The sequence below is a fragment of the Microtus pennsylvanicus genome, chromosome 6 (assembly GCF_037038515.1).
Source record: "Microtus pennsylvanicus isolate mMicPen1 chromosome 6, mMicPen1.hap1, whole genome shotgun sequence".
Lineage (NCBI taxonomy): Eukaryota > Metazoa > Chordata > Mammalia > Rodentia > Cricetidae > Microtus > Microtus pennsylvanicus.
This window is the reverse complement of record NC_134584.1, coordinates 83,958,705-84,218,231: the sequence shown is the minus strand read 5'-3', so window position 1 is coordinate 84,218,231 and position 259,527 is coordinate 83,958,705. Positions and strand designations below refer to the sequence as shown.

Sequence of the window (259,527 nt, the reverse complement as noted above, 5' to 3'; positions counted from 1 at the left end):
CATATGCTCTCTGTGGCAGTTTAACAAAAGCTGTTCTTACTAATAGCAAAGCACGCTTTTGATTTTATTTTTTAAGGCACAGTCACCAATTACTGAAATGGACAGCGTGTGCTCATCATATAACATTTATCTACCGTTTCTTTTTGCGCTAACTCACAAGGTACGTAACACACGCTCGGTAAATCTCACAGGAAACGGAATTCATTGCATTTACACCGAATTTGTTATGCTGCTTGATTCCTACAGCCCTGGAACACAAGCAAGTCTGGAAAACAAAGCTGAAGAAAGTCTGTTCTCTTTACCTTTACTTTTCTTGGCCAACAAAATGAAGCAATTACTGCTATGGGCAGCCCAGCCATCACAAGGTACACGAGCCAGAGCCACGGGCGCTCCTCTGCTGCTGTCGTTAGCTGTCTGAGCACACCGGGCTGTGGGGGAAATCAGCACAGGGCGTTCACCAATGTCCAGTGGGAATTAATTATGCTCATTTTGTATCACACACTATACACACACACCACACTACAATACTACATCACACGCACTACACACACTACATACACACACCACATGTACACACTACACTACATGCATACTACACACAGCACACACACACTCATTATACAATACACACTATACACATGCACACTACACACACACTACATGCATAACATACCACATGCACACACTATATAAACATACACACTCAGTACACACATACACACATATACCCTACACACACTACACATATACACAGATACTACACACACACCAAAAATAAAAAGAAGAAAAAAACATCTTTGATAATATGTTCTGTTATTTAAAGAACTTACTAATAAAATCACTGAGGTATTACTGTCTTTTTCTTTTTATAGGAACAACTTCACAAGTGACCCTTGTGCATGAACTTTATTTTAGTAACATAAAATCTAAGGTCACAACATATTTTACTTGTAACAATCAAGAACCTAAAGACACCATATGGGGGAGGGGAACGGTTTGGCAGATGAAGGTCCCTAATGCGCATATCCAAAGCTGGCACCCACATAAATGCTGGCTGCAGTGGCCTGCATCTATAATCCCAGAGCCCTCATGGTAAAGAGGGAAGTGGAGACAGTTTCTGGGGGCTCCCAGGCCAGCTGGGCCGGAGCACATGGCACTGCAGTTGACCCAAACAATGATGCTGAATTTAGAATTCTCGGTACTTCTCTAAGGAAAAATATTTGAAATGCATATTGATTCCTGGTAACACTTAGGCTTGCGCTGCCAACATGAAAACACAAAGAAGTATTTCTTACTGCTGTAAACCGCAAGTAGGATTTGAATTTCATTAAAGCTACCGTGATTTAAATAGGGAAGGAGGACACAGGCATCTGCATGATGAGTTCACCGTAGAGTCTACGCAGCAAAGCTAAATTGTCTGTAAACTCGATTCCAGCACGCCTCCTTGGTGTTTAGTAATTGCTGCACCTGTGCACACCCACAGCCAGGGCTAGGGCCCAGGGCTCCCGCCCACAGTCACTATTGTACCTCATTAGCATTTGCCACCATTATCTTCAGTGCCCAGCCATCGGCAGCCCAGCGATCTGCTACCTCCTTTTCTGAGCAGATGATAAAATTATCGAAGTAGATGTTGGGAGTCATGGACCAAAGCTCTAAGCCCAGAGCACTGAAAGAAGTCAGAAGGAATGGGTGATCATCCTCAAAATAATCAGGGTTAGGGATTTTCTGAGGACTCCAGATCCCCTGGAAGAAACAACAAATGAAAACATTTTAAATAAAGTTATGCCACTAAACAAATGAAAAGAAAAACAAGAGCCTCTTTTTAAGGGACAGGGAGATGGCTCAGTTGGCAAAGAGCTTGCCCTTGTGTGAGGAATGAGGGCCCAAGTTTAGGCTCCAGCACCATTTAGAAAACTGGTCCTGCAGGACAGGCCTGTAATCCCAGACCTGGGAAGATGGGGACACCGTGACCCTGGAGTTTGCTGGCAGCTGGTCCACTTGAATCAGAAAGCTCCAGGTTCAATGACAGACACTGTCTCAAAAATGGTAAGACGAAGGGCAAACACAAACACACACACACACACACACACACACACACACACAATGCTATATGAAGAAAGACTGCGGTGAAGAATTAGAATCTATAACCACATTTGTACAGTGAGAGTCATCAAAGAGTCATTACAAAGACACACTTGAGGGTAAAATAAATAGTGGGAGCAAGGCCAGATCACCCCAAAATGTCTGACAGTCTAAAAATTCTGAATTTTGAGTGTGAAATAAATAAGGAGTTCATAAAGCACAGACACTGACTTTTGAAATGGACAACGTTAGTTCTCTCCATGAGATTTCATTTATTTACTTCTGAAACAGAACTTTATTCCACAGGAAGCATCAACTGTCTACTGGGAAGAAGAAATATATAAAATGAGACAGGGCTGTCCTGGAACTCATTATGTAACAGATAACGCTGGCCTCCAACTGTCTCAGAGATTCACCTTTTTCTGCCTTTCAAGTGCTGGAATTAAAGGCGTGAACCACCGCCACCTGGTTGCTATGTTTTCTCTTTTTGAAATTGATACTTTATTTTTTAAGACCAATATTTTTGATTTGACCCTAGGTCTTTGGACTGTCTAGTCTCTGGTTCTTGGTCACCAAAGCCGTGTCAGGTAGGAGTTCCTTCTTGTGGAGTGGGCCTTAAGTCAAATCAGACATTGATTGGCTACTACCCCAAGTTCTGTGCCACCATTGCTCTAGCATATTTTGTAGGAAGACAGCTTGTAGGTCAAAGGTATTGTGGCTGGGTTGGTGTCTTTGTTTCTCTTTTAGGAGCCTGTAGAGTACATCTTCCCACAAGCACCAAAGAGACTAGAGCATAAGGGTGAAGGTTCTGTGTACCCGCACCAGAGAGACTAGAGCATAGGGGTGAAGGTTCTGTGTACCCGCACCAGAGAGACTAGAGCATAGGGGTGAAGGTTCTGTGTACCCGCACCAGAGAGACTAGAGCATAGGGGTGAAGGTTCTGTGTACCCGTACCAGAGAGACTAGAGCATAGGGGTGAAGGTTCTGTGTACCCGCACCAGAGAGACTAGAGCATAGGGGTGAAGGTTCTGTGTACCCGCACCAGAGAGACTAGAGCATAGGGGTGAAGGTTCTGTGTACCCGCACCAGAGAGACTAGAGCGTAGGGGTGAAGGTTCTGTTTACCCGCACCAGAGAGACTAGAACATAAGGGTGAAGATTCTGTTTGCCCACACCAGATATATTAGAACGTAGGGGTGAAGGTTCTGTGTACCCGCACCAGAGAGACTAGAGCGTAGGGGTGAAGGTTCTGTGTACCCGCACCAGAGAGACTAGAACATAAGGGTGAAGATTCTGTTTACCCGCACCAGATATATTAGAATGTAGGGGTGAAGGTTCTGTGTACCTGCACCAAAGAGACTAGAAAGCTCCATGTAGGGGCTAGCTTGACTTCTCCATGTTAAATGAGTTGTGTGGGTGTTGTCTTCAGCAATGTGCACCGCCCTTATCAGTTTTTAGAGACTGACCCTTTGTCTTAGCAACAGTTGGGGTTGTTTGAGGATTTCCATGGTTCCCCTTGGCCAACAACTCAGTTGAATGCAGCTCGGTCCAGTCACTGGGAGACAGTCACTGGGAGACAGTGACCAGAGATGGCCATTTAAGACTCCGTGTCCCATTACCAGGAGTCCTTATTAGTATCACCTTCATATATTCCAGAAAGTTCCCACTGTACTAGATTTCCACCCCCCAAAGTCCCCCAATTCCAGAGATCTCTCCTTGCACTCTGTCTTCTACAACACCCCCCATCTGATCCCCCAATTCCCATCCCTACCTACACTGGTTAACCTGTAAAATCTATTATATTTCCCCCTCCCAGGTAGACCTGCGACTCCCCCCCTAGATTCCTCCTCTTTACCTGACCTAAATTAGTAGACTTGCTTTGACTTCATAAGTTACAAATTGAACTTCTAAAAGCTAGCAGAACATTGGTGAAGATCAGATAAAACAACTCAACCTTATTATGGAACCGGGACAGTGGTTATCACCTGGTAGTCAGGATTACTGATCATGGGCGGTCTCCAGACTCCTCTGTATTTGGGGTTATCTATCATGGGTGGCTTCCACTCGCCACAGCCAATCTGACAGGCTGGGTTAGGCATGTGTGGTGCCTCCCATTCACCATCCATGTCGTCATTCCTGAAGTTATTAGAGCAGAGGTAATATGTTAGCCTCCAGCCTTTGCAGGAAGCAATAAAAATTAGTAAATGATCAGGATACACTTGGCACCTTTCCTGGAATTGAAGAATGCTTACCAATCATCAGGTTTCTGAGCATTAGGGTTGGCGATAAATTCTGGTTCATCATCAAGCCAGCCATCAGGTTTAACAGCACTTGAGTCTTCTATTTGGGCAGGTTCATTTTCATCCCTGCAAATGCATTATTACAATCTATCTACTGTTTTAGGAAGTTCTTGAATACACATGTCAAAATATCCAGAAGGTTCTGCAGGAGCATGTCCTATCATTTGGCTTGGGTGCCTACTGAGGGCACCATATACCCCCAACACACACACACACACACACACACACACACACACACACACACACACACACTTCATTTGCTTGTTATATGTGTTCTTGTGTTCCACACACGTGTGCACACACATACATGACATGCTGAATCTTTCTTTTATCACTCAAGCTCGGCAGAAATGATGGACCAATGCCTGCTGATATGGTTTGGATTTTCTGTGTGGAAGGCTCGGTCCCCAGTGCAGCCAAGTTCACAGTGAGGTCTCAAGGAGATAATGGATCATGAGGATTTTGATTTCATGAATGAATTAGTGTATTTTCAGATTCCTGGCTTCATGGATTTCAAGCAGGGGATTTTGTTATAAAGTGGTTCCCCTGTTTCCTGGCTGCCACAATGTGGGCAGCTTTGCTTCTAAAGTTGCCTCTTCCCAGGGTGTCCTGACGACATACCCACCAAAAATGGACCCAGGCACCTATGGCTGAAATGGCTGAAACTGAGCCCAGGTCTTTCTTCTTCTGCGCTGATGTCTAGATATTTTCTGTCACAGTGAAGGAAATCTAACACAGAAACTGGCACCAAGGAATGTGGTCATTTCCATGACTAGCCCTGACTGTGTGGTTCCAAGGCCTATGGAAGTTGTATGGATGTGGGAATAGCTTGGAAAAGATTGGAGATTTGGTCTAGAAAGAGCTTTGAAGGCTGGAGCAGGGCTCAGTGGGCAAGCCCAGCAACGGCTGGCTCTAGTGAGAGCAGCTGCAGAGAGGACGCAGACAGAAGAGCCTGCCCGACAGCCGGGAGTTCGGCGTCTCCAGCCCAGCTAGACAGTGCAGATCCTGCCATTCGTATTGCTGTAGGGAGCTTATTTCCTCTACGTTAAGACATTAGCTCTTTACTGGATACACTATAAAATATAATCTTTCCACTTACTACTTTCTCGGGCTTTAACAAATTCACATTTATTTATTATCCCTCTGTGTGTGTGTGTGCAGACATACGTGCATGTGTATGTGCATGTATACTTATGTCACAGCACACAGGAAGTTAGAGGGCAACTGTACAAGTTGATTCTCTCTTCCATGAGGGCTGTGCTCACCAACCAGGTCCAGTGGCAGGCGCCCTTCACCTGATGAGCCATCTCACCAGCCTCATGTGGTTTTAAATATATGGTTATTATTTAGATAGGAGCTCACGTAGCCCATGCTAGCCTGGAACTGTCTATGTAGCCAAGACTAACTGTGACACCCTGATACTCCTGCTCATATTTTCCCGGTGCTGAGCTGCAGGTCTCTCACACGAAGCCTGACTTTTAACCCGAGTCCACAGCAATTCCTTTCGCCACATACAAACCATGTTTTCAAGCAGGTGAGTTGATTTATGTTTTATGATTTTTCTAATTTATGTCATACTTAAAAAAGATTCTTTCTAACTCAATTTTTGAAAATGTAAACACTCCATTTTTAACTCTTGTATCTTAATTTAACAAGTAACCCAGACTCAGGCAGAAAGCCCCAGGGAGCATGAGCATGGTGAGGAGGAGGAGGACTGAGGCGTCACCTTCTGTGGTAAAGGGGACATCTTGACGCCATCAGCTCATTCATGGTTTCCCACAAGAACCTCAAGCTGAAAATCAGACTAAACCCAGTTCTGCTAATGCACAGACCAGGGGGACCCGATCAGAGCCATCTCTGAACAACACACAGCTTTTCTTTGAGCACCTCCTAACCTAAACCTAGCATATTTCACCAAACATGAAGCTGTTACCTACAGCTTCTTGAGTTTGAGGGTAACTTCCTTTTTCTGGGTACACAAACATGAAGGTGCATGGCTGTTTCTGACAGCACAAACACTTGAACAGATCACATGACCCCTTTAAAGCAGCCTGGGGCTCCTGCCCTATGGAAAGTTTGCAGTTAGCCTGAGAGGAAAGGCATCCCCTCTGCAGCCAGTGTCTCTCTGAGTCAGTAGGAGCTGACGGGTAAAATGGGAGCGACATGAATATAAAGGAAAGCCTGTGAGACAGCAAACAATGGAGCATACACACCTGGAGCTGCCAGGATGCTCAAGGAAGTGGTGGCCAATCTACACACAACACAAACCGCATAATTTACGCACCACACAAACCACATAATCTACACACAACACAAACCGCATAATTTACGCACCACACAAACCTCATAATCTATACACTACACAAACCACGTAATCTACACACCACACAAACCACACAATCTATACATGACACAAACTTCATAATCTCCACACCACACAAACCGCATAATCTACACACCACACCAATCACATAATTTACACACCACACAAACTTCATAATCTCCACACCACACAAACCACATAATCTACACATGACACAAACCACGTAATCTACACATGACACAAACCACATAACCCACACACCACACAAACCACATAATCCACACACCACACAAACCACGTAATCTCCACACCACACAAACCATACAATCTCCACACCACACAAACCGCATAATCTACACACCACACAAACCACATAATCTATACATGACACAAACCATATAACCTACACACCACACAAACCACATAATCAACATACGACACAAACCACATAATCTCCACACCACACAAACAGCATACCCACATTCTAAGAGGCTCAAACAACTGGAAGGAATACAATCATGAGGAAAAAGAAGTCCATATCAGAACACAGAAGAACCACAGAGCCGAAAACTGGGAATGGGGGGAAATTCCTTAACACTGAAAGCAAACGGCACATTAGGTAGGGAGCATTGAGCCACCACTAAGAACTGCAAGCCTCAAGGAAAGGAATGCCTTCTCATAGACAACTGCCCAGGTGTGCTTAGTTGTCAGGGAACACGCCCTTCACAAACTATGCTGATAGAAACACATTTCAGACAAACAACAGCTGGGAGAACTCATTGAAAGCAGAGAAAAAGAACCAAGTGCATGCTGCCTGCAAGAAACCCACTTTAAGGCCAACAGGATGGCTCAGTGGGTTAAGGTGCTTGCTGCTAGTATGATGGATGGCCTGAATTCAGCCCCTAAAATCCCCATGATGGAAAGGAAAGAACCAATATCTCAGGTTGTCCTAACTTCCACACAGGCACTGTCGGGCAGACACACACACACACACACACACACACACACACACACACACACACACCATATAAACACATGGAAAATAAAGCAGTAAAAAATTCTTAAAAATACTTGACAAACTTAAAACAATATTTCAGCAAGGAAGTGATGTAAATGGTAGAAAAAGACCTGATGCTGAGCAAGATTAGGGAAATGTGAGTTAAACCAGAAGGAGTCCACTGCAGACCTTTTAGAATTGCCAACAAGACAAGGAAAATGGAAACTAAATGCTCTGTGTGCAAAGCAGCCGAGCCCTTGTGTGAGGCAAACAACACAGGCCTCAGGAAGGTTGGCAGCTTCTCATTGATTCACACACACATTTCCTGAAGAGTCCAGCAAATCTATTCCTCCGCATCTACCCTCAACAGGGGACATTATGTCTGTCCACAATTTCGTCTGTAAATGTCTACCACACATTTACTTGTAATTACACTCAACTGGAGAATCCTACAATTTCCCATCAATCTGTGAGTGGATGAACCAATGCTGACCCATTCCCAGTATAGCATAACTGCCGCAGACACACACATCAACCCAGGTCAGGCTCAGGAGACGGACAGAGACACCAGGTCCTATAAGAGTTCATTTTACATGGTGCTTTGCCAAGCTACAGAGACAGAAACCTCATTGGGTGAAGAATGCGAGGTCCTTCTGGGAAGATGAAAATGCTGCAGACATCTGTGTGTCCATGAGAACCCATAGACCTATGTGCTGCAAATGAATTCAGCAGAACTTATATTTCAGTGTATCTAAGAATGTAAGTAGAGCCCAGAAAAAGACATAAAAAAGAGAACAGTGCTGAGGGTGGGCCGTCAGTCAGCATCAGACAATGGTCACTCCACCTCACTGTACTCAGAAAGCAGGGAAAGGACAGTTATGTCAGCAAGTGTGTAAAATCATTTTATTGTCTCATAGGAATCAAAGAACATTTTTTTTAACTTGTGAATTTGCATTCACGCTGCTGTGAAATCTCCTTCTGGTAGGCAGAAGGACGCTATTTCTAGACCCAGTTACAAAGCATGGTGGCGGTTTCAGGGTGCTGTCTCCTCTTTTAAATCACTATTTCTGAGGTGGGATCTTAGATTCCATGAGCACACCTAAAGGGAGGACCACATAGGGAGGACAGAAACCTCCTGGGATCAGCCACTTGAGCCTGTTAGGAAGTGGCAGCATCTCCACAAAGTCAGAGTCAGAGCCCCTCAGCCAGGCCACCTCTACATCCCTGTCTCAACCCACGGAGGCAATAGTCAGTGTCTGTTGTCTTTGCCTGGTAAGTTTGGGGATATTTGTTACACAGCACAATCTAACACAGTGGTTAAATACAAAAAGAAATATATTCTACTCAGCAAACCTTCATTAAGGGTTATGCAGCTGGCAGGAGAAAAACTATGGTTCTTAGGAATAAGAGCACATGATCTTTAAGCAAAAATCACAAAACATATCTGAAGAACAAAGACTAGCTCAGTAGAAAGAACTACAGTGGCATCCTTCACAATCATCAACTGAATGCATTTCAGTGAAGGAAAACCTTCAGTCCCCCCAAATGGAAACAAACACACAGCTGGTAAAGAGGGGTGAAGCTTCAGCATGATGATGGGGTGAGCCCCACAGAAGCCTTCTAAGATGCTGACAGAACGGCAACCTAGAGCCAAGTTGTTACTAGACAACCACAACCACAAACAAAACCAACCAACCAACCAAATAAACAAAATCCCCAATACTCTATAGGGCACCTATAGAAAATGCCACACACATACGAAGAACAAGCCAGGAATTAAAATGAAAAGCTTGATGTTTCAAACTCATGGGTCTTCCCACAGAACTAATATCATAAAAATGAACACATGATGAGAAAAGGCAAAAAAGTAAAAATATTACAGAAAATTTTAAGTTAAAAAAATAGGAAAGTGCAACATCCATTTCTGAAAATTATTTCATACGAAATCATCAAAGCAAAGAAAATTGTCGCTGATCCACCCTGACCAGCTGAGCTCAACAGCCTGCAGCAGGGAGCCCTGGCTTACCAGTCCTCTGGCTTCACTGCGCTGGGGTCAGGGATCCGGGCTCTGTCATCCCACTCGTCTGGCTTCGTGTCATTGGGGTCATCAATTTCTCTGGGGGGATTGATAGGTGGGGCCACATCCTCCAACAAGCTCCCTTGGTTCACAACTTTCTGATCAATGAATATTTCAAATGTATCATCCGGATTCAACACTAAGGAACAATTTTAACACTTATAGTTAGTATTCAGACAGACACTGCAAAGATAATCTTCTAATAAAATGACCTGAACTTTATGGATACAATTTCCTCTTAACTAGGAAAACCCAGTGTATTGCATCAAAACTCGCTGAAACTAGCTACAATATTTTCAAACATAAAGACACAATCTGTTTTAAACCTATTTTTTAAAAAATGAAATTTCCATCGTTTCCACAGGTAAACTACTCAAAAACTAGCTGACTCTGGTGGGGACTCATGGCCACAAAGTGTCCCTGTTACAGTTATACAATGTAATCCGATCTTCCTCTTATTAAAACAAACCCCCGGAACTTAAGAGGTCGCAAGTATATTACAAAGAACTCAAACTGTTTTAGAACCATTTGAAAGTTCCGGATCCAGTACATACCACCCCTAAAAACAGATTTTCCTACAAACCTACATTTCCCTACATAAACCCCATGTAGCAGACAGGGTCAGCAAAGTTGCCCCAACCTGTGACTTCCATCCCTTCTGAACTCCCCCGGCTCCTATTGGGCACATTATTTATTTTCTCCACATGTTGTTATTTAACACAGCTCATCCTCTCCCAAAGATAAACTTCTTAAAGGTAGAGACATTTGTTTCTCCTGAAAGCACAGGCCGTCAGCAAGTCTGTGGTCACCGAATGCTTTGAGTGAATGAATGAATGGCATACCAAGAGTATAGAGGTGAGTCTTCCTGTCTGTAAAGAACTCTCTCAGATCGACATCTGGAGGTTTGGCGTGCTTCTCTTCAAAAGCTCCAGTTTTGGGATGTTTGTGTCTTAAGATAAAATGCAGCTTATAATCTTCTCCACATTTATCTGGTCCAAACATGATGGTATAGGACGTTTTATCATAAAAGTCTTCCTTCAAAGAGATGATGGTCCAGATTAGTCCAGAGTCACAGCATGGTCAGTGATCATTCTCTCCAATGGTGGAGTTTACAAAGTACAGTTAAGTGCCAACTTAGTGAAGAACTAACCCAAATGACAATAAAGACAGGTCAAAGTGAGAGCTTTGGTGTCAAAGTAACGCTTAGAGAAGCAAGTGCTACTTCTGCCCTGAAGGTGCAGGGAAGCTGGTGCCTTAGCAGCACAAGAAAGCTTCCTTCAACACTTTATGCAAATACATACCAACAGTTCCTAGGAAATCCAGCACATTTACAACCCTAGGCTATTACCATTATCTAGGAAGATAACAGAAATAACTCTTAGAGAGGAACTCCGGATTTCATTCCCTGTGGCGCTTATTCCTCTGGCCCGTTATTCTGCACTCAGACACTGCAGCTGCAATGCCTCCACTGCCATGCGACCGAGCGCGTGTGGCTGAGTGAGCTTCTGAGCACTCTGGATCCCCACACCATCACACCTCAAATGTGGAGATGACAGTCCCCACCTTCGAAGGGCTCTCTGAGGACTCGCTGAGTCCAATAAAGTCCTTAAAGGAATGCGAGCCAATGATGTTTTTGCCATCCTTTCACTAAGACCCTGACCTACAAGACCTAAAATGAGAGCTCCTTCAAATGGCCTCTCTTTCGTCCTCAGCTAAAGTTCTGACGCACTGTGCAGCTCGCCCACAGCCAAGCCATCTCAACACTACCTGAAGTCGCCTCACCTCGGCTACAGCCAGATGGCGCTCCTACCATGACTGTTTCTTTTGCAGAATGCTCTAAGAAGTGTCCCAAACCTGTCAGAACCCGAAGGCTGCTTTAGTCTTTTCTGTGTATTTGGTGACACTTGAAACAGCCCATCTTTTAATGTGGGCTTCAGGCCACTTCTGAGCAAACTTGGGAAGAACTCCAATTTGATGCCTCATTAGCATCTCTAAGCACCTGCCACTTCTATCCGCAGATGGGCAGAGTTATTTATGCTATATCTTATATCTCCATCAAGTAAAGCAGCTGCATTATGAATCCTGAGGGCAAACTGTAAAGACCACGTAGACTCACGTTGGAAAAAGACATAGTTATTATTTTCAATTGAAAACGAACTTTCCGGTTGTTGTCGCCCGCTCCTTAGAATACTTACTGACTTTAACAAGGTGTTCTTAGATATTAAAAAGTCATACCAGAATCAAATCATCAGTGTCTGCTAGCAGTTTGATGTATGCACCTCCACAATCAATACCATCTTGAAAATTTACTTCATATCTAAATGGAGGGAAAAAAACCACACTGCTGATAAATAAAAGTTACTCGTTTTTCTTTAAAGTATAGCGAATTACTCTCAATTCCTTTAAGCAGAATACTTCACATTACTGCCATGCTCACCTAATGCGTCAAGTCATGATGTTAAAATAGAAAAGTATTAAAAATAATTACAACCAACCAGAGGAAAACCAACCACCCCATTTACATAATTTTCCCAGTCAAAGTATTAGGGGGAAGATAAGAGAGTTTTAACTAAACTGCAACAGGAAACCCCAAATTCTGATGAGGAAGGTTCTCCCTATATTCTCCTTCTCGATGGAACTGGGTATCAAACCCAGGGCCTCCTTCAAGCTGGGTAAGTACTCTACGTCTGAGCCAATCCCCAGCCTCTGTGTTCTGTGTGCTCTTAGCTACAACAGGTTTCTCAGAAACTGATGATAACACTGGAGATTCGGAACCCAGTACTAACTTTTGTTTTAATTCAACTGCACCTAAACCATGCTCAATAGTTTGAATTTATTGAATTAGATTTTCACTCAATAACTTGGGGTATTTCACACCAAAATACCCACGAGAAAAGTGAAACTTCCACTGTCAGTGTGACACTAGACACCCAAGTCTCTCCTAGATTTACAACACCCTAGAAGTCTCAGCCAAATCTTTCTATTTTAGGTTGTTTTTAAGGAAATAGTATTGCTAAAATAATAAGACATAAGCTTAGGTATCTGATAAATGAACAAATCATGTAAAGAAAATCCATGAAGGAGTTGTCAAAGTAAAAAACAGTTAAAAAAATGAAAAAAGATGTTTTTTTTTACATGAAGTGAAACAAAGAGATGAAAACTAAAGAAACTGTACACAATGCTGATTATTTATAAATGACTATAGTTTTAAATGTTTCCAGCAACTTCAGAGACAAGATGAAAAAATAAAAAAAGCATACACAACCTTCCAGCTTAAACCCAATTGGTATACACATTTGAATCAAAAACAGAGAAAAGGAAAAAGGAAGGAAGGAAGGAAGAAGACTGTGAGCGAGTCTGCATAGCTTGCAAGCCTGCGGGCACCACCCCTGCCTGGCTCCTTCCAGGCTGTCTGCAGGAGGGCTCCAGGCACAGACTTTCAAGTGGGAAAGCCCTAAACTGCTTCTAGATTCTTCCACCTGCCCCACTGCCCCCTGTGTGAGCACAAATCATTTAATAAGCTTTGGATCTGTTTGCTCACCTATGATGTGGGACGTGGCCCTCAACTGCTTAAAGATATTAAGGGTATCTTCATGACAGGGAAGCAAAGGCTCAAACACGTCACATTCTGTTAAGGAACTTAATAAAAACAATTTTAAAAAGTTTCAAAATCAAGGAAAGTGTGTTTCTCTGAAAGCGTGCGTTTCACTTAACACACAGCTTGCCAGTTTCTTCACGGGCTCATATCTCTGAAGATGAAAATAGAAGAAACGACGCCTGGTCTGGCTTAAAGGTTGCCATTTTCTGGAAAATTAAATAGAAAAGATTACTGTATTCCAGATGACTCCAGGAAGAAGGGTCCTCCAGGAAGTACAGACACTAGAGGAACACCACAAACTGGCTCTATAGACAGGAACGTGGCTTTGCTGTCCCGTCATGCTGAGGTTCAGCCACTGTTCATTTCTTATCCTGCAATCTTTCTGTTTCTGAACATTAGCTCTGCGGGGCCTGCCTGCCTCTCAGATACTTGGGAGGTGGAGACAAGGAGGACCCTGAAGTGAAGTCCAGCCAGGGCAACTTGGTGAGACCTTGTTGCAAAATAAAAAGTACAACCGGGGCAGGGATCTCAGAGGCAGAGCACTGCCCAGCACACGCTAAGGTTTGCCTTCCATTCCCAGCATCGTCAGAAACAAACCCACAAACAAATTGAACATTAACTTGCTAGCATAAATCATACACAGTGGACTGGGGAGGGGGCGGTCAGCAAAACGTCTGTCGTCATATAAGGAGACTGCCGCTAAATGTGCAGCCAGCAGGAAACGGAGAACACAAACAGTATCTGTGAGTCGGATTTCTCAGGAGTATCATTTACTGAATATTCTACGAAACAGTTAACGGGAGAAAACTAACTTAGATGGTCAGCCATACCTGGGGAAAACAATATTAAAGCTACAGAGGATTTTTATATGCAGGACTTCTTCAAATCTTTCATGGGCTAACGTGCTTTCTTCTTAGGCTAGGCCTTCTCTAATTTTCAAAGGCTGTATGATCACACAGCACATCGAAGCTGGATGTTTCTTTGAGACCCATGCATGAACTTTACCTTCTGGGTATCCCTGTCTGAAATCTGAAATGCTCTAAAATCCAAAGCACTTTGGGTCACACTTGGTCAATCAAACTGTTTCAAATTTCAGAGCAATAGATAGTTCTAAGTGCTTTGAGGATTGAGAGAAATTTAAAACAAACAAATAAAAAAACACAGAAAAATTGCTAATTTATTGGAGTTTTTGAGGCAGAGTGTGGAGCATACTAGAGACACAATAGAGATATAAAACGGAGAGCCGAGACAGCCCCAGGAAGGGTAGAAGGAGACAGCATCCAGCATCCATCCCTCCAGCCTAGACCAACTTTAAATCAGGAAGTGGAGAAATGGCCAGTGGGAGGCTTCCAAGAATGCCAGCTAATGCTGTGGGCACTGACCTATTTGCTACAGAAGAAGCCCACATGCAGCCTTCACAACCCCACCTCAGCGTAGGTAACTGGCAAGAAATCCACACCACTGAATTACCCTTAAAATAAAAGTGCCCAACTCATACAGTGCCAGGCCCCTCCCAGACTCCCGATGAACAGCTTCATTCTAGAACTTGCCCACCTGTGGTCCCACAAAGCAGCTGAGCAATTCCAGTTCCACACCCATCCACCCTCATCCTGGAAAACAGAAAAAAAAAACCCTGCCTTAAACAGATTGGCCCACCAAGGCTCCAAAAAAGAGGCTGAGGCAAATCAACCCGCAGACCCTGGAAGGCTCTGGACATCTGCATCCACTTCGAGCACCCACCTCAGTCCACCAAGGTCCTGCCAAGGAATCAGCGGTCAAGCCTGGACACTGGTGGGCATGTGCCGCCATAACCAAGAGCATCCACTGCATCCTCCCAGGCCCTCCAGACTGAGACTACATGACCTTCAGCTGTCCAACATGGCCCGCGCTATGGCCCCAGAAATCAATGTGTTCCCTGTCCCTACTGCTGAGAGTGACACACCATGCCTGAATCATCTGGAGCATTCCCACACCCACTAAAACAAAACAAACGAAACACCAAAGCTGAGGAAGCTACCTGCAGCTGCATGCAGTGCAGAACTTGCTCCATCTGAAAGAGCTGCAACATGCTGACAGTGACCTCACAAACCCCAGCCACCTAAGCCACTGAGACACCAGCAACCACTGGTTTTATAGCTAAAGATGCTACATGACACCACACTACTGTGCCCACGTGGAACTAAAGCCAGCGTGGCCTACCCAACCAGCATCTAGGATTCCTTACCAGGAAGATGCAGTTTACTGCAAAAGCCGCTGTGTGGAGGCAGCCGACCTGAATTCTAGGGTGCTCAAGGACTCCAGGGAAATCCACTGGAGAAATCTGTGTCTGAAACACATGATTCTTCAAGTCTGAAACATCTCAAGAGGAATTTCATGAAACCATGAGAGAAAGGCACTGTGCACGCTGGGAAGCAGATGCTGTAGGGAAAACCGCACAGGCCCCGAAAGCGAACGAGATGGAGAACTCACGGAGGTTACAAAACCTAAAGCTAAAGATGCAATCAAGAACACCTTAGCCAGCAGAGCTAGCCTTTCAAAACAAAGGGAAAAGAATCACTTCCTAGGGCAAACAAAACCTCTGTCAATTCAGCACCAACAGACCAAGCCTTACAAGAAATTCAGAAGGGAATCCTACTTTGGAGGCAAAAGGACGATAGTGACCAACAGAGAAGCACATTAAAACATAAAACTCAGACCACACACACACACACACACACACACACACACACACACACACACACACTCACACACATTTAAATAATCAGAGATGAACAATAAGAGAGAAGTCAAACAACAAAAGATTACAAAACAAAAGTGTATTGACAAAATTAGAGAAGCCCTGGTCACAATAGCCTTGAATAGCAACAATTTAAACTCCTCACAAAATGTTAGACTTGCTGAGTAAATTGAAGAAAAGTGAACTAAACAAGCAAACAAACAAACAACATCAAAACCCCCAAAACACAAGAAGAGGAGCCAACCAATTTTTCACATATGAAGAGGTTCACAGAGGTGGAACACAAAAAGATTTGCCATTCAGCGGGAAGAGGACAGTTCTGCTCACGTCAGGCAGGAGGGACTGGGAAAGGAGACAGTCACTGTACCGACAAAGGGGTCAGTTAGAGGGGATGGAATCCCAAGCAGTGTGGGTGTGAACTGGAGACTTCAGCACCACGTGTGTACAGAAAACACAACTAGATTACAAGGAGAACCAGTAATTGCGGGGACACTCCTATACCCCCCAATTTAACAATGAACAGATCATGTAAGCAAACAGTCACTGGATTTAAACTATTCCAGACCAACCAACAGTTACAGAGTGCATCCCCAGCAGCTGCAGAAACACATCTACCTGGTAGAACCCAGGGCTTCCTCCAGGAGAGACCACATGCTAGTAAAAATTAGAAATAATTATTAATTATTAGAAAAAATTAGCACAAATTAGAAATAATTATTAATCAATTAATGTTTTGGCTATATGAAACATTCTGGAGCAAAAAGAAAAAAGTCCTATTAAAAATATACGCACGATTTTAATCCCAGCACTCGGGACTCCGAGGCAGGCGGATCTCTGAGTTCGAGGCCAGTCTGGTTGGTCTACAGAGTGTGTTCAAGGTCAGCCAGGGCTACACAGAGAAACCCTGTCTCAGAAAACACAAAGTGCAACAAGCTTACACAGATATTTCTCAAAAGAAGAAACACATGAACAACAGTATAGTAAAAGGCACATGTGGTCATAAATCAGGAAAACAGTAAAACCTTACCCCAGGTGGAAAGACTTTAATGAAAGCAAAAACAAAAACAAAAACCCAACCAGCAACAACAAAAAACCCAAACAAACAAAAAACAAAAAACACACAAATAAACAAAACTGCTTATGATGTCAAACAGGGCAATTTTATATATTGGTGGTAGAATGATATATTAATACAGCCACTATGAGAAATGGCACTAGATTTCTCAAATGGAAATCAGAACTGCACTGGAGCCGTCTGTCAACACTCCCAGGACTGTAATCAGTGCGTGAGATGCCTGCACGCCCAGCCTTCACTCAGCACCATATTCTCTATGGCCACCATGCAGAATTAACTGGGGTGACCACGGATGTTTGGATAAGGAGGTGGTCCGTATGCTCAACAGAGTACTGCTCAGCCACTTAAAAAGATTAAACTTTTATTCACAAGGACACGGCTGGGACCATGGGACATCACATTGAGTAAAATAATTCCGGCAAAAAACCTGAAGATATATAACACATGGTCTCACTCCTTTCAGAAGTAAAATATTGATTTTATAGAGGTGAAAAGGAGTCGAGGAAGGAAAGAGGGAAGATGAAGATCAGGGACTCAAATACAGTTAGAGGAGGAGGAGGGAGACTACAGAACACTCAGGAGAAGGATACAGAACACTCAGGAGGAGGAGGGGGAGGAGGGGGACTACAGAACACTCAGGAGGAGGAGGGGGACTACAGAACACTCAGGAGGAGGAGGAGGAGGAGGGGGACTACAGAACACTCAAGAGGAAGAGGGGGACTACAGAACACTCAGGAGGAGGGGGAGGAGGGGGACTACAGAACACTAAGGAGGAGGGGGAGGAGGGGGACTACAGAACACTCAGGAGGAGGAGGAGGAGGGGGACTACAGAACACTCAAGAGGAAGAGGGGGACTACAGAACACTCAGGAGGAGGAAGAGGAGGAGGAGGGGGACTACAGAACACTCAAGAGGAAGAGGGGGACTACAGAACACTCAGGAGGAGGGGGAGGAGGGGGACTACAGAACACTCAGGAGGAGGGGGAGGAGGGGGACACAGAACACTCAGGAGGAGGGGGAGGAGGGGGACTACAGAACACTCAGGAGGAGGAGGAGGAGGAGGAGGGGGACTACAGAACACTCAAGAGGAAGAGGGGGACTACAGAACACTCAGGAGAAGGGGGAGGAGGGGGACTACAGAACACTCAGGAGGAGGGGGAGGAGGGGGACTACAGAACACTCAGGAGGAGGAGGAGAAGGAGGAGGAGGAGGGGGACTACAGAACACTCAAGAGGAAGAGGGGGACTACAGAACACTCAGGAGGAGGAGGAGGGGGACTACAGAACACTCAAGAGAAAGAGGGGGACTACAGAACACTCAGGAGGAAGGGGAGGAGGGGGACTACAGAACACTCAGGAGGAGGGGGAGGAGGGGGACTACAGAACACTCAAGAGGAAGAGGGGGACTACAGAACACTCAGGAGGAGGGGGAGGAGGAGCAGGACTACAGAACACTCAGGAGGAGGGGGAGGAGGAGGACTACAGAACACTCAAGAGGAAGAGGGGGACTACAGAACACTCAGGAGGAGGGGGAGGAGGGGGACTACAGAACACTCAGGAGGAGGGGGAGGAGGAGCAGGACTACAGAACACTCAGGAGGAGGGGGAGGAGGAGCAGGACTACAGAACACTCAGGAGGAGGGGGAGGAGGAGGACTACAGAACACTCAAGAGGAAGAGGGGGACTACAGAACACTCAGGAGGAGGGGAGGAGGGGGACTACAGAACACTCAGGAGGAGGGGGAGGAGGAGCAGGACTACAGAACACTCAGGAGGAGGGGGAGGAGGAGCAGGACTACAGAACACTCAGGAGGAGGGGGAGGAGGAGCAGGACTACAGAACACTCAGGAGGAGGGGGAGGAGGGGGACTACAGAACACTCAGGAGGAGGGGGAGGAGGGGGACTCAGGAGGAGGGGGAGGAGGAGGACTACAGAACACTCAAGAGGAAGAGGGGGACTACAGAACACTCAGGAGGAGGGGGAGGAGGGGGACTACAGAACACTCAGGAGGAGGGGGAGGAGGGGGACTACAGAACACTCAGGAGGAGGAGGAGGGGGACTACAGAACACTCAGGAGGAGGAGGAGGAGGGGGACTACAGAACACTCAGGAGGAGGGGGAGGAGGACTACAGAACACTCAGGAGGAGGAGGAGGGGGACTACAGAACACTCAGGAGGAGGAGGAGGACTACAGAACACTCAGGAGGAGGAGGAGGAGGACTACAGAACACTCAGGAGGGGGAGGAGGGGGACTACAGAACACTCAGGAGGAGGAGGAGGACTACAGAACACTCAGGAGGAGGAGGAGGAGGAGGAGCAGGACTACAGAACACTCAGGAGGAGGAGGAGGGGGAGGAGGACTATAGAACACTCAGGAGGAGGAGGAGGAGCAGGACTACAGAACACTCAGGAGGAGGAGGAGGAGGAGGAGGAGGACTACAGAACACTCAGGAGGAGGAGGGGGACTACAGAACACTCAGGAGGAGGAGGAGGAGGGGGACTACAGAACACTCAGGAGGAGGGGGAGGAGGGGGACTACAGAACACTCAGGAGGAGGAGGGGGACTACAGAACACTCGAGGAGGAGGGGGACTACAGAACACTCAGGAGGAGGAGGGGGACTACAGAACACTCAGGAGGAGGAGGAGGAGGGGGACTACAGAACACTCAGGAGGAGGAGGGGGACTACAGAACACTCAGGAGGAGGAGGGGGGACTACAGAACACTCAGGGGGAGGAGGAGGACTACAGAACACTCAGGAGGAGGAGGGGGACTACAGAACACTCACGAGGAGGAGGAGGAGGACTACAGAACACTCAGGAGGAGGAGGAGGGGGACTACAGAACACTCAGGAGGAGGAGGAGGAGGACTACAGAACACTCAGGAGGAGGAGGGGGACTACAGAAAACTCAGGAGGAGGAGGAGGAGGACTACAGAACACTCAGGAGGAGGAGGGGGACTACAGAACACTCAGGAGGAGGAGAGGGACTACAGAACACTCAGGAGGAGGAGGAGGGGGACTACAGAACACTCAGGAGGAGGAGGGGGACTACAGAACGCTCAGGAGGAGGAGGGGGACTACAGAACACTCAGGAGGAGGAGGAGGAGGACTACAGAACACTCAGGAGGAAGAGGAGGAGGAGGACTACAGAACACTCAGGAGGAGGAGGAGGACTACAGAACACTCAGGAGGAGGAGGAGGACTACAGAACACTCAGGAGGAGGAGGGGGACTACAGAACACTCAGGAGGAGGAGGAGGAGGACTACAGAACACTCAGGAGGAAGAGGAGGAGGAGGACTACAGAACACTCAGGAGGAGGAGGAGGTCGAGGACTACAGAACACTCAGGAGGAGGAGGAGGAGGACTACAGAACACTCAGGAGGAAGAGGAGGAGGAGGACTACAGAACACTCAGGAGGAGGAGGAGGGGGACTACAGAACACTCAGGAGGAGGAGGGGGACTACAGAACACTCAGGAGGAGGAGGGGGACTACAGAACACTCAGGAGGAAGAGGAGGAGGAGGACTACAGAACACTCAGGAGGAAGAGGAGGAGGAGGACTACAGAACACTCAGGAGGAAGAGGAGGAGGAGGACTACAGAACACTCAGGAGGAGGAGGAGGTCGAGGACTACAGAACACTCAGGAGGAGGAGGAGGAGGACTACAGAACACTCAGGAGGAAGAGGAGGAGGAGGACTACAGAACACTCAGGAGGAGGAGGAGGAGGGGGACTACAGAACACTCAGGAGGAGGAGGGGGACTATAGAACACTCAGGAGGAGGAGGGGGAATTACAGTACACTCCACAAAGGCAGGCAACTATAGAAATCTTCTTTCAGAAAGACCCAGAAAGAAAGTCAAGACACAAAGAGGTGATAAGCGTTTAAAGAGACAGAAAGGTGAATTTCCATTACACAGTGACTGTAGCAGTCAAAGCTTTTCAGATCTCAGATTAGGCGTGCTCCACACATACATATTTGATATGTACTGACATGTATTGACATGTATCGACATGTTTTGGCATGTATTGACATGTACACAAACTCCAAAAGGCACCATAAAGTTCAGCAAAAATCAAGTGCCAATTAAAGCATTTAACATCAAATATTTTCATTTCGGCCCATCTGACTACTTTTTGATTCTTGATCCTTTTTAAATTTTCAAAACAATCATTTCACAGTTTTGGAAATTTTTAGATGTGTTTTTCTGTTTGTGTTTTATCTGGCAGACAACACTTTCTCCTCAGTGACTCATACAGAAAACACTCCATTTATCCCTGACAACTTGAATTTTGTATTTGTTTTCTGCACATCCCTTCCCAAATGAGCAGTGCATTCATAAAGTGATGCTCCTTGCACCTCACTTCCTAACTTTTAAGAGACTGAGAGTAAGGCCTCAAGGAAGGGTGGGGAGACGGCTCAGTAGTTAAAGTGCTTGACCCCAGCTTTAGGACCAGAGTTCAGATCCCCAGAACTCATGTAAAATACTTAAGAAACTTGGAGGCCAGCCTCAGAATGTGGATGCAGGAGATTCACAGGGCAGGCTGGCTAGGGAGACACGCTGCAGATCGAGAGACTCTGTCTCAGGGAATAAGGTGCAATTGCATCAAGGACGATGCCAGCATCAAGCTCAGGCTCCACAGGCTTTCGCGTACACATATGTACAATTGCACTCAACGCCCCTCCCCCTGCCACCTCCACACACACCACAGAGAGGGAAAAAAGTAAAAGAAAGAAATTACCAGCAAAGTCAGTTAGTAGCAAACAATACCAATGTGGATACTGGTCCCACTAAGTATTTGTAATATTATTTTAGGTGGTTCAGTTAGCAGGGAAGCCCTCCTTGTCTTTACATAGTATGGAATGGCCACAGAAATGGGTTCATCTAGACTAGAGCTTAATCCCAGACAGGGTTTCCTCCTAGAATCAGTCTGCAGCCTTGAGTGGCTAGGCATGAACAGGTCATCAGCTGGCCATGCTTATGGTTTTGTTCTGAATGTCTTAGGCCTACCCTAGCAGCAAGGAACTAGAAAAACTAAGATAAAGGTGTGACTTCACCATCCTTTGTGGTGACAGAATTGTGTGTACCGGACACGCGATGTATAGTTTATCACTAAGCTGTTTGTCCCCCAGAGACCAGGGTGTGGTCATGGGTGTGTGCATTTGTATACGGACCTGGAAAGGGAAATGCGGATTTTTTGTTGTTGTTGTTGTACATAGCAGCAAAACCTGACATACATTCAGATGCCGAATTATACCAAACTAATACCAATTAAAAAGTCTTAAAACTTACTGAACTATCAAAGGTCTATCAGAGAAAATAAAGGGTTTATTGAGGACGGCAGATATTGCATGGTGCTTGGCCTTAGACTTCAGAACCAGCCCTCGGTCGCCAGGCACCTGGTCTTCCTTCAGCTCCTCTATTTCCCATCTTCCTAAAGGAGAAAGCGAAGTAAGTGAGCAAAAACAGAAGACGCACAGAAGATGCTCTTTCCCATGAAAACTGACTACGGAAAAATAAAACCAAATAACGCATCAGGAAATAATATCTGCCTCTGCCGTTTGTAGTTCCCTTCCTTTCTCCCTCTCCTTCCTCCTCCTCATTTCCCTTTTCATCTTTCCCTTACCCTCCACCTCTCACTCCCCCACCCCATCTCTTTCTCCCTACCCTTTCTCTTCCTTTCTCTCTCTCTCCTCTACTTCCCACCCCTCCCCTTTTCTTTTCCTTGCCAGTGTTCAGAAACTGGTTTCATTTCGTTAACCTCAGCTCGGAAGACTAATAAATAACACGGCAGGTACACTTCTAAAATGGGTGCAATTAGGTTTTCTCGACGTACTTTCAATAAAACAAATGATAAAATACAGTTTGTCTCATAAGGTCTGTGAATGCTGACTTTAAAAAAACAGTGTATAAAAGCAAGTGCCCTTCCTGTCCAAGCGCACCCTTTTGACCAAGAGCAAAGTTTGCCTTGTAGGACACTTAAAATAAGATGAAAAAAAAACCCACACAAAAATAAGGCGATCTATTTAAAAACTCCTATGAGACAAGCTGAGCAGTCTGCCCCAGGGTGGAGCCAACCGACTAGGAAACGCAGGCAACACTTCAAGCATCTTCATGGCAGCTGCTGCAGGTACTTCAACCGCGCTGGAAAACTATCTCACCAGACAAACCCCGCCCCGGGTTAAGTCATGCGACCGAGAGAGCTTTGGGCCAGAAAGCAGCAGCATCCCAGAGAAGCACTAAGCCAGCCAGTAACAAAGCCCAGCGGGGGCTCTGGCCCGGGAGTTCAGCCTTCCGGATCTGAGTGTTACTGCCTTGAGACCATGGGGCTACGCAGCTGGGCTGACTGGAGTCCCAGAGTTGGACATCACTCTATTCTCTTTTAAAATAGGGGGAAAATCAACTTATCTTAATTTCAAAATTAGATGTTTGAAAATTATGCATGTTTGTTCCAACTAAGCTCAACTCAGCAAAAGATGGTGATTTTGCTACGATGTTTCAACTCACAGTGATATTTATGGACACTAATTAAATCACTAATGCTCGAGACTGCTTTTTTCTAAAAACAATGCAACTGCCACAACTCTTATGACCAAAGCAGCTTGAGGTTTAGTCTGTTGTTTTGTATGGACTTTTGGGATTTAAAAAGAAATCTTAAAGATTTTCGAGAGCAACACATTGTACGCGTCTGCTCACATCGCACTCAGAGAGCTCTGGCAGGGGAGCGCAGGGCTGAGGGCAACCTGGGAGACATAGTAAGACCCATCTTAAAAATAAAAGCCCGCAGGTCTCCCTAAAGCACACCCCCATCTTATGCTTTTACAGAGTGAACATCTGGCTTCGTTTTTCTTAAAACAAAACAAAACAAAACAAAAAAAGACTGTAAAGTGCTTAAACACAGTTGCTTAAATCAAACATTCTGGGTTTTAGTGATGCCGGGCTTAGTGGATTATTTTTAGCAGTGTATTCCCTAGACTCATCGTTTCTTTAAGGGGAGCAGTTCTATAAACGGCTTTAGATTGACCTTTGCACGGTCCATGTGGCGTGTACACACATGTGGTGGCCGGAGAGAGTTGCTGGGATAGAGGACAGTTTGTATAGATGAAGGCAGGCACAGTCTACATCTTACACAACAGAAGCTGCGAGAAGGAAACTGACAACGGAGGTCTGCTGCGCGTGCTGAGTCTGAGCTCTAGCCGTATGCTTGTGTGACACCCCCCATCCTGGTCGCCTGCAGCACAGGACACAGGATGCTTGAGGAGGCTGCTTCTAGACCAGAAGGCAGACAGTCCTTCTGTCATTTTCCAAGTAGCCTTTCTCGGGAAGAAAATATGACCCTGAAAGACACTTCCACAGCCGAGCCTGCAGACAGCCCCACCAGGGACCCTGTGGATGATGGGCAAGGCTGAAGCTGAGGGCTGCAGAGGTCATAATCCACCTCTGCTCTTGATCTATGAGTGCCCAGGCTTGAGGTCAAACATCCAGAACAGCACCGTGCAAGCTAACCCCCTGTGGTCAAAGTCCAGCTAAATTTAAGAGTCAGAAACTGGCTCAATCGGGCAATCCCTGCAACACTGAGGAGGAACAGCGTGAAAAATCGAGCATTGCATTGTGAGGGCCAGGTGGCCCTTGTGACCAGCATAATTTAACAAAAAAATAATCTCAAAAGCTAGTGAACATGGGCTATTGTTATTTAATATTTAAATAAGTATTTTACCATCATATATGGAAATTTCTGAATCCTTATCATCCTTCTTTGCTTTTGATAAGACCCACCTGTAAATAAAGGTGAAGACAGATATTTGCCATTAAAATAAGATTTGCAGTTTATAGATAAAATGAATGTAAAAATTCAAGATATTAGCCAACATAATCAGTTTTCATTCAAAATGAATTAGTATCAAGAAGTTAGCCAGTTAATCTAGTCTGCTCTTCCATATCGGTGTGGGAGTGAACTCAGTCTCGGAGTGGGAGATGGGGTGGAGCACATAGCTAACGACTAGCAGAGGCTCGGGAGCGTTCTAGCCAGTGGTGTTAACCAGCACAGATAGGCACACCATTGCTGTGGCTGCAACCGAAGCTCGGAACAGCCACTGTTAATGTCTGCCCTAGAGAACGAGGAAATGCTGTGGGTTTTCTTTGCACTGCGAATTTGCATCTCTCTTTGTATAAATACGTAGCTTAAAATCATTCTGCCAAGACACAGGAGAGCCATTCTCAGAGACCAATAGCTTCAGGAAACCCGCCAAGTGGAAGTAGACGCTCTCCTGCAGGAGTACTCACCCAGCCAGCCTCCCACTGTCGAACGTTTCCGTAAAGTACACTTCTCCTATAGGTAGAGGTGTCTTATATTTAATAGTCTAGAAAAGAGATTTTTTTTAAAGCCAAAGTTATTCATTTTTGCAAATATCTGAAGTCATCCTGACAGTTCAGAACTTAGCACACGGTGCACATTGACAGTAGAGACTCCAGGTGGCACGGGCTCTTGTTGCAAAGCTCTTGTCTTAGTAATATCAATGACACCTGCCACTTTGGACAACTGGTGTCTGGGAATATAATGTTGGGTGTTTTTCCCCCACATCTTGTCATCTCACCAAATACACTTATGAGGGGCTAGCACACGTGTCCATGTTCTAAAGATTCCACTTTTAAAGACCCTGTTAACAGGATATTTGCTCCAGATGTTGATTTATTCAGCATTACTTTGTAGATTATAGGACTAGGTTTCAAAAGAAATACCTTTGCAGAGATTGAAATTTAAACGGGAACCAAAATATTCATGACAAACAAATATTAACACTTACATTTCCGTATTAAAAACTCACTGAAGATGAGATGAAGCAATGGAATCTGTGAGAACTTCCTATTTATGACCTGGGCCCTCCAAACAGAGGCTAGCATGGAAGGAGAGTGGCTTCTGGTCTTCGCAGGATTCCATGTGAATACACTCAGTGTGGAAGCTCCAGATGGTTCGAGTAGATGAACCAAAACCTCTGTAAAGTCCCAAGGTGCCTGCCGGTCACCACCTCAGAACACACACCTTGACAGCTGAGGCAGGGTCCTGGCTCAGCCCCACTGAAGCCACCTTGTCACTTCTGCCTTTAAAATCCGACCTCCTTGTGTGGTACCTTCTACCCACAGAGAAATGGAAGCCACTTCTTTACTTATTGAAAAACCACAAGTTATGGCACCTTCCATTTTGTCTGGAAAGGTCTGATATCGTTAGAACTAGAACTCAAGGCCTTTGTCTTTGCTAAAGAACTCGGTCCTCTTTAACCAGCAAAAACCTCCCAGACTCGCTGAGCACAACTCGGGCCGGTGTCACAAACAATGTTTGCTGTCGGCACTTGAAGGACACTGATGGAAAAAGCAACATTTTCCTACGCCCTGAGAAGTCCGACCCCGTCAGGAGGAAGGGGATGTGTCTAGAGAGACCTGTCACTCTAGAGAGACCACGGGAAGAAGAGCTTACAACTCACGTCTCAACTGTCTTACCCCTGAGGAAGGTTCGTCTTCTTTAATACTACTCTCTTCTGAATTCTCACTGGCGTCTTCCACCCCAACACCGTCACTCACGAACTCTGCATTGACAGCGATGGCCAGAAGACCCAAGCACAGACCAACACCTTGGAAACGCATAGCGACTACCTGTGAAATTAAAGCAGCCAGTGAAAAGTCAGGCATGGAGGCCGTGTGGTAAGAACCACAGGAAGAATCAATTTCTTCTTTATTCTGGGAATGCTTTCATTGCCAGCAACATTATTTAAATTAAGCCTTGGACAAGTAAAATAACTTCAGATTTTCAGTTCTAAGTTTTCTTCCAAAATCAAAAAGTGAATGGTATAAAAATACTAAGATTTCGCAACAGTGTCTATCAAACGCAAATAATATGATGATTCATTGAAAAGAAAAAAGCTATAATGATGCCTAAATTTTCAATTATATTATTTCAAATAATGAAGCTTAAGTATATGCAAAATTAAACATTTGATAATTACAAAGCTGCAGTCCACTTACATCTAAACACCAAAAACAAAGGGATTTTTACATTTAACATAGGAGTGTTTGCCAAAAATCAAATTCCATGCTGTAGCAAGTTGTCTGCCAGGAACCTCGCTCTTTCTATAATTCCATGGTTATCACATGATTGTCTGACCACAGGTCTCTTCAGACGCTGCATAACTGCTGTCCCTTCTGCTAGGAAAAATGCCAAACGCAACCTGCTGTCCTCTTAACAGAATGGCTTCCTTTATGTGATTATGTTCTCACCCGCTCTCATTAGCATATGCTAATTCAAGATCTCCCCCTTCTAGAAAGTCTGTTGGCACCGAGACAGTTAAGAGTCATTGATTCAAAAGCGGTCATACAATAACACATCATCATCATGCATGCCACTCATTCCTCAAAGCTAACATCAACATGGGGACATTTGCAAAGTAGAGTCTTAGAACTCTAAAACTGTTCAGACAATAGACAGCTATGGACATATATGGGACCATGTAAGAAAGATGGAGCAGACAGGGATGGTACTACAGTCACCAGAATTGCTAAAGGGCACTTAGGGCGATGAAATAGCCAATATTAAAATTTGGTAATGATTACCCAACTCAAAATATAATTACATAAAATAAGAAACCGAACTTGATAGTATATAAATTATATATAATTAAAACAGTTTATAAAACATCACAGAAAGCACTATTCTACCTACTTAGTTCAACTGACACAACCCCTTTTCAGATCAAAACTTTAATATCTGGACCAGATAAGCTTGATTTCTCCTAAAGGTTGAATGTATACTTTGAAAATGCACATTTTCGGGGCTGGAGAGATGGCTCAGTGGTTAAGAGCATTGCCTGCTCTTCCAAAGGTCCTGAGTTCAATTCCCAGCAACCACATGGTGGCTCACAACCATCTGTAAAGAGGTCTGGCGCCCTCTTCTGGCCTTCAGGCATACACACAGAATATTGTATACATAATAAATATTAAAAAAAAAAGAAAATGCACATTTTCAAAACCACTAAACAGAAATCTACCTTAATAGGTGCTTTCTGTATTCAGATACTGCCGTCTTTATGGAGAGACAAAACACACAAGGGTAAATAAATAGATGTAAAAATTTTTTTTGAATTTTGCATGCAAATGGATGGAAATAGAAAACACTATCCTGAGTGAGGTAAGCCAGACCCAAAAAGAGGAACATGGGATGTACTCACTCATATTTGGTTTCTAGCCATAAACCAAGGACATTGAGCCTATAATTAGTGATCCTAGAGAAGCTAAATAAGGAGAACACAAAGAAAAACATATAGGCATCCTCCTGAATATTAACCTTCAGCAAGCGATGAAAGGAGACAGAGACAGAGACCCACATTGGAGCACAGAACTGAAATCTCAAGGTCCAAATCAGGAGCAGAAGGAGAGAGAGCACGAGCAAGGAACTCAGGACCGCGAGGAGTGCACCCACACACTGAGACAATGGGGATGTTCTACTGGGAACTCACCAAGACCAGCTGGCCTGGGTCTGGAAAAGCCTGGGATAAAACCGGACTCTCTGAACATAGCGGACAATGAGGACTACTGTGAACTCAAAAACAACGGCAATGGGTTTCTGATCCTACTGCACGCACTGGCTTTGTGGGAGCCTAGGCAGTTTGGATGCTCAACTTACTAGACCTGAATGGAGGTGGGGGTTCCTTGGACTTCCCACAGGACAGGGAACCCTGATTGCTTTTCGGGCTGAGGGGGGGGGACTTAATTGGGGGAGGGGAGGGAAATGGGAGGCAGTGGCGGGGAAGAGACAGAAATCTTTAATAAATAAATAAATTAAAAAAATAAAAAAAGAGTATCAATATGACTTTAGAACTTTCTGGATGGCAGTATTGTCCACTTAATAGAACCTAGACTCACACAGAGGAGAGCTTCTGGGCAGGCCTGCTCACGGGGATTTCTAGCATGTGTTGATTGAGTTATGAAGACCCATTCTTAGTGAATGGGCTGGGCCCCAAACTGGAAGGAAAAGGAGAAAGTGAGCTGAGCACCAGTGTTCATCTCTTTCTGCTTCCTGACTGCAGGCTCCTCTCTGGCTGCCATGCCTTCTCAGCAACACGGACTGTGGCCCTGCAGACTGTAAGCCAGATAAAGCCTTCTCTCCTTAAGTTGCATTTATCTAGTATTATGTCTCAGCAACAAGAGAATTAATAAAGGGGATATATACCTGATCACTTGATCATATGACAATTCCGTTTTTAATTTCCGAGATGCTTCCACAGTATTTCCCACAATGCCTGTGCCCCGGGATCCAGGGCTGTCTCTGCCTCCCCAGCACCGGGACTGCAGACCTTCACCACCATGCTCTGCTGTCGTCCTGTATGTTCTTTTTGCTTCTTCCTGTGATAGCTATCTGAGGATTCCTGAACTCTACACTTCAGAGATCACTCTTCAAAGATGAGTTATTCACTCTCAAAGATGACTCGACACCTTCTTTAATTTGAACTTGCTCTTTCCTCTGAGATGAAATATGCTGACTGTGCCCATCAAGATGGCCCGAGAACCTAGGTCAATCCCCAGGACCCACATCAGAGAGAACTAATTTCCCAAAGCTGGCCTCTGACTGCCACACACGTGCCAAGTGTTCCACCACCCAACCCACAAATAAATGTAATTTTTAGTTTTGATTTTTGAGGCAGGATCTCTCTGTTTAGTCCTTGCTGTCCTAGAACTTAATGTGTAGACCAAGCTGGCCTCAAAATCAGAGATACCTGCCTGCCTCTGCCTCCAGAGTGCTGGGATTAGGGGTGTGCACCACTGTGCCTGGTTTATTTCCCTTTTCTGTAACATCACCTCTAGTTGCCAAAGCCGTCCTACGTGAGTGGACTTGGGCTGGGAAGGAGTCCACCAGAAAGCAAAGCAGAGTGCAGCGCCATGAGTCCCCGGGGTCTCTGGTAACCAAGCTCATTAGGAGGGCGTTTGTGGAATGAAAGAACACATTTCCGTGCGTCAGCCATTGTTAGGGACGTGACCTCCCTGACAGATATTCCTAGCTGTTACTGTGTCCTTCCCACTCTCGCTAACCTTCAGAACCAGCCCCTGCCTTCTTGCAAGCCTGGCATTTCCTAGCAACATTTCTTAACCTGGACCCTGCTTAAACCACTGTCAGTAGCTCTTAGCACAGATCGCTTCTTCTAAGACTGAGTCTTCATTCTGAGTATTCGCCTACATATTTTTTAAAACTTTAATTTTGTATACATGTGCTTCTGCTGTGTTGTTATATAAACATATGTGTGGGTATCAGAGGAGGTCAGAAAAGGGCATCGATGCCCTGGATCTGGAGTTACAGGTTGTGAGTATCTGACACGGGTGCTAGGAACTGATTCCAGGGCTTCCGCAAGAGCAGTGTGTGTTCTTAACCACTGAGCCATCTCTCCAGCCCAGAACTTCCCTTTTAATACACTTACACTCCTATAAATGGCTCTTCTCATAACTGGGGACTTTTGCCTACGTTGCGGTCCTTAGCTGGCTGAGGTATCAGGCATGGTTGGTGTACCTGGGGAGTGAGGGTGGAAACCTGACTCATGTGGCTTCAGAAGCTCACTACAGAATGACAGTAGCTGCTTCCTGACCTTGCTGCCTTCCCAGTGGCTGGCCAGTGGCTGGCACTGCTGTCCAGAGGGCAATGGACCTGGGCAATCACTCTGGGTCTCTTCTCACCTGCGAAGTGAGAGGCTTGAGTGACCCGAGCTGAAGTCCTATCAAAGCAGATGGGTCCTGCTTTCTAATTACACAGTCAAGAAGAAAATTATCAGGCGCTGAAAGAATCCTTGACACAATAACATCCATCAGGGCCATCCATCAACAACACATGCCACACACTAGAAACCATCCTGGCCGGACTAGAAAAGCACAGGGTCGACGTGACTAGATGATCACACCAATAGACGAGGACTAGAAAGCCGCCAAAATTACAACTACGGAAAGGAGGGCTACCAGAGAGGGGTAAAAATTCCAGGGCAAGCAAGCAAGTAAACAAAACAAAACACCACGATTTACTATTTTATGCATCGAAAAGTTTCAATATAAATTAATCATGTTCCAAAATGTATTCCCATTGAACGTTCTTTCGCCTAATTTGTCTGCTTCTGTTTTTAACCTTCTGTCTCCAGCACCCAGCTTCCTAGCCATTTATTTTTTAACCCAGAACAAACCTCTGCAGAGCATCTCCCTCCTGGGTGGGGCAGATGCCACTTACGTTCACTAAAGTCTCTGATTGATAGTAAACAGGCATTAGATAATGACTTCAACACACTTAGGCTCCCTCCTCAGGAGCCCGCTAGGTTCCACCCAAGTGTCTAGGTAGCAGCCAGGACTCTCTAGCCACCTTCACCGGATGGTGGTGATGTGTGTGCTGCTGGTGGTGGGGTCCTTTTGGCTTCGCAGAGATGGATTGCACAGAAGTGGGTTGCTTATGAGGAGCCCAAGTTGGTTTTGTTTGCGTTTTCTAGAAAAGTGCAAAGAACTCTCTTGGGAGCGTGGCCAGGGCTCCGTGGAACGGGGCCACAGTGGCAACTGCTGGGATAACGGACTCCAGAGACTCCAGGCTGAGCAGGGCACCCGGCCTTCCCCCGCGTCAGCGCAGCAGGTGGGGGACCCAAGGGACTTGAAGTGGGGCTCCCTCCACCCAAGGCTGATCTCTGTCGCGGAGGCTGGGAGAGCCCACCTATGACAAGAGCTCGCTGCACCTCCATCCTTGAACTCAACCTCCAACCTCACCTGGCTGCACCCAGTTGAACCTTCTAGTCTCAGAACGGGGTGCGGCCCGGGCATCCGGACCCGATTCCTCACCCCGGCCCCGCAGATCACACACCTGTCCTGCGAGTTTGTGTCCGGCAGCGGAAGCTCACGTGTCCGACTGGCCACTACTCAATCCCCGGCGTCTCCCCCAGACCGATCCGGGCGGCAGCCGCCCAGCAGCGACTACTAACTGCGCGTGCGCGAGCGGCAGCTCCGGAGGATGCTGTGGATGCTCCGGTGAGCGAGCCTCCTGCTCAACCGCCGCTAAGGACCCAGCGGCCGCGCGGCGACCCTGGGGAGCAGTGCTCCCAAAGTCAGTAGCAGCTCTCTGGAGTTGAAGCTCTGCAGACCTCTTCTACGTGCCGTGCCTTAGTTGGCTCCTAGGTGGATGGGATGGATGAATAGACGGATATAATTTTGTTTTCTTTTCCTTTCCTTTCTTTTCTTTTTTCTCTTTTCTTTGTGGTTGTTTTGTTCTGTGTGTGTGTGGCGGGGAGGGAGGGGGGGGGGTCTTATCTAGTAGTCCAGGCTGGTCTCAAACTAGGTGTGGAGCCAATGATGACCTAAAATTTCAGACTCTCTTTCCTCTACTTTCTGACTTTTGGGACACTGTACTGCTGGGGTGAAGTCCGGTTGGTGTGTGCTAGACAAGCTCTATATCAGTTGAGCCACGTCCCTCGCTCCCTGAATTTAATATCAATCACGGTTTTAGAAGATTGTCAAGACAGGCATACCAAATTTCATATGGTTGATTTTTTAAATATATTTCTTTATTTTAAAAGCTGAGTGCTCATGATTGCCGCTCAGGAAACTTCCGATTTCACATGCGTCATGACATGTTAAATGTTAATCTTATAAATTATATATTTTCATTCTGGCAATATGAATAATTTCCAGAGACACTTAGTTGGCTTTATTTTGTACATCCCTCGAAGGTGTTACCTGCTTTCTTTCCCTTCTGTGTGCTTCCAGTTCCGTGTATTGTTTGTATCTAGTATTAATCTGTGTGACCAGACTTAGAGTCTGTGCAAAGGACCTCTTTTCTGTCCTTCTGTGTTCAGCCTGCCCCCTTGATTTAGGATGTGTCAATCATTTTCCTGTGGTTTCAATACAGTAACTTTAACTCATTTTCATTCTTTATTAGGCAGAGAAACATAATTTTAAAAAATGTATACATCTCCAGTCATGATTCCATCCTCTCTCAGCTTGGCTTCATGGGTTCTGAGTTTATCGTATCACCTTGCTCAATTACTGCAGCACCCAAATTGCCCTAGGTATAACAGAAGGAGGTGTCTTCAAGTCACTTCTGGGTGGTCTTTGGACACCCATCCTATTTTTAATTGGTTCTTTGGATTTGTTTTGTATATACTTTGCCAGCTTTGAGCACATGTAAGCAAACACCCAAGGAACACAACAAATAAGGAATAAATCAGTTTGCAAAAGCTTTCTTGATCCCATCCCTGGCAACCACAGACTTCTTGTGGAATCTGGTAGAAATGGAGCTTAAACAATGTTTTATTTTGTTTTGTTTTTGTGTTTCTGGCTCCCCTCCAGCCAGCATGACTGAGATTCATCTGCACGTCTGGACGCAGTGTTTGCACCTCCTTACTGCTGTGTGGCTCCCATTGTACTGATGCATTTCTAGACAAGTCTCCTCTTCAGGAGCTGGGAGCAGAATGGGTGAGATGCCTGGGGCATCTGCTTAGGGAAATGCTTAGCTGCTTGTTACAATGTGGCCATGTGCTTCAGTTCCTACCGGCAATATGCAAGAGTCCTGGTTGGGCCACCACGTTGAGCAGGGCCATTCTTTAATCGGAGCCCTTTGGGTGGCTGGTCAACAAACATATGGCGTACCTGTTTAAGCACTATGTAGCGGTCTCCTGTCGCTCTAAATCTGTTCTGTCAGCTGAGTTGTCCTTTATTCTCACAAGCAGTGTAGGGAAGGACGTGCCTGTCAAGGTACCCAGGCACTGCAACATCACCTTTTCTTTTCCTGCAGGGTCATGAACTTTCTATGAGGCTCTGCCCCTGAGTTCCATCTCCAGCCCCTTTATGTTTGTATGGAATATATGTTGAACTTTTTTCAAATATCTTTCCAGCTTCTATGAAAGTAATAAAATGATCTTTTACAGACCGATTTATTCAATGGAATAATAAGTTTTCCAATAGGTTCCTAAGGTTCATATACCCTGGATATCAATACCGGGACACGATATGCTGTGGTTTTGGAGTGCATGGACAGCTGATACTGCATTGACGAATTTTGGAGCAGTTAGTATTTGCTGCTATGTAGGGTGCGTGAGGTCATGATGCAGATTAGACATTACATTTACACCATTAAAGAATTTGGAAATTTGCTGTGATCTGAAACAATTCAGAAATAGTGGACTCTAACTATTTGGGTTTTTAAAACTTTGCCTTTCCTGTGGAGATCCTTGGATTCAATATTCAGTGTCAGGAAATATATATTGAGCGGAATCGTCTTACATAATCATGTGATCACGGGGGTTGGTGATGCTTTGTGCTTTTTACGTTTTCTATCAATTCTTCCTGCTTTCCAGCTTAAGCCATATGTCTGGCACCTATTTTTTGTTTCTTTTTTGGATTTTTTGAGACAGGGTTTCTCCGTAGCTTTTTGGTTCCTGTCCTGGAACTAGCTCTTGTAGACCAGGCTGGCCTCGAACTCACAGAGATCCGCCTGCCTCTGCCTCCCGAGTGCTGGGATTAAAGACGTGCGCCACCACCGCCCGTCTGGCACCTATTTTGATGAACTATCTTTTTAAAAAAAATTACACATTTTATCTGGGATTATAGAGAAAAATATAATAAAACAACTCATACAAATGACTTCATGATTAGATGGCAGAAGTATCTACTAAAATCCACAAAGCATCTATAAATGGATGCCAATGGTGCTTTTTAAATATTTCAAAAACAAAAATCATCTTCTCAGGAGAAATAGCTGTCCAGATTTGAACCCCCATTATTTGCTCAGACCTGTCATAGTTCTGTCACAGAGCGGGAGGTGTTTAAGTTCATAACCTCACGGCATCTTTCCACACTTGTGGAAGTAGCTGGTGTCTGTTGGCGTACAAAAGAGTCCACAGTAGCCCAGAATGGAGGATAACAAAGATTTATTTATCTGGGGATAAACTCACAGGAAGAGAAGCGATTCACAGTCCTCTGCGTGCACAGGGAACTGGAACCAAGAGCAACCAAGAGGCCCACGCATGCTTTTCACCTGCATTTGTAATACATGGGACCACACCCAATGTGGGCTGGTATCTTAAAGGCCATTGGCTGATGGGTCTCTGTCTCCTCTCCCCAAGAATAAAGAGACATTTACCATCACTATTAATATGCAAATATTGCTACATTGCTAGGTACTAGACTCTGCTAAAACCTAAATCTGGAATGTTCCCCTAAAGGTCCACATGCTGCAGGTGTGTGAGGGGAGTCCCTGCAGGTGTCAGACAGGAAAGCAAACCATACAAAGAGATGAAATGAAAACCTGGTGCGGATTGACTTCGTCAGCCTGGATCAGACTTTGGGGAGTCTAATGCCAGGCAGTTCATTTGTAGGCATATTTGAACAGAATAGAATTTGGAAAAGGGTCTCTAGGCAACAATAATTCATACAATCATTCCAATTTAGGTGTTCAATAAAACAGGCAAGCATAAGAGAATTATAATAGCTAACAGAGGACCAAGGAAAGGGGACAGTCGTCCTCAACCACCCATCTCTTCACTTCTGATAATATTTTTGCAGTGAGCAAAATGGGTGTGGCAGGGCCTGTTCCACATAAACCTATAAACAGTCCTTAGCATGGCAAAGCAGTATCGTGTCTCCAACCACAGGCGTGTCTTTTATCCCCGTGTGGATTCTGCATGGACAATTAGTATGCAACAGAGCCATCAAACATGACAGTATCATTTTGGGGTTAACTGCTGTTGTTTCCCCCAATGTCTCCCCAAGTTAGTTTCCTCTTGGGACATCTCATTTTGTTGGAATTGTCTTATAATTCTCTTATGCTTGCCTATAGCAATTAGACAAGCCATGGAGACAATGTATTCTGCCATGACCTCTATCACAGCTGCTGATTTTTCTTTAAAAACTTAGAATGCAGGTGATGTGGAGGGCATGAGGGCTTTGTCCTTACAGAGACACACTCAGAGGGAAGAGTCTAGAATAATCATTCTGGGGAAATTTGGGTTAGTTAGGTCAGTCCCTTCAGACAGGAAAGTTGTCACCAGGTGGTTAACAGCCTCCATGCTAAACTTTCTGGAAGGAATGCAGGTATTTGATTTTATCTCCTGCACTGAGGAAACATTCCTGGTTCTCTCGGTTCTTTTCTGTGGGTACAAGGTCTTTGTTCCCTTTACCAGTGTGGAACCAAGCTCGGTGTATGGAAGATGGTGGAGTTGGGACAGTGGGAAGTCTTCAGATCACCGGGCACCTGCCTGCAAAGGAGACCTTGGGGCCCCTTTCTGGACCTCAGGGGTTGAGCTCTGCTCTGCTCTGATTGGACGAGCTCTGCTCTGCTCTGATTGGACGAGCTCTGCTCTGCACCGTGACGCGCTGCCTTGCCACAGGACCCCTAAAAGCAATAGTGCCAACCAGCCAACCATGGACGAGAAGCTCCACAGCTGAGTCACATAGCCGCACTGTGAATTGATCGCCCTAGGTATTTGTGGTTTCTAGAGATGCTGTGTGCCAGCTCCCAAAACGGAAAATCAGTTAAGAACTGGGTAATGGTTCCTTGTTTTGTCTGTCTGTTTTCTATTTCCTTCCTATATCCTTCTGGCTCTTGCATATTCCCAGAGTCCAGTCGTGGTTCAAATGGCCCTTGGAGCATCAGGATGTCTGCCTTCAGTGCCTACACCCTGAAAGGTCCTAACCTGCCCATCTTTCTGCTGCAGGCCTGGATGACTGGTTTACAGGACCATGTATGCACGCAGTGTTTGAGGTGCTGCCTCTTGAGAAGAACTGCGCCTGGAGGCTCTTTTGACTTTTTGTATTTGCTTGGCATAGGTGTGGGGAGACGATTTGGATCCTAATGTATCATATGCATTTATGACTATTAGTAAAATATTAAGTAAAATAAAATTTACCAAAAGGCAAAATTTTAAGTTAAGTTTGAACTCTGTAGAAGCTATCTGTGCCTGTTGTTCTTCTCAAAGGAGAGGAGGAAATGGATGCCACAGTTCACCTTCTGCAGTCCTAGAACTTGTCATGTGTCACAGGCCATGCTGAGGTGAACACGCCTGGACTGGCAAGATAGCTTAGTCTCCTGGCTAAGCCGATGAACCCAAGCTCCCAGTGAGAGACTTGTTTCCAAAGAGCAAGATGGATAGCTGCTGAAAATGCCACCAATGCTGGCCTCTAGCCTCCACATGAATGCACATACGTGAGCAAGCACGCCTGCATTCTCGAGCACTGCCCACACAAGGGCATGCACACATACCTGGTTATAGTATATACACACAAAGCTAAGCTGTAACATTTGGTTAAAGTATAAGAAAAAAAATTATCTCTTACTGCTTAAAATATATAAGGTAAATGGAATATTTTACTATTGAATAACTGCCTTAAGAGATGCCTATAAGAAACTGAGGGATGCAAAATTTGTTGAGGCTATAAAGACTTAAATAGCAGCGAACTCTATTTCCAACAATTCGGAATACTTTTAAAAAGCATTCTTTTTTTTAAAGTTATTTCTTTTTTAAGATTTATTTATTTATTATGTATACAACACTCTGCCTCGATGTATGCCCGCACACCAGAGGAGGGCGCCGGATCTCAGTACAGATGGTTGTGAGCCACCATATGGTTGCTGGGAATTGAACTCAGGACCTCTGGAAGAACAGCCAGTGCTCTTAACCTCTGAGCCATCTCTCCAGCCCTTAAAAGGCATTCTTAATTTACAAAATGAACATCTACAAAAATAAGTGAATGCAACATTGGGAAAGGCACATGCAGGGACCACGTATTCTTGTCTAAGTTATGGAACACTCAGATAGTATCACATGGAAAAACTCCTCATAACAGTGATGCAATCAGAGATCAATAAAGAAAAGATGGAAAGATAACTTCTCCAAATAAACACTTCCAAACAATTCGTGGATCCAACTGTGACATTTTTAGAAATGAATGACTATCAAAAATATGTCACATACCAAGGTATCTGATGATTGAGCCACACAGCACTTGGGGGTGGGTTTCCAGCTGAAATGTCTTTATTAGAAGGCAGCTAGAAGACATGGTGGCACTAGCAAACCAGACTGGATCTATGCTTTCCACTTATTCGGATAGCTTTACAAAATGATCACAACACACAGCTCAGTTCCCACAGAGACTGCCCATGGCCGTTGCACACTTCTGAGCTGTTAGCTCTGTCTGTGTGATGGCCTTGCTGTTTCCGTCATGAAACGCAGTTCTAACAGGCTGGTAATGTCTCTAATTGTACCTGTTTAAAATTCAACTCTTTAAGCTAAAAATTTCCCCGGGGAAAGCTCTATTTTTGGCGTGACATGAGAAGTCATGTAATGCCTTCAAGTACTGTGTTCACGGCTTTTTCCTTTTCTAGATAATTTATCCCCTGCTTCTGGTTTCTGAAAGGTATCATTAGAAACTGGTGTATCAGAGGATCAGGTATGACATAGCTTCTTCTTGTATGTTTATTATCTTCAATATTCCTGAAATAAAAAAGAAACCTGTAACACCCAGAAAGAACTTTTTAATTAGTAAGGCTATAGTCATGTCTGCAGTAATTTCCTGATATTACTCAGTTATCATCTTCACCTTGATATTATCACACCACCTCCTTGAAGCAGAACACATAACTTGGCACCAACAAAATCTCTGAGTCTCTAAGTCATCGCTTGCGTTAGTAGTAGGTTATGCCAACATCAATGAGACTGGACTGTTAAGTTACCTCCTTCATCTCTAGGGCTCCTGGGGAAAGCATCTACATAAATGATCATTGCAGCCATAGGAAAGACACTTGGTATACGTCAGTGAACTAGGAAAGAGACTATGAGAAGGACAGGAGAGATTGGGAAAGAGAGAAAAGACTGTGAATGCAGGTGACATGAAAGAAAGAGAGGGGGCAGGGAGAAATGGGGAGGGAGGAACAGGAGGACCAAGGCAGGAGTTGGGGGGGGGAGATGGGAAGGGAAACAAGGGCAATAAAATATGCATAAAGATGCCATAATAATCCCATTCGTATGCTAACTAAAAATCCCCTCAAGAGAAAAAAAGTAGGAAAATCACATTTAAAACATAATTTAAAATGTAAATATATCTGTAGAAGTGTAGGGTAATAATTTATGAAATTCCTAGATTGAATATAAAATTTAGAGCACAGAAATTTAGCTACCAGTATATAATAATGTAGGTATTTCAGTTCACATAAAAAATAGTTTTGAGGCCGGGCGGTGGTGGCGCACGCCTTTAATCCCAGCACTCGGGAGGCAGAGGTAGGCGGATCTCTGTGAGTTCGAGACCAGCCTGGTCTACAGAGCTAGTTCCAGGACAGGCTCCAAAGCCACAGAGAAACCCTGTCTCGAAAAACCAAAAAAAAAAAAAAAGAAAAAAAGAAAAAAGAAAAAGAAAAAAAATAGTTTTGAATTTTGTGTGATAGTAGCAAAAACAGCCTGTGGCCCAAAAAATTGGGGGGAAATGATTTTTCTACCCTCACATTCTAAGGGAAAATTGTCATACATATCTTTACATATGAAAGAAAAGAAAAAGAAAAGCATGACAGCGTGGAAGAAAAGACAAAAAATGTACTTGGTTCTTTAATAAAAGTCAAGGGCAGAGTCTTAAATAATTATTACCGAATGCATTTTCATCCTTTCCCTCTATTACTTGCTGCCTGCCAGCTGCAGCCACAGTGATGCATGCAGCAAGGCCTGCAGCAGTGCACGCGGCAGGGCACACAGTCCATCCGTTTGAAAAAGCTAATTGTTGGCGATGCTCACCTGCAATCCCAGCACTCTGGAGACGGAGACAGAGGGATCGGAACTGGGGCTAGCCTGAGCTACATAGTGAGACCTTATCGCAAACAGCAGAGAAAAAAAAATCATTGCTTAACTGAAGTTCAAAGTCAGTGGAGCGGCGTGCAGCTCACTGTGAAGAACGAGAAGGGCTTCACAAAAACCCAGCATTAACAACTACAGAAAAGCACACGCCTGCCAGCCAAAGGCACACTCCCTGTTGAGCATGTTGTAGTAATTTTAAGAAATTGTCATTCCATTAACACAAAAAGAAAAGGTTTTGTTATAAACATATTGTAGAACATTTATTGAATTTGAAGGTCTAGCCACATTTCAAACAGCTGTAAAGCTAAGATTCATCATTAAGAGGATATGATAACTTTTTGTGCCATGAGTTAGTGAGCAGAGACGAAATGATTTCTTAACAAACCTACAGTGTAGCTCTACTGTGTGCTTAAAAGTTCTGTGGTTCCGGAGCTTACCTCGGACACACAGTTTTGAAAAGCGTCAGCAGTAAACATCAAGGGATCGCTAGTAATAAATTTGAACCCATAAAAAGTGTAAGATTTTTCTATGATGGGATGAAGCCACCTGGTAACTGTGCAGACAGATCAAATTTGTATACTCACTTTGCTACTGAAGGCTTGATTTAAAACGGTATAATGTAATCGCTTATCCAGTATAATCTGAGAAAGTCGAATTCTTGCTGTGCCTTTTCCCCAAAAATGAGTCTGGTAATTTTTTAAAAAAAATGTGTGATTTCGGAAAATCCTAGTAGAAAATATCCTGTTAGAAAGGCAAAAAATTAATATATTCGATTTGGTAGAGGGCTACATTGTTGCTTACGACTATCTTACATGCTGTGAAGGGTAGGGGGAAAACACCAAGATTATGATATCTAAATATAAGATATTATATACTCACTCATTTTAATCCATCATGACTTACCAAGGTTAGATTAAAATATCACTTCTTTTCTTTCTTTCCTTTCCTTTCCTTTCCTTTTCTTCCTTCCTTCCTTCCTTCCTTTCTTTTCTTTTCTTTCTTTCTTCTTCCTTTTCCTCTTCCTCCTCCTCTTTCTCCTCCTCCTCCTCTTTCTCCTCCTCCTCCTCCTCCTCTTCCTCCTCCTCCTCCTCCTCCTCCTCCTCCTCCTCCTCCTCCTCCTCCTCCTCCTCCTCCTCCTCCTCTTCTTCTTCTTTTCTAAGACAGGGTTTCTCTGTGCAGCCCTGACTGCCCTAGAATTCACTCTGTAGTCCAGGATGGTGATGAAATCAGAGATTCACCTGCCTCTGCTGGGATTAAAGGTGTGTGCCACCACTGCTCAACTAGATTAAAATGTTTTACCAGACTAAATACATAAGGTGAGAAAAGAATCCTGTTACAACCTCACCCAAACTGAGACTGCGGAGACAGGTTTCCTGTGCGCCTGCTGCTTCCCTTCAGGCATTTGATGGTGTTTCAGTGGTAACACGTGGTAAGGAGTCTTCCGGATGATTTAAATTCTTGGTTTTACAGATGGAGGAAGCAGAGCGTGGGGCCCCCCAGGATCACACTCCGTAGTCACTACGACTAAACTCGTACTATTTAAAACCTCAACCTAACCTGTTGGTTTCTCCTAGATACTAGTTTCAACTAGATGCTACTATAGTTTGGGTAAACACCCCAAAGGTGCACGCGTGTGTTGGGGATCTCCAGCTCAGGCTCCTTTCCAAACCCAGCCCCCACGTTGGCCTGGGAACACAACCCCACTCCTCCCATTTCAACAGAAAGCTGCCAAGGGTTGGTTCCTCCCCTGAGCTACTCAAGACCATGCTTACAGGCTATTTCTCTCCTGCTTCCTTTCCATGGGAGTCACCCAGGAGTTGCTTTGCTCTGATTAAACCTGGTATTGTTAGTTCAGCTTGATTTGACTTACTGCATTGGTGGAGAAACCCACTAGGAAAGATTTCAAAATACTTGGCTGTGTGAAGCTGGGGTCACCGGGCTCTGGCAGCTAGAGTGGTGAAACCTTTAAGAGATGGAACCCCAGGGGAAGAATTTGGGGGTGTGTACTTGAGACACAGACCCTTCCTTCTGTGCTCAACTTCTCTGCCCTGTATTTGCACCATGACATGTCTGCGCCATGGACCCAAAGCCAGAGGGCTGAGCAAGCCTGGACTGACCCCCGGAACTGTGAGCCAAGACAAACCTTACCCGGGGGTTAAGTTGGTTGTTTCGGGTATCCAGTCACAGCGACAACAACACTGCTTCCAAAACTGGGGTGAATGTAACAATTACTAACACTACACGATGCTGGGTTTTTTTCATGAGGTCAATGGTTATTTAAATAAACATACTGATTACATTTACAAGGGTTTCCATTTCTGAAATGGTCTTGCTAATAATGTTTACTTTTAGACTAAAATAGTGACAGCTACTGTGTTGTTGTTTTTACCCTGGTAGATGACTCGGGTTCTTGGAAGACAGCTCTGTAAAGGTCACGGTGACAGGCAGGCTATCACAGCCGTGACCTCCCCTTTTCTAAAGGCTTCTAAGTTCATCGAGGCTAGGTTACTCAAGTTCCATCTCAGAATCATTTTTTAAGGATTTATTTATTTATTTTATGTACATTGGTGTTTTGCCTGCATGTATGTCTGTGTGAGGGTGTCAGATCTCCTGGAACAGGAGATACGGATGGTTGTGAGCTGCCGTGTGGGTGCTGGGAATTGAACCCGGATCCTCTGGAAGAATAGCCAGCGCTCTCTTACCTTGAGGTACTGTTTTCGTCCGGGAAACGATGAGTGAATGCCCACGTGCTGGAACAGAGACGGTCTGTACTGGACTCGGACTTCCTTCCTGCGCTGCATGCAGCTCCTCTGGGGAAAGGGCAAGCGGCCATCTTCACACAGACCCCAGTATTGCTTTCTACCACATTTACTCCCCATAGGATCTTTTTAGATTAGTTTTGTTCAGAGTTCTAGATTAATATTTAAAATCTGGCACACAATATTCCGTTCTGGGGTCTTCCTACATAAGAATAGCCTTGCACCATACACTTGGACTGAACACACACACACACACACACACACACACACACACACACACATCACTAGCTGTAACTTTAAAAAAATTCTGATAATCTGTGCGATTAGACAATTTACACTTAACACAAACATTGAAATGCTTGCATATATGTCTTATTATTTTTCTGTTTGTTTTCCTCTGTTTTTTTGCTGTTGTTTTAGGGATTTGTTTTTTGTTGGTATTGCTGTTTTGTTTTTTATTTTTTTGTCCATATTGTGATTTATTTCAGCATTATTGTGGATCTTCATTATTTCATTTAATATTATGGAGAGGTCAGCAAAAGTTAGGATACAGAAGCTTAAAGCTCTGTTACATGCACATCATTATTTTTTGATAATAAAAATATTGCAGTGATTGTGTAACACGCTGGAATTTTCTCAGTCTGTTTGGCATTTCTGTAGGAACGCTCGAGCAGGGTCTCCCCAGTTCAGTTGCACACCCTCAGGGGGACACTTGAGCAGGGTCTGCCCAATTGCACAGTCTCTTAGGGGGAGGGGGACACTCACAAAATGCTCTCCCCAGTGGCACACTCTCACCAGGACAGGGGGACACCCACAATATGCTCTCCCCAGTGGCACACCCTCACCAGGAGAGGGGGACACTCACAAAATGCTCTCCCCAGTGGCACACCCTCACCAGGAGAGGGGGACACCCACAATATGCTCTCCCCAGTGGCACACCCTCACCAGGACAGGGGGACACTCACAATATGCTCTCCCCAGTGGCACACCCTCACCAGGACAGGGGGACACTCACAATATGCTCTCCCCAGTGGCACACCCTCACCAGGACAGGGGGACACTCACAATATGCTCTCCCCAGTGGCACACCCTCACCAGGACAGGGGGACACTCACAATATGCTCTCCCCAGTGGCACACCCTCACCAGGACAGGGGGACACTCACAATATGCTCTCCCCAGTGGCACACCCTCACCAGGACAGGGGGACACTCACAATATGCTCTCCCCAGTTGCACATTTTCACCAGGAAGATGTCATCTAAAAGCATATCTATGGGCTTCACTTTGTAGAACATCAAGAAAAAATGGACAAAGTCAAGCAGGTCCTTCGAATGAAAGAGTTTTCCTGTGGAGAAAAAAAACAAACTAGTGGAACGTGTGTGTGACATGAGCAAAGGAACAAGCGTTTTGAGAACACGGCTACTCTCTTGTTTAGCAAGGCCCTTTAACACATCACCGTGGGTGAGAGACAGCAATGTAAAGCATCACGTCTGCTTCAGAATGTGTTAAGGAGTAGCAGTTCCAAAGGGACAACTTTCCTTCCAGCTGCCCTCAGGAAGCCCATTTTGACCTCTCACAGACCGTGTGTCTCAGTCACAGGAAAGGTGACACACTGGCAAGTGTGAGAGAAGGCCACCATCTCTCTCAGAGCGCTTCCCCTGGCCCTGCTAGCGCTCAACGAACCTACCACAGAGCAACCTTTGGTCCTAATTTTTTACTAAAATATTCTATATTTCAAAATTTGAAAATTGTTTAATCAGGCGATTATAAGACAGAGCAGTATTTTAGATTTATAGAGATATAGTGTATTTTAAAAATATGATTGATTAGGCCCAGTTAGTTTTTTCTCTCTAAGAGGCAGAGTCCTGAATTTAAAAGTGGAAACTGAGCAGAAGGATTCAGCTGGCTCTGAAGGATGTAGCATAAGATGGCTGCCCCATTAGTAAGCTGGATGGATACATGCTACACTTGCTTTGAATTTTGAGGCTATGTGGGTCGCTTAATATGAAATGTACAATTGTATTTTGCTGGTGTTGAGTTGAATGATGAAAATGGTCATTTTATGTCTTTTTCTGTTACTAGCAAGCTGCAAAGTCCTACTTAGTATGATCGTGTTTCTGGCCCCAGAGTAACTATGGGAAGTGAAGCTGAAATACGTCACTTCTATATTAAGAGCAGCAACTTTGACATATTGGAAATTAAGTACCATTATTAAGTACATTCCCATAGCCCTGAATTTGCTGGTTGGGGTATGAGGACAGGACTTGGAGTCCAGCGTGTGCTGAAAACATACTGTCCACAGGGACCCTCACATCCTTCTGCATGGAAAAAGGACAGCACATGCTTGTCACTGAACATGCGCATACTCATAGCACCCAATTTTATGCTTTTATAATATGTGTACACATGTTAATTTGCTCATTTATGTTGTCTACCTAGAAAAAAATGACCAAGATATGGTAACTGAATTACAATTCATGTGTGCCAGTCTGGCTTTACCATTAAAGTCGAATTATCCATACAGGAATCAGGCCATGCCTCCCCACTCAGTATTATAACACACTATTTGATATGTTCTTTAAAAGTTTTAAGACTATTTTGTGATAGTCAGACAGACAGAAAAGCTGACTAAGCAGAGAATGTTGGCACACACCCATAATCCCAGCACTTGAGGATGAGGCAGAAAAATTAAGATTTTGAGGTCCAGCCTGAATGAGGGTTCAAGGCCAACCCGAGCTACATAACAAGCTCACCTTAGTAAGAAAAGAGAGTGATCTTAATCCAACATGATTCAACACAATAGACTAGGCTTACCTATAAATCCAAGTACTGAAAATTCAATATAAAACCAATTTTCCGAAGTGAGACTATTTACAAAATCTTTCATTTTTGTAAAATACATCTTTCTTGCTATGATATCGTCTTCTAGCTAGAGAAAAAAGGCAAATACAAAAAAAAACCCAGCATTAATACCGCCAATGAATTCCATTAAATTAATATTATCTCAAAGACAAAAAAATAATACTTTCAATATAGCACACTGGAAATGTTTTTGACAGGATAATAAAGCTCATTCTCTGGCTATGAGATCAATCAGACCTAAAGGTGTCTTTCTCTTTCCTAAATGCTGACCCAGAACATTCTACTTAAGTCCTCTTTGAGACTCCTTTGCATTCATTTCAATTCTCATCAACATTTTGGCTCCTAACTAAGATGATCGGACTCCTTTTTGGTTGTTATAACACGATCTCACAGGCTGGCTTATACACAGCCTTGTAAAGCTGATTAATAATACTAGCGATTCTGGACTCAGGGGAGTCCAGGGTCCAGGCGCCAGTTCACGAGGGGGCTGCTGAGGCCCGGTCTTCATGGCGGTCTCACTGTGTTCTCTGACAAAGAGAGGAAACCGTCTGTCTGGAAACACCAATCCATCATCAGGACTCTGTCTTTGGGACCAAATCACACCCCAAAGGTCCTACCTCCTCGTGTCACACGTCTGAGAACTGGGACTTCAGCACCGTAATTTAGGGCAGAAACACAAACATCAGGAGAGAAGCAGACACAGACTTGCTCTGCACCTGAGGTGTGCTGCCAGGCTCTACCTGGAGCTCCCATGGGCCTTTGTGAGAGGTGGCAGGAAGGAGCTGCCCATCCCCACCCACCCCTGGCCGGTCAGAAGGATGATGGCGGGAACCTTAGAAGGAAAGCAGGTGAGGCAAAAGCTATCTTTCTTGATTTTACAAACACAATGTGAGATCCTTAGACTAAGGCGTTTCCCACATCAATCACATCAGGAGGGCACAAACAAGAACCGCTGTCCCAGGATGGAAAGAACCCGTCTGCGGCTGACATCCCTCTGCTTCGCCACTGCGCAAAAGGAGCTGTTTTCTTCCAGTCTCAGGAAAGATCTTGCTCTCAGCCTGTCTCTCGCTTCTCCCCGCCCTCTATTGATAATTCTGAAACGTTTTCCTCTGTGGTGAGGTTTGTGCTTATTACAGGACACATGCCGCTGCTATTCGGCAATCTGAAGTGACTGGTCCCCATGATGGACTCACTTCTACAGCGTCACCGAGGCAGTGTGGAACAGAGTCATCACACAGTGAGAGACTGGGTGTGGTGGCAATCTGGGTGGGTCCTCGGCACGGCCTACAATAAGGCTTAGACATGCGCACAGGGCGATTTCCATGTCTTCCCAGGAGCTTTACAGTTTCTTTTTTGTTTGTGCCCTCTAACTTTAATTCTCTCTGCTACAGCGAGCACAGAAAGAAGATATCATCAATCCTTTGGGAATATTGATTTCCTAAATATTTCCTATTTGCTTGGCTACAGATTAGGGCAGAGCAACCCAAGGAGAAAAGGAATTAAAGGAAAGATTGAAACAGTAAAGCTTCCGTTTCAAATTCATGTATACCAAGTTTTCACCTGTAAGTAATACGTGGCCTTGGGTCGGGCATACAGCATCAAAACACAAAAATCCAACGCTTGTTTCATTTGCCAACTAAAAATAAAGAATAAGATCTATTAATGTTCACTATAACAGATTAATTTATAAGCCTATTCAGTAATTGAATAGCACCTTCACATTTCTGATGTAATAATACAGACAGAATAAAAGGGAATATATTTTTACTAAATATATATATATATATATATATATATATATATATATATATATATATATATATTTAGTATAAAGTTATACTAAAGAGCTTCTCTATTCCTCTGCTCAACTAGAACGAGCACAGACCAAGCATTTTACATTTTAGCTAAATTTTTGTTTAGACAATAAGTTACTGTCGGCTTGACAAAAACTAGAGTCCCTTAGGAAGAGGACCCTCAGCTGAGGAAACGCTTCCATCAGATTGGCCTGTCGGCAACTGTGGGGGTGTTTTCTTGGTTAGTGGTTGCTGCTGGGAAGCCCAGTCCAGGGTGGGCAGCACCACACCTGGGCGGTCCTAGGCGGTAGAGGAAGGTAGCTGAGCAAGCGCTGGAGATGAAGCCAGTAGGCGGCCTTTCCCCATTGGTTACTGTTGCTGCTCTGAGTTCCCGCCTTGGCATGCCTCAGGGATGGACTGTGGTGTGGGACTGTGGGCAAATGCACCCTTTCCTCCGCTAAGACGCTTCGGTCAGTGTTTCATCACCACGACAACAGCAAACTAAGACAGCCTTTCTTCATCACATGAGAGTATTATTGTACTTTATCAGCAAGCAGGGCACTAGGCCATGTCCTGCAGGTACAAGACACAGGCAGTTCTTGCCCTAGGGTCTCACTGACTATTAAGAGATTGTGCCGGGCTAAGTCATTAACAGTGAAGATCTTTGTGCAAGATGGGAAGAGCAGAAAAGTGGAACAGAGAAAGCCAGGGTACGGCATCCAGCTGAAATAGGGTGCCCAGGTGTGGAGGCGCTAGCCTCCTCTGCTACAGAGCATGTCGAGTTGGGGCTCCCAGAACAGGGGTGCCAGAGTCCAACCAGACCATGAAGGATGTCTTAAGACATGTGAGGAGCACTGGGCTTGATTTCATATGGAAGACAGGGTCTTCTGACCACAGGAAGTGAGTCTGAGACGGCAGACTGAGCAAGAGAGTCCGTGCCAGAGCGGACCTGAGTCAGGCCACAGTAGAGGGATGGAGGAGGGGTGAACGGCGCCCAGGCTTTCCAGGGAGGAGACAGAAGAGGAAAGGCTGCAGGACAGCAAAGGTCTGGGCAACTCCCAGAGTCGGACACTAATAAGGATAAACAAAAACGCTTATGTAGTTTGAGAGTCAAACACACCACATATGATATAATACCGTATAATATGAGCATATAATAGGTTCTCAGGAAAGGGACTTCCCCTGAGATTCCTGGCAAGCCTTTATCTTTATTTTTAATTAATTAATTAATTAATTAATTAATTTTACATGCCAACTGCAGCCTCCCTTCTGCCTCCTCCTGCAACCCCTCCTAGTCCACCCTTTCTCCATATTCACTCAGAAAGGGGCAGGCTTCCAATGGGCATCAGCAAATTATTTTTTTTAAATCAACTCAATATATTCCCCATACTACTGTATTTATTACCAGAAATATACAATCATTTTACTAAATACAAAGGTTTCCACTTCTTAATATTCTTTCATAAATGCTGTCACGTTTTGTTCTTATAACTTCCAAATGATCTGGTTTGTCTACTAAACACTGTGTACATATACTATTCCATTGAACATGTCGGCAAAATTGAGGCAATTAAGGGGAAAGGGTCAATTTACCTGTCTAAAATGACGAGGGCATGGAAAGCTGGGAGCAGGTTCCAGGAGCCGTGAGCTCCACTGCTGGGCTCCCCGCCTTCCTTCACTGTGTGACTGTATTTCTGCTCATCACTGTCTATAAACAGGAGCAGATCACCCTCAGCGGGGTGCTGGCAGATGCTGCCAACCGACTCAGAATGGGCAGGATGGCCACTCCTCATGGGTATCTTCTGCCTGTTTTCATGGAATAATACTATGACTGATTTCATGCTACCAACTAAATGTCACTGGATGAGGGCTCAGAATGTGATTCACAGGCAACCGTTGCAAGTCAGTAAGAGCTGGCTTCCCTGTGTCACGACATTGTGGGTCATTATTTCCCAGACGTCCATCCCAGGACATCAGTTCTTTCTGGTCCATTCTTTGACCTACCTTTTTGAGTCCTCCATTGTTTTCTTGCCCAGTAATCCACTCGGATAAAAAAAGGTGGGTATTGAAATGACTTCCAAGGACCCAGATTGCACCTGTCTTTTGAATCTAGAAATAGAAGTATAGGGAGGTTGATCGCCCAATCTAGTTGAATATCTTAACTTACCAAAGTAATGTAAATGCTTTAAAATCCCTTCTTTATGCATGTCCACATAATGTACGGATTTGGATTATCTCACAGGTTGCTTCCTGATACCAATAACATACAAGTACTATTTCTTAGCCAAAATATTTATAAGCTAATGAAAGATATATTTTTGAAAAAGGCTAAAATGTATGGGCCAGCAAGATGGCTCAGTGGGTAAAGACACTTATCCCACAAGCCCAGTGACCCAAGGACCATCTCTGGAGCTCCCATAAAGTGGAAGAGAGAACTGATTATCCCAGAGTGGTCCACTAACCTCCTTGCCCGAACTGTGGCATATATGCCCCATAGCTTCTAGTGTAAAATTTATAAGGATGAATTCTAGTATTTCCTCAGAGAGTGGAAGCTACTGGTAGAGGAGAACAGACTGGGGAGTTATGTTTGGCTGAAAATAAAGATAAGTAACAGAGTATCTAATTTTAAAATGAAATTATATACCTTAGAGGCATATATAGGAGTCGCACACAGTAGAGGCAACTGAAGATTGCATGAGATTTGAGCATCCAGAGTCTGGGAAAATCTTGGACTGTGGAGGCTAATAGGAAGTTTACACTGCAGACAACACCCACATCCTCCTAAGGCACCAAGGTCAAATAACTTCCCATTTGGTGGTCTAATTCCCCTTACTGATGGAGAGAGATTTAGTCCTTTGTAATCCTGGGTGGTGACAGTTTGCTAGGATCTTTTTGAAACATTTCTGGATTATGAGTTCATCATAAGAAGACTCTGAAGTGGCTATTCCAGAATCGACAGCCACCACTATAAACCAACAGTCCCCTTCATAGTAATATGGTAAGGGAAAACTGTGCAGTGATATGGTTTTGTATAAAATACAGCCACGTTCAGTCCCAATAAGGTTTTATGTATATAGCATTAGTGCTTTAAAATTTATTGAGCAGTTCCAAATTTATGATCAATTAAAATCTAATATCCTTCCTCGTTACTCCAGAAGATCTGGACAAAATGCTTTAGCTAAATGGTATGAAATTAAACATGGATTGAAATTTATACATTCATGTTAATTGAAATGTAACAGTTGAGAAACAATCACTTAGAAAAATTTGGGGGTTAGGGACTGAACCCAGGAGTGCTAACCAAACACAGTCCAAACCGCATCACGACATGTTGAACTCATTTGTTCTTCAGTGTGTTCTTCTGAATGACGGAGCTGAGCTGCGGAGGTGGCTCACAGGGTAAAACTGCATGCTGTTCGAGCATGACCACCTGTTTGGACCTCAGAATCCTCGGAAAACCAGGCAGGGCTGTGTTCATTCCTGGGACCCTGGCACTGTCGGAGGGCAGAGGCAGGAGCATGCCTGGGCTTGCTGGCTATCAGTCTAGCTCCAGGTACAGCTAAACACCCTGTTTGAAAGGAAAGGCTGAGAGCGATAAAGCAGGGTGCCTGAAATCCTCCCCTGGCCTCTGCATGCATACAGGATGCACAGACACACACACACACACACACACACACACACACACACACACACACCCCACACTGCATACAAACACACCACACTGATATACATACATATTAACTCACATAAAATAAAATAATTGATTTATTGCATTGTCACAATTTAAAGAGTAACCACTCAAAGTGCCCTGCATTAACATCAACACTATTACCAACACTAGAATTGCCTCTGAAATAATCTCACATAATTTTCTTATTTTCTTCATTTCAGCTATAACACACAGCAGTTTCTGAAGCCACTGATTTTCACATGTGTGTGCTGTGTTTGTGTGTGCTCCTGTTGCTCTGCGTGTGTGCAGAGGCCTGGGGCTGACGTTAACTGTTTTCCTTGGTTTCTCTACACCTCACACACTGAGGCAGGGTAGGGTTGCTCTGTCTTAGAGAGCTCTCCAACTCAGCGAGCCTGAGCAGCCAGCTTGCTCAGGGGTTTCCCTCTTCACCTCCTACACCCTGGATTACAGGGGGGCTACTATGCCCACATGGCATTTTTTAAAATGTGAGGTCTGAACTCTGGTCCTCAGGTTTGCAAGGCAAGTGTTTTACCAGCTGAGCCATCTCTGCAGCCCCCACTGATGGTATCTCTGAAACTATAGGGCAAATCCCAAGTGGTCGCATACAAGGGATAACGGTTTTCTTTTTCCTTTTTGCTTGTGATCTTGACAGTTCCCCACCCACTTGGCCTTATCCATGCCAACTACTTCGTAGAGTCAACCAAGGCAGAAGGCGCCACTGCTGGGTCTCTCCTGCTTTCCAGACTCAGCTCAGTGGCCAGGGCTATGGCTCTGGTCAATAGAAAACTGCAAATCCCTTAGCGTTGTACAGCATCTCTCCACGGCTTATCCCACCTCCCTATTTAACCCCAAGTATCTGTGCTCTCAATGCACTTAAGGTTCCAAAGGTCTTGCACGTTGCTCTTTTGACCTCCTGCCTTTCGGATGCAGTCTGTGCCAGGCACCAGCACTTTGCTCTTATCTGCCCCAGGAAGTCTACTGCACCCGCAGAGAGGGCTCATCCCTTCCTCCCCCCATCTGCAGGGGGACTCAGACACAGCAAGGAAAAGTGAACCCCAGTGAGAAGTCTGCAAACTCCGGAAAAATTCTGTGCTCAACTTTACCACAGATTAGACAAAGTCACAGGCTCATCTTCTGTGGCTCAGAGTCACTAAAGAGAATATAATCAATAAACAGTAAAGACAGGAAAGAGTACAACATAAAAATAAAGAGCGGATGAGGTTGAAATTTATCAGAAAGTCTTACTTTGTTTTAACCATGTCGACGACATAGTTCAAATAATCACCAGTCTAAAAGAAAAAGAGAAATCACTGAAAATTAAGGATGCCTCATGGTTTTATCGACACAACACTTTTACTACATGGAATTTATGTGTGAAGTTTCAACATGACCTAATGATTTCTAGTGATTTCACTTTCTAGGAGAAAATACAAAATATACATATTTATTTTAAAGAACACTTACTTGAATACAGAAACTACTGCATACTTCTCTTGTCTAAAGTTTATGACATTAATACACAATTCTTTATAGTTTTACTCAAACTTTCAAAATGAAAGCGTGATTACCATCATGGATGAGGGTGAAAAAGAAAATGATGCCATTGTTGGGGAGACCTACACCCCAATCTTCATTACTGGGCAAGATGTCTTCTTTAAGCTCTCATTCATTATTCATCTCTCCCCTCAGAGCTCAGGGATGACCCTGCCCCAAGAGGAAGTGGAAAAGATGTGAGGGCCAGAGGGGAGGGAGGACACCAAGAAAACAAGGCTCTCTAAATCAACATGAGCAAAACTCACAGAGACGGAGGCAGCATGCCCAGGGCCTGCACAGCTCTGCACCAGACCCTCTGTGTCTATATTCAAACTTCCAGTTTAGTGTTTTTATGGGATTCCTCAGTGTGTGAACGCATGAGTCTCTGACTCTTGTGCCTTCTCTTGGGCTCTTTTCCTTTTGTTGTTCTGTCTTGTTCAACTTTGATGTGATAGTTTTGTTTTATCTTATTATATTTTATTTTGTTTTTAATGAATGAACAAATAAATGAATAAAAACCTAGTGACTAGGGTAAAGGTTAACAACTGAACTATCTTTTTTTATTCTTTTTTTTTTTTTTTTGGTTTTTCGAGATAGGGTTTCTCTGTGGCTTTGGAGCCTGTCCTGGCACTAGCTCTTGTAGACCAGGCTGGTCTTGAACTCACAGAGATCCGCCTGCCTCTGCCTCCCGAGTGCTGGGATTAAAGGCCTGTGCCACCACCGCCCGGCTATCTTTTATACCTGCTGGAGAAGGTAAAAATCAGTTTTCTCCAATGGAGTGACACTGGGTTTATAAGTGACTCCAGGGTAGGCCTCATGTTCAGGAGTAAATGACCAATGTATGGTGGACTACACAGAGGTGTGTGTGTGTGTGTGTGTGTGTGTATGTGCGCGCAAGCGCACGCGTGTGCATGTGTGTGCATGCATGCATGCGTGTGTGTGTGTGTGTATGTGTGCTTTCATTTGGTGTTGTTTATTTGGGGGTGGTAGTCTTTAATTTTGTTTTCTTGGTTCGGGGAAGTTGTGGTTGTACTGGGTTTTTGTTTATTTTTGGAGACTTAGGGTAAGTATTGGGGGGAGGATATGGAAGGACTTCAGGGAGGGGAAGAATCTGATAAAAATATGTTTAAATTTAAAATTGCTTTAAGCAATAAAGAAGGATACATGTGCTTTAAAAAATAAATAAAATTGGTACAGACTGTGACTGCACAGAGCAGACCAAGAGGGGAGTAACCAGCCCCCCAGCTGGACAGCCCAGTCTCTAGTCCCTAGGCCTGGGGCAAAGCCCTGGCCCTGCTACCTGCACAGAGCAGACCAAGAGGGGAGTAACCAGCCCCCCAGCTGGACAGAGCAGTCTCTAGTCCCTAGGCCTGGGGCAAAGCCCTGGCCCTGCTACCTGCACAGAGCAGACCAAGAGGGGAGTAACCAGCCCCCCAGCTGGACAGAGCAGTCTCTAGTCCCTAGGCCTGGGGCAAAGCCCTGGCCCCTGCTACCTGCCTCAGCTTCACTAGGTGGCCAGCAGGTAAGCCACCTGCAGGCAGACTGCTCCAGTATCCCCATATCTATCAGACCCTGCAAGCCTCGCTCTGCTCCCAAACACACCCATCCCCCGCGACCTCAGGGGCTCTCTGAGGCACAGACCGCGGCTGCACAGACAGGACCAAGAGGAAAGTGACCAGCTTCCTAGCTGGACAGCCTAGTCTCCAGACCCTCAGTCCTGGTCCACAACCTCGGGCCCCTCCCCCACCCATCTCAGCTGTTCTAGCTGGCCAACAGGCAAGCCTCCCTCAGACAGGCTGCTCTAACAACCCCGCATTGATCATACCCTGTAATCTACAAGTTCCACTCTCCCCCTAAACCCACCCCTAACCCCAGTAGCTCCCTGAGATACAGACACCAACTGCAAGGACTGGACCAAGAGGCAGAGACTGCCTGTACCAATGGGAGGAAGAGATGGGTAGGCACAATGCAAGAATTCATTCAACAACCTAAGGAGCAGCACGGCAACACCAGAACACAGTGGTCATACAACAGGAAGACCTGAACATCCTAACCCAGAAGCAGAAGAAAACAACCTTAAATATAACTTTATGAAGATGATAGAGACCCTTAAAGAGGAAATGAAAAATTCTCTTAAGAGATGGAGGAAAAGACAGATAAAAATTTGGAAGAAATCAATAAATCTCTTAAAGAAAGTAAAAAACAAAACAAAACAGGTGAAGCAACAGTTCAAATGATTCAAGACTTGAAAACTGAAATAGAGTCAAGGAAGAAAACACAAACTGAGGGAATTCTGGAAATAGGTAAACAAACAGGAACTACAGATGTAATCATAACCAACAGAGATGGAAGGGAGAATCTCAGGCATTGAAGATACAATAGAGGAAATAAATTCATTGACCAAAGAAAATGTTAAATCCAACAAATCCTTAACACAAAACATCCAGAAAACCTGGGACACTATGAAAAGACTAAACCTAAGGGATGGAGATAGAAGAAGGAGAAGAACTCCAGTACAAAGACACAGAAAATATATTCAACAAAATCATAGAAGAAAACTTTCCCAACCTAAAGAAGAATATTCCTATGAAAGTACAAGAAGCTTACAGAACACCAAATAGGCTGGATCAAAAAAAAAATCAAAAAACAAAAATGTCCCCTCGCCATATAATAATCAAAAAACAGAACATACAGAATAAAGAAAGAATATTAAGAGCTGCAAAGGAAAAAGATCAAGTAACATATAAACACAGACCTATCAGAATTACAGCCGATTTCTCAATGGAAACCCTGAAGTCAAGAAAGTCCTGGACAGATGTGCTACAGACACTAAGAGACCATGGATGCAATCCCAGACTACTATACCCAGGAAAGCTTTCTAACACCATAGATGGAGAAAAAAAGATATTTTATGACAAAATCAGATTTAAACAATACCTATCCACAAATCCAGTCTTACAGAAAGTACTAGAAGAAAAACTTCAACCCAAAAAAGTTATCTGCACCCACAAAAACACGGGCAACAGATAACCTCACACTAGCAAACCCCAAAGAAGGGAAACACACAAACACTACCACCCAAAAAAAAAACAGGAATTAACAATCACTGCTAGTTAATATCTCTTAATATCAATGGACTCAATTCACGTATAAAATGGCACAGGCTAACAGAATGGGTACAAAAACAGGATCCATCCTGCTGCTGCATATAAGAAACACACCTCAACCTCAAAGACAGACAGTACCAAAGAGTAAAGGGTTGGAAAAAGATTTTCTAATCAAATGAAGCTAAGAAACAAGTGGGTATAGCTATCCTATCCTAATATCTAACTCAAACAGCCAAAAGACACTTAAGGAACTGCTCAACATCCTTAGTCATCAGGGAAATGCAAATCAAAACAACTCTGAGATTCCATCTTACACCAGTCAGAATGGCTCAGATCAAAAACATCAATGATAGCATATGTTGGAGAGGATGTGGAGTAAGGGAACACTCCTGCATTGCCGGTTGGAGTGCAAACTTGTACAGCCACTTTGGAAATCAGTATGGAGGTTTCTCAGAAAATTGGGAATCAACCTACCTCAGGACCTAGCAATACCACTCTTGAACATATACCCAAAAGATGTTCAATCATACTTTAAGGACATGTGCTCAGCTGTGTTCATAGCAGCATTATTTGTAATAGCCAGAACCTGGAAACAACCTATGTGCCTCTGAACTGAAGAATGGATAAAGAAAATGAGGCACATTTACACAATGGAGTACTACACAGAGATAAAAAACAGTGACATCTTGAGATTTGCATGCAAATGGATAGAACTAGAAAAAAAAACCACCCTGAGTGAGGTAACCCAGACCCAGAAAGACAAACACAGTATGTGCTCATTCATAAGTTGATGGAGGAAGGTCATTGGCTAATAAAGGAACTGCCTTGGCCCATGTTATTGGTTAGGACATAGGTAGGTGGAGTAAACAGAACAGAATGCCGGGAGGAAGAGGAAGTGAGGTCAGACTCGACAGCTCTCCTCTCAGGAGCAGATGCCTCAGCACAGACGCCATGCCCCGCTCCAGGGAAGATGCACGCTCTGAAGCTCTGACCCAGGATGGACTTAGGCTAGAATCTTCCCGGTAAGACCGGTGCTATACAGATGATAAGAAATGGGCTAGTCCAGGTGCGAGAGTTAGCCTAGAAGACGCTAGGTAGAAATGAGCCAAGCAGTGTTTAAATGAATACAGTGTCTGTGTAATTATTTCGGGGCATAAGCTAGCCGGGCAGGCGGCTGGGGTGTTGGGGGACGCAGCCCCACCGCCGCTCATATTACTACAATAAGTGGATATTAGGTGTAAAGCAAAGAATAACCAGCCTACAGTCCATGATTACAGAGAAGCTACATAACAAGGAGAGCCCTAAGAGAAACATGTATGAATCCCCCTGGGAAGGAGAACTAGTCAAGATCTCCTGACAAAATTGGGAGCGTGGGGTGGGGAGAGAAGGGAGGGCAGAAGGGGAAGAGGAAGGGAGAAGGGGAGGGGAGAGGAGAACATGAGGGAATGATGGCAGAGATGGGGGAAGGACAGACAGGGAGAGCAAGGGAAGAGATATTTTGATTGAGGGAGCCATTATGGGGCTAGCAAGAAAACGGGCACTAAGGAAATTTCCAGGAATCCACAAAGATGACCCCAGCTAAGACCTAAGCAGTTGTGGAGAGGGTGCCTAAACTGGCCTTTGGCCTTACCCTGTAGTCAGATTGATGACTACCTTAATTGTCATCATAGAACCTTCATCCAGCAACTGATGGAAGCAGATGCAGAGATGCACAGCGAAGCACTGGGCTGAACCTAAAGTCCAGTTGAAGAGTGGGAGGAGCAAAAATATGAGCGATGGGGTCAAGACCATGATAAGAATACCAATAGAAACAGCTGACCTGAGCTAAGGGGAGCTAACCGACTCTGGCCTGACAGTAGGGGAACCAGCATAGGGTCAAGCTAGGCTCTCAGAATGTGGGTGACAGTTATATGGGTAGAGAGGTCTGTGGGGTCACTGGCAGTGAGACCAGGTGGAAGGGCCTTGGTCCTGCCTCAAGTGATGTGTCAGACTTGTTACTCCCCATGGGAAGCCTTGCCCTTCCTGAGGAGTGGATGGGGTTGGTGTGGGGGGAAGGTAAAAGGGGGTGGAAGGAAAGGAGGGAGTGGGAACTGGGATTGGTATGCAAAATGAGAAAAGATTTTTTTAAAAAAAAATTAGTAAAAAAATAAAATAAAATCAGGATGGTGACACACACCTTACAGATGTTAAAACAGTTACAAATAATGTCTAGAACAATTCACAATTTCTCAGACGTAGAATTTAACAGGATTTACCAGAACTTAATAATGCGTATACCAACATTTTATTGAGCTAGGAAGATCTTATCTCTATAGTAACAGTTTTAATACTCTATTTGAAAGTTACAATTACAATTAAGTTATTTAATTTATAATTAAATTGAATAATTTTGTGTTTTGCTGAATAAAAGAATCCTATGTTAAATAGAAGTTGATTTTAACAGTCATGTGACTCTCACATAAGATTCCTGTTTACACACATAGTTCTCAGTGGTATCGAATAAGTACTAAATATTTCATCTAGATTCTAGGAGTATCTGTGGGATACTTCCTTTAAGTGCAAAAAAAAAAACCCTAAAAAACAAAACAAAACAAAACAAAACATGATGGGATAGAAACTGCTGCTCAGGGCTTTGGAGGCTACAGAGACGGATGAGGGAACCTCATTTCCCATACATACATCGGCGACAGAGATAATCACCACGGAGTCCTTCTCTTCTTCAGGGGTCATCCTGGACAGGACAGAGGTCAGCGTTTGCTTCAAGTAGGTGTAGTTCCCTCTGTCAACGGTGGTGATTCCCAGTGCGAAAGACACTGCGGACAGAGGCACAAACATGGAGGAAGTCATGCTTTACCATCAGACCATGCCTGCCCACGCCTGTGAGCTGGTCTTACACTCGCCTTTTAAAAAGGAGCGTTTTGAGCCATACTACCAAAATACTGTCTGTGCCCTGACTTTCATCTTCTGCTGTTTGCAGTGGACTGTGAATAAGTGCTCTAGAATTCAAACTGTTCTTCTGTTGCAGAATCTTGTTGTAGATAAAACTTTTCTCTTGTTAATACAGCTAACTCAGTATACTTCCTCCCACAACCTCTGGTTCTCCCGTCTTCATCCTGAAGAGACTGGGCGGAGTCCCAAGTGGGAAAGACACTCTGAAATGTTGTCATTTGTGGAAACCATGAATGAAGTCATTTCTAAATGGTTTGATGGAGTAAATATGTATCTCAGATGACTTTAGGTACCTGTAAGGAGTAAAGCATCAAGACGCACAGGCCCCACACGACCTAGACAGGAGCTAAGCTTTCCTGGGTATCTCGTCACCCTCACGTCTGGCTGTGTAAGGGCCACACCAACCTTTTCAGCTTTTGATTTCCCCACTGTTTATGTTTTTTATATTTATTTTGGGCTATCTTTATCCTTCATGCCTAATATTTTACAGTTCCTATGTATTTTTTCCTGTTGCCGATCAACTTCTACTGTAAGCAGTAGCTCGCGTGTGTGCACACACACACGCCATTCAAAATGCCCTGAAGGCTCCAAAGGGGGATTCTGATGGAGACAGAGGTATCTACAATGTGATTCCTCTAGTCTCAGTTTCACGGGTCTAAGTTAGGGTAGATAGTAATTAGCCTCACTGCCCTGGGGTCTGGGGACTAAGCAGAGTAATGGAAAAGGTTTAGTTTGGGTGGGGGGAACACAGTTAAGAATTTAGTAGATGCTAAATGATGCTTCAGAGTTCCACTATCTCCACACTCCAGACTTTTGGCTGTTGTGCCATGCCGTCTCCGTCGCAGCTACTCAGCTCTGCCACCGTAGCGAGAGCAAACATACATGAACAGGGCTGTATCCCAGCAAAAGTCTTATGTAGAATCTGACAGCTGGGGAGACTGACCCGAGTTGGCCCTCGCCCTGGAACAAATGAGACTTGTGTCAGACATTCTGAGACTTGGCTCGGTGTCTGCTTCTCTCTGCAGTGCTGTGTTTTGATCCGTTATGTATGATGGGCTTGAACTCATGCTTCTATGTGGAATAGTGATGCATAGCTGTAACCCCAGCGATCCGGAGGTAGGAAAAAGGCATTATGAGTTCAAGGTCAGCCTGCATTACTGATGTGGGATTCCCCTCTGTATGCTGTGAATACCACTGGTTAATAAAGAAACTGCTTTGAGAGTATAGCAGAGCAGGGCAGAACAGAGATAGGCGGGGAAAACTAAACTGAGTGCTGGGAGATAGAAGGCGGAGTCAGAGAGACACCATGGAGCCGCCAGAGGGGAAAGATGTCAGATGCCAGCTGGAACCGTGCCTGTAGGCCACAAGCCTCGTGGTAAAATATAAAATAATAGAAATGGGTTAATTTAAGATGTAAGAGTTAGCCAGAAATATGCCTAAGCTATTGACCAAACAGTATTGCAAATAATATAGTTTCTGTGTGATTATTTCAGGAGTCTGGGCGGCCGGCAACAAACAAGCGGCCTTGCTGGTTGTGGTGGTGCACACTGGTAGCATTTGCTGAAGGAGGCAGAGGCAAGAGGATCACAAACAAGCAGCCTCCTTCAACAGGTTACACAGTGAGATTCTGTCTAAAAAAAAAAAAGACCTAAAACCATGAATAAATAAACAACCATCCTCTCTTTGAAACCCATCTTTGCTGATATTGGTCATAAGAAGGTGGGAAGAATAGGACAACCACAGGGTAACAACAGGCTTGTCCAAGCGAGGAAAACCCTTTGTGGGGCACTTAGAAGATGCTTCATGTGTACTGGACATACGTCATAGATGTTCATGTGTACTGGACCTATATCATAGATGCCCCATGTGTACTGGACATATGTCATAGGTGCTTTGTGTGTACTGCACATACATCATAGATGTTTGTGTGTACTGGACCTATACCATAGATGCTCCATGTGTACTGGATATGTGTCATAGGTACCTCGTGTGTACTGCACATATGTCATAGATGTTCGTGTGTACTGGACATACACCATAGATGCCCCGTGTGTACTGGACATATGTCATAATGCCTCTGTGTACTGGACACATATCATAGATGCCTCGTGTGTACTGGACATACGTCATAGATGCCTTGTGTGTATCTGACATATGTCAGTTAATTTTCTAAGCATCTGTAATGAAATTGAACTTAAATTCAAGTCACTAAATGTAATGATTACTTTTTTCAAAATTCACACCTAATGGCTAGAAGTCTACATAGTAGTATCTCACACCTTCAAATCTAAAAGCTTGGCCATAAAATCTGAGGGATTTCTTGGAGGAGGGGGAAGATGGGGACCATTGAGAAGGGGGTGGATGAACAAGGGACGGTAGTGAGGGGACAAATATGACCAAAGAGAGATGATAAACACATGTGCATGCACACGCACAACACACACACACAAAATGACACACACACAATGACACACATACACAATACACGACGCACATATATCCCACAACGAAACCCATTATTTTGTATGCTAACTGAAAATTTAAGATATAGATTCTTCCCCAAATCAAAATACTTGAACTCAGTTTCCCAATTCTAACTGTTCTTACCGCCTGCTTTTCCTCTGCTAGTGGCTACATCCGGGTAAATTCTCTCCACTGCCCTCAGATGAGGGAGGAAGAACTTCAAGCCTTCGAATCCGTTGGGACGTATTTTACTCTCACCCAGTCTGCTCACTTTCCTTTCAACTGGAAGAGAAAGGAGGGTCCCTGAGTTCACAGAAATATGTTTTTAAAATGTTTATTTGTGAGGTAGAAGTGGGGGCTGTACACCCTAGCATGCATGCATGTGTGAGGTGCCTGCTGGGGCCTGAAGGTGGTATAAATTCCCCTGGAGCTGGGGTCACAGCTCCTGAGGCAGGTGCTGGGAGCAGAGCTCTGGTTCTCTGGGAGGATGAGAGGCACTGGGAACTGCTGAGCCATCTCTCCAGCTCGATGCAACTTCTTAAAAAACGAAGGATAGTTAATTCAGCCACAAACTTAGTGCTCAAGGAAAGATATGCAAGTTATTGTTATCATAATTCTTTATGGTAGAGTTCAGTGGTTACTGATGAGTATCTATTTTAAACCAGTGTTTAATTTCAGCCCAGCACTGCGAGCTATACCAGAAACAAGCAAAACTGCCAGTCCTGGACCGAGGGGCATGGATAAAAAAGGCTGTAATCGGTGATCTTGCTACTTTGATTGATGTCCCTTGGTTAAAACCTGTAACTTTATAATTTTTTGTAGCCCCTTAACATTCAGCAACTCTATTTTCACCATTCCCAAATAATCCCTTCTACGGTTTTGAAAAAGGCAAACAAAGGAGGGGCTCATATTCGTAGTAGCAATGTCGGAGAGATGGGGATGGAGAAGATGGACGGCCCCTCGAACACACGGTGGGGAGAAGGGTTGCCTGCTGGTTGCCCAGAGGTGTGTGAGAGAAGAGGGATGCCAGCTGATGCCAGCTGCTGACTGCTTCTGTGAACTGATCGTGGATGTGGTAGAACCCAGAGAAAACATGGGCAGTCACTGTCACGGTGCAGACGGGGAAAGCGTATCATCCGTGTGTCTTCCCTGAGCTCTGCATGTCTCACAGTAAAACAGCGTGTGAACTGGACTGTGCACTCGGGGGAAAGTGACCTAGAGTCAGAAGCACCCAGGTCTAAACCCCCGAGTTCATGGAAACAGATGACCATTCACAAAGGCAAAAGCAGCACGCACGGAAGTCTGACGCGTTTGCGATCTGGACGATTTCGTACTTCATTTGGTTCAAGATTTGCACTAGATTTTGGCGATGATTTTCACTTTCGTTTTTTAAACGTAGCATATTTTTCTTAAACTCCGACATGCGGTTTCTGCAATTAGTTAGTTGATTGCCTGCAAAGGAAACGGAAATATCTAGTTTACACATGTAGTGGGCAAAACGAAGTTTTCCGATAACAAAGGGGTTGTATATCGCAGTATACATGGGGGTTGTACATGTAGTCCACTATATATGAGGGTTATACATACATGGCACTAACATGGAGGTTGACACACATGGCACTATATTTGGATTTGTACATATATGCCACTATATGGGGATTGTCCATAGACATAAGTGAATATATATCATAATATACGTATAGCATATACAGATGGCTAAAAGAACAAAATGTTAAAAAATATCCACCGTGAGAAATGATATTGTCAATGATCATTTTTATTTTTTACTTTGCGTTTTATGTTTTCCAGATTTTCTTTATTATGAATATATTCAATTTGTAATCATAGAGAAAACCCACTGGCCTTCCTATAAATGAATGTTTAATTGTTTATCTGTGGAGCTGGGCGGTGGTACACATGCCTTTAATCCCAGCATTCAGGAGGCAGAGGCAGGTGGATCTCTGTGAGTTTGAGGCCAGCCTGGTCTACAAGAGTTAGTTCCAAAATAGGATCTAAAGCTACAGAGAAACGCTGTCTCAAAAAATCAACAAAAATTAAAAAAATTTAAAAAGAGCTTATCTGTGTAAAGTCGAGGATGTTGCTGTATGGGGCTTGCCTAGCACACACTGGGCTCTGAATTCCAGACCCAGAATAAACAAAATATAAAATAAAACCACAATGACCAGGAACATAGACTAGTTGGGTCTGAGGATATTCAACACGGGCAGGCATAGAAGCCAGCTAAGGAGGCTGAGATTGCTTAGTCATGAAGAAGGGAATCATTCCAAGCACCATGTGAGGGGGGCACCGCACGTTGGTTAGGTATCTTAGTTAGGGTTCTATTGCTGTGAGGACAACGCCCTAGAGGAAGGAATTCAGAGCCACCTATGAAGTTAGAGAAGAGGTTCTCACGGACACCTGTTATCTCACGTAAGCCATCCTTCTCCATCCTTCTCAACATTAACACATCCGCATTGCCCTTCAAGGCAGTTAAAAGATGTGTCAGGGTAAATGAGGACCAAGAAGCTTCTAACCACAGCTTTCTTGTTACCATTGTTAGAGGTTAGTAGGGAGTGAGTCAGAACTGAAAAAAAAATCTTATAGGTGTGCAAAAGGCCGGATGTTTACTGCAATTCTACTTAAAAAATTCAGGATGCAGAGGCAGGGGGATCTTTGTGACATGAGTTCAAGTTCGCCTGGTCCACACAGTGAGTTCTGGGTCAGGGCTATGCAGTGAGGCCTTGTCTCAAACAACCACTACCGAGTGTTCGGTACCTTGCAGTATATGCTCCCAGAATCTTGCCTACTTCTGTCTCTCATTTTACCACATAAATATCAGGGAAATACAGGGAAATAACTCAGTGATGGTTTGTTTTATATCAGAAAATGTGGATTTCTGTGGCAAACAATCCCCTTTTTTCTCCCTCCCCTTCCCTCCTTTCCTCCTTCCCTCCTTCCCTCCCTCCCTCCCTCCCTCCCTCCCTCCCTCCCTCCCTCCCTCCCTTAAGGCCAGTATGCTGGCTGAGCAAGAAGAGAGACTCTGGAGCAGACACTTAAGAACAAGACCTGTGTGTGTGGGGGGAGGTGAGTTTATGAATTCCCAGGGTCTGAGACAGTGACTTCCTTCAGCTCTCACACAGACGGATGAATGAAGCAAATGGATTTGTCACATAGGAACTGATCTTAGTGCTTCTTGGGCTGAATCGTGTTTTCATCAAAGAACTGAACTGCCCAGTGCCCATTTCACGGGTAGCGTCTGAGGTGTAGCCATAGTGTGCAGTGTGGAGAATTCCCTGGATAACTGTCTCTGCCAAATAAACCGTGTGTTGGAGTTGTTACCTTGCAGGTGATGCAATCTGCCTGAGACAGTCCCCTAAGGACCAATTTGGTCCACATGAAGAGAGAGTTTTCCCTGGAGAGCACTATTCACAGAAACAGGCACACAGAGGTGTTTAAAGACATAACCTACAGTTGGCCCTGCTTCTTGTGTAACCTCTGTGGGGAGTCCAGGTATCCCTGCTGTAGTAAGGAGCTCGCAGTGCTTACCTAGGCACCCAGGCAGTGAGCAGGGACAATGCCGTACAGAATCAGTGTGGGAAGTTTGAGTTAAACAGCAACTACAAGCGTTGCTCCACTGTGAGCATCCTTGTGGAGCCGTGAGACAAAGCCCAGTTTATATGAAGAGTGGACCAAAGTGACTATTTTTACGCAGATTCTCTCTCCATAGCCCTGGCTGTCCTATAACTCTACAGATCAGGCTGGCCTTGAACCCCTAACCCACAGAGACCTGCCTGTCTCTGTCTCCTAAGTGCTCAAATTAAGGGCATGCACCACTATGCCTGGCTAGTGACTTCTATCTATTAAAAGCAAACAAATAAACAAAAACTCCAAGGGCCTGGCAGGATGGCAGGAAGCGCACTTACCACCAAGCTTGATGCCCTGAGTTCAATCCCTGGAACTTACATAGCAGAAGAAGAGAACTGACTCCCAAATGTTGTCCTCTGACCTCCACACCTGGACCATACCTCCCCAATAAATAGATGAATGCAAAAAAAAATGTAAATAAAAGGCTCCAGGGCCGGAACTACAGCTCAGTGGTAGATTCCTTACCTAGAACAAATGCTGCCAAAGATAATTTTAAAAATGTAAAAGGTTCCTGATATGGTCCTAAGTATCGCTGGTTCCCACTTTTCATAACAGAAGCCTTCGAATTGCTCTCAGATTTTTTTTTAAAAAGGATAAAACTAAGTGTGGGAGCACACAGTCAGCACCCAGTGTTGTGGGATATTTGCACACTGTGTGAAGATGTATTTCTGTATTGGTGTAGTCGGGAGGTATAGGCGGGACTTCCGGGCAGAGAGAGAACTCTGGGAAGAAGGAAGGCAGAGTTGCCAGCCAGATATGGGCAGGGAACAGAAGGTACAAGATGGAAGAGAGGTAACAGCGTGTGACAGGGTGTAGATGGATATAAATGGGCTAATTTAAGTTATGAGGCCTAGTTGAGACAAGCCTAAGCCAAGGCCAAGCTTTCATTGTTAATAATTAGTTTCCATGTCATTATATTTGTGAGCTGGTGGCCCAAATGAAAATCTGACCGCACCAGGAGGCTGAGGCAGGAGGACTGTGAGACTCAGGCCAGCCTGGCTGCCTAGCAGAACTGTCTCAGAAAGGGAAAGAAAGAGAGGAGTCCACATCTGCGTGCTTAAATTCTCTCGTGACCCCTTATGAAAACAGAGAAAGAAATGAAAGTATTTTACATCTTAATTAATCCATTATGTCTAGATGGTATTTCGTTGTGAAGGTAAGTAGTGGGACGAAGCATGAGTTCTAATTGGTCTTAATTGTAAAAACCCAGGGTTAGATATTGGGGTAAATGCTGAAAGATCAGAGGAGTAAAGGAACAGCCACTAGGGAGACCTTTTGCCTGTGCTGGATTCTCAAACCAAAGCGGGCAAGATCCTGTCCCCACAAATCCTCAGCTGAGAAGGGAGAGCATGTTTCAGATTGCTCCCTGCATTCTAACTGACAATGGTCAAATCACACTACAGTCAGATACCTTGAATTCCCCAGGAGTGGCCCTTTATCAAGACATGACAAACGGTACCTGTGAGAGCTCATGGACTGTAAGAGTGCACACCCACTGCCTTAGCCTCGGGGGTGCTGCGAGTGTGCCCACACCCCCTGTCCCTTTCTCAGCTTCAGGTATTAGTAGGTAAAAAGATGTGTGTTCTTGTTGTACTTCTCGAATGTGTGTGTTGCCCACAGGTGCACATGCGTGTGTGTGAACATACCGCAGCTCGTGTGCAGGTAAAGGACAACGTGTGTGAGTAGGTTCTCGCCTTCTACTGTACGGCTTCTGGTCATTGAAATCCGGTCAGCAAAGTCCATTTACCTGCTGAGCCTGACCCAGTGTATGCTTTCGAGAGTCATCCCTACAAGTGGGCCGAGCTGTCGTGCATCCGTGTTCACTGCTGTAACTATTGCACTGATCAGAGTGCATCGCAATACGCTTTCACGTTGTTGAAGGATGCTTATAGGGATGCCATGGATCAAGAACCTCTTATTCTGTCTTCTAATAAATGTATTCAAGTACTCCCCCAGAATATATTGGATGCAAGCATTTTATTTAAACTACTAAACAATCTCCATGTGTACGTGTGGCATACCCCCTCCTGTTTGTATAGGTATGTAGGGGGATTTTCCCCTTCCAAAGAGAGTCCGGGAGAGATAAAATATGGTGCTCCAGGGTCAGCCTTTTCTCCCCCAATTCAGGCTGAGGCATGTTTCTCTGAAAATTGCAAACCATTGGACCTGATGAAGAGGAACAGGGGGAACAAGCTAAACCAAGAGAGACATCTGCGCACAGCTGCCGGGCAGGCAGGTTGAAGTGGTATAGATCTCCGGTTAGCTGTGGCCCGAGACAATATTGTAGGGTCACCACAAGCGTGCATCTTCTTGGTAAAGATTCCTAGTTGAAAGGAGCTATGACAGAGGAACAGCTCATGGAGACCAGAGGGCACATCAAGGAATGAGTAGCCAGTTGGGAGACCCCAGCAAGACCCCAAAGCAGCCACAAATAACCCCACAAAGAGCCAGCATCAGATGTAGGCCACAGAAGCATCAACTAGAGAAACCAAAACCACCCGAGACCTCGACTCCGACCTACCCCTCCCTCCTCGAACCCCCCCCCCCACTCATCTGCTCCTCCCAGAAAGGTGCAGATGGTATTTGCCAAAGGCGGCACCGTGGTACCTTCCCATCAGAGGTCTTCTGCTATGTGACCTCATCCTCCATGCACCATGTAAAGGTTGGGGACCAGTCTGTGCGTCTACCCTGTGTCGTCTCCACAAGGGCGACATGGTCAAGTCCGATAATATCCTTCCCTGATGTAGGAGTGATTTCTTTCTAATCTGTTGCTTTCATTGATTGGTTAATTAATAAAGAAACTGCCTTGGCCCATTTGATAGGCCAACCCTTAGGTGGGTGGAGTAAACAGAACAGAATGCTGGGAGAAAGAAGCTGAGTCAGGCAGTTGCCATGATTCTCCCACTCCAGACAGACACAGGTTAAGATCTTCCCTGGTAAGCCACCTCGTGGGCTACACAGATTATTAGAAATGGGTTAGATCAGTATGTAAGAGCTGGCCAATAAGAGACTGGAACTAATGGGCCAGGCAGTGTTTAAAAGACTATAGTTTCCGTGTAATTATTTCGGGTAAAGCTAGCCAGGCGGCAGGACGCAGCCTCGCGGCTCCTAACACTACACTTCCCTGTCCCCACCAACATCTGAGCTCATGCCGCAGTCCTAATGCTTTAGCTATAGTTGTTGTCCCCTTAAGCCCAGTGGAAACTCCTCAGAAAGGGGGGATTGTCGTCGATCCATCGCTTACAATGGAACAGCTACTGACTTGTTCACTCATTTACTCAATCATTGGGTTTGTTTGTTTGTTTGTTTTGTTTTGTTTTCCAAAAAAGTGTCTGGCATGCTTGTTCTGTGCCATACACTTCTTTCTTGGACACTAGATTCGGATCAGGGGACAAAACAAGACAAGAACAGAAAAGTATCTTCACCTCCATTCACTGAGTTTAAATATTTTCAAACAAATCGATTATTAATACTATGAACTTAATTAAAAGCAAAAATGCTATCTGTCCATAAAATTTGTTATTATTTATTTATTTCTTGCGCCTATGTAATTCTGTCTGGCCTCGAACTCATAGAGATCTGCTTGCTTCTGCCTCCCGAGTGCTGGAATCAACAAACATCAGCTAATTTTTAAAGGGAGAAAGGACTAGGTGCTAGATCTGGCTGTCTTTCTGTGTCTCCAAATTCGCACTGATAATATTTAAAGCTATTGGGAAAAGAGGAAAGGTGCTGGCGCACTTGCAGTGTCTGGAGGAGGAGATCTGGAAGAAGGAAGAGGAGATGAGAGGGACCGCTTTGGAGGGACCTGCAAGCGCGAGGCCAGAGGGCCGGATCCATCAGCGCGTGTCTCATGGTGGCTCCCAGGACCGGTTACAGCCCAACCGCCAGGGGACGTGGGGCTGTGCCCTCCATCGGTACAGCCCTGGGTCGGGGCATGGGACCTCCAGGGTGTCCCTCATCTCCCTTCCTTCCTGACATCGGCGGTGGGACTCCCGAGTGAGGCAGGATGGGGATCGACCGTTCCTGTCCCCGTCCCCCTCCTTACTGGTTTGGTCCATTTTGTAGATACAGAAATAGTAGCAGCAAAAGAGCAGGATCGCAACGAAGGCGAACAGCAAGTTCACGTTCTTTGCCTTCATCGCGCCGGCGTCACGGCGGATGGAGGCCACCCGCGTAGCTGTAGGCTGTAGGCTGCACGCAGAGGCTGGCAGAACGCGGCACCTGCGTCCAGAACCACGCGCGTGCAGTCCTTAGGGTTCCCAGCACTTTAGTCTGGTCAGATCGCGGTCCTTTCTTGAGAGCACTTATGACCCTCTGGCTAGGGTTGCGGGGTGATTAAATGTGAGAAACTGTGGCCTTGGACGGTATGGCTCTGGCTCGACACCACCGACTTAGCGTATTTTTCCTGAGCGAACTCTTCAGAATTTTGATTCAAAGGTGAAAAACACGGCATAACCGCCAGGTACCTTCATCCCTGTTTCCGATGTGACCTTTCCACTCTGAACTCTCTTGGAGACGCAAGGGCAATGCTTGGGTGATAAGCAATCTCTTTTCTGCAAGCGCACCCGGGTTTCTGGCCCCTTTGAGAGTTCAAAAAGATTTGGATTCCCATCTGCTTGATAATGCCATAGTGAATGCTAAAGACCCAATTTTCTGTCAGAAACTTTTTAAGCACAAATATTCCAATGTCTACCACAAGGTGGCAGTATTACGTTTCAACCAAACCAAACCAAACCAAACCAAACCAAACAATAACAATGAAGTATTTGAATGGGTCCTGGTAACAGAAAATCCCCAAATCCTTTGAATGTGCTGGAATTCTTGGGTCCCTATACCACACTTGGATCACTGTTCATATATATGTTCATAGCTTGTTAAACAGACTCTGGTATGTCTTCTTCCTTTCCCCTGGCAGGCCCTGAAGGGAGTATGATTTATTGTTGCTCATGGATTATCTCTGGAGGTCCAAAGTTATTTTTAGCTCCATATTTAGTCGAAGATACATGGACAGGAATGGGCTCTGACTCCTGGCTGGATGACCAACTGGCCGGCTTCTCCCTACAACTATCCAAAACTTCCCAAGGCAAAACACCATATAGTGCCCGCATCAGCACGAAAACACGCTTGATTCTCATACGTAACCACGTTTACATACAGTCTTACACTAGCTGTGACAGCAATCCGAGAGACCAGATATCCTTGGGGAAAGGCCACAAACACACATTTGTCACCAACCGTGCTAGACTTTTCTCTGAGAGCGATCAGAGAGTTAGTCTGATTTATCACCCAGATGCAGCCCATTCAGTCTGCTGGACTGCTGTTCAGCTTACACAATGCCTGGCCCAACAGTGACTTTCTTAAAACATGGCAGCTATGTTACATCAAGATGGTCCAGCGCTATCTGCAAGAGCCACTCTCTTTCCTGGGCTACCTAGGGTCAACAGAAGACACAAGAGGAGATTAGGATTTCTGCTTCCTTTGTTTCACAAGGAAAGATGACATTTCCTGTGTTCTTCAGGAATTTGTCACTGCCTGGCATTTGGTTCTAGCGAGCACTGGACCAAGCTGAGGGCTTTCATTTTGACTGTCTTGTTGAATCTACATGAAGGGCACGTCTGTGTCTCACAAAGGCATTTGACTTTAAGATGGTAGTGACAAGGACCGTAACCATGCCAATTCTAATTTTGTAAAGTCGAGAGTTATGTATTTTTTCTGATTTCTTCCTCCGCACTGTCATCACTATTGGTTGATGCCCTGGAGATCACGCCACATTATTTACACCAAAGGCTTGAGTGTCTGTGGACTTTGGTGTCAGATGGGTCCTAAGGAAAATCGCTCATAAAGCCTGAGGGATGACACTTCCTTCCTGGGACAAAGTTTTCTGCATCCCAAGTTCATGTGAGTTCATGCACAAAAGAACAGTGCTGTTTAAAATTTGGGTCCTCTGTGGAGCAGATGCTTGAGTTGTAACAAGGGGATGGTTTAGTAACCATTTCGGGCAGGTCTCACCATTCAGCAGGCTCTCAAATCAACAGCTGTATGGTTTTTTCCATCTTAAGAAATGGAGATACAACAGTGTGGCTAAGAATTAGAATGGAAGGCTGGAAAGACAATTTGGTGAGTGTTTGCCATCGTCAGCATGGCTGCCTGAGTTTACAGCCCCAGCAAGGATGTGAGAATTCTTCTGGATCATCATGTACTTCACACAGTCCTAGAGCTTGGGAGGAGAAGACGGGAATACTCCTGTAGTATGCTCCCCAGCCAGGCTATCTAAACTGGTGAGCTCTATGTTTGGCTAGAGATTCCGTTCAAAAAATAAGGTGTAACTGAGGAAGATGGCCAGGTGCCAAACTCTGGCACCCCTCCACCCCCACACACAGGTAGCCAGACTTCATTACAATGTAGCCTTTGGCTCTTTTAGGTATAAAGCCTAAAAGGGCCCACAGTTAAATAGAGAGACCTAGAGAAGATGGTCCCATTTTCACCTATCTTAGAACTGCACTACTTCTTAGCTGGCCCCATAGAAGAAGAAAGCCAAAGAGAAAAAATACAATGAGCATCTTCTCCTGGGAACAGTGGGGGTTTAGTATATACAAACGAGCACGCGCGCACACACACACACACACACACACACACACACACACACACACACACACGCAGGCACACCCAGAAACAGCTACAAAAAGAAACAAAAATCAGGCTAGGGAAAAATCTCTTAGTGGAAGGAAACTGGCAGCCAGTTCCTGGGCAGGGATGCAGCTGGCCTGCAAAGATCCAGGAGCAACCAGGGCAGACAGAGATTTCTTTTACGTCTCCCCTGCCTCTACACAGAGAACTGTGGACCTGCAGCCCCTGTGCTTTTGGTGGGCTCTGGGTTCTCCCCCTACTCCATTGTTTGACAGCTTTCACAATTGATACAATTTTTTCACCTTCTGGGCATTCCCATTGTCAAGATTTGCCACTCAGGGCCTGCTTAGGAACCTGTAAATCTGGATGTTCAGAGGCTACAGAAACAGAACCACTTACTGCAGGAGCCTACAGAAGAGAAGGAAGGCTGTCTTCAATACTTCTGCAGAGGCTTGGCTCCTGAGACTTCTCTTCTTTCTTCCCTGGGCTCACTTGAACCACCTCTAGGATGTGACCAGCAGCTGCAGGCAGAGGGACTCTTCACTCCAAGACTGTGCCTTCTAGCTACAGAAGGGAATTATCCCTGCAGCTGTTCCAGCCGCCTCCACCCACTCTGCTCTAGACTTCCAGACCTGTGGCTTCTGAGTTTGAGTCTCCGGGCTTTGTTACCTTGCTGGCCCAGTGACCTGCTAGAGCTGTGTGCTTTCAGAAGCTGTAGGAGCTCTACTAAGAGTTCAAAAGTCTCCATTTAAACAGTAAAATCCTGCATGACAATGGTTTAACGTAGCTTTTATCTTCCTGTTTGTACTCTCTGCCACCTGCCCACTCCATCCTGGGAGGAGGGCCCAACAAGAACTTGATTGGGGACAGAAAGGAGATGGTTTGCTTCCTCTGGGACGAAGATGGTGGTTTATGTGTCTTTCATGCATTTCTGTTCTACAAATAGAATCTACCTTTAAGATGATAGTTGAGTAGCGGCAAAGGGTGTACCGCTCACTTCATTTGAGTTAACCAGGAGATGAATGGAGCACAGACAAGACGTTGGCTTGCATATTTCTGGAAGTATAAGGAACTGAGCAAGGGAAATAGGGAGCCAGGAATCTTGGTTGGGTGGGAGGATTCTTCAGTTATTTACTTTTTGAAACAGAAACTTACTTGTGTTGCCCGGCCGGCAACAAGTCCCAATCTTCTGGCTGGGATCACAGGCATGCAGTACCATGCCCAGTTCAGGGACTTCTTCTGTTTCATTTTATTTATAACATAAGATGTCTTTTGTACTTGATCTTTTTTTCCACTTTGCCCTTCTCTAACCCTCTGACCCCTCACTGCTTCGTCAGCATTTAATACATTCCTAATCCAACACCTCTCCACTTACTGCTCACGCGGGTCAGCCTTCCTCCTGAAGGGGTCCCAGCACGCTCCCTTGCTCCCTCCCATAAAAGCTTACTCTTATTGTGCTGACTCTGCTGTACCTAGCTCCTTCCGGTACTCCCTAATCCCCTTTGCCTAATCTCCCTAGTAGTGAGCAGCTTAACCCGATACAATGTTTTTGCCGGTTGGTTTTGTGTGTAGCCCCTTGTAGAAGACAGTCTAGCACAGTATACCAGCTAATAAACTGTACCTTTTGAGGTTTTAAAAATGTGCACAAATTATTCCTCCAGTAGAAACAATATTTAAGAAATGAATAATAATAAATGAATGAGAAATGAATAAAATAACTTTGATAAGTTAATCGTTCAATGTTCTTCTTCAGAAGGAAAAAGTCCAAACTTCGCAACTTCTCTTTGCACACACAGGCCACCCAAATTCCTTTGCAACATCCATAAAGTCCAGTCGAGCCAAGTTTCCTTTGTTTCTCATAAAGAGGGGAAATAATCACTTCGCAGATTAGGAAATGTAGGTGAAAGTGCTGTAGTCACACCCGAGGCAGAATAGTCTTTGAAACCCGGGAGCAAAGTTTCCAGGCCAAGTCCACGGGGACCACGTTGACACTGGGCGTGGCAGCCCGCCCCCCGTTGCCAGGGGAACCGTCTGGCGTCCGGCGCACTAGCGGCAGGCCCGCCTTCCGCGCCAGCGATAGGCGGGAGCGCGGGCCAATCGGAAGAGGATAAGGAGGCGTGGCTCGGAGCTCGGCACCGCCTTCCCCCGCCCCCAACCCCGGCCTCCGGTGCCGACTTCCGGGTCGCAGTGTTTGCGGGGAGCGCTCGGCAGAGAGCGTCGTTTCCGTTGCCGGTGTTTGCAGCTGGCGGAAACCGAGGCAGCGCCAGCTTTTCCTAGTTCTCCCGCTCCTGTGAGGTGGCTGCTGTTTTAATCTTCTCTCACCCTGCGTTGCTGGCGTGCGGCCGCGCAAGCCTCGCGGGGGTCCCGCGCTCACCCGCAGGGGGCCGGGGCCGTCGGGGCTTTGTGCAGCGTTCCCGCGCGCGAGAGGGGCGGGACGGCGCGGTCCCCACGGGGCTCGCGCACGACATCCCGGGGCCCGCGGTCGCCCGGACGGCCTGCCGGTGCCTGGCACTTCTGCAGCCTCCGTCCCGACGAGCGCGGACGGGATGCCTCATTTTAAAGACCCAGATCCGCGCGTCTGGCACCGGCACCCAGTGCCCTGGCCTGCGGGGATTGCGAATTTGACAGCTCCTCGGGCCCCCGGCGCAGAGAGGGTGTGTCTGCGAATCCCAGGCCCGGAAGGCAGGCGAGGAGCGGTTTCCTTTCGGTCCCCGGCATCCCTCCTCCCCTTCGTTTAGCACTCGAAGAGTTTTCTTCTAAGACCCAGTTGTATCAAGTGTGTAGGTTTTGCGGGATTTAAAACAAAACAAAACAAAAAACTTTTTTTTTTTTTTTGGCATTTCTGCCCTTCGTCTATTGACTGGAAAAATCATGAGTTCGTCAGGATGCCATCTGCTCGGTTTTCAGCCTGTATGCTTCAGTTTGTAAGCCACTTGTGCTGGCGTCAGCTGACCGAGACAGCTGGGACACGCTCTGCACCCTGGCAAGAAGAGCTCATTCTTGGGGAAGCCACATGTGATGTGTGGTTGATTTGAAATTGTTGCTCGGTTCGTCTTTTTATTCTCAAACTGTTTAGTTCCAAGTTTGAAGGGATGAAAAACGGAAGAATCCAAAATATGAAATACTATTATTTGGTAAAAATGTAAGGTAGTTGTTGTTCTTTTAAGCCATTAAATAATTTGGCCAGTTTTTTTTCCCTATTTTTTTTTACAATTTTTAAAAAAGTGAACATTTGGCCTAGAGATAACTTGACCATTTAGTTAATTAGTATTTGATTTATGCTGTTTATTGTTTCCTTACCTGACTGATTAAACAGTCACAAAATAAGACACCATGAAATAAAAGGTTTTGTTATTATTTGGGATTTGGGGAGTTGGATCAGCTTAATTTGTTTTTCAGTTTTAAAAACCCCAGTTTAAGGCCGTTAAGCTTGTGTTCTTCTATCCTCCAGGACAACATGTTTATTTCTCTGTGGGAGTTCTTCTATGGGCACTTTTTCCGGTTTTGGATGAAATGGGTCTTACGACAGATGACTGGGAAGTGTGAACTGCAGCGAATTTTTGACACCTATGGCGGCGCACAGAGGACATACAGGATAGGTAATGCTACTCAAAAACCGAAAAATTCACGATTAATAAAAACGTAATTGAATGCTCTCTGTCTACCCAGTGGTAATGTACTTGTGTGTTCTGATTAAATCATCGCAACTGAGTTTCTTAAGCTTTGTGGTCCTTGAGTCCTTTTAACTGAACACTGAATGATTGTATATGAAAAACTATTTATAGCTACCCAAAGAAGAAATATTTTGAGTTTCTTAAAAATATATCAGTTAGCCTGGCAGTGGTGGTGCATACCTTTAATCCTAGCTCACAAGAGGTAGATCAGGAGGATCTTTGTGAGTTCAAGGCCAGCCTGGTCTACAGAGTGAGTTCCACGACAGCCAGGGCTACACAGAAAAGCCCTGTCTTGAAAAATCAAGCAAACAAACAAAAAAGCATCAGCCATTCTTCAGATTATGCTTGCAGTAGTTTACTGAAAATTATTCTTTCTTCCATTTGAAACTTTACACAAATATATGGTGAAAGGATTGGAAGAATCAGGATCTTTTCCTACATCGTGGCCTCATTCTTCTCACATCCTACTCTTATTCATGATGAGCAGACTGCTCATTGGTCCTAGAAAAGGTTACCTGAACCAGCCAGGGCCAGGCTTGTAGAGATGGCCACATGGCTGCTGAGCACTTGGAGTGTGCATGCCGTCAACAGGGCCAGGCTTGTAGAGATGGCCACATGGCTGCTGAGCACTTGGAGTGTGCATGCCGTCAACTGAGTTGTGCTGTACCCATAAGGTACACTCTGGATCTCAGAGTCATGTAAAAATTGTAAAGATGTCATACCTGTATTTGTAATATGTTGAAGTGATAATTTTTTGGATCTGTTAAGCTATAGTAATATAAATTAAATTTCTAATTTGATGTAGCTGTGGAAATTTTATACAATATATATACATATATATGTATATATATATACATACACACACTCACACATACCTACCTACATACATACATACATACATACATGGGCTTATTTTGGCTTGTGTTTTCCAACATTTAATTGAAAGTATTGCTCTGACTTCAAACTCAGATAGTTGAGAAATGTGATTTGAAGTTAGTTTAGGTGTAGTAAGAAAGACCTGGGCAGAGCCACAGCAAATGTTGCTGTGTTAAGTGGAAAATCGAGAATTAACCAGTTCCTATTTTATGTTGATCAAGATTGCCTCAAATGAGGAATCATGACCCTTAGGGCCAAGGGAGTGAGGCCTGGGCAGTGGGCCCTGTACCCAGGGTGGCGCTGGAATAATGGCAGGAGCATTTCATGGCCACTCTTTGATTTTCCCTCTTGCCTGCTCAGAAGACCCACACACCTCTTGATACAGGTCTCTTTGGGCTGCAATGGTTGGCGCTTTATAATTTTTGGGAAGAGCATATTCAAGGCAGAAAGCATTTTTCTTAAAATTCCCAAAAGGAGAGCATTCTCAGTGTACCAGAAACTTTTTGTTTTTTTTTTTTTTAACAGACCAACACAGATATTCTTGTCATTCTTGGCACAAAGGCCAGGATACAGAGAGAGGCTGTTTGCTCTTTGCGTGGTACAGGAAAGGTGGCGAGGCCGTCCGGCCTCTGCTCCTTTGTTCCTGTGCTGTTCCGTCGCTGGCCACTCACTCGGGCTGGCAATGGAGAGAAAGTAGTGGTTTTGAGTGCAGTCTTCAGATGAATTTCTGAGAGCTGAGCTGTGGGCAGACACTCTCACTATGGCGGTCTGCATAGAAGCAGGACATTCTGGGGAAACGGGTTGACACCAGCTTGGTACTGTGTTGAGGGGAGATCGTTCTACCTTCATCTTGATCCTATAAGATCTTGAGATGATTGCCCTGTTGTTCATGTGGAAATTGTATCTTAAACTGTGAGAGTGACTTTTCGTTGCTTTTATATTTTTACTATTTGATTTTGGTTTAATGCAGAAAATACATTTAAGTGGTAACTTTTTTTTTTAATTTCAGAAAACTCCTTGACATATTCCAAGAGTAAGGTAAGGGCATATTAAAATGCTAATTCTACAAATCTTAACATAAGCATATATTTTTCTTTAAAAAAGATTCAACTGTGTCCTCTTCTGAGGCTTTGCCTCTTTATTTTGCAGTAGCAGTTGGTAGCTTTTGGAGACCAGCATCTTAGGAAAGCCCTCCCATCACTGTGTCCTCAGGGTAGCTTGTGTGAGAGAAGAGCAAAGCGATTCTGGCTGGAGCAAACCTTGCATGTTTACCTTTTGACCCAAAGCGAGTCCCGACGTGTGCCATGTAGCCGCCAGCTTTTGCCATCTAAGAAACAAAGCCAAAGCTGCAGGAGCATAAAGCAGGGTTGCACATGTGTGCTCATGCACATGTGGGCCAGCTGCAAAGACCCTTTATCATGTTGGTGTCACGGTCTCAGGTGTGTTCCACCTGTCCCATTATAGGCCCCAGGTGTGGGATTCAGTGTTGGCAGAGGGAGTGGTCTCTCAGTGACTCACTGGAAGCCTGACAGACGGTGCCCTCTCCATCTGCATTCCCGGGTTTACCTCAGTGGTCAAGTGCAAAGCAAGGAGTCCGCAGGTGCAGTCTGACTCCGTGAAGCTAAGGCAGACAAGTGGTTGCCTGAGTTGCAGTGGTGCAGAGTCAGGACCAGTACACCAGTCTGCCACGTGCGAGCCACAGTGTTTGATGCTAGCGTTAATCAGATCACAGTGTTCTGTGTGTAAGAATTACTGGGGTAGCAGAGACAAGCGTACAGGCACGTAGGTCATTATTTGACGCTGTTAAGGACGATGGCCAGCATGCACAGTGACAAAAGGGGTAGTAAGCACGTAGAGATGATTGCTCACGGTAAGATTAAATATTGTTTCCACATTGTTAGTTCAGTTTCCTGTGTGTGCATCTGCTTTAGATATCCGTATATGTTTGTACTTGGTCCTGTTGTAAACTGTGAATCATAAATCATAGTATGCACATGGACATGGCGCAGTCTGCAAGTGTTGATAAGAGTTGCTGACTCACGCTGGAACAGAAGGGTGGTGGGTTCTGCACGCTGAATGCTTCTTTCTGGAGAGTTGCTGCTCAAGTGGGTGCTTACTAGTTCCGGTACAGCCTCACGATGAACTGTGTGAGAACAACTTACATAGATAAACACGGGGACACTGGGGAGGGCATAGAGTTGTCTTTTGTTCAGAACCCAAAATGATTGTTTTTTCCTATGAGAATGCGGCATCTGAAAAATTGAAAGTTTCTGCTCTGGTTCTCACGCACGTACACACACACACACACACACACACACACACACACACACAGAAGCAGATCTCCACAGCAGCCTGTGCATTGTAGTGGGCCTTCTTGGACACATCATCTCTCAGGGCTGTCAGGACAGGTTCAAATGCAGCAGCTCCAGCCTTCTGGAGCTTGTTGGAATGTAGGCACTGGGCCCCACTCCAGAAATCCTTGTTTTGCTTCTGATGTGTTGGTTTCCTGGTGACACTGGGTCCTGCAGGTCAGGTCAGGGCCATGCTAGGAGGTTCAGCCCTGTGTCTTGCCTGCTCCCATTCTTTCTGTAAGAAGCCACGTGGACCAATGGATGCTAAGCAAGTTGTGTTTCTTTGTATCGTAAATATGGGAATATTTGAGAAAGAGCCATCCTTTGACAGGGGCTTCCTTGTGGTCTGGAAACCACATTGTGACAATGTAATAGTCCCTCATACCACACCCTCAGAGCCAGCATTGCCCCAGCTCCTGAGGAGTGTGTCCTCTCAAATGCTTTGACACCTGGAGCTTCACCTGCCCCTACGTTGCTCATGGTTGCATCTGATTTAGCTCTTGTCCTGTTCCGTGTCATCACCACTGTGCTGCCGCTCCAGACCGTCACACCACCTGCCATCGGGCTGTGTGCCATGAGAGCCGGAGTGCTTGTTCTCCCAGTGAAAGCTTAAGGGACCCCATCTCCAGTTTAATCAGTTCTGAAGTCACTCTCTGCTTGGAATAGTAACCCGCAGCCTCCCCTCCCTGTCCTTTTGCCTTCCTTGTTGTGCAGTATTTTACTCTAGTTCTCCATTTTCTCCTGCCCTGAATGAAGCATGGTGTTTGTAATTTGCATCTGTGTCCCTAGAGCGTGCACCAGTTCCTAGCGAGTAATAGTGCTCCGAGTACAGACAAAGCGGAGATGAGCGGTTTGCAGCCGCAGGGTCTCCACATGGGCATGTAGTGTTTGCTCCCTTTGCTTGTTCTCGTGGAGAAGGTACAGGATCTGAACTCAGCACCCATGCAGCAGCAGAACCGCTGTAATGAGGATCAGCTGCAGCAGCAGCATCTGGTCTCAGAAGTTATTAGTGAGATTTTATGTGATAAACTAAATATCAGCAGGATAGGAGGTAAGATGTTGGTGAACTCTCAACGAGGATTTCATGACTGCATTTCAGCATCCTGCAGTGTCTGCAGTGACTGATAAAGAAGTAAAATTGATGCTGAGTGATTATCGCCAGGAGAGAAGTCAGGAGTGGCACGGAGAAGGAAGGGGTAGACTCAACAGAGCAGTGATTATCACCAGGAGAGAAGTCAGGAGTGGCACGGAGAAGGAAGGTGTAGAAATGACAGAGCAGTGATTATCACCAGGAGAGAAATCAGGAGTGGCACGGAGAAGGAAGGTGTAGAAATGACAGAGCAGTGATTATCACCAGGAGAGAAGTCAGGAGTGGCACGGAGAAGGAAGGTGTAGACTCGACAGAGCTGTGTTTCTCACCTCCCTGACGCTGCCACCCTTTCATACAGCTCCCCATGCTGTGGTGTCCCCAGCCATAGAATCATTTCATGGCTACTTCATAACTGTAATTTTGCTATTGTTATGAATTGTAATGTATATATCTGATATGTGACCCCTGTTTAAGGGTCGTTTGGCCCCAAGGTGGTCAAGACTCCACAGGAGTGTATTAAATAAGCAGAATAATATTCTAATTTCACCTTACTTACTAGTTTCTTTAAAGATGTCACTTGAAATATGAATGTTAAGGTTGTATTCTTATGCTATCACCATTAGAAAAGTAAAATACTGCTCGGTGATAGTAGCGTACACTTCTAATCCCAGTACTCGGGAAGCAGAGGCAGGTGACTCTGTAAGTTCGAGGCCAGCCTGGTCTACAGAGTGAGTTCCGGGACAGCCAGGACCACACAAAGAAACCCTGTCTCAAAAAACAAAATAAAACAAAAAACTGTAAAGTAAAATCCTGATGTTTTGTAGGACACTATAAAGAGAATAGCTAATACTCCACATTCAGTTAAATAGTAGATGCTTTGTTGTCTTGAAACCTGAAATCCAAAGCACGTTTGTTAGTACAGGGAGATGGGCTTGCCAACGTACACATGCAATTTGTGCATATTTCACACATTATATTTACTTTAAGAGAAAAATCTCATTGTGGTCTTGTGTTATTTCCATCGACTGGCTCTGCGTTTTATTGCAAGAGAAGAAATCTGGACAAAAACTCTGATTTTATTGCTTCCTACTTGTTGGCCTTTGTGCAGTTGGCTTGAACCTCATCAGTACCATGTGATGGTTTTACGACTAGAGGCATTAATATGAAGGCAGCATAAGAAAATCCATCTTGATAATATTGATGATGATATAGTTAAGCCAGGGGACAAACATCTATGAAACTCTCTTATGTATTAAAATGCTTTGCATTCCCAATGCTTGTTATGAATAACAGCAATTTATTCTATTAAGGCTTGTCCCCAAAAGTGATCTCAAAGTATGGCTGCCTTTTATTGTAAATTGTTTGACAGTTGAAACTTCTTTGATTGTTAAAAGTTAAGTCTCACTTTCTCAGTTACAGACTAGGGACTGCTTATAAATTATCTCCTATGGCTGCTAAAATATGAAAAATTTCAATATCTGGAGTATAAGCATAGTATTGATTCCATTGGTCAAAGAATTTTGTTGGAAACAGAGAAAGAAAATCAGAGCATAATCAACATTTGTTTAGCATACCAAAGCAAATTTTAAAGACCTGAACTAATTTTCTGTATTTGTATCTTTAGAGACCTGAGAAGATACTAAGTCCAGAGTAAGCTGAGGAATTTACAAATAAGGCAGAAAAGCAATGAAATTATGAAACACACAAAAGTAGACTACCAACAAGCTCAGAAACTGATTTTTAAAAAAGATTAATAATATCAATAACCTCTATAACTGACCAAGTATGAGAGAAGAAAAATGCCGAGTGTGTAGATAAGATATATCCCTAGCCTAGGTTCTGAAGTTCTGTGAGCGACTTCATGCCGGTAAATCCTGTAGCTTAGATGCAATGGAAAGAATTTGTAGAAAAGATAGTTTATCAACTAATATGAAAATAAACAAAAGACCTAGCTGGCCATATATTCAAAAAAAGAAATCTCCAATTTAAAATGTTTAAAAAAATCTCCATCATTGGCCTAATTAATTCTCTTTTAAAAGATATTTGAATCTTTGTATTTTTATTTTAGGGTGTTTGCCGGCATGCATGCTTGTGCACCATGTACATTCTTGGGGCCCACGATGGTCAGAAAGGTATCAGATCTCCTGGAGCTGGAGTTACAGATGGTTGTGAGCCACTGTGTAGATGCTGGAAACGAAACCCAAGTCTTCTACAAGAGCAGCTAGTGCCCTTAACCATTGAGCCTTCTCTCCAGCCTGGCCTAATTCATTGTCACCAAACATTCATGGAAAGAAGAAACAGTACCACTGTTAACAGAAAGTCCTAGGATATAGAGGTGAAAAAAGCATTTTTTATTTTTTTGAGGACAGACTAAAACCAAATAAAGAAAGACATGTAAATAAAAAGTACAACTCAGTACCCTTTATGAATGTGATACAAGAATCCTTACAGAACAGCAGCAAGGATAATAAATTATGATTGAAGTTTAAAATCAGTGAGTATAATTTATTACCACACTAACAGAGTCAGAAAAAATATGATCATTTTGATGGATACTAAAACATCTGATCATGTTTAAAAACTCCCACCTGAAGGCCAGCGAACAGTCTGCAGCTGGCACGGAAAACTTTCCGATAGTGAATGTCTTGTCATGTGTAGTGGAAATATGGCAGATGAATTGTGTTTCTCTGTTTCTGCTCAGCATCATTGCTGGAGATCCTGGGAGCCACAGCCAACCAGAAACAAACCCAAGAAGTAGCTGGCCAGAAAGAACTATTAGCAGAAATGTAGTCTGAGAGTGTGGACAACCCTGGAGTCCTCAGAGGCTGCTGCTGTGTACTAACAAGCAAACTGAACAGTCTGGCAGCAGGTAGCTCACTGCTGTCTGTGTTAGCAGTGAGCTTCCGGACCATGAGAGAGCAGTGCTACCTACCACAGCAGCCAGAAGAGCACACACCGGGGAGTTTAGTAAACACTGTCTTCAGCCCTAAAACTTGTGGAGAAATTGTTGAGAAAAAAAAGAATAAAATGAAGCCTGGTATTCATCAATTAAAAGACTCATTGTTGTTAAAATATAAGTTCCAAATTGACCTATGAGTTTGTGAAGTTATTTTTCTGTTTTATTTTGTTTTTCAAGACAGGGTTTCTGTGTGTAGCTTTGGAGCCTGTCCTAGAACTCACTGTGTCGATCAGGCTGGCCTTGAACTCACAGAGATTCCCCTGCCTCTGCCTCCCAAGTGCTGGGATTAAAGGCATCTGCCCCCACCATCCAGCGAGTTTGCAAAATTTTAATTAGAATCTCATTGAGTATGTTTTGAAGAAACTGACAAGCTCATCTACAGACTTATGCAGAAATAGAGGGAGGGGTCGGGATAGCTCAAATGGTCCTCTAAGAGAGCCAGATTAAAGGACCTACCAGGGCTTTGTAGACAAGGAAGTTTTCAGACAGACCAGACAGACCCCACAGAATGGCTACCTTTTAATATGTTGACACAGTACTTCGTGGGAAAAGAAGCTGCCAGCAAGGGGTGCTAGAGAACTGGGTGCTGGGTGGGGAGCCCGGGCTGCGGACAGGAAGACAGCTCTTAGAGCCTGTTGCTGCTCCTCTTTAACATTGATTTTAAAACTCTGCATCTTTTTGACAATTTCATAAATATGTAATAGTTCATAACCATATTCTTCCCATTTTCATAACTTATTTTTTTTAACCCAATGAGTTTAATTAGGATTTCTTTTATAAAAGAAACTAGGAGGCTTTTAGAAAACTGTAAATGTTTGCATGATTCCAGCTCTTGGAGATCTGAAGGAAGTGTGGTTTCTTTTTGCATTTTAATATGTTCTTGGTAAGGCTGATTAAATGTCTCAAAACAGACTTCTACGTCAACTCTCCGGGACTTCTCTCATTCAGCTGTGTCTCGATACCCAGGTCCTCCAGAGTGCCACACGAGTTGCCGAGAGTGAGCTGGACAGATGTGTAGCGGACATAATGAAGGAGAAGAACATCTGCCGGGAGAAAGACACCAGGTGTGCTGCTCCCTCTGTGATGGCATGGGGCTCTGTAGCGTGCTGTGCCCAGCCCTGCTCAGGTTACCTGGGGAACAGGTAACTTGTGGGTTGTTCTGTGTGCACTTCAGAGTTTCGTTGCTGTGTGGTGGAGTGTTCAGAGATGTGTGAAGGAAAAACAGGCCTCGCTTTGTTTGATAAGAGGTTTGAGTTAAACTAACGATGTTATCCTTTCAGTTTTCAGATATGCATGAGGACGTGCTTACTGCAGATATCCGGCTATAAGCAGCTCTACCAGGCTGTGGAAAATGTGAGGAAAAAACCCTACGATTCTGGCAATGCGCAGCATGAGAAACTGCTCCTCAAGGTAAGCGCTGGCTTAGTGTTCCAGCAGGGAGGCAGCTTCAACTGTGAGCACTGTGTGGGTTCTAGAAGCTCATTCAGTCCACCCATTTGTTTGCCTCTTGGAGAATGTGTGTTAGATTTCATTGATCAGGAAAGATTGTAGATCAACAACTTTTTAAAAATATTTTTTTAAATTTCATGTACATTGGTGTTTTGCATGTGTGTTTGTGTGTTTATGTGTTTGTTGGATCTCCTGGAACAGGAGGTACATACAGTTGTGAGCTGCCAAGGGAATGCTGGGAATTGAACCCAGGTCCTTTGGAAGAAGAGCCAGTGCTCTTAACCACTGAGCCATGTCTCCAGCCCCCTGATCAATAACTCTTACTTGATAAGCATTTTTTAGAATATATTCAGGTAAATAGAGCTTCTAAGATAAGTTATCCATTCATAAAAGGGGGTTTCTTCTGCCTCTAGGCAGGGGTGCCTGGGCCCCAGAGCTTCCGTTTATCTAATTTTTTTGTGGAGGTTGGGCTTTCCCTCAGCAGCACAGAAGCTATGAAAATAGATGCCCCCTTTGCACAACAGCACTGGGACATCAGTCAGCAAAACTGCCACAGTAGACTGCAACTGTAAGAAAGGTTGGCTTCCTGTCACCTGCTCCTGGTGTGCAGGGTGTGCAGGCGGTGACCCTGTGCTATGTAAAGGCTGCCATAGAGAGAGCAGTAGAGAGAGCACTGTAGCCCATCCAGTCTGGCTCTTCCGGTGGGGAAGGGGATTATAGGGCTGTGGGGGATGGGCTGGCCTGCTGCTGGTGCTAAAGTCCTAGAGCTTGGGGAGAGCTGCCTCCTGCTCATCTGTGCTCCAGTTCACACTGCCTTCAGGGGGGCTGAAGGGGTGCTTTTCATATGCTTGCTTTCCTTCATACTTTTGGTCTTCCTCTCTCCCTCCCCCTCTCTCCTCTCCCTCATCCTCTCTACTTCACTCCCTCCTCCCTCCTCATATTAGAGATTTCTTGGCATTTCATGTGGTGTGCTTAGTTTTGATTGACCCTCCCTACCTGCCTCTCCTCTCTGCTCCCCATCCCTGCTTAAACCCTTCTCTCCCAGTCTCCCGTTCCACTTTGATCTCACACATAACCCATTAGCATATATTGCACCTGGAGTTAGAACTGCACAGAACCAAAAGTCCTATGAAAGTAACTTTGGGGAGAGCTTAAACACAGCAAAACTGGGGCTGGGACCAGGGCCAGGGCTCAGCACCCAAGAGTGCTTACTGCTATTGCAGAGGACCTGGGTTCAATTCCCAGCACCATCTGTAACTGCAGCTCCAGGGGCTCTGACACCCTCTTCTGGTCTCAGAAGGCATGAGGCACACACATGGTGCACATAAACACATTCATAAACATAAAATGAAAATCTAAACAAACAGAAAAACCTTTTTTGGAAAAATATAAATAAATACTTTACCTAATTGCAAAATTAAAATAAAACTTGATATTATTTTGAGGTTAATAAAGGGTTACTATGTGGGTTGAGCTTATATTTGAAGTAATTTAAAGCATCCTAGATGAGTACTCTTATCTTCATTCACCTTAATTTGAGATGCTTTCTATGTAACACCTGCCTTCTTGAAGGGATAAGACACACGGCCTAGCGCCTGCTCCAGACACCTTTCCCCTTCACTGTCCCTTATGCAGTTCAGTTCTGGAGGGAGTGACAGTTGCTGACTCTAAGTTTAGCTCAACAGTCCTGGGAAGAAAGCTGGAGTTGAAGTAGTTTTAAGTATAATCCAAAAACATGTTCACCAGCTTTTGTCAGTGTCTACGTTTGGGATACAAACTTCCACCTTAACCTTATGAAATCAGAATCTCCAGGCTACGGCCCATACTTGTATTTATGAATATTAAATTTTGAGTATTAAAAGCTCAATATGATGGCATGTACCTATAATCTCAGAATTCTAGAGATTGAGGCAAGAGGAAGGGGATTCAAGACTCTCCTGGGCTACATAGCAGGATGCCCTCTCCATAATCAGACATCAAATAAGAACTGGGCAGTAGTGGTTTTACACTGCAGCCCACACATTGAAAGCCTTATGCTATGGTCACATTCCTTGTTGATGTCAATGAGCTGTCTGGGTTGCTAGTAAGAGAGTGGGCAAGATAAAGTCCAATCTAATTGTTGGATTTAGCTTCAGGGCCAGAATTCTGGAAGGCCAATCTTGACAGTTTCTTAGGTGACGGGACACTCTTCCAACACTCAACAGTGCCTCATGGCACTGAAATGGAGGTGGGGGTGCAAGCATTTTGTTTTGCCAAGCTTTTCAGTTTTTTAATCAGTGTCTACAATTCTGTTTTTGTCTGATGACTTACATTGGATCTTGAAACTGACTAAATTTTCTTAAATTAGTTTTCATTGACTGGTTTGTTCATATCTAATGAAGGGAAAGATTGTTAGTCAACAACTCTTGATAACACCTTAGTGTTAAAGATTCTACTTGTTTATAAGTAGGCCAATTAAAAAATAAATTTTATGAAATAGTCTCATGTACACACATACACTTATCTCTTGAATTTTATTAATATTATTTCTTCATGGTTCTCTCCCTCAGGCCTATTTTATTTTATTTTATTTTATTTTATTTGTTTTTGGTCCTATTTTATTTTATTGGATTAAAGATTAACTACCCAATATTATAGCAAAACCTGTTCAAGCCAAATTATGGGTCCATTTATCCAAGACTGCTCTTAAGCAATTTAATTCTAGTAAATATATATATATATATGTGTGTGTGTGTGTGTGTGTGTGTATAGCTAACATATATATTTGTTTACTAATCAATATGTTGCCATATATTGTGAATTATGTTTTATAGACTGTAAATCATATAGAGAATGGGAAGTCAATATATATATATCAAAGAAGTTGTATATATATCAAATGATTAGTAAACATAGGCAGGTCATTGCTCCAGATGTCTGTGATTTTGATTTAAAGAAATGATTCTTTATAACAGTCTTTCTGATTGGAATAGTACACCATGTTTTTAATTCAACCCTTGTTGGTCTTAGAATTTGCCTAAAAGTTGTTGAGCTCAAAGTATTCAATTATGAGTTACTTAAGCTAAGAAAAGGAAAATGACCCAGTAAACCAGGAACATCATTATCATTTGTAACACAAAAGCATGTTTGCACAGCTTTGGAGTCTTCTGATGCCTACGGAAAAGTTGAAGGCCCGGATCTCCAAGCAGTGGGTGGACATTGGTTTCCAAGGTGATGATCCCAAAACAGACTTCAGAGGCATGGGCATACTTGGACTGATCAATCTTGTGTAAGTGAAATAAGTTTCCTTTCCTTGGGTGAATGCAATTCCTTGTTATTTCCCGTCTCTTTCAAATCTAGTGAGAGCGGACCTGTTGTTTCGTATTGACTCTTGAGTTTTCATAACTATAGTCCACATGTTCGCTAGGGTGCTGACAGCAACTAGAAACATAGTGTGCGCGCATGCGCATCCGCGCATCCCCTGTGCGCACCCGTGTCTGTGATGACTCACCAGCGTTTGCAGTGCCTTCCTCCTCCTTTCTGTTTCTGCCCTCCTGTTTCCACTGTGTGGCTCTGACTGCATTTGGGAAAACAATCAGGTTAGGTGACATGCCCCTCACTATGTCTGGCAGTTGACCGGGACCCAGGTCTGTTTATCATGGCTGTAACAACCTGCCTTTTCCCTTAGTACTTGGGCCATGCACATGGAATCCTAAAATATGTCACAGCCGATCGCCAGCACTACTCTAGTACACTGGAAGACCCAGCTCTTTACCAGTGGTTCTCAACGTGTGGGTCACGGCCCTGTGAGGAAAGTTCCATGATTCATAACAGTAGCAAAGTTACAGCTATAAAGCAGCAACAAAATAATTTTATGGTTGGAGTCACCACAACATGAGGAACTGTGTTAAAGGGTTGCAACATAAGGAAGGTTGAGATAGAGTTCTTTTATAAATATGCATGTGTTTAGACTGCAGTCTTTCAGTTTACCTGTGAATTATGATTTATACACTATAAATCATTTAGAGAATGAGAAGCCAATAATTTCTTTGTTTTTTTACTTTCGAGAGATGGTTCTCTGTATAGGCCTGGCTATCCTGGAACTTGCTCTGTAGAATAGGCTTGCCTCGAACTCACTGAGTTCTGCCTGCCTCTCCAGAGTGCTGGGATTTAAGGCATGCATCACCACTGCCTGGCTCTTTGGATAATTTTACTGTGAAAAAAAATCTGAAATTGAACTAAACTAAGTTAATACTGAGAAAAAATATTTAGGCCAATATGGATAAAGCTATTGGGGGAAAGATATGTCATAATGAGACTTCAAGATGTATGCTATTTTAAATTATAAAAGCATGTATGCTTTGGTAATTTCTAAAATCTTAAAAGTTCTATATAATTCTTCTTCCTTAGGATAAATCAGACAGTAATCTTTAAGGAAGATGAGCAACTTCCCCACCTCCCTCTGAGCCTGGGGCTTTAGTCATTTAGCAGTCTGACTCTTGACTGTGTTGAGGGTCTCAGACCTCTAGATGGAGTACAGGGCTCTTCCCTGAGCTGATGTGAAGAAGGCCAGGACTCACACACGACTGTGATGTCTGCTAGTGAGCAGTGGGATAGAAATGCGCACTCCAGCTGTGGCAGAGAGGAGACAGAGACGGGCGGCCCCGCAGGTGCCCTCTGAGTATTGTACAGGCCGGAAATTAACAAGTTTCAAAACGAGGACTTTTTCTTTTGTAAGTAAATAGGAAATCCCTTTGTAGCTGAGTTCTCTGTTAAGATAGTCTTGCCATCTACCTGTGTTCCTTATTGAGAGGCCTGATTCCTTAGGATTAAATTTGGACTCTGAGACCTCTGTGACCTATTGAAGGGGCTTGAAAGGGGGGTGGCTGTGGGAGCAAGGCTGTTGTTTAGATGGTAGCATTTGCTTGTGCTGAGGTTTTCACGCTACTCGTGAGTGTAACGTTTTCATTTCATCGTCTTCCTTATTCAGGTATTTCAGTGAAAATTACACCAGCGAAGCACACCAGATTCTTTCCCGTTCAAATCACCCCAAATTAGGGTAAGCTGGACAAACATTAAAGAAGCTAGACTCTAGCAATGAAAATGACTATATAAATCTGAAGGTATTTCAAAATGTGTCTTAAAATGATGTTATTTTAATGCGTGATAACTGTAGAAATGATATTATAAACTATTTTAAAGAAAAATGACCAAAAATGTTCTATGTATTCCAGTAAATTGTATCGTATGATATAGTTTATAAAACAAAGATGGGGGCTCAAATTTTTTTTCAAAAATTATTTCAGGGGCGATGGTGGCACACACCTTTAATCCCAGCACTTGGGAGGCAGAGACAGGCGGATCTCTGTGAGTTCAAGGCCAACCTGGTCTACAAGAGCTAGTTCCAGGACAGGCTCCAAAGCTATAGAGAAACCCTGTCTCAAACCCCCCCCCCAAAAAAAAATTTATTTTAAAGTAGTAGAAAATGGTAAAGGAAATGCAAATTGAGGCCTTGCCTTGTTCTTAGTTTTATATTTAATAGTTAGAATAATAAAGCTTGGTAAATGTAGATTTTCCTCTCTTTATTGTCTTTAGATGTTGTATGGTAGGAAATTTTATTTTTACTTCTTAGCTTCTCTCCAGAAAATTAACAGCCCTCAAGAAGCAAACACTTTGGATCTTTCTGCCTCCCTAAGTATAGAGAGATTTTTGCAAAGTGCGCCCTGTGTCAGGCGAGCAGCAGCACTGTTTGAGTGACTTAGCTATTTCCGCACTGTAAGCTTGTTGCGGGCTGCCGGCTAGCTGTGTAACTGGTTTTGTTTCTGACGTAGGTATTCGTATGCAATAGTTGGAATCAATCTCACAGAGATGGCTTATAGCTTACTGAAGAGTGAAGCCCTGAAGCTGTACCTCTACAACTTTGTCCCTGGGATGCCAACCATGGAGCACTTCCAGCAGTTCTACTGTGAGTATTGGGAGGAGTCAGTGCTAGCGCTGCCAGGACAGCAGCCGTGCTTAAGCCATTGCCTGTGAGGTCCAGAGTTTACGCTTCACCTCTTACTGTTTAAGGTCTTCGAGGGCCAAGAAATGATGGGAGATGGGTCTCCCAGTTCATTTGCACTCTACCTGCTGTGTTTGAATTCAGGTTGCCTGGCTTGCGGCACACTGAGCCATCTCACTGGCAAGGTGGATGCATGCTTTCTGAAGATGAGATGGCCTAAGTGGATTTTATTCCCGTGGTCAACATGTTTGTGTGGTTTTTAATTGCAGGTTACCTTGTCTATGAATTTGACAAGTTTTGGCTTGAAGAAGAACCGGAAAGCATTATGTACTTCAACTTGTACCGAGAGAAGTTTCACGAGAAGATTAAAGGACTCTTAATGGATTACAACACTGTACTCACTTTGAAAACATGAGACAAACACAGCATCTTCTCTTTCTACCACATTTTGCACACACAGCAGAATTTATATGTTATAGAAATTATCTGATCAACTACACTCTTATATATAATTTCCTACAAAATCCTTCAGAACTCTATTTAAAAAGCTAGTGGACAATCAGTGTATGTTTACAGTTGTTTATACACTGTTCTCCACAGGTTCGCACCCTTCCAAAGAGCCCTTCTGGAGTCACGTGAACTACAGTTTGGAACTTGGGACTTAGCCTGTTAGCGTAAAAGTCTAAATCAGGTATATTTATATTTAGCCAGTTGACTAAATGTGCACGATTCTCATTTTTATGTGTTGTAGCTCTCAAGCTGGTGTCCTTTCCAAAATTTTAAAACTCTTCAAGATGATTTTTCAGTCTGGAAATGGCTTTTGAGTGTGCTTTGTCTCTTTTATTTCTAGCCAATGGGCACCGTGTGCGCTCTAAGGCTTCCTTTGTGTCCCCAGCACTTGTCAGGGTGCCCCTGCCTTAGAGCAGGGGGAGCATGGTTCCCTCAGAGAGGGCGAGGAATCAAGGCTTCCTTCTGAATTTCTCTGGAGACCGAACATGACAGAAAATGAGAGAATGGCAGCCTGGGTGACTCTGTTTTTATTGACACATAGCATATTTTGGGGGTCTTATTTCAAGGTTTCCAGGCATTTACCCTCGCTCAGTGTTTGCTTTTATCAGCTGCATAGAGAACCTTCCTCAGAGCTCCCCGGGAGGCATCTGCCTCTGTGTTAGAGAGGAACTGCATCTACTAAGAAAATCCTGACTTTGGAAACATGGTTTCTTTTAAGATAAAACTATCTTTGAAAACTACACAGGAAGAAAACTGAGAGCTTTCGCAAAATCTCTGGTCTCCATCATTGGCGTGTTTGACTTGCTGTTCATTTTTGCTTGGCCTTGCTTTGACTCTGGTGTTTCTGGGCAATGATGTAGGGACCTGGTCAACAGGCTGTGGGGTGCCATAGCCTGGACTATGACTGTGCTTTTGTATAGCTTTACTCCCCCAAAGCTCAGGAGGGTGACAAGTACTGCTGAGGATCAGACGTGATGAGATTCTGAAGGGATGCTTTTCTCTGGGCCTGTTTTAGAGATTTGTTTTCAGAGAAAAATTAAAAGAATCTAAAGATAGGAAACGATTATTGGGTTCTGAAGCAGTGCTTAAGTCCCATGGGGAAAAGTTCACAATATCATAAGTTAGAATATGGTGCTATTTTGCACATGTTTTAGTATCAGGTATTTAAAGACTAGCTTATGTGATAGAGGAAGATCTGGTACTTTCCATCAGTTGGTGTGTGTCTTTTGTCAAACCCCTATCTTCATGCTGGTCGAAGAGTGGTACAGATGCCCACATGACGCCGTGGCTGCAGTGTTGCATAGCCCGTGCATTACAGTGCATGGGTTAAAAGTGTTTTTCCTCAAGGAAGATGGAACTTTTTTTAAAAGTAGGTTTATTTTATAATACTAGAAAGGATTTAGCTTTTCAGTATTATAGGAACTTAATAATTGATTTCTTACTGGGGGACTTTCTCAACCCTGGTCATATACTCGTTTCACTTGTGAGGAATCTTCTGTCATCCAGGTTGTGTGATGAACTATATAGCAAACCCTAACAAGGAGCACATGTCGGCCGTCTTTGTTCATCGTCTGTGTGATAACTTTTCCATGGAGAGCAGCTGTGTAAGTCTTTAACTTCTGCACTAAAATACTTACCATTGTATTTTAACTTTTCAGCAGCTTTGGTCTTGAACTGATTTAACTCTTTATCAGCATATTTAATAAAAAGACTACTTGAAGTGTGAAAGAGGAAATGTTTAAGTAATTAAGCATTTCCCCGCAGGAAACCTCTACTGATGTTGAGAACATCTTGTCATAGTTTGGTTAATGTCACAGTCGTTAAATTCTCCTTTGTTTGGACATTACAGATATTGTTTGTTTTTATTAAAATTATCATTAACCATTTCAGATAATTGTAAAGTGAACTGATCTTAGGTTCCAGAATTTGACCGTCACCAGTTGTCCACTAGAACGGAACATGAACCCTCTGGCCGACAGGCGAGGCATACGCAGCACAGCACAGCACAGCCAACAGCCTTTACTTCCAAAGATGTCACGGTTTTATGTAGTTTTCAAATCCACGTGCAGATGTCTACCTGTCTAAAATGACAGTGTGACGATAGTCACAGCATTTGAGTAGCAGGAGGTTATACTAGCTTCAGTAGAAGTCAGGGTGGAGATGAATCTCTGTGCGCAAGGTTGAAGAAAGTTTACCAGTGACAAGAGCAGCGTAAACAGTAACAGCTCCAGGTCAAATGCTGGGAAAGACAATCTTTCTAAAAATGGGAGACATCAGGTGTTTAGACCAGCCTCTTTGTAAATAAATGTAGCAGTCCAACTGGCATAAATCTGAATTTAAGCTGGTGACATTTATAGTTCAGAAATCAGAATCTTTTTCTTAAAGATTTTTTCTTTTCTGTATTAGGAGCTACTTTGATTTGTATGTATTTTCCTATGAAAATGTAAACACTCATTCTTCTTCCTTCAATGTTGATCGCCATTCTTATTCTGTCCATTGAGAATAGTCAACGAAAGGAATTTTGATTAAAAGCTTTGTTCAAAGGAAAAAAAAAACCCTAATTTGGGTGTGAAAAGCCCCTGCTCATTTCTGTAGCCGAGGGTGTCATGGCACGGAAGAGGGCAGTTTGCCCGGGAGGGTGGTAATGCTGACTCCTGGGGTCATGACTGAGGGCCACCGCTGAGTCCTCAGGACAGATGCTGCATGCTAGTCCATGAAGATCCTGCGGCTGGGGGACTCCGGGTCATGTTCACGGTTATAGTCTCTGCACACAGCAGCTGTCAAATGGAGATGAGCGAGCCGTTAGTACTCTGAGAGATGTCGTGCCTTGTATTATTGTTTTATTTCTGCCTCTAGTTTTTGTTGGGATAAGGTTTTAAATGTAGTGTAGGTAGGACCAAGACCCACATTAACTTCGGTAGGGTAGCTCTACGTTCTTATTAAAGTGCTGACAAACATTTAAGCGGTAGTGTTCCCTGCAGGGAAAGTACTGGTGGGCAACTTAAATTTCTGTCTATTTTGCATCAGGCATTTGAGTTTCAAGTAAAAGCAATGGTGTGAGGTGTGCTGTCCTTTTGTCTGTGGTGTTAAGTGAGAAAATAAAAACACAGCTGGAGCTGTTGTGCGCCTTTCTGTGGGTGCTTGGTCTGCCTTGGTGCCCCCCCCAAGTCATTTATGTTAGGAAGCGATTACAGGTAAGTGTAGCTCACAGATTTGTGACTTGTACCTCACTTCGTGATTGTGTAAAGTGGTGCTGGATGACAGGAAGTGGCTGTGAATGGCAGCGGTGCTCTTTTACAGGAAGCCCCTGTTTCACCCGGACTCACCTCATCCGACCCGTTTCACCCAGAAGTGAATCGCACTGCACGGTTTTTTTCACAGTGTGTTTTTGGTTCTGTTTGTATATTAAGACTCAATTTTTATAACTGTGTGGCATTCCAGTATGTAGTTTTGTAGGTGTATTTATTTTTGAAATAGTGAGCTCTCTAGAACAGTCTGGATAATAGTCTGCAGCAGCCCTCACTGGCTTGTCTGCCTGCGAATGCTCCCAGCAAGAGAGAAAGGGTGAGAAGTGAAGACAGCGGTTTCCACAGAGAGGAGCAACGTAAGTGAAAAATGGAGAGAAAGACTGTTAAAAATAAGAATGTGAACAGCCGATCGAGTATAGGAATTGTACAGAATCGATGTCAGTAGCTGGGCCTGCTTCAGCTGTTTCCAGGTTCTTGGCATCTTACTCAAGAATGAGATAAAGGTGCACACAGGTATAAAATTTGGAAGGTACTTTCTTCAGAACAGTACTGGAGGGCTTTGGGTTATTGCCCAAGGCTGCTTTTTTTACAGATTCTTAGAGAGAAAAGCCAGCTGGCTAAGGGGTGGAGTCTGTGTGCTTTTCTCTTGATTGACACACTTAGATTCCAGAAGCCTTTGCTCACTGTGTGTACTCTTCCCTTAATGCATCAATGTTAAGCATACTGTCCTAGTCACTGTTCTGTTGCTGGGAAGAGACACCGTGACCAAGGCAACTTAGAAAAGAAGGCATTTAGTCGAGGGCTCGCTCACAGTTTCAGAGTGAGTCCGTGATCCGCACGGCAGAGAGCATGGCAGCAGGCGGCAGGCGGGCATGGCACTGGAGCAGTAGCCACCGAGAGGGTATGTCTTATCCACCAGCACAAGGGAAAGAGAGCTGATTGGGGGTGGTGAGGGCTTTTGAAACCTCACAGCCTGCCCCCAGTGACACCCCCCCTCCAACAAGGACATACTTCCTAGTCCTTCCCAAAATACTTCCATGAACTGCAGACCATTCATGGAACCACATATGAACATTGTTTAGAGGACATAGCCCTATTATACATGCACGCAAAACCAGCCTAGGCCAGATCACCAGTTTCCCCTTCCCTGGATGTGACTGTAGGTACATTGATAACTAAGGGAAGAAGGAACTTACTGCATTGTTTGGTGGGGCGTGCATTCAGCTGGATGCAGGTGAGGATCCTGGGTTGCTAGGATCGCCAGGTGCATTGTGTGTGTGTGTGTGTGTGTGTGTGTGTGTGTGTGTGTGTGTGTTGCCCAAACCACATGGAGTCTTAGATTGCTGTTGTCTGGGCTTGTGCTTCAGGACCAACAGTTGTTAAAATGTTTCTGCTTTTTAAGCCCAAATGCTGATAAACTGTTGAGACTAATTAAGACTAAAAGGAAAGAAAATAATGCCAAGAATGAAATATGAAACATACTACAGATTCTACAAATAGTCAAATGAAAAAATATGAAGAATAATTTTGTCAAATTTAAAACTTAGGTGAAATACAAAAATTTCTTTAAAACTGTAACCAAAAATACAAAATGGAAATGATAGTCCTAGAACCTTTAAGCTTAACTATCAACAAAGTAATTAAACTTTCTATTAAAAATTTGCTTGATTGATGAATTTAATAATACTTTCAAAATAATATTAATTAAAAACTGCTGCAAATAGTGTAGAGTCTGCAAATCATGAGGCTGCGCTAATCTTGATGCCCCAAAGAACAGCGTGCAAAAGATAAATTATAGGAAATATCATGTTAGATGCAATAATCCTAAATTAAATGCTAGCAAACAACTTTGAAATATACTAAATATTTTAAAATGGCATAGACTTACATGTAGATGATGTTTTGATATGTTAATGGATAAGTTCAGTTTATACTCAGGATTAAACCAGTGTAATTTGCCATGTTAGTATTTGAGAGAGCTGTGTGATGGTCTTAGAGGCGGTAAAGCACCTGACGGGAGTTCAGTACCCCTTTGTGTTCGAACAAACAAACATCAGGGAGGCTGGGGAGATGGCTCAGTGTTAAGGGCACTATTTTCTTTCAGAGAATACTGGTTTGACTCCCATTACCTACATGGTGGCTCACAACCTTCCCAGTTCCAAGGAACTCAGCACCTCTTGTGTCACTGTATGCACACAATGCACAGACATACATGCAGAAAATACCCATACACATAAAATAAGTATCTTCAAAAACGTAAGGGCGGTGAACTGGATCAGATGGTAAAGGCTCCTCCCTCTAAGGCTGGTGATCTGGGTCAGAGGGTAAAGGCTCCTCCCACTAAGCTTGATTCCCACATGCACAGGGTGGGAGAGACCTTCTGACAAGTTGTCCCTGACCTCCACGTGCTGCCGTGGGGTTAGTGTACCCGTGTGCATACACACCCGACCTCCACGTGCTGCCGTGGGGTTAGTGTACCTGTGCATACACACTGACCTCCACGTGCTGCCGTGGGGTTAGTGTACCTGTGCATACACACCGACCTCCACGTGCTGCCGTGGGGTTAGTGTACCTGTGCATACACACCGACCTCCACGTGCTGCCGTGGGGTTAGTGTACCTGTGCATACACACTGACCTCCACGTGCTGCCGTGGGGTTAGTGTACCTGTGCATACACACCGACCTCCACGTGCTGCCGTGGGGTTAGTGTACCTGTGTGCATACACACCGACCTCCACGTGCTGCCGTGGGGTTAGTGTACCTGTGCATACACACCGACCTCCACGTGCTGCCGTGGGGTTAGTGTACCTGTGTGCATACACACCGACCTCCACGTGCTGCCGTGGGGTTAGTGTACCTGTGCATACACACTGACCTCCACGTGCTGCCGTGGGGTTAGTGTGTCCATGTGCATACACACCGACCTCCACGTGCTGCCGTGGGGTTAGTGTGTCCATGTGCATACACACCGACCTCCACGTGCTGCCGTGGGGTTAGTGTGTCCATGTGCATACACACCGACCTCCACGTGCTGCCGTGGGGTTAGTGTACCCGTGTGCATACACACCGACCTCCACGTGCTGCCGTGGGGTTAGTGTACCTGTGCATACACACCGACCTCCACGTGCTGCCGTGGGGTTAGTGTACCTGTGCATACACACCGACCTCCACGTGCTGCCGTGGGGTTAGTGTGTCCATGTGCATACACACTGACCTCCACAAGCTGCCGTGAGGTTAGTGTACCTGTGCATACACACCGACCTCCACGTGCTGCCGTGGGGTTAGTGTACCTGTGCATACACACTGACCTCCACGTGCTGCCGTGGGGTTAGTGTGTCCATGTGCATACACACCGACCTCCACGTGCTGCCGTGGGGTTAGTGTACCTGTGCATACACACCGACCTCCACGTGCTGCCGTGGGGTTAGTGTACCTGTGCATACACACCGACCTCCACGTGCTGCCGTGGGGTTAGTGTACCTGTGCATACACACCGACCTCCACGTGCTGCCGTGGGGTTAGTGTGTCCATGTGCATACACACTGACCTCCACAAGCTGCCGTGAGGTTAGTGTACCTGTGCATACACACTGACCTCCACAAGCTGCCGTGGGGTTAGTGTGTCCATAGTGCACACACAACACAACACAAAATGTAATGAAGTTATAAAATTATTAATCCCAAATGTTAATAGTGATTATCTTCATTTTATAAAACACACAAATATGATAAATTGTAAAATGGATCAAATTAAAAGCACTGCCTCTATCACAATTTGTGCGGGTCAGCTGGTGTCACAAGTGTTGTCTAGCAGTCAGCTACGAGGCGAAACTACCTGTTGGCACACCTAAAGCCTTCACCCATGCCGGTTGGCTAGCTAGTCAGCTCTGATGGTTCTAGGATCCTCTTAAAGTCAGTACCACCATTTTTGGAACAGTTTTGGTTTCAATTCTTCTGGAACTAATCTGAGGCATATCCTTAAGAATGATTTCAGGAACACAATAACAAGTCCAATTGTTCAAACATATTCCTGCTGCTCACAGTGTGTGCCCCTGGGCACAGCATATCACATGGTCCAGCCTAGTGTGGATGCAGCAGGGAAATGCTCTCTGTAATCAATGGGAGACCCGTGGAGATTTGCTGTGTGCCTCTAAAGACGGTGCCCGAGGACAAACGATAGAAAGTCACGAGCCACTGTTCAAAAGTCATGCAAATGTGCAAAGAAAAATTCTTTAAAGGTTTATTTATTCGTTTTATATGAGAGCTCTATCTGCATGCACATCTTGATACCAAAAGAGGGTGTCATATCTCACTATAGATGGTTGTGAGCTACCATGTGGTAGCCGGGAATTGAACTCAGGACCTCTGGAAGAGCAGCCAGTGCTCTAACCTGAGCCAGCTCTCTAACCCCAAAGGTAAAAATTTTTTTAAATTGCTATATACACTATAAAGAGTTGGCAAAGTTGCTAATAAAATCAATATGAAAAGCAGTGTGTCTCTTTGACACTAGTTTCAGAGCCAGGGCACATGTCTTTACTCCTGGGTTCAGGGATAAAGACGTTTCTTTCCTGGCTCAGGCCTCAAAAACTGGGTGCGTTTCTTTGACTCTGGGTTTAGAGTCAGGATGCTCAGTGATTGGTCGGTTTCCTGCCCTGGGATTGGTTGGTTCAGTTGGGCAGTTGGGAGGGGCAGCGGTGACTCTGCCTTCATAGCCAAACTGTGTTTCTTTCACTGGTCCTTTTTAGCTTTTTGACTCTAATCTTAGGACCAAGGCATATTTCTTTCACTGGCTCTGATTCTAGGGACAAAGTGGTAGACTGTTGGGGCGCTCGCGGGTGAGCCAGCTCTGCCGACAAGTTTCCAGTTTTGCTCTTGTCACTTCTGTTTAACCATTGGCAGAGAACAGTGTAGAGTCAAACCGAAGACAAGTAGCGGGGAAAATACCATCTACACCGAGGTGCAGTCAAACGCTGCTTTCTGAGCAACAGCCTGGTCTGCCACCGGAGAAGGCTCAACTCAGGGAGCTGCCCTGTACAAATGAGTGCACACGGACACCAGGGCACGTGTGTCAGATGGAAATAGCCTTCCAAGGGTGAGCGAAGGAATGTGTTACGTTAAATGATAGAGGAGAGTTGAAAGAGGTAGAGAAGCCAAAGATTTGAGGATGAGAATTCTCTGGGGCCTGAAGAAGGGCAGATCTCAATGGATGCATCGGGGACTTCTCATCTTCAGAACCGCCAGATAAGTTTGTATTGTTTGAAGCCACTTAATTTGTGATAATCTGTCATAGCAGAAGTAGGAAATGAGTCCCTACACCATAAGAATTCATATAGCCTGAAAGGAAGGCTCAGATGCCATCAGATGGAGGGGATCAGGCCTCTTCATTTCTACAATGCGATGCTGGGTACTGCTGACAGCCTACGAACTGCAGCTACAAGAGACGGCATGAGTAGCTCTAAACCTACAGTATCAGCCGGAAGATGTCACACACCCCAGCAAATGGGTCAGTTTACACAAATCCTCCCAGACAAGACAACTGAAAGGGTGAACGCCTTCATCGTGAGTCTACATTTAAAGAAGACAACACTAAGCACAAAGGAAAAGTCACGTGACGGAGGTGGGCCTGTCCCTTGAGCGTCACTGCTGGCTTGCTTTGTGATAATTTATTAAGTAACTCATTTGTGTGCTTTTGTGTGTACATGTCATCTTCCCCAGTAAAAATATCCATCCCTGCTAAAACTTGGAGAGAACAGCAAGCTAATGAGATACCTCAGCCACAGAGTGTAGACCTTACCTTGTCACATAAGGAAGGGTCAGATGGCAACTCTTACAACTTGTGTGGAAAAGAAGAATCATTGGTTGGGACCTTTCACCCTCCTGAAGGGGCTCTTCCCAGATGAAACTACTAACCAGGACACCCGGTGAGCTGGCAGGCGCCACCACCACCAATTTGCTTCTATCTTTGGGTGTGAATGCAAGACCTAAGCCTGCTTTACCACTCTGTACACAACGTCAGACACATTTTCTGATTGACTTTCTGTGTTCCAGGGCTTAGGATCTCAGTTCTCTTCTCTTCTTACTGCCATTGGGGGAAACACGGTGCATACAAAGAAACGAAACTTTATGCTTTCTTCTTTCTTCTTAAAAGATGGTACTCCAATGTGTTGGATTCCTTCAGAAGCCAACCTAAGCAAAGGCTCTGCATCCCATGGAAGGTGATGCCAGGCGACACTGGCCAGGCCCTGGAGACTGAGAAGGAACATATTGGTGCAGAAAGGGTCTTCGTTCCAAGCAGGACACCACTGTATGCAACTTGAGTTTGATCTCTCAGTGGAGTTTTCCACGAGGCTTTACAGAAATGAGGAACTGATATGCCATCCCAGTTCCTCACTTCTCAAAGTTCTGAGCCAGCTCTCGGATGCCATGCACAGGAAGGCAAGGGTGACTCCAGGTGAGGAGACCCTAAGAAGTGAGGTGCTCCAGGGAACACAGGAGTCAGGTGAGAAGATCCTAAGAAGAGAGATGCTCCTGGGAACACAGGAGTCAGGTGAGGAGACCCTAAGAAGTGAGGTGCTCCCGGGAACACAGGAGTCAGGTGAGGAAACCCTAAGAAGTGAGGTGCTCCCGGGAACACAGGAGTTAGGTGATAAGATCCTAAGAAGTGAGGTGCTCCCAGGAACACAGGAGTCAGGTGAGAAGATCCTAGAAAGGGAGGTGCTCCCAGGAGCACAGGAGTCAGGTGAGAAGATCCTAAGAAGGAGGTGCTCCCGGGAACACAGAAGTCAGGTGAAAAAACCCTAAGGAGAGAGGTGCTCCCAGGATCATAGGAGTCAGTTGGGAAGATCCTAGGAAGGGAGGTGCTCCCTGGACCACAGAAGTCAGGTGAAAAGATCCTAAGAAAGGAGGTGCTCCTGGGATCACAGGAGTCAGGTGAGAAGATCCTAGGAAGGGAGGTGCAGGATCATAGGAGTCAGGTGAGAAGATCCTAGGAAGGGAGGTGCTCCTGGGATCACAGGAGTCAGGTGAGAAGATCCTAGGAAGGGAGGTGCTCCCGGGAACACAGGAGTCGGGCCAGAGCACACCAAAATAGTGAAAGCTGAGCAGTCTAGAAAAGACACTGAGAAAGCCATCACAGAGTTCTCCTGCAGCTAACAAGTGAGGAATGGCAGTGATGGGCTCGTGGGGTCATCCATGGCCTGCGCTGCTGAGGTGGCGGGACAGGAAAAGTGGGGCCTGGGGAGGCAATTTGGCCCTCAGGGTACTCCTTACTTATGGGCAGATCTATGCTGGTCTGGAAGAACAAACAGGTTGCACCTCTCTGGAGTGAGATCAAACATGTCGTCTCCCTGAGATGTATAGAAGGAGCTCAGCTCTCCCTGGGACGGAGGGCCAATGTTAAACGTTAAAACCACTTTACGTTAGCGTTAGGGTTCTTACATATTTGCTGTGAGCAAGCCATCTGGTGTTCATTTTCCTGTAGGTAAGCAAGGCTATTGACTCTGGTCAGTAAGCACCCTCTTGACTCCCTTGCTTTCCTAGCTGTTTTGAATGAGGGGACAGTCCGTCAAACATAGCTGGATTACCCTTCTGTCGATACTAGCTGCTTTGAAAAAATTCCATGAACGCCTTGTCAAAGCTACACAAAGAAAGGCCCTGGTCGCCGCAGCCCCTGAAGGCACAGCCTGCGTCAGGTCTGTTCCGAGCACTCTGTATTGGACTTTTTGCTATCACAAGTCCTGGTGAACTCAATGACTCCCTGGCCATTATCACACAGGCCAGCGGAGGAGCACGACCCCTGGTGGCCTAGCAAAGGAGCTGCAATGATGTTACTTCGGACGGACATGCTCCTTCATTTGCATATGTGTGTTGTGATTGGTGCAAACATCCCTTCTCTAGCTTCTGGATCAGACTGCTGGAGGGAGTCAGCTGGGAATTGACATCTGACCTGCTGTCTCCACCCCACAACTCCCACCCCCTTGGGCATCGCAACATTAAGTTCAGTCAAAATGGTCTTCCTCCGACCCAGCAACTGGAAGACCAAGTTAACAGCCAGGAGTCTCAAACAGCCTGGCCAAATAGCTGTGACATTTGCCAGTGTTAAGTTAGGCGTAGAAATCTCATCTTCCTAGACCACCTCAAGAGTTGTGATACCAGCTGCTGTCAAGGGCTGAGGAGGAGTTCTGATGCCTAGGTGCACCAAAAAGGCCACACCCACCAGTTACCAGCCCAGGGCTGCAGAGCCCTAACGTCCTGGGCCTACAGAAGAACGGAGACACGAAAACATAAGTGTCCCGTACAGAACCATACACAAGGACTGCCCGCTGCTCCTCTGCCTCTGCTGCCAGCTGTTGCCATACTCTGACGACACAGAAGGCACCAAAGAGCAGCATTTGAAGAACCCCTCCTGTTTCCCTGTGATTTCTCTGTGGGTAGAGCAACGGGACCCATGGCAACACCAAACAGACTGACCCAGCCTAGCCTGAGACCCAGGAATGAACCCACTGAAGCAAATTCAGCCTGAAACCAACTGAACCAGGAGCAGAGTAGCTGACGGGTGAGGGCGTCCTGATCCTTACAGCTGACTGTAATATAGCGTCCTCATTCTGATCTTCTCAGTTTGTAGGAGTGAAAAAATAAATAAAAAGCTCACTCGACCGCTGCTAATCATCTTGGCATTGCGGGGAAGACACAGTCACAGTTCACCAACAGTGACACTAGCGACCAAATGAAGTGTCTGCACTTAGAAGGTGCCATAAAATACGGTCTTCAGATATCAGTATGAACCACGTTAGTCTGTGCTTTTGATGCCAAGGAACTTCTCTTGCTATGGGGACACTTCTGTATTCTAACTGACCCCAAACACTTAATTCCAGGTACAGACCCTAAAAGACAAATTTTGGGTGGAATTAGCAATACTTTATTGATTATATTTGCTATGAACTATGGTTAATAAATAAAATGAAACATCAATATTTTCTTTCATAACTTCATTTTTAAGTGTTTATGGATGTAAAGTTTTCCTTTACACCAGTCTGAGCTGTAATTAAAATTATTTATACCCAGTCATACAATCCCACCCCCAAAAGACCTGTTAAAGACAGTACTCTATGTGGGCATTATTTTGCCAGCATGTGTACTGGGTGCTATGCTTTTCCTCCTTAAGACAGGGGGAATAGGGCCGGGCGGTGGTGGCGCACGCCTTTAATCCCAGCACTCGGGAGGCAGAGGCAGGTGGATCTCTGTGAGTTCGAGACCAGCCTGGTCTACAAGAGCTAGTTCCAGGACAGGCTCCAAAACCACAGAGAAACCCTGTCTCGAAAAACCAAAAAAAAAAAAAAAACCAAAAACGAACAAACAAACAAACAAAAACAAACAAACAAAAAAAAAAGACAGGGGGAATAAAATGGTATGTATGTGTTAGTTTTCCCTTATAGAAAAATTAGAAGGAGTTTCAAAGCTCTGTACAAGAAATGATTTTTTAAAGTAGCCAAGTGACTAAAGCTGTTTGGTTGGTTGGTTTGGTTGGTTTTACTCATGGTCTCCAGCACAGGAACCACGGCTGCACCCCACCGCTTTCGCCAAGCTCGTTATGTGGTGCAGTCCACCGTCTGCCTGGACTTCATCAATTCCTTCTTCAGCTGTTCGAAGCACACAAACATGATGACATTCCAGGACGCCAGTCGCAGGAAAGAAGGCACAAACCTGGGGGAGCACAGGGCACAGTCCGTTAGCCGCTCGAAAGCCACAAGCCCTGGTGCCATGAGCAGCTTACGTGACTCACAAAACTCAAGGAATGATAAAAAAACAAAAAACAAAAAACAAAACCAAAAAACAAGGCGAAGTCCTCGATGCTCGTCTTTCCTCTACCAACAACTAGGTTGTATGTCACTGTATGGCTGTGGGAATCGGACCAGGTCCCCTGGAAGTCTTCATCACTGAGCTGTCTCTTCTGCCGCTGAATAGACGGTTTTTTTTAAAAAATTATTTTTTTAAAAAGAAGGCTTTTCTGCAAAAGGACCTTCCAATGAGCTTTGTTTTTACAATTTGTTTTGTTTTAGTTTTGAGAGTGGGTCTTGCTATATGACCCCGGGTGGCCTGTGCAGCCCAGGCTAGCTTCAGAGTTCTAGAGATCAGCACTGGCGCTCCTGTCTCCCCAGTGCTGGGACTACACGCATGTGCCAACGCACTCAGCTTCCCCAGTGAATTTTCACTCTTGTGGGGTCTCGTCACTCCCAGATGCATGGCATTTTTTTGTGTGTGTGAAAAGATATAAGTAGCATAAAAATTGACATTTCAACTATTTTTCAATGTATTTTTCTGTAGCATTAAGTGCACGTATAATGTGTAGTAAACACCAGAGTCAGAGCCACGGCATTTTGTTTCCTCAGACTCTTCATCCATTAAACACGAGTTTCCCACCTCCTCGGTCAAAGGTTAGCCTTGGCTGCTCCTCGGCGTGGCCTTCTAGCCTCGCCCTTTTTAGAGACAAGGTCTCTTCCTGAGACATGGGGCTCAATCGTTAGGCCAGCCTGGGTGCCAGCAAGCACGAGGGAACCTCTTGCTTCTGCCGCCTAGCCCTGGGATCACAAGCATGTGCCCCTACCTTGGCTTTTTACACGGGTTCTGGAACTGAATTCCTGTCTCCATGTGCATGTGGCCAGAGCGTCACAGACTAACTGATCTCCTCAGCCTTAGAGACAGGGTCTTGCTATGTGGCCCTGGCTGGCCTGATACTCACTCTGTATTTCAGGCTGGTCTTGAACTCACGGCAGTCCCCATGCCTCAGCTGCCCATGTTCTAGGATTACAAGTGTTTGCCTCCACGCTCAGCTCAACTCGCTTAATTTAGCACGATTTGTCAAGACTATCCATATTAAAAACTATTTAAAATTTTGTAAAACTATTAAAAAATTGCAAAAGATTAAATTATTAAGTGGTCAGCAATTTATAAGTGGTATATCCATTTTAAGTTAATTTTATAATGTATATTATTTGTATTAATATATCATAAGAACAGATAGACTTAGGATTTTATATAATATGCATGATACATTCATATTTTATTTTAGAAATCTCGGGGCATGGCTTTGCAATTCAAAAGGTTATATCTTTGTAATACTTGTCGAATATATTTAAAAGCTATGTCATACTGTATTTTATTAGAAAAGTGGTTTTCAATGTAATATAATATCACTGTGAGGAAATGTGATCTATGTCTTCATCGTACTTTTGACACGAGTGTAATCATAACCCAAGCAATATTTTCTGTGGTTTTGCTTTAATAGAAAAATTTTTAAATTAGCTAAAGGCATAGCTCCGCGATAGACTGCTTGCCTGGCACGTGCAAGGCCCTGGGGTTGCTTCCCTTCAAGCACCGCTAAAAAGAATGAATTGGCTTTAATTTTCCGGCATGATGGGATTGGCGGATTGAAGACATTCATGACAAGGCAAAGATAGAGTTTGAGGCCGTTGCATGGACCAGGCCCGGTAGACTAAATGCCAGTTTTTTTGCCGAGACAGTGTCCCCATGTCCACAGACACCTTAAACACAACCTTATAGAACAGAAGGTCATATCCTACCCTTTGAAAAAAGCCGTTGGTCCTTCCTTGGTGAGCATGGTCATTGCACAGCTGGGTACACTTGGGTACTGTCCTGGTAGAGAGTTGATGAATCTTGTTTTTACCACATCTGCCGGAGAGGCCAGGAAGGTGGTGCAAAACCCGGCCACAAGAGCTGACAGTAAATGGCAGGGCACGTCGTCTGAAAGGGACCAGCGAAATGCGTCAACACCAGACTGTGAGACCCTTGTCAACCTATTAGTAACAGGAGGGTAACTTGATGTCTTATAAACAGATGAGCATATGAAAGCAAGCGCAGACTTGTTATAAAAAACCGTGGCTGACGGGGAATGGATAATGACTGCAGGTCTATTTGCAGGGGTGTTATTTTAGGATAACCCTAAGTTTTTTTGTGCCTTGGACCTGGCGTCACGCCTGATACATGAGCATCTAATACTGCTCAATTGAATTAAAATCATCAAAGGAGAATGTCTGTGTCTATAGAAACAGGAAATCATTGAGATGAAATCAGTGATGAACTCTGGAGGTAAGCCAAGCTTGACTGCCTGCTGAGAGAGGAATCCCAATGGACGAGTGCTTCTTCGTATTAACAGAGAATATCGCCACGGCATCCCTTTGTACTTTTTCCCAACACAGCTTTTAAGTTTTAGGTCTTTTTTCCAGGTGTGATGGAACACATTTTAACCCAGCATTTGAGAGACAGAGGCAGGAGGATTTCAGGTTGGTGACCAGCCTGGTCTGAATATGGTGTTCCAGATCAGCTAGGGGCTGCTACATTGTGACTCTCTCTCTCTCTCTCTGTCTCTCTCTCTGTCTCTGTCTCTGTCTCTCTCTCTCTCTCTCTCTCTCTCTCTCTCTCACACACACACACACACAGACACACACACTTAACTCTCAAAAGAGGAAAAGAGAAGCCTACTAGAATTAAGGAATTCAACCCCCCCCACCCCCCATAGCTTTACAACCTCCAACTGAGATTGGAAGGTGCAGACATGTTTGTTGTATATGGAAAGTACCTGCCAGTATTTGGTTGTTCACAAGGGCCCCCTTCATGAGGTCATATGTTACCAGCTCTGTACAATTGATAATGACATTTCTCATCAGATTAGGGGTCGTCCCTGGAGAAAAACAAGACAATATTTAATAAGTGAAGTTTATGATAAGATGCCTTAATTATTATGAAAGTCCATCAGGTTGACAGTTACCTTTCCAGAGGGTTGACAAGCTTTCTGTTGTGGCTATAATTCTGTAAGCATTGTAGGTCCCTGTGTAGCGGGGTTTGATCCCGTGTAAGTGACTCTGTGCTTGGAGTCTGACTTTCACGACCTCGGTAGGTTGCCCGATGAATACTGCCACACCTCCAGTCAATAAGCCGGCTGAGATCCTGTTTCCCAAAGTGGGAGGCGCTACCCAGGAAGAACAAAAGATTGATCAAGAAAGAAATCCAGAACCCCTCCTTACACACCCACATATCTTTAAATTTGTGATCAGTCTGTGTGTGCGTAAGCACGCGTGCATGCGTGCGTGTGTGTGAGCACGCGTGCGTGTGTGTGTGCATGTGCGCGCGCATGTGTGTGTGTGTGTGAGCACGCGTGCGTGTGTGTGTGTGTGCGTGTGTGTGCGCGCGCGTGCGTGTGTGTGTGTGTGTGTGTGTGTGTGTGTGCGCGCGTGCGTACGGGCTTGCATGCATGTGCCAGAGGAAACCTCTGCCCCCTTCTTCAGGAAGCCATTTGTAACATGAATGGGGGCCTGCTTGTTGTTGGGGTTTTTGTCCGGCCCGGTAGCCCACAACTGTTTAGCCCCAAAGAAAATCACACATAGGTCTCCATAAATTATAAGCTGATTAGCCCATTAGCTCTAGCTTCTCACTGGCTAACTCTCACATCTTGATTAACCCATTTTCCTGATCTATGTTAGCCATGTGTGGATAGAATACAAACTCCTTAGAGTGAATGGTGGCAAGGCTCTCTGTGACCAGCTTCTGATTTTCTGGACTCTCCTGTTCCTTCTCACCAGTGTCCACCCCCCCACCCCCCGGCCCTGCATATCTGCTCAACTCCTCACTGAGATTTTGGGCACGGCCTTCACTTGTCTGGAAAGGACTTTTCTCGTCACATTGCCCCTGGCCCTTGAAGTCTCCCACTGCCCTCTCAGGACTCAATCCAGATAACGACTTCTCACGAATCTGCATGATCACACCTCTCCACTGTGCCCAGTCTACAGAGGCTTGCAACACAGCACACGCCACTGCTGTGCAGTCAGCTGAACTGGGGTTCCCATCCACAGTGGCGACTGTCAGCCAACCTAGCCCGGTATCCTGCCCAGACAGCTCAACAGAGCTTACTAGATCAACTGGTGAAGCGTAATGTGGACACTCCCAAAATATATCTGGTTAGTCTAGAGTCTGACATACCCAGAGGTTGATTAAAACATCTGGAGAAAGTTACCGGAATGGGCTTTCTACTCTAGGTAGATCTGTTTTTTCTATCTCTGGCAAAATGACAATGCAATGTTGATCTAGAAGCATCCAGACCTGAACATTGGGAGTTCTTTCTGTGGGGATGAGTTTTACTTGGACACTAACGCAGACTCGGGGAGCGTGGTGGTCTCTCTTAGACTTCACACGAGCTCTCTAGGCTTCCATGGGACTCTGCTGTTTTGGGAAGTCTGCACTGAGCATCGTTTTATAGCCTACCTACATTTTCTAGATGAAGAGGCACAAAGCTCCCCTCCCTGGCTGGTGGAATTTTACCGGTGTAAACCTGCATGTGAAGAGCTGGCTTGCACATCTCCTTTTCTTTCTAGGGGAAAAGAAACAGTGCAAATACCGACTTTCTTTTTGCCAATTTGTTATGCATGTCACCACACTTTGTGTGACTTTGGTGCTTTGGGGCTGCTGGGATGGAACTCAGAGCCTAGCCTCTGCTAGGTAAATATACTACCACTCATTTTTCAATGTTTGAATAGAGCGTGGTCTGGGTCCTAACTCCCCCCACCCCCAGCACTTCTTACTTTCTTTCCCTGAAGAGAAGTACTCTTGGACAGTATCATAGAGACCGATCCTGAGTGAGGCGAAGCTGATTTGCCTCTGAATGCCAGCAGGCAGACCGCTGTACAGTTTCGGCAACCCTTCTGTTTTTGCCAGGGTGGTGATGGTTCCCAGGACACCTTTATACCTAATGGTAGTGGAAGTCTGGCCTTCACCTTGGATCTGGAAATCAGAAAGGTACAGGTCAGAGGAAGTGACTGTCCATTAAGGAAGGGGGTCGTACCTGGCGAGCACTAAAGACTGGCACATGAGGACCATGGGGACGCCCTAGGCAAGGCTTGCCAATTAGGCTCCTTATAAATTGCCTTTCTCAGCAACCTCTCCTGCATACAACTCTACAATTGTATCTCTCTCCCTCCCTTCTTCCCTCCCTTTCTCTATCTATCTATCTATCTATCTATCTATCTATCTATCTATCTATCTATAATCTATCTACTGTCATCTATCTATCTATCTCTATCTACCTATCTATATCTATCTATCTATCTATCTATCTATCTTCTATCTATAATCTATCTACTGTCATCTATCTATCTATCATCTATCATCTGTCTCTCATCTATCAGTCTATTTATCTGTCATCTGTCTATCTATTATCTATCTATCTATCTATCTATCTATCTATCTATCTATCTATCTATCATCTCTTTATCAGCCTATCATCTATCTATCTCAAAGTTGGGGCTGGCTGCAGTGCAGGCTCTGAACATCTGGAAAGGTACCCAGGAACTCTCCACAGCCCCTAAGCGCAGGATGGACAGTATCCCCAAAGAATCAAGGAAAGGTAAAAGTGCCAAGCTTGTAAGCTCCGAGGGGTGTACTCTAAGGACCGTACCTACTCAGGACACCATAGCCGCATGAAGGGCTTGGTAGAGGTCACTGTCAACCCACAACTCTTCAGCAATCGGGCAAAGGGGTCCCATTTCCTTTCCTGCAGTCCCCAGTCCTAAGACAGAGCTGCCCTGAGAAAGAGTGGTTACACCACAGCAGACACGACAGGGCTGCCCCCAGCAGTTCCTCTGCCCGGAAAACCCTCGCCAACTTCATTGGACCCTACCTGAAGCCGGACTTTGGCTGTGTCCAGTGGGAAGGTGATGATATCTGCCAGGCAGGCGGATATGCCAGCTGAGAAGATCTTGACCCCCATGGTGGGGTGCACTTCGGAAGTTGTTGGGCTCACCATCTTGGCTAGAAGGGCAGAGAGGTGCGAGTGGAAGACCAAAAGGACTCAGCCCTGAAGGTTACAGAGGCACTACTGCCTGGTGTGGGCGCCGAACCCGCGACTTCTGACTTCTGGGACAGCCACCCGAGCCGGGGTGGTGCCGCTGCCGAGGCGGCGCTGCTGGGGCCCAAAAGTGAGCGGCGTCCCTTCACCTCTCTTGGACCAGGAGGACCCACTAAGCCCAGGTTGCTTGGTACCTCTGCGCCCCGGCCTGGGGGCGGTGATCTATATAGCCCGATCATTGGAGGAGGGGCTAGGGGCAAGTAGTTGGACCGGGCCAGGTCTCCCAAGATCTAAGCCGCACAGACGTGCCCTGGGGTGCGGAAGCCTCCAAGTCGCGCGTCACTCCTGAAGTCCTGGCCCGCACTGCTGGTTTGGCACCGATTCCTGGTAATACCCGGAGGACACATCTCGCGTCTCTGCACGCGTTGTGCCTCTATCACTCTTCAGCGGAGGAGCCTCAGCCCAGCCGAGAGCAGGGGCTGACTCCCTTGAACAAGCGAGATCCTGTGGCGAAGTCCCGCAGCGAACTTTTCCACAAGAGGCTAGAGTGTAGGACCCACATCCCAGTCCTGGGCCTTTCTAGGTGCCCGGCTTCCCTTTCTTCTCCTTCAGTTACAAATGTTCCTCTCTCCACATTGCTTTCCAAATGCCAACTTCAGACATGGCGTGTGTGTGTGTGTGTGTGTGTGTGTGTGTGTGTGTGTGTGTGTGTGTGTGCAAAACTTTAAAACACTCTAGACTTTTACCAGAAAATGTTTTATGTGATCCCTTTTGGCAGGCAGATGTCGAATGAGCTAATGGCCACACTAGGAAGCCTACGGTGGATCTCTCTCTGCAGTCTGGGACATGACAGTCTTTGCTCCTTTGATTAGTTTTTATCGGAAGTACTGGAAGGAACAGGGGTAGTTCGCCTGGCTGTAGATGCAACTCTGCCATCTGACCAGCTTCGTGTTCTTCTTAGACCTGAGAAAATCCTCCAGTTTCGGTTTGTGTTTGTGTCAAATCTAGTCCCAGATTTGAGATCCTGCTACCTCTAGTGACACTTCAGACATTGGGATATGGGCTTGTGGTGGGCAAAGAGTTTTTCTTACTTCTGTTTTTGAGTAAAGATTTATTTTGAGCGTTTACTTATCTGTACAGCTTTTCAAAATACTGTTTAAGAAAGTGTGAGGAGAGCAGACTGGAGCTTCCAGGACCACACAGAGACACCAAATAGTCACGGGCTGTGTCAGCATTCTCCCTCAGCGTTCAGGTTCTGCTGCTCACCACGGTAACCAGGAGAGTGTACAGACTCAGACTCATCTCCAGGAGTGGGACATGTGAGACAGAACGCCCCTGGACGCCACTCTTAATGGAAAAGCATGCGTGAATTAAGGACCTTCCACGATAACGCAGACTTCTGGGGCTTGACCCAGGAAAGCAGTGATGAGTAGCAGGGGCAGGCCAGCGGCGGGTGTGAAGAGAAGACTACTGGGGAGACAGTGGCCTGGTGACTAGGAAACTGAGTGATGGGGAGAAAGGAGAGACTGGGCAAGAAATTGAGAAGACGTGTGGATGAAAAGGTATATTAAATAGAAGACTCTGAGAATCCGTGTGTCTGTGTTGGGGAGGGCAGCTGACTCTGAGATACTGTGTCCGTGTTGAGCAGGGCTCAGCAGATGGTAAAAGGCTCAGATGAGTGGCATGTCTAATCAGATAATCCAGCTAAGGAAGGGTCACTGTGGAGTCAAGCGACAGCCAGAGATGACTCTACATTAAAGAAGATGGCAGCAAGCAGTCTTGGTGATGTTGTCACCTGAGGTGACTTTATAACCTTCATCAGATGACAACTTTCCATCTTAGAATGATTTGGAGAAAACGATGCCATTATTTTCATAAAAAGCTCCCATAGGAAACTTCATGCTTGAAGAGAATCAAAGCTGAGAGGTACTTGGACGTCATCAGTGTGGAGGTGAAGGAATGGAAGCTCTTCTTGTGGGAATGGGTACCGTGGGATTGAGAAGGCTGACAAGGAGCAAACCATAAGGGAACGCCGAGTTATGGTCTAAGCAGAACACAGAGCCCTGGGTATCCATAAAAAACTAAATGTCCCTGTGGACGTCATGCTCAAGAGGCCCCACGTAGGCCCTTCTGTTATCCCGCACCGAGGTCCCAACCGCTCATGTGCAGCCACCTCAGACCTTCAGGTATTCAGTTCAATGCCAAGTCACCTCTGCCGATGTGAGCAGGAAGAATAAGCCCGCACCTTGTCCCAAATTGCTGACCCAACATGTGTGATGTGGCTGGGCACAGCGCCACACACCTGCAATCCTAGTCCTTTGGAAGCGGAGGCAGGAGGATGGCTGGGCACAGCGCCACACACCTGCCATCCTAGTCCTTTGGAAGCGGAGGCAGGAGGATGGCTGGGTATAGCACTACGCACCTGCCATCCTAGGCCTTTGGAAGCAGAGGCAGGAGGATGGCTGGGTATAGCACTACACACCTGCCATCCTAGGCCTTTGGAAGCGGAGGCAGGAGGATCCTGAATTTAAACACAGCTTGGGCTACACAGGGAAACTGTCTCAGAAAAAGCAAAACAACACAAACGTGAGATTCTAGAGTGATTGTCAAGGTAGCACTGGATAGCAAGAGTGTCAGCTTCCCTTGTTGACACGTTGGGGACAGCATGCATTGCTGTCTGTCACCCTCCTCCTCAAACCCCACCTTCAAGAGAGGCGCTAGATGCGGCAGGTGTGTATTGAGTTTCTACACTAGGCTATAAAGCTGTTCACAAAACTTCGTACGAGGCGGGGTGCAGCAAGTGCTGACTTTGCTTCCAACCTGCCGATATTTGCAGGTGTTGAAGTGGGATTTGTGGGACTAGAAGGTGGAGTAGAGGAACGCAGGGAGAGGAAGAAGAGGCACAGTTTTGTTAGAAGTATGAACAGCCCAGAGAGTTCAGGACAAGCAGGGAGCGAGGACCAGGGAAGCAGTCCAGCTCTCTGCAGCGGCAAGAAAGAAGAAAAGCATAAACTCCCTGCATGTTAATACCCAGCACAAAGCAACTGTCAACTCAGGGCAATGGCAGCTGAGCGCCTGTGACGTGCTAAGTGCAGTGCTGGCCCTTCAGGGTCAGGGGGCAAGGAGAAGGAAAGCTCACACAAGGAGACCCTGGGATGTCAGGTCAAGACAGGGAGGGTTCTAGATTCTGAGGAGAGGGCTGACTTGCTGCCCCCAGAGCCTCTGGGAAGTGGGATAAAGTTTGCCTTGTTCTGGAGAGAGCAATAGGGGAGAGGCTGGTCTCCCCAGAGAGTCAGATGTTGGCTCTTCTGGCAGAAAGAGTGGAGAGGTGAAGACGAGTTCATTGTGATCAAGGGTGACTGAACCTCTGTGACGTCGCAACCGGGTGGCAGTGAGGCTCCCTTACCAAGTGCCCTTGTTCTCTTAAAATGTAGAATACCATTTACAACGAACGACACCTGCTCCCAGTGAGCTCCCTCCAGAACCACTGAACAAACGTACCCATTCAAAACACGAAAGTTGGACTGGGAGGATCTCTGTGAGTTCGAGGCCAGCCTGGTCTACAAGAGCTAGTTCCAGGACAGGTTAGAAACCGTCTCAACACTTTGCCCTTGAACAGGGCTCTATACCTTCCACAGTATCTTCTTATCTGTCTCCAGGAGAAAATGTCAGGGCATAGTAGTACAGATAGATCCACCAGTAGCAAATTTAAAAAAAAGCAATACAGACACTACACATGTGAGGAATTGCATTTAATTCCACTAATACGGACATGAGCACCTTCCCTCAAAGATCACCTTTCTCTACCAACCTTAGAATTAATATAGCACACAGTTTTCATTTACCGTTAGAGATATAATTAAATAAATGATTCGTGTACTTGAAACTTGGAGTGTTAAAATATCAGTTTTCTGTTAGTGAAAGCCTTAAAAACGGAATAATTATGTTGAGAGTGATTTGGCAGTGTGCCTCGAGCTGAGAAGATGTTTATGTCTTGGGAAGCAGTGATGCTACTTGTGGATTTACACCCTAAATAACCACCCCGACATGAGAGAGTCATCACTGGTTGAAAGACAGTTAATAGAGAAACTGATGTGAGCACCACCCCCACTTTGGGGTCCAGACATACATCTCTGGGATTGGCTGAAGTGGTGTTCATTTTCTGGTGAGAGATATTGCCGTTAGAGATTGATGCCGAAGTGGGAAAGAAGACTCTCCTAGGGAAAGGGAGGGAGCAAGGGAGGGACTGAGTCAGACCGCTTGGTTCCGTCCATCCTAGAAAGAGAGCATTTATCAAGCCCATTGCACGGAGGAAACATCCCATTTCGATTCTGATCCGGGTGGTCTACAACACTGTGATGAGCAGAGCTTGTCCTCAGCCTGTGGGTCGGGACCCCTCCACAGGGGTCGCATGTCAGAAATCCCACATATCAGATGTTTACACACAATTCATAACAGTAGTAAAATTACAATTATGATGCACCAATGAAATAATTTTATAGTTGGGGGATCACCACAACATGAGGAACTGCATTAAAGGGTCACAGCATCAGGGAGGTTGAGAACCACTGGATTAACAAAACAAAGTGTCTGCATTCAAAGCCACTGGAAACACTGGCTGGACAATCAGCATTAAATTCCTTGACTTTTCTGAAGCTTGGATCCTTTGCTTTTAGACCTAGAGAGATGGCTCTGCAGTCGAGAGCACTTCGTGTTCTTCCAGAGATCTGTTGCCAGCACCCACACTGCACAGCTCACGGCTGCCTGTCCCTTCACCTCCAGGGGATCTAATGCCCTCTTCTGGATGCTGAGGGCACCTGTATGCACCTGTCACGTATGCATACATGTGTGCGGGCGCACATGCGCGTGCACACACAGACACACGCATAAAGGTTTAAGAAATGATTTGCTTTTGCAATGCATACTCCAGCATCAATTAGACTGTTTTTATGAACACTTGGCCATTTAATGCTAAGTACCTGATGTATAAAATAGGCACCATCCTTATTAACTCATGAAGCGTATGTTTTTTTAATGCTTTTACCAACACGTATACGGCATTGCGTCAATGCCAGATGCCCTTTTAAGAGCCTTAGAAACTGTAGCACAGTTTACATGTGCTACATACTGTTAGATACACCCAACCCTGATTTACATACTGCTCTATCCCCATCTCAGAGATCAGGAGACTCAGGTGCTCAGAGGCAACCAAGTGACTTCTTTTAGGTCCCATAACCAGTATACAGGTACTAAGGATCTGTCTGACCGCCAGACTCAACACTGGACGATTCATCAACTGTGTTGGATATGTTTGTGGCATGGTACTTTCCTATGGTTTGAAGATGTATAATAATTATTAGGACTCTTAATGTTTATTTTAATAAGTTATAGTAAGTGTATGTTTTTATTTGACTTCTTTATATTCTTAAAAAATTTACAAAAGCTGGGTGGTGGTGGCACTTGCCTTTAATCCCAGCACTCGGGAGGCAGAGGCAGATGGATCTCTGTGAGTTCGAGGCCAGCCTGGTCTACAATATCTAGTTCCAGGACAGGTACCAAAACTACAGAGAAACCCTGTCTCGAAAATAAAAAAAAAAAATTTACAAAGGCCACAAGAGGCACAAAATACACTTAAAAAAAATCTTTAGTAAGTGGGTCTGGAGAGGTGATGCAGTGGTTAAGGGCACTTGCTGCTCTTCCAGTTCTTTCTGTATTTGGCTCCCAGCACCATGCTGGTTTGCTCACAACTATCTACACCACCAGTTCCAGGGGATCTGATGCCTTCTTCCAGCTTCCATGAGTACCCTCACACATGTGGTACACATATGCAGAGACACACATTCTCATGTATGACTAAAACGTTTTCAGTAGCACTTGATAGAAAAGGCACCAAAATAACAACTGCAATTTAGGAAAACGAAGGTTTGTGGCCAATGGAGGAAAAACCAAGGACATCTAGAACCAGACATGTCTGTCCCCAGATCCGGGGTTGCGGGTAGGTTAGCTCACACAGAACTCAGGAAAGGGTGAGGGCAGAGGAGTGGTACCACATGCGGGTTGATTGGCATTAAGCAGGACGGAGGCCTGGAGAAGGAACGCAGCCGCGTGGAGGCATGGCTCTTGTTGCTGCGGGTATCACATTTCAGGCAGTCTGCTGAGACGTGGATTCAGAGTGTGGGATTGATCGTCATAACTCTGCTACACAGATTCGAGCCTGCGTTGGCTGTCTGTGTGAACCTGGGCAGTCTCTCTAATCCTTTCCTTCCCTTTCTCCTCCTCCTCCTTTTTTAGACAGGGTTTCTTTGTGTGGCCCTGGCTGTCCTGGAATTCGCCCTATAGATCAGACTGGCTTCGAACTCATGGAGATCCACTGTGTCTGCCTCCTGAGTGCTGGGATTAAAAGTGTGTGCCACCACTGCCCGGATTTTCTTTAATCGTTTTAAGCTTCTGTGTTCTTGTCAGTGGAATGGGACAGTAATCATAGCTTCAGGGATATTAGGACACTAGCAATGACTTTAGCACGGTAAAGCCTGGGTGTACCTGAAAAGGGAATAACACATGGTTATTGCAATCACATTTTAACTAATAAGTTTGATGGTCACTTTAGGTTGTAGGGCACATAAGCAGAACTAAAGGTTTCATCTGACACACTGACTCTCCTCACTCTGGCGTCCTTTAAGGCTGGGATTCTGCTCACCCTTGGATTTAGTTCTTAAGTGGGAAAAGGAAGGCCAGCTCCCTGACATCCTTACTGAGAACCACCAGGAGCAGCACAGAGGTGAAGTGGGGACATTCCAGCTGAGAATCAGCCTTGAGGCTTCTGACGCTGAGTGGCTCCTGTTCAGATGAGGACACGGTTGTCAGGTCAGAGGTCACAGATCTTTCCAGGGCTCTCTCCTTCCCTCGTCCCTCCTCTGGAGCTCTCAGACAGCTGGAAATGGCAGAATGGTGTGTCCTGCCTGCGGGAAGGACGCAGTGAAAGGTGAAGGGTCGCTGGCCGAGTGTGACCGCGACAGGCAGCAGAGGAAGGAGCAAAGGGAAAGAAAGGTGACCCTGGCAGTGCTCTTTGGGGCATCTGTGTTTGTTGGCCTATTTGGCAGTCTGGGATGAGCCAGGCGCCTTTCCAGCCAGGAACCCATCTCTGTGGCAAATCCTGCAGGACATAGTGTGCCCAGTTAATGCCATACGTAGAGAGACTGTGTTCCTGAGGATGGAGGCGCAGTGGCTTCTCACATTCTCCTGCGAGAATGCCTCTCTCATAGAGCAGGACCACCCAAGCTGAGCTCAGGAGTCTGCAGTGGAGGGCCCAACAACCAGCACACACTACCTCACCCGCAAGGCCAGAGACAAAGAATGCAGGCTGAACACCGGCGTTCATCTCTCTCGGCTTCCTGAGTGTTGATGATGTGAGCAGGTGCCTCATGCCCCACCCTGCTTATACGGATGCTATGCCTTATGTTATCCCTTCAAACCACAAACGAAAGCAAACTTTCCCGTCCTAAATACCTTTTCGGGTACTCTGTCATAAAAATCAAAGCAAAAAACCAAACAACAAAGCACCTTCCTGCTTCCTTCCTTTTAAAAAACTATTTGCTTGCCTGGTAGAATTGGGCAAGCCTTCTGTTCGCTCCTATTTTCAGTGCGAACAATAAACACTTGTCTTGTAGGGCTGTTGGAAGAATCGGGAAGACTATATCACATGCAATGCCCTGGACATCCAACATCCTCAGAGCTAACAGAAGCTATTGCTTTTGCTACAGGCCATGGAAGGGCTGTGTGAAACAACTTGTTTCACTAGAACTGGTGGTGGCTAAGAGGTGGGAGAAACCAAGGCAGAGAAGAATGATCAGTGGCCAGAGAAGGTTCCAATGGCGGGCCATTGGAGGACCCAGGTTTGGGAAGACTGGAGTGCTGACGGGATTAGGGGCCATTGGTCCCGCGATTCTGCCGCGTTTTCTCCCAGGCTTCTAGGCAGTGATATGGCTGTTTCTTATTCCATTTGCTCTTGCCAGGTCAGGGCTCTTGCACTGGGACTGTCTGACCTTCATGAATGCTGGCTTTCCAAGCCTGTCCATCTCGTCCAGCTGCGTCTGAGTCAGCAGGGAGGGCAGGATGAGGGGAGGCCATGATAGTCAGGCTCCAAACGGTGTGGAAACTGTGGCTAAGTTTACAAATCCTTCTGGGATTTCTTCCCTCACTTGCTAAGTAAGCAGCTACCAACGTTGACCTTGAAGCACGGGTCAAAAACCTTTGTTTCCGCACAGATTGACCTGTACCGTTTATTGGGAACTTCCTTCTCCAATGTTCTTCATCGTGACCTCCTGACCTCCGTTATAACCCGAGGTCAGTGTTTGGTTCTGTTTGTGAGCCCTCTGTTTCCACTCCATCCAGCTGATGTTTACCCAAGCTTCCACTTCAAGCTGAACCTCTGGAGCTGATATTCAGTAGCGGTATTGACTCTGCCCTTTAAAGCTCATTGACTTTTGAAGGCCCTTTAATGTCTCACTCACTGTCTGAACTAGTTTTCATGGCCTCTAAAACAAAACAACGTAAAACTCTAATTGAAGTTAGAGCAATTTAATTAGAATTTCATCTGGTTGAATCAAATTGGAAAGAAAGTAGACATACTTCGAATAGTGAATCTTACAGTTCATGAATATAATATGTCCCTTCATTTTCTTAAGCTTTCCTTATGTGTCATTAATAATGTTTTGGGCCGGGCGGTGGTGGCACACGCCTTTAATCCCAGCACTCGGGAGGCAGAGGCAGGTGGATCTCTGTGAGTTTGAGGCCAGCCTGGTCTAGAAGAGCTAATTCCAGGACAGGAACCAAAAAAAGCTATGGAGAAACCCTGTCTCAAAAAATCAAAATAAATAAATAAATAAATAAAATAATGTTTTAAAATGATCAGTGTAGACATTTGAACTCCTATTTTGCTAGGCTTAATAGTATAATATCTAGTGTTCTTAATAGTATAAAATCTAGTATGATAATTTTGTGTATGTGTGTATGTAAGTGCACATGTGTGAAGGGGGAGTGCATGCACATGTGTGTGGAGGGGGAGTGTATGCACGTGTGTGTGGAGAGGGAGTGCATGCACATGTGTGTGGAGGGGGAGTGCATACACATGTGTGTGGAGGGGGAGTGCATGCACATGTGTGTGGAGGGGGAGTGCATGCACAAGTGTGTGGAGGGGGAATGCATGCACATGTGTGTGGAGGGGGAGTGCATGCACGTGTGTGTGGAGGGGGAGTGCATGCACATGTGTGTGGAGGGGGAGTGCATGCACATGTGTGTGGAGGGGGAGTGCATGCACATGTGTGTGGAGGGGGAGTGCATGCACATGTGTGTGGAGGGGGAGTGCATGCACATGTGTGTGGAGGGGGAGTGCATGCACATGTGTGTGGAGGGGGAATGCATGCACATGTGTGTGGAGGGGGAGTGCATGCACATGTGTGTGGAGGGGGAGTGCATGCACATGTGTGTGGAGGGGGAGTGCATGCACATGTGTGTGGAGGGTGAGTGCATGCACATGTGTGTGGAGGGGGAATGCATGCACATGTGTGTGGAGGGGGAGTGTATGCACGTGTGTGTGTAGGGGGAGCGCATGCACATGTGTGTGGAGAGGGAGCGCATGCACGTGTGTGTGGAGGGGGAGCGCATGCACATGTGTGTGGAGGGGGAGCGCATGCACATGTGTGTAGGGGGAGCGCATGCACATGTGTGTAGGGGGAGTGCATGCACATGTGTGGAGGGGGAGTGCATGCACATGTGTGTGGAGGGGGAGTGTATGCACATGTGTGTGGAGGGGGAGTGCATGCACATGTGTGTGGAGAGGGAGTGCATGCACGTGTGTGTGGAGGGGGAGTGCATGCACATGTGTGTGGAGGGGGAGTGCATGCACGTGTGTGTGGAGGGGGAGTGCATGCACATGTATGTGTGCATGTATAAAGAGGCCAAAGAACAAAGATGGGAGCTGTTCCTCAGGCTCCATCCTGCTTTTTGGATAAAGTTTCTCACTGCTCTGGAACTCGACTAGCTAGCTAGTTGGCATTATTATATAAGTGTTCTCAAGAATCGATGCATAGGGGCTGGAGAGATGGCTCAGAGTTTAAGAGCACTGGTTGCTCTCCTAGAGGTCCTGAGTTCAAGTCCCAGCAACCACATGGTGGCTCATAACCATCTGTAATGAGATTTGGTGCCCTCTTCTGACCTTCAGGGATACATGCAGGCAGAAACACTGTATACATAATAAATAAATCTTTTTTTTAAAAAAAAAGAATCAATGTATATGTATATTTACACAGGTTGGTCATGTGTTTACTTATCAGACCTTCCTGCACTTTCAGAAAAATTTGTATATGTGTGTGTGTGTGTGTGTGTAGGTATGTGTGAGTATGTATTGTAGGTGTGTGTGCGGGTGTGTGTATGTGTTTGAGTATAGGTGTGTGTGCGCCAGTGTGTGTGTAGGTGTGTGTAGGTGTGTGTGTGTAAATTTGTGCATGTACACAAGGGGAGAGGAGGACATCAGATATCCTGCTTTATAAATCTCCATCCAGTTCCCTTACACAGGGGCTCTTGCTGAACCTAGAGCTAGCCTAGCAGCTATGAGACTCAGTGATTCTCCTGTCTCTGCCCTGTACCCACCTACAACCCTGGGGCTGCAGGAGTGTGTGGCCAAGCCTGGCTTTTATTCCCCCTGGTCCCGCAGCAAGTGCTCGTCCTTACTGAGCCCTCTCCCCAACCCTTTTCTGCATTTTTATGTCTCTCTTTAGGCTGGGAAGAGAGTGATGTTGCATGCCTTTAGTCCCTGCATTCAGGAGGCAGAGGCAGAGGCAGAGGCAGAGGCAGAGGCAGAGGCAGAGGCAGAGGCAGGAGAATCTCTTAAGTTTGAGGCCAGCCTGGTTTATAGAGCAAGCTCCAGGATGACCAGGATTACACAGTAAAACCATCAAGCAAACAAACAACAGCAACAAAAATAAACCAAGCAAAGGAGAAAGAACTGCCTTTAGTGTTTCCACATTGTTATGGCGATCAATTATTACAGAGCTGCAATAATTAAACTCCCCCCTCCATTTTTAAAGCTGTATCATTTTGACTTGAAGCTCTGATTGGCACAGGTGGGTCACTTGCTACCCACATTCCCTGGGTTCTGTGCACAAGTGAGACAGTCCCAGTCAGAATTTCTTACCAAAACAAATGGTCTGCTCTCGGCAGACATGAGCTGATATTTGGTGCCATTTAAGCAAATAGGACTACTTTCCCAGCCAAGTAAGAAGAAAAAGGATTTTTTTCCCCCTGTAAATAGTGAAAAGTGACAGAGAAGTTCGCATTTCCATTCTCAAGTTACTCCCAATACTTTTTGGGGAAATGGTAGCCTGTAGTACAAACAAGATTCCCTCTCCCGCTCACTGTCATAGATGCACTGCGAAAGCACTCAGAACACACATCTCCTGAGAGGAAGGATTGCCTGAGTCCCCTATCAGGGCCGTGTGACTGCCCATGTCCCCCGTCGGGGCCATGTGACTGCCCGTGTCCCCTATCAGGGCCGTGTGACTGCCTGTGTCCCCTATCAGGGCCGTGTGACTGCCTGTGTCCCCTGTCAGGGCCGTGTGACTGCCTGTGTTCCCCGTCAGGGCCGTGTGACTGCCCGTGTCCCCCGTCAGGGCCGTGTGACTGCCTGTGTCCCCTATCAGGGCCGTGTGACTGCCTGTGTTCCCCGTCAGGGCCGTGTGACTGCCTGTGTCCCCTATCAGGGCCGTGTGACTGCCCGCATTCCCTGTCAGGACCCTGTGGAAAAGGGCTGTGAAATCCTGCACACTGGATGGAGTCCAAAGGACAGCCAAGTGAGCTTAAATATTTAGTCTCAAGATACCTGAAAATAAAATGACTGAATTTTGAATCCCGATACTCTTTGAAATAGAAAGACATTATTCTGTAAATACACAAGTGTGGGATCAAGGCCACCATGCTTGTGTGACAATTGCTCAGATCTCAGGTTCCTGGCAGTAGGATCTCGCACTCAACTATTTGGACCAATGTAGGATGGTCTAGAATTTGGGGAGCCTGAGTTGCCTATCAACCGTTCTCAGTTGCCTGAGGTTCCTCTTCTGGGCAAGATGGTGAGGACCACCAAGTCATTGTCAGGATGAGGGTGGGCTCTGCAGAGTCAGGAGAGGTCTGTACGAGAAGATGAATACACGACCAAGAAGGTGCTCAACTGGTGTGCAGGTAACCCTTGATGGCAGCATCCACAGGGATAGGAATCACCATGGAAACACACCTCTGTGTGCCAGGAGGTGACTTCTATGCTGCTCGGCTGATCAGTGACGCCTGCCCTGCATCTGGGCAACACCATCCATGGGATGGGAGCAGGGAATGAAAGATAAAGTAAGCTGAGGCCTGTGTTCACCGCTCTGCTTCCTGAGAGCTGATGCAGTATGACCAGCTTCCTCATGCTCTGCTTGCCACGCCTTCCCTGCCATGATGGACTGTACCCTTGAGCTGTGAACCAAAATACTTCCTTCCTCTCTCTCTCTCCCTCCCTCCCTCCCTCCTTCCCTCCTTCCCTCCCTCCCTCCCTCATTCTCTTTCCCTCCTTCCCTCCTTCCCTCCCGCCCTCCCTCCCTTCCTCCCTCCCTCCCTCCCTGCCGTGACCTTCCTTGGGTGTCTTCTCACAGCAGAAGGGAAAGTAGTTGCGCCTGGACTTCACATCAGGGAGGCAATGCTGCTATCTCAGAAAGTCCAGACTCGGTACGCAGCACAGGACCGCTGTCTTTAGCGAGCTCATCTACTCTCTTTAGGCTGTCCCTAGGCTAGAGCGGGAGGTCTCTGTTCTTGTGAGCAGGGTTCCAGCCTCAGCACCTGTGGCCTGACTGACCAATCAGAGCACCTTCATGAATCCAAAGACTCTCTCAGGCCTTATGGGTGGAATGTGGACTTTGGAGATGGAGACCCGTGTCTGGGGTTCTTGCTTCTAGTTGAATAGTGATGCCATTCAGGGTGTGATCCCAGGGTTAGGACCGCTGATGACACATGTCATTAATCCACTGCCTTAGTTCAGGGCTCATTTCCAGCTAGACCTGATATGAGTGCTGTTCTGGATGAAGAGCTGCCTTAAAAAGGACTTTTAAACTAAGAAGTGGTCATTTTCTTCACACTCTTTCACATTTGGGCTTTTCTTAAAAAAAATTTTATTTTTAATTTTTATTTTTGAAACAGGACTGGATGTGTTCCAAATTGGCCTTGAACTTGCTAGGTAGCCAAAAATGACTTTGATTCCAGGCTTGCGCCATGCAGTCCAGCTTTAGTAATTGCTGTCTCTACTTAGGGAAGACTGTTAACCCAAGCAGACCTGAAACAAGCATTTGTGGGTGTGGCAGGAGTAGATGGGAAGGCCTCAGCACTGCTCTTTATCCGAACTCAGTCATTTTGTGTCCCCTGACACCGACTGGCCTGAGACCTCCACTTTAAACCCTGGCCCCGTGTGTAATCCTTGCTCCAGTGACCCTGTGAACTCTGTCTGCACTAACTATGTCTGCTATTCATAGTTCTGCCCTCAGGGGGATGAGAGGAAGACTGGATATCCCCAAAGGGACTCAGAGCTGTGTGGGAGGGGGTGGCCCTGGGTGCCAGGGTGCAGTCTTCAGAATAGAAGCTCTCTCAACTCTCTTGATCACCCCGCTTCTTCTTCCTCGGGGGCAGGTATGTGCATAGGTCCAATCAGAAGTGAATTCTAGCCATAAACAAAGGACACTGACCTTATAATTCATGATCCTAGAGAAGCTAAATAAGAAGGTGAATAAGAAAAACATATATTTATCCTCCTGGATATTGGAAGTAGACAAGATCGCCGGGCAAAAGTTGGGAGTATGGGGGGTGGGGGTGGGTTGGGGGAAGGGGAGATGGGGAGAGAGAAGGGAGAAGAGGAGGATTGGGGAGAGCTTGGGGGAATGGGATGGTTGGGATGGAGGAAGGATGGATATGGGAGCAGGGAAGTATATATCTTAACTAAGGGAGTCATTTTAGGGTTAGCAAGAAAATTGGCTCTAGAGGGGTTCCCAGGTATCTAAGGATTTCCCCAGCTAGGTCCTTGGGCAGCAGAGGAGAGGTAACCTGAAATGGCCCTATCCTATAGCCACACTGATGAATATCACTATAGAACCTTCATCTGATGATAGATGGAGATAGAGACAGAGACCCACATTGGAGCACTGGACTGAGCTCCCAAGGCCCAGATGAAGAGCAGAAGGAGAGAGAACATGAGCAAGGAAGTCAGGACCATGAGGGGTGCGTCCACCCACAGAGACGGTGGGACTGATCTAATGGGAGCTCACCAAGGCCAGCTGGATTGGGACTGAACGAGCATGTGATCAAACCGGACTCTCTGAATGTGGCTGACAATGGGGGCTGACTGAGAAGCCAATGATAATGACACTGGGTTTTAATTCTACTGCATGTACTGGCATTTTGGGAGCCTAGTCTGTTTGGATGCTCACCTTCCTAGACCTGGATGGAGGGGGAGGGCCTTGGACTTCCCACAGGGCAGGGCACCCTGACTGCTCTTAGGACTGGAGAGGAAGGGGGAGGGGGAGGAGGGGGAGGGAAATGGAAGGATGAGAGGAGGTGGAAAATTTTAATAAATAAATAAATTAATTAAAAAAAAGAAATTTAGGCCAGGTGGTGGTGGCGCACACCTTTAATCCCAGCACTCGGGAGGCAGAGGCAGGCGGATCTCTGTGAGTTCGAGGCCAGTCTGGTCTACAGCCTGGTATACAAGAGCTAGTTCCAGGACAGGAATCAAAAAGCTACGGAGAAACCCTGTCTCAAAAAAAAAATCCAAAAAAAATGTAATAATAAAAAAAGAAATTAAAAAAAAAAGAAGGTGCATAAAGCCGGCCTGGTAAAGCAGGCCATCACGGGCTGCACTTGAGGACAGCTCTGAGTCAGGCCAACTCTGGCTGCTGGATTTAGGGTTGCTATGTAAATGAATATTTGGAAATAGGAGAAATGAAAACCAGGTGACAAGGGCAGAGCCCGCCGATGGCTTGGTTTCACTATGGGTTCTCTGAATTTCCTCATTGCCTGCAGGACCTTGGTGCTTGCTCACACCTTGGGCTTGCTTTTCCATGCACAGCCTTCCCAATGCAGGAAAGGAAAAAGACAGACAGGAGTCAATCAGTCCAGGGCAGAGTCTCTGTGGAGAGGGATTTTGTCCATCAAAGGGGTTACAAAACACTGCACCCTGATGACTGGGTGCATATCCTTTTTCCATTCCGCCCAACTCTCAGGGCCATAGAATCTCTACCCACCTTTGTGTACATGGTTCCTCTGGAGTCAGGGAAGGAGGACACTGGACACATAGCTGTGAAAATGAAGTTTTCTTTCCTTTTCGTTTTTTTTTATTTTTATTGAGCTTTGTATTTTTCTTTGCTCCACTCCCTGCCTCTCCCTTACCCTTCAACCCTCTCCCAAGATCCACATGCTCCCAATTTACGCAAGAGATCTTGTCTTTTTCTACTTCCCATGTAGATTAGATCTATGTAAATCTCTCTTAGGATCCTCATAGTTGTCTAAGTTCTCTGGGATTGTGGTTCGTGGGCTGATTTTCTTTGCTTTATGTTTAAAACCTACTTATGAGTGAGTACATGTGATAATTGTTTTTCTGGGTCTGGGTTACCTCATTCAAAATGATTCTTTCTAGCTCCATCCATTTTCCTGCAATATTCAAGATGTCGTTATTTTTTTCTGCTGTGTAAATGTACCACATTTTCCTTATTCATTCTTTGGTTGAGGGACATTTAGGTTGTTTCCAGGTTCTGGCTATGATAAACAATGCCACTATGAACATAGTTGAGCACATGTCCTTGTGGCACAATTGAGCATCCTTTGGATATATACCCAAAAGTGGTAGTACTGGGTCTTAAAGATTGTTTCCTAACTTTCTGAGAAATCACCACACTGACATCTAAAGGGGATGTACCAGCTTGCATGCCCACCAGCAATGCAGGAGTGTTCCTTTTTCCCTACAACCTCTCCAGCTTGTCATCAGTATTTTTGATCTTGGTCATTCTTATAGATGTAAGATGGAATCTCAGAGTTGTTTTGATTTGCATTTCTCTGATGACTAAGGATGTTGAACATTTCCTTAAGCATCTTTCAGCCATTTTAGATTCCTCTGTTGAGAGTTCTCTGTTTAGGTCTGTACTCTATGTTTTTAATTGGGTTATTTGTTCTTTTGTTGACCAATTTCTTGAGTTCTTTGTATATTTTGGAGATCAGACCTCTGTCTGATGTGGGGTTAGTGAAGATCTTTTCCTATTCTGTAGGCTGCCATTTTATCTAGTTGACCATGTCCTTTGCTTTGCAGATTCAATCCAATGCCCATCAAAATTTCAGCAAAATTTTTCACAGACCTTGAAAGAATGGTACTCAACTTCATATGGAAAAGCAAAAAACCCAGGATAGCCAAAACAATTCCGTACAATAAAAGAACTTCTGGAGGTATCACAATCCCTGACTTCAAACTCTCCTACAGAGCTACAGTACTGAAAACAGCTTGGTATTGACATAAGAACAGACAGGAGAATCAGTGGAACCAAATAGAAGACCCGGATATCAATCCAGACCTGATTTTTGACAAAGAAGCAAAAAGTATCAAATGGAAAAAAGAAAGCATATTTAACAAATGGTGCTGGCATAACTGGATATAAACATGTAGAAGAATGAAAATAGACCCATATCTATCACCATACACAAAACTCAAGTTCAAATGGATCAAAGACCTCAACATAAAGCCAGCCACGCTGAACCTTATAGAAGAGAAAGTGGAAAGTACACTTGAATGCATTGGCACAGGAGACCACTTCCTCACTTCCTAAATATAACTTCAGCAGCACAGACACTGAGAGAAACAGTTAATAAATGGGACCTCCTGAAACTGGAAAACGAAGTTTTCTACTGAATCCTGGCTCAGCTGACACTGCCCTTTGTCCCTTCAATGCCATTAAAGGTGTCATTTGGGAAACTGGGGAGATAGCTCAGTTGGTAAAATGCTGGCTGTGTGAGCATAAGATCATTGCATCAGTCCCCAGCACCCACGTGACAAGAGGGCATGGTGGTACATGCTTGTAAACCCAATGCAGGAGAAGCAGGGACAGGTTGACTCTTCGGTTTCATTGGCTGAGCAGCCTAGTCTACTCAGTGAGCTCTAGGCCAATGAGAGACCATGTCTCAAAAAACAAGGAAAATAGTTTCTAGGGAGTAACACCTAAGATTGACATATGGCCTGCAATATGCATGTTCACACAAATAAACATACATTCATACATGTACACACACATGCCTGCACATGCACGCATGAATACACACACAATGCACACACACATGCCTGCACATGCACGCATACATACACACACAATGCACACTCTCACACATGTATGCACAATCACACACTTGTGCACACACACGCACACTCACATACTTGTGTGCAGCCTCTAACACACGCACACACACGCCTTTCCTCCCAGGATTTCTGACATTTGACTTCACTGTTCTGCTCTGAGCTCACCTTCGTTTCCGCTCATCTAAACCGTCTCTATTTTTTGGGATGACAGTGACGCCATTTGTCTGCTGGTGGCCTCATCCAGGAGCTTTCTCAGCGGAGGGGCACTTTATGTCCCTTCCTTGAGAAGATTCAGGCTGCACTATGTTCCGTGTCCTGCCCTTGACTCATTCTGTGACTTTTGTCCATTCAGTTAGAATCCTTTGGGCATTTGCTTCTGTTTCATTCAGTTCTTAAATGTTTATGTATGTACACGTGTGTGTGAACCTGTGCAAGCTCATGGATGTTCAGGTACACAGATGTAGGTGAGTACACTTGAGTGTGGAAGACAAAGGATAACCTTGTGTCTTTTATCAAAAGTCATTCATTTACCAATTTTTTTTCTTTTTCTTTTTTTCTTTTTATTGGCAGGGTTGCTCTTTGGCCTATAACTGGCCAAGTCGGGTAGACTGGTTGGCCGATGGGCCCCAGGGATCTGTCCCTTCCTCCCTCCCTCCCTGCCTCCTTCCCCAGCACTGGGATTAAAAGCCCTCACCCAATGTGTGTGTGTGTGTGTGTGTGTGTGTGTGTGTGTATGTGTGTGTGTGTGTGTGTGTGAGAGAGAGAGAGAGAGAGAGAGAGAGAGAGAGAGAGAGAGAGAGAGAGAGAGATCTGGGGAGCCAAACCCAGGTGCCCACACCTTCCTGCCCACTTAGCTTGTGAAAGGGCAGCTGGAGCCCTTCTTTGCAGAGGAAACTAAGCAGGCTCTCAGCACTCTGAGGGAGGTGCAAGATCCTCCAAAGGTCCCAGGCTATTCTTTTGCACGGGATTGCAGACCGTGTAGAGGAAAATCAGCCACAGCATTCTGCTGTGCTTCTCAGTGATTGTAGGAGGCCACCAGCACACATGGCAGCACACCGACCGGAGAGGACAAATGTGCTGGCTGCAGAGGAGGGCTCTGTGACTCATGTGGCTCGTTCTGGCAGTGATGTGGCTTTGGCAGGGTTCTGGGAGGAGGGTTGCCAGCTTAGAGTCAGGAACCTAAGAGAACAACACGATAATCAGAAATCAAATCCATTGGAAATATTTAGTGGCAGCTAGTCTGTGTTGTTAGAGACATTCTGTCTTCCCATGACTTTTTATTCTTGGCTTCCTGAATTGTAAGATGAAGGGGGGGGAGAAAGAGGAGAGGAGGAGGAGGATGAGGAGAGGGAGAAAAAGAAAGAAGAGAGGGGGAGGGGAGGGGAAGGAGGAAGGGGAAGGAGAAAGAAGAAAAACAAGGAGAAGAGAAGAAGAAGAAAAAGAAGAAGAAGAAGAGGAGGAGAAGGGAAGGAAGGAAAAAAGACCTGTTTGTGGTACCTGCAGAGTCCAGTCTGGACCCCATCCTCTTGGTAATATTTCCATCACTCTTGATTCGAAGCTGGGTCTCCTCTGCTCCCCAGCTGTCTGCAGTCTGAAGGGATGAGGCATTCTTTGGCTAATTTTGACCAGAGGAGTAAAACTTCTGCTAGAAGGTATTAAATATACTATAAAGGTATTATGTGTTTAAATCCAGTCCCATAGCGTTACCTTTTACTCAACATTACCCCCTACTGGGAGAGAGCAGAATAGATGAGCCAGTGGAACAGCTCAGAAGGGACTAACAGGAGGTCCCTGGTCAGGTCTTCCTATGGTAAACACACACGGGATGCAGCTCATTTGACAGATAGCTTCCCTAGCACACACACACAAAACACAGAGACAGGAGTATCAAAGGTTCAAAGTCATTCTTGGCTGCACACTGGAAGGTCCAAAACTGAGTTCCCCTCTGGGGGCGGGTGGTGACACACTGGAGCATAAACGTTGAGTCTCAAAACTGTGTAAAGCTACCAAGAAGAGGCACCATGGCAGGAACCTGCTCGATCCACAACTCACGGAGACATTTTGCTTTTTTACAGTAAGGAACGGGGGACGTTTCCTGCTGTACAGCCCAAGGCTGGGGCGGCTAATATTGAGGAGAAGGAGTCAGTGCAGTGGAGAAGTTCAGGTGAATGGATAACAAAAAAAAAAAATACTTGTTATGAGCACACAGTGGAACTCTATTCAGGTGTGATGAAAAATGAAATATGTAATTTCAGGGAAAAGAATGGAACTGTAAAATATTAGATTAGGTGGCCCAAACTCAGAAACAGCTCATTTCGAGCTGAACTTCTAGCTCTAGGCATGCGTATTTATGTGGTAGTGATCATGAACAGAGACAGGAAGCTAGCTAGGGACCATGAGAGGGAGGGAAAGAGGCCTTCACAGCGGGAGGGTGAGGGGTACAGTATAACACGCGATATAAAATAGAAGGGAAATGCTGGGGCTGGATGGGTACAAGCTGGGGAGGGGAGGATCAGGAGTGAATAAGGAAGAGAAGAGGGCCCAGGGTGGGGGAAAAATCAACAAAAACTATCTATGCAAACAACACGAGAAAGCCTGTTACTTTCTATGCTGGCGACAAAATGGAAACAACCTTTGGCGTACAATGGCAAATGGCTCACTGGGTAAAGGCACTTGCTGCAGAGGCCTAGCAACCTGGGTATGATCCCCGGAACCCATGATAGGGGGAAGCGAGTGCACTCCTAAAAGTTTTCCTACAACCTTCCTGGCAATAGCATGTGTGCACTTACACTCAACCATATACGCCATACGCACATGCTCACACCATGAATATAAGCACACACATGCACATATGCACGTATAACAAAAATAGAATAAGTTTGGAAGTGTGACTTATGAATACGCACAAGAGGGAGTGAAGGGGAGATGTTAAATATTCCTGACTGTACTGATATCTGCTTGGATTAACCAACAGCCACAAGGCTCAATTCTGTTGTGTAGTCGATATTAGAGGAACAGTGGGTTTCAGGGGGGATGAGAAGAAATGGTGACTGGGATCAGTGAGTAGGGGTGGGCATCTGAGTGTCCCTTCTGTGGCTTTCATAAAATACCCTGACAAAAAGCAGCTTAGGGGACAAGAGTTTGTTTCAGCTCATGGGGAAGTCAGTGCAGGCATATGACACGGTTAGTCACGTCACACCCATAGTCAAGAGAGAAATGAACGCTCGTTTGCTCCCTGGCCAGATCACGGTCTCGACTCTTGTTCATGTCAAAACCCAAGCCAGGGGATGGCGCTGCTCACAGTGGGCAGGGTCCTCCCACATTCATTAAGATAATCAAGACGGCCCCTCCCCGCCAGGCCATCCTGATCTCGACTCTTCCAGGTGACTCTAGCCTGTGCTTAGCTGACACTGTGGTGGTTCGTTTTGTCAACCAGGTATTAAGAATGATGCCTGGCTTCAGATACTAAATGAATATGGATGCTATTAAGCTAGGAACTAGGAGAACTATGTTATGGAGAGAAAGCAATGATAGCTACAGGGTACACACGATAAAATTCAGGCCACGAGAGCAGACGCTTCGTCTCTTGCTGTGGCCACAGCTGTTAACTACTGGAGCACTAACGTCTCTATTGCACATTTGAGAAGGGAGCCAGTTCAGGAGGGAGGCCCGGGCTGAGAGACAGCAGAAGTCAGTGGTAGACAGATGGAGTTGCAAACATCAGAGTGGGTGAGCTCAGGAGGGCAAATCCCAAGAGGAGAGACTGGGCAGACGCATGACACCATCCTTGTAAGAGGAACTCACACTGGTGGAGGAACACAGTTTGTGGGAGCACGGAGGTCCTTGCGCTCAGGGATAAGCACTGGGGGAGCCAATGTTCAGCACTCAGGGTTGCCCCTTCAAGAGAAAGGAAGCAGTACCTGTCATCCACCCAGAAGGCTGAAGTGGATGGGCCTTCTAGCCTAGCGACCTTTGCGTTTTCTGTGTGGCCAGAGGCTTTGCCAGGACTGGATCCTGTACAGACCCTTACTGTACGCCTGGTTTCCTCAGTCTACAGAACCTATCTTATGGACTTTACAAGGGTTTCAGTGCAGTCATGTCTGACCGGCATTTAGCTTTCTTTGTTCCTCAGGTAGATTTCTGTATGCTTTGTTGTGAACGTGGAACTGAGTTAATCATCACCAGAGTCCTTTTCGTCAAACTGTGCTGTGCTTCAATATGCCTAAAATAAACTATCTGGGGTCAGACTTCCAAAGCTTGAACCCACACTGATGGCCGAGTCGTGTTGAGTCCTGAACTGTCTGCTTTCTTGTTTGCCATTAGAGCTACAGAGACCCCTGGCATCAGCTGTCTCAAGTGACCAGATGAGAGGCCAGCAGAGAAAGGGATTTCTCTGGTTCTGCCACAGCAGACATGCTGATATTGAGCTGTCTCTTCCACAGCCTGAGGTGAAGTCAACTCCTGGGAAGGGGCTCCTGCACTGGCGGCTTTAGAAGAAAACCCTCTATTAACCACACACAGCTGCTAAGAGGAAAAGCACCTTGATGTGCTTGAAAACATCAAGCCAACACCAGAGCAGAGTTGTCCAGAAGAAGCGAGGCCCTCGGAGTCCGGCCACCCCGCCCTAGGCACCTTGTTCATCCAACTGGAGCATCAACGCCAACACACTCGGAACACTGCACCCTCCGCTTCTAATGTACCCTCTCCAGTCCCTGTGCCATCTGGAGTCTTTCTTGAGGTGGGAACGCATGAGATAGAGGGACGATAGCCTAAGTCAAACACTGACTCAAAATGATGCCACTAACTGCACATCAAACCATAGTGCACAAATAAGGACCAGACACGGGATTTCTGCTGTTCTGACATGCAGAACAAGTATTTTAAAATTTTTATTGTTTTCTAATTGTGTGTGTGACTTGAGTGCAGATGCCCAGAGGGATCGGATCCTCTTGCAGCTAGCATTACAGGCCATTTAAAAAATTACTTCTTCTAGACATTATAATCACATCTTTTCCCATTTCCCTTTCCTACCTCCAAATACTCCATACAAAACCCCTCATTTCCCCCAAAACTCATGGCTTCTTTTCCCATTAATTGTGTTACACACATACACACACACATCTACATACATAACACCCAGGTACAGCTTGATCAGTCTGTGTAATGTCACTAGTGTGTGTCTGTTTCAGAGCTGACCATTTGCTATTTGTGGTGGTCTGAATGAAATGGCCCCCACAGAATCACAGGGAGTGGCATTATTGGAGGTGTGGCCTTGTTGGAGGGAGTGTGTCACTGGGGGTGGGCTTTGAGGTTTTATATGCTCAAGCCCAGCCCATGGTCACTCTCTCTTCCTGCCGACTGAAGGATCCAGATGCAGAACTCTCAGCTCCTCACTAGCACCGTGTCTGCTAGCATGCCACCATGTTTTCCTCCATGATGACAATGGACTAAACCTCTGCCCTGGAAGCCGGCACCAATTCAGCATTTTCTTTATAAGAGTTGCCATGGTCACGGTGTCTCTTCCCTAACTGAGACAGCATTGGATGACCAACTCACGTGCTCTCCCCTGGGGAGGGTATTTCTCCCATCCTCAGCACCCTTCGGGTGTCTTACAGGCTGTTCCGAGCTGCCTGACATGGTGTTGGGAACAGAACTCCAGTCCTCTGGAAGGGCAGCAAATGTTCTTAGCTGCTGAGCCGTCTCTCCAACCACAAACATTCTAAGTTAGGTAACTCATAACAACTATCTATTTTTTTGTCTCAAATATTCTTGGAATTCTGCATTGTATTTCCTTTAAAAAACTCTCTCTGTATTATTTCTATATGTAGGTATTTGGGGATGTGTTCTTGTGTATGAGCCCATGCCTAGATGACCCATGAACGTCTGGAGATTCTCCCATCTCCACGCCCCTTCTCACCATACAGCACTAGAATTACAGATGCCACCACTACAGCATGCTTTAGAGGGGTCCTGGGGATCCCCGGTCCGTACCCAAATGCACCAGGCGTTTAACCACCGAGCCATCTTCTTAGCTCTACACAGCTTCTTACCTCAAAATAGTCACCCATTCAATAATTGTCTACTGATAGCTTCCCTATAAAATTGTCAGAGAAACAGCGTGGGCCTCAGGCAGAAACTCAGGCGCAGAGACGCAGACACTTCTGAAGCGTTTTAATTGTTCACATTTACCCTAGTTGAGGTTCATACTACTTCATTTGACAATTTAAAAATCATTCTGTAAACAAGGTAAAAAAATCACAGCTGCAACAGCTAAATGAAGGACACATGTGTAATAAAAGAAGGGAGTGTGTGGGAAAGTATGTCAGAACAAGCAAAGGAACCGTGAGCGTGGTTGCGAGGCCAGAGTAAGGGGGCGTTCCCTGACCTCTGAGACGAACAAAGGCATAACGGTACGAAACGAGCATGAATTCAAAGTGCAGGTGTGCCAGCGTTGATTTCCACATCCCTTCAGCAGATAGAGCATTCTATTCTGTTCTAGAAAGTGGCAAATTCTGTTTTAAACATCTAGTTACATTGTCTTGCAGAATCCCTTCACTGCATACATAACGTTTACACCGACTTATGGAAAGTTGGTCATACGTGATACATGATATAGTTTCTTGACTCTACAGAAAGTATGGGAATGGCGAAGGGCATTGTTTTGTTTTTTGTTACTTTTTTTTTTTTGCTGTATTTTCAACGAGTAACAAGAATCTAAAGACCCAGATGAGAAGCGTCAAGACTTCTAGTCCTCCAAAGACAAAAATTGAGACAAAATGCTGATCCTGTTGCTTTCACGTTCGGATTCTCAGATGATCCTGTTGCTTTCTGGCCCAGCTGACAGAAATAACCAGAGCAAGTTGTCAATGTCCACACAGATCAAACCTGTCATTCCAGCCTTGTGTAAACATTGCTTCCATTTTCATAACTGCTTGGAACCCAAATGTATCCTCCTTGAAGGGGGAACCAGTGTAGAATAAGATTTTTGGATAGAGGATTTTTTATGAAATATATTTCAAATCTTAAAAAACATTTTTAAGACTTACTAAAGTAGTTCAAGATTTACCCAGTCAACAATGCCCTTTCCTTCTGAAAACAGCCTCATGTTTGCAATGCTCCATTTCCTCCCAGACCTAACTTTATTTCGGAGCCCGAATGCACAGAGCACGCCTGTCTGTTAGCATCAGACAGCACTGGTTTTACACCACGGATACAGCTGAACAGCAAGAGTATTAAGTTATAATACACATATCACTGACAGTTTGGCTTTTTAGGGGGGATTCACTGAATAAACTAGATTCTGGTCACCATACCCCACAGGCAGAATGCTAGTGCCTTACTTTGGGGGTGTTTATTTCTCACCAGTTTAAATTGTATTACATTATGAAAACACTAGGCTTCAAGCCAGGTACTAATAAATAATTTAAAAGAAAAGACCCTCCCCCCCACAACGCAGACGAACATAAAAATTCCTTTGCCTGTCTTCCCGTATCAGCCAGACAGGGCAGAGATTTCGTAGTCACTGGCCGAGGTGAGGGGTTTGCCCATCATACGAATGTTCTTTGCACTGGTGACCCTGGCCATCATGCACACTGGCTTGTCAAAGTACCTCACCAGAGCAGGCTCGGTCAAGAGTGAGGCCAGAAACTGCTCGAAGGTGATGGCCCAGTCCCGGTCTAGGCTGCTGCTCTCGGGCAGAGCGGCTGTACCCTGGCCGCTACGCACCAGGACTGTGTCCTCCCCAATGTCCTCACAGTGCAATTTGTCCTCCTCATGGGAGCCGGCACTCAGCACCGAGTAGGACGACATGGAGCTGTCGTCCTTGGTGTCATCATCAGAGATGAGCATGGAGGAGCAGGCTCCATTGTCCCTGGGCGAAGAATCCTCCAGTTTAATATCTTCCATCTGCCCTCCCAGGGAGTGTTCCTCACTGTCAGCTGCTAGGCTGGCTGGGAGTGGTTCTGCCGATTCCACCGTGTAGGGCTGGCTGGGCCCCTTCTTGGGGAAGAGCATGCCCGGGAGGGCCTGGCTGCAGGGTGGTCCGGTGACGCCTTCCTCTTTGGCAGGCTGGGTAATGAAGAACTTGCCCACTTCTCCGATTTCCAGCAGGAGGCTGGTCACTGCAGCCGTGGCGTGGTACAGCTCCTGCTCGTTGGGATCTTCGCTGAACATGTTGTACATAGTCTTACAGAGCTCGATGAACTGGCCCTGGAGAAGGAGTGGGGGAGGGGAGGAGTTAAGAGCAAGGACTAAGCAAGTATTAAACCACGACTCTTTTTTTTAATTTATTTATTATGTACATAGTACACAGTATACTATCTGCATGTGTACTTGCAACCCAGAAGAGGGCACCAGACCTCATTACAGATGGTTGTGAGCCACCGTGAGGTTGCTGGGAGTTGAACTCAAGACCTCTGGAAGAAGAATCAGCGCTCTTAACCGTTGAGCCATCTCTCCAGCCCCTAAACTACGACTCTTAAAGATCCCAGGAAAATGCTCTTTGGAAAAGGGATGGACCTAGTGCTATGGTCTCTTTATTAGTCTATTTTTTTAATTAAAAAAAATCTGAAATAACCACGAAACTAGAAAGATGAAATGGTAAAGGCCTTCATAGACTCATCACCCAGAGTCTAACTATAGCAGAGGTTGGGGAGACGGCTCAGTCTCCCAAGCACCCACATTTTAAAGGGTGGGGAGGTGTGGTGGCATGTGCTTGCTATCCCAGAACAGGGGGAGACAGAAATCGGTGAGCCCTTGCGGCTCATTGGCGAGCTACAGGCCAGTAAGACTGTCTCAGACATACGGTGGCTTTGCTCCTGAGGGGTGATGGCTGAGGCTGTCCTCTGGCCTCCGTTTGTGTGTGCACACACGTACCACATGTGTGCACCTGTGCACACAAAAGCACACCCATCACACACAATAACTAAACTACATTTTGCTAAATTTTTTTCTTCTTTTGCTGCTGCCCCCTCCATTTTGGTTGTTTTGAGACACAGATTCACTATATAACCCAGGCTGGTTTTAAATTCATTATCCTGTTTTCTCTGCCTCCTCAGTGCAGGGACAACTGGCATGGACCACCATGTCTGCCTCCTCAGAACCGGGACGACGGCATGGACCACTATGCTAGGCATTACACCCTGTTTACTTTCCTTTATTCTCTTTTTCTCCTTGCTGAAGAATCTTAAGGAGGCAGCAGACTCATCTCGTCTTCCATCTCTGAAGTTATGAAGGTTTCCCCAAGGTTTAGCTACCATAGCCTTGACGGGGACAGAGCTCCTCACTTCCCTGTGAGGAAGCAATGCCTTCACTCTAACCTGGTGCCCTGTCTGTTCCTGAGCTGGAAACCCACCATTTCACGATTTTAACTGTTATATCCCTCCTCTAATAGGAAGATGTGTTAGACATTTCTACTGCTGAACACAGTGAAGCGGAAACAGCCTGAACTTGAGCATCCAAAGGGAATTCTACTGGGAGGAGTGGATGGATGGACTCCCAAAACTAAGTACGTCGTTGTTGAAAGTTTCTTTTAGGAGAATGTTTTCTCGAGGCTGAGCACAATTTTGACGGAAAAAAAATAAATGCAGACAGGACTGGAGACAAAGCTCAACTGCTGAGTGTTTGCCTGGCAGGCTCGAGGCCCTGGCTTCCGGGCTCGGTCCTGCACAAACTGGGTGTGGTGGGCACAGGCCTGTAACCTTAGTGCTTGGGAAGTGGAGGCTGGAGGTCAGAAATTCAGGCCATCCTCAGCTACACGGTGAGTTGGAGGTCAGCCTGGACCACACGATATCCTGTCTTATAACAACAAAAACAACAACCAAAAAACCCCAATACCCCAAACCCAAGGAGATAAGAGTTAAGGACCCCAAGCTCTCATTGTTTTGGGGAGCATTTATTTTATTATATAGACTCTTACCTGATTCAACTTGGGCAAATCCTTTGCATTTTTTGACTTAGACTTATTTTCTGCAGTCCAGAGTTTCAGATAATTACGGTTTTCTTGAGAATTCGCCCTCTTCCCTACAAAGCAAATGCTGAGAGGTGAGTGTTTGTGGGCCAGGAAACAGGAACTCAGGCGGCAATCAGGTAACTAGAGAGGAAGACAGCCATACCTTTGTCCTGCTTTAGACTCACTGTGACGAAGCCGTCTTCCGTGCTCTGTTTGCTCCTGCTGTCCAACCCAACGACTACCAGACATATTCAGAAGAAAGAAGGGTGTTATAGAGTAAGAAACAGGCTTATCAGGAGAACACGAATATCCTACAGGCACACTGGCATGTTCCAGCAAACAGAAATTTAAATACTGGCTGGGGAGACAGTTCAGCTGTTTGAGCTATGATGCTCTTGCAGGTCCAGAGTTTGAGTCTCAACATCCACATCAGGTGTCTTAAAACTGCCTGTTACTCCACACTCATCACACACACACACACACACACACACACACACACACACACACACACTTTATGAATCTTTAAGCCGGGGTGGTGGTGGTGCACGCCTTTAATCCCAGTATTTGAGAGGTAGAGGCAGGCTGATCTCTGTAAGTTTGAGGCCAGCCTGGTCTACAGAATGAGTTCCAGGACAGCCTCCAAAGCTACACAGAGAAACCCTGTCTTGAAAAACCAAAAAATAAAATTCTTTAAAACATAAATACAAACATAAAATACCAGTATCCCATGTCAGATAACTTGTTTATCAAAGTGTATTTCTGGTATCACATGACGTATACTTATACTAAACAATTATTTTTTAGAAATTTGAATTTGACTGGATCTGACAACCCTACCCCTGGATGAAGGATGGCCCCAGATTTAGTTCTCACAGCTGGGGTTTATTGTACAATGAAAAATTAAAACCCCATCCTGCTTGCGATCTTCTCACTTCTCAAGTGTGCACAGTGACTTGAAACAGAACCAAGGAACGGACTCTCCCAGGGACACGGGATGCTAGTGGGAGCCAGGGGAAGACATGTTCTCCCTCGTAATTTGGCTTCTCTAAAATACAGTGTTTTAAGAGCCCAGCTACAACTTTGTTTTCTTCCTAAAATTAGACATTGCAGGAGCTAGCCATGAGAAACAGACCACCCAAAGGAAGTTCTTCCAACCATTATCACCTGCCAGAGTAGGACTCAGCCATGATAACCCTAATGGAGTCTCAGCAGTTTGCTCTGAAGCAATACCTGGTTGCAGGAAGGACCATAAACTAAGATGATCTGAGCACCACCCAAGAACAGACCATCTAAAGGAAACGCCTAAGGTTCCAACCGTTGTAGATAGGACCACCTGCCAGCACACTCACCAGGACACCCCTAGACAAATGTTAGCCAATTAGGGGTCCTGAACCTCAGAAACCCCTTACCCCCATCTTTACTACTATAAAAACCCAACTCTAACTGAGCTCGGGGCTCTCCGTTTATTCCAATACACTGGACATGTGGAGAGACCGAGTTTGCAAACTTGTATAAAATAAAGGCTCTTTGCAGTTTGCAAACTTGTATAAAATAAAGGCTCTTTGCTTTTACATACGGGACTCGGTCTCCTTGTTGGTTTTTGGGGGACTTGACGATCTGTGCAAAACAGACATTACAGGACACACACACCTGGAAGCCAAGAAGTACAACACCCTCAATTCTGGTGGAGCTGACTGGCTTCAAGAGTGTGTCCTATATTTCCTCAGCTACCTCAAATGGGGCTGGTTTTTCAAGTTGCCTCGACACGTGACTGAGGAACTCTAACCTGATTCATGAAAAATCTTCAGGAGACAAATAGACACTCGTGATATTTAATCCATGGTGAACCCGAGCTGTGGTTATTATGCAAACGTCTGAAAACCATGCTTAGAAAGTTATGAGGTTTTTTTTTTTCTCCTCCCAGAAGGGGTGTGAGTTTTATTACTGAGCACGATTTGATGGATATAGGATTCAGCACAGTGGAAGCACTTAGGAGTGCAGGGCCTGCTCTTGTCCAGGGGGCCACAACTGGTGATAAATTTGACCCCATAGCTATCAGGAATGGGCCAGCTCTCAGCTACCACATCTTCAACTTCATCTGCATTAAGTTTGGTGAACCCATGCTCTTCAGGGATGTGGCTCTTCTGGTGGCCAGGGTACTTGAGCCTGGATCTATGGTGGCTTTCCCCTTATTCTGCAGTTTGGTGCAGATGGACATGGTGACTGTAATGATCTGTCCTGTCCCTTTAAGAGACAAGCCACACCCACCGAGACAAGCTGATCTTCAGCTTCCAGTCTGAGTCCCTCCCTTTTCTGTCTCTTTCCCAGAGAGGTAGCTGCTGCTGTGACTTCCCCTCTTCCCCCACTCTGTTTCTGTCTCTCTGCTCTTCTCCCTTTCTCCTCCATAACCCACTAAATAAATATCCAACCTCACTCTGCATGGTGTGCCTATCTGTCTGTCTCTCGCCTGCCACATGGCTCTCTGCCCAGGACCAGCTGTCTTCGGAGACCTGCGGTGTGGTCTCATGGCATGCCTATCTATCTGACTCTCATGGCGGGACTGGCTGCCCAGTGGAGGTCTCTCACCCACCACGTGGCTCCCTGCCTGGAACTAGCTATCCCTCATAGCCCACTGCAGCCACTTGGGGAACTGCGCCGTCCCTGCCTCAGACTGGCTGCTCTCTGGACCCACAGCCCACTGCCACTTTGGGGGACTTGCAGCGTGGTCTCAGGACCCACTGCCCGCTGCAGCCCCCTGGGACCTACAGCATTTTACTTTTACCATAACAGTGACCTCTGTGAACTCTGGCCACGGTGCCATGGAGCTTCTCAGTGGCACTCTGCCTGCTGTCTGGAGCCCTGTCAACCACAGCACAGGAAATTTCCTTGGTGCCTATGACTGGAAAGGGTGGAGCCTCACTTGAATATGAAAGCCATCTTTGTCACAGCTTTTTATTAATATTTGTTGGGACAGACACAGGTGGCCTCCAGGGCCTCGGGCAGAGTTGGTCATCTTTACCTGACACTGTGTGGTCACAGAGTGGGACTCCATCAACTTTTGCCTTCTTCAATCCCAAGGCAAAGATCCAGATTTTGGCATCAGAGATACTTTGGAAGAGGAAGACTTTGGGTATGGTTTATTCTCATAACACCGTAACACAGTGTGTGGCAGTGGGGGTGGTGACCCATTGGGACAAGACGATTTTTGGTGGGCATCAGAGGAAAGGAAGACTGTTTTTAGAAAAATTCTAATGACATCAACATTCTCACTCAACTTTACAGAAAATATATTAACCAAGCACACACATAAACACAAAAAGTTTCAGAGACAGACTGCCTTTAAAAAAAAGACAATAAAAATGGGGGTCGGCAAGTTGAGCTCAGCAGGGAACACATCTGCTCCTAAGCCTACTGGCCTGACCTCAATCCCTGGGACCCACACAAGGAGAGAACTGATGCTGGCAGGTTGTCATCCACACACGGTTTGTGGTGCACGCGTGCGCACACTCACACACACACACACTCACACACACACACACACACACTCACACACACTCTCACACACACACACTCACACACACACACACACACACTCACACACACACTCACACACACACACACACACACACTCACACACACACACACACACACTCACACACACACTCACACACACACTCACACACACACACTCACACACACACACACACACTCACACACACACACACACACACTCACACACACACTCACACACACACACTCACACACACACACACACACTCACACACACACACTCACACACACACACACACACTCACACACACACACACACACACTCACACACACACTCACACACACACACTCACACACACACACACACACTCACACACACACACACACTCACACACACACACACACACTCACACACACACACACACACACACTCACACACACACACACACACACTCACACACACACTCACACACACACACTCACACACACACACACACTCACACACACACTCACACACACTCACACACACACTCACACACACACACTCACACACACACACACTCACACACACACACACACTCACACACACACTCACACACACACACACACTCACACACACACACACTCACACACACACACACACACACACACACACACACACACACTCACACACAACTTTTTGCTTGTTTGTTTCTGTTTCTTGTTTGTTTCACTGTCCTAGAACTCGCTCTGTAGACCAGGCTGGCCTTGAACTCACAAAGATCCACCTGTGTTTGCCTCCCAAGTATTGGCATTAAAGGTGTACACCACCACCTCCCAGCCTATCTTTTGTGTGTGTGTGTGTGTGTGTGTGTGTGTGTGTGTGTGTATGTATGTATATATATGTAAGTATTTCAAAACATCCAACATGAAGCAGCAGCACTTCTGGAGTTAGAAAAACACTCTGAGAAGCATTGTTTAAGGACATTCCACAGTGCGGCATGTGACCATCTCAGAAGCTTTTACATAAGAGGAGGATCCTCTCTGGAATGGACATCCCTAACAAGGATGTTAGGGATGCAAACACACAGCTGGCCACGTGAAGTACAGTGGGTGTGCTCAGGACAGCATGAGAGGCTGTAACTACAGACTGTATGATCTCATTAGGTCTCCAGCACCCCCGATCTGGCAACTATCATCTCCACTATCCACAAAGGAACCGGGGCTCTGAGGCAGGATTCTGCCTGTAGTCGCCAAGGTAACGATATGCAGAGTTAGCCCCCTGTCGATACTCGCTCCTCAACAGTGCTGTGGACCCCAAGACAGCAGAGTCTGCTTCCCTTTCCTCCAGTAACCCTGGGCACCCACCCGAGGGTTCGAACCAGGCCTACACTGCACTTGTTCAGATACAGCAAGAATTAAGAAGCCAAAACAAATAACCAAGCCCAGAGGCAGCGGTGTGGAGTGCTGGACCCCAAGGCAGAAGCCACAGGAGTAACGCATGCCTTTGGAGAGAGGTGCAGTGAGCCACAGTGCGTATTTAGGCCAAACTGCATCCTCACAGACCAAACAATCACATGGATGAGGGGTTGGCAAACTCCTGAAATGGGCCAGATGGAACTCCATGGAGGATTGGTTCCAGGACCATCTTGTGGACAGCAGAATCCACAGGCACTCAGATCTGCTGTGCACTTGTGTGCAATCTATACACACCCTCCTACGGATCTTAAACTGTCTCTGGATTGCAACTAATGAGATGTAAATGCTGTGTAAACAGTTGGAACACCCCAGTGTTTAGGAAATAAAAACAAGGAAAGAACGGGGCTGCACATGTTCAATCTAGAAGCGCTGTTTCTGACTGAATATTCTTCAGTAAACAATTGGCTGAAATCTGTGCCATCCTCAGAGCTGAGGTTCCAAATGTATGCTATGCACACCTCGTTTGTTTTAAAATGTGAGTTTGGGGATTGAACTGCAGTCCCTGAGGGAGAAATGTCACCTACCGTGTGTGCACTCTGGGGTGATGTCTTCAAAGAAGTATTGAGTGGCTTCAAAGGCAGAGTCGGGCTCGTCTTGATCGGAGGATGGCTCTGTGGAGAGTGGTGGGCCATGACTCAACACTAAGTTTCCTCACTCAGGCAAATGATGGGGGGGGGTAGGACCAAAAATGAAGTTATCCAAGAGGGATGGAGGACAGAAGCACCTCAGAGGCCTCTGTGGGCGTCATTTTGTCTTTAACTCCATTTAAACCCCACACCAGCATCCCTCTGCGTTTTCTTCTCTGTCAGGGAGATTTCCCAAAGACTTTGAAATAATACTTTCTGGGTCAATTGTAGGACACTGTTTGCTACACACACCCACATTTACTCCCATCTGGGATGTGAATGCATCTGCCTTCACTTCTATTGTCTTTAGTATTTGATAGACTGGTTTAGAACTGAGCCCCAGGCCTCAGCAGCAGGCCCTTTTGGTCCCAGCAATGTTAAAACTGCTCCTCAAGGCGGGGCAGTGGCGGCGCACGCCTTTAATCCCAGCACTCGGGAGGCAGAGGCAGGCGGATCTCTGTGAGTTCGAGGCCAGCCTGGTCTAGAAGAGCTACTTCCAGGACAGGAACCCAACTACGGAGAAACCCTGTCTTGAAAAACAAAAACAAAAAACAAACAAACAACAACAAAACAGAAGCCTCCAGCATCTCATTTTTTCCCTTGGAATGTTTGTGTCCCACCTGCCACCAAAGCCTCTGCACCCTTTCTCTTGAAGGAGGTGTGATGTCTTCTATGAACTCAGCTCATTTCTGAGACAGGCAAGTGAGAATCAAATCAAGGATACCCTCCTCCAGGAACGCGTGTGAAAAGTAGCAACTCGGCCTGGCCTTTGCGAAAGGCCGACAGGCAGACAGGTACCAGCAAAGGAAGAGACGGAGAGTCAGGTCCAGGGCGCCAGATGCACGCTGTCCTGTGTGGGCCACTTACCTGGTAAGACGTGCATTTTGTACAGGAGTTTGAGTTTCTCTGTGAGGTCCCCATGGCATGCAGCACCTAGGAATCATGGAAGAACCAGTGTGAAACGGGTCCTGTGAGTTCGTGATGTCCCCAGGCTTAGAGAGCTCTTGTAAAAGTCTACTTTTTATATAGTGAACCAAGGCATTGTGTGACAAGAGTTCTGCCTAGGACCTGCTTGGGTTTAAGACTCTCACACCAGGAGGTTTGGTTCCAAATGTTTTGTTCTTACTGTGCACTACAGGAGAGTTGGCCTCTCCTTGTCCTCAGTTTCCCCTTGGTGACACTATACAACAACAGAAAAGTCTACCAATGACCCTGACACTGGGATCCCAGGACAATAAAACTATATATATTAATACACACAATGATTTTAAACGTATCAGCTAGATTAATAGTTTTGTGTAGGCTGGGCGGTGGTGGCGCATGTCTTTAATCCCAACACTCAGGAGTTTTATGTATTCTAAGTGAATTATTAATGGAAAAGAAGAAAAAACTGGGCCTTAATATCCTAAACAACTATGAATTAAGTAATAAAAGAAGACCACATTTAAGATTAACTCTAAATTACTCAATGCTTTTTTTTTAGTTTCCTGAAATGTTTTAATTTTGCTCTAACCTGCATTTTAATTTATTCTGACTTTATAAGGTTCAATAAAAAAAATCCTGCTACTTTCCTCTGAGTTACTCCTGAAATCAGAAAATCTTTTGGAAATATATATTTAAGTCCCCGAGGACGAGACAGTTCAGAAGAGGGAGTGAGGACTCTGCATCCAGGTGGGAAGGGACGTTACGGTTATGCAGTCTCTGCAAGTCATCTGATTTCACTTAGCTTTTGTTTCTTCCACGGTCAACAGCAACGTTAACAGTAGGAAGGTAGACCCAAAAGGTTGGTGTCCTATGTTGAACCTTGACCTCCAGTGTGATGGAGCCATTGGTTTCGAGGGGTGAGTAGGTCAGGAAGGTGTTGATAATGTGACTGGTGTCCTTACCAAAGGGACTCCAGGGGGGATGCTTGCGTTTGCATCACGATCAACACAGAGAAGGAACTGTCTACCGTAAAAACTGACTTGTGATCCATTGTACATACTGAATGTGATCCACTGTATAAACTGAATGCGATCCACCATATAAACCGAATGGGATCCATTGTATAAACGGGAACGGGATCTACTGTATGAACTGAATGTGATCCACCGTATAAACCGAATGTGATCCACCGTATAAACTCACTCCAAACAGACAAAGGCCATGTCAAGTTAGAATCAATTAAGTTTCTATTTCCCTGCCAGAGAACCGGCTCGTCAGAAATCACGTGGCCAGAAGTCTGCTAACCTAACTGATGTGCTTGGTAAGCCCCCGCCCCCTGCTGCTTCCTCCCTGCACTGCCTCCCACAGGCTTCTCAATGGGGCATTAAAAGCCATATATGCAACTTATGTGATTAATCCAGGGATGCAGATGCGAGAATTAGGTGCATTTCCCCCTTGTTTGTCTGTCCTCCTTCTCCTTGCTTCGGGAAACAGCTGACCTGTGACATAATCTCCGGGGCTGTACTCAAAGCTCCCCAGCTCCCCTGCATCTTGGCTGATTGGGGTCAGGGGGACCCATAAGGTTGGAGTCCCAGACTGAACAGGAGTGAGACAGCAGCTGAGCTCCTGACTGCAGGCGCAGTGTGACCTGTCGATGCTTCACGCTCCTGCTGCCAATGCTTTCCCCACTGTGATGAGCCCCAAACTGTGGGCCAAAGCAAGCCCGTTAGCCTTAAGTCAGCAGTTAGACATTCTGTCACAGGAGCGAGAAAAGGGATGGACGCAAAGGCACCATATGGGCAGACCTCGAGAGAAATTCTCTGGCAGCCAGACACAAAATACACCCCAGCCTCATATCAAGTGGGCCAAGGTCTCCTACCATATATTTTCTTCATCCAAATGGAGCAAGAGGCCAGCAACAATACAGGGACATGAGCAAGGTGGGTAGGGGGGCAGCCCGTGCCCTGCTTGTCAGGTGGGTGGTGTGTGTGCATGCTTGTGTGCACGTATGAGTGCATGCACTCGCTAGTCCTAGCTGTAGGTAGTCCTTTAGCCAGGAAACAGACAGGAAAGACTTCCACTTAGACAGTGAGATACTATAATTTTCCAGTCTTTTGTTAAAATAAATTTAACGTTACTTAGAAAATAGCATAAAATTACATATTAGAAAGGTTTACCTATGGGCAATTATTTTTATATAGGACATATTTTTAATTATTATATTTGTTTTGTAAAACAGAAGCATACAGCCTACCATCTAGATTATTGGTTCTCGACCTTCCTAATGCTGTGACCTTTTTAAATACAGTTCCTCAACAATAAAAATGTTTTTGCTGTGACTCAGCTGTGACTTTGCTGCCGTTACAGATCACAGTGTAAATATCCGTGCTTTCCAGTGCTCTTAGGTGACCCCTGGGAGAGAGCCCTTTGACCTCCAAAGGAGTTGTGGCCCACAGGTTGAGAACTACTGACCTAGATACTCCTTTTTCTCTGGGAAACCTATAGTGTTGGACGATTCCATTAGGATTTTACTGCCGTATGCATTCTCCATTAATGTATTTTTTTTTTAAAAAGCCTACATCATGTTAATTACTTATGGCTATGGTTGTGTATGTATGTGTGTGCATGTCCGTATGTGTGTGTGTGCCACAGCTCTTGTATAAAGGTCAGAGGGCACTCTTGGGGTTTGGCCCTTTTCCTCCACTCTGAGGACTCTGGGGATTGAACTCAGATCATCAGGCTTGGCAGCAGGTGCCTTCACCTGTTAGGCCACCTTCAAGCACTCTGATAATATATTTTGAACTCATGATGACGTCTGTCTCATGTAGAAGGCTGTAGATTGTCCATGTAATACAGCTGTTAACTAAACACGACCTTACAACCAGCATGCGATCCTTGTCTGTGCTCCTCCTTCTTCTAGACCCAGTGTAGGGCCTCTGAGGGAAGCAGAGAGGAACCCCAGGTTACCACCCCATTGACCCCATCCAACTCATGCAAGAATATCTCATCGACTTACTCAGGCCAGAGACGAACTCTCGGAAGTTAATTAAGGAGTCCCCGTTCTCATCTAACAGCTGGAACAAGCGGGAGGCCAGCACATCGGAGTGAGTGCCGCACGCCCAGGGAAAGAGAAGCACGAACATGCCCTTGAACTGCTCAAAGTCGATGCGGTACTGCTCCAGGTAAGGCAGGCTGGGGTCGTGCCTGTCCAGGGCATTGCTGCTCCCGCCCCAGTAACAGCTGGTTAGGTGTTCAGCCTAAAAATGACACAGAGCGGTCACTCCCACTCATCGAGCTCCAAATCACATAGTGTTACCCCTGGCACGGCGTTAGGTCTGCAAGCGTGTGCTCTTCCTTTCATATGCAGGTATGCGAACTTGAGAACCCAGATGTCTAAGAGATGTCAGGGAGAGAATGAAGAGCTTGGCCAGCAACAGCTTCCTGATGCTCTGCACAGAAATCAATGCCTCATTCCAAGAATGCGGGACCATACTACACTGATCTATCGAGTCAACACACAAAAAGAGAGAGATCGTGGCGCCCTCTAGTGACTAAGAGATAAGGGAACACATTTGCCTTTTTTTTGATTAATTAATTTATTTATTTATTAAAGATTTCTGTCTCTTCCCCGCCACTGCCTCCCATTTCCCTTCCCCTCCCCTAATCAAGTCCCCCTCCCTCGTCAGCCCAAAGAGCAATCAGGGTTCCCTGCCCTGTGGGAAGTCCAAGGACCACCCACCTCCATCCAGGTCTAGTAAGGTGAGCATCCAAACTGCCTCAGGAGCAGAAGGAGAGAGAATGAGCAAGGAACTCAGGACCGCGAGGGGTGCACCCACACACTGAGACAAGGGGGATGTTCTATTGGGAACTCATCAAGGCCAGCTGGCCTGGGTCTGAAAAAGCCTGGGATAAAACCGGACTCACTGAACATAGCGGACAATGAGGACTACTGAGAACTCAAGAACAATGGCAATGGGTTTTTGATCCTATTACACATTTGCCTTATTGAGCCATGATAGAAACTTTCTGGAAGTGGAGGCTGGTTGAAGGAAGTGTGTCAAGTCTTGTCTTGGACCCTCTGTTGGTGTATTTCTGTCTCCTGGCTGCCAAGATGCGGTGACTTCTCTGGTCCAGGCCCCTTTACCACAAAGCTCTGTATCACCACAGCCCAGGACTGAAGAGCAGGCCAACCACAGCCCAGCAGACTTCCGAGGCAACAAATTCAAACTAACCAGACCTCTTAATATAGCAAGCTTCTTCTTCTAGCTACATAGTGTTTTTCTTTAAAGGTGACTTGGGGCTTAGAAGAAGAAATTAAAAAAATTCCAGGTAGAATTTGAACTTGATCACCACTATTCTATAGAGTTTTAGAGACCTAGGTTCTGTGTCTGAGGTCCAAGAGAAAAACCCATCTGGTGAGGAAATGAGCTAAAATGTCAACTTAAATTAGTGCTAGTAATTAATTTGCTTTTCCTATTAAGTACGACAGCTTTGTTCTCCGGGCTCTGCCTTCTTCTTTATGCATATTGGGGACCCATGGAACTCCTGGACCACCTAACAGAAAGATTCAGAGGTCCTAGCACAGTCAGAGCAGGTTCTTTCATCTCTTTGCATGGACTTGAACTTTGAAACTCACCTTGAAAAGAGCGTACAGTTCTTCCAGCTCGTCGATGGTAAATGAGGTCTCTGTCACGATGGTCCGTACCTATGAAGCACAAGCACAGTGACCCCCGCACACTCACAACACGCCATGCCCCGCCCAGAGAGCTTCTAAGCTCTTCTTTCAAGTTCTGTGAAGCTGGATCTGAGGAGCCAGCAGGAATGTGCACAAGGAGGGGAAACTGAGATATCCCCTCGCCTCCCACCCTTCCGAGGACTTACCACGTTGCGTTTGGTGGTGTCCTCCAGGGTCTGGATAACTTTCAACCTCTGCTTGAATCTCATCTGTTCAATCAAATCTGCCCGGATTGTTCCGAATTTCTGGAAAGAAGCAATATTGGTGTTTCTGAAAATATGTACTAAGGTACAGACACCTGCAGATTGGCAGAAATGTTCACGACAGGATAAAAGGCTCTCTCCACGACAGTGACCTAGACTAGATTTTACGTGGGAAAGCCACTTAGGGACTCCAGAGATTCTCCTCACATATCAGAGGCAGAACTAAATTTCAGTCATGTGTGTTTTCCTGGCGTTGACTGCCTGTCCGGAAGGAAGCTCGGATGTGAGGCTGTGTGTGATGGCATGTGTGTCTGATGGGAAAAGGGAGCGCCTGCCCCCAGGCTGAGGGATGTAGAGCGTGGGAGAAGTGCTTGTCGATCTCCATGCTCCTTCAACAGCATCTGCAGGGCCAGAAATCCACAGGGGCATTCGGTGAGCTGGCCGTGTCTTCAATGCTAGCCTGCCTAGCACTGCCTGCATGTCCTTCCATCTCAGAGAAGAAAGGAAGACGTCACTTTTATTTCCACTAAACAGCCCAGTGCAGGGGTTGGTAAGGATTGTCATTATGATGAAGGGATTCATTTAACGGTGGCTGAGAGAGAGAAGCTCCCAGGGGAGGGAAGTCTTTGGGTCCCAACAGCAGCTCAGTGAGCCTCTACAGTGACTGTGGGGGTGGGTGATGGCTTAGCCAGGCAAGAGCTTGCAGCTCGGGGTTGAGGACCTAAGTTCTAATCCCCAAAAGCCTCACACACACAAAAAAATACCAGTACTTGGAACAGAGACAGGAGGATTTATAGATCCTTCTGGAAAGGTAGACAGACTATGGGGCTCCATGTTTAGCAAGATCTTGTCTCAAAAAAGTAAGGTGAAAAGCAATTGGTGGAAAAAAACTGACATTAACTTCTGGCCACCACATGCACGTACACACACACACACACAAACACACACGCACGAGTAACCATCAAAGGCCAAGTTTAGTGGCACAGGCCTTGCTAAGATTTTTCTAGGATTCAAGAGGCTGAGCTAGGAGGATTAAAAACTGGGACAGGGCAAGGTGGTGCAGAGGTTCCTCCATCTTGTATTCTTGTTGAGGCCCATGCAGGATTGACTAGAATTTGGAATCCTTGATGGAGAACCCCATGGAAAATTACCCAGCTCTATTCTAGAAACCCAAAGTCAGGATGCCCCAACTAACTTATCTAACTTACTATAACCTGCCTGTGTGGAACCCCCTATGCTAACTAACTATCTCAGCGCCTGTTAAACTGTTTGCTTCTGTGAAACTGCCAACCGAGATACCAGGATGTGGTTTCTGCCTTTAAAAGCCCAGTGACCTGGACAGTTGAGGCCACACCTAGCTCCTTGAATACCTGGGTGTGGTCCTGGCTGACTGGAATCAGGAATTTTGAATTGACTATAAATCGTGACTGAGTGGTCATATCTAGTGAGATACTGGTAATGATGAAAGGATAGCCCAAGAGACATGACAAGACTTTTTCTCAGGAAAAATAAATTAAAAATACATAAGTAAACAACCATCATATCTGGAACTACGTACTTCGTGGGATTTCTAACTAGTGTGGGAATAAGGAATGAGTCATCTATGAAGCTTTCCCATAATGGCTCCTCAGTCCACTGAGTGTGAATCTGACATGCTTTTAGATCATGTGTCAAAGGGCCAGAGCTTGTCATACCACTTACAACAAGTTAAGGCTCACGAGAAATCCCAGAATCCACTCAGCGTCCATCTCTGAGAGCAAAACTGTTAGCTCATAGGCAGTTGCCTGCCTCCGATAACCAATTCTCACAATGTAAAAGGGGACGGGCTTTCTGTCTGTTCCCAGACTCAAGTCTAAACTTAATCCCCAGTTGCCACAGCACTGACAGGAAGGGTCTTATCTGCAGGCATTTAGGTTAGAAAGGATGCTTTGGAAAGGGCGTGCAGAAGCAGGTTCTTTCTCCTGAACTTCTGCCCCTTGAGGACATGGTTCCTCCCACCGGCAGGACACGGATGGTGTCCAAGGAAACAGAAAGATGAAGTTGTAAATACATAAGCACCTGACCTTAGGCTTCCAAGGCTCTAGAACCATGAGAAATCCATCCTAAGTCTTTTTGAAGCAGTTGGACTGCTGTATCTATGACGACAGCGCAAGCTGGACTGAGACACGGTGGGAGAGGCAGTGTGGGACCCATGCCCGGCTGAGCTGGGTAGAAACACTGGGCACTGTTACCCCACGGCTGGGAAGCACACCTACCTCGTAGGATGTTCCTATGAGTCTGAAGATGTCCACCGCAGGGTAGGGCCCCACGTCATCACTGAGCAGCGAGTGGAGATGAGGGATGGGAGGCAGCGTGCTGTCTTTGTTGGTCACACTGTCTAGGTACCTTGGTTAAGACATGAACCAGCTATCACTGGAAAGGAACTGGAATGCCTCAGTTATAGATCTGAGATTGTACCTATTAAATCAAAAACCTAAGATTTCCTTGTTTCTGTTGTTTTTCTCTTCCTCTTTGAAGTCCTGGGGATTGGATCTAGCGCCTTCTGCATGCTAAGCAACTCTACGTCCCCTTTCTACGTTTTATTTTGAGACTGGTTCTCACTAAGTTGGCAAGGCTGGTTTTGAATATACGATCCCCCTGCCTCAGTCTTCTGAGCAGCTGGATTACACTGAGCCAACACCAGGTCTGACTAAGATTTTCTTAACAGCAGAAACAAACACCCTTTCCCTTTAAAGAAAAAGAATATCGGGCTTGAGAGACGGCTGGGGGCTAAGAGCACTGGCTGTGTAGTCCTGAGGGCTGGAGTTTGGTCCTGGCACCCCTGTCACAAGCCAGGTGCCCTGCATGCTGCAACTCCAGTTCTAAGGGTGACAAAGACAGAAGCCAGGAGGATTTCTGGGGTTCGCTGACTTCCAACCTCGTCGGGGAAACATGAGTTCCAGCTTTAGGGAGGGACCCTGCCTCAAAAGGCTTGGTGGTGAGTGATGGACGAAGAGATGCCCAATGTCCTCTGCATACACTCACAGGGGCAGCTACCCGCATAGATATTACTTTAAAAATGGAAAAGAATATGTCCTTGGTCACAGAGGATAGTAGCTCATGAGGTGGCCTCAAGGTCAGACATAGCTTACCTTCCCAGAACCGTCATGGCCTCCCCATCGTCCTTGCAGTTGAGAAGCTTGTCCACGTTGGCGTCCAGCACAGCAAGGGCCAGCTGGAATATCACCTTGATTCCTTCATAGAAGAAACAGTCCACGACCACCACTGCACTCTCAAAGGGCATCACGCTGAGAAACAGCGTAAGGAACCACGACAGGGAGATGGTAGAAATCACGCCTAGGTCCTGCATGCAGTCGTACAGCTGTGGGACATAGTCTCGTGCCAGCTCCTCGAAGACTCCCTGGTCTACCAGGGCCCCTGAGTGGGTGACAGGACAGGATCGGTTAGCCCTGCATCTTCCTGGAGAACCAGATCAAATGGATGGGCTGTGTTCGACTTTTGCTTCTGTTGCTACGATAGAACGTCCTGAGGAAAGCAGCTTAGGGGGAAGGGTTGAATTCAGCCTACAGGTCCAGGATACAGTCTATCACTACAGGGAGCTCAAGGGAACGTGAACCTGCAGCTCTTCACACCCACAGACGAGCAGAGAAAAATGAGAACCTTCATGCTTAGTGCTCAGCTAGCCTTCTCTGTGCCCGCACAACCCAGGCCCCCAAACAGGGAATGGTGCTGTCCACTCAGGCTGGGGCTTCTTACGTCAATTAAGGCAGTTAGGAAATCCTCCTCAGATATCCCCACAGGCTCACCTGATCTGGACAATGCCTCATTGAGATTCTTTTCCCCTGTGAGCCTGGGTTATGACAAAGTGACAGTAAGAACTGACCATGGCACTGCTAAGCCCTTGTTTATGCAAATATTTTTAGCTGTGGGGTCCCAGGGCATGAATTGCCTTTCAAAACTTTATTTTTAATAATTATTAATTTATTATGTATACAGTGTTCTGTCTGAATTTTTGCCTGTAGGCTGGAAGAGGACACCAGAACTCATTATAGAAGGTTGTGAGCCACCATGTGGTTGCTGGAATTGAACTCAGGACCTCTGGAAGAGCAGTCAATGCTCTTAACCTCTGAGCCATCCAGTCCTCAAACCTTTATCTTCTAAAGAGATTCTAACTGTTCATGTTTACCACTGGCTTGCTGACGGGTCTTTTTCCTGGATTTGGAATCACCTAGGAGACACACCTTTTGGCATTCCCAGGAAGTTGTTACTGGAGAAATTTAACTAAAATGTGAGGGACCACCCTGAATGTGGGCATCACTGTCCTAAGGGCGTGGTCCTGGACTAAACAAAAAAGGGGACATCAGACTGAGTACCGACATTCATGTCTCTGCCGCGCGGGACCCAGTGTGACGGTTGCCTTGTGCTCCCTTTGCTGTGACTTCCCCGAATGGTGGACTGTAGGGGAAACTCAGAACCACAACAAACCCTTCCTCCCCTAAGCTGGTGCTACAGTCCTTTTCCCAGTAAGACGGGCTAAGGTGTTTAACCACAGCCACACACACACCTACAACTCTGGTATTGTAGTAGTCGGGAAGCATCCGCTCACACAAGGCCACGAGGAGCCAGAACGCCTCCTCCTCCTTGGCGTAGAGAAGCAGCACCGAGGTGACGATGTTCATGGCCTGAAGGGAGGAGAGAGGAAGCCGTCAGCCACAGTCCGCTTACAGCGGGTGGATTTTCATAGAAGCCATCTTGTTGAGGGGCTATGCCCACGCTGAGTTACTCCAACCTGGAAGCCATGCTGTTCGGCAAGCAGCTTCTGACTCCGTTTTGAGAATGCAGGGTGATTGTGCCTGCCCCCGCGTGAACCCTCAGACTTGAGGACGCAATGGGAGCAGCTGCCACCCTGTTTCCTGACACCCAGTGGGTACACGCAGGACAAGCAGGCAGAGGGCTCCGGGTCGCCCCAGGGTTATCCCACTGTTGACAAGGCTGACTGGTCTGCTCCTCCACCCACCCACCCAGCTCTGGATTTCTTGCTCCCTCCCATGCAGGCTTGCCTGTTTCCCTCTACAGCTCTGTCGAACCTGTGACCCTCAGCACCTGACGCTATGGCAGCAACTTCCTCCTGGCAGCAGAACTGGGTTCCTTATCAACACAGGCTCTGTTTACATTCATGTCAGTCTGTGACTGAAAAGAGAGACTCTTCCACTGCCTCTTTAGCCCTCTGGATCCATTTCACAGCCCAGACAGACTGACAGACTGTATGATGTTTCACATGAGAGTTAATAGTAATCAAGATTGGAATTAAAACCTTGTATTAAGGGCTGGAGAGATGGCTCAGAGGTTAAGAGTACTGTCTGCTTTTCCAGAGGTTCTGAGTTCAATTCCAAGCAACCACATGGTGGCTCACAACTGTCTATAATGAGGTCTGGTGCCCTCTTCTGGCCTGAAGGGATACATGCAGGAAGAACCCTGTATACATAATAAATAAGTGTTTAGAAAACAGTAACAACAACAAAACCTTGTATTAAGCTGGGTCAGACTGCCACAGAGGTGGAAGTAGCTGGCAAAGCGCTACCATCAAACCCCCAGCACCTTGTGGATTTATTGTTATTCAGGAAATTCTGGAATTATGGAAAGACACATGTGTGTTTGTCTATGTCTTTGATATAGTTCACTCACAGCATTGCCAAGGAAGGAAGGAAGGAAGGAAGGAAGGAAGGAAGGAAGGAAGGAAGGAAGGAAGGAAGGAAGGAAGGAAGGAAGGAAGGAAGGAAGGAAGGAAAATTAGTCTTTCTTGCAGGTACCAATAAACTCCCAAGAAAAGCCAGACAAATAAGCTTAGGATTTCCATGCCACAAAAGCTTGTTGAGTATTCTGCGTTCTGTTTGCTTAGGCCCTTCAGAATGGAAAGTCCTCTCAGCGATTGCCCAGGGTCTTCCCTGGCAGCACAGTTTACCTGAGTCAAGCACGTGCAGGCAAGCCCTGACCCCAGAGCCTCTGCCCCAAGCCTAGTTAACAAAGCTCTCAGCCTGCTAAATCCTTTCAATATTCTTAATCCTTCACTCAGGGGAGGTAAATATTTCCCTCTCACCTCCCACAAACAGTTCCACAGGGCTCCAGGCTGTCCCGCAGAGAACAAGGCGACCTTTCAGAACTGGAGCCCTCCTCCCTTACTTCCATCTAGGAAACGATGCTCGGATGAACAAAGGTGATTTAAAATCCAAAGTAACTGGATTTTATTAAAAGATATTATCAGAAAGCCCATAACCACTAAGCGGCTCAACGGTAACCGTCCCTTAATTAAAAAATGAAGATCAAAAGATAAAAATGAATTCTATTTTGTCAGAAGCCAAGTAGCTCCTGGGTTTCCTTTGATCTTCCAGAAACCAATACCCACTCATCAGAGTTGTGCAATATAAATCCCCTAAAAGGTGTTTAACTGAAAAGGTTCTTTCTTGCAAGCCTTGTTGTTCCAAGGGAAGTGGTTATTAAAATTCCACTTGAGAATTAGCCTGTGGGTTCTAGTCCAAGGTCACAACCAAGGTCAGTTCCTCAACCATTCAGGCAAGACAGAGGTCCATGGCTCTAATTTCTTATGGGTTCTGTATGAGACGTGAGAGTCAGGGGAGCAATGAGACAAGCTCACCAGCAGCCTTGAGTGCTGCCACCAGAGAGAAAAAAACAACACTTTAATGTTAATGAATGGATTTGAAGATACATTTAAATTAAGTACTATTAAAAAAGATAAATGTAGCATAGGGAAACAGGTGTGTGTGTGTGTGTGTGTGTGTGTGTGTGTGTGTGAGAGAGAGAGAGAGAGAGAGAGAGAGAGAGAGAAGAAGAAGAAAAGAAGAAAAAGAAATGTGTGTATACATGTACATGTAGGAGAAAGATGAGTGTGCCTAACAGTTACGTCTCCTTCAGCTTTTCAGAGAGAGAGAGAGAGAGAGAGAGAGAGAGAGAGAGAGAGAGAAAGAAGAAGAAGAAGAAGAAGAAGAAGAAGAAGAAGAAGAAGAAGAAGAAGAAGAAGAAAAGAAGAAAAAGAAATGTGTGTATACATGTACATGTAGGAGAAAGATGAGTGTGCCTAACAGTTACGTCTCCTTCAGCTTTTCCATGGACGGTCCAGAAAAATCCACCAATAATGTGGTCTTTGCGTCTGGATCAACTTTCTTGTAGTTTCCCAATGTTCACTCATGCTCGAGGTACCAGTACAAGACATTATTTTAATTTTGTGTGGACGATATTCTTTTCGTTAGACTGCATTAAAACATTCACTTCAACCTGTGTTAAAAGCTGTAGGTTCAGTGGCGTAAGCGGTCACGGCTTAAGAAGACTCAGTAGGGCACTCCTAACAAGCATGGCGTGCAGCCGAGTATGTGCCCCCAGGATGCCCCGGTAGGCAGGTCAGGGGTCATCAGAAGACCCTCACTAGTCAGTCCCTCAGCTAAGGACCGGAACTGCAGCACCACCGTTGGCTCCCTTCTCAGGCAGTGGTTAGCTATCATGGTGGTGGTGCTCCTCGGGGGACCTTGCCAATATCCAGGGGGTGTTAATCTCCGGAGCAGGGGTTTATACTGTAGCCTGGTGGGTGGGAGTTGGAGATGTTGCCGAACAGGCAGCAGAGCACTGGGCAGCTCCCAGGACCAAGGATTCCCTCGTGGCAGAAACAATGCGGTCCCGGTGAGAAGGCACTCCGTGCACTTGGAGATCATGGAAAAGCACACGGCGTGCAAGGTGAACTGGAGTTACTGCCCAAGATGGCCTTGGTCCCCATGGGAGTTTACTGACTTCTATGCCCCTTAGGATTTGTATTTCGCACACACTGTTGTTAAATCTCCTTTAGGTCGCAGCTCCACTCACACTGGGGACAACTGAAACAGAGACAGGGCTTGCAAGCCTGGCCATGGGGCAGATGGAGGCTCAGCAAAGACAGTGTCACTGTTATTTCTTAAGTACACCAGGGTCGTTCTTTTAAAACAGTGCTCGCCCAGGACCATCTGCCCATCTGGCAGGACTCAACACTGGCTGTGACCTTGAGCTGCCCCCTTAAGCTAGCTGCCTGCTGGAGGTGCGTCCTTTGTGGAAGGGTCTGATGGCTGGACCAGCTCTGGTGAACAGATATTGACATCATCATGAATTTTGCTTATCGCTAAAGGTCTGGTTAGCATACTACTTATCTTCGGGGTATTACGGAACAGCACCCTTAGCTAAATTCTACTTTGTGTGGTTGAATGTCTCCTAAGCAGATCATTAACAAAAATCCTTTACAACATCCGTTGCACCATGTTGAGTTTCCCCTACATCTAATCCACAATGTCCGACGGTGTCAAGGTTGAGGGACCCTGCTGTAGTGACTCTATTAGCGCAGAGAGAGCCTTCCTGTCCTTTATCTGCTGGCAAACACAACAAAAGAAATGTTTACTTTGTTAGAATAAATGTTAGGCAGGAGGTTAGCTCCGCAGAGGACTGACCAACGAGGCCCTAAGGACTGGACATGAGGAACGGTGGGTGGGTCAGCTCGGAGTCTCCCAGACAGAGGTAAGGACCAACAGCTGATAGCGGAGCAGCCTAGCCAGCTCAGAGGCCTCCAGGAGAAGAGGTATAGAGTGCTGTTGCAGTTTCCCAACATAAACTTTTCAGCTTTGGGGTCCTTACCCCCATATGCGTACCCCGGCTTCCCACATGTCTCCTTAAAGCAGACTGGAATCTGTGTAGAGCAGTATTTTGAGAAAAAGCAGGCCCTTTTCTAAGAGCGATCACGCTGAGGGAGGAAAGATGGCGGGAGAACCTGGAGAAGCGGATTGCAAGTCCGCTGCCTGCCGGGTTCCAGGCCATTGCTGCAAGGCTGCGCCAGCTCTGGCTTCCTTGCTTACTCTAAACTCCTGGCTGGTTGATCTGGTACAGGGTCCCATCTGAATGCTCCGCCGTCAGGATCATAGGAACTGAGGTTGGATCAAGATTGGAGGATACTTTGAATCCTCCTCAGACACAAGCTCATGGCAATTACCTGGCAATACCCTATGTTGGGATTGCGGAAAGCATAAGCCGTTAACACTCTCCTCAGCGCGGCGATGCCCATTTCGTTCTGGAAGGCTGGGTGTTCTGGGAGGGAGCGGTGTAAGTCTCTCTCAATCTCCTCGGTGGCGAGATTATATTTTCCCATAGACTTCTCCACTAGGTCCTCATAGTACCCTGGGTGTGTGGCCTTCTCGTTGATGGCCCCTGGGAAGCACACAAACAAGACATCAAAAAAGCTGAAGTCCCGCTCTCCCGCTCCAGATAGCATGGGCTGACTGAAGCTCTCCTTTCCCACCCATCAAAGGAAACCGAAAGAAAGAAAATCACCTTGCAGGGTGTTTTCACTGACGGCTAGACTGGCCGTTTGCCTGTGCCCCCTTCCCTCTCAGTCCCTCAGCAACATGGCTTCTCCCCCTTCCCACACGAGCTAGAGGTGTGGTCCCAGCTCACACAGAATGCTGAGGGCCGACACGGGGAGTTAGTCAGGCTGAGTTCTCACTCTTCGTTGTCCTCTTTGCTTTTAATTTAAGAGATTTGTTAAAATTTCACTTGCGAAGGAGGAATTCCTCCCAGGAGTGCCTGTCTGGCCTGTTTCTTAAAGATCAGCTGCAAAGCACGTTGCAGTGATGACAGTCGTGTAGAAGGAAGTGGAAGAAGTAAGGGCTTTCTAACGCTGCAGGAGGGGCAAGGCTGAGGGTCCTCCTAGTAACAATGGGTCCCTACTACGGAAGGGGAGCCCTTGGATTATAGGCAGGGGCTGCAGAATGGGGCAAAAGTTGCTGGTTTGAGATATTCATGTTAAGATCCTTGAAGACAGAAAACCCTTCTGGAGTTCAACGTCAGTGTGGATTCACATCACCATCGGGAAAACTGAGCTCCCACACGCAGAAGAATGGACTGCACCCTCGCCTCACACTACGGTCCCAATCAACACACACGGATCACAAGCCAAAAAGCCACCAGAGGAAGACAGGGAGGACATTTCTTGACAGAGCAGGTTTTGGATATGATATCAACCATATCCACAGGCAGTAAAAGCAGACACAGGTGAGATTGTGTAAGCTCAAAGGCTTGGCTCGTAAAAGAGAGTGCAAAGGAGACAGACAAGACTTCTTAGAAGAAAACACAAATAAGCCATGCGTCCAGTAAAGAGCAATTTATCCAAAATACAAAATTATACAAGAAATTTGGGTGTCTCAGTAAGGGTGCTCCTCACGCAAGCCTGGTCCCTGAGTTTGATCTCTGGAAGCCAGCACAGAAAGAGAATCAACGCAAAATACATTGTTCTCTGACCGCCACATGTATGCTGTGATACACACACACACACACACACACCAAATACACATACTAATAAACAAAAGAATAAAAAAAAGCAGGCTGGAGAGATGACTCAGCAGTTAAGAGTATCTGCTGCTCTCGAAGAGGACCCGAGTTCAGTTCGTGGCAGCCACATCAGGCATCTCACAAGTACCTGTACCTCCTGCTCCAGATGATTTAATGCTGTGTACTGGTCCCCAAGAACACCTACACGAATGGCAAATACACACACAGACGCATACTAAAACATAAATAATACCAATACTAATATTTTTTTAAATATACAGGAAATTCATATAAAACAATAGCCAAAAAAGCACAAAGTACGAACAAACCAACAAAAGCCCCATCAAAAGCAGACCAAGAGACAGACACTATTCAAAAAGGGACATAGCACTGGGCAACAAGTACGTGAGAAGGTACGCCCATGACTGATCACTAGGCAACAAGTATGTGAGAAGGTACGCCCATGACTGATCACTAGGCAACAAGTACGTGAGAAGGTACCGCCCATTGCTGATCACTAGGCAACAAGTACGTGAGAAGGTACCGCCCACTACTGATCACTAGGTAAATGGAAACAAAGCCAAAATAGGGAAAATGAATATATTAAAGATGCAGGATAAATATACAAAAATAAACTCCATGTATATATGTTAGCAGTGACCAACTGTCAAATGAAAGAAAGCAATTCCATTTCCAATAGGATCAAAAGTGGAAATATTTAGAAGCACAATGAAATAACGGCCAGACTTAACACATTGCCAGCTACGAGCAGCTCAAAGAAATGAACAGAGATCCCAACAGAAGCAGATCATCTGCCACAGACTGGAGCGGCCACCATGGGAACCCACACCACACTCACCTGCAACCCAACCCAGCACCCATCCAAACCACAGGAGGCCTTGCTATGGAGACTGATTAGCTGACCCCAGACTCTCTGGAAATGCGACTGACCCTACTGGCCAAATCGATCTTGAAAGGAAAAATGGTTTTTGGAGGGCTCACATTCCTTTGCCTCACGACTTACTACAAAGTTACGGGAATTGAGCCTGTGAGATACTGGCATAGACAGATATATAAATCAATGGCTTAAAACTTGCAGCCTAGACATAAATCCTCATATTTGCTGTCCTTTTTGAGGAGTTAGGACAACTCAATTCGGGGAAGCAGAGCCTTTTTAAGAAATCAGGCCAGGACAATACAACATTCCTATGGAAAGGAGGGGAGTTAGGCCATTCCTTCTGCCACACAGAAGGCAACTCACATGCACCGGTGAGTTAAATCTCATGTCTCATTAGAAATACAGGTCCAAGCCCGTGGTTCTCAGTCTTCCTGGCACTGTGAGGTGTCGCCAACCATAAAATTATTTTCTTTCTTTTTTTATTATTATTTAAGACCTTTATTAACAGGTGCTTGCAGTTTGTTGACTTTTTTTTGAAAAAATCAAGTTGTAAACTTTTTATTACAAATTAAAAATGAAGTTCTTAAAAATCTTAACTTGGCCAGATATGAAACAATTTAAAAACCATTAAAGGTGTATTGAGAAAAACCAGACCTTCTTTTTTTTAAAAAAAACACACATTTGTCATTACCAAAAAGAGACATCTTTAGGTAAAAATAATAAAAGCCCCATGCTGCATAGATAATGCAGATAGTTCTAGCGTATCTGGTCAACGGGCAAAAAGCAAGCACTTAAGGTCTTCAGTTCCAATCTTTGTTCATTTCTTATTGCTGGAATTTCATATTCGTTTCTTCTTGTTGGATGACCAAACCGGATGAAGGTAGAGATGGTAAGCCGGCATTTACTCAGCCCTGCCCTGCTCAGCCTCGGGAGCGGATGAATTCTCGGCTGGTGGATCAGCTGCTTTTGTCTCTTTGCCATCTTGTGGTTTAGGGTTCTCTCTGGGCGTCTGCGTCGGTAATTGAAGTTGCGGCAATACCGACGTTGAGGTGGCTGCTGACCTTGGGTCTCGTCTCCTTCATTTTCTTTGTCCTCTTCATTGCTGTCCTCTCTAGGCTGTCTTTGGCAAGGAGGGCCCCTGCGAAATTGTGGTCTGTAACCCCGATACATATTCTGTCTCACTGGTCTACCTTGCTCTCCTGCACCCTGGTTTTCAGCACCCTCTATCACTTCTCCATGCACAGGAGGGTTGGAATACTGTGGTCGACGCCCATAGGGTCGCCGCAAATAGTAAGGTGGGAACCTTCGCCTGAGATAGGGCCGGCATTGTTGGGCTTGGCTTTCAGGAGCGCTTTTCCCCACACTCACTATTCTGGTAATTCTGCTGGTAATTACGTGGAGGACCCCTACGACGTGGGTAGCGTCTATAATAGTTAAGGTCTGCTGCGTATTTACTGCTTTGAACTGGAACTCCACCAGGGCTTGTAACATTTGCTGCCTCCGCACCCTTTTCTCCTTCAACAACATCAAACTCTACAGTCTCTCCATCTCCTACACTGCGAAGGTACTTCCTGGGGTTATTTTTCTTTATGGCAGTCTGGTGTACGAATACCTTGGTGTCATTCCGTTCCTTACATTGAACCATTTTACTGTTCCCAAAACCTTCGTTGCGATGATCTTCTTGTCCCCGCCAGCGGGCGCCACCTCTGCGGGGGCGGCGGGCCGCTGCTGGGTCTCGGACTTGCTGCTCATGGTTGCAGTGGTGGTGACTGGGGCCAGCGGCGAAGGCTGCGTCTCCTCCCGGGGGGTGTGATGGTGACTAGGCCTGCGGCAGTGGTAGGGCTCTCAGGGCTCTTGGGGTCCGCTCTCCCCATAAAATTATTTTCACTGCTACTTCATAACTGTAATTTTGCTACTGTTATGAATCCTGATATAAATATCTGTGTTTTTGGATGGTCTTGGGTGACTCCCGTGAAAGGATTGTTCAACCCCCAGGGGTCGGGACCCACAGGTTGAGAACCACTAATCTAAGCTTTCACGCCTCAGAAGCGCAGTGGCAAAAGAAAAATCATACTCCCTCGGAATCTGAGAAACAGCGCTTCAAAGCCTGCAGACAGTGAAAACACAGGCAGCAGGATGGAACAGTTAGAAAACTCTCCTCAGACACTTGTTCCCAAAACCAATTCAAAGACTCTCCTAACTTAGTAATTGAAATATTACAAAATTAAAAATGGGCAAAGGACTCAGTAGATGTTTTTACAGAAAACCTATATAAGCAGCCAATAATTGATTGAGGAAATTCATCAAAAGCACAATTAGAGAACTGGCCAAACTGCAGAGAGGAAGTGTCTGTCGGACACTCGGCTCTGAAAGGGGTACGGGAACTGTCCCCAAGGCTCAGGGGACAACACAGGACAGGGTGGACCTTTAGATTGGCAAAGACTGCTGCCAACCAGTGTCTATTGGACCTGAAGAGGCAGAAGCTCCTGAAGCTGCACCCCTAGCTGAGGTGCCGCTGACAACTGATGGCTGGTACGGACGGAAGAGTCAGTTCTGCTCAGGGGTGCGGCAGCTGTAGGCTGGCTACACAGTGTGAGGCCACACACCCATGTGCATACGGGCAACATTAATGGGATTCCGTCGGTTTTACAAAGGAAGGAAGGGAGGAAAGGAGGGAGGGAAGTAGGAAGGGAGAGGGGGAGGACAGAAGGGGGAGGGGGGAGGGAGGGAGGGAGGGAGGGAGGGAGGGAGGGAGGGAGGGAGGGAGGAGAAAGAATGCAGGAATTTGGGGGTTGGGAGAAAGTCAGTAGCGGCAGGTCCAGAAAGAGCTGGAGGGGAATAAGGGTGAAATGACCAAAATACATTATCTACATGTATGAAATACTCAAAGAGTGAATTAAAATACTATATTAAATTAAAAAAATAACCAAAGCAAAAAAAAACAACCTTTCCAAGCTGGGTGGTGGTAGCACATGTCTTTAATACGGGAGGCAGAGGCAAGTGGATATCTGTGAGTTCTAGGTCAGCCTGGGCTACACAGAGAAACCATATCTCAATAAGCAAACAAATAAATGCCCAACCTCCCTTAAACCCAAGCCCCAAATGAGAAGGCACTCCCCACCCACCAGGAGAGCAATAACAGAAGGCAGTAGTGATAGTGGGGTGTGGAGAAGCTGAACCTCCAGCATCACCAGAGGGGATACGGAAAGATGCAGCTGCTCAGGCCAACCTCCCAGGGTTGTCATCAGGAGGGCCAGAAGTTCTACTCCCATTTACACACAAAAGGATCCAAAAGTCATGTCAGCGCTCCCAGCAATGACATTCAGGGAAAGCAAGGGACAGCCTAAACTGTGTGGGTGCAGCCCTGGACTTTAACAAGGCCTGGGATGTTGCTATGGGCTGCATCATGCTTGGACCCTGCAAATGCTGTCCTAGGTAGAAGTCAGTCTTCAGCGAACACTGACTTCATCCCCTTGAGATGTCCAGAGAAGACTAGCTACAGCGACGAAGAAGGAGGCCACCACTTTCCTCTGGCGGAAGAAGATAAAGGATGACTGGCAAAAGGCATGGGATGTTTTTATGAGAGTGGTTGATAATGTCTGTGCTGACCACGACATGAGTACCAATGGTCGGCCCTGTCCTAGCGCCCAACAATGACCGGCTGGTTGGCAGCATCCTGACATTGGCTCTGCTCTCCCTGGGGACAGACTGAACTTGGGTTCAGTAGGTCCAGAGCCCAGACCTCATGCAGCAACCTTAAGGGACATGCCAAGCGATAGATCTCAACATGGGCTTCCCAGCCAGGAGCTGGAAGACCTTTCTGGGCAGGCTGGCTTCCACATGAAGGCCACTCACGAGTGTGTGCACATATACCCAACAAAGGGTAATAAGTCTCTGTGTGCTTATTTGGGAGCTGGCTGGCAGGACAGAGCTGACCAGCAGTCCCTAGGGAAAAACTCCGCATACAGGCTCTTTTCGCAAAGGACTTGATGCCTGACAGGACGTGAGCCTGGAAGAAAACCCCACGGGTGCTCGGCTGTGCTGCTCTTAGCCCTCCTTACCTGAGAGTAGCAGCCAGAGCTCCCCACGCATGCTCTCTGGGATCCCCTTCAGCACCAGCTCCCGAGTCTTCTCCGTGCGGTACATGCAGATCCCCTGCCCGTACTCAGCAAAGTGAATCTTCCAGGCTTGTTCTTTTAAAAACTCTTTGGCCTGAAAGATATGATGGAATATGACTGAGGCCCCAGAAGGCTCTGAGGGAAAGGACTGAGGACCGACCGTAATGACAGATTAGAACGTGGAGTGACGGATCCCTGTGAAATAGACAGTCGACTCTGAGCAGAACCCCTGAGAATATAGAACTATTTTATCCATCAATCATAGCCTGTTCTGTCACCAAACTTTCCGTTCAGTATCAGGGTCCTATGTAATGGGTCAGTAGAATGCTAATCGTACCTGTGGTTTTATATGAATGCGAATTGGTGACTTTTAAGTGTGGGCTGAGAAAGTAGGTGCTTACACAACAGTTAAAACAAGACCAAGCAAACAGAAAAGTAGTCACGCCGGTACAGTAACGCTCAAGGCTTCAGTAAAGCACTCTGTTATTTGGTGACATATTTATATAAATATTGTTTTACCTGCTTATGAAAAACCATGTTACATATTCCTACAGACATTTATGGCCATTTCTATAGATGTTAATTTGTTTAATTACTTTAAAAATATCTACATGGGGGGCTAGAGAGATGGTGGCTCAGTGGTCAAGAGTGTACAATCAGAATTCAGATCCCAGCGTTCACAGAAGCCAGCAATCTTGAAATGGCCTGTAGCTCCAGCTTCAGGGGTCTGCACGCATGCATGTACAAATGTGCACAAATACCTAAAATGAACCTTGCAATGGGTTTTTATGGTTTTGTTCTAATATAACAAGTTTTGGCAGAAAGCAAGAGGCACCTACCAGTTTCGGGTTGAACTCTTCTGGAGATCGCCGCCGGTACATGGTCATGAGGGTCTGTGTGGCTGTGGGGACACTGTTGCCGTTGAGGTTAAAGGGGCGCTCTCCATCAGCATCAGAGCTGGTGCTTCTCTGGGGGCTGGAAGAAACGAGGCTGCTGGGCCGAGAGTACACCTGCCAATGGAGAAGGGCACACGTGGATGGGCCTGGAAGCAAAATTTACTTCTTTTGTGTTCTGTGCAGATATTAAAAGCTAGGTCTTATTTTCCTGTATGCTTCTTGCTATGTGAAGAGACAGGGCTGTTGCCAACATGTCAATACCTTTTAAGGAGTTATACTGGGCAAAAGTTATAAACAACAGTATTTCAATGCTCAGATAGACTTCCCAGGGCTGGGCATGCAGCTCAGCTATAGAGTGCTTACTGGGCACAGTGCTCTGGATTTGCCCCCAGCAACACATGAACTGGGTGTGGTGACGTGTGTGTGTGTGTGTGTGTGTGTGTGTGTGTGTGTGTGTGGTGGAGTCAGGACCCAAGATCAAGGTCATCTTCAGCTACACAGCAAGTTCCAGACAGCCTGGCCTATGTGAGATGTTGTCTCAATAAAATAAACAAAAGAAAAAAAATGTTCCAAGATTTATATTACCTACAGAGAAACCAAGTACTATTGTCAAGTAGCAAACAAATACAATAAAGGATTTTTTTTGTATTATGTTAACAAAAGTGGCTGGTTATCTGTTTCATTGATTTGTCTCTTTGTGAAGCACGACGCGGAAGAAGCAAAAGCCTTGAAAACTTTCTGGCATCTCAAAAATGCTACCTAAGCGGCCAGGGAGCAGGGCCAGGGATGGTACATGCAACCTTCCCATCTTTAAAACATGGGTTAGCTAACAGAAACTTCCTAGTGCCTGTCTTCTCGGGGTTCCAGCTTCCCTGGATGGTAGTCTAACACGCATTTCATCACAGAACCAGCACCATAACAACGCTGTATTTCAGGCCTGACTTTACTTAGAGACTCCTGTATCCTTGCCTCTGAAGTTACCAAATAGAAAAGAGTCACTTTCCTTGTACTCAGGTCAAATCACTTAATGATAACTCCAACTTAAAGAAAAGAAGCTTAAACTGGGCCCTCAGGTGTAAGCCTGCAATCGCAGCTGAGGCTGACGCTAGAGGATTGCATGGTCAAGGCCAGCCTGGAGAACTTGGTGAAGACTGGAGTTACAGCTCTGTAGCAGAATATTTGCCTAGTATGTGTGAAACCATTACTCAATCTTGATTACCAAAAAATAAAGGTGTGGGGAGGGTTTAGATCGATGACTAAAAACTAATTCCTTATAACAAAACAATCTTGCTAAGATATTGCACTGGGCAGTGGGGCTGGGGGCTTGGCATGGCTGTTAAATTCGACAGTCAAACAAGTTGACAAGGAGGTGCACACTCCAGGCCCGAACACAGGAGCACCCCACTACGCTCGGGTGTCTCCCACCAACCTCGTCATCTGAACTGTTGCAGCTTCCCGAGAACTCTCTGTCTGAGTAGATTCGAGAAGTCGTCTGCTGCAGGAAATCCGAGATCCTCTGTACCAGGAAGTCTCTGTCTTTCAAGTTGGCGAACAGGAAGGTCATTCTGTTCCTGGTGCTGATGGACAGGGGGCTAGGGAGCACGCTGCAGCTGTCGGCCTTCTCCACAATGGTCACCTGAGGAGACAGGAAGCTGGGCACTCTGCATGGGAAGGGCTGGAAAGGAGCCCGAGTCTTAACTCCCTGCCCGAGCCATCTGTGCCATCATCAGACAAACGGCGATCCTTCCAACTCGGCTCCAATGAAGCACATGCCTTATACAAATCAAACCGGAGTCGCTACCAGAAACTAGAACTATCTTTCTGAGTTTTTCCAAACTAGGGGGGTGTTTTTTCAGTGTCCAGAGGCGTATTTGATTGTCACAGCTGGAGATATGACAGCTGCCTTGCCAGGGACGCTGCCCGATACCCCGTGGGCTGCAAGTCTGCAGCAATAACTGGCCCCAGATGCCAAGGGTGCCAAGAACGGAAAAGAAATTCCCGTTTTTCATTAAAATTTCATGGAGCCGAAGGAGACAGGACTCCTAGCTGTGGCCTCATAAGTAAGAGAGGAAGCAGTTCCGGTGCAGGCTCCTTTCATTAAGCAAAGGCTAGGATGGCTTTAAAACACTACCAGTCCACTGGGTGCATCACATAGACGCCAAGACCTGGCAGCGAGTGCTCTCAAGGACTTGTTCTGGAGCAGACACGATATAGACGGCTCAGTTGAAGCCCCACACACCTGCAGACTCTGCCTGTGTGTGTGTGTGTGTGTGTGTGCGCACACAGCCATGGAGAAGTCAGAAGAAGACTCTGAATGTCTCCCTCAATGACTTTTCTCCCTTACTTTTTGAGACAGGGTTGATCACTGATTCACCAATTCTCTAGGTTGACTGGCCAGGGAACACCAGGAATCCTTCAGCCTTTGCCACCAACAGGAGCATACTGCTATGCTTAAATTTAAACCTGGGTCCTGAGGATGCAAACTCAGATCTTTATGGTTGAACATCAAGTACTTCACTGACAGCGGTCTCCTAAGCCCAGCGCTGATGGTTTTTAACAAGGTTTTTATCAACCCCAAACAAACACAAATGTACTAAAATGATTCTTTTTTTAGCATATTAAGGAAAAAATCTTAAGGCAAACATGAAGTAGCATGTCCAGCGTAACTCCGACTTTCTACCTAATGCTAGCATTTTCTCTACTCAGAGGTCTGCAGTCTGGGCAGAGTTAAACTTCCTCTGCACATTGGATAACGACGCCCATTCTTGATACCAAAGTGCATTTCCCTTGCCGCTCTGGGTAACTGCTATACCGTGTCCAGGCAGAATCCGACAAAAGAAATCATGCTAAGGGTAAGAGTCAGCTAAGCTCAGCAGGTGAAGGGCTTGCGCTGCAAGCCTGGAGACCCGAGTTCCACCCTGGAAGAGCGCCAGAGCCAGGGCATTGTCCTCTGACCTCCATGCTTGTGCTGTGGCTTTGGTGTCCACACACACACACACACACACGCACGCACACACGCACACGCACACACACACACGCGCACACACACACATACACACACACGCACGCACGCACACACACACGCACACACGCACACACACACACACACGAAAACTGTGCTTAGAACTAAGTGAAAAACTTATCAATCAAGGTGAATTTTCAGGAAAAAATATGAATCACTAAGTGTAAATGTAGTTGATCCCCCCCCCAGCCAATTATCCTGGCCTCCACATATGTTTGAATATTGATTAGCTAAACCTATGCCAAAGGGAACTGAATCTGTCAACTGTGTGGTAGTTTGTGCTCTTTGTGATTGGCCAATTCAGCTTCAGGGAATTTATAATCTATAGCGTAAGGAAATTTATACACGTGACGGGGAAAACAGCAGGAGAGAAGGGGCACAGCTCTAGATAAATAGGTGACTATGTTATGTACATACATTTAATGCAATAATATATAGTCATTAAAATTACGTTGTAGAAATCTATTTAATGACTTGGGAAAATGATGTAAGGATACTCACTGTTAGATGAAGTAAAACTACAAACCCCCCTACATTTCTGTCTAAATTCTTGACACACACAATAATGCACAGGAAACGCTATGCTAAGAGGGAACTTTGTCTTCTGATTATCTGACTTTTGCAATTTTGCTATGATAATAATGCATTACTCTTAAAATACAGGAAAAAAAGAGAAAATTTGATTGCTCAGATAACACTTTAAAAAGAGAGAGAAGAGCAGCAGAGTGGAAGAGAGCTTTACCATGGGCTCTTCACACCGGGAGTCTAAAGGCTCTGCTCACCTTAGCTTCTGAGAGGGACCAGAGCGTGACTGACCGGGAAACACAGGGCTTGCAGCTCTGCACTGCCCATCACAGGCATTGCTAGTATTCACTGAGGGCAAACAACTGAAAAACATCTTATAAAAAGCAAAGGAAGAAGGAAGGAGGAGGAGGAGGAGGAGGAGGAGGAGGAGGAGGAGGAGGAGGAGGAAGAAGAAGAAGAAGAAGAAGAAGAAGAAGAAGAAGAAGAAGAAGAAGAAGAAGAAGAAGAAGAAGAAGAAGAAGAGGAGGAAGAAGAAGGAGGAGGAGGAGGAGGAAGAAGAAGAGGAAGAAGAGGAGGAGGAGGAAGAAGAAGAAGAAGAAGAAGAAGAAGAAGAAGAAGAAGAAGAAGAAGAAGAAGAAGAAGAAGAAAGAGGAGGAGGAGGAAGAAGAAAGAGGAGGAGGAGGAAGAAGAAGAGAAGAAGAAGAAGAAGAAGAAGAAGAAGAAGAAGAAGAAGAAGAAGAAGAAGAAGAAGAAGAAGAAGAAGAAGAAAGAGGAGGAGGAGAAGCAGCAGCAGCAGCAGCTGGAGCAATGGTGTGGTGTGGCTAAGAAGTACACTGTTAGGAGCGGAGTTTGAATGCCACCCAGCCTACAGCTCGGCATGGCTGCACCTGGCCAGCCTCAGCACCAGGGCTGGGAATAAGCGCAATCACTGGCAGCCAGCTTAGCTGACCTGGTGAGCTTCTGGTTCAGTGAGAGAGAGCCTGCTCAAAGGAGACAGAGACGATGAAGACAACCAAGACAACTACCTTATAAACGGATGTCCTAAAATATGATTTCCACTGGACACTTACTTCGCGGAGTGGGATGATGAGGCTGCAGAGGTTTTCCTCCTTGCTGGTGAAGCAGATGTAATTCGTGGAGACAAACATCTGACCCAAAATGTGCATCTTGTTAAAGGGAGTCCAGAGGGTGCAGTCGGTGTGGCCGTCCAGCTTTTCATCTTTGGGCAACCGGAAAAGGGCACGGTACCGCTCACTCTTCGCCCTGGCATCCAGATCACTGCAAACCAGGAACTATAGTTCCGGTCACCAAGAGAGATGCCCCAGTGCCTCCCCACTATGGCCCCGTTGGTCCCAGCCCTCGCCTCTCAGTCTTTGAGACTCGCTCCGTAGCTGCATCTTGGCGGGACTCCAACCTCGCGATCTCAGAGTACAGCATCATTTTACTACATCCAGCCATTTTCAGTTAACATAGATAAATGGTAAAAAAAAAAAATCTTGGACAAATTAGGACCAAGGAAGGAAGCTCATTCTCATTCTAAATAACTCAAGAATTTCTAAAGAGGTTTTTAGACTTTTTTTTTTTAATCCAGAGTCATTTTTGAAGATTGGCTTTTTGAGACAGGGTTTGACTGCGTAGCCCTGAAAGACCTAACGACATCATGAACAGCGAAGCGAGTCTGCTGGCTGTCATTCTCCACCCTGAACTACAGGACAGAGTGAGGAGACCTAGGATCAAGTTCTAGATCTCACCTGAGGCCTCTGATGACACCCTTTCCCCTCAGGCTTCCAGCCCACCGTGCCTCCATAAGGCCTAGTTTTCCACCTGGCTTCCCACAGCGGAGAAGGGGCGTGCACAAGGGTCCCCCACCTCCCTGTGCTGTCTGTAAAATCACCTCTGTCCTCATTGGCTCTGGAGCTGCAGGCATCGGGCATCTCTTCCCTTCTAGAGATCTCACTGAAGACTTTTCTTAAGCTCTATCCTCAGCCTTAACCAGGGTACCCACCCTCCCCAAGGAAGTATTCCCATCAGATTCCTGCATGCAGCCTGTTTTCTGGTGTAGCCACTATCCCCTGCATGGCAACACCCCCTCGTGGAGGGAGGAGGGAGACTTCTCAGACATGACCTTCTCAGGCCTAGGATCTGCAGAGACACGCACCATCCACCAGGCCTTCCAGGGCTTTAGGAGTTACCGACTGCTGGGAGAAGGCCCTCCATCAGGCTGAGCGGCCACACCTCAGTGAAGGTGACGCAGGTGTCCCCAGGAGTGGATGCCACACCAGGTGGGCTTCTCAGTGACAAACTTGGGCTCCTAGAGGCAACCTCAATAAACTCACTGGTCCCTAAGCTAGATTTGGGTGAATCATTTCTCTGGTCTGTCATTGGTGTCGTATCTGGGATGAATGGGCACTGGTTCCTGTCTCTGTAGAAAAAGTCACACAGCATCAAAGATTTTCCAAACTTAAAAAAAAAATAAATCCATCCCTTCTCCGTCAATTGCCTTTGATGTTTCCTCTGTTAACTGCCTTTGAGTTTTGCCATCTATATAATTCATTAAGATAATTAATAAATCTGTTGTGCACTAGGATGTCAAACCCCACGTGAAACCTCAAAGACATCTTAACCACCTCCTTTCGGGTTCCACTCTTTCCACCTGCATGGACTTTACAGGAACGACCTCCATCCTGATGTCCTGGAGGCAACTCCATGCGATGCAATCAAAGCTGCCCTTCCTTATGCCCTGGGCACACTCTCCCCTGACTCCTTCTAAGGGACTCTAGTCGACCCGAGCACGGCAAGCGTGTCTCTGACAGGCCTTACCCTTCTCTTCCACTCCCTCTGCCTTGCTACATCAACAACAACAACAACAACAACAACAACAACAACAACAACAACAACAACAACAGTATTAGATTATATTCCTAAAGCTAGCCACCCAGGTCTATTCCCTTCTGTGGACACTTTCTTATTCCTGAGGCTGATTACCAAGGCCCGGCTGTTAAAGAATTGAAGTCCAGCAGTCATACGCCCCCTTGTGGCTACTCTAATTAACACGCCCAATCAAAATTAAACACCTCATCTTAACACGGGGTTCCTCTTGTACCTTTATAAACTGCCTTTTTCCTCTGTACCGGGTCTGTTTCCTCTCTATCCTGAGGAATCCTTTCATTCCCACCCATCCTGACCCCTGCCTTAGACAAATACCCCTTCTCCTTCTCCCTGGTTCCAGTCCCCTTCTCTCCCATCCTCTAGCTCCTGGCTCTGTCTCTTATTCTCTGTCCTCTGTCCCTCTGGGGAAAATAAATCTCCTTTGTGCCGAGAACTTGGTCTTGGGGTGTCATGAGCCAATACTCTCAACTTCTGCACACAGCCTTACGGGCTTCCCTGCAGCTTCTCCGCCTGTGTACTGGCCTCTGACCTGCTGCTCTTAGTCTTTCTCTCTTGGGCGGCCCCCATGTGTCCATCCTTCTGCACAAAATGTACACCTGTCTATAACCCATGAACCCAGCAAAGAGCAGCTCGGTGAGAGGTCATGTGAGGTCATCCGGGGCCCGCTGTACTTAACGCTAGCAGAGATCCCACCGCGTGGTGGAGGAACCCATCCCGCCTGTCTCCCTCACTGACCAGGGGTGGCTCGGGCCGTCTTTTCCCATTGTACTATGCTCTGGAAAGAGCTCACAAACTGGAAGCTGGCCAGAACTCAGCACCTGTGCGGATGGAAAGGTTTTCCATCCCTGAGTTCTACAGTTTCTCTCACCCACCGTTTCAGGGCGGACACTTTTTTGGGAGATTTCTTCTTGAGTTTTGGCAGGGACCGGTCTTGTTCAAATCCTTCATTGTCCAAGAGCTGCCTCATGGCTATGTTGGCAAGCTGCTCCATCAGCTTGAATGTCTCGGTGATGTTGAGGAACACGGAGAAGAAATGCTCACTGGATCGTGTGCTCACTTTGATCCCGTCTGGCAGAAGCAGCGTGGCGTTCTTCTCCAGCTGAGTGATGTCCACCCACCGGATCACCAGCTTGGCTGAGCACAGGCAACAAGGTCCGGTCAACACTACTTAGTGCCTGTCCAGATAGGGTCACCTCATAGCCCTGCTCCCAACCTTCCCTATAAACTCTTCTGAGCTCCTGGTCCCTGTGTTTGTGGCCTCATTTGTTAGTTATAATGCGTATCACATAAACTCTGTGATGAGAATGATTACAGGCTGAAGTCATGCCAGCTATACCTTTGGTGACCCTCAACTGCTCAATGAATAATGTGTTTGCAGTTGTTGAATTGAAAATAATGGAATTCGCTCATTAAAAAGGCAGGAAGAGATCTCGACTCACCTCTACACACATGGTTTTGGTATTCTGACTTGGTTTATGAGTTCTGGGAAAGCCTCCGTGGACTTCCCAAAGGCTCCCATGGAAGCGCAGCCACTCACCTTCCCTGCCCATGAGGAAGGAGGAGAAGCACAGGTGGTTAATGCTGAGGTACATCCAGCCCTGCCGGGGAACCTTCCCCTTCCAGTAGCTGCAAGAGTAGTAGTTGACAAGTTTCTCTTCTTCGGGCATCCCAAACAGCCTGTGGAACTTCACGATGGCCTCCTTAAACTTCTCGGTGTCGTCATCTTCCTTCACGTCGTTGATCCTGTTGTACTCCGCAATGATGCCCTAAGTGGGGGCAAAGCAGACGGGTGGAATTATGACAGCCGCCCAAGAGATGGGAGCAAAACACGTTTAAGACCGGATTTGTTTTAAAGATTGATTCCCTTCCAAGGCAACCCATCGGATTCTAAGCTTCCGGTTAGCTCTCAGGTTGGCCTGGAACTCACTATGCTGTCCAACCTGGCCTTGGATTCACTGTGGTCCTCTTGTTTCTGCTTCTCAAGAGCCTTCGCGCTTAGCCAATTAACCAGCAGCATTTCTGCACTAAAAGGTTCTCCAAGGATCTTACTATTCATCCGTTGGTGCTCATTGTTTCCTATGTTCACTAGGAATGAAGCGGTTTGTCTTAAAATAAGGAAATAAAAAAGGCCCTTGCCAGCTTAATTTTTATTAAATGCATCACGATAGGGTTATCATAAAGGTCAGTTCTGCCTTTATATAAAAAAGAATCACCATTTGTTTGGTCAAGGGAGAAAGGACTGACGGTCATCACTAATGGACATCTGACAGGAGACCCCCACCTCAGGAGTCATCGGAGCTGGAAACAGATGAATACAGGAAGAGAAGTCAGTTAGACACAAGATTCTTGGACGGCTGGGCAGGAGAGAGAATGTTTGCATAGCAAGCGACTGGGCTCATCTAAATCTGTTGCTGAATCATTCTGGTCTCCTGGGAAGCCATTTAGCTGCTAGCCAAATCCTCTGCAACTCCCTGAAGACTGTTTACTGTGCATCTCTTTAGAGAAGAAAGCTACCTTGGGCTCAGTGGCTAAAGGCACTGGTCAAATCAGATGATCCGAGTTCAATCCCCGGGACCCACACAGTGGAAGGAGAGGCAGATCCTGCAAGTTGTCCTCTTAACTTCCACATGGGCACTGCAGCACACACGGTAACACATGCGTGTGAGCGTGCATATACATATACACATATACACACACACAATAAAATATACATATGCACATATACACACACAAAATAAAATATACATATGCACATATACACACACAAAATAAAATATACATATGCACATATACACACACAAAATAAAACATACATATACACAAACAAAATAAAATATACATATACACACAAAAATAAAATATACATATGCACATATACAGACACAAAATAAAATATACATATGCACATATACACACACAAAATAAAATATACATATGCACATATACACACACAAAATAAAATATATTTTAAAAGATAAGGCTCCCTTGGATTCCATGGTTGACTTTGTAATCGTAAAATCGGTCCATATTCCATCTTTACCTTCTCTGATCTCACTCTCATTGGAACAGTCTGGACTTCAGAGGATAATAGCTGTGGATTCAGGGCCCAGAGTGTCCCCTGTATCTGTGTGAACTTGTGAAAACTCTGGCCCAGATATGGCCAAGTCCTTCAGGATAAACACCTACAACAGGATCATGATAGCTACAATTCCTGGCCTTCAGGCTATCTATTGGCTCTCATTCTTCCAGCGTAGCCTTCATATTCCCCACAAACATCCTCTTAAAACAAATTTTGAGGGACAGGATAGCTGCCTGGATCAGCTAGTAAAGTGGTTGCCATGTAAGCAGGAGGACCTGAATTTGACTGCCCGCAACCTACACGGAAACCAGCTGTGGAGGCCCATCTCGCTAATGCCAGCTCTGATGACGGAGACACAGGGAGACTTGGGGACTTCGGGGTTAACCTGTCTAGCTGAATTAGAGACTTCCAGAGTCTGTGAAAGATACTGGTTCATAAACTAAGGTGGAGAACAATTGAGAAGAACACCCTAGTGTTGCCCTCTGGTCTCTACACATGTCCATCCGTGAACATGCACCCACCTCACAACCACACACACACACACACACACACACACACAAGTTGACTTTTAGAAAGTAGAGCAAGGGTTCAGCAGTTAAGAGCATTTGTATTCCAGAGGACTGGGGTTCAATTCCCAGCACCCCCATGGTGGTTCACAACTGTCCCTAACTCAAGTTCCAAGGCATCTAGCTTCCTCTTCTGGTCTCCACATGCACCAGGCACATATATGATGCACGGGACATACTTGCACATGCAAAACATCCATATGAAAAAAAAATAAGGAAGGCTAATTTAAAAAAATTGACTAGATAATTCTTATAATCAATGACCTAAGTAGCTCATCACTGCTGTCACACCAGAGACACTAGGTCACGTTCATGTGAATCCAATCAGCACCAGCTTTTCCTTCATCGTACAGGGTCTGAATAGTTCCCAGGAAGAGCTCCGCCCCAGCAGGCCCAAGATCCCCTCTAAACTCTCACCTTCTAGGCTCTGATCCTGTCACTCCGAGTCCCCTATGACTGTTTCAGGCACATCACCAACCCTCCAAGGCTGCTTTAGTGAATTCCCACCTCTCTGTGAACCTTCTAGCTATGATTCTTTCCCCTCACACAAAGCACTGGTGATTCCCTGTGTCCTCCACTGAAATGGCTTCCTGAATTTCATGTCCATTGCCACACCTTTTCCCTTGGGGACTGCCGTGGGGGCAGAAGGGAAGGCCTCAGTCTTCCAAAAATCCTCATCACCTTTCATGTGACTGAAAGTCTTGGACACACAGCTAAGAGCAAACAGTAGAATCCTTACGTGAGCACAACTTCACAGCTCATCTTCAATCTGTTCTACCTTCAGGGCCAACCCTAGACCCCCAGCACAAGCCAGAATTATCACAGTGGCTTCCCGTTAAGATTCTCAGCCCACTCAGCTTTTATACAGCCATGATCTGAAACGGACACTTGCCAGCAACAGTCCTACCAAAGCCTGAACTGAACCCACAACACAAGATCACTCCCTGACCATCCCCCACCGTCACCCTTTCCTCCCTGGGAGACTAAGCAAGACGTAATTCTATCTAAATGTTCTCAGTTCTATGCTCTTTCAATTTACATTGGATTCTGTTTATGTTTTCCTCAGCCATTAAATATGAGTTGTAACACTAGTGTCTTGAACATTACATTACCTAACATCAAAAGGTATCCAGTTCGATAGTCTTAGAAGAGAAATATGTTGGGCTCCCAAGTGAGACTATATCTTTAGGAGCCATATTTTGTTTTTTTATTGTATGATCTCAGTTGTGGATTGAGGAATCTACACTGTTTCACAGTGTTGATGTTTAGAAAACTACGTTTCCAGTTGTGGGCTCGTCCATCATCACCCAGGGTAGCCGTATGGCTAGCATCCAAAATAGCAATGTTTTGTCCTGGGAGAATACCTAAGATAAGACTGTTTTCCTCTAATTAGTTCTGCTACAAACCCTTGGAGAGAACAGGGATGTTGAGGTCCATGGAGGCCGAGGAGTTGGACCCAGGTTATTCTAGGCATAAACAGGCATCAGCAGAGTTACATGAAGAACATCAGACAACCAGAGGTGGTGTGAGGGCATTGGATCACCGGGTAGGAGGAGTTCAGGAGGATCTTGATGAGTTCGAAGCCAGCCTGGGCTACGTAGTAACTTCTGGGTCAACCTGGGCTACAGAGTGAGACTGTTTCCAAGCAAAAAGAAAAAAAAAGAAGAAAACAAAGAAAAATAAAAAAGAAAGGAGGAAGGAAGGAAGAACGAATGGAGGAAGAAGGAGTGAATAGGAAGACACACACAACTAAGAGGAGGAGAACCCAGTAACAGGAAGCAGCATCAGCATTTCCTAGGCAACCTCAGCAGCCTGGAACCAGCCTGGAAACCTCAAGTGTGCTTCTATTTGCTGCTCTGTGGTGGATCTCTTACTAAGTCAGAATAGGGAGCACATTAATACTAAATTATACACAGCAGATCACAGGAAAGGCTCTGTATGTCTTGGTACAAAAACACTATGCTAAATACCAACTTCTAGAATGTTCATTTAAACGTAAACATGTTTTTAAGGATGAACAGACTGATGAAAGTATAGAACCAAGACACTCTGGAGCCTAATGTAATTCATCAATAGATCAATCAATAGATCACTCCTCTCTTCCAACTTCCCCACCTTTAGGAAAAGACAGAGTCCAGAATGCCCAAGCTCTCTTTAAGGCTTTTCTGTGAATGTTCAGCCAGAAGGCCAGGTTGCTGGAACACAGGATGGAATGTTTCTTCATCAAAGTTCTACGGGTTCTACTTAGTCCAAAATAAATCACTCTGGTTCTAGGCAACAGTTGCTCATAAACTCAGAGTTCAATGTATCTAACGCACTGGCTGCTTCATGTAAATTTAACTGTGTAAAGGTGTACTTGAAGAGTAAAATTAAGTTGGCAAACCAGACGCTAGCCATTGTGGTGTGTGCTTTAATCTCAGCACCTGGGAGGCAGAGGCAGAGGCAGAGGCAGGGAGATCTTGGTGAGTTCAAGACCAGCCTGGTCTACACAGTAAGTTCTAGACAGGCAAGGCCTGCATAATGAGACCTTGTCCCAAAACAAAACAAAGCAAATACATGTTAAAAAACAAAACCAAAACAAACAAACAACCCCACCCCAACTTGGTAAACACGAGAAAATGTTTAGCTTTATAATCAAGGACAGATAATTAAAGCTTGAGGACATTAAATTTGAAAGCCATTTTAGCAATAGGCAGGAGAGATGATGCAGGTTAAGAGCAAGTACTGCTTGATCTTCTAAAGGACCCAAGTTCGGTTCCCAGGCCACACCTCAGGTGGCTCACACCAGCCTGTAACCCCAGCTCTGCAGGCACCTGTACTATTGGGCACAGGTCCCTCGCAGACACAGGTACATACACCTGATGAAAATAATAAAATGAGCCTTTAAAAGCTGTGAGAGTGAAAGCAAGCCCGGGGATTCTGGCACAACAACTTATGCTTACAGTCCATTAAAGAGTTTGGGTTCACTACAATGTCTTAATCGCTTTATCTGTTAACCTCTATCCTAACAGAGGTCGGAGAAATAGAATCTGCGGCAGAAGTCAGGTAAACTAAAGTGGTGACTGTATCTTTATTTGTCTGCCTGTCCCCTGCTAATTTAGAAGCAAAAGTAACTTCTAGAAAGACAAAATGAATTATGGAGAGTTATATTTGGTTAAAACAACTATAATGAGCTAGGCAGTGGTTGCGCACGTCTTTAATCCCAGCACTTGGGAGGCAGAGTCAGGCGGATCTCTCTGAATTTGAGGCCAGCCTAGTCTACAAGAGCTAGTTCCAGGACAGCCAAGGACACACAGAAAAACCTGTCTCAAAAAAAAAAAAAAAAAAGAAACGAAAAGAAACAAAAAATAAAAAACCCCCAACAACTCTAATTATATAGAGTAGATACTAGTCAAGGCAGCATAAGAACACAAAATACCACCACTGTGATCAACATGTTGAAGCATCAAGAAGTAAGCATGCAAAATGCTATGCATGGCACTCGAATTCCTGTTGCCTGTCTAGGTAACTGTCACATTTATAATTTACAAAAGTTAGTTAGATCCCATAACAAATAAACCTGTTAGTCTCCTTAAGTACCGGGCAATCTGTGACCTGGCAAGCCACTCATTTGCACATGAATGACATTATTTCACACATTACTGCTTTAATGGGAATTCCCTCCTCATAAACAGTTTCAGGGGAAGTAAACCTGACATATTTAATGTAAAGAGAAGAAAAGCTACTGACATAATTTGTCCTTCCCTCAGAAGCTTGCTTCTTCCTCACTATCATTTTTATATTATACAGAGATGGCAGCCTCAGAGGCAGGACTGTGACATGGGCCCTGGTGTTGTCTGATGTCTATGTGTCTTCTCCATCTTTCCTCCAGCCCCTCACACATGAAACAATTAAAAGCTCTCCTGATTTCTATACTCACATACATGCATTACATAGAGTCTGAGTTTCACCACACAATTCCCAATTATACACACACACACACACACACACACACACACACACACACACACACTTAAGTTGTAGTATCTGGCCCTTTCCAATGTGTTAGTCCCCTCCCCCTTTCTTAGTCTCTAAATGGAGATTGTCCCTCCATTCTGAGGGAAGGCTGGGCATGAGAAGCAGGCTGGGGTTCCTGTATGCACTTTTTCTCCAGAGCTGAGTATGAGCCACTGTGAATTCAGCTCCCTACTTCAAACACATCAGACCCTAGAGGGCAATGGATTTCCATTTGTCATCAATGTTCCTGTTTCAATTATTACGTGCTCATGAAAAAGTCATGTAGAAAGAGGAAAGAGGGCACTGGCTGTTCCTATGGGATTTTACAGCAGCCTTCTGCCAGACCATTCACTAGAATTCCCCTTATTTTGGTTCTAAAAAAGGTTTTTAAACAATGTCTAGAAACCCAGATGCTAAAACAGAATGAATTAATCATTTTGAGCATCCCCCATACACAAAAAGTCATCTTCAACTTTGTGTGGCAAAAATTGTTAGGAGCAAGTCTGATGACAAATGACAAGCAGGAGGAATAGCCACAACACGTGCATCACCAACAAAAGGCAGATGACCTTTCCAGAAAATAAAAAAAAGAAGGGGGGGGTGCTGGGAACATAGCCCAGCATAAAGTCTTTGCTTTGCAGGAACGAGAGCCTAAAATCAATACCTAGACTCCAGAAAACCACAGCTGGGCATGGTGGAGCATCCCAGCACTGTGGAGACAGAGACAGGCAGGTGGGTCCCTAGGGCTCGCAAGCCAGACAGCAGTGTCCTTGCAAGTCCCAGGCCAGAGAGGGAGTCTGTGTTTAAAGACAAAAGAAGAGCTGGGTAGCACTTGAGGAAAGACACCCCAGACTATCCTCTGGTCTACACACACACACACACACACACACACACACACACACACACACACAAAACATTCAAGAAAAATAAGACCCCCAAATCCTGTAAAAGATAAACAGAAGATACCTGCAGTCATGTATAAATAGACACAGAACGTGGCCCTTAGCATAGGAAACGCTACCCAAGCTCATTCAAAGATAAGTTGTTGTATAAAGTTGCCTTAAAGTTGGCAGAAGTTGGAAAGTTGAAGAATCCACGCTGTTGGAGAAGCTGCAGGGAAGGAGGTATTTACACATGTACTAGTGGGCATATAAAACGGTACAGCATCCTGGAGGGAACTGAGAATACTTTGCAAAACAGCACACACATTTGCTCTTCAATCTGGCAATCCCAGTTCTGCAAGTTCAAGGTACAGACGGCCTCAGCCATATGCAAGCACAAACGCATGAGATTCTAAATGCAACAGAATTTGTAGGTGCAAAATGTTGGACAGCACCTAGCTATCAAAGCACAGGTAGTGACTGAACTGATTATAACGCACATGCCAAACAAAGAGACAAAAGGAAGCCTATGATTCTGGATTGGATCGTGAGATGAAAAAAGATGGGTATTTTCAAAATGATAATTTTGAAAGGACATCTGTAGTTAATAGTAGTCTGCCAGTGCCAATTTCAGATTTAATAAAACCATCATTTATAAACTTTTACCTGAAGAACTATTCGGATTTTTTTTTTAAAAAAAAACATTAGTGGATACTACACCAACAGAGAAATTCTGACAAAAATTTGGGTTATTTATGGTTTAAAATATCTTCCTATAGGAATATGTAAACATAAAAGTATGAATTCTACAGTGGAAAATGGACACCACTTTGAATGGGTTCATGACACCAGCAGGTGCCAGATAAGTATCACGTGCCTCGGGACACCGCAGCCCAAGGAGGACACAAGATTGCTTAAGTAGCACACTGTTCCAGGAAGGCAGAACTTGAATTCAATCATGGAGAGACATCTGACAGAGCCTCAAATGAAATAACCTTTTCTTAAAACCAGAAGTGCACAGTTGAACAACATTAATGTCATAGACATAAGGAACGGCTGAGGAAATGTTCCAGACTGAAGAGATGCAAACTAAATTCAGTTCCCTTAGGGGCTGAAACCCACAGCCACCGAGGGTACAGTCAACCCCGTTTAGATCAGAATACATGGGACTGCAGAGATGCCCGGCAGCTAAGAGCACTGACAGCTCTTGCAGAGGACTGGGTTTGGTTCTTGGCACCCGCATGGGAGCTCCCAAGCATCAGTAAATCCAGGGGCTCTGATCCCTTTTCTGATGCTGGAGGGCACTAAGTCCATACATGGTGCACATACACACATGTACACAAAACACCTGTACACATAAATAAATTTAATTTTTTAAAAATTAGAATATATACTAAGTATTAAAGTGCTGTAAAAATGATGCATTTATACACATTGGTAAATGATGCTATTTGTTTTCATCAGATATCAATATTGGAAAGCACACACTGAAGGATTCAGGAGGAAGTCCCTCTTCAAGGTTAGTTAGCTTTAAGAATCCGAAGTGGGGTGGAAGGTCAAGACAAGTCTGAGCAAAGGGCACACAGGTGGGTCATATACAGCTCTTATTTTTGCAATATTTCTGTGAAGTTTAGATTTTTTTCCAGTTGAAGGGCTTTAGTATGTTTAAAAGTATTTTTTTTATCCTTTGAGAATCTTATACACACACACTACATATTTCAACAACATTCAACGAAAGCAAAATGAAAAGGCTACCACTACCTGTATTTTTCCTCTTACAAATGTGGTGATGTCATTCTCGTTCTCGAAGATGGAGAGCGTCTGCAATAGATTCTGCTCGAGCCATTCCCAGTGCTCAGTCACCTCCTTCCTGGAGCCACCTGCACGGAAGCAGAGGGGACAGCGGCAGATGTCAAGTTTCACACCAGAGGCATGTTAAGAACCAAGCTTACTTCACCAGTATCCAACACTGGCAGAGGAGATTGCTTGCCCGTCCCGGAGTTCTGACTTCAACGTCCCAGAGAAGAGACACACAAGACAACAAACATGAGGACCCCCAAGAGCAAGTACTGGGTTCCAGATTATGCGAACGAGGTCATTCCAGAAACTGAGATGGTTCAGTTGACGAAGCCACATACACCACAAAGGCGTATGAGCTGGGAATTTAGCTCTTTTATTCCCCCTTCCAGAATGTGCAGTTTACAAGGTGACATAGATCCTGTCAAGATGTGAGCTTTTTGTGCTAAGCTACAGCAGGGGTGAGCAATGGTGCGCCCATGGAGATATTATAATGTGAAAAAAACGAGCCTTGTTCCATTCTGAATGAGAGATGAGAGCAGAGCCTCGCTAGAGGATGGTAGCCACCCTCCCCAGTGCGGCTGCCTTGAAGCACAGAGATGAGCTCATCCTTGCAGCTTCCAACCAAGTCACTAATTTCTGCCAGTTGCTAAGAAACACATGCCACCTCACTTGGAAACCTCCAAATTAAACCATCCTAGCCTTGTAATATATGTAATGTAACTACCCTGCAGGGTATAACAGAGTGACCGTCGGGATGAAGTCAGGCAATGCTAGAATAAGCTCCCTTTATCATGATCCCACGGGGTAGAGGCTGTAGAGATAAACCCCCATCAGTTACACATCTCGATTGCAAGTGCTTCCCGTCTCCACACGGAGGAGAGGAGCGAGCTTCTGGTGCCATTGGTTCTTCGGATGCTGCCTAAGATCCCCAAGTCATCTTTTAATGGGATCTCAAGAATGTCCAGTAGAAAGTCAGGCTATCGCAAGCTGACTCCCAACAAAGGAAGAAGGGTGAGAGACGTGGGTGTTACCTGCAGTTATACTCAGATCTTTCGTCTCAGAACTAAAGTATCTTGAAGACTGACAGGCATGCTCCAGGCACCTCTGGACCACTCTTGGAGGGAAGACAGAAAGAAAAAGGAAACCCAAGTTCACGTTCTCTCACTTTCAGACTAGACACTAAAATGTCTGATAATGAATACTTAAGTGAGGCTGGTTTAGGTGCTAAGTGAACATGTGCATGGCCCTCGGTTCAATCCCAAGGACGTCAATAAAAGATAAAACTGCAAAAAGGATGCTCTTGCAAATGCTAATAAATCGGTTCTCATCAGAGCAGTCGTGTGAGCCCCTGAAGAGATCTTCTGTATAATATACACTTTCCATGGCTTTGGGCCAAGGGGAAGCATGTGTAAGAGCAACATGATGCCAGTACCACACAAGGCTATGGCAATACCTGCAACTCAAGTAAGCCTGGCCCCTCCATCTGGCTAGCACGAGTGAGCTGGCTATCTTTAGACAGTTTTTAATATCCATCTCAAAGAAATGAACACACGAACAATGGCTCCTCCTCCCCCTCAGACTAGTCCTGTGGACAGCACAAGGGAGAGTGTCTATAGACACAGTTTAGAAAGTGGAGAATTAGAGTGATATATTATTGGTGTTTTAATAAATTAAGCTGGTCTGAAGGTCATTGCAAATCAACCACACTAGTCAGTCATACAGGCCAGGCAGTGGTTGCACACACCTTTAATCCCAGCAGCCACACTAGTTAGTTAAAAGCTGGGCAGCGGTGGTGCACACCTTTAATTCCAGCACTAGAGAGGAATATAAGACGGGAGGAGACAGGTCTCACACTCTGTCTCATTCTGAGGATTCATGGAAGCAGGATCGCCATTTTGGTTTGATCTTCAGTTTGAACCCCAATATCCGTCTCCGGGTTTTTATCACACGTGTTACATTTGGTGCCCAACATTTGGGGTATGAATTCAGGAAAAAGCCACTGGCACAGGCTGACAGGCTGGAGCTACACTTGGGGCTCCAGCTCCACCTGGCTAGGCTTTCTTTTCTTTTTTTCCCAAGCCTCTGAGTGAGTTTGGGATTTTCCTGTTGTGGCCTCTCTGAAACAGTCTCCAGCTGCCACCCAAACTCCAGAAGAAGCTGAGCTCCAAACACCACAGGACTCAAGAGCCCTAGACTGGATGGTTCTGTTCTGTCTTCAGGTAGCCCCTCACCACATGTGCTTTTTCCCAACCCCTGCACGTTTTTTAGATAGGCACCTTCCCCCTCTCCCCCCCCCAGGTTATCCCTGAGCCCTCTTCTCTAGCTGTTGCCAAAATAGGTAGCTGCCTTGAAATCCAGTCAGATCTTTACTGTTCTATGCAGCAGCAATAAGCCCCACATCTTTATCAATATCATCAGTAGATTTGGTAAGACAATTAGTGTGGTGGTACACACCTTTAATTCCAACACTTGGGGGCAGAGGCAGAGAAATCTCTGTGAATTCAAGGTGTGGTAGCACACACCTTTAAGACCGGCACTTGAGAGGCAGAGGCGAGTGGATCTCTGTGAGTTCAAGGACAGCCTGGCCTACTGGGGGAGTTCCAGGACAAAGATACACAGAGAACCTGTCTCAAAAAGCCAAAAGTTAAAAGTAAAAATAAAAGAAATAGAGGTTAAAATAAAGCCATGTAAAGATGAAACAGAGAATCTTGATACCGTATGTTATTATGTTCTCTTTGAATGCTTAAGAAGAAGCAACAGCTGCTAAAAAAAATATTTGCTTATAAATGCTGCTGAATTAATCCAAGATAGTTATTTTGAAAATACCTTGACTTCAAAATTGAAGTCAAAAAATATGTTGCTTTGGAGAAGAGATTTTGCTTTTGCTTCCACAGGAAATGAGAGGCTGTGGATTCATTCTGAGTTAAGAAAAATCTGGTTTGATCAAGGAAGACCACCTGAGAAATCTCTGGTAGGAACAGATGGCCTGGATGTCAGAGTTCTATATCTAGAACAGGTTCAAGACTGCTGCCTGAGATAATCAAGATTTAGAGAATACGCCAGTCAGGACTTTATCATAATTCTAAATTTTCTTTAGGTCACCATAAGATTATCAGCACCCTCAACCAGTAGGAAGTAGCCTAGAAAACATGCCCACATTCTCAAAAATAGACTATAGATGTTCTTGTTTCTTTAAAAAAAAAAAAGAGAGGGAAAAATGGTGCAAGACAATTGTATTCAGTCAATTATCTTTTAAATAAATGCTGATTGGCCAGTAGGACAATCAGACAGGAAGTAGAGGTGGGACAATGAGAATAGGAGTATTCTGGGAAGAAGGAAGCTTCCTCCACAGTCCTGTCCGTCCAGACACTGAAGAAGCAGGATGTGACCTGCCCTGCTGAAAAAGGTACTGAGGCATGTGGCTAGCATAGATAAGAATAATGGGTTAATATAAGTTATAAGAGTAATATGAAGCCTGAGATAATGGGGCAATCAGTTTATAACTTATGGAGACCTCTGTGTGATTTTTCTTTGGGACCTAAGGACTGCAGGAACTGGGCAGGACAGAGACCTCTTAACTACAAATTAGGAATTCTTAAAGGGAGGAATTAGTTAATGTAAAGAGTTATTGTCACATTAAAAAATGGGAAAAACCTTTACAATGGAGGGATTTGGGTCTCTGTATGATAAAATGATATATAGTTTGAAAATGGAACAATTAAATGAGAAGGCATTTATGCAATTCAATTGTAAACATTATCAGCTTTATCATTTTTGTCTTATCACTAAAAAAGTTGGGTTTATCTGAGTGCTAAAATGCAGGCCTTAGAAAAACCTAATAAAACAGATCACAGAAATATTCAAATTGAGACAGAAGAATTTAATGGAGAGCCAATTTCAGCATTGCATTATAAGAATAGGGAGGAAAAGCCTAAGCTTTTCAGAAAACCAATATTAATATATTCAGTAAGCTTACAGGAATCGCCAAATGGCAGAGGCTCTGTTACAGCAAACTGTACTCCTATGACAATGTTAGATTAAGGAGATTCAAGGAAGTAATAGTCTCATATGGCATGCATTCACCTTTTGTGAAACAAATATTAAACTCATGGTCAGTTTGTAATAGAATTATCCCTAAAGAATGGTTAGAATTGGTTAAAGGTGTTTTAGAGCCAGATCCAAAATTACAATAGAGTATGTGGTTCAGAGAAGAATCAAAGATTATTGAACAATAGAGTAAAGCTAGAGGTAGGGAAATCTCCCAAGATCAAATTCTTGGAGGAGAATATGCTACTATAAAAAGACAAACTGTAGATGAAAACCATATCCTGGATTTATGCTGCACAGCAGCTTTGAATGCTTGGGACAAAACTGGAGAAAAGGAAAGAAAATTGAGTCATTTCTAAAGTTATACAGGGCCCAAAGGAAGCCTTTATGCATTTCTTACAGAGATTGAATTCAGCAATAAATAGAACGATACCAAATGCAGAAACTAGACAAATAATAATTGAATCTCTAGCTTTTGAAAATGTTATTTCTCAATGAAAAAGGATAATCAGGCCACTAAAAACAAGGTCAGCATCTTTGGAGGAATGGACTTGAGACATGATTAATATTGAATCTTATGACTACGATGATACATAGATAGTAGAGGAGATTTCCAGAAGCTAAAGAAAAAGAAAAATGTCAAATGTAATAATTGTGGCAAACAAGGTCACTAAAGTGATTGTAGACAGGGCATTCCCAGAAACAATTTTTTTTTTAAAGAATAATCCATTCAAAACGTCCCTCCCTTCTGGATTATGCAGAAGGTGTGGCAAAGGCAGATATCTGACTAATGAATGAAGGTCAACGAGGAATATTCAAGGTAATCCTTTGCCATTAGAAAACTCCGTGAGGGGCCTCTCACAGGCCCCTATGCCAAATTCAGTTCAGTCATTTCCTGCCATCATAGAGGAAACTCTTCCTCAGATCAATTAAAGAACCTAATGCCACACACACACAAACACACAAACACACACACACACACACACACACACACACACACACGTCTATTCTTGTTCAAGGTATTGTACCTATATAGTTCATTTAACTTTGTAATTCAAATTTCTAGTCCTTGAAAGTTATTATTACCAACTATTTAGGATAATAAGAAAATGCAGGTTAGTAAATAGTCAACTATTAAAAATCTAACTTGTAGTCACATTAGATATGTTTTCAAGGTCAAATAGAGATACATTTTTAAATACATAGGTCATCTTCAAATACTTCAGAGTTCTACAGAATATGGTGGCATTTAAGGTGTCTTAATATCATTGGTTCTCTTTTCTTTTCTTTTTATGACAATGAGGCATATCTGCTCCTGGCAGCACCAATCTGCCTCAGAGAAGATAATGGGAATCAAATAAACTCCACATGGAGTTTGCTTTCCTTGTGGCAAAAGTAAACTGCTAGGCAAGAAATTAGTCTTGCCTCAACTGCTGACAGTATGCTGCCCTAATGGGACAAGCAGGACACAAAAGAAAGTGACCACCAAACCTTGCCCAGACAAGGTAGGGCAGTCCTTCAAAAACTCTGCTTCATGGAAAAGTGTGTCAGGCATTCTAGGCCTGTAGGCTGAAGATTGATGCCCCAACATTGCAGAAGAACTTTGGGTGACTGTCCAGGAAGTCAACTGTTTCTGTCACTTCTCACAATTTTTGGAAATCTCTTGCTTATACTTACTGCTTAATTAATTAATTAATCATAATCAGTTAATATTATTTCCTTCTTCTGTCTCTGAGGGAGTTGAAGACTAGCTAGTTATAGCTATAGTTTTTCTTGTTTATCAGATGCAGAAAGCAAGTTATGATAGAAAGTAAATTAGGTATAAGACTTTGGACTCACAAAGTTAGGATAGATAATGGGATATTTTTCTCTGAATTTGTCAAATGCAAATGGACTAGACATTGTTGATAGATTTATTGCCTGCATATATTATATATAGTTATTAAATATAATTTTCTTATATTAGTTACAGTCTTCCTTTTTTACTTTAGACAAAAAAGGAGAAATATAGTGGTATATTATTTTTGTTTTTCATAAATAAAGCTTGCCTGAAGGTCAGTGCAAAGCAGCCACACTAGTCAACCATATAGGCCAGGCAGTGGTGGAACACATCTTTAGTCCCAGTGGCCACACTAGTTAGCCACAGAGGATTGGCAGTGGTTCACACCTTTAATCTCAGCCCTAGAGAGGAATACAAGATGTAAGGAGACAGCGCTCACACTCATTCTCACTCTGAGGATTCATGGGGGCGGGATCACCATCTCAGTTTGAGGTAGCGATAAGAGCCAGTGGCTGGCTGCTTTGCTTTTCTAATTTTCAGGTTGAACTCCAATATTTATCTCTGAGTTTCTATTGCTTGTGCTACAGGGAATTCTTTCAAATGCAAAATGTATTATTATTATTAGGAAACTAATCCACTTGAGGAGTTTGACAAAATTTTTAATGCTTCAGATTTAAAAAAATTAAATAATTGGAAATTAAAAAAATCAAAACAAAACTCTGGACCTTCCTGCACTCTGGTTATTTCTTCAAACTGTCTGAATTTTTCACCTTAAACTCAAACCCTTCTTTGCTGAGGTCACCGACCCTATGAGCTGTGAGATGCTGCTGCTATCAAGGGCACCTTGCAGAGTGAGTGCCAACCCAGTGCCCATCGTCCTGCAGTTCCTTCCATCTGTGCTTGTTGGCATGAGCAGATTCACTGAACCTTCGAAAAGAGGCTCATGGAGAGATGCACAGGGTTGCTGAACCTCTGCCTATCCACTCCGCACGATCCCCAGCCTGCTTTTGCCTTTGATGTACATTGTCTTACTGCATCAGGAGTGTGCCAGAAGCTGGGTGTGGCTTGCCAACAAAGATCTGCTTCTTGAATGGCATCTTAGCACACTATGCCCATTACATGAAATCACACTATGATCTGTGTGTGTATGTGTGTGTGCGCAGGTGAAAAGGCAGCCTTGGGCATCCATCATCAGAGAAATGATGCCATCTACATTATTTTTAAGACAGGGTCTCTTGTTGGCCTGGAACAAATTTTCTTAGTTTCTCTTCCTGTTACTGTGAAAAAGTACTCTGGTGAATACAACTTAAAGGAGACAGGGTTTATTGTGGCCCACAGTTCAAGGGCTCAGTGAAGCACGGCAGAGACGTCAAGGCCACTGGAACTTCAAGCACCTGGTTCCATCCCATCAACACTCTGAAACACAGGGAGAGGAACTCAGGGTCATGGCTCAGTTCCCGTTCTCCATTTATACAGTTCAGAATTTCAGCAAGGGAATGGTGCCACTCATAATGAGTGGGTCCTCTCACCTCACTTAGCATAGTCAGGGGAGTCCCACAGGAGGCTCCCTAGAGGCCTGTCTCCTGGGTGATTCTAGAGCCCAAGTTGTTGAGCTGACAGTAACCACTACGTGTCATGGGACTCAAGAGTGAGGCTAGGCTGGGGCTCTCGCGACTGTCTTCCTGACACACGGATACTGGAACATGCTACTACACCTAATTTTTTCACATGGACACTGAGGATTGAATTTATTCATGTCATTAGACTTGCACAGCAATAATTTTATTGACCAGACTATCTCCTCAGCCTAACATTTAGATTCCCTGTTTCCCTTACATGATCCAGCCCATTGGCCTCAGTATTCCTTGGTTGTCGTGGGTTAAGAAAAACCTATCAGGTTTAAGATTCGTGGCAGAACAGATGTGTCTTAGCTTTGCTCAGCTTTGGATGACTTTCAGTATTGTCTTTACCTACAGAGCCATGTATGTGTATCTCCGCCACACCCACTCCCACTGTAGGAATAGTGTGTGCACACATCAACTTGACAAGCATCTACCCATGCCCCCATAATGCCTCACCCTGATGAAAGCCAGATGCCCAGCATGGTGGCACGAGCCGATAGTCCCAACACTTAGGAGGCTCAGGCAGGAGGATCACTGTGAGTTTGAGGCTAGTCAGGACTACATGGTAAGACTGTCTCAAAACATATTGTGGGTGAGTGTGTGAGGTGGCTTAGTGGGTAAAGGCGCTCTTGGCAAGCCTGATGACTTGAATTCAATCCCCAGAATCCACAAGGTGAAAGGAGAGAGTCCACTCCCACAAGCTGTCCTCTGACCTTCACACCCACGACACTCTCATGCCCCACACTGAAGCAACCTCACAGGCAGCTCTGCCACCATGACTGACAGGATCTGGCCTATTCCTGGAGCGGTTTGGGGGAAACGTGTTTGAATTCAGAAGCAAAAGAAAGGGCTGGGCTGTTGAGTTTCTGGAAAGGTTCTGTGTACTGAAACAGCCATAAAAAAAAGCTGATTCATCTGGACTAAGCTGGGAAAACAAAGGAAGCCAAAGGCAGGGCAGAGAGCTCCGCTAGGAAACAGCCAGGCCCACGCTTGATGTCCTCCAGGTTACTACTGTCTGAAGAATGAGAAGCTTGTCATTTCGAGGGTTTACAGACTGGCATCTGTAGGTTTCTCACATGCGCCTGGGCACATTTTCAATCCCATGTGTGATGATGACAGCAAACACTGAACCACTGTGGTCTGAAAACTCAACGGGTCTAAAGGCACCTGCGAGACCATGGGGTGTGCTCGAAGTTAGAAGACAGGAATGTCAAGACAGACAGTGAACAGAGGTGGAAGGCCTGGGGATTGGTGGTTAGCACTTGTGTGCCATTGACAAATAATCCATGTTGGCCTTTGGTCCTGAGACTGCAGCGCTGCCCTGAAATTTTCTCACTTTCGGGGGGAGGAAGGGAAAAGACTGAGAGAGAATGTTTGTCTGCAAACTTCACCACAAAGACCACTAAATCTTCTAAGGGTTAAAAACAGCCGTGTGCTGTTTTCAGGTGTGGAATGGGCTGAATGAGTCTGACGTGATTTAGTCTTCAAATATACAATGTTCAGAATTAATCAAATAAAAGAAAAGCAAAGACGCCTGCGGTGGTTTGAATGACCCCTATGTTGAACGCTTCACCCATAGGGAGCGGCACTACCAAGAGGTGTGACCTTGTCAAAGGGAGTGTGTCGCTGTGGAAGCAGGCTTTAGGGTCTTCCTTATGCTGAAGGTAGGGCTGGTGTCACAGTCCCCTGCTGCAGCTGCCTTCGGATCAAGGAGAACCCTCAGCTCCTTCTCCAGTGCCATGTCTGCCTGCATGCTGCCGTGTTTGCCCCCATGATAAATGGACTAAACCTCTGAAACTGTAATCCAGCCTCATTTAAATGTTTCTTTTTTAAGAGTTGCTGTAGTCTGTAGTAGCTTTTGGGGGGGGGGGGCACCAGCCAGCTCCCAAATCATAACATGGAGACTTACTTGTGACTGCTTCTCCCATTAGCTCTTTGATGTGGGATTGCCCACTGTATGCTGTGAATGCCATTGGTTAATAAAGAAGCTGCTTTGGGCCTATTGTAGTTCAGAATGGGGCAAGGCAGGAATTCCAAGCAGAGAGGAGCGAGAGAGTAGGTGAAGACAGTTAGAAGCCATGTAGCCGCTGCAAGAGACAAACGCCAGACGCAGAATGGAACCTTATTGGTAGGCCACAACCACATGGTGATACACAGATGAATAGAAATGGGTTATTTTAAGATGTAAGAGCTAGCCAATAAGAATCATAACTTAGTAGGCCAAGCAGTGTTGTAATCATACAGCTTGTGTGATTATTTCCGGTGTGGGCAGCCGGAAAACAAATGAGCAGCCTCTGCCAACAGCTTTTTAACTAATTTTATCCTGTTTCTCTTCATCTACATCTTACCTCGGGGCCTTTTACCTCTATATCCCACTCCATGTCTGTCTGTCTGTCTGTCTGTCTGTCTGTCTGTCTGTCTGGTGGCTGCCTGCCTGCCTGGGCCTGGGTGTCTTCCTCTCTTTCTCCCTTGTTCTCTCTCTCTCTCTTCTCACTTATTCTTTTACTGCCAGACCCACCTATCCCTCTACAGCCTCACCATTAAGCTTTTTTGTTTGTTTGTCTTATTTTTCGAGACAGGGTTTCTCTGTAGCTTTGGAGGTGTCCTGGAACTCGCTCTGTAGACAAGGTTGGCCTCAATCTCATAGAGATCAGCCTGCCTCTGCCTCCTGAGTGCTGGGATTAAAGGTGTGCACCACTACTGCCCAGCAATTATTAAGCTTTTTATTAGACCAGTCAGGTGCCTTAGGCAGGCAAAGTGAAACAGCAACACACCTTTACATAACTAAACAAATGCAGCCTAAATAAGAACAACACATCTTTATATAATTGAAGTAATATTCCACAACAACAACTTCCATTGTCATCTGGCCCTCACATTCATGCCTACACACGTATACACATCCTCTGGCACGTGCACCCACACACATGAAAAGTCATACACATACGCATATGCACACATATGAGAACAGTCTTTGAACTACCCAGACTGAAACAATGATTCTAAAAATGCCTATCAACTCCCACATTGCCTATCTTGTGTGGAAGGAAAATTAAGCTGGCGTTTTTTTTTTTTTTTTTTTTTTTTTTTTTTTTTTTTTGTCTACTGTAGCAATAGCAGGAGCAGAATGATCAGCAATGTTTAGTTACTCTCTGGGTCTTACAGCTACTGAGTAAAAGGATGCCTAATCACGAGGCCGGCATGGTGCCAGAACAGAGCCCAGGGGTGTGAGAACCAGTGCTGAGCTCCACATAGCCAGCTATAACCAGGAATGCGAATACTACCCCTCCTAACCCTCCTAATGGCTGACAAGGTGACGACTGGTGGGCCCATCAACTCTGTAGACAATGGCTGAAAAGACCCTGATGAGATTCTGGGTGGGCAAAGAAATGTTGGACTGAATCAATGAGCAGCCACCCAAGGCTCTGTCCCGGCCTGTGTGACGGGCGAGGTGTCTATCAAACAATGCAGCTGACACTGTTACAGGTCATATGATTGCCACGTTAGTGGGAAGCCACACTTATCCACAGGTCCAGAAAATTCCCTTGCCTAGTTTTTAGTGTCTCAGATCTAAGGCAAATCATATACCCAGGATTGACAGATGAGAGTTCTGCTGGTCTACAGATAGTGGTCCATGTCAAGACATGAAAGGCAGACACAGGTGGTCAATGCTCTCCTAATCCAATTCACTCTCATGGATAACTTAGAACACTGCGTAGGACAAAGCTTTGGTAGCTTATGACTTTCCAAGGAAGTGAACCCAATTTTCTCTCGAAGTATCTTTTACAAAAACTTGCGAAAACCCCATAAATTTAAAAGCCTTTGACATATTTCCTACCAATTACGAACTCTTCAGTTTAACACTAAAATCACAAATCAGAAAGGTCAGCATATCAAAGAAAAAAATGCTTGTGGGGTCGGGGCTTCTGTTTTGAATGTTAGGAAGTCGGGTTTCAAACACAACTTAGAACAAATTGAAAATCGTTAAGAAAGAGTCATTTGTGGGTGGATGGGACTTTGTAATGGCTGTCACTTCCTTGGAGTCTTCTGTAAGGAAATTCTGGGCTGTCTCTATGGGTAATCAATACACATAAAAGATGAAGGCTTCCTGGGTTCACTACAATGAGGTCATGCAGTGGTGACAGGCACTGCTTAATAGAAAAATGAAGGTGCATCCTTTGGGGGTATAAATTATGTCACCAGCAGTTAGAGCCCGCCGTTCCTACACCTTGGTTCAGCAGGCAATTAACAAACAAGCCAGCTTTGTGGACCTAAGTTCCACTCCACGTGCATGTTCATAGAAGGTGAGGGAGGAGAGAGGGGAAGCACTGAGGGAACAGGATGGATGAAATGGGGGAAGAACAGAGATAGAGAGCAAGGAAAGAGATATCTTGATTGAGGAAGCCATTATGGGGCTAGCAAGAAACCTGGCACTAGGGAAATTCCCAGGAATCCACAAGGATGACCCCAGCTAAGACCCTAAACAATAGTGGAGAGGATGCCTGAACTGGCCTTCCGCTATAATCAGATTGGTGACTATCTTAGTTGTCATCATAGAACTTTCATCCAACAACCAATGGAAGCGGATGCAGAGATCCACAGCTAAGCACTGGGCCGAGCTCCCAGAGTCCAGTCAAAGAGAGGGAGGAACGATGATATTAGGAGTTACCCACAGAAACACTTGACCTGAGCTAGTGGGAGCTCACTGACTCTGGACTGATAGAGGGGGAATCTGCATAGGACCAAATTAGCCCCTCTGAATGTGGGTGACACTGTGTGGCTTAGGCAGTCTGTGGGACCACTGGCAGTGAGATCAGGATTTATCCCTAGTGTTTGAACTGACTTTTGGAGCCCATTCTCTTAGCAGAGATACCATGTTCAGCCTAGATACAGGGGCAAGGATCTTGGTCCTGCCTCAAGGTGATGTGTCAGACTTTGTTGACTCCCCATGGGAAGCCTTACCCTCTCTGAGTGGATGGAGGGGTGGGTGAAAGGTAGAGGAAGTGGGAGGAGGGGAGGTAGAGGGAACTGGGATTGGTATATAAAATGAGAAAAATAAAATCTTTTAAAAATATAAATAGAAAAAAAAAACCTGTCAAAGCCATCCCAAGCTAGGTATTCTGGGAAATTTCCATAGCCAAAACAAACCTAAGAGGCTATGGCAAGATAATATGATTTATTTATTGGTAGGATCTCAGAACAGAAAACAAAGGAAAACGCTGGGCGGTTTAGGGAATTCTGAAGAAGCTGTGGCCTTTTACTAGTCTGTCGATACCGGTTCACTGGCGGTAGGAAGACGCTGCTAATAGAGGGACCGTGGGTGGGAGGTGGATGCGGTGAACGGTCTTGAGGTCTACCTGCTCCATTTTCCTATCGACATAAATGTGTTTTAAAAATAGAGCCTATTAATGAAAAAATAAATAAAAGGGGGCAAAATTAAATCGTAAAACTAAACAGTAAACTGTCACTCTCCCTGGCTTTTTTAACTGGCCACAAGTAAACAGTGCCCGTAGATGTCTTGACCACTCTGTGACTGTCAACACTAGCAGCGTTGCTTGCTCCTGTTCTAAGCACAGGACATTGTAGATACTAGCAGGAGGAGATAAAAACCTCACTTGCAGCAGCTCCAGGGCTGAACCATGATGGATCCCCAGGTAAGCCCTTCTTAGTAGACCCATGTTCCCCTTCATTTCCCAGCTTCCCTTGCAGTTAGCTAGCCAGCGTGTGCACAGACGTCATGCATGATACTTGTGGCTGAGGAAGTGAAACCCAGCTGGGCTGCACTCTGCTCCCTTGTAAACTGACCCTCAAACTGTGGCCCACTCGAGATGGAGTCTGCATGATCCCACAGGACAGAGTGAGAAACTTTACTACAGTCAGCCAACAACACTTTGGTGGTGAATCGACCGAGGTTCACTGCCCTACACTCACGCGGCTGCATTCAGCAAGCACACTCCTTCCGAGCTGCAAGCATCTGCATCCCAGAACTCTGGGACTTACCGCAGGCGATGGTCCAATAGACGAGAGAATCTGGAGTCTGGTACAGGATTCGGTACGGTGCGACACGGGCGCTGGAGTCCAGCACTACATCAAGGGTACCCACCAGGAGGCCTGGAGATGGAGAAGCGGGAAACAAGTCAGGATTTTCATGCCAGAATCCCAAGTCATCAGCGTGAGCAGGGCCTGAGATACCTCTGACTAAGCTGGGGAAGCAGGCATAAGTATCTGATTTGGTGTGTCAGAATGCTCCACCTGTATTTTAACCTGCCAAACTTTTCTTTTGAGTTGAAAAATTTAGTACAACTCAGCTCAAACTACTAACTTTCTACTACGTTCAAGACAAAGCCTTAGCGTGCGAGAATCCCCAGGGTACCTGCAAAGAAAGACAGAAAGTCACTGTTTCAGAGTGGGCAGGTATGAGGCGGATTCTCATATAGTAGTTCTTGGCCATCTGTGACATCGTCACTATAGCTAGAGGTCGTGGGAGCCTGCTCAGACCTCTGGAATGATCCATCAGTAAGGTGGAGGGCGAGGCCATTCATTCGTGGTAGCACAAAGCTAACTTTGAATGTGTATATCCTCAATGATCTGACACAGTGTAGACAGACTTGTCTTTTAGGGCTGCCAGCACACAAAAAAAAACCACATGGAGACTTATTAATTATGAAAGCCCGGCCTTAGCTTACTTAGGCTTATTTCTGATTAGCTCTTGCAGTTTCAATTACCCCAAATTTTTAAATCTACATTCTCTTATGTGACTCAGTTACCTTTGCTCTACTCCCCATCCTGCTCCCTCTCCTGTGACTGGTGACCCTGCTCTTCTTCTTCCCAGAGTTCTCTCTGTCCAGAAGTCCCACCTCTGCCTCCCTCCTAGCTATTGGCCATTTATTTTTTTTATTAAACAAATCATAACGACATATCATTACACAGTGTAATATCACAAGAACACAGAGTCAACCTGGACCTCGGGAAACTGCTCACATGTACCATGTCTGGAGAAGCATGGCCATGTATTAAGGGGGCTTAGCCTTGGCACAAAGAGACATGTCTTCCAAGCACATGCTCCCTTAAGAAGAAGCTGGGAGGTGTCTGTAAGGAATCACTGTTCTGGCTACCTGGTTCAAGACCAGTCAGTGCTGGACAGACACACTCTCTTCTCAGAATTCTAAGCCCACCTGTTGTCATGGGGATGACTCCTTCAAAGTGAGAGCTCTCATCGGCACATGTGCCTTTCAACCATCTTCATCCAATGTCCTTTTATCCACCCCGAGCAAGCACTACACACCGAATGTTTCCTATATCATTCTGAAATAACAAGAATGGGCAGCTGGGGACCCACATCCACATTTGTGAGGTTTCATCAATCAGTTGTTATACTCGACTGAGCAAATTAAAAATATTCCTGCTGTCATTAGGGTAAGTGTCCGCCACAGATCCACTAGAAGCTAGCAATATGCCCGGCTAGTCTATTTTCTGAGAGTAGGTAATTAGTCAAGAGCAGAGGCTGTAGGGTTTGGATGAACATCACCCCAGGTCTGTGTGTGAAAAGCTGGGTCCTCAGAGTAAGGCTCTGGCAGGGTCCTGGAACCTTGAGATGATAGAACCTGGGGGGTGGTCCCTAGGTCCCTGGGTTCCTTAGAGGACTGTGGGGCCCTTGTTCCTCCTCTTTGCTCCCTGACTGTGAGGCAAGCAGTTCTCTGTGGTGTGCTCTTGGAATCGTCCGTCTACACATATATCAAAAAAGAAATGGGGTTTAAACCAGGGCTAAATAAACTTTTTGTTTTATAAGTTAAATTACTCAGCTATTTTGTCACAGTGACTCAAGTTGGCTCAGGCAAGTCCCACTATTTTTAAATGTCTTTAATTAGCCCAAAGTTACACAGGACCCAATACACAGTAGGGCTTGGACTCAGAAGGGGCAATTAAGGTCTCAGGACAGTGAAATAACCTTAAGGCATGACACTTGTTTATTCTGTATTTGTTTGTAAAAAGTTGCTTACTTTCTATTGTGTGTAGAAAGGCGATCTCCGACAAGGTCTCCAGATGCATCCCCAACTGGTCTCAAAGCCCAACTGGAAACAAGACCGGCCTTGCTCTTGAGTCTACCCTCTTGCCTCTGCCTCTCGTTTGGGGTGTATACATGGCAGAGTTTTCAAACTATTTTCTCAGTTATGGAAAGGGGGGCAATGTCAAATCACTAGCTAGTTTCTGAGGATGAAGGGGGTAGTAGGACATAGGTAGGGGCAACAGGCTATTTAGAGCAAGCAAGAACCTTCCCAGCGTTCAATGGGACCTGACTAGAACATTCCGAGAGTCCATATACAGTCTATTTCTATGTAAGAGTGTAGGTTTACTGGGAATTGCACTGGGGAACATGGTGGTGGTTGGTGCTGGGAGAGGAGAAGAGGGTCTGGCTCTGGCTTGCTTCAATGGTGAGCAGCCTCCTGGAAAGGTCCAAGCTTAGGGGAGTCCACAGTAAGCCTCTCAGGACGTTCTGTTGAGGCAGAGCTTATGTGTTCTGTAGAAAACCACTAGGCTCTCTTGACGTGACGCTTTCCCACGGTGTCTTGGGTTTTGTTGCTGTCTATCCCAAAGCAGCACCTTGGCACACACAATTCCCTACAGACCACCTCTGCTTGGCTCTGGCAGCCTGAGGACTAGAGAGAGCCAGTCAGCTCAAGCTAGAAAGCTCGGTGCCAGGTCCAAAGGGGTTCTAGCCACTACGGCGGAGCTGGGAAAGCTATTTCGCTTCACACAGCTCTGATTTCCTTGGTTGTAAAGCGACGACTGCAGCCAATCGTCTTCCTGAACTAGGATTATTAACCAAGAAGCCGAAGTGAGGTAGACCGCAGGGAAGGCCTGTGCCCGTCCTTGTTCCGTCCAAGGACAAAGTGTCTCTTTAGACTCCTTGTAAGCCCACACTGACCATCGGCTGACCTGACCCTATCAGAGAACAACAACAACAAAAACAAAAACACAGCCTTTTTCTAAAGTGGAAATTATTTTTCTGTGAATTAGATAAAATATGATAAAAGTCTTTAAAGATAAAAATAAAACCCACATGCCCTGCAGGGTTTGGGTTAGGTTTCCACACAACACCACTGACAAATGCATTTTTTTCCGCGTCGTCGTGATGCATGTTTCTCTGAAGATCTCTAGTTATCTTCCTCACCCCGGAGGGGAAAGTGGAGTAACAGGAGAGGCAGAAAGCAAGGCTGGCTGAGGAAAGTGGCTTTCCTCCAGGGCCAGCCAGAAGTCACAGACACGGTCAGCAGACATCCATGGGAGTCCGGCTGTATCTCTAACAGCTGTGTGCTGCCAACATGGCCTTCTTGAGTCCAGCCAAGAGATAATGCCCAGCCTCCTGCAACTCATGCATGTCTGTTCTCAGGCGTGTGGACTTCAGGCTGAGGTTAGGGAGCTGGAGGCCAGGATTACCTACTGTGTCTAATGAGGATCTATACCAACTGACCATCATCACAGACAGACATCCTCCCGTGGGCAAGCCAAAGGCAGTGCACGCTGGCAGCCCTGGGTCTGGAGTTCTTTACTCCCTGCTCCCCCTTCCAGACTTAGTTTCTCCATCCTTCTTGGGCCACTAGAATTTTGTACTCTGTAGCACAAAAAGAAGGCTTCTGGAAAAGCCCAACTGGATCCACATCTTTGTTTTTTTTAATCCATGTATCTTGATCACTCCAACAGCACCAACCGAAACTCATCTCCAATATCACAAGTTTAATAACGGTGCCAGGTGTCAATCAGAGATACAGAAAATGAAGCTGCTTAAAGTAGAACCCCAGAGAGAGGGCTCGAGACTAGAGGTGCCAGCTCCTCTATCTGAGTCCGCTTCCACAGCTACACCACCAGCGTCTACTAGGAACTAGGCAAAAGCTAATAAATAGTTAACATAAAAATACATGGGTACAAATTCTTATCACAGGGTCTATGTCAAAATATTTATAAGCAGGATAATATCGGGATATGCCATTATGTTAGAAATTAAGTCTTTTTTTGCATGAAAATTCAAAGCAGTATATATTCAAATAAAATATTGCAAACTGAGCTGTGCGGCTGGCCACTCAAGCCAATAAATGCATACTTTCAGAGGCAACCAGAATCCCAGGCCTTTTCACACCTTGGTCACACTGACCAGATTTAAAAAAAAAAAGATTATTTGTGTTATGTGTCTGTGTGTGCGTGAGAGTGCGAGTGTCTACAGGCCAGAAGAAAGTGTCAGCTCTCCTGGAGCTGGAGACACAGGAAGTTGGGAGCCACCTGATGTGTGCAAGCGTAGTGTGTGACGTTAACCGCTAAGCCGTCTCTCCAGCTGCAACCCTGACCAGGTTTCCATCCCACTTGGAGCACCGCTACCTGATCCTGACTCTCACCACCTAGAATGACAGACCCAATTATTTAATGATGCCTCTTTCTAACACTGAGTGCTGGTCCCACCGTGGCGCTGCATTTATTGGAAAGCATCTCTACATCTTGCCTTGTACCCCTCTTTTCCTCCTCACAGGGAGTTCCCTGACAGCCGGGGAAAAACGGATTCTGCAGGGCCCACGGGTTCTGCACTTTGTCTGGAAGCCAGTAAGTCCTGAGCATGTGTTTGTTAGAAAAATATATACAGGGTTTCTCTTTAGAGCCTGTCCTGGAACTAGCTCTTGTAGACCAGGCTGGCCTCAAACTCGCAGAGATCCGCCTGCCTCTGCCTCCCGAGTGCTGGGATTAAAGGCGTGCGCCACCACCGCCCGGCGGATAGCTATATTTTTCAAGTCTAAATAAATTTTCTAGTGTTGTCCAAGCTTGACTGACACAAGTCAATACTCCTGTGTGCACCCTTTGATCATTTAGATTATTAAAAGATGGATGAGCTGAACAAAAAAAGAACAAAAGAGACAGGGAGTTGAGAGAAAGAGGTAGAGAGGGATGGGGAAAGAAACAGAGAGAGAGGGAAAGAAGCAAGAATAGGGATTTCCTTAGAAGGGTTCTTACAGACTGGGGGAGCTGTCACGACACTGCACCGTCTTCAGCTCCCACACAAAGCACTGTTTGAACAGCTGCCCCAACCAACTATTTCTGGTGTTAAACAATCTTTGATCGCCTGAGATAACAAAACCAAATTATGGCCCTCAAAATAACTATTGTCTGATCTTCCTTTTACTTCAGCTCGGGAGCATCTTACCAAGCAGAAGTTCTGTTTTCAGGGAGACTCAGAAAACACTGGGAAAGCAATGCGCCAAAGCCTTCCCTCGGTTGAGGTTACTAGAAAGTGCAGTGCACGGTCACCCTCCACATCTGGAGTTGGCTGGTCACCCTCCACATCTGGAGCATGGCTGGGACTAGCGCATGGTGGCTGGTCTACAGTGTGCAGAAGATACTACCACAGGGGAGCGGGCAGGGATGAGCCAGGGGAGTGTGTGTGTCATAAGTAGGTCATGATATCCAACAATCTATATGTGAATGGTCTCAGATGACCGCATACAAAGCTGGAGAGGGTCTGGCACTTCCCCAGCTCCTCATCTCTTTCTTCTGAGATGAGGTTGTGACAGGGGTTAGGGGAGTGGGCTCAACCTTGGCTCATGTCCTGGCCATGTATTTCCTTTATGTAGCTACTTCTAGGCACAGAAAGAAAAATAGCCCCCACCTTAGAGAGTGACTGAAGGCATGACAAACTATGTTTCATGGAGCACGAAGAGCAGAAGGAAAGATTAAGAACTTGGAAACTACACGAACCATCGCAGGAGCTTTCAGCATTCTTTCCAACATTTGCTGCAGGTTTGTGTCTTCAAAGGAAGACGGTGGAGCACACACAGCAAGGAGCTTTTGTGGTCCTTGAGTCTTAGCTTTTCCTCTAGACTTATATAGCTTTGTCTGGCACATGTGTATGTACTTGTGCACATGTATTAACTCTGATGTGCTTTGTCATTTATATCCATGATAAAAAAAAATTAGTCACCCTAAAGCTGGGGCTGTAGCTCATTCGCTAAGTGTGCTTGCCATCCAGGAGACCCCAGATTCCCTCCTCATAACTGCAGAAACCAGGAGGGTGTCACACATCTGAATCCCAGGTCTCAGGAGGTGCAGACAAAAGGATGGGAAGTTCAAGGTCATCCTTGGTTACGTAGTGATTTGAGGCCAAAGCACCAACAACAAGGAAGGTAGACAATGCTAACAGTTATACAAAGTTAATTTCCTTTAAAGCTGCAATATTCCACTATATAACCATGCTGTTACTTTCAGATCTGTAGTAAAGGGCATTTAAATTTACTCCCTTGGATAATAAACCCTCAGGCACGTGAGCACATTTCCTTAGGATGGATTTGCTGGGCGCTAGAGTAATTGCAACCCTAACCCTTATTAGACATCACAGAACTACTCTTACAGGTGCTGGGCAGCCTACCAAGAGCCTGATACTGTTTCCCCATGACACCTCCAACATTTAGTTCTACAAGACTTATTTATTTTTAGTTAAACCAACAGGTAAAAAAACGGTATCTTCAGGGCCTGGAGAGATGGCTCACTGGTTAAGAGCACTGACGGCTCTTCCAGAGGTCCTGAGTTCAATTCCCAGCAACCACATGGTGGCTCACAACCATCTGTAATAATATCTAGCACCCTCCTCTGGCGTGCGGGCATACATGGAGGCAGAATGTTGCGTACATATTAAATAAATAATCTTTTTTTAAAACATGGTGTCTTCATGCTGTGCGTTTCAATTTGCATTTCTCTGGTTATCCAGCAGCCCAGTTGGTAGGCCTATTCTTCCACAGTGTGTAATCCGCCATTTCTCCTGTGCTAACGTTTGTTGAAATGCTCAGGTGGGCCAGGCTTTTTCTTTTGGGCCACAGCTCCCAAGTCATGACACGGAGACCCCTTAGTTAGGAGTGCTCAGCCTTAGCTTGGGCTCGTTTCTTGCCAGCTTTTATAATTTAACCTGTTTCACTTTAATCGACAGTTTTGCCTTCTGGCTTTCTTTCTGTCTGTCTGCATATCTTACTTTCCCGCTGTTTCCATGACTGGCTGGCTGGTGGCTGCCTGGCTTTTGGCCCTGTGTTGAGAGTCTCTCTTTCTCCCTCATTCTCTTTGTTCTTCTTCTCTCTCACGTCTAGATTTGGCCACCGACTTATTCTCTTTGCCTACCAGCCCTGCCTATCCCTCTCTTGACTAGCTACTGGCCATTCAGCTTTTTATTGGATCAATCAGGTGCCTTAGGGAGGCAAGGTGAACAAATTCTAAACATATTTTCATAATTAAACAAATGCAGCACAAACAAATGTAACACATCTTTACATCATTAGCAAAGGGGGGGCGATTGGGGCGGAAGGGGAGGGGTTTCTGGAGGTCACTAGCTTACACCTTATTCTGACTGTCCCTCCCTAGATGTAAACAATCAGTCCAGGACATCTTAGCAGACAACAGGACAGCACAGAAAGTAGCTGAACCAAGATCAGCTCCCGACTACAATGTCTCACAAGGTCAGTGTTATTCTCCTTTCAGCAAGGCTTCTGTGTTGCTGGTTTGTTTCTATGTCTTCAAGGCGTGACACAGTGCGTCGTGTGCTCTGAAGCATCCTTTCTTTTATCTGTTTTCTCCTTCCGGGTGTATTTCTGTACCTCTCACTCTCTGTGAGGCTTACCCAGCTGTGGGTGCCACTTTCTTTCCAGGTCCAAACACAGGATGACCCATCCCCAAGTCTCCTGGTAAAATTAATCCCTTTTCTGGTATCTGCCAACTACCTTTCACTTTATGCTACTACAGGTAGCATATTATCTACCAATTTTTTAAAAAATACTTTGAGTATTGTTTTCTCCCATGAGGTTGTGAACTCTCTAAGGGCAAGCACTCAGCTGGAAACTCCCAAACCACGTTCAGAACATGACACTGGCTGCCAGGTTTGCATCCAAAAGACAAGGACTATCAAGCTTTCTGATGGCCATTAGCCGAGGCCAAGAGCGGCTTCCAAACTTCATCTTCACACCAGTTCTCAGTAGAATGGACTTTAACAAATATGTCTTAAATAATTAAACACCAAAAAGCCAAGGATTGCACAGTCAGAGAAGACTGGGACACAGGAAGGCCAGAAAGAAAGTCCATTTCAAGGAGGGGGTATTCAAACGCATCTGAAGAAATCGATGTTTCTAATTTCAGCATTAATTTGAGATTTATTTATAATTAATTGGATCAAAAGCTGATACTCTTAGAGAAAAGACAAGCCTCCTTGTCTAATTTTCTATCTTAGTCTGGTAGTGAGCGGCTGGTACCTTCAGACTTTAACTGGCCTGTCGGCACGCTTGTCCTCAGCACACAGACACTGCTAGCCCAGCTTCCTGGGCAAAGACGATGTGTTCTGCTTCCAGGAGCGCTGGGCTTGCTCGGTGAGCATCGACGGCCCTAACTACGCATGCACGGGGGTTCACAGAGTCACCATGAGTGACATGAAGGCACCGTAGACCAAGGTGGCCAGCAACACAGGCAATGGCTGTCCTCTGTGTGGAAGTGAGAGATTCAGAGGAAGGCTTGTCACCGGGGTGGATGAGGCAAGAGATGGGGGCACTGTGTTTCTCTGTGTCTTAACCTACAGGCATTATTAGTTATTCTCAAGTCTAGATGTTACCTGCCATTAAGGAAAGAATTAACAGGTTATGGGAAAGTGTGAAACCAGCCTCAGGACTAGGAGTCCACCTTTAGTGTACAACAGTCTGAAGAGTTTTATTGTCTTAGATATCGTATATAGCCCCACTGTTCCAGGATCTCCTGAGAAAGGCAACAAGTCCGTGAACACGAACCTTCTGTAGCTCTTCTCACATCAACAGCTGCTATCCATGGCATCACCGTAGCCGTGGCTCTAACATGATTATCTTAAAGAAAAGAGGTGGTTGTACCCACATACACAGCGACCAATCTGCTCTTGGTAGAGAGAGGTACTCCAGAATTTAGTGGCATCATAAACACACTACTGACTCTGTGAGCTATACCAATGCTTCCCAAACTGGCTGTGGCTAAGAAGCAGTTTGTGTGTGTGTGGTTTTTAGTTTCTGTGGTGGTCTAAATGAAAATGGCCCTACAGGTTCTTAGGTTTGAATACTTGGTCCCCAATTGGTTGAACTCTTAAGGAAGGATTAGGGGGTGAGTCCTTGTTGGAGGAGGAGGAGGTATGTCACTGGGGGCAGGCTTTATGGTTTCAAAAGCCCACAGCATTCCCAGCTAGCTCTGTCTGCCTTGTGGTTGTATCTCAAGATGTGAGAGTCACCATTCTAGGACCAGGCCTGCCTGCCTGCTATGATGTCACAGACTCACCCTCTGATGCTGGAAGTTCCCAGTAACCCCTGTCTTCCATAAGTTGTCTTGGTCATGGTGTTTTATCACAGTAATAGAAACATAACCAAGACAGTTTCCACACTGCTGTAGACTTTTACAAAATGCAACAGTAAAAGCATGACATAAAAACAAGCAAACATGCTTTATCGTTAAAATTCAACAGATAAATTGCTCTATATTTCTAGATGCTTAATCTCAAGTTTCTATTCACAACTGGAAGCAAAACAGTAAGAAACGGTTCAAACCCCGTCGTCGTTCAAATAATATTAACCTAGCCAAGTGTGGCGGTGCTCGCCTGCAGCCTGCAAGAATCCTGCAAGAGGACCCTCAGTTTGAGGTAAGCCCAGACCATAGAGTGAGATAGATCTCAAAAATAACAATAATCACAAACAAAACAGGTAGCATGGGGGAAAGGAAGGTTCTAGGGCAATCATTTCTTCAGGAGTCTGCTTAATAGAATCATATGATAATTTACAGAAATCGCCTTCAGTTCTGCAACAGCTTCAGTTTGAGAGAATATGTTGTTCTCACAATGCAAGCAAAAATAAGAAATAACACAATCTCTCAGCTAAAGGCAAGAATACACGAATGGAGGAGAAAGGAGGATTTTTTTCACTGGGCATTGGTTTCCACAGGGCACAGTTTGCAAACGGTGAGAACCTGACCTAGTGTATCAGGTGATCCCCAGAGACCCTTACCTCATCTCTCAGAGAGGGAAGCGGGCTTAAAGGGGCAGAAGACACAGCCAAGGCAGGTGGAGGAGACCTGCTCGGGGTGGCTGCGTCTCAGAGTCTGTGACAGGCGGGCTTTCAGAAGAACACAGCAAGCGAACACTCAGTGGGAAAGGAGGCAGCTGAAGCTTTTCTGCTTCCTATCTCATAAGAGAAAGCACTGGCTGGCTCCTAACTAAACAAACAGAGCAGGAGGCTGTTGTCTGGGAGAGAGAGGTCCATCTGCAGAGCCTTTGGGAGACAGCCAATTAGTGCCTGCGGCTCCAGGCTCCCAGGAACCTTGAAGACCCAGTTAGCCCAGAAGGACTCTTTTTAAAGTCACACGCGCTCCACTCTCTTGCATAAAGGGAGAACAGCTAGGATGACTTTTTGCCTTTCCTTTGGGGCAGTGGCTTTCTTCAGAATCACTGAAATACATCCTAGTACAAAACCTGATGTTTTACCCCACTCGGGACTAGTGAGGCCTGTCAAAGCCCCATCCTGAATGCAGCTGAGGATAGTTTTGGGAGTGGCCCAACATAAAACCCTAAGCTTGCCTAAGTATAATTTGATTTTTCTTTTTCTTTTGCTGTAACGCACCCATACTCTTCACAAACTTCACAGGTGACAATGTCACATGGTCAAGCAGTTGGGCATGCCCGACTGCTGTTGTCATTTGCGGGGCCTGGCAAATAAGCAGGTGTGGGTGATGCAAACAGGGAGATGGCTGCCAGGAAGGTATCTGGTGCTAGCATGAGGCCCTGCGTCCAGACCTGAGCACCCGTGTAAAAAACCAGCCAGTGCCTGGAATGCCAGAGCTGGGGGAAGCAGAGAGGAACGATCCAGAGGACCAGTCCAGTCAAATGACTAGTTCCAAATACAATGAGAAACTGTCTCAAAAACTAGAGGGGAGAGCCATGGAGGAAGATGCTGAGCATTAACTCCTGGAAACACACACACAGACACACACAGAGACACACAGGCACACACAAACATGTACGTGCAGACACATACACACAGACACACAGATACACAGAGAACCACATAAAAACACAACACTCACACACACAGAGAACCACAAAAAGACACACATAGACACACACAGAGACACACGTACACACAGAGACACACCGACACACACATACACACAGAGATAGATATACAGAGAACCACATACAGACACAACACACACACACACACAGAGAACCACACAGAGACACACACTGGGATCGGGGGAGAATGTGAATCTCTTTTGTTAGGAAAATTTTCAAGATGGCACCATCAGGACATTAAAACAACCTACATGTGCCTCTGCCCAGACAATTCAAGATGGCACCATCAGGACATTAAAACGTACAGCTGCCTCTGCCCAGACAGTTCACCCCGGAAGCAGCCCTGACCCCGGCTGGTGATCTCATCCCACACACTGGCCCTCCTCTGCCTTTCATCTGGGATCCGTTCTGCTCCAATACAGACCAACGGGCTAATGGTTGAAGTTAGATAAAAGGTACCCCAGGCAGGAGCTGGCAGAAGGGAGGGCACAGCTGCCCTTCCTTAGGTTTAGAAAGGCTTCCATTGCACAGCCGGAAGGCGTGCTGATTTTAATCTTGTTTACAGGTAGTCCAAAAACCTGAAACTGATCCACTGGGCCAGCCAAGGTCAGCTTTGAAACAGGGAGGAGGGGAGCTTCTGGTGCTGATGCTGAGGGTCATCCTCCCTTTACAGGGTGAGACCAACTCTTCCTGGATGTGGGAAGCTCCCCAGATCCCAACACTGACAGGGGTGGCATTTATAACAGCCACTGTTAGAAACTTTCTCCTAATTCAATAGAAGGTCCATCTCTGAGTATGTGACAGTGACTATCTGCTAAAGAAAGCAACCTCCACAATGAAATATTATTATTATTACTATTATGATTCTTATTATCGGTGATTTGTGACAGGGTTTCTGTGTTAGCTCTGGCTGTCCTAGAACTCAGAGATCCGCCTGCCTCTGCCTTCCGAGTGCTGGGATTAAATGTGTGCACCACTACATATGAAATATGGCAGGTATAATGAAATGTCATAACGCAGAATAGTGCTGAACTGGAAACCACACTTCTAGGATAACTACAATGTCTAAATCCATCATAGTATATCTATAAAGCAATACTGAGACATTTAAAATCAGCTCTCCAAACAACTGTTTGTTGGCATGGCGAAATCAACCTACTATATTATGTGGAAAAAAGAAAAAGAGCCTAAAACTCATATTTGTTTTGTATGACCTAATTTGTCAAAAAAATATCACTTATGTTGAAAAGCATAAAGCACATATCAGTGACATTACAAAAAGCGATAGAAATAATAATACTAGGGAGTGAAATAAAAATGTCAAAGCTTCCTTGAATCTGAATTTTGGAGATTTTTTAGGGGCTGGAGAGATGGCAGAGGACTCAAGTTCTGTCCCCAGCATCCACGCCGGGCAGCTAAGGACTGCCTGTAACTCTAACTTTAGGGGATCCGATTCCTTCTTCTGCCCTCCACGGGGAACTGCATTCATGTGCAGACAGACGGACAGACACACACACACACACATACCCTAAACATTAAATAAATACAAAAAGTTCTTAAATGTTCGCTCACTACTTTATAATAAGAAAACAATAATTAAAAATTTTTCCAACCATATAGGTTATACTGTCACTCAAAGAGCAATCATGCCATTAAGAAAACAAACAGCTGCCGGGTTTATAATGACTGCTACTGCCCGGCTGATAGCCTCCCATCAGCAATCTCGTCTCTAGGAAGCTGAAGATGTTCATCAGAGGGTGGGGTTTATAATGACTGCTACTGCCCGGCTGATGGCCTCCCATTCGCAATCTCGTCTCTAGGAAGCTGGAGATGTTCATCAGAGAGAGTGTTTGTCTAGCATGCAGGGAGCCCTGAATTCAGTGCCAGCTCTCATAAACTGGGCATCCGACAGTGTACACAGCTCTTGTCCGTAATCCTAGCATTGGGGCCGGGGGCAGGAGGGGATCGAAAGTTCAAGGTTATCCTCAGTTACACAGTCAGAGCCTTCCCAAGGCGCTACACAACAGGAAAACACTGGCGAGTGTTTAAATACCAACCCTAAAAGGACGCCTGCGTGGAAAAGGAGCTGACCTTGCAATCTAGAATTCTCTCCTCTTCCCCTGTTGTGCGCAGCTCAGAGCGCATATCCATCTGCACGGCCCTGTCTGCGCTGCTTCCCAGTTACAGGAGCTGGCATTTCCTGGTTGCTTCATCTAAGCCTTAGGAGCTATGAAAGTTAAATGAGTCAAGTGAATTGCACCATTTCCACCACCGTTTACTCGTTCAGTGTGCAGTCTTTGGACTTCTGTACATAAGCAGAGAAAGAGCTGTCTGTTTAGTCAGCTTAGGAAAGGTCTAGTGGGTGACAGTAAACTGTGTGTTTCACTGATGCGGAAGAGACAGGTCTTACAGTCGTGTGTGTGTGTGTGTGTGCACTTGTGTGTGCACGTGCATGACTGTGTGCCTGAGTGTCTGCACTTGTGTGCACACACTTGTGTGTGCATGCGCATGACTGTGTGCCTGTGTGTGCACTTGTGTGTGCATGTACATGAATGTGTGCCTTTGTGCACTTGTGTGTGCACGCACATGACTGTGTGCCTGTTTGTGTGTCTGTGTGTGCACTTGTGTGTGCTGTGTGTCTGTGTGCATTTGTGTGTGCATGTGTGTCTCTGTGTGTGCCTGTATGTGCACTTGTGTGTGCATGTGTGCCTGTATGTGCACTTGTGTGAGCTGTGTGTCTGTGTGTGTCTGTGCACTTGTGTGTGCATGTGTGTCTGTGTGTGCACTTGTGTGTGTCTGTGCACTTGTGTGCATGCCTATGCATTCAAACGTGGAATCTAGAAGGTGACTGTTGGTGTCTTCCTCCATCACCTTCCACCTCATTATTTGAGACTGAGCCCTCCACTGTGTTTGGAGCCCATAATTCCCGCTAGACGGCATGGAGAGCCCCCCGGATCCCCGTCTCTGACTCCCCAGCACAGGTTAGAGACAGGTACTTATGTGCCCAACTTTTCATGTGTTAGAGATCTGAACTCAGGTCCTCACTTTGCCAACTGAGAAATCTCTGCACCCCCAAAGCACACTCTTTTTTGAATCTGTATGTCTGTGAATACTTGGGGTGTGCATGCACATATGTGTTTGCATGTTTCTGGAAGACAAAGGACAACCTTAGATGTCATCCTCAAGGACATTATCCACCTCCTCTGAGACAGGGTCTCTCCCTGGCCTGGGGTTCACCACTTAGACAAGCCTGGCTGTGCAGTGAGGCCTAGGATCCTGCTGTCTCTCTTCCCCATGCTGGGTACGCACACACGCTTCCACACCTGTGGGGGCTCTCCTCCCTGTGTTGGGTATGTGTGTACGCTTCTACACCTGTCCTCCTTGTGCTAGGTACATGTGCACACTTCCACACCTGTGGGGGCGCTCCTCCCTGTGTTGGGTATGTGTGCACGCTTCTACACCTGTCCTCCTTGTACTGGGTACATGTGCACGCTTCCACACCTGTGGGGGCGCTCCTCCCTGTGTTGGGTATGTGTGCACGCTTCTACACCTGTCCTCCTTGTACTGGGTACATGTGCACGCTTCCACACCTGTGGGGGCGCTCCTCCCTGTGTTGGGTATGTGTGCATGCTTCCACACCTGTGGGGGCTCTCCTCCCTGTGTTGGGTGTGTGTGCACGCTTCCACACCTGTCCTCCTTGTACTGGGCACACACTCACGTTTCCTGCACTTCTATGAGGGGCTGAGGATTAACTTGGTCCTCATGGTTTATTTGTGAGGTAACCCACTAAGTTATCTCTCTGGCTATATTTTGAAGATTGTTACATAAATATTCTTACTTGTGATTATAAAATGTGTACCTTTTAACAAGGTAATAGAGGAATAATCTAGACTACCAAAGCACTGTAATGAAGAACCCACTGTAAGAATTTATCAATGATGACACTGAAATTGGCTCCTACTATTTTCTATGTGGGCCACTGGCTACCCTAAGAACTAGAAACCCCGAGAATAATGTATGGCAACGGACCTGGGGAGGCAGTGTGCCATATTATATATATAGAATAGGCTGCCTCAGCCTGCCTTAGACTGGGCCACCATTGGAACAAACACAGAAGTAGTAGCCTAGAGTAACGAGATAAGGCACCCATCCCATCACATACCCCTCAGGGATGTGAGCTGAGAAACCAGAGAAAAAAAGCCACACGGCTACCGGAAGTGAACGTGGGAAGCTCTGCGTGAAAACAGAATGCAGCAAGCAAGGCGGGTCACACAGATGCAGATGCTGAAGACAGAAAGCGGATGCTGAGGAAGACAGCTATCAGTAAGAGGGAGCAGAAGTGAGAAGTGATGCCAGCCATCAGGGGATCATATGGCATCCTGGGGAATCAGAGAGCAAGAATAGATAGCCATTTCCGCCAGCTGTCTCCTTTGGTCGCTTTGGTGTTCCAGGTCTGGCTTCCAGTCCAGGTATCCTAGCAACCAAACCCAGGTAATTGGATTCAAGATAACTTGAATGAGTCTCTGTTTGTGCTACCCAGAGACCAAACAAATCCCCAGTGACCCCCGTGGTTCCTTGGGCCCTTTGAGTGCTTGCCCCTTTCCCACGGGTCAAGTGTTGCTCAAGGTGCTCGGCGTTAACCACAATTTAGTAATATTCTCTCCAGCTTAGCATCCGAGCATCCTAAATGAGACAGAAAGCACAGCTGCAGCACTAAGCATGCTATTCACAGGGAGGATACACAGCAGCAGCTTGCCTTGATGAGGAGGCGTCTTGTATGAACTCAGGACACTGCTCCTGCCTTCCCTCCTGGGAAAATTCCAGTTCCGGGTGGCCTCAAGTGAAGGGAAGCTTCAAGGAGAAACCTCAGCTTGTGGTAGCTAAAGTGACAGCAATCGCTAAGGTCCGCATGGAGTTTCGACACAGAGAACGGAGCTGGAAGAAGACCCCGGCACCAACAAATGGGGTAAACTTTCTCACCAAGCGAGAAAGTGTGCAAAGGTGCAGCGCTGTGACCAGCCCGCACCCCTGTCTTACAAGGGGTCACTACTGTCCAGTATCTGCAGGTAACCCGCCACGGGCATTTGTCATCCTAATGGAACACATCAGACCCAAGTGAGATTCCCTAAGAAGTTGCCCAGGCTTGGCCTAGAAACGCCGTGTAAGTAATTCTGAAAGACATCCACAGTTTCTAGAACTCAGGGGCCACCGGTAACGGTGAAAGGGGTGTGCTGGGGTGGACTGCGGGAAAGTGTCGTCTGCCTGTGCTCCTTGCTGTAAGCCTGCCACACAGACACGCCACAATCTATCAGCAATGCTGTGGCAGCTGCTACTGTCCCCTTTGTATTTATCTCCAGCTGGGGAATGATGAGCAAAAATGACGGGTAAGGGAAATGATGTTTTTGTATTATTATTTTATTTATTTATTTTGGTTTTTTTGAAATAAGGTTTCTCGGTAGCTTTGGTGCCTTTCCTGGAACTAGCTCTTGTAGACCAGGCTGGCCTCGAACTCACAGAGATCTGCCTGCCTCTGCCTCCTGAGTGCTGGGATTAAAGGCGTGCGCCACAATCGCCCGGCCTATTATTTTATTTATGAATGAAGAATTTTGAAGTAACGAGGAATTTAAAATGTAATAAAACACGACTTGTTTAGTTGTTTGCAAACCTCAAATTACATCTTCAACACTGAGCTTACTGATCTCATGGAGAAAACTGCACACCAAAGTCTACACACACACACACACACACACACACACACACACTCACTCACTCACTCACTCTAGAACACAACAAGGATTGCAAAGCCATCAATGTTCACGGTGCAATATTGCTATCTCACCTGTGATCCTCTTTCCACAGAGTGCTTTAAAACGTCGGGTTTTCTAACACCCAATGCGGTCCAGTACTACATGTCCTACAACATTCTAATGCTTCTAAGAGGAAATGCGTGACATGTTTAGTACAGAGATTATCTTCCCCCTCAACATTTTCCACGCGACATCCTGTGGTTGGTTGCACCCCATGGACGCCAAGGGCCGGCTGTACACTAGAGTTTGCTCACCTAAAGCATTTCACATATACTAGGTGTAGACAAGGATGGGCTTTAAACACTTGCTCTCAATCTACTCTAGAATTTAATGGGACACAGCAATGCAATGAAAGATGGGATCATATAAAAATGAATACTATAAAACATCTTTAAATATAATTGTATTCCAGGCAATGGCGGCACACGCCTTTATTCCCGGTACTCAGGAGGCAGAGGCAGGTGAATCTCTGTGAATTCAAGGCCAGCCTGATCTATAGAGCAAGTTCCAGGACAATCAAGGCTACACACACACAAAACCCGTCTCAAAAAACCAACCAAAGAAACAAATACCATCATCATCGTTGTCATCATAAACTGTATGCAAGGGTTCCTCCTGTGCCAATGTTTTTCAACCAATGTCCGCACTGGAGGAGCAGAAGGGCGCCTGTTCTTCCTCAGGTGGTTACAGCACTCTGAATAAAGGCCGTGGCTCTGCAGAGGATCAACCCCTGATGGCCCCCAATGCAGAGGGCGCAGGCGAAGCGCTAGCCCGACTTCCCGTCTTTTGTATCGAAAGGAGAGTGGTAGAGACAGAAATGAAGGGGGAAGCACAAATCAAATGGGTTCCTTTGCTGCCGTCTCGCTTTGCTGTTTTGAGAGCGGTCTCCCTGCGCGGCCCACACTGACCTGGGACTCTCCACATTCTCGGGACCGGGATTACAGGCACCTGCCACCATGCGTTGCTTCTGGTTTGTTCCGAATCCAAGGTGCTTCTTCAGCTACTACACAAATGAGTAACTACGGAGTGCCTGTGAGCTACCATCCTTTGTCCTTTAAACATGGCATCCTTTGCCCCTGCGACAATATTTCACTTACGTCTAGCAGGTTAAAACATAGAGTGGTTACAATAATCATTCCCCTTCAACTGAGCATGGGCAAGAACGTTAGGCACGGTACCCAGCACTTGCTCACTTCCAGACTTCCCCCTCTGAAATCTAGAGGACAGACCAGGAAGCCAGGCCCTTCCCATAGCTCACGGTTGCCGTAGATGATGTGACTGGGAGAGGGGGGGTCTGTCCTCTTGAGGAGTCCCCTGGCTACAGCGAAATATGGCCGTGACTGGCCAGACAGGTAAGCCCCTGTACTCCATGCTCATCCACCCCTTCATCTTCTAAGTCCCTTCGCCACAGCTGCCTAGTGCTGCCCTGGGAAATGCTGACAACCATGCCCGTCCCTTCAACCTCCGTGGCAGCGTCAGGGAGCTTTGGGGTGTGTGGAAAGTCCTTTCGCTCCCTAGCTGCGCTATGGTGTGAAGCAGGAGTTGCCGACCCTACTGCACATGAAAATCGTTCAGTCGCTGCTGCGTCAGAAGCTATTCTATACCTTTAACTTCGGTGCGTGTGACAAACTCTAGAGAATCAACAGCATGTTATTTCCCGGCGTTAAGCCTGTATGTGTGCTTTGCTCGTATATGCTTAAGGACAATATGTTTTTTCCTTTAGCATGAGCATCAAGCAGTGACTCAAAGACACCTGCCTGATCTTAGCTTTTCATGGTGCAAGTTCCTGGAAAGTTTGCCCAAGGGCAGACAGTTCCCTTTTTGTAAAAGTCTTAGGCTGTCTGGTCTTTCTTGCTTGCCCCTTTATTGACCCTAAGGAAACTGGACCAGAGTTCTATGTATGGTCTATCCCAGGATCTCAAGCCTCCTTGGCATTCTTCAGGGTGGGTCAGACAGTAAGTGTCAACAATCATGATTAAACACTTTCAAACTAGCAAGCCAAACAACTAGAAAATTACCAAAAAAAAAATTGAAGTAATTTCCAAGAAGATCACTAGGGAAATCCCTTAAATAACTAGCTTGTTTATCTTAAATTTGGGAGAGTACCCAGCAACCCAAAGATGTTTACACGGTCGTATTATTGTGTTTCCTTGTGGGAAATCATGTACTCTGTGACTATTAAGGCCCCGAGAGGGTCAGAGAATTCCGAGGATGTTAAGTCTCACTTTTCTATTCACTCCTGGTGGTGCTCCGGAAAGTCGTATAGCCTGAGCCATCGGCTTCCTTTGCTACATGGAGAAATCCATCTTCCCTCCCCGTCTCCCAAGGATGTGGAGAGATGAGCTCACATTCTACACGGAAGGGTTTCATAAACTGTAGACCAGTGGTTCTCAACCTTCCTAATGCTGCAACCTTTTAACACAGTTCCTCATGTTGTGCTGACCCGCAGCCATAAAATTATTTTCCTTGCTACTTCATAACTGTAATTTTGTTACCATTATGAATCATAATGTATCTGTGTTTTTCCAGTGGTCTTAGGTGACGCCTACGAAAAGCTCATTTGACCCCCATGGACTGTTGAGAACCACTGTTGTAGATAATCTTTCTTGGTGGGGAAACTTGCATTTGATTTTAAAGTAAGGAGAAAGAAGGGTTCTAGTGACTTTTCTGTTGCTGCTATGAACACCATGACCGGAAGCAACTCCATTTGACTCACAGGTTACAGTCCACCGTCAAGGGAAGCTGAGGCAGGAACCTGGAGGCAAGAACTGAAGCAGAGGCCATGGAGGAGCTGCTTGCTGGCTTGCTTCCAGGGCCTGCAACTGCCATTCCACACCTCACCACTCCCATTCAGCCACCTGTCCAGCCCACCTGCCCAGCCCACCTGCCCAGGGATGGTGCTACACCAGGGAGCTGGGCCCTCCTACCCTAGTGAGTGTCGGAACGTGGCCAGAAGGATGACCATGGGAACAGTGCCATGGGGAGGGGGGACCTGTGAGACAGGCTCCAGAAAAAGAGGCAGAGAGCCTTTACCTCAGGTGCATTTGGTTCCCTGAATTGTTTTTGGACACGATTTCATGCCTCCTGCGACCAACATTTACATTCAATTTATAAGACACATAAATACTTCTTATTGGGTATCAGAACATAACTACAGAACCTAACCTGGTCAGTGTACCCCGAATCTGGGTATGGCCTTCCGCCTTGCTTTTGCGTTCTCCCAGACGGACTCTATAGTATATGCCAGGCAATCATGTTTAAATCAGTCTGTCCTGAGAAGGTTCTGGGAGAGGGCTGCTCTGTTAATATTTACCCTGTGCTCACTGACGTTTATTTACATGTTCTGATCATGTTTTTCTGGACTCAGACAACCTTGTGTGGATGACTGCTTTCTTTGTTACCCCTCTGGACCTGAAGCATACTGGACCTGAAGTCAGGTTGACTGCAGCAGTGGACTGTGGTCCACCCTGTTCTTCCGGGTCCTCAGATCCCAGGTCCAGCAGACAAGGCCTGCACAAGCTACCAAAAAGTTGGCAAGGAGCAATGAAGAAAATGCTCCACGAACATGTCCACCCGCTTCTGTTGAAGGCAAGTCCTTCACTGGGGTTCCCTCCTGGCAGGTGTGTGACGCTGACAGCTGAAGCTAAGTATGACAGGGACTGGGCATGAGATGAGAAAGTACCTTGGAAGGTTGTGTTCTGAATGCTCGGACTCGGTCATCATGGTTAACAGCATTGGAAAGGGATGGGAGGCGGGGAGGGTGGAGCTTCTAGGCAGGAGGCACAGGATTCCATCACCACCATGCAACAGCACATCCGTGGAGATGATACATTGCTGGGCATGGAAAACACATTCTACCACTGTTCTCTGATGAGAAGGGAAGGTAGAGGAAACACACACACCACGTGTGCACCGCAGCCACTATGATGGCCTTTTACTGAGTCAATACAAGACGCAGAGACCTGAGGCGGCTCACCTGGTCTGTCTCGCCACGTGACCATCGTCAGACGCCCTGTTATGATGCAGCAAGAAAGCCTCACCAGGTGGGAGGGTCATGCTCTAGAACCACAGCCTCTAAGTTGTAATAAATCTCAGAGTAAGCTTCCCGCATCCACCTGGAAACGGATCTGTGAAAAGGCTTCTGCTGGATCGCAGAGATTGTAGTTCAAAACTGGGCAGGCCCGCTGCTTTCGACCTCTGGTTGTGGTGCCAGGTGACAGACATAGGAGGCACATGACAGAGCAAATTGCTCTCATTGCCAGAGTCCCTTGCAAGAGTACATCCCACTGACCCAAGACCACCCACCAAGCTTCACCTCTTGGTGGAGGTTCCACAATTTCCCAAGAGGGCTACCCTGGGACCAAACCTTCAATAAATGGCATTTCAGGGACACTTGTCCTAACTCTGAACCCATAGTCATTATAAGTTACCCACTGTCATGCAACGGAAAATACACTGAGCTGCCTGGGGTTTTGGTTAGGCTGTCTCAAACCCTGGTTTAGTTACCCAGGCTATAAGGAAAGATCTAATAGATACAATCTTCTTTTCTTCCTCTTCCCAAGCCCTACAGTATAAAATTCTGGCATGTGGCTATGGGTTCACTTTTGTGAGGGTTCTCTGAGGAATGCTCATGGTTTTAGTGGTCTTACAGCAAAATCTTCTTGCTCGATGGTCTAGAACTTGGGTCTAGAACTGGTCCAGGGCATGAATGCCTATTCTGCTATCTGCCCAACAAGCCCATGTCTCCTGACTCAGTCTGTCTCCAACCCTCATGAGACCCATTGCCTCCGTCCTATCTCCTGGGTCTATTCTCCTATCCCCAGCCCAGAACTTACCACCTCTCATACCAGGAGTCTGCTTTTCTGTCTTTGGAAGCGATGACTGATGTTCAAGGAACCTCTGGGAAATGACAGGGAGAAGCTAGGGAGGAGCATTCTGGAAGGGTTTGGGTCATGGCAGTGCCTGGCTGGTCCTCGGGCCCAGGAAGGAGCGAGCAGGTCACCCAGAAACCAGCACACGCATCCCACCTTCACAGAGCCCCGGAAGTGGCTCATCCTTCTACCCGCCCTGAAGCAGCTACTAAAGCATCCCTCACTGCTCCACACCGTTCTTTTCTTCCTTTTACTCTGAAAGATTTCCACCACCATTTCCTCTGTCACTCCTGTCCCTTCATGAACATGCCTGTCTGTCCTCGCTCCTCTCCTCTTCAGGACACTGGCTTCTACCCACAATTCTCCTCCATGCTCACTGAGTAATATCTTGAAACATGATTAATAAAAACTCAGAGAGAGAAATTGGGGATCAACCTGGAGGTCCGAAAAGCAAAGCAGACAGCCACTGGCTCTTACCTCGACCTCAGTCTGAAAATGGCGATCCTGCCTCCAGGAATCTCAGAATGAGACTGTCTGAGATCTGTCTCCTCCTGTTTTACAATCCTCTCTAGGGCTTGGATTAAAGGTGTGCACCACTGGGATTAAAGGCATGCACTGCCCAGTTTCTATGGCAACGAGTGTAGCTCCTGGGAATAAAGGTGTGTGTTACCACTGTCTGGTCTGTAAGGCTGGCCGGTGTGGCTGTTTTACTTTCCCGATTCCCAGGCAAACTTTACTTATTAAAATACAATTGAAATGCCACTACAATATCTCAGTATTCTTCAGAGTTTATAATCCCAATATAGTAGTTTATAAGCTATATATAACACAAAGCTATATACAATAAACCAAAACAATGCAGTACTTTATAAACCCCTCTTATTTTTCTCACTCGTCTCTCTTCCTTTGATGACTTTCAACCTTCTTGTTGGAAACTGGACTTAGCCTTTTCTCAGGCTATGTAACGATACCCTCTTTGGTATATCACCACAGTGGTTCCCGATGACAAAGGTCTCACTGTGTCTGCAGGTTAGGACTTATAAACACCAATATTCCTATTACCCGAGTGCTTCTCATCACCCTGGCCTCGCCACAGATTACCAAACTGCCATTGTCCCCGAGAGTTTAAAATGAGACAACGTCCAACAGAACTGACATATTTCCTTTTTTCATTTCCCAATCGTGGTCACAGCTTCCTTTCAAACTGGGTAGACTCCTAGAATTACCTTAATAAGAAAATTTGACTGTACGAGGTCACAAAAGTACAGTTTAGAGAGCAAAGTGCCCTTTCTCCGTTATTGAGAGGGTAAAACTTTCTGAATAAATATAACATTAAAGTCGCAAAAAAAAACCAAAGAATCTCTTCGTGAAATGGGACCAGACAGGTTGCGCTAATTCAAGGTCTGTACTTCCTACCCTCCTTCTCTGATAACACGCCGGCCTTGGGACAGCCAAGGAAAGGAAACCAACTGAGACTGAGGGTAGAGCTGGTCTGTGAGTGGTGTAGGAACCGGCAGAAAGAACTTCGGTGTTAGCACGCGCACGCGCACACACACACACCCCGCACGCTGTGCTACAGAAGCAAGGACAGCGTGCCTAGGCCGCAGTGCTGAGGTGCGGAGTAGGCTGCTGCCATCTTCCAGCGGTGGCCTCATCATCAACCTGCAGGAGATGTCTGATGGCGTGGTGGGAAGTGCTGGAGGCAGCTGGTCACCTGGCACCATTATTCAGTTAACCAAAGCTAGAAATCCCTAAGAAATGCCTGGAGCACTGGTTCTCAGTCTTTCTGATGCTGCAACCCGTTAACACAATTCCTCATGTAGTGGTGACCTCCAACCAGAAAAGTATTTTGTTACCACTTCATAACTGTAATGTTGCTACTTTTATGAATCGTAATGTAAATACCTGATACATTAGCAGGATATCTGCTATGCGACACCCCCCCAAGGGTTCACAGCCCACAGGTTGAGAACTTTTGCCTTGGGGAAACTGGGGGAGAGACAGGAGAGTCACTGGGGCCACCAGCCGAGTTCCGACTTCACCTAGAGACCCTGTCTCAACGGAATAAGCCAGAGAGTGACAGAGCGGAACAAGATGCCCTCCTCTTGACTCTATGTGCGCATACATGAACATGTGCACAACACATGCATGTTCACCACACACAGTCCCATCCAAATCTATTAAAAACATATATACACACGTGCATGCGTGTGAGTAATATATGGTGTAGCATGACCCAGGAAAACACTACTGTCAGTTTCCGAGGTCCACAAGTATACACACACCCACACAAGCATGCACACATCACACACACACACACAACACAAATACCCTGAAAAACAAATTACTGGGAGGCCTTGAGACTGATCTGTGTGTAAACCACTCATGACGAAGGACCCGTGAAACTGCTCCTTCAAAGAGGATACACGCGAGCGCCCCCATTCACTGCCCCAAAGGAAACTTTTACCACAGACCTGATTTTCAACCCTGAGCGCTCAGGCACTTGGGCTCCTGAACTGACCTTCACTTTCACAGGGCACATAGCAGAGGGCGCGGTGGCAGGCAGTATTCCTGTGCCTGCTCCTCACTCGAATCCTTGCCTAAGATGGCCTCAGACTACCTAGGACTGGGAGGGTCTGTAGACACTCTCTGATGACATCATCCCAATTTGGAACAAATAACAATCTTTCCACGGGCACATTTATTCAACGTGCACTTCAAAGCCTTTCTCACTAAGGCTTAACGAAACCCAAGACACTGCTTCCAGCATCTAACATCTGCACAGATTTGTTGAACTGAATTTCTCCAGCATAGAAGAGGCATATAATTTTGGATACTCAGAGAATACATGTGATAAGCACCCAACATCTGTCTGTGGATGAATGAGTACATGAAAAGCCGAATGAATGATTGAGTGATGAGCTGGACAAAATGAAAAATTAGCACCTATTGAAGTAATTTGCAGCGGCCGGTTCTATCCGAGGACTTGTCCTCTTTATCGCCAACACAACTCTTTAATTGCCCTGAAGCAAGATTACCTGTTCCTCATTAAAATCTTTCTCCATAGAAAATAATTTTTAAAAGCCCCTTGTCTAAGCTAGGCATGGTGGTTCGCATAGTCCCAGCACGTGGGGAGGCTGCAGAGGTAAAACGGAGAACTCAGGGACAACCTAGGACATAAGGCTAGACCCTGTCACAATAAAAAATTAAAGGAGAAACAACTTAAAAGGAGGTCAGGCTCAGTGTTTGCATCAGTAACAAAGCACTCACCTAGCACACATAAGCCACTGGATGTCAATCATCAGCAAAAAGGATAAAAGCAACAGCAAAACATTAGTCTCCTTGGAAAATAAGAATTTAGTTTCTGGACAGAGAGATGGCTCAGTCAGTGGCTACGAGCGCAGATTGCTCATGCAGAGGACCCGAGTTCAGTTCCCAGCACCCGCATTAGGTGACTCAAAGCCATGTGTTATTGCCAATACAGGAAAGTGATGCCTCTGGCCTCCTTAGGCCCTCGTGTGAACATACCCAAACTCTGTGTGTGTGCGTGTGTGTGTGTGTGTAACTAAAAATAAAATAAGCTTTTCTAAAGTGTGGCTTCCACACACAGCTGTTTTAAGCATTTTTTATTGTAAAGCACTTAAATGTCTGTAAGTTATTCTGAGCCCACTAGAGGAGCGTGCAACCCCTGAAGTTAGCCGGAATGCAGCCCTGTAAACAGTGCTCCGGCCAAGGCTGTGTGTGCACTAAAGGTCACTGTCGGCAGAGTTCACACACATTCTTTAGAGAGGGGGCTCAACATCAGACGGGAATGCTGGTCACAGCCCAACATAACGAAGAAACACCATCATCCTCCCTAGTTCGTGCAATGCTCCAGCTGTGCAGAGAATTATTGAAGCTTCAAATGAGAGTGGGGTGATACAAATAAATTCATTTCCAACAGATATTTGAGAAAATCTGTACTTATTCTTATGAAAATTACATGGATTGTAAAACATTTTTGGTGTTTCTGGGGCACATGGGAGACCCTTCTGGAAAATGATTCAGTTCCTTTCCCATCCTCAAGTCTTCCTGTTTGGGGATGTTACCTACCTACTGTGTGAACGTCATCGCCATGGCTACATAATTGCCATTAGCTGTTGAATCTCTCTGACAGTTGACACTTAAAATTCCTCCTAACAACAGACTAAAATCAACTCACTGGACTTCAGAATGTGGTAGCTGGCGTGGCTGCAGTAGCTAGCGTGGCTGTGCTGGCTAGCGTGGCTGTGGTAGCTAGTGTGGCTGTGCTGGCTAGCGTGGCTGTGCTGGCTAGCGTGGCTGTGCTGGCTAGCGTGGCTGCAGTGGCTAGCGTGGCTGTGCTGGCTAGCGTGGCTGTGCTGGCTAGCGTGGCTGTGGTAGCTAGCGTGGCTGTGCTGGCTAGCGTGGCTGTGCTGGCTAGCGTGGCTGTGCTGGCTAGCGTGGCTGTGCTGGCTAGCGTGGCTGTGCTGGCTAGCGTGGCTGTGCTGGCTAGCGTGGCTGCAGTAGCTAGCGTGGCTGTGGTAGCTGGCGTGGCTGTGGTAGCTAGCGTGGCTGTGCTGGCTAGCGTGGCTGTGGTAGCTAGCGTGGCTGTGCTGGCTAGCGTGGCTGCAGTAGCTAGCGTGGCTGTGCTGGCTAGCGTGGCTGTGCTGGCTAGCGTGGCTGTGGTAGCTAGCGTGGCTGTGCTGGCTAGCGTGGCTGCAGTAGCTAGCGTGGCTGTGGTAGCTGGCGTGGCTGTGGTAGCTAGTGTGGCTGTGCTGGCTAGCGTGGCTGTGGTAGCTAGCGTGGCTGTGCTGGCTAGCGTGGCTGTGCTGGCTAGCGTGGCTGTGCTGGCTAGCGTGGCTGTGCTGGCTAGCATGGCTGTGCTGGCTAGCGTGGCTGTGGTAGCTGGTGTGGCTATGCTAGCTAGCGTGGCTGTGCTGGCTAGCATGGCTGTGCTGGCTAGCGTGGCTGTGCTGGCTAGCGTGGCTGTGCTGGCTAGCATGGCTGTGCTGGCTAGCGTGGCTGTGGTAGCTAGCGTGGCTGTGCTGGCTAGCGTGGCTGTGGTAGCTAGCGTGGCTGTGGTAGCTGGTGTGGCTATGCTAGCTGGCGTGGCTGTGCTGGCTGGAGTTGCTTAAGAGTCCATCTCCTCAACAGGCTGAACGCTCCTTCCTCTTGGTTTTCAAAACAGAATAAAAACAATGATGCAATGGGACCATCTCCCTCTGCAGAATTCCCCTTGGGTCTGAGCGAGCATTCTGGCTTTGAAGGATATCATGACCAGTCTGCCAGACACTTCGCGGTGGTCCCCGTGGGCCCAAGACTGAAAGTATCAGGACATGGTTGAGGTGCCGGGCCAGCATCTGGAGTCCAGTTAGTTAGGCAGAAAAAGGGTTAACCCACATGGTTGATAGTCAGTTTTTTATCTCTATGACAAAATATCTGGAAAAATCAGCTCAGAAGAAAGATTCATTTGGGGTCACGGCTGTAGACACTTCAGTCTGTGTTTGCTCGGCCTGGCTGCCTTTGGACTTGAGCTGACATAGCCTATCAAGGTAGAGCATGTGGGGAATGAAAAATACTCCCTTCAATGGGCAGAAGAGGAGAGAAAGGCATGGGGTCAGAGGGAAGAGAGAGAGAGAGAGAGAGAGAGAGAGAGAGAGAGAGAGAGAGAGAGAGAGAGAGAGAGAGAGAACATGTACCAAGCCCCAGGACGCCCTTTCAAGGGCATGCCTCCACTGACCTTCCACTAGGCCTACTTCTTTTCTAAAGGTCTTTATTAACACATTAATTACGCTTGTATGTACTTGGGTCATATTTACCCCATTTGCTCAGGTCTCTTGCCTTCACCCTGCTGACCCTCTTCCCAAATAATCCTTCCACTTTTCTGTCTGTCTTTTGTTGCTGTTGGTTTTGGTTTTGGCCTCTCTCTGTGTGAACCAGTGATATTAATTTGAATTACTTACAAAAGCAAGAGGGGCTTTCACGGGAGCACAGTAGGTCGCTTTTTAAAGCGTCTAAAATAGCCTCCTAGGGCCACAGGCTGACAGAGAAGCCTTCGGTACACAAGCCTTTGGGGAGCACCTCAGAGCACTTAAGGACAAGCCTTTAACCCACTTTATGTCTCCCCATAACTTCACAGAGCTTTTGCCCAGGTCCTCCCTCCACTGTCCTCCCTCCACTGTCTTCCCCTTCTGTCCTCCCCCCACTGTCCTCTCCCCGCTGTCCTCCCCCCACTGTCCTCCCCCCGCTGTCCTTCCCCTTCTGTCCTCCCCCCGCTGTCCTCTCCCCGCTGTCCTCCCCCCACTGTCCTCCCCCCGCTGTCCTTCCCCTGCTGTCCTCTCCCCACTGTCCTCTCCCCGCTGTCCTCCCCGCACTGTCCTCCCCCCCGCTGTCCTCCCCCCACTGTCCTCCCCCCGCTGTCCTCCCCCCGCTGTCCTCTCCCCCACTGTCCTCTCCCCGCTGTCCTCCCCGCACTGTCCTCTCCCCGCTGTCCTCCCCCCACTGTCCTCCCCCCGCTGTCCTTCCCCTGCTGTCCTCTCCCCGCTGTCCTCCCCGCACTGTCCTCCCCCCGCTGTCCTCCCCCCACTGTCCTCCCCTCACACAAGGCACTGGAAAGCTTTTGTTTGATACTAAACCAGTAGTTAGCAAACCTCTGTTTCCAAAATATTTACATTATGATTCATAACAGTAGCAAGATTACAGTTGTGAAGTAGCAATAAAAATGACTCCATGGTTGGGGTCCCCACAACACGAGGAACTGTGCTCAAGGGCACAGCATCAGGAAGGTTGACAACCACTCACTACACTAAGCCACGGAGCCATCCTGAGTGGCTGTTTCTCATGGGTCTACACTGACAACTGAGTCCTCTGCCACACACAGCCTAATGTATGTAGACGGGACTCTTGAGGTCAGCGGACATCCCCATTCAAGCAGGACAAATCAGATACCATTTCAAACTTGCAGAGGCACCCTGACCAATAATGAGTCTGGTGGCAATGCACAGTGAGACGTCAAGAAAAGGACATATATCTGTGTACAAAGGCACAGTGCATATATCTGTATACACCAAAGCCACAGTGCATATATCTGTGGACACCAAAACCACAGTGCATATATCTGTGGACACCAAAGGCACAGTGCATATATCTGTGTACACAGTGCATGTATCTGTGGACACCACAGTGCATATATCTGTGTACACCAAAGCCACAGTGCATATATCTGTATACACCAAAGGCACAGTGCATATATCTGTGTACACAGTGCATGTATCTGTGGACACCACAGTGCATATATCTGTGTACACCAAAGCCACAGTGCATATATCTGTATACACCAAAGGCACAGTGCATATATCTGTGTACACCAAAGGCACAGTGCATATATCTGTGTACACCAAAGGCACAGTGCATATATCTGTGTACACCAAAGGCACAGTGCATATATCTGTATACACCAAAGGCACAGTGCATAAATCTGTGTACACCAAAGCCACAGTGCATATATCTGTATACACCAAAGGCACAGTGCATATATCTGTGTACACCAAAGCCACAGTGCATATATCTGTATACACCAAAGGCACAGTGCATATATCTGTGGACACCAAAGGCACAGTGCATATATCTGTGTACACCAAAGGCACAGTGCATATATCTGTGTACACCAAAGGCACAGTGCATATATCTGTGTACACCAAAGGCACAGTGCATATATCTGTGTACACCAAAGGCACAGTGCATATATCTGTGGACACCAAAGCCACAGTGAATATATCTGTGTACACCAAAGGCACAGTACACAAACCAAGCATGACGATGTCCAAACACCATCGGGAACAGATTTGAGTGACAGATCCCCCTGCCCCCAAACACAGCCAGTGCCAACAGACCTTCCTATGACCGGGAAAGCTGGGGTCCGCTTAAGCCATGCTTGGAACCTCTGGTCTAAGCCACCAGTCCAATAGAACTCACTTGTCATTGAGGAACTCAACTTAAGTGATGCCTGTCTCTTTGGGTGATCATGGAGCCCTTCCTTCATACTCCCTCCGTGATTCTGTAAATCCACAGGGAAAGCAGAATCTGGGCAGACTGCCTGGGCTTATAGACCCACCACCTTCAGCACTCGCTAGCTGAGGAGGCACAGGCTCGGGCCCATCCTCCACCACCCAGGGACGGACAGTGGTCAACGTTACCAACTTGGGATGGCTGTGCTGATCAAATGAGAGGCACAGAACGCCCCGGCAAGTTGCTGATCTCATTAAAACATGACATTACTATTACAAACTGTTATGGGGGATCTCAGCCAAAACCCAGAAACGTCTGATTATTTACTACGAAAATAGAAGAGTTCCGAAACCAAGAAAATGACTGATTCACAAGGGGCAAATGTTCTGCAAGCTGCTGTCTCTCCTGTGAATGAACACTCGGGCTAAAATCCGCTGTGCCTGCAGAGTGAAGAGAACACGGGTACCCACCACAAGTCGACATCCCTCTGGAGTCCTGCTGAGTACTCTGATTCATGGCTGGTGGGGGGCAGTCATCATAAAAACCCCAAGGATCAGAGAATGACTTTTTTTTACCCTCTACTGGGGCAAACAGCTGGAGCTAGTGGAGTCTGGTCTCAAAGCCAGATTTCTCCCAAATCCTCTTTTTCCTATACCACCCTGAGATGTTCCTTCCACGGCGAACCGGACCCTCCAGGGGATCCGCTAACACTGCTCAACAAACGAACATCTGAGAGCTGGGAGGGGGGGCATAGACAGCCGGGACTTTGCTTCCCCTCCCTCTGCCCATTCTCTTTAGCTCACAGTGAGGAGACTGCAGCATTTTGCTTTAGCAAATTGAAATAGCACCAAGCTATAGGCCCTACTTGTCATTTTACAGACGAGATGGAGCTGGGAAACAGTCGCCTCAGATCATACCAAGAGAGGAATGAGAAGTGGGTTTCTCCTCTAGCTCTAAAGCAGCGCCACAGCTCTGAGCACCGTATACATCCGTAATGCTACCTGGACTAGAGGCGGACGGCCGTGAAATCTACCCGCAGGGCCTCTTGGGAGTCTGTACTTCCTGGTGGTGCAGTTTAGTAAGAATGCCTTTCTCTAAACCCAGACTTGCTCAGGTTGCGACTCCAAAGCTATAATCACCAGACTGCTGTCCCTTGAGGCAATGCCAGCAGAAAATGTAGCTCCTGCAGATCTCTGGCAAGTACATGAATAATGAATGGGATGTAATGGGCTTTGGGTTATTAGAGAGGCATAGGGTTAGAATGGGCAGGGCAGAGCAGACCTCAGACTTTGCAGCTGGCTTCCAGGACACAACTCTCCACGGGCGGGTGCCATCCTTGTCAAAGGCCTGTCACGGGCTTTCTTGGGAAACAAAGCCAGACACTAACAGCTGTCCTCGTACCGTGGCAGACATGTTTGTTCTGGAAGATACATCGTCCCTGAATGGACACAGAGGTTCTCAGCCTGCTGTCAGACTTTTGAGAAATCAGGACACCTTTCCCAATTAGGACACCTGCTGTCGAGTTGCCCTTGCTCCTCCAGCTCTAAATAGAGTCTGCTCTGTTCTCATTAAGTCCTTACTTAATTAGCTGAAATAAAAATCAGGGTTTGGTGCAGCACCGTTAGTTTAGGGTCTCAGCAAAGCCTCAGCCGCCAGAAGCACGCTGTAAGTGATGAGTGCGTACATCATGGTGGCCCCGCACCCTTGCTGGTGTGAATGACAGCCACCCCCATTGGACACAGCCCTCTGGCGCCCCGATGATGGCGTCACACACCAGCTCCCACTCATCGCCTTAGACCAAAAGCAGTGTTCGTGACAGAAAAACACGCTTCTGCAATCAAAACTATACATTTACCTAAGGTGGGACAGGTAAAGCCCACGCGGTCATTCAAAGTACCTGGAGGGAGAAGTTTGTCTGCACGGTGAAGAAGGTATTCTAGGCATTGAACATTCCAGAAAACTGACCTTCACATTGCATCCCTCCCCACTTGTTCTCCTTCAGACAATGGCTTGCTTTTTAAAGCCAGGAGTTAATAATACCCAGGTACTAATCCTTCCTTTATGTATCTGCTGTCAAGACCAAACCTGCCAGGAAAAAAAAAAAGTCTTTCCGGAAAAATCTCTACTGGAGATATTTTCTGGGGAAGACTGAGCTAAAATGATGCCTATTAATTTCAGAAACTACCTAACGACAGGAAACTGATCAGCATTAAGTTCTTACTGCCCGTGTGTACACACTCATTTCCCTGAAACCCAGCACTCCAATGCACGCTAGAAAAAGGGCCTCCAGATAGCAGCTAATGGCCTTCTCGCCACTTCCTGCCTGACAGGGCACTCGGTATGTGAGGTGCATGGAACTGCCCGTGCCTGCTGTCTAGTTCTACGTGTGACATAAAAATCATGCTTTCTCCTCTCTACAGAGACAGACACGACAGTCATTCTGCTTCAGGGAGATTAAGAACAAAGGCCAGGCTATTAACCATCCCAGATGTTACCATAACCACTGTTCTTCCCTGGCCTCCCCTTCTGAACCTAAAGAGAATCTGCCGTTGATAAGCAAGGCCACTTCATTTGCACAGGGAGCACACTGGCTCCATGCAGCCACAGAGCTCATGGCTGCTGTTTCCTGTTTGTGGAATATGGGGGAGAGAAGATGGAAAGAGGTGGAATGTGGAAACAGGAGATAAGAAGCTTGTGTGTGAACGCAGGATTCTGGACACCAGTTCCGACATGACTGGTGCTCTTGCTCCCAGGGTCCTTTCAAAGATGGGTGTCCTCTAAGAGACTGTCTGCTTTCCTAAGGTGTGTAGGTGTGTAGGTGTGTGTGTGTGTGTGTGTATGTGTGTGTGTAATACTGCTGTATGGGCAGGCATGTGTGTGGATACATATGCCTGTAGGGGTGGGGGTGGGTGCTGCTGCATGGATAAGCATGTCTGTGAATGTATGTCCCTGTGTGCGTGTGGAGTGCTGCTGTATGAGCACACATGTACATAGATGCAGGATTGTGCGTGGATGCATGTGCTTGTCTGCACCGAGGGGTGAGAGGAAAATATCCTCTCCCACTCTGTGTAAGCATTGTGGCACCTCTCAAACAAAGATCTAGTTCAAAAGAGTAAGGGGGTAAAAAGACAGCCCCCCAAGGACTTCGTAAAAGTCAGTCCTCAATTCTGCAATCAAAGTGGATCATGAACACAGGAGCAGTAAAGACCTGCAGGGAGCCTTGATGAGCACACATGCTCAAGTGTACCACAGCTAAAACATGGGATTGCATACGGTCCTGCACACATGCTCAAGTATACCACAGCTGGGGCTGGAGAGATGGCTCAGAGGTTAAGAGCATTGTCTGCTCTTTCAAAGGTCCTGAGTTCAATTCCCAGCAACCATATGGTGGCTCACAACCATCTGTAATGGGGTCTGGTGCCCTCTTCTGGCCTGCAGGCATACATGGAAGGAATGCTCTGTATACATAATAAATAAATAAATAATTAAAAAAAAAGTATACCACAGCTAAAACATGGGGTTGCATACGGTCCTGCACACATGCTCAAGTATACCACAGCTAAAACATGGGATTGCATACGGTCCTGCACACATGCTCAAGTATACCACAGCTAAAACATGGGGTTGCATACGGTCCTGCACACATGCTCAAGTGTACTACAGCTAAAACATGGGGTTGCATACGGTCCTGCACACATGCTCAAGTGTACCACAGCTAAAACATGGGACTGCATACAGTCCTGCGGCAAACTGAAACGACACACAAATGGGGGTGTGGATGTGTTGGTCACCAAAGGTTCTTTGTATTTTTTAATCTGTTTTAAATTGTGTGAGTGTGTGTGTGCGTGTGTGTGTGTGTGCGTGCGTGTGCACATGTGTGCAGGTGCCCCTGGAGCAGAAGGAGATGTCGGATCCCTTGGAGGTGGAGTTAGAGGAGGTTTCAAGCCACCTGATGTGGGAGCTAGGATCCAAAGTTGAGTCTACAAAGCACAGCAAGTGTTTTTAAAGGCTGAGCCATCTCTCCAGAACCTTCAGTCAAAGTTTTTCCTGGCACTAAGAAAGGGGAATAGATCACAAGCCAATATAAATATGTCCATGAAGCATGCAGACCAGGGTCCTGAAACTGTGACGGTGTCATGGAGAAGCCATGCACGCCAACACTCTGCAACCAGGATGACAATGACCGGGCCACAGGGCTCTGAAAGAAATGCTCCGTAGATTTACCGCTTTATAAAAACAAGACAGCAGGACCCAACGGAGATGCCATGGATTTGGTGTCCAGTGGGCTGAGGAAAGAGGGGAAACTGGTTTAGCTGGGGAGTAGGGAGGGGAAGGAGCCCAGTGACCAGCTAAGGCCCCTGCGAAAATACAGGCCAGCGAGTGTGTGGCTTGTCTTCCTAAGGTGACAGGTTGGAGGGGGTCTGGTCACAACCTCAGACTTGCAAGAGAGGTTTGCCATTCTTTCTCCAGAGGACTGACCTCCAGAAAGTTTAAGTGGGTATGCGAGCTTGAACCAAAGGCTGCCTCCCCTAGCCACCAAACTCAGACACTTAACTCCAGACAGTTGCTGGGCAGTGACAACAACAGGGGAGAAAGCACAGCCTTGCTTACCCTGTCTCCTAATTTGCATGGTCCAGGCTCCCTTCCCGACTCCTTTTTTTCCCTGCTTAATCTCTTTCTTTTAATCTCAGTCAAAACTAAACACAAATACAAGGAGAGCCTGATACCAACAGGGTTTCCTCAGGGAAGAGATGTACTTTCCCAGAGCACTTAGCTTCCTTACTGGTCACAGAAGAAATATCAAACCTCCTGGATTGTTACAAAAATGAAATTAGTGAGTCGGGCGGTGGTGGCGCAGGCCTCTAATCCCAGCACTCAGGAGGCAGAAGCAGGCGAATCTCTGAGTCTGAGGTCAGCCTGGTCTTCAAGGACAGTCTACAGAACAGAGATACGCTGGTCTTGAAGAAAATCAAACCAGCCAAACAAACAAAAACCCAAACATACAAACACAAACCAAAAATAAACCAAACCAAAAAATTAGTGGATCTATGGAAGGCCTAGACCACAGCACTCCTACAAATGTTATATTCTCTGCCGTGAAGCTTCTCTCATGACAGATGCTAACTCAGTTAGAAAATAATAACACGTCGTGTGCTAGCGACAGAAGATAACTACAGCAGTGCACCAAGAGTCAGCTTTAGACAACGTAGATGTGACGTTTTACTACAGAGACGCTTCTGGAAACAATCGCTTCTACATTTCGCACTGCAGCAGTGGACAGGTCAATGGGTTAACATTAAACTCACGATTTTTCCCCTTTATATTTCAGTCACAGAGCCCACATGGAAGTCTAAGTCTCCTCGAGTTTTTGTTTTTTTTTTATTAGAGATCACCTTAGCTAATAGATTAGCAGAGGTTCTAAAATGCACTCTCATTATTGAAATTCATGCACTTTCTTTTACTAGGAGGCGTGGAAATGCTTCCTTGCAATTCTGGAGCTCAGAGGATTGAGGCTGGAAGATCAAGGGCCCAGGACCCGGTGAGGCTCAGTGGGTAAAGGCACTGGCTGCAAGCCTGTCAGCCTGAGTTCAATCCCAGGTTTGACATGGTGGAAGGAGAGAACAGACTTCCTTCAAGTTGTCTCTGATTGCCACATGTGCACGGTGGCACTCAGGCACACACACACACACACACACACACACACACACGCGCGCGCGCACACACACACGCACCTGTTACATTTATCAAATGCAATGAAGGTAAAAGGAAACAGTTCAGAACAAGTCTGGACTTAGGTTTGATGGTCATTAATCATCACATAATCTAGCGGTGGGGGTGGGGAAAAGAACCAGATAAGCAGGGAAGCAGGGTTCACCTTTCTCCCCAGGCTGGAGTGTAAACAGATTCCAGCCTTAACGACGTATTTGACCTTCAGTCAAGCAAACACCTGCCCAGCAAGTCTCAGAATAATGAGACTGAGAAAGCAAGTATGTTCCGGTTTACATTTCCCAGGCTGGCCTCACTCCAAGCACTAGCCACCAGACTTTGTGCTCCTTGCTCCCCAATCAAAAGAGTCCATTTCACCCAGATGGAAGCTTCTCGTCACAGTCTGCAGTGGGAATTTCGGAGGGCCTTGTGGCTCAGAGAATTATCACGGCTTCAAAGAAACCGGGTCACACAGGGCGGAGGCAAAGAAACATAAAACAATCCAAAGCTGCCTTCAAAAGCTATGTGGTCACCAAGCCCGCTGGGAGAGAGGACACGGAGGAAAGCAAAGAGAAAGGGGCGAAACAAACCAAGTCATGGTCCCAGCAGAAGATTAATCTAACAATGGCTTTGAAGTCGGTCAGCTTCTCTGCAAGTATACTATGACATTACATGAAGTCAGCCTGGTGCAAAACGGGGTTAGCCCTTCCTCCGCAGTGAGAAGTACTCACACAAAGACGATCACCAAGACATTGGGCTAGCAGGGACCTCACTGGAATATAAAAAACACAGCACAGGTAGGGGATGTACCAGCACAATGAGGCACGCTATGCAGGAAGAACCATGACAGGGGGACAAGGCTCGGTGACTGGAACTCCATGTCCACAAGTAATGACACTGGAAAACCAGGCCCCGCCCCCCTGGGAAACTGTTGTCCTTATTCTTCTCGTTTGAGGCAGCCTGAGAGTCTCTCCTTCCTATATGCTGGCACCCTTGGGCTCTATCATCATAGGGGATCTTGTTCCTGTGCGCTGTGCCCTGACTCAACTGATCAAGAGAGCCGAAGAGCCCGCTGGGCCACTAGCAGAAGTGCTCAAAAACCCAGCAACTGAATGCTCACTGAAAAGATGTGTAAATAACCTAAGGCAAAACTGAATGCCTCATAAAGACAGCTAGAGGCTGGAGAGGAGGCAGGCCAAGGTAGAAAGGGGCGGAGCCGTCTGCAGAACACGCCTGAAGGTCAAGGGTGGGGGTAAGGAGAAGGCCTGGGAAGCAGGCTAAAGACTTCCAGAGCCCTTGTGTCAACACTAGAGAGGTCTGAATATCTCAGGTTTCTGCAACCTAACTATACAGGGTGTCTCTGTGTGTGTGTGTGAATGTGTGTGTGTGTGTGTGTGTGTGTGTGTGTGTGTGTGTGTGTGTGTGGCAGAGGAAGGAGACTGCAAGAGAGCTGAGCTCCTGTCTACTCCCAGTCCTCTCCCCAGTCATCAATGTCAGATGGAATCTTTGGTGTGAACAGGGAGGGAGGTGAGCAGGGAGGGAGGCGAGGAATGGACGGAACGGATGGAGAGAAGGAATGGAGGACTACACTTTAGGGCACAGCTGTTAAAACATGAGCAGAAGGAAGATGGCGAGAATAGAGAAGGAAGGAAAGGAGGGGAGCGGGTCATGCAGAAACAATGAAGTCATTGCTTCAAAATCATCTTCCCTGGAAACCTACACCAGACATAACCTTGAAGCTGCCTATGGCCGACAGAAAGCCATTTACCTGAAGAGGACGGGTTAAGATGAACTTGCGCTCTCTCTCTTTCTCAGCCTCTCTGTCTGCCCCTCGCCCCCACCCAGGCGAGAGCTCTTCAGTTGCACCCTAACATGACTGAATTACAGCAGCTCCTCCGCAGTATCTACCTGAGAACCCAGGTCAGGAGAGGCGGGCAGTGGGATGGCAGCCATAAAGGCTCTTTACAAATGTATTTCTATGCCTAGTTCATATCAATTGTGTGTTCTGCTAATGCATGCCTAGACATGTGTGGGCTGCACATGGGTTGGGCCCATCTTCCCACCATCCTCCCCATGCTTCCTCCACCTTCCATCTGCCTGGTCCCCTTCCTGTCCCTAGTTGTCCCTCTACTGTTTTCAGGTCATCTTTTTGTGGTGAATTATAATTCTGATTTCCACACGTGATGGACGAGAGAAAGCTCGCAGTACCCGCCTTTCGGTACCTCACAACGTCCTACGACTTGACTTGTTTTCCTGCAAACGACAAGACTTCAGTCTTCTCTAAGTAATATTCGATTGTCGGTCTGCTGATTCTCTTGACTGTTTTGAGTCGGTCCACAGTAAGCACAGGTGGGTGTCTCTCTGCTGCACCCTGACTTCATCGCCGGCAAGCACACCCAGCTGCATACATACAGCCGGGCCACATGGCCAGAGATACTTCGATGCTTCCTTATAATCTTCGCGAGACTCTTCAAAGCAGTTGCTAAAAGGCTAGTTAGCTGCATGGCAGACAAGCAAACAAAATCTAAACTCCTAAGGAAGAGAAACTTGGCAAAGCATACTGGCCACAGCAGGGGCAGCAAGCTGCCTACTCTGAAAGAGAGTGTGGCAGAAAAAGAGTGGGGAAAGTTTCACCAAGATGAACATCTCAAGAGAGGCATAGCAGAGGAAGACTGGAAAGCTCTGGGAAACCAATGGCCCAAGCCCAGGCCAGCCTGCAGACTGGGCTTCCCGATACAGAAAGAGCTTGGGGGCAGGGGGGCAGCTAAGAGAATAAGGGAATGTGGGAGCCAGTGCTGTGTGAATGTGCTAGACAGGACTGGATCCCTCCTGGTCAGCGTTTTTGGGGCTCTCTCAGCTCATCAATCCATCCCTGTTCTTGGTAGTGCTTTCTTTCTATAAATAAACTGTTTCTATTTCTGATTATGTGTCAGTGGTCCGGTTCTTTGCCACGGGATACAAGACCCTAACTACTTCATCAGGGACTTAGATATGTTCTCTAACACAGTACTTAGAACCAGAGATGCTGGGAACACAAGATGCCAAAGAGCCGCCTGGAACTTTCTGCTTTGCTTCTAGCACACTCTGTGCTGTGGCCATGCCCGGCCTTAGCCTCCAGCTCAGGTGGGTACCCACCACAGCCGGAAGGATAAACTACCCAAATCCCTAATACCCACATGCATACAGCTTCCAACAGACGTCCATGGGACCCCTGATCTCTTTGGAATGCTTCTCTGTGCAACCAGCCTGGACGGGGTGTGCAGGGTTCTGGGGCTGGAAGCCAGTCAGCCTCACGAATCCCTCACACGTCCGAGGGGAAGCTTCCAGCTCTTTGCCTCTTGACTAATTCCTTAGGTGAGTTTGCGAACATCTAAGCGGTGTCAAAATCCATTCAAATCCTCGGCAAAGCACACACGTTTGTTCATGTTGACGCTGAGAGTAAAGTCTTCAGGCAGATTTACATGGATGACCATGCTGAGAACAAGGGAGGGGAGAGAAAGCGAAGCAAACAGAGGAGGTCTGCTTGGGACACAAACGCTCCTTGTTTGTAGCATTAACTTATTATGAGATTTTTGTGCGCCAATGGACTACTACAAACAGAAGTTATGGACTCATTAAATTCCATTAGGAGCTAGAACAAAATTTAACTGATATATACATGTATAAATGTATGTATGAGTTATATAATGTATAATATATACTATATATGTACATGTGTATATAATATATGTATATAATGTGTGTATGCAATAGATATATATACACTATGTAAATGTCTGTATGCTAAAAAAAAAACAGTGATGGGGAGAGGGTTGGTCCTGTCTCAACCTAATATGCCAGGCTTTCTTGACCCTCTATGGGAGGCCTTACCCTCTTTGAGGAGTTGATGGGAGGTGTGGGGCTGAGTTTGGGGAGAGGGAGGAACTGTGGTTGGTATGTAAAATGAATTAAAAAGAAAATGAAAAAAAAAGAGAAAAAAATCAGTGAATTGCTGTGTTCCTTAAGTGGCGACTTTGGTAACACTTACGTTGCAAGATGAAAGCATTTACTCAGGCATCTAAGACCCAATCAAGGCTTTAAGGATGTTGCTGCTGCTTCTTCTCCAGCCCTGGGACATCTTTGATTGGCAGTTTATCAAATGAAGACTTTCGCCTCATTTGATGCAAACCGACATTCCCAGGTAAGCCAGTGACTGCTCTGGCTGGGATGAAGCCATCTGATGCAGCCTAGCGGCCTCTGCTGTCCTCACGTCTTCTTGGACTCTTCACCTGGGTTGTGACACTCAGCAGCAGCAGCCAGCCTTGTCTTTGTGCTCTGTGTCTGTGAAGGTCACACTCAGTCAAGCTGGCCCTCAAGTGCATTTCTTACAGAGCAGGAATCACACTCTGGTTTGGGGCAACAGAACCTGCCACCCTCTCTGGTGTTATCTACTAGGCTGAGGTTCCTACGTCTTAGCTCACCTGCCATCCAAGAAGCCCTTAAAGCTACAAGTGAAGCTTTAGAGCCCTCTCCTGTTGGTAGAAAAGCCCACAGCTGTTTTTAGATTCTCAAACATGATGGATGTAACATGGTAATTAGGTTAACATATACCATTTGCATTAATCTTGTAATGAATAATTATTTGTAAAATAAATACAAACTCGAATTGACTCTACTACTAGCTGGGGACGGAGAGCAAGCCCTTCGGACTCTCTGAACCTTACTTTCCTTTTCTAGAAAATGATGGTCACAGTTTCAGGTCATATGTGACATAAGAGAATTTGCATCAATGTCCAATCCTGAGAATAAGTACAAACTAAACAAAATGCATCTTAAAATAGCAAAAGCTCCAGAGACAAATTACCTCACCCGAGAAAAGGAAAGGCTGACAGGGAAGATCTGGGCACTGGGGGGAAGAAAAACAAAACAAATAAAACAAAAACCAATTCACTTTGTAAGGCTTTTGTCTGGTCCAGGGGGTCCTGTTGACCAGTTGAGATCCCACAGAGCTGTGAGCAGACAGACAGGACGGGTGTCACCATCAAAGTGGGAGGGGAGCTGATGGTGCCCGGTCACCCTGGGAAGGACTGAGGTATTAACCCAACGACAGCAGCAGTCAGCAAAACCACCTTGTTGGAGCTCAGCTTCAAATTCTCATTGCTATCTAAATTTAAAACAACTTTGATTTGCAACTGAGAAAAAGGATTCTCTTATAGAAAATAAAACTACCTTCTCCTGGGACTGAGGAGGGGACTCAGAGGTTGAACTCACTGATTATTCTTGCAAAAGGACCAGAGTTCAGTTTCCAGCACCCAGGACCCACGTGGTGTCTCACAACCATCTGTAAAATCAGCTTCATGGGATCCGATGCCCTCTTCTAGCCCCTGTGAGCACCACATGCATGAAATCTTCATGCATACAAGACACTCAGAAACTTAAATACATACAGAGTTTAAGACTATCTTCTCCTGAGAGTACCTTCTGCAAAGTAGAAGTATTTTGTGAATTTTGTGAAATAACACAAAAGCATGAATGAAAACCAAGAGAAACAGCAGGAGAATGGGCACAGAGGGCCTAAAGAAGCTGAAGTGGAAAGGGACTCTCAGAAGAACAAGATGTGCTCAAAAATATTATAAACCAGGACTGAGAACTGTGGTATATGGAAATTATAAAACATAAGCCAAATGGAACTTTCAGAATTGGGAAAAAATTATATGCTTAGGCTAATCTCTTTAAGAGGAGATTAAATACAGCAAGAGAAGCCATGAACTGAACAGATCAGAAGAAAATGAATAAAATATATGGAAATCAGTATGTGGTATAAGAAGGCCAGGGGGAGAGATGAAGAGCATGGGAAACATACGCACACATGCACCAACACAGACAAACACACACACAGACACACAGAGCAGTGGTGGGGGTGGGGGGAGTATATAGAGAATTTATAAAACCCAGTAAAGAACTCCCCAGGTGGAAGCTTAAAACAGAAAGAAAGAAAGAAAGAAAGAAAGAAAGAAAGAAAGAAAGAAAGAAAGAAAGAAGAAAAAAGAAAGAAAGAAAGAAGAAAGGAAGGAAGAAAGGGCCACCAATTTTGATTATAGCCAAAAAGCAAACAAACAAAGATAGAAAAAAGAGAAAACCAAAGTCAAAGAAAAAACCTTAAGAGCAAGTAGAGACAACATGACCCAGGGACAACAAATGAGAAGATCCGAGGGACAGTCTGCTTTCCGAGAGAAACAATCTATTCAGAAGATAACGGACAATATCTAGACCGCACTTGAAAACTCCGCAGACATGAAAACTAAAACTGTCCCAGCAGCATGTTCCCAGAGGCAGGAAAGGATACTCTTGGGCAATAGAAGATGGTTCAGGAATAAAGATCAAAGACATTAAAGAAAGGATGGTAACGTGGGCAAATCCACGGGGAACCCAGTGTCCTCTTCTAACCTCACGGACACCAGGCACATGTGTGTTGCACATGTGCATACGCAGACAGAACACCCATACACATAAAATAAATCTAAAAAAATAATTTTTAATGATAGTAATGGTATACTTGAGTTGAAAATATACTAAGAAATTGAAACGTGTTATAGCAATTTGGCAGTGGGGCAAAAGAGTAAAAGTATTCTAGGATATTTATTATCAAAAAGGAAAAGATTAAAAGAAGAAAAAATGACAGTGCCTATTAAGTCAGATGCAGTGACTCGCCATCCGGCACTGGGGAATGAGCAGGGGATCTCATGTTTAAAATCCCCAGTAAAGAGTTAAAAGCAGGGCCATGGAGACACTCGGGGAGGAAAAGCACTTGTCATACAAGCCTGGCAGCCTGAGTTCAGTCTCCAGATGCCACACGGTGCAAGGAGAGCTGACTTCTGACCTCCACACATGCACTGTGGCCCGTTCTCTCCACCCCGACACACCCCTCCCCTGTGCACACACACACACACACACACACACACACACACACACACACGCACGCACGCACGCACATGTGGTGATAAATTAAATTTTAATAGAAGGCTCTGAGGGTTAATGGTGCTTGTTTTTAAGCCCAAGAACTGGAATGCAATCTACTTGACCCAACCCCCAGAGCCCAGAGGGAAGGACCCGTAAGGACACATGCGCGCACACACCCATTCCTTCTAGACGTGATAATACGTTTTAGGAAAGTAAAGTTTCAAAAGAGCACATATATCACCACTAACCAAAGAAATCCTTGTAGCTGTAATAACAAAGCACTTCGGAAGTCAGGAGACACGGCTGAGTTCTTCAGATCGAGCAAGGAACTCAACTTGCTAGGAACATGCTGCAGTTGTAACTATAAATCCGTCTACTGAGACGGCCTCAAGACACAAACAAAAGGTTGAGGAGGAAGAAGGCGAAGAGTCAAAACCGTAACTATGACGGGGACTCAAATAAGCTCTCTGCAATTACAGAATTCAGGTTTGTTTGTTTGTTTATTTTGGGTTTTCGAGGCAGGCTTTCCCTGTGTAGCCCTGACTGTTCTGGAACTAGCTCTGTAGACCAGCCTATCCTCAAACTCACAGAGATCTGCCTGCCCCTGCCTCCTGAGTGCTGGGATTAAAGGCGTGCGCAACCATGTCAGGTCAGAATTCAATTTTAAGACAAATTAAATTGTGAAATACTTGATCACTGACGATACTAAATGTGACCAAATGAAAACAAGGGGCTGCTGCAGCATGTTCTTCTTAGCCTTAGCATGCTAATGCAGAGTACTCCTAGCAGCAGCTAGCATGCTAATGAATGGAGTGTTCTATGCAGCAGCTAGCATGCTAATGCACAGAGCGTCCACAGCAGCAGCTAGCATGCTAATGAACGGAGTGTTCTATGCAGCAGCTAGCATGCTAATGCACAGAGCATTCCCTGCAGCAGCTAGCATGTACAGAGCGCTCCCAGCAGTCGCAGGGAGGGCAGCATGAGGGACCCAGCACCTATAAAGCACTGGGATTGAACCCTGTAGGACTACCATTCTTAAAACACCTACTTCATTAAAACGAAGCCCAGGATGTCTGACAATTAGGAACTACACATCTAAGAAATTTGAGATTTTGTAAAATGAGAATGGAAAATAAGACTATTTTGAATGAACTACCAAAATACTGCCAATAAAAATATAGCTGCGGAATGCAGGTATATACAATCACCGCGCCATTCATACCTGCCTGGAAATTATAAAAATTGAAAAAATAAAACTTTCTGCATTATCAGATGCTGTGATTGTGTGTATAGGAACCACAAAAGAGTGTTCAGATAAACTGCCATTCCTTCAAACTGACTACTTCTGAATATAAGGTCACGGAACTACTACGTGTTTCTAGGTCCCAGTCCAAAACAAATGACAAAATGAAATTTTTTAAGACATGATATCCATCAGAAATAAAATATTTCCCAACCAGGAATAAATCTAATAAGATAGTAAAACTTCTACACACACAAAAAAAACTGTATTTTATTTAGAGAAAAGTGTGTGTATCCAGGCTAGAGGTCAAGCTCGGGTGTTTTTCAACATTGCTTTCCTAACACAGTGTTTTGAGGCATGGTCTCTCACTGACGCTGGAGCTCACCTATTGGCTATATTGGCTGCCAGGTTGGTCTCAGGGAAGCAGAACTCCCCAAGGTTTTCACATGGGTGCTGGAGTCCAAACTAGGGTCCTTCCGCGTACACAGCAAGCAATTACACATGGACCCTCCCCAGGACACTCCGAGAAATGTTACCAACTGTAGATAGATAGAGAATACCAATTTCATGGTTTCGAAGACTTGAAATGTAGATGCAATAGAAACTTCCTCAAAATCCCAACAGCTTTAGTCTTTGTTGCTGCTATTGTTTTCTCGGGTAAAACTTAAGAAACTGATTATAAAATATTGTAAATGAGAAAGTCAAAGAATGGGCAACAAATTTCTAAAGAACAAGACGTGAGATGTGTTCTACTTGATCTACTCAAAACAAACTCTTATGCAAGTACAGTGGGGTTGGCAGAAAGTTTACTAACGGGGAACCAATCAACAAGCCCCAGAGAGAGCCGGCACATTTGGACTCTTGCTTTATAATAAATGCAGACCATGGGGAAGTGAGAGCCCAGTGGAATTTCTGCTAAATTAAGTATGTCCACAGCCCACAGAAAAAAAAATCATAAGTAAAACTTGACTTCTACATTACATGATAAGCAAAAATTCTAGAGAAACATAAAATTGGAAGCTAGAACTGGAGATGATCACCTTTTTATCTTCTAGGAGGAAAAGGAATGTGCAAAGAAGTTGGATGTTAAAATGAAAAAACCTATTCTCGTTAAGGAACTGAAAAAAAACAGAAAAAAAATGAGGATTCATTACACTTTACCAATGGCCTTCCTTCTAGATAATTAAAAACTTCCTAAAGTCAGTAAGCAAAGGACAAAACAATCAGCTGGAGAAGGCTAAAAATTGTGCAAACATGTCACAAAGCATCTTGAAGTGCCCAACGCGTCTGTGAAAACGTGATGACGTCACCACTTAGAAAAGACGTTAACTCCAGCACTTGCTATTACTACAAACCCAGAGGAAGCATATGTGCCACTGGTACCACCAAACAGCGACAAGCTGTAGACCCAGCACCTGTAAAACCTCAATGAGCCACCCAGGTTTCAATTATAGAACATCCATAAATGGGTTTTGCACAGTACCAAAAGTATACAGCTAGAGCCTCAATCAACAATCTTCGCGAATATCACCAAGCAATAGAGAAGAACCCATGGTTCCATTTCATCCTTTTCTCAAAAACGCAAAAATGAAAACATCAGAGAACAAAAATACCACAGCTTAGTGGTGTGTTCTTTGCTGGAAAGCGGGAGAAAGCAAGGTCGTGTTTAGGAGAAAGCAAGGTCGTGTTTAGCATGAGGCTGCTTTTAGCACAGGGAGGGGAGAGCATAGTGCATCCACCTCGTTTACCAAGTGCTCACTGGGTGGTGAATTCTTGCATTCTGCACCTCACTTTGTTCAACTTTCTTTATACTTAAAATTTTTCAGTTCAAAGGGCTTAAACAGCTTGGCAGTGGTGGCGCGCGCCTTTACTCCCAGCACCTGGAAGACAGAGGCAGAGGTGGGCAGATCTCTGTGAGTTCAAGGCCAGCCTGGTCGACAGAGTATACAGAGTGAGTTCCAGGACAGCCAGGGCCACACACAGAAACCCTCTCTTGAAAACCCCAAAGGAAAAAAAAGTGCTAAAATAAATAACTCAAATTTATATACAACAGAAATCTTCCTCAATGACTATGCATAGTGTCTTCAATGGAGAATAGCTAACTTTCTCTTTTAAACTGGCAATGTCCCACTTGAGCCCATTTTATTTTAAAGCTATATATATATATGAGTGTTCTGTCCTCCTGGACAGAAGCAGGACAGAGAGCTGCCACGGGTGCTGGGAATTGAACTCAGGACCTCTGGAAGAAGAACAGTCAGTGCAGTGTTCTTAACCTCTGAGCCATCTCTCCGGCCATAGCTCATATTTATTTTTAGAACTTTCTTTGTGGTTTGTTTTGTTTTCTGTTCTTAAGCATCTCTGTAGCCTAGGCTGAACCTATGTAACCAAGGATGATTTCTGAACTATGTTTTAAAGACTTATATGTTTAGTTTTGTGCATGTGTATCTACGGTGACTATATGCCATGTGTGTTTGGGTGCCTAGAAGGACAGACCCATCAGATCCCTTAGACCTGCGGTTACAGACAGTTGTGAGCTGTATAGCGTGGATTCTGGAAACTGAACTCAGGTCCTCAGGAAAAGGAGGCACTTGCTGGACCCATTTGTGTGTGTGTGTGTGTGTGTGTGTGTGTGTGTGTATGTGTACTTGTGCATGCGAGTGGACTTATGTGTGTAATCGTGTGTATATTCGTATGTGTATGTACTTGTATATGTGTGTGTGCTCATGTGTATGTGTATATGTGCTTGTGTGTGAGCATACTTGTGTGTGTATTTGTATGTGTGTGCATACTCGTGTGTGTGTGTGTGTGTGTGTGTGTGGTGCCATGTGGAGGTCAGAGGACAACTTTCAGAAGACAGTTCTCTCCTTCACCCATGTGGGTCCTAGGAAGCCAAGCCAGGCTCCAGGCTGGGCAGCAAGTAGCTTTGTCATTCTCCCTCAAGCCATGACACAGCCTGACTCTGAATTCGGTTTTTTTTTTTTTTTTTTTGGTTTTTTGAGACAGGGTTTCTCTGTAGCTTTGGATCCTGTCCTGGAACTAGCTCTTTTAGCCCAGGCTGGCCTCGAACTCACAGAGATCCGCCTGCCTCCGCTTCCTGAGTGCTGGGATTAAAGGCGTGCGCCACCACCACCAGGCTGTGAATTCTTTATAGACTCAACTGCCACAGGCAGTTTTATGTGGGGATACTGGGGATCAAACTCAGGACTTGGTGCTACATCCCCAGCCCTAACTTCTTACCAATCACCATGAGGACCACCCTTGGAACATTCCCGGCCAGCTCAAATTGGACAGGTTACCCTTCTGTCTCAACGCTCACTGTATTAAAGTCCTAAGACTATCTATAAAATCTCCCACAACTGACAACACAGTCTCTCTTCCTGCCTTCACACACCCATCCTTCGCTTTTCTCAGGTCTTTCAGGGCTGCTTACTCGGAATTTCTCCTCTTTCCCAATGCCACCCTAGCCCTGGCGGCCAAGATAAACCAATAGCGTGGTTCTCACACGAAGAAGACTGTGGTGGCCATTTTCTGTCTGCCACTCCCCTCCCCGTTCCATCCCTGGGAGGCTGATCTCAAGGGACCACATCACTAGGCCTCCCTGTGCCACTGGCTTCTGTTGGGCATCACTGGATTCTTATAATGATAGAAGCTGGATGGCAGGGAGAGAGGAACCAGGGCATGTCCACCCTCCTTGCTGTGGTCTGTATTGCAGGAAGCGGCTTCCTCCAGGACAGATTGCCTCCTCCCTGGCTCCAGCATTAATTTCCCTAGTCCAATCATCGCCTGTGTCTTTTAGGCCTCCCTTGCTTTGACTTTACTGACTCAAATAACCAGCCCAGGCTCTGTCTTCACACGCGCTCAATAAACCCTCCTCACTGGATCGAAGTTGGACTCTGTGTTTAGGCTGGGGCCTTACACAAAGGTGACTTTAAATGAATTAATGTGATTGTCTTATCATCTGTCATCTACCAGGCTGTAAGCATCATGACATTGGAGCTTCTGAAGTTGCCAGTAATCACTTGTTAATGATTTAGCAATTTAATGAATGAACTCACATTATTACAACTATTAATACAACTATTGCAAAGATGTTCCTACTATGTTTGAGAGAATACCAATTTGTAAGACCAAATATTCTGCCACCACTGGTTGACAACAGCTTTTGTTGGCAGGAATATCTGTACCCTAACCCCCCCCCTCCCAAGACAATTTCAGTTGTTCCAGAAACAGCATCTGCAAAAGCAGCAAGTTCTCAACTTAAAAAGATAGAATTCTATCTTTGTAGACTAAGTCATCAATGGCATATTCCAAGTGCCAAGATGAGATGCCTGCGGGCCGGTGGTGGCTCACGCCTCTAATCCCAGGGAGTCAGAGGTAGGCAGACCTCTGTGAGTTCAAGGCCAGCCTGGTCTGCTGGAGCTAGTTCAAGGACAGGCTCCAAAGCTACAGAGAAACCCTGTCTTGAAAACAAAAACAAAGATGAGATACCCACTGGACTCCCATTGGAATTCTAAATATTAGAGTATAAAAGAGTCTACATAGAAAAAGAGCCCCCACCCTAATTTTCCATCTCCTAGCTTGGGTGACTGGGAGAGATGGATGGTGCATCATGATACAGAAAGTCAAATTCGACAGGGAGCAATTTGTCAGCATTTTGTTGTCCTAGGTTTAAAGGAAGGTGACCTAAGCACGTCCCAAAATTATAAAGCAAGTGACACACTAAAATGTACAGCTCAAGGCCTTCTACAAAATGACCCGGGACATTCCAAGTCCAGTTCACTGTCAGAATTTCCATAACACGGTCTAAAACTCTACAGATTTTCTTTAACATGGTTTTTAAAAAGTGCAAAAACCGTAAGATTACTTACAAGTCATTGCTCACACTAGCCAAATATTTAAGACACAGGTATGTTCTACCAGAAAACATGAATTTTAACGTGGAGAAAAACCAGTTTATAAACATACATCTGTGTGTACACTTTAACAAGAACAGTTATATCACAGCAAGCCATTGTAAGAAGAGCAGTTTACCTAACACTCGGGTTCTGGGATTGCATTGTCTCAACTCCTTAGATGTCAGCAGTCTGTCCCATTTCTGTGGCCTCCTTCCTAGACAGCCACCTATTTCTTTCACTAACTTTTTAGTGATAGTAGAATATTACTAAAATTGTAGCAACAAGAAGGGAAGGTCCGACATCTCTTGCACAGTAGGAGTTCAGTATTATCTGTAACCTCCCGCGGTGCAAGACTGCGGGATTAATAAAGCAAGATCTAATATGCAAATACTGGGATTATGAGTGATTGCTAATTATCTTGGTAGCATCTTGTTGAAGGAGTTTAAGAAGTAACTAACTGACTCGTTGAAATGTAGTCATATGGCCAGAAGCAGACAACTTGCTTTGTTTTCTGTCTAATCTCGTGTAACAAAAGAATTCCATTTTCCTTATTCATCTTCATAGGTCATATGAATATAGGAAATGACCACATCAGCCTCTTAACAGATTGCTTCCCTGGTAACAGAGGTATTTTACACCTGATTGCTGTGATTGCCCCTAAAGACATCTGAGTCCAAACGAACCATCTTCCATCTCTTCTCAATACATTCAGCAATATGTTAAGGGGAAGGGGGGTGCAATACGACATTAGATTCTTCAGTGATAATGCTACATTCACTCATTGCTATTCTAATCTTAACCCACTTATGAGTCACCAGTGCTCAAAGACCCATTTCCTGACAGGGTCAGGAAAGAGATATTTCTCTTCCTAGTTTGGGAGAAAAAAGAAAAATCACCACTCCATACGCCTTCCAGGCACCCAGGCGGGGCAGGCGGAAGCCCAGCCCCGGAGACCAGGCGGCGTCCCTGGTGTCCGCAGCCGGGGCCCGGGCGTAGGCTCCCCGCAGTGCCCGGTCCTTACCTGCCAATCCGCCGCCGCCTCCCCCGTCGCCGCCGTGGCCCTTCCTCCGTTGCAGAATGAAGTAGGGGTTGGCCCGCTCGGTGATCCACAGCGCGTTGGCTAGCAGCACCTCCTCCGGATTCACCCACATGGTCCCGGTGGCCGCGGGCAGTCGCACAAAGGAGCCCGCACACCGACGCGCACTCCGGGGCACACGCGCGCCCGCCGGGCCGTGGGTGCGGTGGCCGCGATGGCCTTCAGCAGGCGGCGGCCCGAGGCGCCCGGCCCGCGACGAAGACCCAGGGGGCGGCCGGGAATGACGACGAAGGGGTTCGGGAATGAGCAAGTAGCATCCTCCCTGCGGCGCCGCACTCGCCAGGCGCGTAGCCTCGAAGCCGGGCCCGGCCCACGGCGGCGCGAGCGAGCGGCTGGGCTCGGTCGCGGGGGCGGCGGCGTTCAAGGGCGAGCTGGTGCGAGGACCCGAGCCCCCAGGCCGCCGTGGTCTCCAGCTGCCGAGTCCGAGATCACCGCTCGTGGATACTGCGCGTCGGGACGGAGATCTGGAAGGACGCTCCGGACACTGCGAATGAATGACGACAGCTCGGCTCACTCGCTGCGAATTCTGGTGACCGCGGGTGGCTTCGTGCGAGCCCGGTGGGGACCGTCTGTGGAGCGCTGAGCCCCACGCCCATCCCAGCGGGAGGACGCTGTCCGCCCGCGAGAGCCTGCGTGTGGCGCGTGTGTTCAAGGTTGACAATCGACGGGACAGCGCCACCCCTGCCCCGGAAACGTGCGCTCCCAGGTTCCAGACCTGGCGCTAGAAACCCGAGTCCGAGGTGGACGCAGCCAATGGTTGGTAATGTTTTTGTTTCCTGCATCCTTGGACCAAGTCACGCGCTAAACTTGTCACCGCCGGTGGCCCCTCCCCCTCCATTCCATTGTAATTAAAGTGGCCAGGCTAAATGCATTACGTCACTTCTTTCCTTGACCTACAGGGCGTGAGCTATAGCGAAGTTGGAAATGGACCAAAAGCTTAGAGCAACTGATTCTTGCTACAGCTGTTCCTATATCGGGCATAAAGAATTTCGAGAGGAGCCGGGCGGTGGTGGCGCACGCCTTTAATCCCAGCACTCGGGAGGCAGAGGCAGGCGGATCTCGGTGAGTTCAAGACCAGCCTGGTCTACAAGAGCTAGTTCCAGGACAGACTCCAAAACCATAGAGAAACCCTGTCTCGAAAAACCACAAAAAAAAAAAAAAGAATTTTGAGAGGAGACAGTATGGTAGAATTCAGATGTTTATCCAAACTTAATGGACAAAAAAATTTTTTTTAAGGAAATTAAACCAGAAACACACAGGCCAGACACCTTCATCCTTGCAGGCACGTAATCCCTTGTGGTCTCGGCTCATCTGCTTGCATACCTGATGCGACTAAGCGGATTCACCCAAGAGATCAGAGAATGTTTTCAGCAAAAGAGGCTTCCCTTCTCAGATGATGGGAGTTTACCAGACTCTGCAATGGCCTTAAACGTTGGCCAATCATGGAACTTCCCTTTTTCCAAATAACTAAACCATTCAAACACATTTGGTGTAGCAATGGTTTAAATGTGTCCTTTCACCCCCAAATTCAGCCACTGTGATAGCATTAATCTGTGGGGCCATTAGAGGTAGTTAGGCCAAGCGGGTTCCCTCCTCAGGGACGGGGTTAAGAGGCTTACAAAGAAAGCAGCGTGCAGGGGTTGGGTTAGTCTGCCTATCAGCTCAAACCTCGGAGGAAGCAGGCGTAGAACCTGCAGCAGGTGTGGCTCTCACTTGCTGACCTTGGCAACCACAAGACTTGAGTGTCCGTCCTTTAAAATTGCGGCTCAGGTATTTCATTAGGACAGCACAGGAGGACTAAGTTTCAGTGTTTCTGACTTCCTGTTGAGGACTCCTTCAGCTAGCCCAGTGAGCACAGTGCCAACCATTCCAATAAGTCTTGCTTCCCAGCCCTGAGGGCGCTAAAGGAATGCGTGGCTCTCTAGCCCTGATTCATTTGTTTATTTACATATCTATCTTTTGAGGTGTAATCCAGAATGGCCTTGAAATCCAGACGCTCTTGGTTCAACCTCTAAGGAAGCAAAAACGGGTTTGCTGGGTGGTCTGCATTCCAGTCTGCCTGGATCCTCGCCTCTGGTCTCTTTAGGAAACACTGCACCTTCAGGCCTTTGAAGATGTGCAACACATTTAACACAGACTCAGAAATGTTGCTTTGTAGAAGTAGAATCTTTAAAATACAGTAACTGCTGAGGATGGAGACAGTGGGGACAACAAAGTGTCAAGTCTTCCTACCCTGAGAAGAAGATGAACTAAACTGTCTCACAGTTAAGTCGACTGACTTTTTGTCCTCTATCTCTTGGTTTCCTGTAAATGTAAGCTCTCCCATGGGCACAGTGGCGAGAAAGTCAGCACTTTCTCTCTTATTTAACTAAATAGCTAAGCCACAATAAAGGTCTTTTCCACCATCAATTTCTGCATCCTCCAGAGAAACTAAGGTGTTGGGTTATGGAACTGAATAGTAGGCAACAATTTGGCGCTTTCAGCCATAAAATTGACAAGCAAAAGCACATTTTTGTAAAAACTGTGTTTATATTTTTATATGACTTGCAGTACGTTGAAGTGACTCTATAGATATATTTTTACTTTCTGGAACTAGCATTTTCTTTTCTTCTTTTTTTTTTTTTTTTTTTTTTTGCTTTTCGAAACAGAGTTTCTCTGTGTAGCCCTGGCTAAGATCTGCCTTCCTCTACCTCTCCCCTCTCCCCTGCCCAGTGCTTGGATTAAAGGCTCCTTAATGGCACCATTTGTAGAATCCTTATCCTGATCAAACACACGGCTTGACACCGAGCCTTTACATGCCCTGAAGTGTACATTTAGCTTAGTCTTTCTTTAATCTCTTGGCACCAAAATGCTATTTTCTTGTGCAATACACACACTCAGTCACCCTCTTAACAGAATGTCTCGTCTGCTACACCTGTGGCCTGGGCAGACACTGAACAAAGCGCAGACAAGTCTCTGCTTTTGTGACGATTAGGACACAAAATTATTATTAATAATAAAGCAAATTTGCAAAAGAAAGAAAAATGCTTGGAGAACAAATTGGACCCTGAGAAGAATGAATGCATACACACACACACACACACATACACCCACACACAGGCACACACACGCTACTTTCTAGTTTCTTGGGAGAAATAAGGCATAGTTTATGGACTTTGTAGTAGAAGGACTCTTCCCAAAAATGGAGACGTTACAAGGAGTTTGTGGTGATCGCTGGTACCAGGCGCTTAACAGATTTGTTAGCTTCAGAGCCCGGGCCTCGGTGACCCTAACAAGCTAGACCTGACACCCATTCTCTGTTGATCAATTAAACAGGCAAGAGGCGATGAAGAGAGAAAGGTTTCTCAGGATGGCCACATTGGGAACGGGAACAAAGTCATTTGTTGGCTTGTCCTGCTATGCACCGGTCCATCTTCAGGGTCCTGATATGCTATGAGGTTTAGGTGTAGATGAACACAGGAAGTATGCATAGCTAAGCATCTCTGGTCAGGGCATGGTCCTTATGGTCATCACTGCCTCTGCTTCGTGTGTCCTGAAGGCAGGTGGATACATACTAAACTGCATGAGATCTATTCCTGGGGCACAAGTGCCTTTCTGGCTGGTACCAGACTGAACTCAGTCTGCTCCTTCCCGCTTGAGATTTTGGGAAGAATTCTAATTTCCTGGAAGCCATCATTTCAAAAGTATATCATTTAAAGGGAGGGGGACACAAGTGTCTCTTTAGACTACCTTCATTCTGGCCACCATGGTTATAATTCTGCTATTTGCACCTTTATTAAAATGTGGCAGACAGAAATAACTAAATATATCTCAATTAGGAATGATCCATGGAGGCCCTAACTATTCTGTCGGCTCTGTGAGATAAATGAATCTTTAGCTTCCTATCTGTTTTTAAGTCCAAACATGTCTCCACTTCACATACAGAGACTATCAGGCAACAGATGTTTAGATAGGGGTCAAAGACGTGTCTGTCTATACTGCCCTGAGCTTTCCTTCTCCTCCACAGATGGAAGATCCAACACACTAGGGCCTGGACCCCTGAATAACCAAGTACTTTACTGATCAATACCAGATTTGACCCAGATGACTTTGTGGGGGTCATTGACAGTTCATACCCCACCCCTGCAATCCACGGTGGTATATTTTTCTCCTAATCATCTCTTTCCCCAGTAAGTTCTTTGCATCACCTTCTTGGGATGTTCCCACTCTTGGGAATATCGTGGACACCTAGGCATTATCTTATTTGTACCTATTCATCCCCCAAATATACTCATCTTCATGCTTAGGTCTCCCAGGGGCAAAGGGAATGTGGACATAGGAAACTAGTCTTATTAGCCCTTCATCCCCACCAGTTCCCAGTGTGTGAGGTCAGTAGAGGATTCAGTTCCAGTTACAGCAGAGATAATTCGCTAGACAGTGGTAAAGGGCTACTTCCTCCCTGAATAAGCCCACTGATGTCCACTGAAGATAACATCTTCCTAAGGACCACATGTTTTAAATTGCCCCGTCTTCCTTGCCAGCCTGGAAGGATGGTAGCTCTAGCAGGCTCCCTGGGATTTCTCCTGTCTAGAGCCAGACGTGTGGCCACTTGGCACAGAAAAGACTAGTGTGGTGGAGATCTGAGCCTTCGTAGTGGCTTTGATGTTAGATATAGGATTCCTAACAGTGGATCCAAGATGCTAGAGCATCTGGAAAAACTGGATCGACCAGTCATCACACTGGCAGTTCTGCAATTAACACAGCTCATTCATGACACAGAAGCCACTTTTTTCTTCCAGTTTTAAGTAACTGAACAGACAGATCTACAGCCAGGACCATCCTCACAGACAGGGTTGAAGGAGGAAGGAAAGTTGTCAAACTTACTCTGTTGTATAACTGTGGTACCATCCATCCATCCATCCATCCATCCATCCATCCATCCATCCATCCATCTATCCACCCATCCATCCACCCATCCATTCACTTGCTCGTTCATTCTGCTTTTGAATTCTGAGATGCCCTGGAAATTAGAAAATGAATGTAACATCATTTCTTTCCATAACAGTCACTTGGGGCAGACCACCTTAAATAGAGACATCTGTATTCATTGAAGGAAGGAAAGAAGTTTCTTCAGGGGACACCTGAAGTGCAGAATGAGCAGAGATGTAGGCAGAAGTTTCTGTTCTGTAAGTGGCTCCCAAGTAACCACACAGAGGCTTAATATCAATTGTAAATGCTCAGCCAATAGCTCAGGCTTATTACTAGCTAACTCTTACACTTAAATTAGCCTTTATTGTTGCCACATGGCTTGATACCTTTTTGCAGTATGTCATGGCCATCTTGCTTCTCTCTGCTTCTGCTTGTGACTCCTCCTTTTCCTTCCCAGCATTCTCAGTTTGGCTCTCCTGCCTAGCCTTATCCTGTTCAGTTATTAGCCAGTCAGTTTCTTTATTTAACCAATCACAGTGACATACGTTCTCACAGTGTAAAGGAATATTCCACACAGATATATTTTCTGGTTAATTATTTGTTGTAACATGCGGGAGCTGGCTTGTTTATTTGTTGGGGGTTTTGTCCTGCCTGGTACGCCACAACTGTTTAGTCCCAAAGAAAATCACACAAAGATCTCTATAAGTTATAAAGCTGATTGGCCCATTAGCTCTAGCCTCTCACTGGCTAACTCTCACATCTTGATTAACCCATTTTTCTGGTCTATGTTAGCCATGTGGCTCAGTACCTTTTTTCAGTGGGTCAGCTCACATCCTGCTGCTTCTGTGGTCTGGGCAGGAGTGGGAGGAATCAACTTCCTCCTTCCCAGAATTCTCCTGTTCTCATTACATCATTTCTACTTCCTGTCTTGTTTTCCTGCCTATATTTCCTACCTGGCCAATCAGCATTTATTTATAACATGATTGACAGAATACAGACAATTCTCCCGCACCAATTTATCACTAAAGAGAGCAAGCATTGATAGTTGAAAAAGTGAAAAGGCAATGCCACAGGTATTCTAAAAGCAGATAGCAAATGCTTTCCCAGACTTAGCATTTGTGAGTCTGTAGATGGCCAACAAAGATGTATTTGCATAACTACTGGATTTTTAAAGTTCAACTAGTTTCCTGGATTTAGAGAGAAAAAGACCCCAGGAAACCCTGGTTACTGTTACACTGAGTGTCCCGGTTAGCGTTTATCATCAACTAAAACATACAGAGGGAAACTCAATGGAAGAATTGTTCAGATTAGGCTGGCCTGTGGTCAATCTCTAAGAGATTGTCTCTATTGATGGCTGATATGGGAAGGCCTAGCTTACTGTGGGCGGGAACATTCCCAGGCAGTAGATCCTGCGTGAGTTCTGCCCTGGCTTCCCTCAATGACTGCTTCCTAGAAGCATAAGCCGAAGCAAACCCTCTCTTCCCCAAGTGGCTTTTGGCCATCGTGTTTATCACAGCAGCAGGAATAAAACTCCAACATGGGATTCTTCATTTATACACAAGGGAATTATGGCCCCTGAAAAGCAAAGACTTAACCAGGGCCATCTGATGTACGATTAGCTACTTTTGCCTTAACAAAACAATGGACACAAACACTTAGAAGAGAAATGGTTTATTTCGGCCTGGGGTTTCAGCCCCAGGTTGCTTGGCTCCATGTACCTGGATATATCATGGCAGCAGAAGCCTGTGGCATAGGGTTGATGTTCACTTTATGGTTGATCAGGAAGCACAAGGAGCTAGATAGGACATGGTCAGGGATCTGTCCCTAAAGTCCCAGTGACGAATGTCCCAGTGACATACTTCCTGTAACTGGTCCCTGCTTCTCTAGTTTCCAGAATCTGTCCAAAATAGCAAAAGCAGCTTGAATCCTAAGAGCCTGAAATTCTCCCTTCGCCACACCCTACCGATTATATTTCTATTTCTCTTATAAACCATATCCTCTATCCATACTTTCATGGCCTTAACCTGTCATCGAGGTGTAGATGTTAAGACTGATCATAGCTGAGTCGCGCACTTGCCCAGCTGAGGATGGTGGCAGACGGTTGGAGTCAGTGTATGGAGGACAGCTGTGGATCCCAAAGATGCGAGGAGCAAGATGGTCGAGCCACATAATTATGGCCAAATTAATTGAAGCAAGCGGTTAATTAAAGCTAGCTTTTTCATTCATGTACATGGGCTGTCTCCCTTTAAAGGCGGGTTCAAGAGGTCAGTATTGGATGTGATGAAGGCAAGGTTTTTATAGCTCAGGGGTAGGGGCTTTCCAAATGGCGGATTCGGTGAGTAAAATAGGTGCGGTTACAGGAGTTAGTCCCTCTTGAATCAAAGACATGGTTGCAAGGTGGTGCTAACAAGGTAGTCACAGCAAGGTGGCCATAACAAGTTTTTGAAACAAAGGTAGGGCTGCAAGATGGTTATAATAACTCTTTGCAACAAAGGCATGAGCAGTACAGAACCATTTGTAGTTAAGGTTACAGGTGGGGCATAGCCCAACTCTTTGAGAAACAGAGGCTTAATCATAAACAGGAATAGCCTAGTTTGTCTTTATTATAAGGTGGCTTTTAGGTCTAAGAAGGAGGCAGACTGGTTCATAACAACCAAGGTAAATCAGAGTTGATGTAAGAGATCTCTACGGCCCGCACTAGCAGTGGTCTTTGGAGTACTACTGTCTCCTCTTGAGTGCACTTGGTACTGCATGAAAAGAATGGATTTTATTTCATTTCCGTCTAATAGTCAATGGGTTGACTTTTTGATAATTAGGGTCAATCCTTCTTTAATTATCTATACCTATAAAAAGATGAGGAAATGGAAGAAAAAGGAGCCACCACCAGGCATAATTGACACATACCTATAGCCACAGCGATTTAGGGGAGGTTGAGGCAGGTTGAGGAGAAGTTATGTAGATCTTGAGTCAATGCCAGCCTGGAGAGTTGGAAACATAGTGACACCCTGCTTCAGGTGAGAGGAAAATATCTAGTGCTCCCTAAACTAATTTTGTAAAAAGAAATATTATTTTTATTGATTTTTGACATAAGATACTTTTATTCACAGATATATATTTTTATAAAAGAAGATGCCAAGTTTTATATAGCCACCTACATCTTAATCAAGTTTGCACGGGGAAATTCAATAGTTTAACTTTCTCTGTGGAGTGAGATAACTTGGTTATGTTGTAAAAAAATCATACCGAGAACAACCTCAATACAGAACTCCTGTATTCTTCTTGAATCTCAGCTCTTCCAAACATTTTTACGGTATGTTTAACTAAAAAGGAAAATAAAGTTTTAAAAAGCCAACAAACAAATAAACAAAGTAAAAATATCGCCTGAACAATAACCAACAAAAGCACGTTTGGTGGTGCTAACCCTAATCCCGTGCTCAGGAGGCATTTGGATCCCAGTGAGATGGAGACTAGCCTGGTCTAACAGGATAGCCAGGGCTACATAGTGAGTCCCTGTTCAACAAACAAAGCAAGAATAAGAACCCTGCTCCCAACAACAACAACTAAACCAAAACAAACAAACAAACAAATGATTAAACAATACCAACATAAAATCACCAACTGCAGCTTCTGGTAAAACCCTGTAATTCCCAGCTAACTCATTTTTAAAGAAAAGAGACAAAACTCTTGATTTCTAGCTTTTCAGAGTTTTCCAACAAGATTACAAATTCTAGAGTGGTCTGTGAATGGAGGCTCTCAAGTCTTTGAAGAAACTTTAGGTGTGAGATGTAACTCAGTCACTGGAGAAACTCCCTGAGGCCAGGTGTGCAGATAGATTGCTGGGCGATCTTTAGCAGGACTATGGCAAAGACAAAGAAACAGACAAAAGACAGCTCCATTTTTGTTTGTCCCAAGAGCTAGAACACTGGCTCTAAACTCTCCCACAGTCTTTGCTTTTGAGGATGTCCAGCCTGGAAGATGTCTCTTGTGGACCTAAATAGACATTTTCATCCCACAGCTGAGCCAGAGAGGCTGCTGGTCACCTCGTCGCTGACAGTCGTGAAACGCACTCTTCCATACAAAGGGGATGTGTGGAATCACACTGATTTCTCTTTCAGTGAAAATTCAGTTCACTTGGAGTGCCATTGACTCCATCAACGTGACAGTCCATCTCCGAATCAGACTTCTCTAAACGTAGTCTCCTCTTCATCCCCTTATACAGAGGCAGACCCCACTCATCTATGTCAGGCATCCCCCAAAATTCCTTTTCCCAAAGTTGGGTGTTTAGACAAAAGTCAGCATTTCCTCTGGGGCTTGAAGAAAGTTCCTACTTGCTAAAAGGAATTATTCTGCCCACCTCTGGCAAAGAGACTCATAACTCTTCATTAACATAAACCTGTGGGATTATTGGCATGTCTCTGGCTCCTCAGACTCGACTCACAAGCTGCCTCCCCTCCCAAGGACCCGTTTCCCCTATAATCCAGGAGACTTTTCTCTTTCTCTGCTTCTCTCTGACAGCCTTGGCAGTTTGGAATAAACTTTTCCGTCACCCACGGGGTGGTTATTTTTGTTTCTTTACTGCACCCGTTTTTCATTCGATGTAGAGAATACTGAAGAGGGAGCCACACACAGAGCCTGGAAATCAGCACCCACAAACTGTGGCCCCCAGATTTTCACCCGAAGTCTCAATGAAGACGCTTACTGAAGGAAATGAGTAAGTCAGATGCTCCAGGGGATCAGATGCTCCAGTAGATCAGATGCTCCAGGGGATCAGATGTTCCAGTAGCTCAGATGCTCCAGAGGATCAGATGCTCCAGGGGATAAGATGCTCCAGTAGATCAGATGCTCCAAGGGATCAGAAGCTCCAGTAGGTCAGCTGCTTCAGGGGATCAGAAGCTCCAGTAGCTCAGATGCTCCAGCAGCTCAGATGCTCCAGGGGATCAGAAGCTCCAGTAGCTCAGATGCTCCAGGGGATCAAATGCTCCAGTAGCTCAGATGCTCCACTGGATCAGATGCTCCTCTGGGTCACAGTTCTAGATGGAGGTGGTGGAGTCAGATAGGGCTGTAATCTCTTAGAAATGGCATTTTATTAAGTAATACACAGGGATTTTAAAGGTTCTTGTTTTTTGTTTTGTTTTCGAGACAGAGTTTCTCTGTCTAGCCCTGACTGCCTAGAACTCGTTCTGTAGACCAGGCTGGCCATAACCCAGAGATCTGCCTGCCCTGTCTCCCTACTGCATGCACCTCTATGCCCAACTAAGCAGGTGGTTTTTTTAAGGCTGTATTAGAACCACTTGAGATTATTCCAGATCATATGTAGATCTTAGTGGTACCCGAAACAATCAGTCCCCAGCATTCTAAGTGAGTGTGTGTGTGTGTTGTGTGTGTGTTTCCATACATCTCATGAACTATTTTATAAAGTATGCACTTCTAATTGATGTTTTCATTTATGTTAAGTTTTAAACCATACAAACAAGTCATGCTAATTCTACAAAGTTAGAAAATACAGATAAGCCACAAGGAAAGATTTAATACATGTATGTGCATGATGGTTTTCTTTTCAAACAGAAATGCCAGGAGGCCATGGCAGAGGGTTGCTGAATGTTCAAGGTCAGTTTAGGCTAGAGTGCCCTGTCCAAAATATAAATAAATAAATATTTTACATAAAATTCTGCAATTCACCTTTATTCTGTAGCACTCTTGTGAATATATTTCAAGACTTTAAAGTATAAATATGAGCATATACACATATCATTGTTCATACCGATTCCATTGTTTAATCATATGACATTGCGGTACCTGTGTAGCCGGCTGCTGGTGTTGTTATACCATCTCATGAAGGCATTCCTAAGAATACTTTAAGTACTAAAACTATCTTGAGTGAAGCTGGTCCCTGAGCTGAAGGTTAATGGCCAGATCGTGAACTTCTGTCTCCTGGTCCCTGAGCTGAAGGTTAATGGCCAGATCGTGAACTGCTGTCTCCCGCGTCTGCACACAGGTACCCAGCCTTCTTGTTCCAGCCCTCCAGAGCTGCGCTCCTGTGTGCCTCCCAGCTGAGGGCTTTTCTTGCCCTTAGAAACTCTATAACCAACAAGAGGTCCAGGCTGCTTCCCACTAATGTGTTGGGGACAGTCCCGCCAGCTGTTAATAAAGACCCCATACAAATTATTCAGGCATCTTGGGGTTTTTTCTCTTTAGATATCCCAGATGACCTTCTTCTGTTTACCTCCTCTGTCATGATTACCTACAACTTTACAATATTATAGGCAAAGATAAGATGAATATGTTAAAATATAGCTCTTTGCATATTTACTGCTTTTCTTTGTATGCAAGGCAAAAAGTCAAACATCTAGGCCTTTCAGAGTGCACCCTTTCAATGTTTCTGACACATACTGACAAATGACTTTCCAGAAAGTTCAGGTGCTCTCCTTTCCAGACAGAGGCCCTGGGCTCCTGATTCCCTGCAGCCTGGTGAGTTTCTGTCTTCTGAGCTGAGTGTCTTACATGACTCAGCATTTTTGTTACATTTTCTAACTTTCGATGGACATCACCCTTCTTCTAAGACTGGTTTTATTTTTCAGATTATAAAAATATATTTACATGGGTGAATGGTAGAAAATATAGGAGAAAGCAATGTCCCTAAAATACCACACAAACTCTTGACCCTTAGAGATAACACTTGTCACTTTGAAGACTAGCCTCCCAAATAGCTGCATGTCTGTCTTTCTTAAGGGAGAGAGATGAAGAGAGACGCTTCCTTCTTGTGCCAGCTGTCATTCCGAGGTAGCACAGCTCAGCTTCTGGTTCCAAGGACACTTGTGGCGCTTAGTCTAGAGAGTTAAAGATCAAGACCGCAGTTCTGGGCATAGATGAGTCTATGGGTTCTGAAGAAGGGAGACACCTTAGGCTCCACTTTCTGATGTTTGTGTAGGTAAGACCCTAAAAAGACTCATGATAATGAGCAAAGATGCCTGGCAGCCTCCCAGGCACTTTGCTGCTACAGGAAAGGGCATCAGGGGACGGTGCAAAGGACTTCACATTTTCTTCACAAAATCTATGGAAATTGTCCTCTGCAGCTGTCAAGCAGACTCCACGGGGTGGAGCTTCCTTCTGCAGAAAGCTGGAGGATAGAAACTGAATGAAAAGAAGAAATAAAAAAGGAAGAAATAAAAAATAATTTAAAAAAATGACTGCTCCTAGGCATGGTGTGGGAGAAAGTTTATTGTGAATAAAGGAAAGAGCAGAGCCAGAGGCAGGAATGCCTGGGAGAGTCTAGAGTGAGTGTGACCCTGTGTAGGGCCACCTGAGGGGAGGCCCAGACCAAGAGTTCAGGAGGCAGACCAAAGGGGCAGGATAACCAAAATAGCTAGATTATATCAAGAAGCCCAGACCCTGGGCTGGAGAATTCAAGGTTGGGGGCTGTGGTATGGCAGCCGTATCCTGTAACAAGAAGAAACTGAGGGGTGCTGAGAGAACCTGAGTCCACTCCGATGTGTTAAGCAGGCAGCTAAGTTAGCTATTTCTTTTGGGTTTGAGACCTAACAGAAACATATCTGATGAAAGAGATCTCATATATTTATTTTAAGTGCTAATTCAACAGCAAGTTAAAAGATAATTTTAGCAAGAGTAGAAATACCTCGGTACGTTACCAAAATCCCAGGATGTCCCATGAATTGCTGGGGAGACTAGACTGTGTCATTCGAATCCCCTTGTGCCTTCATACTCTGGATTCACTAATAACTAATAGCTTCAAATGTCGGGTATCATCAGTAAGAACTGATCCAGGCTGTTGGTAAATTATCCACTGTAGATAATCCTTACATGCTAATGTCCTTAGTGTTTAGAAGACCAAAGACTTTGTTTTATACACCTTCAGTACTGGTGGGTAAGAAAAAGTAAACATTAAATAATAAAAAAGTCTGATAGCCTTCCATGAAGAGGTCCATCCTAGTCCAAGTATAGATGAAGACACTGGCCTTTTCTTTTTCTTTTTTTTTTGTTTTTTGTTTTTTGAGACAGGGTTTCTCTGTGGTTTTGGAGCCTGTCCTGGAACTAGCTCTTGTAGACCAGGCTGGTCTCGAACTCACAGAGATCCTCCTGCCTCTGCCTCCCGAGTGCTGGGATTAAAGGCGTGTGCCACCACCGCCCGGCTGACACTGGCCTTTTCTTAAACATGTGGTCTCCTCTGGGGTTTATCAAAGGCATCTAAGCATCTTTGCTGGTGGACTGCTAATAAAACACAGTCTTTCTCCTCTTGGATTAGGGAGAAACTAAAGAACTGAATCCAAATTCCCACGGCAACAGAGCAGAAGCAGAGGACCCCAACGCCCCGTGCAAGAAAGGAGTGAGATGACCTCTCTGGTGACCTGCCATTGGGGGATCATTCCTCTGTCAGGTGAGCATGACTCTCGGGTGTGTGGCATGAGGCATACGCAGGTTGTCTGGAAAAGGTTTTGATAATGACATCATAGAGAGGTGTGGCCTCTCAACCAACTAAATGCTTCCTGGAGTCTCTGAGTATTGGAGGAATGATGGATTTGTCAATGCTTACACAATATCTAAACATGATATTGGCTTTTAAGAATTCATCTTATACATTTATGCAGAAAATGAGTGTATACACATTTCACTGTTGAGTCAGGCAAATATGCTTTCAAGAGAAGGTGGGTTATAGAAAGTGTGCTATAGCCTTAAAGGTGACACAAGTCACAACTTCTAAAGCACAAGACTGCCGTTCTCCTGTGATCAGATTGGTCCTTGGCCCAGCTGTTATAGGATGGAGACAGATGCAAAGATCCAGAGCCAAACATTAGGCAGAGCTCAGGAATTCTGAGGAGAAGGAGGGGGATGAGGAGGAGGAGGAGGAGGAGGGAGAACGGGGAGGAGTGTAGGAGACAGAGGGTCAAGAACACTGTGGGAAAGCTCACACGATCAACTAATCTGGGCACATAGCAACTCAGAAACTGAACAACCAGTGAGCCTGCATGGGACTGACCTAGGCATTCTGCATATGTGTTACAGTTATGTAGCTTCATCTTCTTATGGGACTCCTAATGGCAGGAACAGGGGCTGTCTCTGACTCTTTTTTTTTTTTTTTTTTTGGTTTTTTGAGACAGGGTTTCTCTGTAGTTTTGGAGCCTGTCCTGGAACTCGCTCTGTAGACCAGGCTGGTCTCGAACTCACAGAGATCCGCCTGCCTCTGCCTCCCGAGTGCTGGGATTAAAGGCGTGCGCCACCATCGCCCGGCTGTCTCTGACTCTTACACTGGCTTTCGGGACTCTGCTTCTCATGCTGGGTCACTTTGTCTAGCCTTAGTACATGGGGAGTTGCTTAATCTTACTGCAGCTTGACACATCCTATCTTGTTGATACTCAAGGTCTCTTGTTGAAACCTGCCCTTTCCTGGGTGGAGACTGAGGAGGAGGGGATGGGGAGAAAGGGGAGGATGGGGCAGGCTGTGGCTGGGATGTAAACTAAATAGATGAATAAAAAAAACAAAATAAAACACGAGGCTGCTCCTCATGAGCACCAACTGTGAAATACATAAAGCTGACCAGTAAAAAGGCAAGGTTAACACCCTGCATAGATTGCCTGCATTCGCTGAAACATGGGTTGTCTCACTTTGTCCTTTCAGTATGTGTCTGGTCCATCTCATCAGGTGCAGTACCTTCTGAGACTGCCAGTGCACTGGCTACACATGATGCTATTGTTCTCTAGGAGTTAGGGGTGCCGGAGCCTGCCGGTTTAACTGTTAGCTGCTTTCTGGAAATAAAAGTAGAGGCAGACTTCTCAATATGAGCAGTGGAGAACAGGTAGGGAGGAAAACGAAGCATTCTCACCCCAGGATTTGAGTAAACACATTTGTTTGTCCATCCATCCATCCATCCATCCATCCATCCATCCATCCATCTATCCACATAGCTACTCACTCATTCATACATCCAATTATTCATTCATTCACTACTCATCTGCCTGCTCATCCATCCATCCATCAATCTACTCACTCACTCACTTCATTCATTCACTTGCCCATCATCCACTCACGCACTCACTTCATTCATTCACTTGCCCATCATCCACTCACTCACGCACTCACTTCATTCATTCACTTGCCCATCATCCACTCACGCACTCACTTCATTCATTCACTTGCCCATCATCCACTCACTCCCTCACTTCATTCATTCACTCATTTACTCCTCCATTCCTGTATCTAGAAGCAGGCCTTGGCTAGGCACAGGAGCAGAGACCCATCCTGCTCCC

General features: G+C 45.8%; 5 protein-coding genes and 1 pseudogene across 9 annotated transcripts in view; 1 reads left to right on the top strand and 5 right to left on the bottom strand.

Moving 5' to 3' along the window:
- Clgn (calmegin) overlaps window positions 1-32,195 on the bottom strand; it is a 37,645-nt gene extending 5,450 nt beyond the window's left edge. Inside the window, exons 1-13 of one of the 2 annotated variants that reach the window (XM_075977889.1) lie at window positions 32,047-32,195; window positions 26,679-26,831; window positions 25,467-25,543; window positions 24,901-24,959; window positions 22,476-22,617; window positions 12,014-12,095; window positions 10,621-10,813; window positions 9,728-9,917; window positions 4,334-4,447; window positions 4,067-4,217; window positions 1,528-1,743; window positions 303-428; window positions 1-10 (exon numbers count right to left, since the gene is read on the bottom strand). The exon at window positions 1-10 is cut by the window's left edge and continues 153 nt beyond it. In XM_075977889.1, coding sequence (XP_075834004.1) covers window positions 1-10; window positions 303-428; window positions 1,528-1,743; window positions 4,067-4,217; window positions 4,334-4,447; window positions 9,728-9,917; window positions 10,621-10,813; window positions 12,014-12,095; window positions 22,476-22,617; window positions 24,901-24,959; window positions 25,467-25,543; window positions 26,679-26,822 — 1,504 coding nt within the window. In that variant the 5' untranslated portion in view covers window positions 26,823-26,831; window positions 32,047-32,195. Of the gene's footprint in view, window positions 11-302; window positions 429-1,527; window positions 1,744-4,066; window positions 4,218-4,333; window positions 4,448-9,727; window positions 9,918-10,620; window positions 10,814-12,013; window positions 12,096-22,475; window positions 22,618-24,900; window positions 24,960-25,466; window positions 25,544-26,678; window positions 26,832-31,952; window positions 32,013-32,046 lie in introns of those variants that run through there. The other variant, XM_075977888.1, reaches the window with a different exon arrangement.
- Window positions 32,080-68,957, bottom strand: Mgat4d (MGAT4 family member D). The gene is made up of 11 exons (XM_075978003.1): window positions 68,864-68,957; window positions 62,470-62,625; window positions 61,318-61,455; window positions 58,441-58,574; window positions 52,367-52,410; window positions 49,435-49,539; window positions 47,198-47,273; window positions 45,590-45,704; window positions 43,990-44,120; window positions 42,718-42,825; window positions 32,080-32,265 (listed from the first exon to the last, which is right to left on the bottom strand). The coding sequence occupies exons 1-11, from the start codon at window positions 68,955-68,957 to the stop codon at window positions 32,080-32,082; spliced, it is 1,287 nt and encodes a 428-aa protein (XP_075834118.1).
- A 4,666-nt stretch (window positions 68,958-73,623) lies between these two features.
- Elmod2 (ELMO domain containing 2) lies at window positions 73,624-92,889 on the top strand. Of its 4 annotated transcripts, none has more exons than XM_075976593.1 (9): window positions 73,624-73,740; window positions 74,897-75,044; window positions 77,005-77,033; window positions 83,362-83,459; window positions 83,676-83,805; window positions 86,979-87,112; window positions 88,814-88,882; window positions 89,655-89,788; window positions 90,094-92,889. In XM_075976593.1, the coding sequence occupies exons 2-9, from the start codon at window positions 74,903-74,905 to the stop codon at window positions 90,237-90,239; spliced, it is 882 nt and encodes a 293-aa protein (XP_075832708.1). In that variant the 5' UTR covers window positions 73,624-73,740; window positions 74,897-74,902; the 3' UTR covers window positions 90,240-92,889. The 4 variants fall into 4 exon arrangements, with proteins under 4 accessions (XP_075832708.1, XP_075832705.1, XP_075832707.1 ...); XM_075976590.1 differs by lacking the exon at window positions 73,624-73,740 and adding an exon at window positions 73,752-74,099; XM_075976592.1 differs by lacking the exon at window positions 73,624-73,740 and adding an exon at window positions 74,245-74,592.
- Window positions 92,890-102,991: 10,102 nt separating this feature from the next.
- On the bottom strand, window positions 102,992-109,393 carry Ucp1 (uncoupling protein 1). The gene is made up of 6 exons (XM_075977887.1): window positions 109,268-109,393; window positions 108,174-108,372; window positions 106,367-106,567; window positions 106,178-106,279; window positions 105,162-105,342; window positions 102,992-103,284 (listed from the first exon to the last, which is right to left on the bottom strand). Exons 1-6 carry the CDS (start codon window positions 109,391-109,393, stop codon window positions 103,170-103,172), a joined length of 924 nt encoding a protein of 307 aa, XP_075834002.1. The 3' UTR covers window positions 102,992-103,169.
- A 23,602-nt stretch (window positions 109,394-132,995) lies between these two features.
- On the bottom strand, window positions 132,996-244,415 carry Tbc1d9 (TBC1 domain family member 9). Its single transcript, XM_075976587.1, has 21 exons — window positions 244,286-244,415; window positions 194,714-194,824; window positions 181,226-181,344; window positions 172,480-172,708; window positions 171,815-172,076; window positions 169,124-169,331; window positions 165,936-166,142; window positions 164,450-164,620; window positions 163,554-163,704; window positions 157,261-157,475; window positions 152,809-152,926; window positions 151,376-151,661; window positions 150,500-150,629; window positions 148,188-148,286; window positions 147,943-148,011; window positions 146,323-146,563; window positions 143,250-143,315; window positions 142,281-142,367; window positions 136,952-137,026; window positions 136,756-136,859; window positions 132,996-135,047 (listed from the first exon to the last, which is right to left on the bottom strand). Exons 1-21 carry the CDS (start codon window positions 244,413-244,415, stop codon window positions 134,331-134,333), a joined length of 3,795 nt encoding a protein of 1,264 aa, XP_075832702.1. The 3' UTR covers window positions 132,996-134,330.
- On the bottom strand, window positions 159,841-161,244 carry LOC142852687 (Y-box-binding protein 1 pseudogene; annotated as a pseudogene).
- Window positions 244,416-259,527: the final 15,112 nt, after the last annotated feature.

Bases quoted from the DNA above. Each gene is read 5' to 3' on its own strand.
- Elmod2 (XM_075976590.1), top strand. From the start codon at position 73,992: ATGCCTCATTTTAAAGACCCAGATCCGCGCGTCTGGCACCGGCACCCA. The intron at 77,034-83,361 runs GTAAGGGCATAT...CTCGATACCCAG, and splicing joins TGACATATTCCAAGAGTAAG to GTCCTCCAGAGTGCCACACG. The intron at 87,113-88,813 runs GTAAGTGAAATA...TTCCTTATTCAG, and splicing joins CTTGGACTGATCAATCTTGT to GTATTTCAGTGAAAATTACA.
- Ucp1 (XM_075977887.1), bottom strand. From the start codon at position 109,393: ATGGTGAGCCCAACAACTTCCGAAGTGCACCCCACCATGGGGGTCAAG. The intron at 106,568-108,173 runs GTAAGAAGTGCT...CTTCCTGGGTAG, and splicing joins CTTCTCTTCAGGGAAAGAAA to CGCCTCCCACTTTGGGAAAC. The intron at 103,285-105,161 runs GTAGGATATGAC...GTGCTCCCCCAG, and splicing joins CCAACGGCTTTTTTCAAAGG to GTTTGTGCCTTCTTTCCTGC.
- Mgat4d (XM_075978003.1), bottom strand. From the start codon at position 68,957: ATGAAGGCAAAGAACGTGAACTTGCTGTTCGCCTTCGTTGCGATCCTG. The intron at 58,575-61,317 runs GTAAGAACAGTT...CTCTGTCCGCAG, and splicing joins TAGCAGAGGAAAAGCAGGCG to TGTCTTTCGCACTGGGAATC. The intron at 45,705-47,197 runs GTGAAAACTTGG...TTTTTTCTCTAG, and splicing joins AGGCCACGTATTACTTACAG to CTAGAAGACGATATCATAGC.
- Tbc1d9 (XM_075976587.1), bottom strand. From the start codon at position 244,415: ATGTGGGTGAATCCGGAGGAGGTGCTGCTAGCCAACGCGCTGTGGATC. The intron at 146,564-147,942 runs GTGAGTTTCAAA...TGTCATTTTTAG, and splicing joins AACTGTACGCTCTTTTCAAG to GCTGAACACCTAACCAGCTG. The intron at 135,048-136,755 runs GTAAGAGTCTAT...CTCCTTCTCCAG, and splicing joins ATTTGCCCAAGTTGAATCAG to GGCCAGTTCATCGAGCTCTG.